Source organism: Bos javanicus, chromosome 10, assembly GCF_032452875.1.
Source record: "Bos javanicus breed banteng chromosome 10, ARS-OSU_banteng_1.0, whole genome shotgun sequence".
In the NCBI taxonomy this organism is placed as follows: Eukaryota; Metazoa; Chordata; class Mammalia; order Artiodactyla; family Bovidae; genus Bos; species Bos javanicus.
Window position 1 is genome coordinate 2,103,499 of NC_083877.1, and position 288,358 is coordinate 2,391,856.

Consider the following 288,358-nt stretch of genomic DNA (forward strand, 5'->3'; position numbering starts at 1 on the left):
TTCTTATTCTTATCACTTCCTTTCCCCAGTAACTCATTTCTGCTCTCTCAGACAACCATCTGGACTCATTTCTTTACATCCTTCTAGAAAAAGATGTTTCTCATCCTTTTTTTTCTGCAAACCTTTTTCCATCACCACTCTCTTAAGGAGGCTTTGAAGACATCTCTTCCTGATTATTGGCTCCTCCTTTAATTTGAATACACAGGTATATTGTGTATCTGTTTTTGTACTCTACATATAACTGTGCTCCTTACATAAAAATATTAAGATTCCTCCCACAAAAGAACCAGTTTTTACCGCTTCAGTGGTGATATCACCCCAACGAGAATGCATATTCCATAGCTGTTTGATGCAAATACAAGTAAATACAAATGCATTTTATTTTCCACCTTTCACACAGATGGTACCACACTACACACATACTAACCTTTCCTTTTTTTACTCAAAATATCTCATGGTAATATTTTTATAATATTATATTAAAAACATCCCCATTGTTTTTAACGGGTGCATAGTATTTAATTTTATAAATTTAAACTAATTTACTTAAGGTAATTTAAATTTATTTAACTTTAGTGATGGATGTTTAGGTTATTTCCAATTTTTTCTGCTTTAAAAAAAACATGTTACAATGATTAGGATTATACACATTGAATATTTGGGTCTGTGGTAGATTAAAGACGTCATGATTTCTCTGACATAGCAAAAGAGACACAGATGTAAAGAACAGACTTTTGGACTCCATGGGAGAAGGCAAGAGTGGAATGACTTGAGAGAATAGCCTTGAAACATGTATATTATCATATGTGAAACAGATCGCCAGTCCAGGCTTGATGCATGAGACAGGGTGCTCAGGGCTGGTGCACTGGGATGACCCCGAGGGATGGGATGGGGAGGGAGGTGGGAGGGGGGTTCAGGATGGGGAACACATGTACCCCTATGGCTGATTCATGTCAATGTATGGCAAAACCGATACAATATTGTAAAGTAATTAGCCTCCAATTAAAATAAATAAATTTTTTTAAAAAACAAGATGTCATGATTTCTCTGACAGTCCTCTGTCAGTAAGTGTGGTCTGTGCCTCATGCCCTTGAATCATGGTGAGCAGTATGACTTCTTGGCCAGCAGATGATGGTAGGGATGACACTACTGTTTTCTGGGATTAGACCTTAGAAGACTTCTGTGTCTTTGAACGCCTGATGATGGAGCTGGTGGCCAGGGTGTGGGGAGGCCCAGACAGTGCCCATGGAGCGGTCCACATGGGCAAAGACTCAGGATTCCTAGTGATAGTTCCAAATGAGTTTCCAGCTGAAAGCTAGCACCAGCTGGCTGGTCAGGCATCTGAACCATCTTCGATACAAATAGCAGATAATGGAATTAGGTCTTTATCTTCAACTGTTCATCACCACTTGACATTAATTACAGTTGTTTATTGAAATATTCGCTTCCCCTTGATCCAGTGGCACTGCCTTCTCATAACTTCTCTCTCACTTCTGTGGCTACCATTTCTCAGTCTCATTGTTTTATCCTCTTTCCCTCAAGCTTGTGATGTTAAGAGTTCCATAAAGCTTTGTCTTGGACCATCCTCTTCCTCCTTCTCCTCCCCTTCTCCTCCTTCTTCTTCCCTTTTTCCTTCCCCTTCCCCCTAATATTCTGTGCAAGCAATCTCATATATACTCAAATCTTCAACCACTGGAAAGAGACAATTTCCAAATGTACACTTTCAGCACACACCTCTTTTCTGACGTTCAAGACTGTGTATTCAACAACAAAATATCCACTTCAGACTCTCTACTTGGGTGTTTTATTGATATCTCACATACAGTACATAAAAAGCTGAATTCATATCTGAATTTTCCCCCAGTGTAATGTACCTCAGTGAATGGCATTGCTAGCAGAGAGTGACTGGGAAATCATCACCTCTCTTTCACTCTCCACATTTACCCTATCACTGAATCACTTTGTTCTTAAGTTTTACTGTTTCTTGCATTTTCTACTTTTATCTGTCTCTACTACTCATTCTGCACCTAACCACAACCACTTTCACCTGAACATTACTGCAGCCTTCTAACTGGTTCCTTAGGGTTCATTCTTTCCTCTTTGAATTTGTTTTCACTCAGAAGCCAATGTAATCTTTTGCAATTGCAAATAAGATCATATTATCCCTTGACTAAAGGCTTTCAATAAATATGCTCTCAGAATCAATATTAAGATATTTAATATGTCTTCTAAGGCCCCAAATAATCCACCCTTTTGATTAGAAAACCTATTGTCACCTTTCTCTGTGGTGGATGCAGTGAGCTGTGTTGGTTGTCTTTTGATTTTTAAATATAACATGCTCATACCTGACTCTCTTCGTTGTTATATATGTCACAACAATAAACACATAATTGTGCAGTGAGTAATTTTATGTCTCTTGTCTTTAACAGACTTTAAGCCCAGTTTGTCAGATTCCCTGCTCTATTCCCAGAATGTAACACAGGGTTTGATACAAGGAACTAGGTAATAAAAGTTGATGTATCAATGAATAATGTTTTCTTTCTCCTGGCTTTTAATTTATAAAAGTGTGGGAAAGATGGTCCAGATAGCCTACTTTTCTAGAAAACTGACAGCTGTTTACAAGTCAGTTCTTAAAACTGGACTGTCATACATCCTCCATTCTCTTAATATTGCTGCCTTGAGTAAGAGAATGCTACTTCCTGGAGTCTTGCCTCAGAAGGACCATACCTTCCCTGGGAGCCTGACTGTATTCTCCTTCATGCCTCGGAAAGAGCTATGGCTTCCTTTCTTGCATAATGAAATAGTTGCTGATAGCAAGGTGCACACACTTAGCTGACTTCCCTGCTCTCTGATCTGTGTTGTCCTTGGAAATATTTCAGTGGCATTCTGTTTTCTGTACCAGCATGCCCCATCATCTATCAACCTACCAACTCCTGGAGACATTTATATGCTTCATGCATGAATAATTTGACTATCCTCAGGGAGTTTAAATTCTTGTCCAAAATATAAGACATCTCACCAACCTTATAATTTCCAAGTGAATTCATTGTAAATAGAAGCTTTATACAAAGAATTGCACTTAGTTCATTATTTTCTGGTATAGTATGACTTAATGCATCTCTATTGATAAAAATATATATGCTTTTAAAATTATACTCATAATTGATTAAAAATAAGCCATTTCCCTAACTGTTTAGGGGAATATAAAAATATAGTCATTATTCTATACAGGTAAATAAGAAAATCATCATGTGTAAATGTTCTACTTGCACCATTCAATTAATTTCCTTTTTTTACTTGGTATTTGAATGGCATAATAGCCTATGTATTATTTATTACATATGTCAAGACTAATAATTTTGAAGACTGTGCTTCCCTTTGCTAATAAAAGTTCTTGTGGGATATTTAGTATTTTCCTGGGCAACATGACTAGCATTATCTTAAATCAATATTTGTTTCATACCTACTGTATGCAACTTAGTGTTATTCACCATGTTCCTATATGTAGAACAAAACTTTCTTAGACTGAAGTCTAAGAAAACCTATTGACTGGATGCTTGGGGCTGGTGCACTGGGACAACTCAGAGGGATGGTACAGAGAGGGAGGAGGGAGGAGAGTTCAGGATGGGGAACACGTGTATACCTGTGGTGGATTCATGTTGATATATGGCAAAACCAATACAATATTGTAAAGTTAAAAAATTTTAAAAAAAGCTCTAAAAAAAAAAAGAAAACAAAACCTGTTGAAAAACATTTCAAGTTGTTCTTTACAGCAATATAACAGCTGGTATGTTCTCATAGGTCTGAAATTTAATCATAAAATGACAGTTATGTTTGGCTCCTGTTATCAAATATAATGCAATTAATAATTGATATTGGGGAGATGTATAGAAGATACGATGAACATAGGAAATGATGGATCATAACTAGCCCTGGGGAAATCAAAGACCTCATTGAGAACATGATGAGTCTTCTAGGAATGTGACATCAGTTTCTCCTTGTGCTCGACACTCCCCACCTCACCCACCTTGTATATCTGTAGCTACAAGAGTCATTACTACACCTGTCTAATCCAAGCATCCCAAGTACTAGCCCTGGGGCACAGACCTCTGCAGCCACTTCTTGGCCCAAACAGAAATCAGAGAGGGAACACTGCACATCTGGCTGTTCCAAAAGCAGAGCCCAAGCCCACCACCATAGCAGTTGCTAAGGAACACTTCCTGTTCCCTGTCCCTGAAGCTTCTGAGCTCAAGGTGGCTCTGACCCTTTCCACTCTCAAATCTACTCCCTTCAAAATGCATTCTAGGCTGTGATTTTCTCCAGTATTTTCTCAGCATCTGTTTTCTTTCAAGGATTCCTCATCATTTTTGTTGTTGTTTTCCTTTGTTTTCAGAATTTTAAAACTCTTTTCCACCACTTTTAAGGATTTAGGGCAGAAGTGTCACAGCCTGGTGCTCTCAGACCACCATCTCGATCCCAACTCCGGAGCGTTCGTTATTGTTGTGAGAGCAGTGAACCACAAAATTATGTGTAAGACATGCTACAAATGTTTCCCAAGTGTTTCTGAAAGATTTGTTTCTTTAGTTTTTTACATTTATATAATGTGTCTGAATACATTAAGCATTTTCATATGAATTATCCTGTCCTTTCCTAACACAACTACTTTTCACTTTGCTCTTTTTAAATGATGTCTATTGTATGTTGGGTGATGAATAAGAAATACAGTTAAAATATGAAATACAAGCCTTGTTGGATTTTGCTCTGGAAAATAGGCAAAAAGATATTTTCCTATGTGTTAGTTGGGAAACTGAGTTTAGGACAGAATGAAGGAGGGAGAGACTGGAATCAGAAAGACCAGCTGGTAGATTTCCACAGAAATATAAGCATAACACTGATGAGACCCAGGATTAAAGTGCAAATAGAATGGACAAGGGGAGAAGGCAATGGCACCCCACTCCAGTACTCTTGCCTGGAAAATCCCATGGACGGAGGAGCCTGGTAGGCTGCAGTCCATGGGGTCGCTAAGAGTCGGACACGACTGAGCGACTTCACTTTCACTTTTCACTTTCATGTATTGGAGAAGGAAATGGCAACCTACTCCAGTGTTTTTGCCTGGAGAATCCCAGGGATAGGGGAGCCTGGTGAGCTGCCGTCTATGGGGTCGCACGGAGTCGGACACGACTGAAGTGACTTAGCAGCAGTAGCAGCAGCAGAATGGACAAGAAGGTGTAAATAAGTATTTCAAGGAAACACATGATTGTTCTTGGTGAAATGTTGGATGTGAGTGATGGGAAGAGGTAATCAAAAGAGATGCCAAGGTTTTCATTGTAAAGAAGACAGTCGTGTCATCTGTGAAGACAGAGAACTCAGAGGGAGCGTGTCCTATGCCCCGAGTGACACACACTCACACTGGGGCCTTGAACTAGTTCCTATAAGCCTTGAAGTCAGAGTAAGGTGATTTCATCTTGGACCCCATCCAAGGAAGTTTATTCCTGGAAGTCCTAGAAGGATTTCATTACAACATTGCTTTTCACTTACAACATGATTATGCAACTTGGATGTAACAGGAGAGTCGTAAGTGAGGCTCCAGAGCATTTGCTTGCCCTGTAAAGAAGCCCAAAGACCTGAAAACTGAAAGAAATTTTGGTGAGCCTATGAAGCCAAATTGATGAAAAGCTGGATTGCTAATAAAAATGTACAACATGAGCTGTACATTGATCCTGGATTAGTTCAGGTTTAAGTTCACCGCCCAAGGAACATTACCAGTCACTGTTAGTAGTAGGATGACCTGATTAAAAAAGACTGGGCAGATAAAATTGCCTGTGGGATGGTGGATATTTTTGGATTTCTCAGCAAGATTCCTGGAACCATTCTGTTTTCAGCATGTCCGGGTTTGACCTCCTCTTGCGGTCCTCGGAAAAATAAATACCACCAGGTATGGTAGGGTAGGAGAGCAGAGAGCCAGCAAGGGCAAGGCTGTGCCTGGCTCCAGATCCCCAGCAGGTCTGTGAACACATTAACATTACCCTTTTAAGATCTGTCTTCCAAGCTTCATCCCAAAGGCCTCCAAGGTGCTTTGGTTGCCTAATTCACACTAAACAGCAAGAGGAAGTGCTCTGGGGCACAGCTGCCTGGCACACTCTCTTCTCTTACTCAATTATTGACTTTTTTCTTTGGCAAAAACTTCTATTCTAAAAGCAATTTCTTCTTTTTAAGCTTGTTATCTTTTTTCCTTTTGAGTGGTTGGATCTTTTGCTGCAACATTTCAATTGTACCACAGGTTTTCTTTGGCTAGCTAGAACTGGTGTCTGTCTTCCTAGTACTGTGGAGTCCCTTTTAGAGTATTTAGCAGTCAAGACAAAAATTTCTGCTCAGAATGACTCCTTCTTAGATGAAGACTCTCTACCTGAAAGAGATAAGGGAACATGTTGTCTAAGCTGTAATTCAAAGTATTCGGAATCGCCACTTTAAACCCTTTTTCTGCCCTAAGAACTCACATTTCTAAATCAGTTCAGTTCAGTTCAGTCGCTCAGTCGTGTCCGACTCTTTGCGACCCCGTGAATCACAGCACGCCACGCCTCCCTGTCCATCACCAACTCCCGGAGTTCACTGAGACTCACGTCCATCGAGTCAGTGATGCCTTTCAGCCATCTCATCCTCTGTCGTCCCCTTCTCCTCCTGCCCCCAATCCCTCCCAGCATCAGGGTCTTTTCCAATGAGTCAACTCTTCGCACGAGGTGGCCAAAGTACTGGAGTGTCAGCTTCAGCATCATTACTTCCAAAGAAATCCCAAGGCTGATCTCCTTCAGAATGGACTGGTAGGATCTCCTTGCAGTCCAAGGGACTCTCAAGAGTCTTCTCCTACACCACAGTTCGAAAGCATCAATTCTTCAGCGCTCAGCTTTCTTCACAGTCCAAATCTCACATCCATACATGACCACAGGAAAAACCATAGCCTTGACTAGACAGACCTTTGTTGGCAAAGTAATGTCTCTGCTTTTGAATATGCTATCTAGGTTGGTCATAACTTTCCTTCCAAGGAGTAAGCATCTTTTAATTTCATGGCTGCAGTCACCATCTGCAATGATTTTGGAGCCAAAAAAAATAAAGTCTGACACTGTTTCCATTGTTTCCCCATCTATTTCCCATGAAGTGATGGGACCGGATGCCATGATCTTCGTTTTCTGAATGTTGAGCATCAGGTCCTGGTAGATGTTATCAGAAGCCCATGTGGGCAACACATGGATCTACCCCTAAGGCTGAGAAGTAAGAGGTAGAAAAACTTAGTTTTTTCCTGATTTGTGTCATTCTTTTTTCAAAACTTGTTCTTTGGCTGATCATCTACATGTTACCTTTCACATTGCTTCAGCTCTCTTGGGAAATGGGAATGAATATATAGAAATTATTTTGAGAATCCCAACTTCCCTGGTAGCTCAGCTGGTAAAGAATCTGCCTGTAATGCAGGAGACTCTGGTTCGATTCCTGGGTCGGGAAGAACCTCTGGAGAAAGGATAGACTACCCATTCCAGTATTCCTGGGCTTCCCTGCTGGCTCAGATGGTAAAGAATCTGCCTACAATGCGGGAGACCTGGGTTCAATCCCTGGGTTGGGAAACTTCCCTGGAGGAAGGCTTGGCAACCCACTCCAGTATTCTTGCCTGGAGAATCCCCAGGACAGAGGAGCCTTGTGTGCTATAGTCTATGGGGTCAAAGAGTTGGACACGACTGAGTGATTAATCATACACCCACGCTGTGAGAATCATTATAACATAAACAGGTTCCATGTACCCTTGTTGGTGTTTGAAGCTCTGGAAATAAACATCTTGAATATAAATATAAGGTTGTATGGGTCATTTTGCAGTAATGATGGGAAAAGCTTGTCTATGAGTGGAAAAATTCAGATTTAGTATTTTAAATGTATTTGGTCTCAGCTAAGTTATTAAATCTCTTTGAAGTCAGTTTTTCTCATATACAAAATAAATGATTCAGACCTTATGATTTCAAAAACCCCTGCTAGTTCCCACATTCTTAGGAATCTTTGCTAAAACTTGTTATATGGAATCCCTTCATGAGAGTTACCCTCGCTGGTGTTCAGTTGCCCAGTTGTCTGACTCTTTGAGACTCCATGGGCTGCAGCATGCCAGCCCTCCCTGTCCCTCACCATTTCCTAAGTTTGCCCAAGTTCATGTCAATTGCATTGGTGATACCATCCAGCCGTCTCATCCTTTGACACCCCTTTCTCCTTTTTCCTTCATTTTTTCCCAACATCAGGGACTTTCCCAATGAGTTAGCAGTTCACATCAGGTGACCAAAACATTGAAGCTTCAGCTTCAGCATCAGTCCTTCCAATGAGCATTAGGGGTTGATTTGCCTTAAGACTGACTGGTATGTCCTTGGTGTCCAAGGGACTCTCAGTAGTCTTCTCCAGCACTACAGTTTGAAGGCATCAGTTCTTTGGCACTCTGCCTTCTTTATGGTCCAACTCTCACAACTGTACATGACCACTGGGAAGACCATCAGTTCAGTTCAGTTCAGTCGCTCAGTCATGTCCGACTCTTTACGACCCCGTGAATTGCAGCACTCCAGGCCTCCCGAAGACCATAGCCTTGACTAAATGGACCTTTGTTGGTAGAGTAATGTCTCTGCTTTTAAACACACTGTCTAGGTTTGTATTCACTGCTGAGAAGCAGTCATCTTCTGATTTCATGGCTGCAGTCACCATCTGCAGTGATTTTTGAGCCCAATAAAAGGAAATCTGTCATTACTTCCACCTTTTCCACCTTCTATTTGCCATGAAGTAATGGGGCCAGATGCCGTGATCTTAGTTTTTTTTAATATTTAGTTTTAAGCAGGCTCTTTCACTTTTCTCCTTTACCCTCATCAAGAAGTTCTTTAGTTCTTCTTTGTTTTCTGCCATTAGAGTGATATCATCCACATATCTGAGGTTGTTGATGTTTTTCCTGCCTATCTTGATTCCAGCTTGTAATTCACCCAACTCAGCATTTCTTTTGATGTGCTAGACATATAGGTTAAATAAACAGGATGACAGCAGACATCCCTGTCATACTCCTCTCTCAATCATGAACCAATCAGTTGTTCCATACAGGGTTCTAACTGTTGCTTCTTGACCTGCATACAGGTTTCTCAGGAGACAGATAAGATGGTCTGGTATTCCCATCTCTTTAAGACTTTCCAGTTTGTTATGGTTCACACAGTCAAAGGCTTTAGTGTAGTTGATGAAACAGAGGTAAATGTTTTTGTAGAATTCACTTGCTTTCTCTGTGATCCAGTGAATGTTAGCAATTTGATCTCTGATTCCACTGCCTTTTCTAAACCCAGTCTGGATGTCTGCAAGTTCTTGGTTCACATACTGCTGAAGCCATGTGCTGTGCTTAGTCATTCAGTCATGTCTGACTCTTTGCAACCCCATGGACTGTAGCCTGCCAAGTTGTAGTTGTAGCATGCAAGATTTTAAGCATAATCTTACTAGCATGGGAGATGATTGCAATTGTCCGATGTTTAGAACATTCTTTAGTACTACCCTTCTTGGTAATTGGGATGAGGATTGACCTTTTCCAGTCCTGTGACCACTGCTGAGTCTTCCAGATTTGCTGACATATTGAGTACAACACTTTGATAGCATCATCCTTTACTGTTTTGGATAGCTTTACCGGAATTCCATCGCATCCAGTAGCTTCATTATCAGTAGTGCTTCCTAAGGCCCACTTGAGTTCACACTCCAGAATATCTGGCTCTGGGTGGCTGACCACACCATCATAGTTATCCGGTTCATTAAGATTTCTTTCGTGCAGTCTTTCTGCATATTCTTTCCATCTCTTTTTGATCTCTTCAGCATCTAATAGATCTCTACCATTTCTGTCCTTTATTGTGCCCTTTATTTGAGCAACATTCTTGCCTGGAAAATCCCACAGACGGAGGAGCCTGGTAGGCTACAGTCCATGGGGTCACAAAGAGTTGGACACAACTGAGCGATTTCACTTTTTGAGCAACATGTTCTCTTGATATTTCCAATTTTCCTGAAGAGATCTCTAGTCCTTTGCTCCCTGTTGTTTCCTCGATTTTTATGCACTGTATATTGAAGAGGGCTTTTTGTCGCTCCTTGCCATTCTTTGGAACTCTGCATTTAGTTGCATGTACATTTCCTTTTCCCCTTGCTTTTTGCTTCTTTTCTTTCTTCAGCTATTTGTAAAGCCTCCTCAGATAACCACTTTGCCTTCTTTCTTTTCTTTTTCTTTGGGATGGTTTTCTTCACTGCCTCCGGTACAATATTACAGACTTCTGTCTGTTCTTCAGGCACACTGTTTACTAGCTCAAATCCTTTGAATCTATTTGTCACCTCCACTGAATAGTCATAGGGGATGGGATTTATGTCACATCTGGCTGGTCTAGTGCTTTTCCCTGCTCTGTTTAAGCCTGAATTTTGCGATGAGAAGCTGCTGATCTGAGCCACCATCAGGTCCAGGTCTTCTTTTGCTGACTGTATCAGCTTCTCCATCATTGGCTACAAAGAATGTAATCAATTTGATTTTGGTATTGACCTATCCGTGATGTCCACATGTAAAGTCGTCTCTCATGTTGTTGAAAATGGGTGTTTGCTATGACCAGTGCATTCTCTTGGCAGAATTCAATTAGCTTTTGCCCTGCTTCATTTTGTTCTCCAAGGCTAAACATGCCTGTTACTCCAGGGACAGTTAACCCCATCCCCCTCCAACTCCCCCACCCAAAAAAGCTGGACACAGCTGCTCCTGGGACATATGAGATAAGAAAAGGTGATCTGGATTTGGTGGGGAAGATTTGGAATGTGGAACATCCAGATCATGTAGGTAGAGAAGGCAAAATAAATAAAATAGAAAGAAACCTTACTCTGGGCAGGGTAGGGTGTGGAGAGTTACAGAAGCAAAAACCGTGTTCAGGTAAGTGGTTTTCAAACTTAAGCCTGCATCAGAATCAAACCCCTGGAGGGTTGTTAAAACACAGATTGCTGGCTCTGCCCCCAGAGTTTCTGATCCAGTGGTTTGCTGTAACACCTGAAAGTGTGATTTCTAACACCACATTCCCGGTGAAGCTGATGTTGCTGTTTCCAGGGACCACCTTTGAGAGTCATGTAAGTAAATTTCTCACTTCTAGGAGCTGTAACCTGTAGCAGAGTATTTTAGCTCTGAAGTAGAATCAAATAGCAGAGGAATGAATGGGATATTTTTTCATGTCCTTTTTGGTTGATCCCAAGATTGGTATTGGAAGGGATTGCCACTGGGGACAGTGGCTGCTGTCACTTCTTATTGCTTTTATGTATCACTACTGTGGGAAGATGGGTAGTTACTCATTTCCTCTCTTCTACCTTTCCAGAGGACAATGAAAAAGTCATGCATTTATTTATTTTTCCATTCAACAAATATTTTATTTAGTTTTACTACGTCCCATTCACTTTGCTAGAGGCTGGGGATCTAGTTATGAAAAAAAAACAGACCAATATGTCTATTTATGGAGTTTCTATTCCAGACTGTAGTAAAGAGAACTCAGTGCAAACAATTCCCATTGTCCAAGGAAGAAAGTTTAGTAATCAGATATTTTTAAGGTTCACCTGCTCTACACCTAGCACCCTAATACACACCTGAGGTTCAGTTCAGTTCAATTCAGTTCAGTCGCTCAGTTGTGTCCGACTCTGCCACCCAACGGGCTGCACCATGCCAGGCTTCCCTGTCCATCACCATCTCCCGGAGCTTGCTCAAACTCATGTCTATTAAGTCAGTGATGCCATCCAAACATCTCATCCTCTGTCATCACCTTCTCCTCCTGCCTTCAATCTTTCCCAGCATCGGGGTCTTTTCCAATTAGTCAGTTCTTTGCATTAGGTGGCCAAATTATTGGAGCTTCAGCTTCAGCATCCATCCTTCCAATAAATATTCAGGACTGGTTGGATCTCCTTGCAGTCCAAGGGACTCTCTTTTCCAACATCACAGTTCAAAAGCATCAATTCTTCAGTGTTCAGCTTTCTTTATGGTCCAACTCCCACATCCATACATGACTACTGGAAAAACCATAGCTTTGACTAGACAGACCTTTGTTGGCAAAGTAATGTCTCTGCTTTTTAAATGCTAGGTTTGTCATAACTTTTCTTCCAAGGAGCAAGCATCTTTTAATTTCATGGCTGCAGTCACTATCTGCAGTGATTTTGGAACCCCCCAAAAATAAAGTTTGTCACTATTTCCATTGTTTCCCCATTTATTTGCCATGGGTGATGGGACTGAACACCATGATCTTAGTTTTTTGAATGTTAAGTTTTAAGACTGCTTTTTTACTCTCCTTTTTCACATTCATCAAGAGGTTCTTTGGTTCCTCTTCACTTTCTGCCACAAGGGTGGTGTTCTCTGAATATCTGAGGTTATTGGTATTTCTCCCAGCAGTCTTGATCCCAGCTTGTGCTTCATCTAGCCCGGCGTTTCTCATGATGTACTGTGCATCTGAGTTAAATAAGCAGGGTGACAATATACAGCCTTGACGTACTCTTTTCCCAGTTTGAAACCAGTCAGTTGTTCCATGTCCGGTTCAAACTGTTTCTTCTTGACCTGCATGCAGATTTCACTCAAGAGGCAGGTAAGGTGGCCTGGTATTCCCATCTTTCTAAGAATTTTCCAGACTTTGTTGTAATCCACACAAAAGCTCTGGTGTAGTCAATAAAGCAGAAGTAGATGTTTTTCTGGAACTATGTTACTTTTTCTATAATCCAACGGATGTTGGAAATTTGATCTCTGGTTCTTCTGCCTTTTCTAAGTCCAGCTTAAACATCTGGAAGTTCATGGTCCATGTACTGTTGAAGCCTGGCTTGGAGAATTTTGGGCATTACTTTGCTAGCATGTGAAATGAGTGCAATTGTGTGGTCTTGATCACTGCCTCCTGTATAATGTCACAAACCTCCATCCATAGTTCTTCAGGCACTCTTTCTATCAGATCTAACCCCTTGACTCTATTTGTCACTTCCACAGTATAATCATAAGGGATTTGATTTAGGTTCATTACCTCCACCATAGTTTGGTACCAGACCAAACAACAGGGAGGGAACACAGCCTTGCCCATCAAGAGAAAATTGGATTAAAGATTTACTGAACATGGCTCTACCCACCAGAATAAGACCCAGTTTCCCCCACAGTCTCTCCCATCAGGAATCTTTCATAAGCCTCTTATCCTTACCCATCAGAGGGCAGACAGAATGAAAACCCATAACAGAAAACTAACCAACCTGATCACATGGACCACAGCCTTGTTTAACTCAATGGAACTATGAGCCATGCTATGAAGGGCCACCCAAGATGGACAGGTCATGGTGGAGAGTTCTGACAAAACATGGTCCACTGGGAAAGGAATGGCAAACCACAACAGTATTCTTGCCACAAGAACTCCATGAACAGTATGAAAAGGCCAAAATATAGGACACTGAAAGATGAACTCCCCAGGTCATGAGGTGCCCAGTATGCTACTGGAGAAGAGTAGAGAAATAACTCCAGGAAGAATTAAGAGACAGAGCCAAAGTGAAAACAAACCAAGTTGTGGATGTGACTGGTGATGGAAGTAAAGTCCGATGCTATAAAGAGCAGTATTGCATAGGAACCTGGAATGTTAGGTCCATGAATCAAGGTAAATTGGAAGTGGTCAAACAGGAGATGGCAAGAGTGAACATAGACATTTTAGGAATCGGTGAACTAAAATGGACTGGAATGGGCAGATTTAATTCAGATGACCATGATATCTACTACTGTGGGCAAGAATCCGTCATAAAAAATGAGTGGCCCTCATAGTCAACAAGAGTCTGAACTGCAGTACTTGGAAGCAATCTAAAAAAATGACAGAATATGTTTGTTTCCAAGGCAAACCATTCAATATCACAGTAATCCAAGTCTGTGCCCAACCACTAAGGCTGAAGAAGCTGAACAGTTCTATGATGGCCTACAAGACCTTCAAGAACTAACACCAAAGAAAGGTGTCCATTTCATCATAGGGAACTTGAATGCAAAAGTAGGAAGGCAAGAGATACCTGGAGTAACAGGCAAGTTTAGCCTTGGAGTACAGAATGAAGCAGGGCAAAGGCTAACAGAGCTTTGCCAAAAGAGCACACTGGTCATAGCCAACACCCTCTTCCAACAACACAAGAGACGTCTCTACATGTGGACATCACTGGATGAGCAATACCAAAATCAGGTTCAAAAAATCATATTCTTTGCAGTCAAAGATGGAGAAGCTCTTTAGTGTCAGCAAAAACAAGACAAGAATACTATGGCTCAGATCATGAACTCCTTATTGCAAAATTCAAAGTTAAATTGAAGGAAGTAGGGAAAACCACTAGAACATTTAGGTATCACCTGAGGCTAGGTGAGAATAACAAACTCAAGGTATGTGATAAACTAAATTTAAGATCAATAGGTTAAAGGGGAGAACCATCAATTTGGCTTTTAGGTTCTGCTCTCTGGTTTATAATGAGTACCATATGCTTAAGATGAAGCCAGGACCACAGAGCAACACACAGCTTTATGCTCCATGACTCTGCTTCTTTTTGTACTTCAAGGCCAAACTTGCCTGTCGTTCCAGGTATCTCTTGACTTCATACTTTTGCAGTCTATCCCCTATGATGAAAAGGACATCTTTTTTTGGTGTTAGTTCTAGAAGGTCTTGAAGGTCCTTATAGAACCATTCAACTTCAGGTTCTTCGACATTAGTGGTTATGGCACAGACTTGGATTACTGTGATGTTGAATAGTTTGCCTTGGAAACAAACTGAGATCATCCTGTCATTTTTGAAATTGCACCTAAGTACTCTATTTCAGACTCTTTTATTGATTGTGAGGGCTACTCTATTTCTTCTAAGGGATTCTAGCCCACAGTAGTAGATATAATGATCATCTGAATTAAATTCACTCATTCCAATCCATTTTAGTTCACTGATCCTAAGATGTCCGTGTTCACTCTTGCCATCTCCTGCCTGACCATGTCCAATTTACCTTGATTCATAGACCTAACATTCCAGGTTTCTATGCAATATTGTTTTTTACAGCATGGGACTTTCACCACCAAACACATCCACAGCTGGGTATTGCTTCTGCTTAGACCTAGCCCTGCATTCTTTCTGGAATTCTTTCTTTCCCTTAGTAATTGCCCTCCACTCTTCCCCAGTAGCATACTGGACACTTTCTGACTTGGGGGACTCATCCTATGGTGTCATATTTTTTTGCCTTTCATGCTGTTCTTGCAGCAATAATACTGGAGTAGTTTACCATTTCCTATAACCTTTTACTGTGTGGATCACAACAAACTGTGGAAAATTTTTAAAGAGATGGGATATACCAGACCACCTTGCATGTCTCCTAAGAAACCTGTATGCAGGTCAAGAAGCAGTAGTTAGAACTGGACATGGAATAACTGACTGTTTCCAAATTGGGAGAGAAGTACGTCACCCTGCTTATTTAACTCATATAGAGAGTACATCGTGTGAAATCCAGGTTGGATAAATCATAAGCTGGAATCAAGTTTGTTGGGAGAAATATCAACAACCTCAGGTATGCAAATGATACTACCCTAATGGCAGAAAATGAAGAGAAACTAAGCAATCTCTTGATGAAGGTGAAAGAGGAGAGTGAAAAAGCTGGCTTGAAACTCAACAGTGAAAAAATGAAGATCATGGCTTCTGGTCCCATCACTTCATGGCAAATAGAAGGGAAAAAATTGGAAATGGTGACAAATTTTATTTTCTTGGACTCCAAAATCATTGCAGATAGTGACTGCAGCCATGAAATTAAAAGACACTTGCTCCATGGAGGGCAAACTATGCAAACTTAGATAGCATATTAAAAAGCATAGACATCACTTTGCAGAAAAAGGTCCGTATAATAAAAGCTATGATTTTTCCCATAGTCATATACAGATGTGAGAGTTGGACTATAAGGAAGGCTAAGGGCCAAATAACAGATGCTTTCAAATTGTGGTACTGGAGAAGACTCTTGAGAGTTCCTTGGACAGTAAGACGATCAAACCAGTCAATTCTCAAGGAAATCAGCTCTGAATATTCATTGGAAGGACTGATGCTAAAGCTGAAGCTGCAACACTTTGGCCACCTGATGCGAAGAGCTGACTCACTAGAAAAGATCCTGATGCTATGATAGATTGAAAGCAAGATTAGAAGCGGGGACCAGAGGATGAGATGGTTGGATGGCATCACTAACTCAATGGACATGAATATGAGCAAACTCCAGGAGATAGTGAAGAACAGGGTTGCCTGGCGTGTTGCAGTTCATGGGGTCACAAAGAGTCAGGCACAACTTGGCAACTGAACAACAACGAAAGTGACCTCTCGGGTTCACTTTGTGTGGGTGACAAGCACTCGCTTGTGTTTTCTAAAGACTCCTGTGATTATACTTGGTTCTCCCAACCTGCTTCCCAGGGAAATATGCAGGGTGATGCCCATTTGGAAATCTAGCACATGCGCTTTGAATTCAGCAGAAATATCCTACTACAGCTGTGTTTTGTCATCAGGCAGCAATATTTAACTAGCATGTTTCTATAAACAGAAAAAAAAAATTGAGGTAAAATTGACAAAGAAACTAAATTAAAACATACACAAACAAAAAGAACTTAAAATTAAGGAATTCCAAAATTAGTGTCAAACTTAAAAAAAAAAACATCTAACACACATTAAACCAAAACTATATGTTGAAAGGGAATAATCAGTTGCTCAACCCTTCACTACACCACAATATCTCTTTTTGTCAGAGGGAAGCTGAAAAAAAAAAAAGACTTGAGTGTAAATGTTCTTTCACTTCTGAAAAAAATCATTAAATATTTTGTATTTTGCTATCATAAATGGTTAAATTTGAATGCCTTGACAATCTACATGGTGATTATTTGGGATAAACACTGTCAGGGGTCAGGTAGTTGAGCTAAGAGTGGACTGTGTTCCTTCTGGTGTGGAGACTAGTTAAGTGCTTGGTTCTGGAATTCAGACTGAGGTCAGCAAAAATCCCAGCTTTTGTTCTTAACCACCCACCATAAGGCAATTGTCAGAAAGAATTCATGCCTTTGGAGCCTCAGTATAAGGATGTGAGTTTGCTTCTTTAATTGGCTTATTACATATGGAAAGGGTATTGGGCTGCAAAACAGGAAGGGGCCTACTGTGGCTCTGACATTCCTGTTTGAACTTAACTCTCTGGGCACCAATATCATTTTTTGTAAAGATCTGGCTAAAAGAAGAAGCAACTATTTACATTTCCTTGAAAGTGGAGATGACACAGCTAGATTCAGTAGCCCTTTGGGGGAATCCTGTATTTGGGCAGATGGCATTTTAAGTGGAAACATCCTAGACCCTCCATCTTTCCCCCCTCACTCCATGGCAGGTAGACTAGCATACAAGTAGCCAGAGATGGAGGGACAGTTCAGAGCGGCTCAGCGAGTTAACCAAGGCTAGCTCATCCATAGTCGTGTCTCGCTCAGGTCCTCACCAATAACACAGAGGGAGGAGGGCGGACAAAACAGAGTTTTTGTCCTTTTACATTCTTACAGCTGCAGATCATTTTCTTTCACCTTTCTTTTTGACTCCAAGCTGTCGCTGGTGTTCATTTTAACCTGATTTTACCTGCATGAAAGAGGAGGAGAGACCCCGTGTGATTTGTCCTGTTCTGCAATTCCTGTGGATGGACTTGCATGTGAGGTCAGGGTGGCCTGTGTTTTGCTTCTTAAAGATTAATGCAATCAGCCTCTTCCAAGAATGTCCTCAAATCCCCTGAGGGTTCTTAGATGGTGCAGTTTGCATTTAGCTATTTACATTAGCAAAGACTGTTGTACAAACAGGCACTGGCAGCCTGTCAGTCAGGGCTCTGCTGGCTTCACTTCAGAGAAGGACTCAGAAGTGGGAGTTAAATGAGCCCAGCAGGCACTTAACCTCTGGGTCTGGAAAAATCCTGACTCACAGAGTGATTTGGGAGGTGGGATGGCAGACCCATTTGGTCAAGAAGCTTGAAGGTCCTCAAAACATAACTTAGTAAAAATAGTGATGATTAAAGATAAGATGGAACTATTATTCTGTGCCAGCAACTGTCTAGTAATCCTCAGAGCAATTTGCCATGCATTTTATTCCTGTTTTAACACGTGGAAACTGAGGCACAGAGAAAATATCTTGACTGATATTTCAGAGTCCCAGAACTCTGAGTAGTGGCGTGGGGAGAAATGCAGGCACTCTCCAGATCCTGTGCTTTTAGCCATTATTCCATATGACTCAGAAAATGTACTTGCTACCAGTGTGTCCGTTGGTCCAGACAGTTTCTGGAACAATCCAGCAATACCTATGAAAATAAACAGTAATTAACTAATTCAGCAATTCCACTCACATCTACCTGAGGGAAATACACTCACTCATTCGCTGTGAGGCTTTGGTTATAGCGCTGTTTGTGTGAGCAGAGGGGCTAAACATGAACCAGTAAAGTACGGATGGATAAACTATAGTTCTTACACTGTGGAACGGCACAGTGATATTATAGAATGAATATTCTATAATTCCACAGTATGGAGACCTCTTTAAGACCTATTGCTGAGTGATAAGACAAGTTGCAGAATGAAGCAAATGGTATGACACCACTTATGTTAAAAAACAAACACAATCTTGCCTATTTTCTCTGCATCTATATACAGGTGTGAAAGTATCTGGAAAGATACCAGCAGAATAATAACAATGGTTATGTCTGGGAAGGGGCAGAAGGGAAGGTAAAAGAGATTTTAATCAGAGGGGCCTGGCCTTACGTATAAAGTGTTCTCTTTTTTCATGTTTTCTTATTCATTTTCATATCTTTATGTTTTACTTATGCAATTAAAAATAAATAGAAATTGACAGGTGGATAAATATATAAAGAAATACATTAATTTGTTAATGTATGTATGGATGTGAGAGTTGGACTATAAAGAAAGCTGAGCACGGAAGAATTGATGGTTTTGAACTATGGTGTTGGAGAGGACACTTGAGAGTCCCTTGGACAGCAAGGAGATCCAACCAGTCCATCCTAAAGGAGAGCAGTCCTGAATATTCATTGGAAGGACTGATGCTGAAGCTGAAACTCCAATACTCTGGCCACCTGATGCAAAGAACTGACTCATTGGAAAAGTCCCTGATGCTGGGGAAGATTAAAGGCAGGAGGAGAAGGGGACGACAGAGGATGAGATGGCTGGATGGCATCACCGACTCAATGGACATGAGTTTGAGTAAACTCCAGGAGTTGGTGATGGACAGGGAGGCCTGGCGTGCTGCAGTCCATGGGGTCGCAAAGATTCGGACCAACTGAGCAACTGAACTGAACTGAACTGAACTTCAGTTCTGGAAAAAACCCTAAAAGTCACAGATGGCGGGGCTGGAAGGGATCCTAGAGATTTTTCACTTTCACCAATGAAGACAGTGGAGCTCTGGAAGATTATGTAGCTTGACTGTGGTCCCCCAGAGCAGCCTTCTCATCGTGAGCATGGGACACATAGGGTGGGCTTACACCCCTCACTCGGAGCCCAACCACTAGTGCTCCCTGGGCAAGTGGCCCTGCAAGGTGCTGCCCCACAGAGCCTCCCAGAGGCTGGCCCCATGCTCAGAACCCATGTATGTGCTCTAAAAGTCCTGAGCAGAAGCGCTGTTGAGCTCCCAAATGAAGCAGCCTTTGGCCAGATTGTTCATAGACTTTGTGACAATTCTCCCACATGCATATTCATCATGAAGGAGAGTGTTTCTATATTTGAAACTACATTTTTTTTTTGTTTGTTTTGGGTGATTGTGTGGCTTGGATTTTTGTTTTTAATTCTTCTCTGAGAATAAAGAGAAGGAAAAATCCTACATTGCTTTCAGCTTGTGCAGCCTCCCCAGAGGTGTGAGATATAAACAGTCTGTTTCCTGTACGGCTTTCCCAAGGGCACTGAACATGTGACGATATTTAATTGGCTGTTCCATGTCTTCAGTGCCTTGGTACAACAGCAGATACGATCATGAAATAAGAAAGAGCATCTGTGGCTGAATCACAGAGAAGGGGAGCAGCTCGGGAGAAAAGAGCAGCTTCCACAGGCAGATCAGGCCTCAGAGAAATGATCTGAGAGGAGACGTTTATGAGATTATTTTCCCCTTTTAAACAAAAGTGAAAGTGAAAGTGAAGTCACTCAGTCACGCCGACTCTTCAACCCAGTGGATAGTAGCCTGCACCAAGCTCCTCTGTCCATGAGATTTTCAAGGCAAGAGTACTGGAGTGGGTTGCCATTTCCTTCTCTAGGGAATCTTCCCAACCCAGGGATAGAACCCAGGTCTCTCACATTGTAGACAGATGCTTTACCGTCTGAGCCACCAGGGAAAGCAGTATTTAAGAAGTCTGAGTTGGGAGGGACCACACTTTGTTACTTGTTCATACATTCTTCTCCTGCTAAGATGCAACCCAGGCATGGGTATGTTGGCCTGCTTTTAAGGAATAAACCTTGGTTGTTGTTTTCAAAGGAAGGGATAGTAATAACAGTAACTATGGAGTATTTGTTTCTAAGTGCTTGTTTCTTTGTTTTTTTTTTTTAATAAAATGTATTTTTTAGGGCAGATTTAGATTTATGAAAGTTTCAGTGGAAAGTACAGAGATTTCCCACATTCCCCTATTATTAACATTTTTCATTCACGTGGTGCTTTTGTTACAGTTGATGAGTCAAATCGATATATTATTAACTGAAGTTCATAGTTTATATCAGGGCCCACTCTTTGTGTTGTATATTCTGTGGGTTTTGAAAACCGTGTAATGACGTGCAGCCACTGGTACAGATTCAGAAGAGCAGCTTCACCAGCCTGCTCGCCACCACCAAACCCCTGCAACCTCTGACCTATTTACTATGACTAATAGTTCTACCTTTTCCAGAATATGTCATTAGAATCATAGAGTAGACCTTTATTTTTAAGATTAGGGGTTTTTTAAGGTAAATGCACCCTTTTTAGGCATGCAGTTCTATGAGTTTTAACAAATGTGTACAGAAGTGTAAGCACCATCACATTCAAGACACAGACTGCTTCCATCACCCAAGTAGCTCCTTCATGGCCTTTGCTATGAATTGTTTGATACGGACTTTCAGTCCTCTCTACAGATCTTTGAGAAAGGTGCTCTTGTCATGGCCATTTAAAAAGGGATCTAGGACCCAGAGGTTTCCTGATTAGCTCAGGGGCATACAGTTACTAAAGAGGTGGGGCTAGTATTTGAATCTTGGTGATCTGATTCCACAGTTCGTTTTTTACTGCCTGGTTATAACGTCTTAATGTCCTACCTGTATGCTCCAAAAACAATGAAATTGTATTTTATCATACAACATAGTATTCAAAAGAATCTCCTAGTTCACTCCAGTCGCTCAGTCATGTCCGACTCTTTGTGACCCCATGGACTGCAGCAGGCCAGGCCTCCCTGTCCATCACCATCTCCCAGAGTTTACCCAAGCTCATGTCCATCGCTTCGGCGATACCATCCAACCATCTCATCCTCTGTCGTCCCCTTCTCCTCCTGCCTTCAATCTCTTCCAGCATCAGGGTCTTTCCCAATGAGTCAGTTCTTTGCATTAGGTGGCCAAAGTATTGGAGTTTCAGCTTCAGTATCACTCCTTCCAATGAATCTCCTAATTTAATAATAAACATCCACCTCCTCCCCCAACAAAAAACAGAAACGGCTTTCTCAAAGTCCCAAAGTGAGCGGCCAGATGGAAACAGAACCCAGAACTCCTGACTTTAAATAAACCCTCAGAGCATGCTTTGCTCGTAATAGGCACTTTACAAGTATCTCTTCATTGGAACTGAAATACAGTCACATTCTCAGGGAAAATGAGGACAAGTCAGGATGACCATAAGTCTGAGAAGCACTGAGGCGCTGCACACCTCCAGGCTTTGAGGTCATGTAGTGATCTCATCTGCACCCTCGTCAGAATGTTGAGAAGAAAGCCTGACACAGAAGAATCTGCAGGGAAGGGGCACAACATTAGGATAAAGTGCCTTTGGGGCTTTGGGTTAGCGACAAGCGATACAGAAGAGTAGATTACACATATGAAAGTAGAAAATTTGCACTACACAGCCTCACCTTTCCCCCTCCCTCCCCTTCCACCACCTTTTGGAGAAAAGTTTGACTGTTGACAGCCCATCCCTGAAGGTGGTCTAGAACTCCTGTCTCCTGCCTGAAGCTCATTAGCAGATTATTTGGCCTCTCCATAGAAGGGATACTTAGAAAATGGTTCATGTTTTGCAGGATGTTAAGTCTTTATTATGAATATTCAGTGTGAGCAGGAAGGCTGATGGTTCTAGTCTCTAGCAATATTTATGTAAGCAGCTAACAATGGCTTGTTGTATTATTACCTGTTAGTATGCCTATGATTTTTGTTTCCCTTGATTTAAACTTTTCCTAAGCCAGAGCTGAAGTAATCAAAGAAGTTCCTTTATGAAATGATAAATATTGGAGTTAAAGTTACTTTTTTAAGCAACAGTATTTGTCAATTGGCTATTAAGGGAGGGTATACCAAGCTGGAAATGAGAAGAAGTATAATTAAGTTTTCCTGCTCTCAACTAACTCATGGACTATATGAGAAAATACCAACAAATAACTAGAGAGCAACCAGGTTTTCTCATGTTAGGACAATAGCAAGTTTGGAGAAGAACATTCTGTTGACACTAGAGTATGTCCAGGGGCTTCATGGAGCTTGATACATCATAAGGGAGGAGTAGGATTTAGGTAAGTGTCTGAATCAATGCCTGGTACCTAGAATGCTCTCAATGATCATTTGTTGAATTAAAAAAAGAAGGAAAATGTGTACCTTACAGGTGGAACAGTACAGGCAGAGGCACAGAGATTGAACTGATTGAGGCCAGCCTGACCTGACCAGGGTAGAAAAATGTAGAACTGAACCGGGCAGGGTAGCGTAACACGAGACTGCAGCTGCCCAGCAGGCAGATGACATTTCACTGACACCTTCCACATGCTGCCAACTATAGTAAGGATGACTCATCTCACTCGAGACTCAAAACAGTCTCCAGAAATGAATTCTTACTCTCTCTATTCATACGTGTGACTATTTCAGCTTTGAGCAGTAAAGGAATCTTAAGATAACACACTCAGTGATCACTGGGTTAGTGGTTCATACCTGTTCTGTCAGACTCTAAGGCCCTGGTTCTCTCCACCATGTCGCACTCTTTCTCAGGAGATGGGTTTGCAGGTAATGTGATAAAGCCTGATCACTTTTGTTCTTAAGGAGAAAAGGGATACAGGAAAGTGATTTAGGAAACTGTTCACTGGGCTGCTTACTAAAGACAAGAGTATTAAAGGATGAGAATGGATATCGGGGGGCCCAGATAAAAAGGCTGCAATGAATAGTGTCAGAAGTGATGGGAAGGGCAAATATTAAAGCTATTTGAGACAAACTAGAGCAATGAAACTTAGGTATAGGTTAGACATGAGGGATGATGGATGAGGGGAGCAGTTCAAGTTAATCAAAAGATTCGAGGGCTGAAAGAGGAGAAGAAAATGATACTGCCTTGGAACAAAAAGACAGTTCTGGGAAACAGAATCTTGTGGGTGAGGGGAAGAGGATGACAAGCTCAATTTGGGACATGTTGATTGGGAAGTGATAACCAGAGACATAAATGGAAATATGCTACAGGCATCTAAAAATATGGGTCTAGACAAAGATCAGGCTCAAATATAAAATGGGAAACCTTCTGCATTGAATACAGACTCTATCAACAGAGGAGTGCAGAACAGAGCTGACATCACACCCATGATGATGCAGAAAGACAAAGAGAACCCAGGAAAGCCACTACCCAGGGAGTAGTTGGAGAAGTGGAAGAACAGAGCTGATAGATAGCCAGACAGATAAGTGGGCAGAGAAGTTGTCATAAAGACAAGATGGTAGACGGGTTATGGGGAAAATGACTTAGCTCCCGACACTGTCAAATGACTTAAAGACACTCTATGTGTTAGAACGTTGGCTGAGATTCTATAACTGAAAAATCAAAACAGCCGCATTAAATGGTTCAGGGTTGGAATGTTAATTCCACAATCATCAGAGTCCCAGGATTCTTCTACTTTATTGCTCTGCCTCCTTAACACTGGGTACAGTGGATTGAATGTGTGTATCCCTCAAAATTATATGTCAAAATCCCAACTGCCAGCGTGAGGCTATTAGGAGGTGGGGACTTTGAGAGGTGAACTAGGAAACTATGGATTAATGCTCTTGTAGAAGGACTCCAGAGAGCTCTCCTGGCCTTCTACCATGAGAGGATACCACAAGGAGGTGGAAGTCTTACCAGAACCTGACCATGATGGCATCCTTATTTCAGATTCCAGCCTCCAGAACTGTGAGAAATAAATCTCTGTTGTTTATAAGTTTCCTAGTTGATGCTCCATTGTTATAGCAGTCTAAACTGGGCTTTGTTCTCATGGTTTAAGTCAGTTCCACCAGTTCTTGCCATCACATCTGTATTCAAGTTTGCAGAAAGAAGGAAAAGAGGAATGGGAAAGGCCAACGTTGGAAGTTGCACGTTTCAGTTTTCCATGACTGTCCTTGGTTACGGGGAATCTGGGAAATGTAAATGTTTGGGCAGCCATGTGCTCACCTGACTCTCAGCTTCATACTTTGTAATGAGGGAAGCATGGATATTGGGGAACATTAGCCATCTCCATCTTGAATGGAAAGGATAATAATAATTCAGAAAAGACACTTTTTGACAACTGGTTGGCTATTTAAAAGGCCTATTTAACTTTTCTTCCTGCCTCCAGTCTTACTGTCTTCCAAACCATTGTCCATGCAGCAATTAAAATTAGTTTTCCAAAGTGTCTCACTCTTCTGCTTAAACGCTGCCTTGACTCCTCAGCACTTTTAGGATGAAGCCTTAACCTCTAAGTGTAGCTAGGCTGTTGTCATTCAAATCCTACCTGCCTCTTAAGACTCACCTCTCTGTTCTCCTCCTCATAGAGCCCATTACGCCCTATGTTGTTCCCTCAGGGGCTTCCCTGGTGGCTGAGATGGTAAAGTTAGCCTTCAATTCAGGAGACCTAGGTTCAATCCCTGGGTCGGGAAGATCCACTGGAGAAGGACACGGCAACCACTCCAGTACTCTTGGCAGAAGAACTGTGAGGACAGAGGAGCTGAGTGGGCTCCAGTCCCCGGGGCCCAAGGAGTCGGCGTGACTGAGGACCCACTTCCACTTGCTCCCTCCCTCTGTGTCTCACCCTGACTGGCAGCTCCTCTCCTGCCCTCTCCTGTTCCCTCTTCTTAGTATACCTTCCCCACTTCTGCTTGGATTCTTCCCATCTTCTTTATAGCCTAGATACTGCCCCCACCAGGACACTTTCTTAGGTCTTCCAGGACAGAGTTCTGAGCCACATATTGTGGTTGTTCTTCTGTCACTCAGTCGTGTCCAACTCTTTGCGACCCCATGGACTGCAGCACACCAGGCTTCCCTGTCCTTCACCATCTCCCAGAGCTTGCTCAAACTCATGTCCATTGAGTCCATGATGCCATCCAACCATCTCATTGTCTGTCATCCCCTGTTCCTCCTGCCTTCAATTTTTTACCATCAGGGTCTTTTCCAGTAAGTCAGTTCTTTGCATCAGGTGGCCAAATTATTGGAGCTTCAGCTTCAATATCAGTCCTTCCAATGAATATTCAGGACTGACTTCCTTTAGGATGGACTGGTTGGATCTCCTTGAAGTCCAAGGGACTCTCAAGAGTCTTCTCCAACACCACAGGTCAAAAGCATCAAGTCTTTGGTGCTCAGCTTTCTTCACAGTCCAACTATCACATCCATACATGACCACTGGAAAAACCATAGCTTTGACTAGATGGACCTTCGTTGGCTAAGTAATGTCTCTGCTTGTTAATAAGCTATCTAGGTTTGTCATAGCTTTTTTCCCAAGGAGCAAGCGTCTTTTAATTTCATGGCTGCAGTCACCATCTGCAGTGATTTTGGAGCCCAAGAAAATAAAGTCTCTCACTATTTCCATTGTTTCCCATCTGTTTGCCATGAAATGATGGGACCCGATGCCATGATCTTAGTTTCTTGAATGTTGAGTTTTAAGCCAGCTTTTTCACTCGCCTCTTTCACTTTCATCAAGAGGCTCTTTAGTTCTTCACTTTCTGCCATAAGGGTGGTGTCATCTGCATATCTGAGGTTATTGATATTTCTTCTGACAATCTTGATTCCAGCTTGTGCTTCATCCAGCCCAGCATTTTGCATGAAGTGCTCTGCATGTAAGTTAAATAAGCAGGGTGACAATATACAACCTTGATGTACTCCTTTCCCAATTTGGACTTGCCCGTTGTTCCGTGACCAGTTCTAACTGTTGCGTCTTGACTTGCATACGGGTTTCTCTGAAGTATGTATGTGCCATATATACTTGTCCTGAAAGTACCCAGAGTGTCATGTGTATCACTTATCCAAATCTGCCTTGTAATGCTTGGCTTCTCTGTGTTACCCACCAAACTCTCAGCTCCTTGAAGGAAAAGAAGCCCCTCTGCAAGTCTGAGTGCCTGGAGGTTAGCACAGTGACTAGTATGGAGTGAGAGACTGAAAAGTATTGCTTGCATGAAAGGAAGGAATAATTCTAATGAGAGAAAAACTTAAAAGCTATTATTTATTAGAGCAGTGAAAACACTTTAGATTTCCTGCCCATTTTCTGTTGTTTCTTCGGCTCAGGCTCTGCAACATAATGAGGGACTTATTAATATGCTGACAAATGGCAAAGAAAATGAATTACTTTTACAAGAAACATTAGAATGTGGCATTTATCTTACAACCTGAAACATTGCTGCATGTCATGATTCCATGTCTTAGAGCTAGTCAGATCGTTTTTGGCAATGCCCCTTTCAAGGGAGGGAAAATTGCCTATTGTAAAGGAAGCATCCACAACCCACTATTTAGTGGAGCTGTAAGAGCTTATTTGCTTATTACCATGACAACCACCGGCCCAACACTGCACATTAGTGTACTTGTCTAGACAGTACCAAATTCATCAGCACTTCCTCTGCTGTGTGCCTGATTTTAAACAGGCAGGTGTGGCTCCAAGGTGCTACAGGGAAAGAAAAAAATTTTCTTTCCATGTGGGCAAATGAGAGTGTTGAAGGTATCCTATGAGTGTCTAAATGGCTAGCATTGAAGTATGCACTAATTTGAAAGCTCTAGTTAATCTGTGTTTTTCTTTTTTAATAAAACCTTACTAGAAATAAAGAACTAGAAATACATCCATATGGTTTGCCAACTGTGTCTAAAAATACTTTATATGAAAGAAGGAGCTTACTAACTTTCAAATTTATGACAAACTAAAAATCAAAAATGTCTTTTAATTACACTTTTCTTCTTGTCAACAGTATTTCAACTCAAAGACACCCAAAACCATAAACCAGACATCTATTGACTTAGAGTATTTGTAGTATTCTTCAAGGGAGGAAGCTGAGAAAGACTCAGCCCTGTGGATCCAGTTTCTTGAGCCCTGCCGAATCTCTGGGCTGGGCATTCCTTGGTCAGGGCCCTCCTGAGACTTGGTCTTAAATCTCTGGCAGTGCCGGAAAATGAAATAGCAAGTGTCCTCTGGGAATATTTTGGAATGGAGGACCTAGAAAGAACACATGTATATTTACCCTGGAAATTGACGCAACCAGTAGTTTTAACTAAGTTCATGGGTATGAATAGAAACTTTGAATTCTATTTGTGTACAGTTAACTATGTGACTGGTAACTGTGTATGCAATTTATTCTAATTTGATAGTAAATAACTGAGGTTAGGCAGGGACATTTGGCCCCGGCCTTATATTCACAAAGGGCAGCAAACTTAGGAAGTTGACCTTGTCTCCAAACAAGGACATACAAAGAGTCAGATGTGTGGACAGAATTGGAACCAAACTGCATGCATCATATACCTAAACTTGGGCCCCTTGCTAGACTATACTGTTTTGCAGAGCACTGTGAGATTGTAGAGTTTATAAATTCCATCATTATTGCATGGAGAGCACAATCATATCACATTAATTTGTGTGTGTAAAAAGCATTGGTTTCTTAAAAAATAAGTAAATAACATGGAAAAGAAAACGTGTTTCACATGTCTTCCTTTTTGAAAATATACGTTGCTGTTGTTTGTTGTTCAGTTGCCCAGTCGTGCCCAGCTCTTTATGACCCCATGGACTGCAGCATGCCAGGCTTCCATGTCCTTCACTGTCTCCCAGAGTTTGCTCAAACTCACATCCATTGAGTCAATGATGCCATCCAACCATCTCATCCCCTTCTCCTCATGCCTTCAATCTTCCCTAGTATCAGGGTCTTCTCCAATGAGTCAGTTCGCATCAGGTAGCCAAAGTATTGGAGCTTCAGCTCCAGCATCCATCATTCCAATGAATATTCAGTGTTGATTTTCTTTAGGATTAACTGGTTTGATCTCCTTGCTGTCCAAGGGACTCTCAAGAGTATTCTCCAGCATCACAATTTGAAAGCATCAGTTCTTTGGTGCTTAGCCTTCTTTATAGTCCAACTCTCTGCACATCTGTACATGAACATCTGTACATGAACACTGTACATGAACATCTGTACATGAACACTGGAAAAATCATAGCTTTGACTATATGGACTTTTGTCAGCAAAATCATGTCTCTGCTTTTTTCTTTTTGACATTTGATATGAAATTTATTTACACTTTAACATAAATTATTTGATCTGGGGGTCAGATATAATTTTTTATTTCAACAGGACTTTCACATGATTACAGTCACAAAATTGGCACTATTAAAAAACGAAATCAGAGCTAGACAAAGTATGCAGTTTTATGCCAATTTAAATCTCAACATGCACACTCCCCTCCCCCATTCATGAACTTCGAAGAATCTGCTGTGAGCTTATTAAAACACAGGTCACAGATGACTGTTTACAGAATAAAACCTCTTTTCCTAATGCTACTCGTTTTGTTGTAGAAAAATATTACAAATAAAAATTAGTGCTGTTCAAGGTGTTCATTCCAAAGTCACATAAGATACACAGGTTCAAGCCATCTTTTCCTCCTGTATAAAGATATCACAATATGCAAAATGGAGACTGAATTACTGATCAACCACTTCCCCCTCAATGACGACACAGTTTACTATGCTGACATTAAAAATGAGAGTGAAGTAAAACATTTCCAGGTATTGAGTACACACATAATTTGTTCCGAGTCTGAAATTCAGAAAAAAAAGCTACAGAAACATGATGAAATTTATATTTCTTCCTGATACAAGAAATTTGTCTAAAAAATTTGTAATTATAAAGCAAAGTTGCTCTTTATAAAAAAATGGCTAACTTTTTTCCCCCCATGGTTAGATTCTTACTTGGAGATGACTCCAATTTTCAGTTGGGCTCTCTTTTCCTGGGGGGGTGGGGAGAGGTGGATTGTTGTTAATATTATACAGCACATTCGATAAACCTAAGGATGTTCCAGAGGACTACAGCCCACGCCAAACTGTAATAGTTTCCTGTCTTGTGATTATGTAAATTTTAAAGAAAAGAGGTCTTTTACAAGCTATATACAGCAGTTTACACTTAAGTGTTTCTCTCTCACACAGTTCAAATTGATTGATGACAAGCACTTGTCACATAAACTTCTGTAGGCACATCTCCATTCCGTCACTTCACTGGAGGGGAGAGGTCTTCTGTGGGATCATGATTCTGGATTCCCTTTCCTGAATAAGCGGGACTGTATAATATACTAGTTCTTCCCAGCCATGTTTATGCCATGCTGCATTCCGTATATCTTCCCTGGTCTGAAGATCCTTGTAAGCCCAAAGATGGTGCACCATATAGAGCTGCCCAATTAGGGAGAAGAACCCTCCAACTGCTTCATTGCCCTCCTGTCTGAAGCGAAGAGCACGAGCCCAGTAATTGCCCCATTGAAACATAGTTCCTGGTCGGAGCTGGCAGGATCTGAGTTCATGTATGTTCGGTCCGGACCGTGAGATGGGCTCATTCCAGAAACTGAACGCCACCAGCAGCTGATTCTCGAGAGAAGCCTGTTGCTTCTTGCCTTATGGAATTCCAAAATTCCTGATTTTCTTTAAGTTTATTCATCACCTCGGTGAGAGCTGGATAGCCTCCTTCATATCTCCTGAGGCGAACAGCTTGATTCTGCTCGCCATACCACGTGTTCCAAGTCCCCACCAAAGTACAAGGGTAATGTTTATCTTCATGAATCTGTGGCAACATCTCTTGACCGATTTTGTTGTATGCTTCTAGGCGTTCCGGTGTCACATTGTGAAACTGTAATTTGTACAGACTGCTGGTTTCCTTTTTGGCTAGGAGGTTATAGTGAGCATCTGTCCTTGGGTCAACTTTCTGGACAAACAAGGATTTTAGCCAGCCGTCCTCTCGAGGTCTGTTATTGGGAGATGTCAGTTTCCGGAGATGGGGCAGGAGGCGGCAGGGGCTGGCCCGCCCAGGAAGGCCGCTCCGCGGGTGCGCAGCTCTCCACCCGCTGTCTTGCTCAGGTGGCTCGCTCCCACCGCGCGGGCGAGGTCTCTGCTTGTTAATGTGCCGTCTAGTTTGGTCACAGCTTTTCTTCCAAGGAGCAAGCCTCTTTTAATTTCATGGCAGCAGTCACCATCTGCAGTAACCTTGGAGCCTAAGAAAATAAAGGTCTCTCACTGTTGCCATTTTCCCCCCATCTATTTGCATGAAGTGATGGGACCGGATGCCATGATCTTAGTTTTTTGAATGTTGAGTTTTAAGTCAGCTTTCTCACTCTCCTGTTTCACCTTCATCAAGAAGCTTTAGTTCCTCTTTGCTTTCTGCCATTAGGGTGCTGTCATCTGCATATCTCAGGTTATTCATGTTACTCCCAGCAATCTTGAAAATATATAGTCTCATGAAAATGAAGAGGCCATGGTTCTGTTATGACAGAAGCCTCTGGGTCAGGCATCGCTTTTATTAGTGTTTGGTCAAAGTCTTTTTGCTTGACTTTATGACTTTTGGTGGATGCTTAATAAAACATTAGTTTAATACATGTATGAATGAATGAACCATGAATGTTAATATTTTGATTTCTAAGCAAGGTCTCTTAAATTATATACAAATAACTATAAAATATGCCATGGTTAGCTAATAAAAGAAATGTCATATACAAGGAGCAAACCCAGAAGAGTTTGATATCATCTCATTGAACTCTATAGCCAGAGAATCACCTAGAAGAACACTAACGTATCACTGATTGAGAAAAAAACAGTGGGAGAAGTAAACTTGAATGAATGGAAAGTGCACTGCAAAATATTTTATTTTAAAAAATGAAGTTTTATTCTTCTCAAGTTAATGTAACTCAGAATAGACTGTGGTCTAATAGAGGTCAAGCTCTCTGCTTAATAATAGCAGCAAGAAGCCCTTTGTGCTGTTTTCTCCAGCTGCTTTAACAAATTTCCACAAATTTAGTGACTTAAAACAACACAAATTTGGAAAAGATCTTGATGCTGTGAAAGATTGAAGGCAAAAGGAGAAGAGGGAAGCAGAGGATGAGATGGTTAGATAGCATCACTGACTCAATGAACATGAGTTTGAGCAAACTCCAGGAGATAGTGAAGGACAGGGAAGCCTGGCATGCTGCAGTCCATGGCGGTCACAAAGAATCAGACAAGACTTAACCACCAACAACAGCATGTTCCTAATAGTTTGTGTTATCTTGGGAATATCGTTTAAACCTTATCTCAGCTTCAGTTGGGAATGCATTTAACTATAGGTAATAGAAAAGTTATCTTCATTAGTCTCTTAAATAAGGGTTTATAGTCTCACATAATAAAATCCAAAACTAGGCTGTTGAACCAGTATTTTTTTTTTCTTTTCATTCCTGGTCACATAATAGCCATGGCAGTTCCAGTCCTCACAATCACATACAAAGCAGGAAGGGAGAGTGGAGGAGAGTTTCAGCTGTAGTTTAGTTCCTTTAAGCAAAAACCAACACACGCACAACCAAAAAAGATGTCCCAGAAGCCCTAGCAGATTTCTACTTTATGAGACATGAGTCTGAACTATAGCACATACTCCTACAGCAGGACTAGGAAAAACAAATACCTAGATTGAAGCAGGGCAATTTTTCTCTTGAACACATTGAGGATTTTGTTAGCAATGAGGTTGGGATGATGGAATGAATGGATGTCAGGTAGGCACCGAATTATGTCTACCATGTTCCCACTTTGCAAAATGAAGTTAGTAACACCTAACCCACAAACTCCGTAGAGTCCTATGAAATGTGTGTATGTGTGTTTTGTATTAGTCACTCAGTCGTGTCTGACTCTTCACGACCCCATGGACCGTATCCCACCAGACTCCTCTGTCCATGGGAATCTCCAGTCAAGAATACTGGAGTGGATTGCCGTTCCCTTTTCCAGGGGATCTCCCCAACTCAGGGATCAAACTTGGGTCTCCATGAGATTCTGATAGGATCACATGTGTGAAAGAGCTTTGCAGAATGCCTTGCAAACTACTGAGTAGTTTATTTTATGCATAAATTAGAAAGTATTCTGTCCTACACTCAACTAAGTACATAGTAGGTACCCAAATATTTATTTAGATTTTATGTTGAAAAGTAAACTTACCTTGTATTTCTGACAGAGGACTTTTATAAAATAATGCTATACACTGGGCGGATATGGTTTTTTCTTCTTTCGGAATGTATAGGTTATCACCATGGTAACAACAGTAACCATAACAGCAAAGACTATCAACACTTCATTACAATTTAGTGACAGAAAGGAAGGAAAAATATCTGTCATTTTAGTTGTACAGGAGAGTTTTGGTAAGAACACACTGTTACTTGACCAGTAACATCTGTATTCTTAAGAAAACAACAGGAAAAGCCAAAATATTGGTTTTATAGCTGATTGTAAAAAGTCATCATTCTGAGGCATAGTGTCCTGGGGTGTCACGTGGAGCTAGGGGCCAAGTGGGAAACACTCACATTTTGAATCGTCCACATCACTTCCTGTGACTCTGGTCATTGCTCTTCGTGCTCTGGAAGGAGAATGCTTTCTGTTCCCTCAGCTAGTGAAAGCAAACTGCATCGCACCCTTAGGTTCCCTCTCATTTAATTTTTAAAGACCAATTTATCATGCTGTGAAGCTCTATTAAATATTAGGCTGAAACTTTATTAACTATTGTTATGCTAAAGCTAATGAAGGGGACAACAGAGAATGAGTTGGTTGGATGGCATCACTGACTCGATGGACGTGAGTCTGAGCAAGCTCCAGGAGCTGGTGATGGACAGGGAGGCCTCGCATGCTGCAGTCCATGGGGTCGCAAAGAGCTGGACACAACTGAGCAATGGAACTGAACTGACTGAAAGATAATGTAGTTTATGTCAATGAGGATAAAGGCTGGATTTATTTTCTTCATTTTACTAAGCATTATGACTTCATGTAGATTTAGTCAATAGAGTATAATCCATCATCATCATGACATCTAATCCTTTATTACTTCAAAAGGCATCTCTAGACAATATTGATGTTTTCCTCCATAGATAAGTTTATATTATCTCACCTGTAAAACTGACAATAGCTCCTTAATTATTCAAGAAGTTCGTATTCAAAAATATCCAGTTGTCTCCAATATACCTCTTAGATCTGGTTTATAATATATAGACATAGATTATATATAAAAATAGACTATATATGTAAATATCATATATATGTGTGTGTGTGTATGTGAAAACCATGTATCTGTATATGAAACGTATGAATTGAATGAAACAAGGAATTGGTTTATGGGATTATATAGGCTGACAAGTCTGTAATCTGAAGGGCAAGCTGGCAGGTTAGACACTCTCAGGCAGGAGCTTCTCCCTCAAGGAAACCTCAGTTTTGCTTTTAAGGCCTTTCAACTGATTAAATGAGGCCTATCCACATTATCCCATGGACAATCTCTTTTCCTTAAAGTCAGGTGATTGTAGGCATGAACCACATCTATAAAATACATCCCTAGTGATGCCTAGATCAGTGGTTAGCTGAAATCTGGCTGCTATAGCCTAGCCAAGTTGACACATAGAACTAAATTCCACAGTGTTGTTTAGCTTTTTCTTCTAGTCCTGTGGTGTCCTATATGGTGACTAGCAGCTCCTAATAAGCACTTGAAATGTAGTTAGTCTGAACTGTAGTGTGAAATCCATACCAAATTTAGAAGACATAGTACAAATAAAGAGTATAAATGATGTCATTAATATTTTTTTTATTATTTGGTTATCATTGTTTTTATTATTGCTTATATGAAATGATAGTATTTGAGGTGTGCTGGATTAAAAATGTATTAACCACTACAATTAATTTCATTGGTTCATTTTACTTTTTAAAGTGGATGACTAGAAAATTTTAAATTATATATGTGGCAACATATATATGTGGGGAGGGCAGTGCTACTCTAGCCTCTGTATTTTCTGTAACCTAGAAATTAGACTCTAAAGATTTGGTTCAGTTCAGTTCAGTCGCTCAGTTAGATTAAGCCTCAACTATCCCAGTAAGATTGCATTGTCATGGTACTTCATATGGAGTAGAAAGTATTATCTTTTTATATACTATTAGTGGTTTAGAGCTTGGTCGCAGAATTAAGGTGATGAACACTGAGTCTCCAGTGGTAAAATTAGGTTTGTCTAATGGCAACCTCATGCGAAGAGTTGACTCATTGGAAAAGACTCTGATGCTGGGAGGGACTGGGGGCAGGAGGAGAAGGGGACGACAGAGGATGAGATGGCTGGATGGTATCACTGACTCGATGGACGTGAGTCTGGGTGAACTCTGGGAGTTGGTGATGGACAGGGAGGCCTGGCATGCTGCGATTCATGGGGTCGTGAAGAGTCGGACACGACTGAGCGACTGAACTGAACTGAACTGAATGGTAACCCACTCCAGTGGGATTGCCTGGAGAATCCCAGGGACAGCAGAGCCTGGTGGGCTGCCGTCTATGGGGTCGAACAGAGTTGGACACAACTGAATCGACTTAGCAGCAGCAGCAGACTAGAAAGTAATCCACATGGTGTCACTTTGCTGCCATAAGGACATTCTGTTTCTAATTGCCAATGTATCTAATAATTTCAGTAGCCATTGATAATTCTTGCTTAAATCAATAATTTCATCAGAGATTTCAAAAATAGCTAATGTTCAATTTTGTCATTTCTTGTACATAAGTAATTATCTTTAGTCCACCAAGTAGAGGTTTCCTGTTTAACTCAGATCATTTGCTATAAATAGTTATTGAAAAGATTCTTGTCTCTTTCCTTTCATTCTTACCTCTCTCCTTCAATTGCCAGTTTTCAGTGTAAAGAATTGATTAAGTGAATACTGTAAATGATGATAAATTACTTTTTTCTTGGTTTCTCTTTTTTCAATATCATTATAAACTTGTGGGTTTTCTTTACATTCAGAATATCTTTCAGTCAACTTCAATCATTATTCTCTTTGATGCTTGAGTTTTTATACTTCAACTATGGGTGGCCCTTCAGTTTGTTTCCAGTATCCTCGGACACAATCTCATTGATCCTGGAAAGCTTTCTTGCTTTCTGGGAAAGCAATATATCCCAGACCAGACTCACCTTGTGCCTTCCTGCTCATATTTGAATCAACCATTTCTTTTAAAAAGCCTTGTATTAGGAAATGTGTTTAGAAACTAAGATCTTGTGCTTACAGTCATAACTTTATTTACTTGTAATTATATCTGAATTTTACGGTCATAAACTTGGGGTTAAAAAAATGGAATTTTATTTCCCTATAAGCAACCTGAATTTCCACTGATGTTAGTAAATTCTTTCCAATCCAATTAAATTCAGTCCCTTCTGGATTTTTCTTAGGCTTAGTTGGATTAAAATTCAATCAAATTTAGATCTCTTTTGTTTCTTGCAATCCTTACCTTTTCCCCAAAGATAGTATAGATGTCAGGGCTGGGAAACACGAGTGTTTTAAGTTGTCCTAGAACCTAAAAGGAGGTGTCATATTCATGCGTAGGATGCCAGACTTTGAAAATAATAGCACAGGATCCCTTTTCAGCAACATCCACACCTAAGATGTACGTGTTCTCTCTGCTCCTTGGTCCCCAGGTCTCTGCAGACCACTCTCCGTGCTCTCTGTCCGAGCTGCTGGGAATTTCTAGGTCTAATCATCCATTCACAACTGCTGCCACCTGCGTCTGGATTGTAAGAAAATTTAGGATGCTCTCTTTCCCTCCCTCTGGGGCTCCCTCTGGGACTGTCTTCCTATTCCATACCACATATTTCTACTTTAATGCTGGCTTCTCTTGAAGTGTTTTGTCTCCTACCCAAGACAATAAATACCACTAATTTTGGTGTAGGAGGCCCAAAGAAACACGAAGAAAGAAAGACTTGTTTTATTGTTTCCAAATATTACTTCGCTGAACATCACTTTGGAAAGATTTGCTATTCCCTGCCTTAGCGCCTACCCTTTCTCACCTCCAGAATTTTGCTCATGTGTTCTTTTTGCATAGATTGACCTTTCCTACTCCCTCCCAGGCTCTGTATATTCAGATCCACCCATTCTTTGGGCCCACACAAGCCTAGAAAATAGTCCTTTCTCCTTCTATTCTAATTATACTTCATTTCTACCTTTCTTGTTGAACTTATTTTTTTATTCATTATTCATTCTATGAACATATACTAAGAATTTTCTTCCTACCAAGGTTTGTGCCTTTAAAATCTGAACTGGATTGTATATTCTTTGGAAGGAGAATCAGTGTCTAGTTCATCGTTGTATTTCTGTATTCATCAGATATTTCTGAAGGAAGGAATGGCTGAATGAATAAGCATGTAAATTGCTGACCACCCAGACTGCAGGAACCTTACATTTTCTCTAGCTCCTAGGGCTCAGATGCCTAAATTCTTGGCTTTCCATGCTTCTCTTTCAAACCCACTTTCGTCTGCACCTATTTTCTCTTTTTCCTTTCTAAGAGGAGAAAGAGATCCATTTTCAACTTCAGACAAGCCTTTCTACTCAACTTATGTCTAGAATACATCTCCTAATTTCCCTAGGATCTTGATTCAGCAGTGGTCTCCCTTGTTCTATCTTTACCCTTCCTGTTAGCTCCTTCTGCTGCTGCTGCTGCTGCTGCTAAGTCACTCCAGTCGTGTCTGACTCTGTGCGACCCCATAGACAGCAGCCCACCAGGCTCCCCCGTCCCTAGGATTCTCCAGGCAAGAACACTAGAGTGGGTTGCCATGTCCTTCTCCAATGCATGAAAGTGAAAAGCAAAAGTGAAGTCACTCAGTCGTGTCTGACTCTTCGCAACCCCATGGACTGCAGCCTACCAGGCTCCTCCACCCATGGGATTTTCCAAGCAAGAGTACTGGAGTGGGCTGCCATTGTCTTCTCCGGTTAGCTCCTTCTACTCAGCATATAAACAGGCTCTAGTGTTTCAAGTCTTTTAAAGCCCTGTCCCCCTTTTACCCTAAAATGCTCCTACCTGCCTCTCTATCTTCATCTCCTGTAACTTGCAGCCCTAAAGCTATGTTCCTCTCATACTGAAATATCTGACCCTCTATCTTAGTTCATCTGTCTTTTTTACTTTTCATATGCTCTTTTGCTTGAATATCTTCTCATTCTTTGCCTCCAAGTCTCAGCTCAAGAATTCTCTCCTCTGAGAAGTCCTCTTCAGCTCCCACAGAATAGATGGTCATAATTTCACCAGTTTCAACTCCCTTCTATAATTTCACCAGTTTCAGATGTGTTATAATCATCTGTTGATTTATCTGCCTCCCGCAAGTGATTGTGGGATCCTTGTGGGCAGTTACATGGTCTTATCAGTAACATGTATATTCCCAGTGGTTGGCTGTAGTAGGTCCTAAGGGCTTTGACTGATATACTGATTAATGAATGAACCAATGAGACTGACCATCTCATTGTCTCTAGCTGCTCCACTGTGCTCAGGAAAAATCCGATGGTAGTTCAAGCCAATGTGTGTTCCTCCTGTAGCCAGCTCTGGCAAGGGCACCCTGACCTTGGCAAGGTTGTGTCATGTATTGAGTAGGAAATCAACTAACTTTCTTGTTTGTGTAATACGCTGGCCAAAGGAAAGATGTCTGTGTGTGGTAAGGACAGCAAATGAAAAGACCTTCTGTGCAAGGAATGTTCCTCTCTTTCATTTCACAGGAGTTACCCCCTTGGAATGTAAACCCTAATTCAAGGAGGGTTACAACAAATCTTGCTCACAAGGGCTTGGACAAGTAGACGGTTGTGGAAATCTTTATTCCAGTGTCTGAACTTTCTGCTAAAGCAAATAGGAAAAGAAAAAAAAAAACCCAAAACCTCATAATTATCCATCTTGGCTATAAGTCCTTTCTACCATTCATTGAAAACAAGTACTAGGGAAAAAAATCTAAAAAATAATCTAACAAAACCCATTCATTTTGCCCATCCTAATTCACATTTTAAAGATGAAGAGTCTAAGGTCCATAGTAGTGGGAGGAAACCTGTCCAGTGTCTTGCAACCAGTAACTGGCAAAACTGGTATTTGATCTCAGGTTTCCTGATATCCCATCCAATACCTTTTCCACTTCATTATGCTAATTATATGCATAAATAGAAAAAGTACATGAAGAGGAAAAGACTTGACCACAGCAGCTGGAATGTATTATGATACTGTAAGGTAATTTAACAGCATACATATGATTCCAAACATTACTGCATTTGTCATTTCCTAATATTGGTCTATGGAGAAGGCAATGGAACCCCACTCCAGCACTCTTGCCTGGAAAATCCCGTGGATGGAGGAGCCTGGTGGGCTGCAGTCCATGGGGTCACTAAGAGTCGGACATGACTGAGTGACTTCACTTTCACTTTTCACTTTCATGCAGTGGAGAAGGAAATGGCACCCCACTCCAGTGTTCTTGCCTGGAGAAGCCCAGGGATGGGGGAGCCTCGTGGGCTGCCGTCTCTGGGGTCGCACAGAGTCAGATACGACTGGAGCGACTTAGAAGCAGCAGCAGCAGCAATATTGGTCTATGACCTGGTGTTGATCTTTCCTGATACTAAAAATATTTTAGTTTGAAATAATTGTTTCACATTTTGGTTCTTCAACTACAAAATGCATGGTTCTACTTTGGAAAGATCATGAAATCAATGACAGAATTAACATGTGATAATGAAGCACAGTATTTGATAATGGAATTGCCAGATTACCATTAGATAGCTGGGATTACCATTAAGAGCTGGGAAGGGTCTGAAGTTTTACCATCCTTACCACCTTTCAAGACAGCTTCATGGCTGCTGATGAAGACACAAAACCCCTGGGTTAGAATCATAAGACTTTATCAGTCCTGGCAAGAGCAGTAGTCAGAGTGCATTTGCCTTCACACTGGTTTCCTAAACCCCAAGTCCTGCAGGGCAACACAAAGAAGGCTGGGTGTCAGTAGCTTTCACAGTGGGTTGGTGACAGAAGAACCTGGACGTTAGGGAATCTGAATCTTCTATAACATGGAGTAAGGCTGGCTGCCTTTTGCTCTAAAGGGAGACACCATCTCTATCTCCAAAGGCTGCCTGCCGTACAAACAAAAAATATCCCTGGAAAACTCATCTGAAACAAAGATTGTCAGAACCTCTATTTACAAAACATGCAAAACCAAGATGGATCCACAGAATATCCCCTTGTACTGATACCTGCCTACTCATTTCTTTACAGTCTTGGCTTCTGGTGATTTTTTCCATGAGTATGCCAGCAGAAGCTGGGGCCACTCTGCTTAATCTGGCTGAGAGAAGCTGGGACTGAATCTGTGAATTAGTCTTACACAGCATTTAATTAAGGATACTCTCACCAAAACTTCAAGCAACAGGATGAGGCCATCTGCTGTGCTTGCTTTAATCGTGCACCTAGGGCTCAGACCCACTTAGCTAAATAAATTCCATAAACCATCCGTGTCTGCTGTAGAAAGTGTCAAGTGGTTTCTCCTTGAATTGCTTGGCCTGAGGCATTAATCCAGGTGCAGTAAGATGTATTAGTGATTGGACAGATTCCATCTTGGCCTGCAAGGAGGAAGGAAGTCTAGGAAGATTCTGTCCTCCAGACTAACTCTGGCCTGTGGATTGAGACTGACTTAAATGCCTTCCAGCACCAAAGTGAGTCATCAATCAGTTCAACTAAAGTCAGGGGGAAAATGTGTATTGTCTTTTTTAGTTGAAGGATTCCTTTTGTAGGGAAAACTGTCTTGAGGGTGCCCCTAAGTTACAAGTCAGTTCTCCCTTGAGAATTTTCCCTGAAGTAACCTTATTTTGGAGAGGTCATTGCCGCTGTCTGAGGACTACATGATCTAGAAGTATTTCTTTCAACACTTTTAGGTCTCCTATGACCATCTCTAAGGTGCAAAGCACTGTGTTTTAAGGAGGGAGGCAAGTTAGTGCCTGGCTTTCACAAAGAAACACAGTCCTGGGCAAGCCGCTGTTGTTTACCATCCTTGGAGCCCACCAGATGGGGCAGACTTCAGTCAGGGACATGGGCTGCCAGCGCTTCACAGCCCATGTGTCCTCATGGCCAGCCCACAGTTGCAACTTCACTATAGGAATTGAGTCTAATCCTTCTTTTTGGAGGAACTGCCTGAGTGTGTTCAACTTTACCCATTTATCCACAATATCATCGCATTCATCCAGTCTGTGGAAAGACTGAATATCAACTATGGGGCTAGGAGTAAAGAGATCCAGAGAGGCTGGCAGATATTTTGCATGGAAAGTGCAGAAGTTGGGGCCTTTATAAGACATACAGAGGTTGTTTATGTCTACCACTTTGGCCTGTATGGGTCACTTGGCAAGCAGTGTACCCAGCCAAGTGACCATTATCCTTAGGCCATCATTGGACCATGTAAAACCCACAAGAGAACAAGATGGTAGCACCAGAATTAAGTTTGGATTCTCTAGGTTTCTGTTAATCTGGCTGCCACCAAGAAGTTGCACCAGTCAGGTTGGCCTGAGGTTGCCATTAGGGAAAAGAGAGACGTATCATGTCCAGAGATGTCAGGGTGGAACCTCCAGTTTTCAAAACAGATGTACATAATTCCTGATTATTACCCAGAACATGTCTGAGAGAAGATGATTCCTTTCTGGGGGTAGCCACATTAAGTGAACAAAGCTCCTTGTTAAAAATATTGTAGACCAGGAGGTGAGACAGGTAGAGTCAGAAATCTTTGGGCTTTGTCCTTTGAGAAGGTCAACATTCCACAGTGCAACGCGTCTATGGATGGTAGGGAGAGTGAAAAGTCCATTGAATACATTGACAACCAGCCCACTATAGGGTGCTTTTGCAGTAAAACTCATGTATTTTCAAACTCTAAAAAGCAGAAAACATGACACAAGTTAGTTTTAAGCACCAGAATGGTATGACCAAGACCAACTGGTGGGACTGAAATAGTAGCATGGGATTTTGTGAGTGTTTCAGTGGAAGAGAGGAACTACCAATGGCCCCAAGAAAGAATAAAAAATCCAACTTAGTCTTTCAGCAGCAGATGGAGACATGCATACAGTGTGGTCTCCTTCACCTTGAGACAGACAGGTCAGCTTTTGGCAGGAATCACAAACCTGGCATGTAGCAGTAGCCTTGGAATTAGAACAAGTGTTTTTGCTTTTGCCCAATCTATGATGGTGGGCATGTTTCCATATCTGGTAAAACATGGATTTAGATGGAAATAGTATCAAAGTGCGTGGTGCAGCTTGATTACAGTTGTCTCATTGAAGAACAAACCCTTACTGTGGGTGTCTACATGAGTGACTCAAATGGTTGAATCAGCAGCTGTAATTTATTTTTGCTATTCACAGCCCCAAAGAGGGGCTTTCCAAAATGCTAGGCCATTAGTAACAACCCGAGTCAACAAAAATGGAACAAGGTTCATCAAAGGGAGTATTGGACAAAGAACAGCTTGAATCCTGACCATTGAGGAGAGCAACCATGTCCACTTTTGATTCGGCATTGATGGCATTGAGATTGAAGTACCACAGCAGCACCTGGACACCATTTGGTTTTAGCTGGACTGAGCCATGGGTGAGCCAGTCATTTAGGGAAACCTCTGTGCATTGTCGATCTCACTGAACTAGTGGCTTTGCCTTAAGCAATGTCAATTCAGTTCAGTCACTTAGCCATGTCCGACTCTTTGCGACCCCATGGACTGCAGCATGTCAGGCCTCCCTGTGCATCACCAACACTTGGAGTTTACTGAAACGCATGTCCATTGAGTTGGTGATGCCATCCAATCATCTTATCCTCCGTCACCCCCTTCTCCTCCTGCCTTCAATCTTTCCCAGCATCAGGGTCTTTTCTAATGAGTCACTTCTTTGCATCAGGTGGCCAAAGTACTGGAGTTCCAGCTTCAACATCAGTCTTTCCAATGAATATTCAGGACTGACTTCCTTCAGAATGGACTGGATGGATCTCCTTGCAGTCCAAGGGACTCTCAAGAGTCTTCTCCAACCCCACAGTTCAAAAGCATCAATTTTTTGGCATTCAGCTTTCTTTATAGTCCAAGTCTCGCATCCATATATGACTACTGGAAAAACCATAGCTTTGATTAGGTGGACCTTTGTTGGCAAAGTAATGTCTCTGCTTGTTAATATGCTGTTTAGGTTGGTCATAACTTCTCTATGAAGGAGCAAGTGTCTTTTAATTTCATGGCTGCAGTCACAATCTGCAGTGATTTTGGAGCCCAAGAAAATCAAGTCTGTCACTGTTTCCATATTTTCCCCATCTATTTGCCATGAAGTGATGGGACCAGGTGCCATGATCTTCATTTTCTGAATGTTGAATTTTAAGTCAACTTTTTCACTCTCCTCTTTCACTTTCATCAAGAGGCTCTTTAGTTCTTCTTCACTTTCTGCCATAGGATGGTGTCATCTGTGTATCTGAGGTTATTGATATTTCTCCCAGCAATCTTGATTCCAGCTTGTGCTTGATCCAGCCCAGTGTTTCTCATGATGTACTCTGCATATAAGTTAAATAAGCAGGGTGACAATATACAGCCATGACATACTCCTTTCTATATTGGGAACCAGTCTGTTGTTCCATGTCCAGTTCGAACTGTTGCTTCCTGACCTGCATATAGGTTTCTCAAGTGGCAGGTCAGGTGGTCTGGTATTCCCATCTCTTTCAGAATTTCCCAGAGTTTTTTGTGGTCCACACAGTCAAAGGCTTTGGCATAGTCAATAAAGCAGAAATAGATATTTTTCTGGAACTCTCTTGCTTTTTCTGTGATCCAACAGATGTTGGCAATTTGATCTCTGGTTCCTCTGCCTTTTCTAAATCCAGCTTGAATGTCTGGAAGTTCATGGTGCACATACTGTTGAAGCCTGGCTTGGAGAATTTTGAACATTACTTTACTAGTGTGTGAGATGAGTGCAATTGTGCGCTAGTTTGAGCATTCTTTGGCATTGGAATTGAGCCTTTCTTAGGAATTGGAATAAAAACTGACCTTTTCCAGTCCTGTGGCCACTGCTGACTTTTCCAAATTTGCTGGCATATTGAAGGCAGCACTTTCACAGTATCATCTTTTAGCATTTGAAATAGCTCAACTGGAATTCCATCACCTCTACTAGCTTTGTTCATAGTGATGCTTCCTAAGGCCCACTTGACTTCACATTCCAGGATGTCTGGCTCTAGGTGAGTGATCACACCATCATGATTATCTGGTTCATGATCTTTTTTGTATAGTTATGTGTATTCTTGCCATCTCTTAATATCTTCTGCTTCTGTTAGGTCCATACCATTTCTGTCCTTTTGTGTGCATCTTTGCATGAAATGTTCCCTTGGTATCTCTGATTTTCTTGAAGAGATCTCCAGACTTTCCCATTCTGTTGTTTTCCATTATTTCTTTGTATTGATCTCTGAGGAAGGCTTTCTTATCTCTCCTTGCTATTCTTTGGAATTCTGCATTCAGATGGGTATATCTTTCCTTTTCTCCTTTGCCTTCGCTTCTCTTCTTTTCACAGCTATTTGTAAAGTCTCCTCAGAAAACCATTTTGCCTTTTTGCATTTCTTTTCCTTGGTCTTGATCCCTGCCTCCTGTATAATGTCATGAACCTCTGTCCATAGTTCTTCAGGCACTCTGTCTATCAGATCTAATCCCTTGAATCTATTTGTCACTTCCACCGTATAATCATAAGGGATTTGATTTAGGTCATACCTGAATGGTCTAGTGGTTCCCTACTTTCTTCAATTTAAGTCTGAATTTGGCAATAAGGAGTTCATGGTCTGTGCCACAGTCAGCTCCCGGTCTTGTTTTTGCTGACTATATAGAGCTTCTCCATCTTTGGCTGCAAAGAATATAATTAATCTGATTTCAGTGTTGACCATCTGGTGATGTCCATGTGTAGAGTCTTCTCTTGTGTTGTTGGAAGAGGATGACTGACCCTCTGACCAGTGAGTTCTCTTGGCAAAGCTTTATTAGCCTTTGCCCTGCTTCATTCTGTACTCCAAGGTCAAATTTGCCTGTTACTCCAGGTGTTTCTTCTGCACTTCCTACTTCTGTATTCCAGTCCCCTATAATTGAAAAGACATCTTTTTTGGTTGTTAGTTTTAGAAGGTCTTGTAGGTCTTCATATAAACATTCAACTTCAGCATTACTGGTCGGGGCATAGACTTGGATTGCTGTGATATTGAATGGTAGTGTAATGGGGAATAAAGTTTCCCCCAGGAGGATGGCTGTCATTTCTTCATGTCAAGCCAAGATACTCCCTGGGCTAGGTTAGCTGTATCTTGAGCATTTCATTTTCCTTTGACAAGTGAGTCCTGTTGTGATGTGCCATTCACATCCTGTTAATCGTTGTGTCTGAGTTGATGGCAGGACATAATGGAATTATCAGCCTAAAGAGTTACAAGGGCTCCATGGGTCAGGTGTTCAGTGTCACCTGGAGCCCAGTAGCAAACAAAGAGCTGCTTTTCAAAAGGGATGTGCCCAGTAACTTTCTCAAAGAAGTGATGGGTCCAGAACCATAGGAGTGCCCCTGATGGAAGCTTCCAGATGAAGGCATCTTCTGCCAGAGGCTTCAGTGGGTGAAATCATTAGCCAGAAGCATATAGCTCCTAAAGGCCATTAAGATTGTAAAGCCCTATTTGGGATGGGGTAGAGAGATGATTAGAAAGCAATTTACATTTTTTTTTTTAACACTCCTCTACATGCAGCTTTTACCAATCAGAATTCCTCCTGGCACTTATGGGACAAAATGTACAAGCATATAACATATTATTTCTCTTAATAGTGTCAGTTGAAGAATCAGCAGCAACAGTACATTGAATTGGTCCAAATGCCCCACCCATAAAGTCATGTTAGCTTCCCTGTCCCATTGTGGGCCCTGCCTGTACTTAGTAGTAGAATTCTGATGTCCCTACCCCTCATGGAACTGGTAGAATGGTGAATTGGGCATCTGTAGCCACTCCAGTACTCTTGCGTAGAAAATCCCATGGATGGAGGAGCCTGGTAGGCTGCAGTCCATGGGGTCACTACGTGTCGGACGCGACTGAGCAACTTCACTTTCACTTTCATGCAATGGAGAAGGAAATGGCAACCCACTCCAGTGTTCTTGCCTGGAGAATCCCAGGGACGGCAGAGCCGGGTGGGCTGCTGTCTATGGGGTCGCACAGAGTTGGACATGACTGAAGTGACTTAGCAGTAGCAGCAGTATCCAACAAAGTCATAAAAGTTTGAGTCTCTCTCTTCCCTGAAATTTCTCAGCATACTCAAATGGGTCTATCTAGCCACTGGAGACAAAAATACCTTGCCTCACCTCTAATCATACTTTCTTTTAAAGTCCTTTAGCCTGGAGAGAAGGGAGGGATCAAGAGGCAGGGAGGGAGAAGATGGCTCTGTTCCAGGAAACACATCTTTGTAGTCACTTTCTGGTTAGAGTGCCTTGAAAGTGGATCATGGTTCCATCAAATGAACTTCCAATGTTTTGGGCTCACTTAATTCTCTGGGTTGAAAGATGAGATCATCATGATAGATACCATCCGGTCAGTTTGGGGTGCCTTCTGACTCAGCTGTGGCAATCACATGCTTTCTAGCTCAGACATATTTGCTCCTGTTGCCTGATTGGGCTTGATTCTTTGAGTGACACTTTTTTATTTTAAAGGATTCCTCCTTAATTTGGGGCATTTCCTGATCCTTCATTGTAATAAAAGCTCCTAAATTTTCACCTGCTTTTAATGTATGTTCTAGGAGAATTTTCCAGGGATGTAGGGCCAATCATAAGAGTGTATCCAGATTGCTTTGGGTAAGTTTCTCATCCTCTAGTGAGTTACCTTCATCAGCATTGTAAACCCAATATAGGGCAGTAAGCACTCATATCATGGTCAATAACACATCTATAGTTTCTTACAGGAGTTTGTCTATGGTAGAATATGTGGATGAGGTAGCTGAGGTGATGAGGTAGATGAGGTAGATGAGGTAGCTGAGGATGAGGTAGAATATGTGGATGAGGACCAGGAATGGGTTGGACAAATTCAGTAGCTATTCAATGTCTAGGTCCTCTGTCCTCTAACACAGAGGAATAGCAGGATGAATGGGATGCTAGCCCCCAGCCTAGGAGCTGAGTTCAGGTAAGGTCTGGACTGTCATAGGGTCAGACACAAACAGGTATTAATATTTACTTTTTGAGCTCATCCGTTGTTAGGTAAGAAATTTAATGAGGGAACTGAGCTTAGAAGAGTAAGAGTGTATATAAAGGGACAGAATTGGGACTCAAAGATTGAAATCCCATTGGGAACTTGATATATTTGGGTGTGGATTGGGAAGAAGTCTCAGGAACATTGTTTTTATGGGCCAGTGGGTGTCAGGCTCTCTTGGAGGAACAGGTTCAAGATAATCATCTTTTACTGGTCTTCTGCAATAAAACACTAGCTAGTTTCCCTGAGTTCAGACTCTCCCCCTGCCAATACCTTTTCCAGGTGGCTGCCAGAGTTCCATTTGTGAAACCCAAACCTTATTGTGTTGGTACACTGCTAGAAAACTCTTCTTTGGGCTTCCACTGCAAAATAATGAAGTCTGAACCCTTTTGTAGGGCATATAACATACTTCACAAGTTGGACTGTCTGCTCTGCAAGCTCAGCTCTTACGGCTCCCTAACATGTACCCAGTGTTCTAGCCACATGGAATTATATGTTTTCCCCTGAATACACTGGGCTCTTTTATGCCAGTTTGCCTTTACTGTCTTGCCTGGAATGACCTTGCCTGTCGCTGCCTGGAAAACTACTAGGCTGAGCTCAGTCTCCCCTCTGGATGGTTCTCTGGCTGGCGGGCTGCGCTGCTGTGGTATCACGTGCACACGGGTTATGATGCCGCGGGAGGGCAGAGGCTCTGTCTGTGTTGCTACCAGACTGTGCCCTTTCGGAAGGAACTTGTCTTATTGATTTTGGTAGCCCTGCTACCTACTCTAGTCTTTGGCATATCGTGGGCACTTATTCAATATTTGTTGAATCCATTTATATCTTTATGATGCACACGATTATTTCCTTGAAGCAATAAATATTTCATTTTATCATGTTAAAAAAAAATGGATAAGGACCCAAGATATGGATTATAATAAATAATAACACCAATCCATCAGATACAGTATTAATGACTTTATATTAGATATTCATTTTTCATTTCCAAAGCAATCAGCAGTAACTGGTGTAATTAAATGCTCTAATCTTTAAGGTTATTAAGTGTGAAATTAAGTTGAAGTCATCCAAGGGACAGTAGGTGAACATTGTTTTAGAGAATGAATGTTTATGAGTTTTTTTTTTTAAAGAGATACGTGTCATACATACACTACATAGATCTTTTTCTGCTATACTCTTTACTTGTTCCCCAAAGCAGCACCTCCAACACTCCACACAACCTTTCTCTTCATTCCTTGCCTAAAAAACAAATATCCAAAAGGAATAGAGATATTGTGTCAAAGTATTCATAAATACAAAAGATACTTACGGAAGCACTATTTGAAATGTTGTCTGAAGGAACACTTGGAAAACATTCTTGTGCACTTGGTGAGGTATTGAATCTCCAGAGAATGCACAGCATTTATTCTTCCTGAAGAACAATTTCACTAGACCATTTTCTGGAAAATGGAAGATCTTGTTACCTTGGAGGAATAGCCTGGTTTCTCAGTATCTTAGTCATTGGGTGACTAGTTTGTGAAAAACATTCTTTGATTCCGCTAGAGACCCTTCCGGAGAAGGCAATGGCACCCCACTCCAGGACTCTTGCCTGGAAAATCCCATGGATGGAGCAGCCTGGTAGGCTGCAGTCTATGGGGTCACTACGTGTCAGATGCGACTGAGCAACTTCACTTTCACTTTTAACTTTCACACAATGGAGAAGGAAATGGCAACCCACTCCAGTGTTCTTGCCTGGAGAATCTCAGGGACGGGGGAGCCTGATGGGCTGCCGTCTATGGGGTCACACAGAGTCGGACACAACTGAAGCGACTTAGCAGCAGCAGCAGCAGATACCCTTCATGCTAAATATTATCTAAGTATAATTAAGAAAAAAATGGCATCCCTTAACAATCCTTTGGATGGCTTCCCTAGCTGGCTCGGCAGTAAAGACAGCCACCTGCCAGTGCGGGAGATGCAGGTGGGGTCACTAGATTGGGAAGGAGGAAATGGCAACCCACTCCAGTGTTCTTGCCTGGAAAATCCCATGGACAGGGGAGCCTGGTCGGCTACCGTCCATGGGGTTGCAAAAGAGTCATATGTAACTTAGTGACTAAACAACAATAGTCTTTCTGATGTGACACACTGACCCACAAGATTCCCTGACACTAAACTGCAGCCACATGTAGGGTGCAGACCAAAAGTGCACACCCCTACACTGATAAATATTGTACAGTAGTGCCCATTTTTCCACAAGGAAAGACTGACACAGAGCAATAACAGTCCTTCAGTATATAAGAAAGTCAACACCAGTCAACCACATTTTCCCACTGAGGATGGGAAAGTCTGCTACTAATAAACAGTTAGTATTGGTTTTCAAGAAAACATTTGTTTTCTACTTTTAGTCTGGTCCACAAGAATATATCTTCAAATAAGAAAATAAATCCTGGTTATGAAGAAGGAAATCTAACAAGTACTCATTGAGTGTTGTCACATATTTTGCACATGAAGTCATTCAGTACCCATTTTAACCTTCTTCCAACTTGTCTTCTTCCACTAGAGAGGCTTGAAAGATACAAATTATACTTGCATACTCCCTTGCAATTAGACTACAGACATGTGACCTAGGTGCTACCAGTCAGATGGCTCTGAATAACATTTGAATACTAAAATGAGAAACCCGAGGCTTTAGTCTTAGAGAGAGAATAGATCTTCTGACATGCACAGTGGAGTTGGAAGCTGGTTCTTTTGAAATAGCTATGATAGGAGTTGTTGTGTTCATATCTTAACATGCTCAGTACTAAATTTGGGGCAGTAGCTCAGCTGGTAAAGAATCTGCCTGCAATGCAGCAGACCCCGGTTTGATTCCTGGGTTGGGAAGATCCTCTGGAGAAGGGACAGGCTACACACTCCAGTATTCTTGGGCTTCCCTGATGACTCAGCTGGCAAAGAATCCACCTGCAATGTGGGAGACCTGGGTTCGATCCCTAGGTTGGGAAGATCCCCTGGAGAAAGGAACAGCTTCCCACTCCAGTATTCTGGCCTGGAGAGTGCCATGGACTGAATAGTCTGTGGGGGGTCTGAGTCAGACACGAATGAACAACTTTCACTTTCACTTTTCTTTCATGGTATGAGTTGAAAGTTTTTCCTGCCTTCGTTGTACCTGGCTTGGTAGTATCCAAGTCTTGTTCTCTAGACCACATGGGGATATGAAAGCTACCAAAAATCCCCTTCTATTTCGACAAATTAGTGTCTTGTATTGTTAGTGGGCTGCCGTCTACGGGGTCGCACAGTCAGACACGACTGAAGTGACTTAGCGGCAGCAGCATTGTTTGTAAACAAGAATTCTGCTTGTCTTTAGTGTACTAAAGACATATTTTCTGTTCTTTGGTATATTCTAGAAAGGGACATACATACTAAACACAGATAGAATGAGAAACATATAATTGCAACTGTGGAGTTAAAATGGAAGAAAGCATAGGGAGATATGGGCCCTCCCAGGTGGCGCCAGTGGTAAAGAAGTCATCTGCCATTGCAGGAGATGTAAGAGACATGGGTTCAATCCCTGGGTCAGAAAGATCCCCTGGAGGAGGGCATGGTAACCCATTCCAATATTCTTGCCTGGAGAATTCCCATGAACAGAGGAACCTGGGGGGTTATAGTCCATAGGGTCGCACAGAGTGACTTAGGACACACACATAGGGAGATATGGAAAATAATGGGATTGAAGTTTGAAACTGTGGCCCTGCTTTAATCTCCCAACCCAAGTACCCATCAACCCACTTGCAACTAAGGACTAGTGAGAAACAAATGAGCATCTGGCTGCAGTATGAGCATTGCTAGATGGATCTCTTCTGAAAATATAGAGAAACTTGGGCCTTTTTTTTTTCATTAAATGTCAAATGATCTAACATTGCTATTCATAAATAGGTATCATAACAGAATACTAAAACAGTTTAAAGCAAAGGAAATTAGAGTCTGCATGATAACTATATAATATACGTATCCCTTAGCTCTAATACAGCACCACTGTTCTCAACTCTGACCAGATAGGAAACAGTTAATGAAGAATCTTATGTTCCTTCTCTGGTTATTAACTTAAGTACAACATAGATGTAAAAAATTATAATGCATTTATTGAACTATTCCTAGTTCTTTATATAGTGCTCTATATCTTAATCTTTTTCTACTTTGTGGAATTAATTTATTTTAATTAATCTATACCCTGAGCACCTACCCACTCAAGGCCATATAACTGAACATTGTGTGCTAAAACTTACCTGGAGAAGAATATCAATGGTAGATGCAAAAATTATACATGGAATTCTATACACTTTTGAAATATGAGATCCAAATTTGATGAATTTCATTGGTCACACTCAAATTTGAAATATAATAAACTTCACATAAAAATCCTATTAAATTCCTAACAGGATTATATCCTCACCATTTTTAACATAAATCTGCCCACTCATCTATTTCTAAAGATAGAAAGCATAATGTACTTGAAAGAATATAGGCTTTGAAATCAAATAGAACTGTGTTTGCATTCCATTGTTGCCATTTACTAGGTCTATGGCCATGATTATATTACTTAATTTCTTTGAATATCACTGTATAATGGAAAGAGTAATACCTACTTTACAAAGCTTCAGTTCACTTCAGTTCAGTTCAGTTGCTCAGTCATGTCCGACTCTTTGTGACCCCATGAATCGCAGCACGTCAGTCCTCCCTGTCCATCACCATCTCCCGGAGTTCACTCAAACTCACGTCCATCGAGTCGGTGATGCCATCCAGCCATCTCATCCTCTGTCGTCCCCTTCTCCTCCTGCCCCCAATTCCTCCCAGCATCACACTCTTTTCCAATGAGTCAACACTTCGCATGAGGTGGCCAAAGTATTGGAGTTTCAGCTTTAACATCATTCCTTCCAAAGAACACCCAGGACTGATCTCCTTTAGAATAGACTGGTTGGATCTCCTTGCACTCCAAGGGACTCTCAAGAGTCTTCTCCAACACCACAGCTCAAAAGCATCAATTCTTCAGCGCTCAGCTTTCTTCACAGTCCAACTCTCACATCCATGCATGACCACTGGAAAAACCATAGCCTTGACTAGACGGACCTTTGTTGGCAAAGTACTGTCTCTGCTTTTGAATATGCTATCTAGGTTGGTCATAACTTTCCTTCCAAGGAGTAAGCATCTTTTAATTTCATGCTTAGATATTAATAAATATTAATATTTCCTTTCCCTTTTTCCCTAATTACCACTCCCTCCTCTGGCTTCTCAGAATTTCTGGAAAATAAGTGTTCATTTCATTACTCTGTTAACTAATTTTAAAAGAAATTGTTTATCCATATGCATGTGTTTATTTATGGGTACAGTTACATGCCATCCTAAAATTAAACTCATAAAATACTTTAAAATGCACTTGTAACTAAGAAACATCTGTTAAGAAACTAATTGATTAGGCTCTTATATGTCATGTGACTTCATAAAATAATGATTTTATTAGATTAAGTAAGAACTTGAGATTTTTAAGTCAGAGAACATATTGAGTTACTCCAGACTCCTCCTAGGAAATGTAAAACAGTAAGAATTAAGTAATTTTTTGAAACCCCAAAACTATCTGTGACAAGTTATACTCTACTCTTACAAAGAAAGATTGGTTCAAATAAATACATATTTTTCATTAATAATGGAATTATAAATAGTCCTAATTAATGAATAACTTTACATCTGATTATGAATCAAATAAAGTAACACATTTGGAACTATATAGTATATGTAATGCTTTAATTGAACTATTTGTAGCATTCAGATATTCAATGAGACAGTTAGATATTCTTCTTTCTTAGGGAATAAGTGTATTCAGATCAGATCAGATCAGAGAAAAATAAAAGATAAATATACATGAGAGTTTTAATTGAGTAAGAATTTGTTGTTGTTGTTCAGTCATTAAGTTGTGTCCAACTCTCTACAACCCCATGGACTACAGCATGCCAGGCTCTTCTGTCCTCCACTATCTCCCAGAGTTTGCTCAAATTCATGTCCATTGAGTTGGTGTTGCTATTCAACCATCTCATCCTCTATCACCCACTTCTCCTCCCACCTTCAATCTTTACCAGCATCAAGGCCTTTTCCAACGAATCAGTTCTTCACTTCAGGTGGCCAAAGTACTGGCGCTTCAGCTTCAGCATCAGTCCTTCCAATGAATATTCAGGATTGATTTCCTTTAGGATGGACTGGTTGAATCTCTTTGCAGTCCAAGGGACTCTCAAGAGTCTTCTCCAGCACCATAATTTGAAAGCATCAATTCTTTGGCTCTCAGCCTTCTTTATTATCCAAATCTCACATCCATGCATGACTGCTGGAAAAACCATAGCTTTGACTATATGGACCTTAGTTGGCAATGCAGAAGGAAATGGCAGCCACTCCAGTATTCTTGCCTGGAAAATCCCATGGACGGAGGAGCCTGGTAGGCTACAGTCCATGGGGTCGCAAAGAGTCAGACACGACCGAGCAACTTTCCTTTCCTTAGTTGGCAAAGCGATGTCTCTGCTTTTTAATACACTCTCTAGGTTTGTCACAGCTTTCCATCCAAAGAGCAACCATCTTTTAATTTCATGGCTGCAGTCACCATCTGCAGTTATTTTGGAGTCAACAAAATAAAATCTATCACTGCTTGCAATTTTTTCCCCTTCTATTTGTAATGGAGTGATGACACTGGTTGCCATGATCATAGGTTTTGAATGTTGAGTTTCAAGCCAGTTTTTTCATTCTTCTCTTTCACTCTCATCAAGAGGCTCTTTAGTTCCTCTTCACTCTCTACCATTAGCGTGAATTTAGTTAATTACAATTGTCAGGGAGTTTCATCAGCTACTGGATTGGGCAGTAGATAGAAAGATATATATGAACATCCATGGTTTTCAGTTTTATAATTTTACTTTATTATTATTTTTTTTTTTACAGATTCCAGTTCTCTGTTGATATTCTTCATCTTGTCATCTATGTTTTGCACACACTAATGGCAAGTATCTTAAAATCCTTGTAACTACAATTTTTTTTTCTATTGATTTTGACTATTTGATCTTGTTGCCTAGTATGCTTGGCATTTTAAAAAATTATCATTATTATTTCATGGTGGACAGTGTCTATGTAGAGTAAATTTCAATTTCAAGCTGTGAATGATTTTAGGGTCCTACTGAGAGTATTTTCTTTAGATTTTGGCAGGCAGGCAGGCAGAGTAAAGGCAGATCACCTTCACTCAATCTGATAGGAAACAGATCCGGAGCTGAGTTTCAGTCTTTGTAAGGACTGTTCAATTTCTTATCAGCCTTACTTCTAGGATGTAGCCTTTCTAGGGGTCCCAACTGATAGTCTGGGGGTATTTACCAGGGTTTTTGTCTCCCCAAGGCTCTTTTCGGATCTTCCCTGGTGGCTCAGACTGTAAACTACAATGCAGGAGACCTGGGTTCAATTCTTGGGTTGGGAAGATCTCCTGGAGAAGGAAATGGCAACCCACTCCAGTATTCTTACCTGGAAAATCCCATGGACGGAGGAACCTTGTTAGGCTACAGTCCACGGGGTCTCAAAGAGTCGGACACGACTGAGCGACTTCACTCACTCAAGGCTCTTTTCAGCTGTAGTCTCAGATTCTCCCAGTCTCTGCCCCTTGCCTCTAGCTTCTCAGTTTCTCAGATCTACTGTAAATCGACAAATACCTTCAGGGAAAAGTAACACTAAATTTTAACCTCATTATTCCATACTTCCCCTCCCTCCAGGGTCTTGCATTCCTAATCTTCACTGCTTTTGTAGCTCTCTGATGCCTTCAGAGAGTTGATTAACATTTTTTTCCCCAGATTCTCTGGGGAAATTTTCAGTGGGAGAGTTGGCCTGAAACAAGCTAGTATATACCCTAACTGAAATTAGCCTATGCTTCTATAGGTGTATATATAGGCAACTCTTGCTAATACAGAATTTGATTAACCTATTTGCAATTAATTGTGGCTTAAAAATAGTAAAAGGTGCATTAAAATATACATATATACAGAAAGTATTTCATATTTCTAATATGTTTTGATATTTCTAATATGTTTTCATATTAGAAGGGTTGTTGGTGCTGTTTAGAAAGCAACACAACCTACATAATTTTGCAGCAACTTGGAATCATTCTGCTCCATCAAAAAAAAACACCAATATGTATATATAAACATTTTTTCCTCCTGTAAACAGACTTTTCTGGGTCCCAAACCATAGCCGGGCAAGTAGCAAAGGCAAGATAGATCGAAGTAACTTCCAGTACCAGCGTCAGGCTGTGATGCTGAACAAATTAGATGAGGAGAGAAAGGAACATGAAACTAGTCATATCTCTTGCCCTGCTTGCTTCCTGTTTCTATATGTTAAAAAAAAAAAAAAGAAAAGAAAAAAGCTCAGTTAAGAAATGCCAGAAACAGACATTTCAATAGAGTAACTGTTGGTATTTGGTTTTCTCAAGAAATTTCTTTGATGTTTTCTGCTCCTAAATATTTGTACTTGAATTTGTTTCATATAGTTGGATTTAGATTAATAAATAGAAATGTGTCCCTAAGTATGATTACACTGGTAACTTTAACTCAGATTACATTAAATCTATTTTAGACCACATTTGTAAGTTTCTTTTTTCATATACACATCCATGACTTAAGCAACTCATTTAACACCAAAGAAAAGCATTGTTTTTCTTTAAAAGAAAGGGTATAAAAAAATGGAACTAAAACGGGTGTATCAGGAGCTGTGTTTCATATTTCACACTCCTGATCAGTCATTAGGTTTCCTAATTCCTCACAGTCCCAATGAGAAGTATAGAAATAGTGTCACAGAGAAAGCACATGAGTCTCACGGGACTGCAGCTTTGCACAACCCCAGGAGGCGCCGACAGTGGGCTGTGTGCCTACTGGCTTCTGAAGTCCTTACGGGCCGAAGCCCTGTTCTAAGGCCAACATCTTGTCTGCTGATTCTCAGTCCTAACTATGTATCTGAATTATCTAGTGAGCTTTGCCAAAACTTTTATTCCAGTCCTACTGAATTAGAATCTGAAAGATTGGAACCCAAAGATTTGTCTGTGTTTTTGAATGTAATCCAGTAATTTTTGCAGCACAGCCACGTTTGGAAACGTGTAGTCAAATTCATTCCTACCTCTGTTTCTAAGATGTTGTTACAGATTTAGAGTTTTGTTGTTCTCAGATATCATCTTTACCTGATGATTTTCCTTATCTTTTCTCAATAATCCACTTTTATCCTTGACATCTTTTATCAAAATATTTTTCATATCTTATCTAATAACACTAATATGTAATTGAAGTTTTTGTTAGTCTTAAACGATAGAGAAAGACAGATCACACTTACACGATTTCTTATTATTTAATATAAAATATTTTAAGTGGAAATTACAAAACTAATATATCTATGATCAGTGATATGTGTACCAATTTTCTCTCTATTAAAAAAAAAAAGCAAATTGAGCTATAGCCTTCCCTCATCCCTTTCCATTCCCCCCTTTACCAGAGGTAAAAGAAACTGGTATTTATCATTTTCATACATAGTTTGGTAACTGTTCACCTTGGAGACCTGCTGTGGATATAGGTACAGTCCCGGGCAAGATTTACAGCCTCTGCCCTGGATTTTGAAGGGCCAGCAAGAACTCACCAGACACCACTAGAACCGCTGCGATTGTGCTATACGTATACACAGTCGATCCTCATTTGCTGAGACTCATTTGTAACCCCCAGTCTACACTCACGAAGCTTTTGCAGTCATGTACAGAGTGGTAGGATAGGGAAAGATTTGAGTGACTGGATGCGCGCATTCGCAGCTAAGATTGGCCAAAGCAAGTTCTGTTTTCTCGTCTTCATTCTCATCCTATCAACAGGTGGCTTTTTCTGGTCTATTTAGTGCCTTTGTTTTGCATTTGCATTTTTGTGCCTTTTTTTCATGATGATTTTGCTGTTTAAAATGTCCGCTAAATTTAGTATTGAAGTGCTGTCCGATGTTCCTAAGGGCAAAAAGCCTGCAGTGTGCCTCATAGAGAAAACACATGTACTGGGTAAGCTTTGTTTAGGCCTGAGTTAAAGTGCTGTCATTGTATAGTGCTGTTTTATATTTCTATAAAATACACTGTTTATAAGCATATATTGTGAAATGATTACCACATTGATTTTAGTTAATATCTATCTCCTCATATAGTTACAAAAAAGAAAAAGAAAAAAATACATTTTTCCTTGTCAGGAGAGCTATTAATATTAAAATTTACTCTGTAACAATTTTCACATATACCGTACAGGAAGATCCCCTGGAGGAGGGCATAGCAACCCACTCCAGTATTCTTGCCTAGACAATCCCATGGATAGAGGAGCCTGGTGGGCTACAGTCCATGGGGTCACAAAGAGTCGGACACGACTGAGCGACTAAGCACAGCACAGCACAGCAATGCTAACTATAGTCGTTATGTTTTACATAACATCCCCTGTGCTTATTTATAACTAGATGTTTATACCTTTTGACCATCTTTATCCTATTTGCCACCCCTCATCTCCTGTCTCTGGTAACCACAAATTTCATCTCTTTTTCTATGAGTTGTTTATTATTTCTTTTTCGTGTGTGTTTGGTGTTTTTTATTTTTAATTCCGCATATAAGTAAGATCATGCAATATTTGTCTTTCTCTGACTTATTTCATTTAATGTAATGCAATTAGATTCATTCAATCTGTCCCATATTGCAGATTTCCTTATTTTTATGACTGAATAGTATTCTATTTTATTTATCCATATCACATTTTTTAAAATCCAGTCATTTGTTTGTGGGCAATAGACAGTTTTAATGTGGCTATTGTAAATAGCCAGTTTGTCTTAAACTGTCCCTCTGAAGACAATGGGTCTTTTTCCCCCTCTAACTGCTTTTGAGATTCTTTTCTTTGTCTCTGATTTTAAGCAATTTCACTCTGATGTGACTAAATGTGGTTTACTTGGATCTTACCTTGTTTAGGTTTTATGAATCTTAGATCTGGATTCATGTGTATTTTCTGTTCCTTTTACTCTGTGCTACAGTTTGAATCTTTTTTTACTGATCCAGCTTCTATATTACTAATCATTTCTTCTGTTCTGTCTTACCTTCTTTGAATTCTTTACCGGCTTTGAATTCTTTATTTCCTTGATTGTGTTTTTCAGTTTTAGAATTTCCATTTGCTATTTTATAGACACTTTCTCTGTTGAAAAATTTATCTTTAATAATTTTCCTCAACATATTTATAATAGTTTAAACAAATCTTTGTACAATAATCATTGTATGCCTAGTAATTCTCCTTGAGTGGCAGAAAGCAAATAAGAACTAAAGAGCCTCTTGATGAAAGTGAAGGAGAGTGAAAAAGTTGGCTTAAAACTCAACATTCAAAAAACTAAGATCATGGCATCCGGTCCCATCACTTCATGGCAAACAGATGGGGAAGCAATGGAAACAGCGAGAGACTTTATTTTGGGGGGCTCCAAAATCACTGCAGATGGTGGCTACAGCCATGAAATTAAAAGATGCTTGTTCCTGGAAGAAAAGCTATGACGAACCTAGACAGCACATTAAAAAGCAGAGACATTACTTTGTCAACAAAGGTCCCTCTAGTCAAAGCTGTGGTTTTTCCAGTAGTCATGTATGGATGTGAGAGGTGGACTATAAAGAAAGCTCAGTGCCAAAGAATTGATGCTTTTGAACTGTGGTGTTGGAAAAGACTCTTTAGAGTCCTTTGGACTTCAGGGAATTTAAACCAGTCCATTCCAGAGGAAATCAGTCCTGAATATTCATTGGAAGGACTGATGCTGAAGCTGAAACTCCAAATCTTTGGCCACCTGATGTGAAGAGCTGACTCATTAGAAAAGACCCTGATGCTGGGAAAAATTGAAGGTGGGAGGAAAAGGGGACAACAGAGGATGAGATGGTTGGATGGCATCACTGACTCAATGGACATGAGTTTCAGTAAGCTCTGGGAGTTGGTGATGGACAAGGAAGCCTGGTGTGATGCAGTCCATGGGGTCGCAAAGAGTCGAACATGACTGAGCAACTGAACTGAACTGACAACCAAAGTTATTGTTAAAATTACATAGGCTGCAGATAGTTTTTTTTAAGGGGTGATCTATTTTTTTTTTCCTGGAGAGAAGTTAAAGGATAATCACCTCAATCCAATCAAATATGAAGTTGGCTCAAGGGTGAGTTTCAGACTTGTCAATTTCCAGTTTTTTCTTAATATTATGGCATAACCCAGGCTTCCCAGGTAGCACAGTTGGTAAAGATCCACCTGCCAATGCAGGAGACGTGGGTTTGATCTCTGGGTCCGCAAGATCTCCCAGAAGAGGAAATGGCAACCCACTCCGTATTCTTGCCTGGAGATTCCTATGGACAGAGGAGTCTGGCAGGCTACAGTCCATACAGTCACAAAGAGTCAGACATGAATGAAGCAATTTAATATGCACACATTAACTAATTATTTTAGTTAATTAGTTTATTATTTTTTTTCTATCACTAATTCCCCCAGAGTTTGGTAACCCACTCCAGTATCTTGCCTGGAGAATTTCATGGACAAAGGAGTCTGACTTGCTGCAGTCCATGGGGTCGCAAAGAGTCAGACACAACTGAGTGACTGAACAGCAACAATCACTAATTCACCGCATTCTTTTAATTTCTTTCAATATTTTCCATACTCCTTGTACTGTCTTTAAACCTCCCAAATCCAATAATCTCCAGTTCCTACCAACTACTTACCAGCATCACAATGCTGGTAGGACAGTGTATTTTCTCCCACTAACCCCCACACTAATCTGCCCTTCCAATCTTTTACAAGTACTTTCTTTCCAAGCCTGACTATTTCTTTAAATCTCAGTCTCTCCCAGCAGAGGATGATGGAGTTGTGTGTAGTTAGTAACCTCCTAAAATCCTCCAAAGTAGCCAGCACTGTTCCTGGTGGATAGTAGTTGCTCAATAAATACCCATTTATTGCACAAGTCAGTAAATGGCAGACAATGTAAAATTCTACCCTGAGAGAGTATTTTAATCCTGTTTTTGTTATTGTTCAGTTGCTAAGCCACGTCAGACTCTATTGGGACCCCACGGACTGTAGCCAGCTAGGCTCCTCTGTCCATGGGATTTCCCAGGCAAAAACACTGGAGTGGGTTGCCATTTCCTTCTCCAAGGTATCTTCCCAACCCAGGATCAAACCCAGGTCTCCTGCATTGCAAGCAGATTCTTTACGGACTGAGCCACCATGGAAGCCCAATTTTAATCCTACTATTTTTCAAAAGATTGACAGAAATCAATCAAAAGGCAAGTCATTACAAGCAGGAGGGAGGTAAAACAGTTATTTTTCTGTCTTTGCTTTTTTTTAAAATTAAGCTCTTGGAATGGTGTATAATTATTTTTACTTTATTATATCCTATAATGTATCCTGGTATGAGAATAAATAAGAAATCTTGTTTAAACACTTGCCTGTTCCTTGTATCTTGATCAAACATTTGAAAATTTGTATAAATAAATAGATAAAGTAAAAAACTTAACTCTCTTTGAATAAGTTTTCTTTTCTTTTACTGATCACATCTGCAGGAGTTCAGTGTCTCAAGTTAACATATCAAATAATCTAAGGACGTTATATTTGTATAATTGAAATTCATGCTTTTTGATTTGCATGTGACTACCAGTCTTTAGTAGAATCCTAACCAGACAAATACCTCTGAAACAAAGAAAAACTGGCTGTAAGTTTTAAGACCTTCTTTTCTCTAACACTTGCAGTTTGGTCCTATAACTATTAATTAAAATTATTTAAGGGTATAAACACAAAAGAACTGCAATGGCAGATTCCATACCTGTGGCATCTGAAAAATATCAGATACTAAAGGAACTAAGAAATAGCATTTATTGTGCTTATGTATATTAGTCCTTTGTTTCCTGAGAGGATAATAAGATAAGCCAGCCAGGAAATTATTAACAAGATTACTCAAAACAAAACTCTGCAGCACTTTGTCTCAAAGTGATTGCACTCACTCCCACTCTCTTTCTCTCACTTTTGCTCTGTGGTAACCATAACAACCATTTCCTTTCCAAGAGGTCAATTACTAAAAAGAATATGATCTATATATCATGCAATGTGATCATCTGTAAAGTAGACTTTGGACAATATTCATTTTTTACATAAATTGTTTTTAAGGCTGTGGACATGTTCTAAAATTGGAGGTTAAAATAAACGAATGAAAATCTATAGGCGTTATCTAGAAAATCAAATGGAAATGACAAATTAGAATGTAAATAGTCAGTTCTATTTTTTTAACCATTATCACTAAACATTACAATTTATCCTCAAACAAAACTATGAGGCTTTCTAATTTGCAAAAAATATTTTAACTATTAAGTTTGTTTGTTGAAAAAGGAACAACAGAATGACTTCTTTGTGCCTCTAACGTATATGCCATATGTCTCAAGATTCTTTGAGAGAAGTCCGTAGATAGACTTGCCCTCAGGAGGCCAGCCCTGCCACTTACCACCTAAATAAACTATATGGGCCTCAGAATCTTAGTTTGTAAAATGAAAGTGATAATACCTATTTCATATTTGACTCTCAAAGTCAAATAAGATACTACATGTGAACACAAAAGGTAAAGTAACTATAAAATGAAATACAACATAGTAATTAAAAGCTAGCATTTTGAGTTAGGCTGGCCTAGATAAATCTGACTCAAAAATGTACTATTGACTACTACCAAGTTACTGAATTGCTTGGATCTTTAGTGTTACACCTACAAAATGAGATTAAGTCATACTCAGGTCTAAGAAATTGTGACACACACAAAAAGTCCTAGGTAAGGTATGTTATTATTAATATTATACAAATATGGTACTTATGCAGCATATAGTATAGTTAGTAACTATACTAGAACTACCACTTAAGCTATATATTGAGTTGGCCAAAAGTTCCTTGGGGTTTTTCCTTAACATCTTACAGAAAAACCCAAACCAACTTTTTGACCAACCCTATTAAACCAGTCAATCCTAAAGGAAATCAACCCTGAATATTCACTGGAAGTACTGATCCTGAAGCTGACACTCCAATACTTTGGCTACCTGATGGGAAGAGCTGACTCATTGGAAAAGACTCTGATGCTGGGAAAGATTGAGGGCAAGAGGAGAAGGTGGTGACAAAGGATGAGATGATTGAAAACATAACCGACTCAATGGACTTGAATTTGAGCAAACTGCAGGAGATAATGAAGAACAAGGAAGCCTGGCGTGCTGCAGTCCATGAGATTGCAAAGAGTAGGAGATAACTTAGCGAATGAACAACATAGAAATGCAAGTTTGAGTTATACAATGTGAGAATGAGGCCCTGGAAAATGTTAAGGATCATATGTGCTTGCTTGGCATGAAAGTGAAAGTGAAGTCGCTCAGTCGTGTCCAACTCTTTGCGACTCCTTGGACTGTAGCCCACCAGGCTTCTCCGTCCATGGGATTCTCCAGGCAAGAATCCTGGAGTGGGTTGCCATTTCCTTCTCCAGGGGATCTTCCCAACCCAGGGATTGAACCCAGGTCTCCCACGTTGCAGGCAGACGCTTTAACCTCTGAGCCACCAGGAAATAAAGATAAAAGGTTTGTCTTATAAAATTTCGAAAACCTGTTACTTTTAAATCCTTGGCTTAAATTGGTCAATAATATGTTGATTATAATATAGAATTAGATTTTGTTTTATGTTAAAAGTAATACCAAAGCAGCTTTTCTGCACACTCCCTTTTTAAAAGCCATGTTAAATGACGAAATTAATACATACTTATATTTTGAAATATTTTTATTTTCAAAGATAATATTTTATGACTTTCGTTTAGGTCAAAACAATAGTAAAAATATCTAAGCCACGATATATTACTCTCTTAAGAATTAGAGTAGGACTTTGCAAAATAAAAACCATTTCAGGGACCAAGTTGAGATGAAACAAGTTGAACCCAATTTCATCTAATTGAAAAAATTAGTCTCTAATTTTTTAAAGTTATATTTACCTTTTGTAAACTGGTCATTGTTTCTCCAGGACCAGGCATCAATGAGGATAAGACTGAAAAAGGATCAGATCACTGCCTCTTATTTTAGTTATTCATCACTGTGTAGAAAACAAACCCTTTATGAGAACCCCAGTCATCTGAAACTGATGAAAGCTGCAGCCAGGTCTGAGCTTCAGTTTAGCGCTCCTGTCTCTGAAAAAAAGGCTTCTCTGATGTCAAGAGAAGAATAAATATACGAGGAGAATGTTTGTCCTCCTCCAGAAAACTCTTAAAACTCTTTAAGTCCTTTCTTCAGGAGTTGATGAGATTGTACCCTGATACTCCCCAGCCTCTGAGACTGGATGGACGGCCAAAGACAAGTTCAGATATAGGTAACTTGCAGGCGGTATATCCAATAGAATTTGAGGAATTGTACACCTAATAGTTTCTATTTTGGGTGTGTATATATAAAAGGGATTGCAAAGCCCTTGTTGAAATAGGTGGGGCCTGAGTTCAGGAACTCAAAAAGAGCAATCTATTCTGGACTTCTTTGCTATAGGATCAGGAATGACAGCTGACCAAGCACATAAAAATGTCTTCCAAGCTGAGGTTGAAGACAATTCATGTGTAGTGGCACCTATATTCATAACTGTTTTATTTTCTCAGTGGTACTCAAAATTCCAGTAATATAAGAGGCTATTTCACAAGTTATCTGAGATCAGTTCTTGCAGAATAATAGGCAAAGGGCAGGGGAACATAGAGATTAAGGCTGATGGCAAGAGAGGGATTGAAGTGCGATAACTTGGGTGCAGACTGATTAGAGAGGAAAGGAATGTCTAGAGGAATCTGAAGTTTAGGCGAGAATGGAAGCAAAGATTAAGGGGCGCAGGTCCAGTGTTCATTCCACATCACTGTACTATTTTTTCTCAACAACGTGTGGTTTTCTCCTCCACAATTATTTCTTGTAAGGCTGCTTGGATTTTCTTTTCCCAGTGAACACCAAGAATCAATTCCCTCAATTAATTTACAGAGTATTGACCAGATAAGCCAAGTAATTTTCAATAAGTATGCAGTTCTTGTAATACAGTTGAAAAAATTACTTCAGCCAACATTCAATCTTACCTGTCAGTGTTGAAACATAATTATAGTGCTCACACAATTCAGTAACAATTTTGTACAAAAGAATATAAAAAACTCAGTATGTATGAAACTTGTTAAGAGGGAAACCCATTTTTAGCAAAGCAAGATGCTCGTTCATTCTTTGCGGTGACGGAACGGCTTATAAAATTTCAGCACCAGAAACTGCATGACACAGAGGCTGCATTGTGGCCTGTGTGGTGAAAGTTATTTCTATTTTATGAATTCCTTCAAGTAAAATTGAATTTCAGTGTTTTATAAACTTAAAATGAATCTGTGTGAAGTCTTTCAGAGTGATGCTAATAGAGATTCACCCAGGGAATCTTAAATCAAAAGGCATGATTATTATAACAGTGTGTTTGGAAATAAGGAAGTTTCAGATGCCGACCACATATCACGCATTATAGAAATGAAATGAGTTGTACGTTTGATTTTGTGAAATCTGGCTTATGGGTCAGGGAATGAAGGGTGACTTACAGGCCAGCACAGCACTTGTGACCTGGGTATATCATTGCACCACATCAGCAGAGGGTTATTAATTCCTGGTCTGCAACTGCTACTAACTACCTCACATTCTATTCTGTATATGTTTCTGCTTCTTCTTACTAAACAGCTTCTGTTGCCTCATGGACTCTGCACACATGTCTTATTGCCTGCTTTTCACCTATGTATCTACTATTTCCTCTCTAACTTTCTCTTTCTCTCTGCCTCTCCTCTCTCTCCCATCTGGGTCTATTTATATCTCTGGCTGAAACTTTATCTGGCTCACCACTATTTCATTCAGATTTCCTTAAGAGATTGATTTGATTGGTTCCTAGATCCCTGTTGTCCACATTAGTCATAACTTGCATCCCTGGGTGCTTTATAGATTCTAGCACATTTTGAGGTTGATTGTTATTTTATCAACCCCTCCAATATGAACATACTTATGCATACATGCACATCAGGCACAGTCAGCAAGGTGACAAAATTTATATATCAGATCAGATCAGATCAGATCAGTCACTCAGTCATGTCCAACTCTTTGCGACCCCATGAGTCGTAGCACGCCAGGCCTCCTTGTCCATCACCAACTCCCGGAGTTCACTCAGACTCATGTCTATCGAGTCAGTGATGCCATCCAGCCAGCTCATCCTCTGTCGTCCCCTTCTCCTCCTGCCCCCAATCCCTCCCAGCATCAGGGTCTTTTCCAATGAGTCAACTCTTCGCATGAGGTGGCCAAAGTACTGGACTTTCAGCTTTAGCATCATTCTTTCCAAAGAAATCCCAGGGCTGATCTCCTTCAGGATGGACTGGTTGGATCTCCTTACAGTCCAAGGGACTCTCAAGAGTCTTCTCCAACACCACAGTTCAAAAGCATCAATTCTTTGACGCTCAGCTTTCTTCACAGTCCAACTCTCACATCCATACATGACCACAGGAAAAACCATAGCCTTGACTAGACGAACCTTTGTTGGTGAAGTAATGTCTCTGCTTTTGAATATGCTATCTAAGTTGGTCATAACTTTCCTTCCAAGGAGTAAGCGTCTTTTAATTTCATGGCTGCAGTCACCATCTGCAGTGATTTTGGAGCCCAGAAAAATAAAGTCTGACACTGTTTCCACTGTTTCCCCATCTATTTCCCATGAAATGGTGGGACCGGATACCATGATCTTCGTTTTCTGAATGTTGAGCTTTAAGCCAACTGTTTCACTCTCCTCTTTCACTTTCATCAAGAGGCTTTTTAGTTCCTCTTCACTTTCTGCCATCAGGGTGGTGTCATCTGCATATATAAGGTTATTGATATTTCTCCCGGCTATATTAACATATATTACATATGTTAACATTACGTAACATGACTTTAACCAAGAAGACTTTAGGTGGAGGGAGAGGCTGTAGCAAAAACTCTATAGAAGGGAACTATGGATGTGGTAGGTCTTTTTAGTGTAATCACAGAATCACCAATGAACATTGGTTTGTCCAGAGTCGTCTAGATCTAGACTATGACGGTTGCCTAACTCAAGTGGAAGATACAATTAGAATTGGAGGACCTAAGAATAGTAGGAAGAGATTGTATTAAAAAAATGAGACATAAGAAGCTGAATCTCTGTTATGTAGTAAATTAAGTGGCATTAAAAGGTTTTTAACAACAAGATGAGAAAGGCAGAGTTTAAGAAAGGCCAGCCTGACAGTGATACAAAGGATGGAGTGGAGAGTGAGAACCTGAAAGAAGGAGGCTGCTTGTAATTAAAATTATTATAATTTAATACTTCTTCCTCAATGAGTAGTTCTTAAGTGCTCACTATCTTCCAGCAATGTCACATGCTGAAAATAGAAAGGTTTAAAAGGCGGCATGGTCCTGCCATCATGCGGCTCACATTCTGGCAGAAGACTCAGAAAAATGAAACCACTATTGTAATCTGATCAGTAAAAGCTATCATAGGAACAGTGTAGATTTCAAGGACAGCATGTAAAAGCGGTATCAAACCCTGAAGTTCAAGGAAGGCTTCCTGAAAGGGAATATCATAAAAAAAACTGAGACCTATGAGCTAGATAGAAAGTATCCAAACAGAGGATTGTGGAGAAAAAGGGGTGGGGTATTCCATTCTACGGAGAAGGCAATGGCACCCAACTCCAGTACTCTTGCCTGGAAAATCCCATGGAAGGAGGAGCCTGGTAGGCTGCAGTTCATGGGGTCGCTAAGAGTCGGACACGACTGAAGGACTTCACTTTCACTTTTCACTTTCATGCAATGGAGAAGGAAATGGCAACCCACTCCAGTGTTCTTGCCTGGAGAATCCCAGGGACGGGGGAGCCTAGTGGGCTGCCGTCTCTGGAATCGCACAGAGTCAGACATGACTGAAGCAACTTAGCACCATTCTGTTCTAGGCCAAAGCATAATTGCTAACCAAAACAGTTGTGCCTGACTACCTGATATAATTGAGAAGAAAGTTTTTGGTTTTGTTTTAAACATCAAATGTTCAGCATTTCAGCGAAAGCTGGACATATAACCCTGAACAAAACAGACATGCCTCCCTCCCTGGCAGAGAATTGTAACAGTGGGGAGGGCAAAGGAGCAGTTATTGTAAGTGTGGAAAACATTCTGAATAGCAGACGGAACTGAGATGCAGGCCCATTGGAGGGGCAACTAACATAGTCTTGGGTGTCACACAAGCAAAATTTTGGTGGCATTCTTACAGATAACTAAAGGTTAGCCAGGTGAAGAAACAAGAAGATTCTTGCTCCAGACAAAAAGAAGATCATGTGTATGTGTCTAGAGGCAAGAGAGAATACAAGACTATTGAGAGGTTGTGAAGCAGGGAGAAAAAGTCACCTCTAACCTTCCCCAAAGGGGAAACTGCATTTATGCTTTATTTAGTTGAATAATTGAGAGTAAAAAGCTTTGTTTTGTTATAATGATGAGCCTTTTCCTCTTTTAAGCACCATCTTGGTGGGTTAACTTCACTCATGGAAATGCTGAGTCATTTCTATGGAAATTTTTATAAACTTATAAAATGTAAGGCATGTTGCAAAAGTTTTCTAAATTGTCCTTGCAAGTTTTTTTTTTTAAGTTGTTTAGGTTTCTTCAGAACTTCTAAACATAAACATGAGACTCTCACTCAATTATTTCAATTCTATCTAATAAAATTAATTTCAACTTCTATTGCTTTTCCTATAATTGTCTTTAAAACTTGCTACCTTTAAAGTGACACTTTGTTAAAAAATGAGAGATTTTTTAAACAAAATGTATTTTTATGAAGTATAAACTTTTATAATATAGTAAAATTGGTTGATTTGTTTTCATCAATAGGGATTTACATAATATTTGGTAACTTTCGGGCAAGATTCCTCCGTGTTTATTAGTTATTCTTAAGAGTCATCTGAAGGAAAGGTTAGGATTGTTATTCTCCAAAGATTGAATAACCTGATGGGCTGTAATAAAGTCAGAGATTTTTTTCCATCTCATAAGACAGTTTGCACTAAAATTGAGCCTCGTATGAAGAATCTCAGACTTTCCAGTTGTTTAACATTGAGTCAACAACTGTGAGAGATATAAGACTTTATTTAGGAGTTATTTTTAAGCCAAAGTCTATAATCAGATACATGAAGTTTTTTTTTTTTTTTTTAAGATAAATGAGATTTAATTATCTTACAAGCAGCCTTGTAAAGACATCAAAATTTGCCAGCCCACATTTTTTTTTAAATAGACTTTCCAAGTTGCAAATTCCCCAGCACAGTCTGTTCCCTCTCCTCCAGCCAAAAGCCACATCAAGTCTGGCTTTCCGTGGAGGTCCACGCAGGCCCAAGGCAGGTCTCAGGGCTCTACTTCAGGAAGCATGGTCCTGGGGGTCCAGAAACCTGCTACCAAAACACGTCTTCCTATCCCATTCATCCACACACGGTTAGATCAGGCTTGTGACTCAGTCCACCATTTGCTTCACTTCTGGGGATAGAATCAGAGGGAGCCATTCAAACTCATAATAGAGAAAAACGGGTTCCTCCCTCAAAATAAACAAATAAATAAATAAAGGGGGCACTTTTTGATTGGCACTGGAATTGAAGTAGTCAGGGTTAGAAGGCCTGAATTAGACGCTTATTATTCTTCCCATGTTGGATCAAGAATTCAAGGTTAAGTTGATCTCCAGGGCTGGAGACTGTAACAAACTGAGTAATTCATCCTCCACCAGTAACACTTAGTGAGAAATTACTTTTCTCTTCTTTATTCATCTCTATGTCCTTCTCAAGGTGCTAATTTACTATGACAGAATATGAACACACAATTGTAGATCTATTATCCATGGAGAAGCATTGAAAGCCTATTCCTTCTCTGCAATGGGTCTGTCATCCTTCTTGATGAAGGGTAGCACATATTTTTAAAACCACATGAATCTCCTCCTTCTTCCTGTCTGGAGATATTCTGGGATAGCACAGAATCAAACTGTTTTGTTGTTAAGGCTTTATCATCAGAGGTACCAATACCCATCCACAGTGGAAGCTGAGCCTATATGCTCTTTGACCCAGAGGTACAAGTGGTGGGACAGGACTAGATACAGGCAGCTATTCATGTCCCTAACATATAGGTATATGTATGTTCTCTCTATCACAGCTTTTTATTTTGAAGTTTCAAACTTTCAGAAGAGAGGCAGTAATAAGATAATAATATTCATATTCTCTTGTTCTAAGCTCACCAATTGTTAACACTTTGTCTTATTTTCTTAATCTATTTCTTTCTGCTCTCTCATAATAAACACACAAACACTTATTTATTCATTCAGTCATTAATTCATTTGTTAAAGCACTTGAGAGCTAATTACAAGCCTTGTCATACCACCCACTTCAGTATTCTTGCCTTGAGAACCCCATGAACAGTATGAAAAGGCAAAATGATAGGATACTGAAAGAGGAACTCCCCAGGTCAGTAGGTGCCCAATATGCTACTGGAGATCAGTGGAGAAATAACTCCAGAAAGAATGAAGGGATGGACCCAAAGCAAAAACAATACCCAGTTGTGGATATGACTGGTGATAGAAGCAAGGTCCGATGCTGTAAAGAGCAATATTGCATAGGAACCTGGAATGTCAGGTCCATGAATCAAGGCAAATTGGAAGTGGTCAAACAAGAGATGGCAAGAGTGAACGCCGACATTCTAAGAATCAGCAAACTCAAATGGACTGGAATGGGTGAATTTAACTCAGATGACCATTATATCTACTACTGTGGGCAGGAATCCCTTAGAAGAAATGGAGTAGCCATCATGGTCAACAAAAGAGTCTGAAATGCAGTACTTGGATGCAATCTCAAAAATGACAGAATGATCTCAGTTCGTTTCCAAGGCAAACCATTGAATATCACAGTAATCCAAGCCTATGCCCCAACCAGTAACACTGAAGAAGCTGAAGTTGAACGGTTCTATGAAGACCTACAAGACCTTCTAGAACTAATACCCCCAAAAGTTGTCCTTTTCATTAGAGGGGACTGCTATGCAAAAGTATGAAGCCAAGAAACACCTGGGATAACAGGCAAATTTGGCCTTGGAATACGGAATGAAGCAGGGCAAAGGCTAATAGAGTTTTGCTAAGAAAATGCACTGGTCATAACAAACACCCTCTTCCAACAACACGAGAAGACTCTACACATGGACATCACCAGATGGTCAACACTGAAATCAGCTTGATTATATTCTTTGCAGTCAACAATGGAGAAGCTCTATACAGCCAACAAAAACAAGACCAGGAGCTGACTGTGGCTCAGATCATGAACTCCTTATTGCCAAATTCAGACTGAAATTGAAGAAAGTAGAGAAAACCACTAGACCATTCAGGTATGACCTAAATCACATCCCTTATGATTATACAGTGGAAATGAGAAATAGATTTAAGGGACTAGATCTAATAGATAGAGTGCCTGATGAACTATGGATGGAGGTTCGTAACATTGTACAGGAGACAGGGATCAAGATGATCCCCAAGGAAAAGAAATGCAAAAAAGAAAAATGGCTACCTGGGGAGGCCTTACAAATAGCTGTGGAAAGAAGAGAAGTGAAAAGCAAAGGAGAAAAAGAAAGATATAAGCATCTGAATGCAGAGTTCCGAAGAATAGCAAGGAGAGATAAGAAAGCCTTCCTCAGTGATCAATGCAAAGAAATAGAGGAAAACAACAGAATGGGAAAGACTAGGGATCTCTTCAAGAAAATTAGAGATACCAAGGGAACATTTCATGCAAAGATGGGCTCAATAAAGGACAGAAATGGCATGGACCTAACAGAAGCAGAAGATATTAAGAAGAGGTGGCAAGAATACACGAAGAACTGTACAAAAAAGATATTCACAACCAAGATAATCATAATGGTGTGATCACTCACCTAGAGCCAGACATCCTGGAATGCAACGTCAAGTGGGCCTTACGAAGCATCACTACAAACAAAGCTAGTGGAGGTGATAGATTCCAGTTGAGCTATTTCAAATCCTGAAAGATGATGCTGTGAAAGTGCTGCACTCAATATGCCAGCAAATTTGGAAAACTCAGCAGTGGCCACAGGACTGGAAAAGGTCAGTTTTCATTCCAATCCCAAAGAAAGGCAATGCCAAAGAATGCTCAAACTACCGCACAATTGCACTCATCTCACAACTAATGCTCAAAATTCTCCAAGCCAGGCTTCAGCAATATGTGAACTGTAAACTTCCAGATGTTCAGGCTGATTTTAGAAAAGGCAGAGGAACCAGAGATCAAATTGCCAACATCTGCTGGATCATCGAAAAAGCAAGAGAGTTCCAGAAAAACATCTATTTCTGCTTTATTGACTATGTCAAAGCCTTTGACTGTGTGGATCACAATAAACTGTGGACAATTCTGAAAGAGATGGGAATACCAGACCACCTGACCTGCCTCTTGAGAAACCTGTATGCAGGTCAGGAAGCAACAGTTAGAACTGGACATGGAACAACAGACTGGTTCCAAATTGGAAAAGGAGTACGTCAAGGCTGTATATCATCACCCTGCTTACTTAACTTATATGCAGAGTACATCATGAGAAATGCTGGGCTGGAAGAAGCACAAGCTGGAATCAAGATTGCCGGGAGAGATATCAATAACGTCAATATGCAGATGACACCACCCTGATGGCAGAAAGTGAAGAGGAACTAAAAAGCCTCTTGATGAAAGTGAAAGAGGAGAGTGAAAAAGTTGGCTTAAAGCTCAACATTCAGAAAACGAAGATCATGGCATCTGGTCTCATCACTTCATGGGAAATAGATGGGGAAAGAGCGGAAACCGTGTCAGAGTTTATTTTTGGGGGCTCCAAAATCACTGCAGATGGTGACTGCAGCCATGAAATTAAAAGACGCTTACTCCTTGGAAGGAAGGTTATGACCAACCTAGATAGCATATTCAAAAGCAGAGACATTACTTCGCCAACAAAGGTCCATCTAGTCAAGGCTATGGTTTTTCCAGTGGTCATGTATGGATGTGAGAGTTGGACTGTGAAGAAAGCTGAGTGCCAAAGAATTGATGCCTTTGAACTGTGGTGTTGGAGAAGACTCTTAAGAGTCCCTTGGACTGCAAGGAGATCCAACCAGTCAGTTCTAAAAGAGATCAGTCCTGCGTGTTCATTGGAAGGACTGATGCTAAAGCTGAAACTCCAATACTTTAGCCACCTCATGCAAAGAGTTGACTCATTGGAAAAGAGTGTGATGCTGGGAGGGATTGGGGGCAGGAGGAGAAGGGGACGACAGAGGATGAGATGGCTGGATGGCATCACCGACTTGATGGACACGAGTTTGAGTGAACTCCGGGAGTTGGTGATTGAGTTGGACAGGGAGGCCTGGCATGCTGTGGTCCATGGAGTCGCAAAGAGTCGGACACGACTGAGCGTCTGAACTGTACTGTACTGTACTGTGATACTTTATCTCCAAATACTGGTGTATGTGTGCGTGCATGCTAAGTTGCTTCAGTTGTGTCTGACTTTTCGTGACCCTGTGGACCATAGCCCGCCAGGCTCCTCTGTCCATGGGATTCTCCAGGCAAGAATACTGGAGTGGGTTGCCCTCCTCCAGGGGATCTTCCCAAACCAGGGATTGAACCCACATCTCCTAAGTCTCCTACATTGGCAGGTGGGTTCTTTTAATGCCACCTGAGAGGCCTCACTTAAGTGTATATTAAAAAAAGTCTTACATAAACACAGTACAATTATCACATGAAATTTAATATTTATCTGTACACAGTTCATATTTTAATTTCATCAAATTTCCCAATAAGGAACTTTACAGTTTTTTGGTTTTTTTTTTTAAGTCACATTTCCCATCAGGAGTGCTATATAAGGGATACTGTGTCCTTCTACGGAGAAGGCAATGGCAACCCACTCCACTACTCTTGCCTGGAAAATCCCATGGACGGGGGAGCCTGGTGGAATGCAGTCCATGGGGTTGCTGAGGGTTGGACACAACTAAGCGACTTCCCTTTCACTTTTCACTTTCATGCATTGGAGAAGGAAGTGGCAACCCACTCCAGTGTTCTTGCCTGGAGAATCCCAGGGACGGGGAGCCTGGTGGGCTGCCGTCTATGGGGTCGCACAGAGTCGGACATGACTGAAGTGACTTAGCAGCAGCAGTGTCCTTCTCAATGTGTCAGTCAGGGAGCTCACATTTTAAAAGTTACTTGATTCTTTTTTATTCCCTTCTGTATGGTTATGTTATTTATTTCATATAGCTGAGTTCATTTATTTCTGTTTGAATTGGAGTCTGGATCCTCTTATCCTTTGTTATTTAACTTTGTTATTAAATAAAACATTAATATGGCTCAATATTCAAAACTATATTAGGTCATGTAACCAGTGAAATCCTATCCCATCTTCTATAAGTTCTACTGTTTCCTATGAACAACAGATTTCATATATGTAACAGATTTTTTCCTATACACAACAGATTTCATTATTTTATTGTTGTTTAATGTAGCTCAAGAGGCTTCCCCGGTGGCTCAGCAGTAAAGAACCTACCTGCCAATGCAGGAGATGTGAGATCGATCCCTGGGTCAGGAAGATCCACTGGAGAAGGAGATGGCAAGCCACTCCAGTATTCTTGCCTGGAAAACTCCATGGACAGAGGAGCCTGGAAGGTTACGGTCCATGGGGTAGCAGAAGTGTCAGCGACTAAACAGCAACAACAATGTTCTTCAAATTGTTAATTGTATCTTTTATTACATCTGGATTTTGAGTCATAGTTAGAAATGTTTCCTTACATTCTGGCCTTGAAGGAATTTACTGGTGTTTTCTTCTAGTGTTTTTATAGTTTTATTTTATTTTTAACTTCTAGATCACTGATCTATTTGCAGTTTATTCTTGTATATGTGACTTAAGGTATCTTTTTCCAACAGACTATCCAGGTGTTCCAAATCATTTATTAAATTATTTATTCCCCTAATGTGTTAAGATACCACATTCAACATATACTAAATTTCCACATGCCATCTCTTTCTAGATTTTCTATCTTGTTCTGTGACTCTAAGGATTCATGTGCCAGTGCCGCATTATTTGAATTCTAGAGATTTTAGTTTAAATATCTAGTGAGGTAGTTCCTCCTTCATTTGTCTTATTTTTCTCATTTCATCTCAAATTCTTCTTCACTAAGCCCTTCCTGACCACTTCAGAAGGTGTTTCATAGCAAGTTTGGAACCAACTTGTTAGTTTTGCAGTGGAAGGGGAAGCATTACTAATTTCACTGGGGTTGCATTACATTGATAATCTATGGAGAAGTCATATTTGTATGATCTTTATTCATCTTATTCAAGAACAAGGAATCTTTTATTTTATCAAGTATACTTGAGTGTCACTGAGAAAGACTTTCACATAACTTGTTAAGATTATTCTTGTATGTTTTATCTTTTGTGTCTATGTATTATTTTTTTAATCTTCCCCTTCCAAATGTTAACAGTAATATCTATGAGGGACATAACATAAAATGACATTGAAGAAATTGTTTCAAGAAATATAACTGATAATATTTCCAAGGGATTTTTAGGTGATAGGGCTATTAATAATGCTGAATATTCTTGCTTTGTGACAATAATAAATATTACTAAGCATTTAAAATGCAACCTTGTCTTTCTCATCGTAAATGCTCTCATCATAAGAGCATCAACATAAATGCTCTGAGCAATGAAAGATAAACAACATCTCTCCTATAAAGGGAGAACCCCAAACATTACAATATTATCAAAATGAGAATGTAATTAAAAGGAAGCAGATAAAAGCATCGGGAAAGAAGATCATTGTAAAAATGTGTACAACACTTAGACACAGCAATTAGCTGTCTAGTGAATGTGTATTTTAGACAAAATATGCACTTGATCCCTGTGGCTCTGTATCAATCTGGATTTCCTAATACCTCTCTCAATTAGTCTTCTCTGCCTTTGGTAACCACCTCTGTCAGTTTTTGCCAAGATCCTCCCTGTTTAAGGCTTTTCCTTTGGAGTGTTCACCTATTTCTATAACTTCATTTCCTATCCAGATTAAATAAAACCCCTACTATTAGACTTTACCAAAGTCACAATTTCTTCTTCTGACCTCTGACTGTGTGACTGGTAAGAATGGCACTTAATAATTTCTGCGGACTTGCTCCACAGTTATATTAAATTCACCTTTCCTAAAACCTGATTTACTTCTGAAATCTTTTAACTTTTTTCTTTGACACATAATTCTCCCAGTTTTTGATTCCACTGTTTCATAGTCATTTGTAATCAGTCAACAAATCCTGTTAATCTTCCATCATATTATTTCTTGCTTCTGTTATTTCAACCTCATTCTTAGGGTCATTGTTCAGTCTGGTCCAGTTTTGCTCAAAGGGCCATCTAAGGAGCCCACAGTCCCTCGCAGTCCACTAAATATTCTGCAGGATATTTTGCATTTTCAGAGACGAAAGATTTGAAATAAGTTTTTCATATACACTTTATATATTTTAAATATAAAATTGACTCTAATTAAAAATTTGTTTCAAAATAATTTTTGTCCTCTAACACATGCTGAAGACATGCCAGTTTGCTTTGGCTGGTGTTCAAGTAGTTGGCTGCACCTTAGCTGATATTTTTCACACCATTGGTGTATTGTTTTTTATATTTGTTAAATTTTATTTTTTAAAGTACTTGCTGATGTTGTCCCCTGTCATCTCTCACCTGGAGCTCTGCGATATCATGCTTACTGTCTTTCCTGCTCCCCACCTCTCATTTCAACATCCTCTCCTACATGAGGCACGGGCTCCATTTCTTAGACATGTTCTGCTGTCTCTAATGTTTCAACACTAGACCTCACACTAAAAGTCTGACTACGTAATAACTCACCTGTTTCTTTTGTCCAAAACAAATCATCTCCCTACCGTCCCTTCCAACACTGTATTTGACACACAATTAATGTTTTTATTCATTAGATTCTTTGCCCTCATACCATCCCACTTAAACTCATGCTCAGCCAAATTGTAGTTTTCCTTTAAGGCTCTATGCAATTCTTCTTCATTAAACCTTTCCTGAACACTCTAGGCAGCACTGTCTTCTCCTGACAACCTATAATAGTGCTTCTTAATCAGAGGTACTCATCAGAATCCTCTACTTTACATTAAAAAAATTTTTTAAGTGAAAATGCTGGTGGTTTCTGTCTCTAGATTGTGACTTCGTAGATCTGAGAAATTTGTTTTTTAAAACTCCATCAGTAATCAGGGATAGCCGCATAATTTGCAGGATTCCCCACAGAGCAAAATGCAGAGTCCCTTGTTCAAAAAGCAGGGATTCATGTTGATGTATGGCAAAACCAATACAATATTGTAAAGTAATTAGCCTCCAATTAAAATAAATAGACTTATATTAAAAAAAAGTATTCAAATAAAAAGAGTTTGCTTTCTAAAAAAAAAAAAAAAAAAAAAAAGCAGGGAGAAATGCCCTTAAAAGTACTAAAATACTATAAAGCTTTTTCCTTTTTTCCCCATGTCTCTTCTCTTTTTAGTTACCATGATAGTTTTTACCTGCTATTTAAGGTTGTTATTTTGTAAAGTACAAAATTTGAAATCATTTGACTGAATTTTATTGTTTATATTGTACAATGCCAGTTTTAAATACAAATACAAGGGTTTCTAACTTAACTCAACTCCATAGCTTGTACATCATATGTACTTTTTCTTACCAGAAGAACAGAGAACTTCACAGACTAGCTCAAAGATTCTTTCAGGTTTTGTTATGCAGACATTCCATCAATACTCTAACCTTCCACTTACTTCTCAGCAAGCAAAGAGAGACTGAAAGGAAATGGACTCACGAACGGCTTTAACTTTCTCTTTCCTGTTATGTCGTTGTTTTATGCCTAAGTGTTTGGCGAACACCAGAAGTAACACAAGTAAGAAAGGATATTATATGATTCCATGATCTCCATTACTTACTTTCTGCAATTTTTGGCTTGAAAAGAAAGTATAGTCTCTTGGGGCTGTCAGAACCCCTCTCCCTCGATACACACACACACACACACACACACACACACACACACACTCAGTCATGTTGTAAGAGCGAAAACAAATAAAAAATAAGAGGCTTAGTTCTCCCTGTTGAAAATACAGGAAGAGACTTCTTCCCTCTCTTTTCTGAAAGTATTTACTTTAGAAAACTTGCCATTGCAAGTTCTTTCTTTTGTCCCTTTGAAATGTATATAAATATTTTAGAGGCTAAATAATCCTTTCGCCATAGCTCAAGGAATGTCTTTTTCAAAGACTTGAACATATTCATTTGAAATGTAATCTTCAAGACATAGTCCCCTAGCTCCCAGTTTCTATGGCAGGATAGGGTGGCTAACTTCAGCTTCCTCTCCAAAACTACCTCCTGTGGTAAAGATATGAAAAATTTATTTTTCCTTTGGATGAAACCAAATATTTAATGTCAAGGTCACCCCAATTTTCAGGTGAATTTAACAAGTGGTGCTGGGAAAACTGGTCAACCACTTGTAAAAGAATGAAACTAGAACACTTTCTAACACCATACACAAAAATAAACTCAAAATGGATTAAAGATCTAAATGTAAGACCAGAAACTGTAAAACTCCTAGAGGAGAACATAGGTAAAACACTCTCTGACATACATCACAGCAGGATCCTCTATGACCCACCTCCCAGAATATTGGAAATAAAAGCAAAAATAAACAAATGGGACCTAATTAAACTTAAAAGCTTCTGCACAACAAAGGAAACTATAAGCAAGGTGAAAAGACAGCCTTCAGAATGGGAGAAAATAATAGCAAATGAAGCAACTGACAAACAACTAATCTCAAAAATATACAAGCAACTCCTACAGCTCAATTCCAGAAAAATAAATGACCCAATCAAAAAATGGGCCAAAGAACTAAATAGACATTTCTCCAAAGAAGGCATACAGATGGCTAACAAACACATGAAAAGATGCTCAACATCACTCATTATCAGAGAAATGCAAATCAAAACCACTATGAGGTACCATTTCAAGCCAGTCAGAATGGCTGGGATCCAAAAGTCTACAAGCTATAAATGCTGGAGATGGTGTGGAGAAAAGGGAACCCTCTTACACTGTTGGTGGGAATGCAAACTAGTACAGCCACTATGGAGAACAGTGTGGAGATTCCTTAAAAAACTGGAAATAGAACTGCCATACGACCCAGCAATCCCACTGCTGGGCATACACAGGGAGGAAACCAGAATTGAGAGAGGCACGTGTACCCCAGTGTTCATCGCAGCACTGTTTATAATAGCCAGGACATGGAAGCAACCTAGATGCCCATCAGCAGATGAATGGATAAGAAAGCAGTGGTACATATACACAATGGAGTATTACTCAGCCATTAAAAAGAATACATTGGAATCGGTTCTAATGAGGTGGATGAAACTGGAGCCTATTATACAGAGTGAAGTAAGCCAAAAAGAAAAACACCAATACAGTATACTAACGCATATATATGGAATTTAGAAAGATGGTAACAATAACCCTGTATACGAGACAGCAAAAGAGACAGTGATGTATAGAACAGTCTTTTGGACTCTGTGGGAGAGGGTGGGATGATTTGGGAGAATGTCATTGAAACATATATAATATCATATATGAAACGAGTCGCCAGTCCAGGTTCGATGCAAGATACTGGATGCTTGGGGCTGGTGCACTGGGATGACCCAGAGGGATGGTATGGGGAGGGAGGAGGGAGGAGGGTTCAGGATGGGGAACACGTGTATACCTGTGGCGGACTCATGTTGGTATATGGCAAAACCAATACAATATTGTAAAGTTAAAAAATAAAATTAAATTAAAAAAAAAGATGAGCTGTATATGACAAATAGTGCTGACAAGTCCTCTTACTTGAGGACTAGCTTTTGTTTATCTTGTAATTATCTCTTGTGCTGTTCTTAGTCCGCTCAGTTCTGTCCAACTCTTTGCAATCCCATGGACTGTAGTCCACCAGGCTCCTCTGTCCGTGGGGATTCTCCAGGCAGGAATACTGGAGTGGGTTGCCGTGTTTTCCTCCAGGGGATCTTCCCAACCCAGGGATTGAACCCTGGTCTCCTGCATTGCAGGCAGATTCTTTACCATCTGAGCCACCAGGGAAGCCCAAGAATACTGGAGTGGGTAGCCTATTCCTTCTCCAGGGGATATTCCTGACCCAGGAATCGAACCAGGGTCTGTTGCATTGCAGGCGGATTCTTTACAGACTGAGCTACCAGGGAAGATTTGTCTCTTCAGTTCAGTTCAGTCTCTGAGTCATATCCGACTCTTTGCGACCCCCTGAATCGCAGCGCGCCAGGCCTCCTTGTCCATCACCACCTCCCAGACTTCACTCAGACTCACATCCATTGAGTCAGTGGTGCCATCCAGCCATCTCATCCTCTGTCGTCCCCTTCTCCTCCTGCCCCCAATCCCTCCCAGCATCAGGGTCTTTTCCAATGAGTCAACTCTTCGCATGAGGTGGCCAAAGTACTGGACTTTCAGCTTTAGCATCATTCCTTCCAAAGAAATCCCAGGGCTGATCTCCTTCAGAAAGGACTGGTAGGATCTCTTTGCAGTCCAAGGGACTCTCAAGAGTCTTCTCCAACACCACAGTTCAAAAGCATCAATTCTTCGGCGCTCAGCTTTCTTCACAGTCCAACTCTCACATCCATACATGACCACTGGAAAAACCATAGCCTTGACTAGACAGACCTTTGTTGGCAAAGTAATGTCTCTGCTTTTGAATATGCTATCTAAGTTGGTCATAACTTTTCTTCCAAGGAGTAAACATCTTTTATTTTCATGGCTGCAGTCACCATCTACAGTGATTTTGGAGCCCCCAAAAATAAACTCTGACACTGTTTCCACTCTTTCCCCATCTATTTGCCATGAAGTGATGGGACCAGATGCCATGATCTTCGTTTTCTGAATTTTGAGCTTCAAGCCAACTTTTTCACTCTCCTCTTTCACTTTCATCAAGAGGCTTTTTAGTTCCTCTTCACTTTCTGCCATCACGGTGGTGTCATCTGCATATCTGAGGTTATTGATATTTTTCCGGGCAATCTTGATTCTTACTTGTCTCTTACTTGGCTATAAAAAAGGGTGAGATTCTTTCTGTCTTTGCAGTGTCTTTACTGCATTGCCTGTGATTCGCATCACATTTTGGTTGAATCTTACTTAATAAAAAAGGTTTTTTTCTCCCTTTGAGGAAAGGTTTTATGGGTTGGGAAAAGATTTTTTAAAATATACCTCCCCAGTAATATTCACAGTCTCAGTGAACTCCCATGCTGCTGCTGCTAAGTCACTTCAGTCGTGTCCGACTGTGTGACCCCATAGGCTCCCCCGTCCCTGGGATTCTCCAGGCAAGAACACTGGAGTGGGTTGCCATTTCCTTCTCCAATGCAGGAAAGTGAAAAGTGAAAGTGAAGTCGGAACTCCCATGAACTCCACCAAAATTCTGTGCTCATGGCGCATTGCAAACACTATAGGCAAGTGAGGAGGCAACAGATGACAGGAGCTACACACGCACGTGTGCCATTGTTCCACGGGACTTCACTTATAAACACAAGTTTAAAGATATAATGATTGAGAACTTCAAGATGGCAACAGCAGAGGATTCAGCCAAGTGTGGGACCTTTCTCAGCACGGGGGCCTGCGTCTGCAGAGATTGTATGTCCAGGAAACCTGCTCTATCAGTGATTTTAGTATGAATTCCTGATCAACAGTCACGACTTACAGCAGATTAAACCACTGGACTTCCACTCTAATAGAATGCTTTAAAAAATGAAAATGCCAATGATTTCTCTGCATGCTTGCTACTTTTAAAATTTTATTTTATTACATATAAAAGTCCAAAAATGACAAAATTCTTTCGCTGAATTTCATTATATCTACCTTTTTGAAGTATACTTTTTGCTTGGTCTTGGAAACATTTATAAATAATTTCCCAAGAAAATAACACTTTTCCTGGTTCACAGTTTATGGAACCAGAAATAAGTGACTATAACTTTGGACAAACATACTAGAAATAAGTGGTATCAGGCCCAAGTATTATTTTTTTTTATTCTTCAATGGAGATATGGACCTTATCTCAGACTTTCATGTAAATATTTGCATATACAGTATTAATACAATAGCAGATTGGAAGCATGTAGGAAATTTAGGCACTAAAAAGAGTAAGACTAGAGCAGAGGGAGAAAACAAAAGAGAAGGATTTTAAAATAATTGTTTGATAGAGTCAATTGTCTCAGAGCCAAAGACCATCAACATCTGTCAGTCTCATGTGGGATTTAACATTAGATAATGCCAAACCTCCCAGGAAATGTTAAAATAGCTATGGTATTCTCTACTGACCAAGGTGTAAGCATTTTAAATCCATTTCCAAAGATTTCTGTGTTTCATTTTTAGAAAATTGGGAGCTTAAATAACTTAATTTCCCATTTCTCTATGGTCTTACGTAAATAGGAGTTTACCTGTCTTTCAAAATCCAGTAGCACCAAAAGAAATAATCTTTTCAAATAACCATATCATTATACTCTTCAGGTCAAAATATCTAAGTGAGATTAAATTTAAGGGGAAAACTTATTATTATTAAACTTATTATTTAATTCGTTCCCAGTAATCTGTGCTTAATATAAACTTGCAAATAATAGCATGGTATAAAAGTGACGAAATGAATGATTTCTCTGTTTCTGGCAGCCTTGATATCTTTTCTTTTCAGTTTTACTTTCTGAACTTTATATACTTTTCTTAGCGCTCCTTTTACCTATTACTTCCCGTCTTCCATAAATGTGTTCTATTGAATTGTATAAAATCTGCCTCTTGCTATTATGCTCTTTTTTCCCCTAAGAAAATCACTTTTTCTAAAGAGGATGAAAGTCCCAGCCTCATGAGGGCCTTTGCATTTGGAAGGCTATTCTGACTCATTCAGACTGCTCCCAGCTCTAGCATCTCAATTATCTTATTTGGCAGTCTCATTTCATTTGAACATAAAGATGGCACAGTTTTGAACTCATTTGACATCCGAAACACTGCAACCAGCAGCCCTGCTACTGGCCTCCGCAGTTCCGCTGCAGGGACTCCAAGAGCTCTAGCACAATTATCAGCTTTATATTAAGTATCTGAAAGTGCATATATTTAAGTGACAAACTTCATAAATTCAAGGGAAGACGGCCCATCCAGAATATGATGCTTGTAAAGTCTGGACTCCTTCTCAAGTTGTCTTTTCTTTTTAAATTCTAGTTTTATATATAAGCTTGATCCTAAAAGTGCTAACACTTTTCATAGGATAACAATTGGGTCAGTATTCCTCCACCTAATTTTAAGCTGTAATTAAAAATTGCGATTGCGAGAAAATAAAATGTCACAGTATAAATATAAGCTCTGAGCTATTTTAACCATTTTTTTAAACTTGAAATATTAATGAATTTTCGGTGCTGTGTTAGCTTCAGGTGATGAGTGTTTCAGTATTTTTTCTCTGGCATTTGCATAGTGCCTGCCTCATAATAAATGCTCAAAAAATAAATGTTTGTTGAAGGGGTGAATTTTTGAATCTCAATTTTCTTTCCTAATCTGTCCCACAGTCCATGTGTATTTATTAACACCATTAGTGAGTGTTTACTTTCTTTTATTTATTTTTGCAGACACTACTGTGTTTTCTTGTCTCCTTGGTAAACACTGTCATTCCTTAGACTCTTCTGTTTTTTCTTAGCAGTATGGATCCCACTGATTCTTCAGTTTTTAAAATTATTATCCAATTTTACAACAGAAACAGCAACCCCCTAAATGCAATTTGGTTCTTATTTATCAGTTTTGGTAGTGTTTTGAAAGGTTTCATAGAAGGTAAAGTTGACTGTGAAATGTGATTTTTTAAAATTGAAATATAGGTGATTTACAATGTTGTTTTAATTTCTACTGTTCAGCAAAATGGCTCAGTTATACATATACATATATATATACATACACATTCTTTATTAATATTCTTTTTCATTATGGTTCGTCACAGAATATTGAATATTGTTCCTTGTGCTCCACTGTGGGACCTTGCCGTTTCTCCATTCTGTATGTAATAGTTGGCACCTGCTGATCCCAAACTCTCAGTCCTTCCCTCTCCCCTCCCCTCTCCCTGTGGCAACCAGAAGTCTGCTCTCCACATCTGTGAGTCTGTTTCTGTTTGGTAGAGGGGTTCACTTGTGTCATGCTTTAGATTCCACATGTAAGTGATATCATAGGGTATTTTTCTTTCTCTTTCTGACTTACTGCACTTAGTATGATCATTTCTTTCCATCCATATTGCTGAAAATGGCATTATTTCATTCATTTTTATGGTTGAGTAGTGTTCCATTTTACATATATATAAAATATCTTCTTTATCCATTCATTTGTTGGTTGACATTGAGGTTGTTTCCATGTTTTGGCTATTGTGGATAGTGCTGCTATGAACATAGGGATGCGTGTATCTTTGTGAATTATAGCTTTGTCTGAATATATGCCCAGGGATGGGATTGCTGGGTCATATGGCAACTCAATGTTTAGTTTTTTGAGGAACCTCCATACTCTTTACCATAGTGGCTGTATCAGTTTACATTCTCACCAACAGTGTAGGAAGGTTCTCTTTTCTCCATATCCACCATTTATTTGTAAACTTTTTGATGATGACCAGTGACTGGTGTGAGATGGTACCTCACCGTAGTTTTCATTTCTGCAATGGGACTTTAAGCTTCTTGAGAGGACGGGGAAATGCCAGAAGCCCCTTTGTTGTACTTACAGGTCACATCAAAGTATTAGGCAGTTAATATGTAGTCATTATATTCTGAATATTTGACTGATTAAGTCAAATGAGTCATCTATTAGCAGTTATTCATTAATTCCCCAAATATTTACTGGGCCAGACTGTGATACCATAGTTGGTTTGAGTAGACACTTTTTTCAAACTATCTTCCTTTGCCAAGACTGTCCTTATATGCGCTGTCTCACAATATGACCAAAAAAAAAAAAAATTATTATGTAAAGAAACAGAAGCCCGGATCTTGTCTTGGCTCAGCTTTCTTGGCTCAGTGACTCTGAGATGCCAGTTAATATAGTGGTTGTGGTGGACAGAACGAGTGTCCCTCAGAGATGTCCACATCGCATCCCCAGAACTTACCTGACAAAGGCACTTTGCACATCTGATTACATGACAGATTTTAAGTTAGGGAGATTAACCTGGGTTTTCCAGGTGGCCCAATGTAATCACAAGGGTCCTTAAAAACAATGGAAGAAGGAGGTAGAAGGATAGGAGAAGGAGGTGTGAGAACAGAAGCTAGATGTGAGAGAAAAAGAGAAAGAGGTAGGGAGGGAGGAGGAGAGAGAAAAAGAAAGGGAGAGAGGGATTTGAGGATGCTATACTGTGGCTTCAGAGAAGGCAATGGCACCCCACTCCAGTATTCTTGCCTGGAAAATCCCATGGATGGAGGAGCCCAGTAGGCTGAAGTCCATGGGGTCGCTCAGAGTTGGACAGGACTGAGCGACTTCACTTTCACTTTTCACCTTCATGCATTGGAGGAGGGAAATGGCAACCCACTCCAGTATTCTTGCCTAGAGAATCCCAGGGACAGGGGAGCCTGGTGGGCTGCTGTCTATGGGGTCGCACAGAGTCAGACACGACTGAAGCGACTTAGCAGCAGCAGCATACTGTGGCTTTGAAGACGGGCCCTTAGCCAATAAATGCAGTTGACTTCTAGAAGCTGGAAGAGGCAAGGAAACAAGATTCTCCCTGAGAACCTCCAGAAGGAATGCAGGCCTGCTGATATCTTGGTTTTAGCTCAGCAAACATCAGTTTGGACTTTTGACTTCCAGAACTCTTAAGATAATACATGTGTATGGTTTTTAAGTTTGTGATAATTGATTACAGCAGCGATGGGAAACTACTGTGGTTGTCATTCAGGCTTCTCCACTCAAAACCACAGCTCTACCTCAGTTATTCTGTCTCCAAGTGAGAATAATGAAAGCATGTTCCTCTTAGATAATTGCTTAGTTATACTTGACTTTTAATAAGTATTTGCAAGTATTCTGTTTTCAGTTGATTTTAAAGCATCCATTGTACCTGTCATTTATGTATTTTTAAGCCATTTAATTAGCTACTCCTGGAGGAATTAGCTACATTTTACCAAAACAATCTACTCTCAGAGGTCTTAGTATAGTTTAATGGATGAGTCTTTTTTTAAACAAAAATATATATTACTGGATTTCAAGGTTAAATATAAATTATTTGGCTTGAATATTAATAATAATAGTAACAGAAACTTTACCTCCTATTCAGTTTAGAAAAACATTTTTTAAAATCCTAGACTGTAAAGGACAGATGAAGCCAAATCAAAAGGATGATTCAAGCAACTGTGGAAAAACTTTGATGTCAAGAGAAATGGTTCAGAATAATTCAGACTGATTGTCCACACAGCTTGAATTTACCAAATGAAAGCCAAGTTTCCCCTACATGCCGCTGTGCAGGGCTTCTTTGTGAAGCAGCGTCAGCAAAATCACCTTGATGTTTCCTACAGGAATCAGCAGTCTTGAATAGAATATAGCCATGAGGTGGCCAGTCCACTCCCTGACTGCTGACATATTCATTTTATTTATTCTTGTGTATTTATTTAATAATGATCCATCTGTGCTTTCCCGTCTATTCATACAAAGTGGGAAGATTAAAAGAGAGCAGGTTATTCTCTTTCATTGCAAAATAAAGACATAATATGGTGGAATATCAATATCTTTTTATATGTCATTATAATGCTACTTGGCCCAAAGATACTTATACCTTATAAGTTTTATAAGTTTTTTATAAGTTTTTTTAATAAGTTTTAAGGCAAGGCAATTCTTTATATCAAATTTTTAATATTGAATTTTGAATGAAACACTAATCTATTTTCTGTTAAAGATGGATGCTATAGATATCACTGAATTCAGAAATGTTTTATGATAAGTATTCACTTATCAACTTTCCTTGATAATATTGGATGTATAGCATTATGCAAGAGAGTGAGGAGGGTTGCTAAAACCTAACACTTTACACAATGAAAAAAATTCTGTCGGGAAATCCCCATATTTCATTTGAATTCCTGCACCCACTTCACTGAGTGGCTTGTGGGGATCCTTGTTATTTGATATGCCTGGTTATAGTTTCTAATCAGTACCACATATCCCCTTTCCCTTGCAAAGGCCCATTTGTATCCTTTATACAGTGATGTTTAACTGCAAAGAGCTAGGAAAACTAAAACTCAGAAAGAACCAACAAATAATAAGCAACATCATCACAGAAGAATTTTCAAATCTTAATGTGGCTTTAATATGTGCCAATTTAGGCAGCTGCCAACTGTATTACAAACGACACACGTGAAAATAAGTTTCAGTTGCATCACCAGCAGAAATGATTTTTACTTGTTCATTTTATTCAACTAATTTCTTCTTGCTTTCTCCTCTCCCTTCTTGTTCTTTTCTTTTTTCTTTCTCTTATTTTCATATGCTGAAAAGTTACCAAAATATTTTTTTCTACTGGTTCTATGACATCTAACCACTTTCCTTTTCAAATTATGTAGATATTATTTATATAAGCAAAGTACCTTGGAGAGAAGAAAATTTGCTTTGCTCTTTTCTCAGAAGGGCCCTACTAGAGTAGAATCTAAGTTACCTACCTTGCTAAAACCATCTAAGAGAGACTGTCAGGGTGGTAGGGAAGTAAGTAAGCATTCATGCAGGCCATAAAAGCTTATATAGTCATAAAACCTGGGCTGTAAATGGAATCTAAGCTATCAGTTAAATGTGAATTTCTTATTGTCAATCCATTAAAAACAACATATTGGTTCAGAGAAACAAGTAGTTTCTTTATACCTGGGTCTAAAGCAAATTATTTCATGTTAATAATAAAAAATAATTCTCTTTTTCTCTCACAGATACACACAGACATACATAACACACACAAACTATTGGGTATTTGTGTCGATGTGCACGTAGCTGCAGAATGTTCTTGCACTGAGATCGCTGGGAATACCGTTGTCAGATGAGGGGTGGCTGTAGAACCTTGAGCAGAGACCACTACAGGTTGGGACTAGGGAAGGAGCACAGTGAGGGGCTGTCCCGGCAGGGTTGAGACTATGAGACGGAGATGAGTTCTGAGGCAGCAGGTCCACTGACTGCCACTGGTTCCATGTGGTCCGCTCCAATATAGAAAAGTCTAATCATTTTTTCCCTGTAAGGAGATTAACATTACCAAATCTCCAAAGATCCTAATTCCCCAAAAGTGCTATCTTCAGGTACAACAGCATTAATTACATGGTGTACGCTGATTGCATATACTTCATACCAAATTTTAAGAAGCACGTTGGATACCAGACATGTATCTGGGGGTGAGTAACAAGAATGGAGGAGTTTCCCAAATTATCATATCTGAGGAACATGTGACAGGGTTAGTGATATTTGGAGCAGAAAAAGAAACAGTGAGTTCATGCTAACTGTAAACATTTAGAAGAGTCATGTTGAAGACTTTTTCTATATAGTTCAGGAGGCCAGAAAGGAAATGTTCTTGTTCAGAATGTTCTAGAACTAGAACCAACACTGAGGACAGATATGTTAACAAATGTAAGAATGGACCCTCTAGTAAGTAGAGTTGTTTGCAAATTAAATAAGCTTCTTTGAGAACTGCATAAGCACCCTGTCACTGGAAGCAAATGACCAGAAACCGAAGGAACATTAATGAAAGATAGAGGCTCTTTTAGAGGAAATTGGACAAGTGGCCTTTAAGGCTCTTTCCAGTTTCTGAACACCTTGATGGAAAAGTAGAAACCTCCATTTATTTTTCTAGCTCTTGCCGTCATCTTCCCTCCGCATCTCCTTTCCCCTGCCTTACCATCTCCTTCTTGTAGTTTACATGTAAAGCTTACATGTAAGAGCAAAGGGGACTCAGGAAGACATAAGAGTGCTTTAGATCTCCCTCCTGCCCCAGGGTTGCCTCTCACCCTCCCCATTCCCACTCATTGCTGTTGATAATCCACACTTTCCCCAATCTAATAGAATGTGCAGGGACAGGCACAGCTTCAAGTCCTCTTTCTTCCTTCCACCAACTCACCACTTCAAGCCACTTCTTATATATAAATTCTGGACTCATCATGCACCTATTTTTACCAACAATAGCTTCCAAAGCTTGGAGTAATGATTAGTCACTTTAAGATAGAAATTAGTTTTATCTGAGTGCAACACCTCATCTTTAACAAAATCATGCTTCTTGTTAATGAAAAAAAATCATGATGGACATTTTGTGATCTAAAGAATCTGTATTAAAGGAAGAAATGAAACAGGATTTTGCTAGGAACACTTCCTCTTATTTCTCTCCAGGAAGTTAGGATTCAGCTTCTGGCCTTCAGTTTCATGCACGTATCTGATGTTCTGTCTAGGCAAACTACTCAGTGACTCCACAGCTCCACGCTTGATGATAGCACCAAGGGAGCCCTGAGAATATAAGGCTTCCCTTGGCTGGGACACTTTCCCCCTTTCCAGACACACCCCGCCTGAATTTGTGGAGAGTAATTTTGTTCCCAGGCAGTATCATTGTATTGCTTTATAAAAATAAGTGGGATTAGTGATCATTGCCACACCTTGAAAAGTGTAACTTTTTGTTTAATTCCCATCGTTGAGTATCCTTTGCCCTAATAGTTCTCAAACCAACCCCTGTGGTCTTTACAGATAATTTGCAACTGAATAAGATTTGGAAATCCTTCACATTCTATTATTCTTGAAGAGTCAAATACACATTAATATATCAAAGGCCAAGAAATTTTGCAGGGAAGAACATCTTTTAAAAATATGTTTAAACTAAAATTTCCTCAACTTATTTGGTCACACAAACCCTTTTTTTCAAAGACCATTGGTGATGCAGGACATCATTCTTCTTCTGGATATAGATGAGAAATGCTGCATCATAACAGACCAAAGCTAGTAAAGCCTACATATAGCCAAATACCTGGCCTTAAATGGCCTCAGCAGACATCTTCACTAAAATCTTTTATTTTGCATCCACCTAGCTGACAGGGTTAAGGATAATAATGACCAATTGCATTGAATATTTGGATCAAATAATCTCCTATTGTATATTTTCCCCAACATATAGAATATATATGAGGTAATATTAGAAAGATTTTTTTACCTTTTAAGAAAATTAAAATTTCAAATTACAAAGCAATAAGACAAGAATTTATATAGGACCCCAAAGTTAGTGCATCTTCCCTACTCCATCTCTCATGGGACCAGTCAGCATAGAGATTTAAAATGGAGATATTGTAACCAATTATATAGTTGGTAACTCTATTGAAAGTGTCACCTAGAGTTTGGGAGTTGCCTCCTGCTAATATTGCAGAATAATTAGGCCTTCCTAACACAAGTTCATACAGAGCCTGAAAAAAACCTATCTATTAAAAAAATATGGTCCTTTGTTTTCCTACACCCACATACTTGAATTTTCCATTTATTGTGTATATGACAGGAAATTTGTGGTTTTTCTCTGCTTTACTCATCAAAGTATTATTTTTAGAGATAATTTAGAAGAACTCTCAGATGCCCAAAAAATTTATTTTCAGCTCTCTTTTACAGAAGAGTCAAAAGTTTCATATAGTTAAGTATAAATGAAATTAATCATGCAAAATGTAAGAGAGTCTAATTTGAAACACACATTCTTCAAGTTATTAATATGTTCCAAGGTTGGCAGAGAGTATGATCACATCGGTAAGGACTGCCATTCTCCAGCACAGGCAGAAGTGAATTCATGCTCTTCGAGCCTGGTAGCTAATAAATCACTTTAGGGTAGGACGTTTTGAATGAGTTCAATTTTAAAACTCACTAGTCACACTCATAAGCTGACAATCCCATATACTCTAGAATTTTCTGTCCTCTCTTTATGGAAATCGAGGGGCGTAGCCCTGGAAATAGGAGTGCAGAATTTAATAATATGGAATCAGTTCCTTAGTGTATGCAGTCACTTGTCTTCTCCTTGGCTGTCCTTGAGATCTACCTTTTTATGCCTAAAATATAAAGCAACACCTCTCCTGTCTTGGTCTTTTCTGGTTGCCATAACAAAATACCATGGACTTATAAACAGCAGGAATTTATCCCTCACAGTTCTGGAGGCTGGAAATGTGAGGTCAGGCTGCCAGCATGATTGTGTGAAGATCCTCTTCTGGGAGGCAGACTTCTCACTGTCAGATAGTGGAAGGGGCCAGGGGTCTCTGAAGCCTTATTTGTAAGATATGAATTCCATTCTGAAGGACTGCACCTTCATGATTTAAGCACCTCACCGAAGCCTCAGCTCCTAATATCATCATCTTGAAGGGCTAGGATTTCAACTTATGGATTTTATGGGCACTCAAACATTCAGACCAGAGCACCTCTCATCCTTCCTTGCACTGGTAGCCTTAGTCTTTTAGGCTACAGAACTCTTAAATTTCAAAGAATAGTACTTGGGTTCTAACAAGTGCTATGAAAACAGATATGACCCAATTCTTTAGGCTTAAGAGAGAATGAATCCAAATTTCATTACAAAGTTCTTTAATTTTTTTCTGGAGATCCTGGAAGTGAGACTGTTTTATTTATCTACTGCAGCATAACAAATTCCAAAATTAGTGGCTTAAAATAATAATAATCATTAACTACTTCCCAAAGTTTGGAGTACGTCAAGGCTGTATATTGTCACCCTGCTTATTTAACTTATATGCAGAGTACATCGTGAGAAACGCTGGGCTGGAAGAAGCACAAGCTGGAACCAAGATTGCCAGGAGAAATATCAATAACCTCAGATATGCAGATGACACCACCCTTATGGCAGAAAGAGAAGAGGAACTAAAAAGCCTCTTGATGAAAGTGAAAGAGGAGAGTGAAAAAGTTGGCTTAAAGCTCAACATTCAGAAAACTAAGATCATGGCATCTGGTCCCATCACTTCATGGGAAATAGATGGGGAAAGAGTGGAAACAGTGTCAGACTTTATTTTTTTCACTTTATTTTTTCACCATCTGCAATCACTGCAGATGGTGATTGCAGCCATGAAATTAAAAGACGCTTACTCCTTGGAAGGAAAGTTATGACCAACCTAGATAGCATATTGAAAAGCAGAGATATTACTATTACTTTGCCAACAAAGGTTCATCTAGTCAAGGCTATGGTTTTTCCAGTGGTCATGTATGGATATGAGAGTTGGACTGTGAAGAAAGCTGAGCGCCGAAGAATTGATGCTTTTGAACTGTGGTGTTGGAGAAGACTCTTGAGAGTCCCTTGGACTGCAAGGAGATCCAATCAGTCCATCCTAAAGGAGATCAGCTCTGGATGTTCATTGGAAGGACTGATGCTGAGGCTGAAACTCCAATACTTTGGCCACCTCATGCAAAGAGTTGACTCATTGGAAAAGACCCTGATGCTGGGAGGGATTGGGCACAGGAAGATAAGGGGATGACAGAGGATGAGATGGCTGGATGGCATCACTGACTGAATGGACATGAGTTTGGGTGAACTCCGGGAGTTGGTGATGGACAGAGAGGCCTGGCATGCTGCGATTCAGGGGGTCGCAAAGAGTCGGACATGACTGAGTGACTGAACTGAACTGAACTAATAGTTTCTTTGAGTCAATTAGGACATGGTGGTGATGGCTTGCCTCTGCTACCCAGTGTCTGGACTCTGCCCTGGAAAGTGGGAAAATTAAGAACAGGAATCATCAGGCTTGTGTGCCCACATTTTTAGGAGTTGATGCTTGCTTGTTGCTTAGTTGAGGCTGTTGCTCAGAATACAAACACACATGACCTTTCCATGATGCATGAACTGTCTCACAAAATGATGGTATGGTTCCATGGGAGACCTCCTGTGAGAAAGCAAGAGCCAGATGGAAGCCATATTGCCACTCTGGACCTAGTTTCAGAATTCATGTAGCATTCCTTCCGTCACGTTCTCCTGGGTGAGGCACTTATGAGCCATCCACCAGGTTCAAGGAGGAGGAGCATAGACTCCATTTCTTGATGGATATGTATCAATGTCACATTGTAAGAAGAGCATGAGGGATGAAGTATACACTGGTGGGGACTTCTTTGCAAAGTAAAGTGAAAGTTGCTTATTCATGTCCAACTCTTTGCGACCCCATGGACTATGCAGTTCATGAAATTCTCCAGGTCAGAATATTGGAGTGGGTAGCCTTTCCCTTCTCCAGGGGATCTTCCTAATCCTGGGATCAAACCCGTGTGTCCTGTATTGCAAGTGGATTCTTTACTAGCTGAGCCACAAGGGAAGCCCAAGAATACTGGAGTGGGTAGCCTATCCCTTCTCCAGGGGATCTTCCCAAGCCAGGAATCAAACTGGGGTCTCCTGCATTGCAGGCAGTTTCTTTACCAACTGAGCTATCCTATCAAATAAATATTCACAAACAAAAACACTCATTAAAATATTTTCCGTGTAGCTGATTTGACTGAGGCTTGCAAGAGTGGATGGAATTTACATTGCAGCCAAACAACTTAGAATATTGGAAACCCCTAATATGAAGAGCCCTCTGGACTCTTTCCTATGTTCCAGGGCTCCCCTCCATGGTTTCCTCTGTTTTCTTATCTACCCCTTCTCTCTCAGGAATAAAAACTTTAAATGTTTTCCATTTTCTTATAAAAATTAATTCATGTTAACTCTGTTGAATCTCTAGACTCTGTACTCAGTACATAGACTCTCTCTGTGTGTCAAAGACCCACTCATGTATTCTGCTAAAACCACACAGGGCATCTAATTCTAAACCTCACCCTTGCCTCCTCCACCTCTTTCTGCAAAAGGAAAAGTGAAAGAGATTTAGTCCTTTATATATATGAATTACTCCCTACTTCCACTCCTAGCTTCTCCATGGAAAGACAGAAGTTGCCACATTCATTTGTGGTTTTAAATAACATTTCCCCCGTCTGTATTGCACTAGCATGCATTGAATTGCAGCCAGCACTATCCACTTAAGTTTTCCATCTCTAATTTCCAAAACATTCAGGAAAAGCTTCAGCCTCAGACTTTATGAATATGCTCCAGAACAGAGCTTCTGAAGCAAAAATCACCATTCAGTCAAGAGAGAGTCTCCAGTCCCTGTTTATAACAAAACCAACTAGGTATATTCACTTTTGTCCTCTCTGCTAGAGCACAATGCTGGGTCTGTTTGGGTTCTCTTTCCAAAGTCTATCCTTTCATCTTAAGAGCTTTTAGAAATTGATTGACCCAGGAAAGGCAATATCTAAATATGATGGAGATGCTCTCTGAATAATTTCTTACTAGCCAGATTCTGGAAGAATATTGCTTCCCATGCGGCAGCTATAATATAAAGTCCAACTGTCTTCTCCACAGTTATGTCCTCACCACTTCCATAACCCTCTTAGCGAATCTGCCTAGACCCTCTCCTTTCCATCTCCACAGCCCTGCTGAGAGGGAGTGTACCATGTGATTCCACACACTTGCCTACAACATAAGGGATTACAGTGGATAACTGGCTCAAACTCATCTAACCAGAAGATTTTCCCAGGACAACAGGATAGGACTAAAAGATAATAGTTAAAATGGCCTGAGCCAGGCACAGCAAACCTCTCAACAGCAGCAGAGCACAAAGCAGATGCTGAGAGATATGATATGGATGCAAACCATTTGGCTTCCCGAACTACAGAAAGAAATCTCGTTCCCCAGAACCATCTAGTTCCTACTTCTAGGCCTTGGGTACATCTGACTCTTGTTCTTGCCCATGGGTTGGCTGAGATATTGCCAAAATGAAACCATAAACTTACCTTAGTGCTTCAACCACTTTATAATCAAATGAACAGATTATTCTACATAGAATATGAGGAAGAAAATAGAATGATATTTTTATTTTCATTAATTCACTTACTGTCTTCTGGGCATATATATGTTAGCAGTAGTGAAGAATTATAAATCTAGGAGTTTCAAGAAAGTGTGATTGATGTTCCTCTTTGGCATTCTACGATATTTAAAAGGATAAGACACACGTTAATACTGAATGAAATTCCTTGTGAATTTATCCCAGGTAATCAAAGAAATTTCTCAAAAACTGGTAGCTGAAGTACCTACTGGAGTAGCTCTAGGTTATTTTGCATGAAATAACCCTTAGATACTGAACTGTATTTGAAGGGACCCCATAGCAGGGCTTTGCAAGATGCTAAAGAATATGCTACCCGACAATTTTCTCAAGAAATCTCTATCACTTCCTTAGGGTGAGCGTCACAGCAAAAACAAACAAGCAAACAAAAACAAACTTGTAAAGCATTTCTGAGAAATGTGTGCCCATTTGAAGAAATGAGGTCAGATGCATTAGTAGATTAAGAAATATAATGGATCTGAGGGAAAGCTAAGTCACAGTTAAATAAGGCTTTGGACTCTTTATGAAGCTGCATGTGTAATTCTTTATGTATGGAATTTTTCCCACTGACTGACAATGGACCACGTAATGTACAAACAGGACATGGTTCAGAGGAAAGGAAGTGGGTGGTACACTCACTAACTGCTAAGCAAGCTGCTTAGCTCGTTGAGCCTGTTTCCTCATTTGTAACCCGAGGATAACAGTATTATTTACTTCAATGGGATACTTGAGGGTTTAACAATATAGTACACATAAAGCACTTGGCACATGCATTGATGTGATCAGGAAATTTCATAATACTTGTATAGTAGTTGTTATCTTCCTTATTACAACTCTATCTGGAAATTCTGCTGCAGTTTTCTTGGTATACAGACTGCCGCCCAATAGGCTGGCTAGAGACTAGCAAGCCACTTGCCTCTGTTCACCCAGACCACTCTGGTTTCTGGCTTGTACGTGTGTGTGTTTGCATACATGCTACATTGATCTTTGCTTAATCCAATAGTTTCTGCCATCAGGCTTCAGTTTCTTTGGCTTTCTTTACCTTGCTTTATTCATGGGCAAAACAGAGAAGCTGTTTTAATATTTTGCTGTCTAACCTTTAAAATTATGGTGGAGGGTTCTGACAAAACGTGATCCACTGGAAAAGGGATGGCAAACCACTTCAGTATTCTTGCCTTGAGAACCCCATGAACAGTATGAAAAGGCAAAAAGATAGGACACTGAAAGATGAACTCCCCAGGACAGTAGGTGCCCAATATGCTACTGGAGATCAGTGGAGAATTAATTCCAGAAAGAATGAAGAGACGGAGCCAAAGCAAAAACAACACCCAGTTGTGGGTGTGACTGGTGATGGAAGTAAAGTCTGATGTGTAAAGAGCAATATTGCATAGGAACCTGGAATGTCAGGTCCATGAATCAAGGCAAATTGGAAATAGTCAAACAGGAGATGGCAAAAGTGAACATTGATATTTTAGGAATCAGAAAACTAAAATGGACTGGATGGGTGAATTTGACTCAGATGACCATTATATCTACTATTGTAAGCAAGAATCCCTTAGAAGAAATGGAGTAGCCATCATAGTCAACAAAAGAATCTGAAATGCAGTACTTGGATGAAGTCTCTCGACAGAATGATCTCTGTTTGTTTCGAAGGCAAACCATTGAACATCACAGTAATCCAAGTCTGTGCCCCAACCAGTAATGCTGAAGAAGCTAAAGTTGAATGGTTCTAGGAAGACCTACAAGATCTTCTAGAAATAACATCCAAAAAAGATGTTCTTTTCATTATAGGGGACTGGAATGCAAAAGTAGGAAGTCAAGAGATACCTGGAGTAACAGGCAAATTTGGCCTTGGAGTACAGAATGAATCAGGGCAAAGGCTAACAGAGTTTTGCCAAGAGAACACACTGGTCATAGCAAACACCCTCTTCTAAGAACACAAGAGACGACTCTACACATGGACATCACCAGATGGTCAACACTGAAATCAGATTGACTATATTCTTTGCAGCCAAAGATGGAGAAGTTCTATACAGTCAGCAAAAACAAGACTGGGAGCTGACTGTGGCTCAGACCTTGAATTCCTTATTGCCAAATTCAGATTGAAATTGAATAAAGTAGGGAAAACCACTAGACCATTTAGGTATTACCTAAATCAAATCCCTTATACAGTGGAAGTGACAAATAGATTTAAGGGATAAGATCTGATAGAGTGACTGAAGAACTATGGACAGAAGTTTGTGACATTGAGCAGGAGGCAGAGATCAAGACCATCCCCAAGAAAAAGAAATGCAAAAAGACAAAATAGTGTCTGAAGAGACCTTACAAATAGCTGAGAAAAGAAGAGAAACTAAAGGCAAAGGAGAAAAGGAAAGACACACCCATCTGAATGCAGAGTTCCAAAGAATAGCAAGGAAAGATAAGATAGCCTTCCTCAGCGATCAATACAAAGAAATAATGGAAAACAATAGAATGGGAAAGTCTAGAGATATCTTCAAGAAAATTAGAGATACCAAGGAAACATTTCATGCAAAGATGGACTCAATAAAGGACAGAAATAGTAGGGACATAACAGAAGCAGAAGATATTAAGAAGAGGTGGCAAGAATATACAGAAGATCTATACAAAAAAGATCTTAATGACCCAGATAACCACAACGGTGTGATCACTCACCTAGAGCTGCACAGCCTGGAATGTGAAGTCAAGTGGGCCTTAGGAAGCATCACTATGGACAAAGCTAGTGGAGGTGACGGAAATCCCATTGAGCTATTTCAAATCCTGAAAGATGATGCTGTGAAAGTGCTGCACTCAATATGCCAGCAAATTTGGAAAACTCAGCCGTGGCCACAAGACTGGAAAAGGTCAATTTTCATTCCAACCCCAAAGAAAGGCAATGCCAAAGAATGTTCATACTACTGCACAACTGCACTCATCTCACACGCTAGCATAGTAATTCTCAAAATTCTTCAAGCCAGACTTCAACAGTATGTGAACCGTGAACTTCCAGATGTTCAAGCTGGATTTAGAAAAGGCATAGGAACCAGAGATCAAAGTGCCAACATCTGCTGGATCATCGAAAAAGCAAGAGAGTTCCAGAAAAGCATCTACTTCTGCTTTATTGACTATGCCAAAGCCTTTGACTGTGTGGATCACAACAAGCTGTGTAAAATTCTTGAAGAGATTGGAATACCAGACCACGACTTGCCTCCTGAGAAATCTGTATGCAGGTAAAGAAGCAACAGTTAGAACCGGACATGGAACAACAGACTGGTTCCAAATAGGGAAAGGAATACATCAAGGCTGTATATTGTCACCCTGCTTATTTAACTTATATGCAGAGTACATCATGTGAAATGCCGGGCTGGATGAAGCACAAGCTGGAATCAAGATTGCCAGGAGAAATATCAATAACCTCAGATATGCAGATAACACCACCCTTATGACAGAAAGAGAAGAAGAACTAAAGAGCCTCTTGATGAAAGTGAAAGAGGAGAATGAAAAAGTTGACTTACAACTCAACATTCAGAAAACTAAGATCATGGCATCGGGTCCCATCCCTTCATGGCAAATAGATGGGGAAACAATGGAAACAGTGACAGACTTTATTTTCTTGGGCTCCGAAATCACTGCAGATGGTGATTGCAGCCATGAAATTAAAAGATGCTTGCTCCTTAGAAGGAAAGTTATGACCAACCTAGATAGCATATTAAAAAGCAGAGATATTACTTTGCCAACAAAGGTCCATCTAGTCAAAGCTATAGTTTGTCCAGTAGTCATGTATGGATGTGAGAGTTGGACTATAAAGAAAGCTGAGCATAGAAGAATTGATGCTTTTGAACTGTGGTGTTGGAGAAGACTCTTGAGAGTCTCTTGGACTGCAAGGAGGTCCAACCAGTCAATCCTAAAGGAGATCAGTCCTGAGTGTTTATTGAAAGGACTGATATTGAAGCTGAAACTGCACTACTTTAGCCACCTAATGTTAAAAACTGACTCATTGGAAAAGACCCTGATGCTGGGAAGGATTGAAGGTGGGAGGAGAAGGAATGAAATGGTTGGATGTCATCACCGACTCTATGGACATGAATTTGAGTAAGGTCCAGGAGTTGGTGATGGACAGGGAAGCCTGGTGTACTTCAGTCCGTGGGTTTGCAAAGAGTCGGACATGAATGAGCGACTGAAGTGAACTGAACTGACCCTTTAAAGTTCCCAGCAAAGCAATCATATTTCTGGACCTCCCTTAATTTGTCTCAGTCATCAAACTATTTCATGTCAGACATTACACAGGGAATCAGGTGTCAGTTGGACTAGATGGAAAAAAGTGACCCAACCAGCTGGCAGAATATTTTTGGAGACTTGCCATACTTTAACTATGCCCCTGAAAGTTTTGGAACTTTGACAGTCTTAAAATCACACAGCTTGCCCTCAGTATGTTTACTTTTTCTTTTTTTAGATTAGTCAGAGCAATACAATCAGCATTTGAACTTAAAAACTGAGCCCAAAACATTTTTTGTTGCTAAATACCACTAACATACGTATCTCGGTTAACATGCAACTATAGTGAAGCATCGTTGCATTTACTCCCGAGTGTCCCCACCTCTCTTACATTTCTACTGTCCCCTTTAAAGAGAAATGTGTGTGTTGACATGATATAGTATACAATTCAAATTGTACAACAGGTCATAAAATTAAAAGTGGGCTGCCCACCTCCCTCTCAGAGATAATCAGTTAGTTTCTTGTGTAAAATATACACTTAAACACACAAGATAGCATACATAAATATTCTCAGCCACATTTCCTGGAGAGAATTAACCTCCCTAAGGCATCAGCTGTGTGTAATAAATTAACTTTTCTCCTAGGCATCAGGAAGGGTATTATGTACCATCCTTGGGAGAATTGAAGAAATAATTACAAATAATTTCTGTGTGCTGTATTTCAGATAAGGAACTCTAGCTGAGAAATGCTTTAACAATCTAGTTTGCAGATTATATACATGGATACAATAGAGCTGCTGTCTTCCTCCTACCCATTCTCATCCATTTCCACACTCTTCCTCTTGTACTTTCTTCATTTTGTACTGAGTTATAAGCTGTATACAGTGCACCTATCTTAAATATACAGCATGAAGAGTCTTGTATTTGTGTACACCAGGTAACCACCATTCAGAGGATGATATAGAGCATTTTTATCATCTTCACACCCTCAGAGTCAGCCTCTGGTTCTGTCACTACAATTCATCCTGCCTGTTTTGAAACTTTATATAAACAAGACCATATTTATATTTTCCTTCTTTCCCTCAACATATCAGGGAGATTTTCCATGTTGCTGAGCATATCAGTTATTGTTTTTATTGCTGAGTATTATTTCATTATGTTAATGGATTCACCTGTTGATGGACATTTGGATTGTTTCCAATTTGCAGCTATTTCGAATAAAGCTGCTAGGAACAGATTTCCACGTGTCTTTTGATGGTTATGGGGGAAACACCTGGGAGCAGACTGGATCATAAGATAGGCCTGTGTCTAGCATTAGTGAACTTTACCCAACAGTTTTCCTAAATGGTTGTTCCAACTTTGTTTATTCTTTTTAACAGATGAATAGTTCTTGCCTGGAGAATCCCATGGACGGAGAAGCCTGGTAGGCTGCAGTCCATGGGGTCGCACAGAGTGGGACACGAATGAAGTGACTTAGCAGCAGCAGTATTATATGATTTTTCCATGATTTCTTTAAACTACCCCACTTTTAGTAGAAATATAAGTTGTTTCCAAACATTTGCTATTACAGCATGTTTCAGATATTGTCCTTTTACATAAATCATTTTCACATATACAAGTTTAACTATAGGAAAAATTATAAGAAGAATATTTGCTGGATCCAAGGATATATGCATTTTTAATTTTAGTAAATATGAACTAATTGTCCCTAAAGTGTTTCAACTAGTCAACTGGCAATATTGCACATTGTCTCACCTCACACTCACAGATATAGTATATTATAAACTTTTGAACTTCTCTGTCCAATGCGTATAAATTATAAATTATTTGTGCCTTTCATTTTAGTGTTCCTTATGATAAGTGATATTGAGTGCACTTGTATAAGTTTAGAAAGCATTAGTAGTTCCTTTTCTGTGACTTCTTTTAAAATATACTAATTATTCTTTTGAGTTGCTGGTCTTTTATTGATTTAGGGGAACTCTTTTTATACATTAAAGAGTCTTTTCTCTGTGATGTGCATTACAAACATCTCCCCTCAGGTTGTTGCTTGTCTGCCATCACGGTTAATAACTGAAAGAGCACTTGAAATAGCCTTTATATCAGTTTCCAAAGCATATTACAAAGCTTAAGCCTACCCTTTCTTTCACATCCCACAAGACGGGTCTTGATATTATTAGTGAATAAAAAGTTTATTCTCATCTATGCTTTCAGTGCATTCTATGGATTTTTAAAAATAATCATTCCCTAATGCATACTCCAGAGAACTGAAAGGAAGCCTGTATACAAAAAAGCAATTAGCAGACACATAGAACATGAGCATGGCTGCTATCTTAACAATTTTAGGACAAGTTGCAATCTAGAAAGATTCTGTGTTAGGGTTACTTGTTCAGCTTTGAAAACTGTTTATATGTGGCAATCAGATGCCTTATGCTTCCTTTGGTATGCTATGCTAAGTCGCTTCAGTCGTGTCCAACTCTGTGTGACCCCATAGACGGCAGCCCACCAGGCTCTACCGTCCCTGGGATTCTCCAGGCAAAAATACTGGAGTGGGTTGCCATTTCCTTCTCCAATGCATGAAAGAGAAAAGTGAAAGTGAAGTCGCTCAGTCGTGTCCGACTTAGCGACCCCATGGACTGCAGCCCACCAGGCTCCTCTGTCCATGGATTTTCCAGGCAAGAGTACTGGAGTGGGGTGCCATTGCCTTCTCCGTATGCTTCCTTTAGAGCAGCCCAAAGTAAGAGAGAAACTGATGGTCACAGCACACTGCTCCCAAATTCTTGGTCAGTTTAGAGTATCTCATAAAATGCCCTCAAAATAAGGCATGATTCTAAATAGTTGTATCAGTGAGATGCTTCAGAACGATTAGTCTCATTCCTCAGGATGATTTCTCATCCCCCACTGACCTCTTCCATTAAAATCAAAGCATCGTAAGCTTACAGTGCACTCACTTTCTTCTCCATTAGCTTCTTTGTGGCCAAGTACCATTTATTATTTGTATCAGTTTCCTATTGCTGCCATAACAAATTGCCACAGATTTAGCAGTTAAAAAAATACCCATTTTTTAAAAAAAAATCCTATAGTCCTGCAGGCTAAAAGTCCAGGTCACCATAGTTTGGCTGATTCCTCTGCTTTAAGTATTGTAAGACAGAAATCAGGGTGCAGCAGGGCTATGACTTTTCTGGAGCCTTTGGAGGTGAATCAGTTTCCAAGCTCATTCAGGTGGCTGGCAGAATTCAGTTCCTAGAGAGTGCAGAGGTTGCTGTTTCCTCTCTGGCTATCAGTGAGGAGCTCCTCGCAATTCAGGCCACCTGCTTTCCTGTTTGATTGCCACCCCCCATCTTCAGACCCACAGCAGGGACTGACTCCTCATATTTTGAATCTCTCTGGGTTTCCCCTTCTGTGATACCTTGTTGCAGCTAAAAGAGGTTCTCTGCTTTTAAAGGCCTAGGTGATTAGGTGGACACAACTGGATAATATAAAATCATCTTCCCTTTTAAAGTCTGTAACTCTAATTATGCCTGCAAAATCCCTTTTGCCATGTAAGGTCACATATTCAGAGGTTGTAGGGAGAGGACACAGACATCTTTGAGGGACCATTAATATGCTTACCTTACATATTGTGCTTTTTCCTCCTCTCTCCCTCCTCCCCTTTATTTCTCTCTTTCCTTCTCTTTATTTTCTATTCACAGCATCTAGCACAATGCTGGGTTCATAATGTAAGAAAGTGAATATTGACTAGTTGACTGATCTTTTTAGAATTCTTCATCTTGAGGCTTTAGTCTAAATTCTCAGAATATATATTGAATCCAGAATTTGTCAGCTGGTTTATAAACTGCAAGAATATCAGAGTAGAAAAAACACAAGGGGCTTCTCATTATCTTTCTCCTGCAACCAGGGATGGAGGCCTGCCTGGTCCAGGAGGGTGGCTTTGTGTTTCTTGATCGAAGCAAACACTTAGGGTTATCTGTGCTATGCGGGGTTCTGGGGACAGAATAGATAGAACTCTGCAATAACACAAGCCAAATTTGGACTCACCAGGGTTTTTAGAAAAACAGAGAAGAATATTAGGCACTCGATAGAAAGCACTTTATTTTGGAACAAAGAAATACAGTGGCAGAGGGAAAACTTTAGGTCATTGTTACCTTATCTTTGGTTATGGGGTCTTCTTGGCAGAGAGCAGAGATATCTTTGCATGAGAATTTGATCACAATCTACACAGAGGCAACTGAGAAAGACAAATTCTCACCGTTCCCCAGCAAATTTCAGTAAAGATAAATCCTTATGGTTAAATATTCTCAGTGAAATAAATAAGCATCTCCAAATTTCTTGAGCAAAGTGATTTTGACTAATACTTTAGCTCCCACTTCTTGGTTGGTATAAAGTAAAAGCATTATATCATTATTGCTTTTTTTTTTTTTTCAATGGTAAAAGACTAATTTCAGTTCAGTTCAGTTCAGTTGCTCAGTCGTGTCCAACTCTTTGCAACCCTGTGGACTGCAGCATGCCAGGCTTCCCTGCCCATCACCGACTCCCAGAGCTTACTCAGACTCATGTCCATTGAATCAGTGATGCCATCCAACCATCTCATCCTCTGTCGTCCCCTTCTCCTTCTGTCTTCAATCTTTCCCAGCAACAGGGTCTTTTCCAATGAGTCAGTTCTTCACATCAGGTAGCCAAGGTATTGGAGCTTCAGCTTCAGCATCAGTCCTTCCAATGAATATTCAGGACTGGATTGACTTGTTTGATCTCCTTGTAGTCCTTTAGTTACCTTAAAATACTATTTATATTTATTTTAGAGAATTAGATATTTACTAGAGTTTTTATGTATGTTTACAACACAGTCTTCCCCTGGGCTGCACCTTCCTTGAGCAAAGGATTCATCTTTAACCCAAGAATATAGTACAGTATTGGGCATATAATAGTTTCTTTTTTTTTTTTTAATAAAGGCTCAGAGAGTCAAATGAAAGTTATTTGCGCTGTAACTTGCACACACTACTGTCTGTTGGGTCCCATAACCAGAGACATATGGATGATGTATAAACATAAATGGTAGTTGAAAGAAAATGTGCTTCTGTGTGGTAAAATTCTGGAATTATCAACACTATGTTGACTTTAGTTGAATACAGATAAACATGGAACCTAAAACAGATCATCTGAATATCATTTCTCTGCTATTGATGAGAAAATAAGCAGCAGTAACCATTAGTAACAAGGTAACATTACCTAATCCAAAACTGCTATGTAATGAAACTCAACATCATTTGTGTCCTACCTCGATGATTAATATCAGGAAATGGCAACCGACTCCAGTATTCTTGCCTAGAGAATCCCAGGGATGGGGGCCTGGTGGGCTTCCGTCTGTGGGGTCGCACAGAGTCGGACACGACTGAAGCAACTTGGCAGCAGTAGCAGCAGCAACAAGAAAGATTCATGAAAAGGGACATTTTAGGAAAGTAACATCTTTCAAGTTCTGAGTCAAAAGTTATTCCAGTTAGGGTCTTCTTGGGAATCATAGCAACCCCCTGCTCAGAGGGTGTGATTATAATTTCCATTAAGAACCAGGGGCATCCATTTCGGTGTTTAGTGAGAAACTGTATGAGGTGACTTGGTTTTGCAGCTCTCTGTGTGGGACCAGACTAAGTATGCTCACCAAGTACATAAAGAAGTTCTCCCAAACCGAATGATGATTTGCATATGGCCGCTGAACTTCCAGACTTTCAGAACTAAGAATATTTCTTAAGTAGAGATTGCCCTTTTAAATAAAGCTTTGCATATTAATGATGGGGCATCTCAGAATCATTTCTAAAATTCAGTGAAACAAGCACTGACAAAAATGACAAAGGAATAGTATTTGAAACTACTGAAAAATTAAAAAATAAAAAACCCTCCATCCTGTTATCTCTGGTTGCTTATCAGGAGTGCAGAAGTGAGGAAATGACCAAATAGTGTGATTGAGATAATAATTTTACAAATCATCACAGTTAGAAGGCAAAAAAAGTATTTCATTTAAACAGAAGACTCCACTTATAGATTTTCTTATAATAATTACAGTCTAAGCTTTAAAGCCCAAGGACCTTAGAGTGTTGGAACTAGAAGGGATTTGGAGTACTTTCCAGTCCAAATCCCTTGTGTTATAGGTCATGGAATTCCTGAAGTGAAGTGAAAGTTGCTCAGTCTTCTCTGACTCTTTGTGACCCCATGGAATTCTCCAGGCCAGAATACTGGAGTGGGCAGCCTATCCCTTCTCCAGGGAATCTTCCTGACCCAGGAATCGAACCAGGGTCTCCTGCATTGCAGGCAGATTCTTTACCAACTGAGCTGTCAGGCCTCTAAAACTTTTTCTAATGACAGTATTTTATAGTGGCATTTATAACAACCTATAAATTAAACTATTTTAACAGCTGATAATTTATTTTTAAATTATTCTGTAATCATGATTCTTTTGCTTTAATTTTTTAGCTAAAACTGGTCATGAAGAATGTTTTTAGATATTTTGACATAATTTTGATTCATATAAGAAGGATAGGGAAATACTAAATATTGATGGCACAGTAAAATCCTGCCTCTCACATGTCCAACTGCTTTAAATATGTATGTATTACATATACACGTAAAAGAGTGTGAAGCCTCCAGTCAGACAGTCCTGCTTTCAAATGCTGTCATGTAGTAACTGTGTGATCCCAGCAAATTATTTACTCAGTAATCCCACATCTGTTAAAATGAGTTAAAAATGCCTGACTCAAAGAATTTTGTGAAGTTTAAGGGGAATTATGCAGGAGAATGGACCTAACACAGTACCTCTCAAAACACATAGCTGAATAGCTGCTTCTTTCATTCCTTCCCTCCACAATCATTTATCTGTCTTTACCTACTATTTAAGTACATTCTGCATCATTTCGTGATTTCTAAATAGATTAGTCCTATTCTAATAGCTATGCATTCTAACAGTCATGTCTGACTCTTTGCGACCCCATGGACTGTAGCCTTCCAGGCGCCTCTGTCCGTGGAATTCTCCAGGCCAGAATACTGGAGTGGGTAGCCATTCCCTTCTCCAGGGGATCTTCCCAACCCAGGGACCAAACCCAGGTATTCTGCATTGCAGGTGGATTCTTTACCATCTGAGCTGCAAGGGAAGTTCCCTAATAGCTATAGCAAACACATTTTTTTTTAACATTTGTCAGACTTTATTTTTTGGGCTCCAAAATCACTGCAGATGGTGACTGCAGCCATGAAATTAAAAGACGCTTACTCCTTGGAAGGAAAGTTATGACCAACCTAGATAGCATATTCAAAAGCAGAGACATTACTTTGCCAATAAAGGTCCGTCTAGTCAAGGCTATGGCTTTTCCTGTGGTCATGTATGGATGTGAGTGTTGGACTGTGAAGAAAGCTGAGCACCAAATTGATGCTTTTGAACTGTGGTGTTGGAGAAGACTCTTGAGAGTCCCTTGGACTGCAAGGAGATCCTACCAGTCCATTCTGAAAGAGATCAGCCCTGGGATTTCTTTGGAAAGAATGATGCTAAAGCTGAAACTCCAGTACTTTGGCCACCTCATGCGAAGAGTTGACTCATTGGAAAAGACTCTGATGCTGGGAGGGATTGGGGGCAGGAGGAGAAGGGGACGACAGAGGATGAGATGGCTGGATGGCATCACTGACTCGATGGACGTGAGTCTGAGTGAACTCCAGGAGTTGGTGATGGACAGGGAGGCCTGACGTGCTGCGATTCATGGGGTCGCAAAGAGTCGGACACGACTGAGCGACTGAACTGAATTGAACTGGATAAGAAAAATAAATTTAAATACTTTTGTTCTTTAGGTGAAAACAGATTTTTCTATATTAAATATTTCTTTCCTGGCAGAAGAAAAAGTTGCCATGTATGAGTTTTGGAGAATACTTTGAAAGTAGTCATTCAAGTCACGTTATAGGACTTTTTTCTGTTGCTTTCCCAGGGAGAGGGGATAATTGCGAATAATTCATTATTTTTCCTTCCTGAAGTCTAGACAAATTAACATCAACTTCATTTCAACTTTGGCACTAAATCAAACTTGAGCTTGCTATGGTTAAGGAGTAAGAAAAATAATTTTAACACCTCAAATGAATTATAAAGCTAACAGCTGCCTTTAGAGCCTAAAGAAAGAAACTAGTTTGCTTTTATAACTCTCCACAGGTTCTGTGCATATTTGAAGTTGAATATTGGTAATTTATTAAACATTTAGTAAAACTTCATTCTCTTGAATCAGTTGACCACTTAAAACTCTATTTTTGAAGAAAACGTGTGCTATTTTGTATTTATACATTAAGCAGATATTTTACCTTCTTTTTATGGTTTTATGTCAGACATCAGGGATCCAAAAATCAAAAGTAATAACCCTCAGTCTGGTGATAAGACAAGCAGACATGGTGGTCTTACAATACAACATAGCACGTACTAAATTAGAACAATCGTGCCTTTCTGGTCTCATCTTTATTACTCTTTCCTCTACCTCACTACCCTCTAGTTATCTCAATCACACTTTTCCTCTCCTTGAACACACCCACTGATCTATGCCTCAGTACTTTTGCACTTGCCTCCCACCCCCCATAGGGATGTGTATTCTCCATGTCTTTCAATTGCTGGCTCTATTTCATTATTCAGGTCTTAGCTCAAGTGTCAACTTTGTCCCCAATCTTTACCACATCGTTTTTTAAGTCTTTATCTAAAAATGCCTTGCTTACTAATTTTTTATTTATATCTTGAATATGTAATTGTAATTGTAGAATTAAATTCCATAAGACAGTTCCTGGTCTATCTTGTTCATGGCTCTATCTCCAGTGCCTAGCCCTCTGCCTTGCTCATAGTAAGCAGATACTCAATAAATATTTATTGAATCAAGTGAAGGGTGCCATGAGGAGTAACTGGGGCCATCAGGCAAACTTCACAGAGAGGGTAATGCTTGAGGCTTGAAAGATCATATTTAAAATATGGGATTAACACCCAAATTGGGGATTGTTTAGAAGAGGGATTTCTGGAAGTGTGACCATTTGCATAAACAGAACAGAAGATGGTCCCATACTTCCAAGACAATAACTTCAGTTTTGGATAAGGTGAGTTTATGATGCCTATGAGTCATTCAGGTAGGGATGTGCCGTGGACACTTAGACAAAGGAGAAAAGATCTGTCTTGGAGACAGAGGTTTCTGCTACTTTTTTACCTTGTAAAGCTACTCAGGACAGTTGCCAGTGAACTACTCCTAAGCATAAATCTTTCAGGGACTGCTTTAATAATTTTTCTATAATTAGCAGCACATTTTGTGAAAATTACTGCAAATAGGGTGAAGCCAAACTGAAATATAAAGCTAGAGTTTTAAAAGCTTAACTTTTGTTTATCTCATTAACTTGTCTTATAAGAATATATTCATATATTTTTAGCCTAACTAAAGTTTATTCGTATATTTTCATTTATTTTGTATTCATATATTTTAAGCCTAACTCAGGTTGAAGCATCAAAATTCCTGACTGCATTCCATTTAAACATCATCAATTTAGACTTTGTTCACGTGTGTCCTTGAATCCCTGGGGGTAGGGGAGAAGTTTAAAGTATATTGAAACTTATGAAAATTTGACAAAAAGAATTCAGGACATTTTAAACTACAAAACTATAAAAAGTAAATTTGTTGACAGAAGGAACAAAGAAGTTTCTGAACTTAGCAACCAATGAAGAATTACCATTTGTATGATTTGTGACAGAAAGAAATTTTCTTCCCTTGTCCAGCTCTTTGAAGGAAAAAGCCCTTCCCCACCCGTTTCCTGGACCTTCAGCTCTTCTCTCCCACCCGGAAGGACGCCTGACTCCTTGGAGGAGAAGTCAGTAGACTGCTCATCTGAACTTGAGGTTGTGAAGAGGGAGCACCAGAACTCCAAGGGGGATGAGAGGAGGAGGAGCAAGAGAGGCCAAGAGTTAAGAGTGCCTCCTAGACGAGGGAAGCGGGGGAGACCCAAGCAGAGAGGCTTTCAGATGTCCGTCGAGGGGGATTCGTGTGTAGGAGGCAACTGAAGATACACAGCAGAGAACCACCTTGTGCCACCCTCTGCACTTGTGATCTTGATTGTCTAAACCTAAGAATTCTCTCTCTGAAATTGAAAGTGAAGTCGCTCAGTTGTGTTCGACTCTTTGCGACCCCATGGGCAGTAGCCTGCACCAGGATCCTCCGTCCATGGGATTTTCTAGGCAAGAGTACTGGAGTGGGTTGCCATTTCCTTCTCCAGGGAATCTTCTCGACCCAGGAATCGAGCCGAGGTCTCCCGCATTGTAGACAGACGCTTTACCATCTGAGCCACCAGGGAAGTCCCTGGTGAGTGTTTAATTGAGTGTTTAACACTTTCAGCCCTTCAGGGCATAGTTAAGGGATTACAGCTGGATGCTTTAAGGCTCTGATCTTTTGGTGCAAAATGAGGCAAGGATGCAAATGAAGACCTGGCAGTTTTTCTTGAACTCTTCATATTTCAGCTTCCTAATATGCACATGCTCAGAAGTCTCAGGAAAGTCTCACAGGACTTCCCAATCACATAGTCAAATTTTCACTGTTTTATTATGATGCCTTCCAGAATCAGCAAAAATAAAACTTTACACTTTTAAAAAATGATTAGAACATATTTTTAAACTCTAACAAGGTGTTTAATTTAGAATGAAAGAACAAAAACACATACTGCCAAAACCAAGATGAACCTGAGGTTATGAAATCTGTGTGCTTTTACAACAATAGGCATGTAAATGAGTATATGTGTGTGGTATGGGTGGAGAGCTGGGGAAGAGAACCTTAGTTTTTCAGTTCTGTTTTCTGACAATATGTTATTACCAGTATTTGGTGGAGTAACTGGTACATGATGTCATTCAAAACCATTTGCAAAATAAGTTAATCATTTCAGAGAATCTCACACTGTTTTAGGGCCAGTTTACATGTCTTTTTTACAAGTTGTTCTCCCTGTAGAACCATGTCATTTCTGTAAATTGCCAGAATTTACAGGATAGAAGAAGGAAGATGAGTTGGTGTAAAGATCAAAAGAAGCCAGAAAGTTGGGCTAAGAAATTCATTTTGATATTTGGCAAAACTAATACAATTATGTAAAGTTTAAAAATAAAATAAAATTGGAAGAAAAAAAAAAAAAAGAAATTAAGGGGAGTCAAGAAGTGAAGGACTAACCGGTGTCTGTTGAGTCTGGAAATTTCTAGGCCTCTGTGCCCAGCAGAGGAAGTACAAGAGCATGATGATTAAGAGACAGAACTCTAGAGTCAGACTTCTTGAGTTCAAATCCCAGCTCTACTCTTTACAGTACATTAAGTAGTTGGCTGACTTTCTCTCCACCTCAGGTTTTCATCTGTGAAGTGAGGATACTGTTGCTCCAGCACTGACACAAGGTCTCTGTAAGCTGACTCCCTGCCCGTGGGGAATGCTTGCTTCCAAGTGCTGGTCTCTGAGTAATGGAGGGTTTTTGGTGAAAAGTAACGCAGTCCAGTCATGATTTAGATAGTCCAGTGCTACTAAGGGACTTCTTTCAATATTTTTGCCTTCTTTCTCATGTTAAATAGGAATAACACAATCTGTTTCTTGAACCTTATAGGATATATTTTGGAAGATTTTCACAAGATGATAAAGAACAACAAAACATGTGACAGTGTTATTTTTAAGTTCAAACACTTTCATCATACTCTGCCTGTGTATTCCCATGTATTCCAGGGCACCACAGCATCTGATGCCTGAAAATTATGGCAAGAGTTTACCTTCTTGAGTATCTCCACAAGGAGAGGAAGTAAATCACTCCAATTTTTTAAAAAGAAGAACCTCATACTAAAGACAAAAAGCCTTCGGGCTTCTAGTCAGCTGTTTCTCTCTTTGGTCAGCCTCGTCCTTCCATCTCCACTCTCCGTGACTGGTCAGGTGAGAAGGGCGATGAGGCGAGGAAGGTGCCCCAAACTACAACCCTGGGCATCTCAGGTGCGGTTGAATCCTGAGGTCTGAGGGTGACCACCCACCTGAGATGACAGAGCTTGGTTTAGCTATCAAGGCATTTAATTTCAAAACTAGATTTAGTATGTATGGAATTTGGTTTTAACCATGGCACAATAGCAAGGGATATTTAAGTCTGGAGACCTTTTCTTGTTACTCCATGTCTTAAATAAGGTGAGTGCTACCTTCATATGGTAGTATATGTTCTGTCAGCTTTTTAGAGCAGATTTCTGCATTTTCCCAGTGTTAGAGAGAGTATCCATTGATAAATCAATGTTAAAATTCACAATTTCCCATGGGAAAAAAAAAACAAAAAACATTCTTCTTTGTTAAGGTTAGTTAGCTAACACACACACATGCTCACTGGGATCTTTAAAATAAATTCCCTATACTTGTTTTGGAACAGCATTTACCACTCATATTATTTTTAAGGTTTTACACCACCATTCAGATAAGTTTGAAGGCAAGCAGAAGGCTAATTTTAAAATATGTTTTATATGGGTCTGTTTTGCATAGCAGGATAATCTGAATAAATCTTCCTTTGAGACATTCCTTCCATTTATCTCTCTTGTTTCTACAACAGCCAGCTTGTTCTTCACCTACAGGAGGGATAACAACATTTCCAGATGTTGGACAAAATACAAGATTGAGAGAACCATGGTCTTCAAAAGTTATTCATCTCTTACATTTGTCTTTTATCTCTCAAATGCTATGTTCATCATTATGTTTGATAGAGTGATGTAAATTAGAAGTTATCCTATATCCACTTTACATTCAGATTTCACATCTTCCTAAATGTAAATCTATTTTTCTTCCTTTCATTGCCAATGTCCCCAACATCGATCGCTCGGTTCTTATCTTGTGTTCCTTCCTGAGACTTACTGAGTTCTCAAATGTGAAGGCACTTTTCTGAACTTACTTTCAGTGTAGGTTCGTCGGTGGTGGAGTGAAGGATCCTCATCTGTGCTGCCTTCAGCAGCTGTGTAAATACAGCTGGAAACTTGCAAGTGGACAGTGTTGATTGTAAGTTGGCTTCCTTATGTGTTTTGGAATGCTGTTCTGAGAACCACGAACCCTCGATTTCAGATGAGCCTTCACGGCTGCAACTTTCATATACATATTTAGTGTAACTTTCTGGGTTTGGACAAACCCTTGCCCTTAGTAGACATGTTATTCATTAGGCCTAGGCTTCTTCTTGGATTTTCTATTGATATTTTACAATATCCTGAAACTGATAACAAATAGAAATCTTACAAATCCTTTACTATCCTGGATGCTTAGTATCATGTGGGTGTATTAATCTGTTAGGGCTGCAATAACAAAATACCACAGACGGGGTGGCTTAAACAACAGCAGTTTATTTTCTCATAAATCTGGCGATCAAGGTGTCAGCAGAGTTGGTTTCTTTCAAGATAATCTCCTTGACTCATAGATGGAGCACCTTCTCCCAGCATCTGTACATCTGTACACGGTCTTTATTTTGTGTGTGCACCTGGGTCTGAGGGCTTCCCTGGTGGCTCAGACAGTAAAGCGTCCGCCTGTAATGCGGGAGACCTAGGTTCAATCCCTGGGTCGGGAAGATCCCCAGGAGAAGAAAATGGCAACCCACTCTAGTACTCTTGCCTGGGAAATTCCATGGGCGGAAGAGCCTGATAGGCCACAGTCCATGGGGTCGCAAAGAGTCGGACACGACTGAGCTAGTTCACTGGTTCACTGGTTCACGGGTCTTAATTTCCTTCTTATAAGGACGCAAGTCACACTGGATTAGGGCCTACTCTTGTGAGGTATTTTACCATACATGCTCAGGCACTAAGTCATGACCAACTTTTGCAACCCCATGGACTGTAGTCCACCAGGATCCTCTGTCCATGGGATTTCCCAGGCAAGAATACTGGAGTGGGTTGCCATTTCCTTCTCCAGGGGATCTTCCCGATCCAGGAATTGAAGCCATATCTCCTGTGTCTCATGCATTGGCAGGCAGATTCTATACCAGTGAGCCACCAGGGAAGCCCCATTTCACCTTAATCATCTCTTTAAAGACCCTGTCACCAAATATAGTACCATTATGAGACACCAGGGGTCAGGACTTCAATATCTGAATTTTGGAGGGGACACAATCATAGGACATAGCACATCATAGGAGGGATGCATGAGGGAAAGGGAGGTTGTGGTAGGAAAATTATTCAAAGCTTGCTGTTGGGCTACTGAATGTATGAGTTCTATGCTCAACAGGTACAAAGATGAGCTCATTTCACTTCCTTCTCTTCCCAGATCCACTTTTCTTGTATTTCCTATTTCAGGAGGAACCATCATCATCTAAGCAGTCATAGAGCTAGAAACCTGGAATCATCTTGGATTCTTTTCTCCAGCTAATCCCCATTACTCTGTTAAACCCCTCATGAATTGTGTGATTCTGCCTTGGAGAAGGCAATGGCACCCCACTCCAGTACTCTTGCCTGGAAAATCCCATGGATGGAGGAGCCTGGTAGGCTACAGTCCATGGGGTCGATAAGAGTCAGACACGACTGAGCGACTTCACTTTCACTTTTCACTTTCATGCATTGGAGAAGGAAATGGCAACCCACTCCAGTGTTCTTGCCTGGAGAATCCCAGGGATGGGGGAGCCTGGTGGGCTGCCGTCTAATGGGGTTTCACAGCAGCAGCAGCCTTGGAATGTAATTTGACTTCCACCCTCAACTCCTTTCCCATGGTCTCTATCTTAATTGGGGATATTTATAATTAGTCACCTGGAATACTAAATCCCCTCATTTATCTTATTTCCCCAATTCTGCCCTTTCTCCCTACTAAAATTTATCCTCCAAACTGCTCTAATACTTTAACCAACAAAGGTCCATATAGTCAAAGCTATGGATGTGAGAGTTGGCGCATAAAGAAAGCTGAGCACTGAAAAATTGATGCTTTTGAACTGTGGTGTTGGAAAAGACTCTTGAGAGTCCATTGGACTACAAGGAGATCCAAGCCTAAAGGAAATCAGTCCTGAATATTCATTGGAAGGCTGATGCTGAAGCTGAAGCTCCAATACTTTGGCCACCATATGCAAGAACTGACTTATTGGAAGAGACCTTGGTGCTGGAAAAGATTGAAGACAGGAGGAAAAGGGGACAACAGAGGATGAGATGGTTGGATGGCATCACCAACTCGATGGACATGAGTCTGAGCAAACTCTGGGAGTTGGTAATGGACAGGGAAGACTGGTGTGCTGCAGTCCATGGGGTCACAAAGAGTTGGACACTTCTGAACTGAATTGAACTAAGGGAAGAAATCTGGTCATGTCAATTTTAGATTAAATTTCATCAATAGTTCTATATTGCCTTAAGCATGGAATTCAAATTTCTTAGTTCTAACATGCAATATAATTACTTCCCTTCAGTCTGTTGGTCACATGCTCACATCTGGGTGAGCATTATTATATCCAGGCAATTCAATACACCGATTGGCTAAAATAATTAGTATCTACTCTTTAGGGTCACCTTCCCTGGAATCTGAGCGACTGAACTCCCTGGAATCATGGGCTGTATGGGAGAAGAATGGGGACCATGACAAAATCAGGGTTTCATTAAGAATGTGGAAAAGGAAAGAGACAATGGTGTCAGGCAGGTAATCAAAAATGTCTTTAGTCTGTCCCTTCATAGAATTTGCAGCCTAGTGGTGAAGACAGAAAAATAAAGTAAAAGTTACAGGGCAGTATGATAAGAACATTTATAGAGTTTTGTACAGGGTGCATATTGAGCAGGAAGGTTCCTTTCTAAATTAAACCAGGGCTTCAGAGAAGATTTCCTAAAGGAGGAGATACACAACCCAAATTTGTGAAAAATGAGCAGGAGTTAACACACTAAAGAAGAGGGAAGAGGCACTGTGGCAGCAGGAGCCACAAGTGAAAAGACTAGAGTCATGCAGGACTCACTGGGGAGCACCATTTGGGTGGACCAGAGAGGAACTAGAGATGAGGCCAGAAGCAAAGGTGGGACAAACCACCATATGTCATGTAAGTTTTACTCTATAAAGTTCCCTGGAGTACTTCTATTATAGCCTATGAAGCTACTGTGTATGTAATGCTAACTAAATGCTAAACATGGTATGCAGTTCTACCTAATACAGCACACTGGGTTTAGAATGTAAACCCCAACTTAAAGATGAAGAAACTCAGACTAAAGGGTTAAACAATTTATCCAGGGTCATATATGCTTGGCTGGAACTGCGTTTATACACAACTTTTCACTTAGAATTCAAACTCACCTAACTTATTATATAAAGCAATGAGGGGCTTAAAAATAGTTTTCTTGCAGGAATATATATTTGAATATATGAAGATACATTCAATAACTATATATCTAAGAGAGATTGAAGGAAAACCTATATATAAAGCACATCTTCTCCTTTGACCAAGTCCTCTGATGGGCTCTTCTTTTGCATACATGTTAGAAATACAATACAGCAATCAGGTTCTTATGCACGATTCTTCTGTCAGTGACTGTCAACAGTCATTGATCAAATATTGTAGAGAGCAATATTGAACAGGAACCCGGAATGTTATGTCCATGAATCAAGGCAAACTGGAAGTGGTCAAACAGGAGGTGGCAAGTGTGAATACTGACATTTTAGGAATCAGTGAACTAAAATGGACTGGAATGGGTGAATTTAACTCAGATGACCATTATATCTACTACTGTGGGCAAGAATCCCTTAGAAGACACGGAGTAGCCATCATGGTCAACAATAGAGTCTGAAATGCAGTACTTGGATGCAATCTCAAAAACGACAGAATGATCTCTGTTCATTTCCAAGGCAAACCATTCAATATCACGGTAATCCAAGTCTATGCCCCAACAAGTAAAACTGAAGAAGCTGAAGTTGAACAGTTCTATGAAGACCTACAAGAACTTCTAGAACTAACATCCAAAAAAGATGTCCTTTACATTACAAGGGACTGGAACGCAAAAGGAGTAAGTCAAGAGATACCTGGAGTAACAGGCAAATTTGGCCTTGGAGTATGAAACAAAACAAGCCGAAGGTTAACAGAGTTTTTCCAAGAGAATGCACTGGTCATAGCAAACACCCTCTTCCAACAACACAACAGAAGACTCTACACATGGACATCACCAGATGGTCAATACCAAAATCAGATTGATTATATTCTTTGCAGCCAAAGATGGAGAAGCTCTATACAGTCAGCAAAAACAAGACTGGGAGCTGACTATGGCTCAGACCATGAACTCCTTATTGCCAAATTCAGACTTAAATTGAAGAAAGTAGGGAAAACCACTAGACCATTCAGTTATGACCTAAATCAAATCCCTTATGATTATACAGTGGAAGTGACAGATAGAGTCAAGTGATTAGATCTGATAGAGTGCCTGAAGAACTATGGATGGAGGTTTGTGACGTTATACAGGAGGCAGGGATCAAGACCATCCCCAAGAAAAAGAAATGAAAAAAGGCAAAACGGTGTCTGAGGAGGCCTTACAAATAGCTGGGAAAAGAAGAGAAACTAAGGGCAAAGGAGAAAAGAAAAGATATACCCATCTGAATGCAGAGTTCCAAAGAATAGCAAGGAGAGATAAGAAAGCCTTCCTCAGCGATCAATGCAAAGAAATAGAGGAAAACAATAGAATGGGAAAGACTAGAGATCTCTTCAAGAAAATTAGAGATACCAAGGAAACATTTCATGCAAAGATGGGCACAATAAAGGACAGAAATGTTATGGACCTAACAGAAGCAGAAGATATTAAGAAGAGGTAGCAAGAATATACAGAAGAACTATACAAAAAAGATCTTCATGACCCAGATAACCATGATGGTGTAATCACTCACCTAGAGCCAGACCTCCTGGAATGCGAAGTCAAGTGGGCTTTAGGAAGCATCACTATGAACAGAGCTAGTGGAGGTGATGGAAATCCCATTGAGCTATTTCAAATCCTGAAAGATAATGCTGTGAAAGTGCTGCACTCAATATGCCAGCAAATTTGGAAAACTCAGCCGTGGCCACAGGACTGGAAAAGGTCAATTTTCATTCCAACCCCAAAGAAAGGCAATGCCAAAGAATGCTCAAACTACTGCACAACTGCACTCATCTCACACGCTAGTATAGTAATTCTCAAAATTCTTCAAGCCAGGCTTCCACAGTATGTGACCTGTGAACTTCCAGATTTCAAGCTGGATTTAGAAAAGGCATAGGAACCACAGATCAAAGTGCCAACATCTGCTGGATCATCGAAAAAGCAAGAGAGTTCCAGAAAAGCATCTACTTCTGCTTTATTGACTATGCCAAAGCCTTTGACTGTGTGGATCACAACAAACTGTGTAAAATTCTTGAAGAGATTGGAATACCAGATCACTTGACCTGCCTCCTGAGAAATCTGTATGCAGGTAAAGAAGCAACAGTTAGAACCGGACATGGAACAACAGACTGGTTCCAAATAGGAAAAGGAGTACGTCAAGGCTGTATATTGTCACTCTGCTTATTTAACTTCTATGCAGAGTACATCATGCAAAATGCTGGGCTGGATGAAGCACAAGCTGGAATCAAGACTGCTGGGAGAAATATCAATAACCTCAGATACACAGATGACACCATCCTTATGGCAGAAAGCAAAGAAGAATTAAAGAACCTCTTGATGAAAGTGAAAGAGGAGAGTGAAAAAGTTGGCTTAAACCTCCACATTCAGAAAACCATGATCATGGCATTTGGTCCAATCACTTCATGGGAAATATATGCGGAAATAATGGAAACAGTGACAGATTTTATTTTGGGGAGCTCCAAAATCACTGCAGATGGTGACTGCAGCTGTGAAATTAAAAGACACTTGCTCCTTTGAAGAAAAGCTATGACCAACCTAGACAGCATATTAAAAAGCAGAGATATTACTTTGCCCAGTCAGCCTAGTCAAAGCTATGGTTTTTCCAGTAGTCATGTGTGGATGCGAGAGTTGGACTATAAAGAAAGCTGAGCACTGAAGTATTGATTCTTTTGAACTGTGGTGCTGGAGAAGACTCATGAGAGTCCCTTGGACTTCAAAGAGATCCAACCAGTCCATCCTAAAGGAAATCAGTCCTGAATATTCATTGAAAGGACTGATGCTGAAGCTGAAACTCCAAAATTTGATGACCTAATAGGAAGAAGTGACTCATTGGAAAAGACCCTGATCCTGGGAACGATTGAAGGCGGGAGGAAAAGGGGATGACAGAAGATAAGATGGTTGGATGGCATCACCGACTCAATGGACATGAGTTTCAGTAAGTTCCAGGAGTTGGTGAATGGACAGGGAAGCCTGGCATGCTGCAGTCCATGGGGGTACAGAGTCGGACACAACTGAGGAGCTGAACTGAACTGAACTGATAGATCAAATGTTTTAGTTCATGCTCTCTTCCCAGTGAACTGTATGGCCTGCTATATCTTCCTCATTGGTTCCCTTGGCCCCATCAAAGAGTCATCTGACCCCAGATGTCAGAATATCCCTGAAATTGAGGCATTTCAGTTTGTCAGTGTTTGTATGAGTTTGTTTCCTAACTGTTAGTGGTGGCGGGATGAATATATGCCCTAAGTAATGAACCATACAGAAGCAAAGGACATAAACCATGATTGGGAAAGAGGTGGGGTGATAAAACTAGAATGTTAGATTGCGGTCACATTGTGGCAAGTTTTAAGTAGAAGAGTAAGTATGTATGGTCTTTGTACTATAATGGAGCAGGGATTAAAAAGTATTTCAGGAGAGCAGATCTACCATGTCACCCACAGGATAGATGGGAGCGGTACTGAGCATGATAGCCAGGAGCAAGTGAAACAGCTGTTGCTACATTTCTTGGGTGAGGTGACATGGTGGGTGCCCCTATGCATGTCCCTAGTGGCTAGTGTAGTCTCCTACACTCAGAGGACTCAAGAATGTTTCCTATAGTTGGTTTGCAATGGTTTTCTGGAACACAGTAAGTAGATTATGATTCTGACCCATTGTTCTTATTTCTTGAAAAAATCCGTGTCACCTAGATGTCTGTGATTAGACATGAAGAAAAATTAGCATATTATAATTTCCAAGTTTCCCTGTGTTTTGAAAGAATGTCATCTTAGGTAAATTTTGCATAAACACTAAAGTCAATGTGTGTCCGAGGAAACCAGAATTGAAAGAGACACGTGTACCCCAATGTTCATTGCACCTCTGTTTACAATAGCCAGGACATGGAAGCAACCTAGATGTCCATCGGCAGACGAATGTTTAAGAAAGCTGTGGTACATATACACAGTGGAATATTACTCAGCTATTAAAAAGAATGCATTTGAATCAGCTTTAATGAGGTGCATGAAACTGGAGCCTATTATACAGAGCGAAGTAAGTCAGAAAGAAAAACACCAATACAGTATATTAACACATATATATGGAATTTAGAAAGATGGTAACAATGATCCTATATGCAAGACAGCAAGAGACACAGATGTAAAGAACAGACTTTTGGACTCTGTGGGAGAAGGCGAGGGTGGGATGATTTGAGAGAATAGCATTGAAACATGTATATTATCATATGTGAAACAGATCGCCAGTCCAGGTTCTATGCATGAGACAGGGTGCTCAGGGCTGGTGCGCTGGGATGACCCTGAGGGATGGGATGGGGAGGGAGGTGGGAGTGGGGTTCAGGATGGGGAACACATGTACCCCTTTGGCTGATTCATGTCAATGTATGGCAAAAACCACCACAATATTGTAAAGTAATTAGCCTCCAATTTAAATAAATTAAAAAAAATAAAGTCAATGTGTGTGTGGGTATGTTTGTAGAAATGCTTTCTTGTAGACATAACTTTTGAACATATTTTCCTGGGATAGATTTTTGGTCCATGTGGCAGTGCCCTCTTGGGTTTCAAATCTGATTCTGAGGTTACCTACGATCTCAGTGTTGGGGTGCCCTTTCAGACCTACAGAGGCAGCCCCCAGGCTTCTGCCCTATGCCACTGCCCCATTTACTCCCCAGACCTGCCTTCCATCATTTTCCGGGCGGGTGAACCCTGACCCTGAAGGCATTAGGGACATTCACTGAGACTTGTTTTTTCCCTTTGTTCCTAGTTATGGTTCCAAAGTAAGTTTTCTTGTTGTCCTTAGGAAAATATCTGTGATGTTTTAGATTGATTCAGGGAAGCTCCAAGTGGGCCCCTTCAACTTTACACCCGCTAGCGGTCTAATCAGTATTTGCTGCTACTTTTGTAGTGAAATGTTTAAGAACTTAGTTTTTGTAAGTCCATCCGCCCTTTCTTTTGATTGTTATAATGGAAAACATTGCTTTCAGTGATCAGAAGTAAAAATGTTGATGGCAAATTTAAAAGACATTATGATCCTTCATATCTTTTTTTCTTGGCAAAGCAATTTAATTAGGAAATAGCCCTGCCCTCTAACATCTGACAATTACCATAAAATTATATCCTGTTTGGTTGGCAACAAAATCAGCTTGTTCGAATTTGTAGCAAAATTTTGAGCTTTTAAATTACTGTAAAAAAGACAGTCATATTTTAAGCAAGAAAGATGAGGTTTTTAAAAAATCAGAAATGCAAAGAACCTCTTTTAAAATGCAATCTCGTTTTCAAAAGTACGATTTCAGTGGGGCTGAGAGTGGGAACCTACTAAATCTTGGGGCGGGTGTCTTGTGCTGATCATACCAGATCTCAGCCTCTTGCTGTCTGTGCACGCACGTGTGTGTGTGTGTGTGTGCGCGCGCGCGCGCGCGCGCGCAGCCACAGGGCCCCGGGGGTGCTCGGGCTGCGGGCTTCTTCGCTGCCGGGAGCGGGGCGCGCGTACCCGGCGGGGCCGACCCGGGCCGTGTGCAAACGCGGGCAAGGCCGGCTCTTTGTGTGTCAGTGCGGCTCCGCGCCGCCGCGGGCACCATTTTCTGCTCCGCTCCGGACAGGCACATAAAAGGGAAGGCGGCTGCCGCCGGTCGCCGTCCTCTTTCCCTCAGATGCCCTCTGCTGCAGGTTTATTATTACAGTACGGGCCGCGCCGCCTCTCCCCGGGGCCCTGGCCAGCCGCCGGGCTGTGCAGCGCCCTGGCCGCCTTCACGCCTGGCGCGCCCCCAAACCGCCTCCTCCGCCTCCTTATTTGTCTGAAAAGCAACCGCACGTCGAGGCGGAGAAGCCCGCCAAGGGGGAGAGGCCGGGCCGGGTGTGTGCGCGCCGCGCTCCGGGGGCGGGGCCGGGGCGGCGCGCGGAGCCGCGGGCCCCTTTGTCCCCGGGCCCGGCAGGCGCAGGGGGGCGGCGCGGCGCTCGGGGTTCCCGGGTGCGGGGGGCCGGGGCGCGCGCGCGTTGGCCGCTCGCCGACCGGGCCCCGAGTCGCCGATTCCTGCCGAGTAAGCAGTCTGGCTCCGCCGCGGCCGCACAGTGGCAGCGAGGCTGGGGTGCTGGCGTGGCGCCAGCCCATCAGAATTAGCTCATTGTTCACTAGCACACTAGCAGCAGAGAGGGAGAGAGAGAGAAACTGACTCTTAGAGAAAGAGACACACACTCTTGGAGAGAGAGCGCGAGGCAGGGAGACCTTCCCCCTCCTTTTTCCAAGGCTGCACTTCTTGGAAGTGAAGCCGGTTTGGGTTTTGTTTCCCTTCCCCCTCCTCCCTCCTTTTCCTCCACCCCTTTTCCCTCCCCCCGCCCCCTCCCCCCACCCCCCCTTCCCCAGCTGTCTTTCTAGCATGATACCCTTTTTCATCCACATTTGTGTTTCAGGTGTAGAGAGGAGAGAGTGAACAGGGAACGGGGCTTTTGTCTGTAAGTATATGCCATTCCCATCCCCGGCCGGGAGCGCTGCTTTCTCTTTTGTGTCGATTTCTTGCCGTTGCTCTTTGCTGGACTCCAACCCTGCAGAGTTCATGCTTCTTCCCTCTAAATTTTAAAGAACGGAAGCCTGTACTTAGAGAAATTCTGGCATTTTGGTCCCGCTGCATTAAGGCTGGAATTTGACTTGGGTGTTTTTTTTTTCCTAATGCACAAGTTCAGAGGGAGAAATCTGTTGGGAAGGGGTGGGGTTTTTCGCTTGTTGGTGTGATTTTTGTTCTTCTTGCTAATAAAGCATTGTTAGGAACTGTTTTGTTTCTTTGCATTAAATGCACTTCGGTGCATGCACACCCCCCCCCTCCCCTTTTATAAAGTGGATTTGTGTTCCTCCATCCTTAGTCTTTATTACTCTTTCAAAGCTGCTGCGCCTCCAAGGGTCTTTTCAGGCATTCGATCTTGCAACACTTTCCCCCTGCATTTTCTTATAAAGCAGCTGAACTTTGGGGGAGGGATGGCTTAAAAATAAGTGACTGCTTTTTGCTTGATGATGATAATAATCTGATTTGCATTTCTGTGTGTCTGTAATGCCATTATAGGAAAACTCGAAGAGCTTATAATACCCTGTTAGAGAACTTTGTTTCTCCATTCATCTTAATTTTTGTCATAACTTATGTTAACAAAAGAACTGTATTCTGACACAAAGGTTGAGAGGAAAATCACCGCAGCACGTATATTAATGTTTATTTGGTTTAGGGAGAAGGGCATAATGGTGTATATTCCTGACTTTTCCCCCTTAGTGTAGTGTTTTTTTTTTTTTTAAACACGGAAGGTTATGTAATGCAGTGCCATTTCCAAAAATATCCACTCTGAGGCATTACACTACACGGTGCAAGGCTGATTCGTATTCTGCTGTCTTGATTGCAAATATACTGCCAGTAGTATGTCTGGGAACAAAGAGCGGCCAGAAAACAATCTATTTTTATCACTTGATTCTACTTTTAAGTTATTAAGCCTTTTAAACTCCTGCAATTTAAAGATGAACCCAACACTAAGAATAGCCCAGGACTCTGCAAAGCCAGGTACCAGGGATTCCTTTGTCCCCTATTTAAGCCTGCAGACTGTTTGAAAAGCTCTTTCAGAAGCTCCAGTGGTTACAATAATTTGCATGTAACTGAGCTTAACCACAGAAAATGATTATTTGTCTGTAACCTCTAAACAAGCATTTCTCATTTGCTGACCTATGGTAAGGCAATTTGTCTACTGTATTTAAACATATTTTGCAGGTTGGTTGGTCTCCTTGGACTGAAGAGAGGGAGGGTGCAAGGCCAAGACTGTTAAGGATTCTCAAAATGGTAAGAATTGGTCATCAGAGGAGATTCTCAATTGCTTCTTACCAGTCTTTATTCCATATAAATATCAACCACCCACCTTCATCTCCTCTGAACCCTTCATTGTTTCTACCTTATATGACCTTTCAGAGGTTCCTATCCAGCCTGGCAAGCTTCTGCAGTACAGCAATTTATATTAATTGGATGTGATGAATTAGGAATAAGATCTTTTGATTTTCAATCATTTTGAGTAGAAAACTGAAATTCCTTTCAGAAGTGAAAAATTTTTAACTTGAACAACAGAAACTGTTCTGTTCTTTAAGAAGAGTGATAAATTGTGACATACGTGGAAGAGGTGGCAAGCAATGGGGCTCAAACAAAGCAATGGGTCTTTTAGTAGAGAGAGCCAGAACTTATCCCAAAAGTAGGAGTCTGTGTCCAGCTAATCCAACAGCTATAGTATATGCTAAAGCGGTATATATGTAGAGCATGGACTTTTATGGTAATACACTCTATTGTCTCCCAAATACTGTTTTATTGTTGTCGTTGATTTATAACTTCATTTATGAGAGACATCTGCTCAGTTTTAGAAGATAAGCGTGTTATCCTCTAAATGAAGGTGTAACTATTTCTGACAAGCATTATGATTCACAGAGGAGGCAGCTTAGTGTTCGATGATGGATTAAAGAAATAGATGAAATACACATTAAAAACAGTTGAATACATGTATTACTCTTTTTTGAAAAATTTCCTCTATGGAAATGAACTGAAAAAAAGAACAGAAATGTCATGAAACTTTTTAGTTAAGTACAGCATGTCCTACTGCAGATGTTTATGCTCTTTAAAACACCTCTTTGCCACTTAAGAGTGTGTGGTTTCCAAATTTAGTTTTCGTTTTTTCTTTTAAACGAGGGAGGAATTTAATGAATCAAAATTGAATCCGATATACTTGATGTTTTCTTTGAGAGCAATCCAAGTATAAGCTTCCAAGGAGAAAAGTGAGTCAGAAGCAGTTAAATGAATTCTGTTTGAATTCTGTTAATAAGTAAGCTGTTTATTTTTTGTGTATGCCTCACTTATCATTTCAACAGGTGGGTGTCAAAGCATCAAATAAAATAGATTTTGCTTGGGCATAGGTTGATAATGACCAAATTAAGTAACTTAAGGTAGAAGGCAAAAGGGATAAACAGGAAATTAATCAGTAGGTTTTGTGCAAATGGTTCCTAAATGGATATTAAATTCCTGACTAGCCATTGTCATAGGGTTCTAGGATGGTAATAAAATAACCTACTGCAAAGTGTTTTTGTTTATTTCGTTACCTTTTACTGTGATTGGCCACGCCACCTTGTCCTGTAGCTCTTTATCCCAGAACCTTACCCTGGAATAAAGAGGGTGTGAAGAGTCATGTGTGTTTTAATGTCAGGTGACTAGTTTGGTTAAACATCAGTCTGACCACTGATTCTGCCAAAATTAGTCCTATAGATCAAGCTCAAAGAATAAATATCGTGTTTCCATAGCAGTGAGCGGAGTAAGTTTTGTGGAAGTAAAGCATGTGTGCCAAAGCCCAGAATGAAAGTTGGAACAGTTCGAGTGCAGAAGAGCAAATTCGAATTATTGTTACATGTTGTCAGTTTCTTACAGTTGTCGTCTATTTATGGTGGCAGAATGAGAAATCAGTTTGTTGCTCTTGGAAGGATTTTTAGTCATGGAAAAATTCTCACAACTTTTTGGTGATCCTTTCATCAAGATGTCAGTCCCTTTTGGCACAAGCCCATTGCCTGAAATGAAACCACCGACAGTTATTGTCTGTGGGTGATTCCAAGTAACTTTCTAGCAATTTTCTTATTCCGGGAGGTCTGAGCTCTTCAAAGTCTTTTCACATACTAATGTAAAAAAAAATAAATTTTGATTGTCTTTTTTTTTTTTAACTGAAATTAGAGGTGTCTTATACCTCCTTTTCTCCTTTTTGGAAAAATGAAGTTATTTTCTTTCCTTGATTAAAACAGGAATTACTTTGCTGATCTTTAAGTCTTTACTTAAAGACTTATCTCTTATATGATAGAAACTAGCTCTGGGGAAGCAGTGCACTTAACACCTAGTCACCTCTAGAACATATATAAGCTTTTATATATTTTCTGTGAGACGTATCTTTCCATTTATATAGAAACATGGATTTCCATATTTCAAAACACTAAAAAGGGTCTAATTTCAGTGTTTTTGACCTGTTTAGTAAAGGGCTTATTCCAAATACAAATTTATAATCAACTCATTCCAGAGTAAGAAATTAACTAGTAGACTCTAGGATCCAAAACAGAATGGTTCAATATTTAGGCATTCGACATACCCTAAAATGATGTTTCACAATGATAACTTTTTGCATTATGAAAAAATACAACTGCGTTGTTAATCTATGAGGCGCTAATCACATTGTGTTCCATATACGGGACCCTTTGGGCACAACCCCAGGGGGCATTATTTACATAGGCTACAGTGCATCTGGGGTTGTGCATTTTAGGAGTACTGTTACAAGTTTTAATTTTGAGTGTGGTTTGCCTTTTCTTCATTTTCTAGAATGTTCTTTTTAATAACATCCCCCAGTTTTTTTGGTTTTCTAGTAAGCATAACTTTTTCTAGCACCCCACCCCCGACATGTCTTTGCAATTAACAAGATATTGTGAGTCTGCAGAAATCCTCAGCATTTCTTTAATTTATATTTGGCTTTTTGTTAAATTTAATTTCTAAGATTATATTTAATATTGGTCCTTGGGATTTACTTAGTTGTTTTATTTTAAAGGCATTTGCTTTGGATACATCACTGAGAAGAAAATATTTCAAAAATAAGCAGATGGTCTTAGTGAATAGTTTGAAAAAATAAATTATTTCATTCAGTGTCAAAGTTAAGTCCTGATTTTCAACATGACTTCCCTTTGTGCTGTAAACTTACCTCCTGGTACGAATGTGCCATGGATTCACAGTGGCAAAAGCTTGGGCTCATTATGTTTTAACAGAGACCTAGGAATTGGAACAATTTTAGATTCTCTCTAAGTCTGATGCTGAGCTTTTCAAAATGATGAGTTGACTCCATTGTACTGCTCATAGAGCTTTGCTTTCTGTACAGTCTGTGAAGTGGCATTCATGAACTTACAAGGAGACTCTTTCAATAATCTCTCCAGTAACATAAGGTTTTCTTGTTTAAAGAAAAAGAGAAAGATTGCAAAGGGATGAGGTACTGTTGGTAGCTGTGCCGTTGGGTTTTGGAATGTAAATTTACAAGTTACTCAGTGATTTTTTGATTGTGGGGATGCTGAAAAGTACCTAGGAGAGTAATTTTAGATGGTACTGTCTTCTCTTTTACCAGTGCTTCTAGCTCATTGTGAGGGGAGAATTGGGAATTGTTTGGGGAATTAGGACAGTAGGGATGGTCTATCTGGGTTTAGCCCCAGTCCCTCTTCCTCTTGAGCTAAATAGATAGGTCAGGCAGAAGAAGGTATTTGAGCAGAAATCTTGGAATAAACAGGTATTTAAAATATCATTCTATTTTTTTATTTGTTCTGTTTTAAACTGATGCAGTTCTTAAAACTGGCATGTAAATCAGATCATCATAAATACACTGAAAGAATTCTCTTTATTTTAAACCCTAAGATGAATGGTTTTCCCGCGTGGTGCAGTGGTAAAGAATCTGCCTGCCAATGCAGGAGATGCAGGAGACACGGGTTCAATCCTTGGGTCAGGAAGATCCCCTGAAGTAGGAAATGGCAACCCACTCCAGTATTCTTGCCTGGAAAATTCCATGGATAGAGGAACCTGGCTGTCTAGAGTCCATGGGGTTGCAAAGAGTCAGACATGACTGAGCACACACACAGTCTAAGATGAATACTTTAAAATAGGAAAATATACTTCTGAAATGTGAACACTTTACTAATCCAAATGAATAACCTCCAGATGATGAGTTTTATACATTGTGCTCACTTACACTAGACTGACCAGGAGCCTTAGAGTGAGGTACTGTGGCTTCCCTGCTCTTGCACATATGTTTTTAAATGCTGCTTTTGGCTGGTAAGTCTTTTAGGACCTTAATCCTCACAACCAAAGTGAAATGGACGGTTGAGATAATTATCTAAATAATTATGCTTAACACAAAATAACTTGATTTTGTCTGATTCATCTTGCTTTATTCAAAATGTTGCTGGAGTGAGGCAGGAGTGAAAGGGATTTGCCTGAATTATCTGAATAATTCCTTTGTTATATGGGAAAAAGACTAGCAATAAGGAAATCTTACCAGTGAATCCAATTTGAATATACCAGAAGAAAATGTAATGGATGTAGCTAGATTGTATCATCTTAAAATTTTAAATTTTAAAATCTTAAAATCATCTTAAAATCATTTCAAAATATTTTAAAAATTTTTTAAATTTTTATTTTTAAATTCTGGCTTTTTTTTTTTAATTTTAAAAATTTTGGCTTTAAACCACTCCTTTGCTTTATATTGGAAAATTAACCATAAGTCTCATTCCACATCTGTAGAAATTATGATTCCTAAAAATCCTATTTCTTGGATCTAAATCTATCTGAAACGAGTACTTCTGGACATGTTTTGCACCTATGGACAGCTTCAAGAATCTCTCATCTCAGTAGTTTAAAAAACAGCAGTGATCCTCAAATTGATCTGTTAGTGCATGACAGTATTAGCAGCTCTAATGGTTTGGGATTTAAACATTAGTATGGCTCTCAACTAAATTCTAAATATCAATTCAGTTATTAGTAGCAATGACATGGTATTAACCTGGTGTAACACTAGATTATACTCTCCTGCATTATTTCTTAGTTGGATCACATGCATTTCTTTCACTGACCAGCTAGATTATAGACTTCCAGAAAGTTTAAAAACTTCATATGCAGTGTTTAATGAAATATTAAATATATGTTAGAAGCTCAGTAAATATTTGGTGCATACATGCTAATACCTGTTAAGTTGGACTTTTAAAAATTCATCCTTAATGACTTAATCTTGTTTAGTTTTGATGGACTAGAAGTAATTTTTATCCTTCCATTCTTCTAAAGAGCTAGGAAGTTGAAGTGAATGTAATGTTGGCTTCCACAGCAAATTATTTTTCATTATTTATTAGCAGAAGAAAAAAATTATGATTAAGCCATAAAGCCACTTGTCAAACAAGTGTCTTGCAGTTGCTCACCTTTATCAACATTTAGAGCCATCCTCTGAACAACCTGATGTGATTCTAGCCCTCTAGGTTTGATCCAGCTGTGGTACTCAAAACTGACAGCAACTTTTCACTATAGTCCTAAAAATCCCCTCTGGGATCCAGGAGAAACTTTGCTCCCAGTACTGGAACTTTAAAGCCTTTACTTATTTCCAGTATGATCTAATTCTGTGATATCATGTAAATGATCCCAAGAAAACAAAGTTGCCATGTATGGAAGCACTGAAGAAAATGAGAAGAGTTAGCAGTAGGATGGTGCATCTATTCCTATGTCAGCTGAACAAGCCTTTTTTTCTTTTTTAGTATTTTCTTTGTGCTAAGTTTGTTGCATTATGGAATGTAGATTTATATTTTACTTGTGGCAGGAAGACTAATATGCGTGATGAACTTAATGTCTTACAGTATAATCTAGTGCTAAATTGTAAGATGCAGAGGAGTGGTATCACTAGAGACTGGGAATTGGAGGTGAATTCTTTCTTTTAAGGAGGTTAAGCCATACCCAGAGATGACAGATACATGGTTTGTGTGCCATCTCTGCCTCCTCCTCCACTTGTGGCAGACATTGCGAATCAGTGTCTTAACACACATTATTATTATTATTCATCCTGAATATGATTTCCAAATCTTCACTCTCTTGTTACTTTAACAACTGATTGGAGTCGGCACAAAATTTGAAACCTAGAAGGTCCTTGAGAGCAGGTACTGTGCCTTCTTGATGTTTTCAGGGCTTAGCATCTATCCTTAGTAAATATTGAGTGAGTGAAGAATGGGTAGATTTAGATGAGAGAAAAGCATATTTCTGATAAAAGAAATACATTTATCGGAAAGGTATGCTTACAGGAGAGAGCATAATACATGTTTACCGCATTAGTGAATGTCCTCTCCCTATTTCAGGCCTCTCTGCTCTCAAAGGCGGACCTCACACACTAGACCTAGAAGGCAAGGACTCCACTTGCTGAGCTAGAGGCAGCCACTGCGCAGGCATCTTGGAGATGGCCCCAGGCTCCCACTCAGGTTCCAGCCTGTCTCAGGCTCTTTGCATTTTGACTGTGCCCAACAGAAAAAGCACACATGTTCATTCACATACACCTTATTTATTGCTGCCTCTTACTGTCCTTGGGCCATGATAGAGTGATAAGAAGGAAGGTCCCTAGTTGGAAGGAATAGGGAAGGAACCTCTTTCTTGGGAGAAAGTGGCTGCACTTCCCCTGGTAAATGCCAGAGGATTCCTTAGTGTCCACTTGGCCAGAGAGGGTGTTGTTGCTGTGCCAGCTGTGAAAGCAGACCCCATTCTTCCCTTCTTTGCGGCTAGCCATGTGCTAATCAGTCGCAACCACACAAACCCAGCTGGTTCTCTCTACTTCTTCCTGATTAGCCAGACGTACATATTCAGAATTCAAGCCAACGCTTACATCATCATAATAAAATTGTTTACAATTTGAGGCCTATGGACCGTTAATAATTTAGACAATAGTCTAGTGACCATCATAAGGGAATCTCATCACATGTTACCCAAAAGTTGGGGAAAGCCAAGACCAAGAAGGATTTTTCTGGAATCTCTTCTGGAAACAGGACAGACTCAGAAGGCATCAGCTGCAAGATTTTCAATATGAAATGATTTTACCAGTTCTTCTGGACCCTTCAGGTGTGGTTGGACTCATCCCCTAGACAGTAAGTGACATACATAAGCGCTGTTTCCTTAAATTCCTTATGCCTACTCCCACATCATACTTTTAAATATTTTTTTCAACTTCTGTGTTTTAAACCTTCGTAAACTGAATCTCTGTGGCTGAGCAGCCATTCCAGTAACTATGTGAACTCGTGTTTTATTTCTAGCTACTATAGCATTTATTTTCTTAGAAGGACCAGGCTACTTGTTATTCTGAACATGCCCCAGGAGGCCCTCCCCTCTGTGCCTTTGCTTACTCAGTCCTAGAAAGAATGCTCCTCTGGACAAATAAAGCTCTTCTTCCAGACTGAATTTAAATGACAACACCTCCATGAAACTCTCCCCAGGACATCTAGCAGGAATGATCTGCTCCCTTGTATACTAAACGCACACACAATATTCTACTTGTGGCTGGCTTCTTTCTGCATGCCTTTCTACCCTCCAAGAATAAACCTGAAGCACACTGACCACTAGTAAGTGAACATCGGACCTCTTCTTATGGTGCAGTTGAAGCTGTGATGCCTCTTTTTCCCCTTTTCCTGTATCAGGATGGTGAGTTCAGTTGTGGAACAGTTGAGAGGGAACTCTAGAACAACTAGTGAAATTGACTGGCATTCTTTTCCTACAAAGTGAAAGGAACCCCTAACCTTCATGGACCTTGAAATAAATTACACCTCCATGAGCCAGTCTAACCACTGCTCCAATACCTGTGTGGGAACTGGCACATCCTTAGTTTGTTTAGTTGCTCAGTCGTGTCTGACTGTTTGCGACCCCATGGACTGTAGCCCACCAGGCTCCTCCGTCCATGGGATTTTCCAGGCAAGAAAATCCTGGAGTGGGTTGCCATTTCCTCCTCTGGAGGATCTTCCCAACTCAGGGACCGAACCCGGGTCTCCCACGTTGTAGGCTAGACGCTTTACCGCCTGAGCCACCAGGGAAGTCTAGTAACACATAATCTTTCTAAAAATCCTTCAGTCTTAATGCATTTGCCTAGAATTGCACAAGTGCAATTTAACATTGATATCAAAAACACTTGCAGCGAATTCCTAAGCAGAAGCAATTCCTCTTATTGGTTACTAAGGCACATCCTTAGTAACCAATAAATGTCTGTGGAATAAATGAATGAGTGAGAGCTCAGGAATACATGGAGATCTGTTATTTCTGGGCAGAGCCAGGTGGCTCACCTTGAGATTTACAACTCGTAGTAGCCCAACACTTTGCTGGGGCATGACAGTTCTGATTATAAAATGTAGGACCCAGGAAATTAAGTCACTACACACAGGTGATGAATTTGTTGCTGAAAACCATCTCTCACTGAATAAAGAAGGCTCAGTGTTAGGGAGGTAAGAGCGGAGAGTTAAGTGAAATGTAAACACGATACAAAACCAGCTCCTCAGTTCTGCGCTGCCTTCGGCACTCTTTAGACAGAAGAAGCCCTCAGAGTGTCCAGAAATTTAGTTTGATGTGGTCTGCTGGAAGAGGACTGTCAGCTTTAGGGAGGAGTCACATGTCCATCCGGCTGGGAGATGTCACTGTGCTTCAGGTCATCAATGTTGTATTGCCAGCAGTCCACAGTGCCTCTCAGCAATCTGACTGAGTCAGTCATGACAGTAGAGCATCATCTGCTCTGGTTTCACAAGGTAATGAATTCTTTACAAATAAAATAATTCCCTGTTGTTACCTCGGAATGGTTTCCGATCTAAGCCTTGTGCCTAAGAAGTCGCTCAGTTCATGTCCAGCTCTTTGCCACCCCATGGACTGTAACCTGTCAGGCTTCCCTGTCCACGGAATTCTCCAGGCAAGTATAGTGGAGTGGGTTGCCATGCCTTTCTCTGGGAGATCTTCCCAACCCAGGGATCAAACCCAGGTCTTCTGCATTGCAGGCAGATTGTTTACTGTCTGAGCCACCAGGGAAGCCCTAGATTTATGTAGCTGGAGGTAATTTTAAGCCCTGGATTTTAACTGTGCTTGTTCAGTATTCATCCTAACTCTCATAGACTAAAATACAAGCATCACGCCTGTTTGAAAAGAAGGGAAAGATATTTAAGAGAATGCGGTCAGTGAAAGGAAGGTCTGTTTGCCCCTTTTATGCTGAAATTGGGAATCAGAGCCATTGATTGGAAAGAAAGGGAGAATAGCTGAATAGTTGTTGCCAGTGAAAATATGAGCCAGAGACCTGTACCAATACGTAATTAAAACAAGAGGGAGGTTGATACTGTGCCCAAAGTTTTGGTGTGGTTGCCCAGTTCTAGCTCTTGTCCCTTCTCCACTCCAGCCTGTACTCAGATCACCATCACACACCGCCGTCCTTTGATTACTAGGGCAGGTAGCAGCCTTCCTGTCTGAATTGTGTTTGATACAATTCCAGCTGGGAAAAGTACTGCAGGCCACTGACCGAACAGGGGGAATTTACAAAAGTTGTGTTTAAAATGGATCCAGGCATTTTGTGGTCTCTTTGAATAAAGCCATTGTCAGATATAGCAGAAATTAGGAGAAGATACTGTGTGTTTGGCAGCCAACATTCGAAACTGTCAAGGAAAAACTGGATTCTGTGGTTAGATGAATAAAACTTATTGACTAAGATACTTAAAAACATGACCTAAGTAAGGGATTGTTATTAAGTACTTTTCCAAGAAGGACTATTTCTTGCCCTTCATTTAAGGCATCATAGTGAAAGTTACCAAAAGGCTTATTGAGACCATGCTGGGAAAGCCTGACGTTGTGCACGTTTGCCAGGCAGTTGCCGAGCCTCTGCCGTGGTGCCATGTGGGTTTGGCAGCACGTGTTTGAACGTTTAGCCTAGTGCCTGCTGCGTTGTGGGGACTCAGTTAACACTGGCTGAAAGAAGGAATACTGGGCAGAGAATGGACCTACTATTCGAAACATGCAATCTCATGGACTTTCTGAGGTAGCATGGTTATGAGAATTAGAAATTGAAGAGATGAAGTTGTTAATTAACCCTCACCTTTCCTGAATAGATATCCCAAGATTTGGTGGCTTAGCTCTAAAGAAACCTTTTTTTTTTTTTTTAATGTGTTTTCTTTGCTAGTTTAGCACTTGCAACCCAAACTAATGGGGAATTGTCTTTCCTAAGATGTTCATTCTCTGGAGTTGAAAGCTACCTACCAAAATTCAATACTTCATAGAAAATAAGTAGTTAGTAAATATTTCTTGACTTATTGATTGGATAATTAATATATATATACTCAACCAATTTAGGTAATACAGCATCAAAAATTCTGCCCACATCTTGGAGCCCTTCTCATCTTTGTAATTTTGATCTTTTATTACCTGGATTTGATTGTTTCCAAAGCCTGAATGCTCTGGACCCTATAAAAAAGCTGTATAACTGAAGCTCCATTTCACGGTGCCCTGTGGAAACTTGGGTCTAATTATACATGGTGGAATGCCTCTGGCCCTTGTATGTTTTACTCGCTTCTTGATAATAGAATCTTAAATTATTCTGATCTTGTTATCAAGGTCTGGGAGTCAAATCTCTACATCTTTTCATTTCATCTTCATTAAGCCTATTCCTTTTTCTTTTTTTTTTTCATGAGGACTGCTTTTTAAACTTTAATTTTATTATACAGGATTAACTGTCTACACTGTCACAATCAATTCAATCAGAAATTCCATTAAATTTGGTTTTTGGCATCATAGAAACCATTCATCTGATAATTAATGTGAATTTTTCCCCAATTGATCAATGTTCTTATGTTGTTTAGACAAAACCAGAGGTTCGTCATGTCTTTGACTGAATGAATACAGTACTCTACATGTGGTTTGAGGATCACAGATCACTTTTCTTGTTACATGCTATTTGTTACCTTCATGATAGTAATAACTAATGGTTGGCTTGTTCGCTCGTCTCTGTGTTTCCATTTTTGTCATTAGAACTGATTGCATTTCTTAGACTATATTAATTAAAAGTTCCCAACTGGAATCAGGTTAGATTTGTTTTTCTTTCTGAATTACCATTCTTAATTGTTTATACATGCCTCTCTATCCTAATAAGTATTTATTTTCTTCCCCTTCAACTAGGATCACTTTATACTTATATGTTGTGTATGGTTTGCATAGCTGTGTATTATTGATCAAGAGTTTAATTCTCCTTTGACTAAACAGTTCGTTTTGAAATTGAAATTTTGAAAAGTAAAGTTAGAGTGAACATGAGTTCTAATGGTATTTGTTGAAAGATATTCTGAATTAGATTGTCCATTGCCTGGTCATCAAAGAAGTTGTTTGAGAGTTTATTTAGGGGTCATATTAAAACAATTTGGCTTCTCAGCAAATACCCTTCGTAATTAGCTGCAGTGTTTGCTAGATATTTGTATTGTGCTGAACATTTCCTTCCAGGGAAAACTGAAAAAAGACAAAACCGTGGTGATCAGTGTTGCTTGGCTTTAATTAGACCCACAGTCTTAAGGTAGCCAAGTGAGAGCTGCCGCTCTAAATGTTGTCCTTCCCCAGTGACTGTAGCGACAAATGGACACTGGTGAGCACGCCCTGTGTGCCCTCCAACAGTGCTGAGTGTTTTAGGCAAGTTATTTTTTAAAATTATTTTAATTGAAGGCTAATTACTTTACACTATTATGGTGGCTTTTGCCACACATTCACATGAATCAGCCACGGGTGTACATGTGTCCCCATCCTGAGCCCCCCTCCCACCTCCCTCCCCATCCCATCCCTCAGGGTCATCCCAGTGCACCAGCCCTGAGCACCCTGCCTCATGCATCGAACCTGGACTGGCGATCTGTTTCACATATGATAATATACATGTTTCAACGCTATTCTCTCAAATCATCCCACCCTCGCCCTCTCCCACAGAGTCCAAAAGACTGTTCTATACCTCTGTGTCTCTTTTGCTGTCTCGCATATAGGGTCATCGTTACCATCTTTCTAAATTCCATATTTATGCCTAGGTATACTGTACTGGTGTTTTTCTTTCTGGCTTACTTCACTCTGTTATTTTTGAAGGGGAGCTATTTATCAGAAAACACACACACACACACACACACACACAAAAGAAAATACAGCTAGCAGAGAAACAAATATTTCTGAGAAAACTACTCTTGATGGTAGGTGTCAACAATCCACTGAGTAGAGACGCTCAGCACCTACCGAGGGATTGAAAGCAAGCCCACTCTCAGGGCCTCGTGGCGCCACTGCAGCTGGCTCCGGGGAAACAGCAGACAAGACTGCTATGGACAGGCCGTGTTCTCTGAGAAGAGAGGCTGGGTGTGCATCCCGTCTTCTCCATTTCTCAGCTATGTGACCTTGGGCACGCTCCCTGACTGCGGAGCGTCCTCCTCTGTCAGACGGTGAGGCCGATGGTGTGACAGCTGACCCCGGCCCACTTGGTCCATCTGTGCTGACCCTGTTGCCGTGGCCTTACAGGTACTGATGCATTTCATCCTTTCAGCGGCACCCTGAGGATTAAAGGGGTGTGCCTAGAAAATGTGCCTAAAATTTAAAAACAAAAAATTAGGATGAACTCCAGTGTGCAATTCCCACAGAAAACTGTGGCTCTCCAAACTTAAATATTCTGCCAGTGTGGGTTCCAACCACTCTCATGTCTTGCTCACAGTTCTCTTCCTTTGGAGAAGTATAGTTTTGCTGATTGGTTTACCATGGAAGAAGAACCAAAGGGAAAAGCCCCAAAGATGTCACTATCAGTGTCTTGTCTCAGAATGCAGTCAGGATTTAGAATGAAGTTCTGAGTTTCCAATGCTGGCTTTTTCATGCCAATTAGAATATAACTGATCCCTTTCCCAGAGAATTTAGCCTCCTAATTTGGCATTCCTTTTGCTGTCATCTTCATGACTCTCCAGGTATGGTGACTCCTGGTCCCGAAACACCGCGTCCATTTGGGTCGATGGCCACTGCCTTTGGTCGTCTCTGCTTCCTGTGGCACTGCCGGACTGGCCTTTATCAGGGAGAAGCTGCCTTCTGAGTCAGACCCCACTCAGTGGGCCTGAGAGTCCAGGGGGTGCACAGGGGCACATCTGTCCTGACCTGCTCCTCTGTGCTCTCAGTTTTTTGCAGTTTCCATATAGGACAGTTCCCCAGAAGCCGCGCAGTGCCCCAGCACTTAGGACGTGCAGATACAGGTCTGGCTGTGTTCCCCTCTTTAAAGCCAAACTTCTTAAAAGATAATCAACTAGCGTCTGATTTAAACCAAGTTTAATTACATCCTCTCCATAATAGAAACCACTTTCCCTCCGAATTTGGTGATCTGTTGCAATGCTGTTTGCTGTTGAAGAGTTATCTAGACTTCAAATGACCAAAACAGTACACGACAAGCTCTGAACTGTGAGATGACTTTTGCTAAATGCTGATCAGTTTGCACCTGCCAGCAGAAGAGGGTGCATTGATGGAAAGAGTGAATAAATTCTTTTGGAATGAGCGCTTTGGGTGAAAATGCAAACTTTCTGGAAAAGTCAGTCTTGCATATGTCAGCAATAGGAATGCTTTGAAATTGTTCATAAGCTCATCAAAAGCAACTGGCTATCTCATTATTCACCCAGATCAAGAAAAACCCCAAATCCATATGTCCAGATAAATATTTATTTCACTAGCTTTTAATTTAGGGCTTTAGGAAAAAAGACCCTGAGTTTCAAGGACTTTTTCTTTCACGTTGTTGGTGAAAACTTTCATAGATTTTAGTGAATAGCACAGTAACTTTAGAACAAGAAAGAAAAATTAGCATTCTTGGTGAGTAGAAATCAGACTTCTTATAGTTACATGAAGGTGAAATTCAGTATACCTAAAATTACTCAAACTGGCTAATAAAAGCAAGTCTAGATGTTTCCTATTAACCTTGGAATGTGCTTGGAAAAGGTCCTGCTAATTCCAGATGTCTAGTATTGGAAAGGGTATCAGCAGCATGACTCATTTGTGGCAGAGAATACCGTTCAAAAATTCGCAAGTGCAGTTTGGTGCACTCAGACGCAATATGGTTTTCTTTTCTTCCTTAGGGTGTTCATTCTGTCCTTCAGTCTTTTGCTCTCTTTCTTTCTGCCTCCCTCTTTCTTTCTTCCTCTCTTCCCTCCCTTCCTTCCCTTTCATCCTTCCTTCCTTCTCCTACCATAAGTGTAGGAGAAACATTGCAAAATGTGGTGTTTCTAATTTCTTGGTTGCAAATGAAAACCAATTTATATAAGGGAATAAGGTGGTCCAGACTTAGAACTCAGATGTGTTAAGTAAATATTTACTCTGGTTCCACTCCAGGGAGGTAAAAGATTTTATTAACATATTTGTTGAGGTCATGGGGCAAGGAAAAGCTTATGCTGTGCTTAAATGCCTGAGGGGCCTTTTCTTTTTTTTTTTTTCCTTGCGAGTTAACAAAGGCCAGTATTTTTTATCCTGCTGGAAAGAGCAAATGTCTTATTTTTGTGGCCTGTACTTTCTTATTGTTCACTCACAAACTGCTTAATCTCAAACCAGAGTTTTAAAAAGCTGCTTTATTTTTTCCCTTTGTTCAGAAAATCTCTTCTTAGATATCCTTTATGAGATTTGTTTCCAAGCTTTCTTCTTGTGCTTTTTCTCCTGGTTTACTTTGGGCTGTTATCAGCTGTTTGTACTTTGTTTTGTCTTCATCACTGAAAAGAAAAATCGCCCATTAAAAGTCTAGATTTGAAGTGTTGAACTTAATTCCTTGAGTCCAGTCCACAATTTGGCTCTGCTTAGCATACCAGGCTGACCTCCAGCACAGGGGAGGGTGCCTTGGCAGAAATCTGAGAATTCCTCGATCAGTAACTCCCTTTTTTGGATTTATGGAGCCTTTAGGTGGATTGCTTTGTGCTAAGCATTTTCCTATTGGAAAGGAATGAGGCTGGGATGAGAGGGGTTTGCGCAGCACAAAATGTTTGCAACTGACCTCCGGTTCAGCGTGATGGGTTCACCAGCTGCTGCTGCACCCTGCCTTGAAGCACACGCCATCCAAAGCCCCAAACTCACATCATGAATGGTTTCAAAGAGCAGTGACAAAGCAAAGTTGGGTAATGGTAACCTTTTGTGGCTTGCTTCTGACTTGATTCCTTGCTCCTCTTTAAGTCTTTGTTTTTATTCTTAGAAATCAAATTTTAAAAGACTCAGCAGCCAAACAGGCAGAATATTATACTGTGGTACAGAGTGACTGTGAAAGCTCTTTGTGCTGACGATTAATTTCACTTGTAAACACTTTCATTTTGTTGCCAGCGAGGAGACTTCCTTTTCCTTTCTCTGCCTAGTTGAAATCTAGAAATGAAATTCCACAGCTGTCAGGCTCCCACATATTCATCAGCGGCCTCTCAAGATGGCTTCACAACAGGCAGAGTGAATCTAGAGGATTCTACTGTTAAACTCTGAACACCGCTTGTTTCAAACACCCCAGCTCACAAAGGAAAGAAATGAATCCTTTGCCTGCCTGACATGTCATCATGGGCAGTAACATAATCTGCTGCATAATATGAGTAAAATGTGGACATTTTCTGAGCCCATAGTAAACATCTGCACCCAAAGCAAAGTTAATTCGATGGGCTTAATCAGCTTGTGTGCTGGGAACCACAGTTGTCTCCCCCACCCCCATTTCTACAGGTTAAGAACTTCAGTTCAGTTTAGTCACTCAGTTGTGTCCGACTCTTTGCGACCCCATGAATTGCTCTGGAGTTATTTCTCCACTGATCTCCAGTAGCATATTGGGCACCTACTGACCTGTGGAGTTCCTCTTTCAGTATCTTATCATTTTGCCTCTTCATACTGTTCATGACTTATCAGGCCATAAAAAACCAAGAGTGTCAGTAGGTATTGTAGTGCAGCAGTGTCCCAAAAGACCATCCCTTCCTTTCTAGCAGGAGGGCATTTGTGGTTGAGTGCAATAGTCAAGTGTTTGTAATGCTTTCTCTGCGATTATCCATTGGTTACCACAGCCAGCTTGTGTGTGTGTGTGTGTGTGTGTGCATGCATGCACGCACACTTAAATTAGATCCCTGCACGTTTCACTTAGTTCTCAAACCAGAATGTTTGCCAACTTAGGGACCAACTAGCACATTTATTTTACTTTCTAGAATGTGCAGAGATGACGTCCGGTATGTGAATGACCCGACGTTCTTCTTTTTGCCTTCTAGTTGCAGTGCCTTTGCCGCACCGTGTACGCCATCTCCAAGCAGCATTCTCAGGGTTAGGCAGAGCTCTAAGACTTGGTCTCTAGAGAGACAGCTCAGCGCATCATCTTTTGGCACCATCTAATCCTTGATGTAATACTGTTCAGAGAAAATGATCCTTGTAACTCATTTATAGTTTCACTTTACATTCTGCCCTCTCACATGACCAGTCACACCTGGGAGCAGACCAGCTTTTGAGGGAGATTCTTAATAGGGCCACTTCAAAGGGTATTTGCAGAAATGAAGTGCATGTGCGTGCACATAAATTCTGTCTTACAGTCCTGGGTTTCATAACCTCCCAGCCAATTAGGCAGAATAGAAGATGTACACACACATGCACGTACACACACACACACACACACACACACACACTCACACACAGAGTAATTGGCAGAGAGATTATAAAATATACTCCTTTGCTGCTCAAAGAATTAATTATGTAGGTTGGACATCTGCTGCTCTGGTTCACTCTTCTAATTACAGGGGGTGGGCACCTATCTTTGATAAATCATAAAAGGGCCATTGTTTAAGCACACAGAACCCCACAAAGGCTAGAAAATAATGTTATAATTATGGTTGTTAACAACCAAGCCATGCAGCGTCTTCATCAGTTTTCTGAGAATGTACGTTCACTGGTAAAGTAAGCAACATATATATATATATACATTTAGGCTCCAAATAAAGCCATGGTCCTGCCTTTGAAGATTGTTCTCATCTAACAGTCTCCCCAAAGAAATACTGATAAAGATGGTAAGTGAGTAAAGGGAAATATGGATTTAGAAACAGGTAATAAATAGATGTAATTCAAAATTTTCATGCAGTATGGTAGAAGTGATAGGAATCATGCCAATTAGATTGATTCTGAATATGGACTATGTTGTTATTCTTTAGTTGCTAAGTTGTCTCTAACTCTTTTCTACCCCATGGACTGTAGCTCACCAAGCTCCTCTGTCCATGGGATTTCTGAGACAAGAATACTGGAGTGGGTTTCCATTTCCTTCTCCAGGGGATCTTCCTGACCCAGGAATTGAACCCACATCTCCTGCATTGGCAGGTGGATTCTCTACCACTGAGCCACCAGGGAAGCCCTAAACTTTGGTTTATTTCTTACAAGATATCCCCATGTGCTTGCATTTCTGAGATGCTCACACCACCACCACCAAGAGAGAATTTGGTGAAGCTTAAAAAAGGAAGTTGATTTAATAAGTGTTTATGAAGAACACAAACTTGAATCCAGAAAACTGAATATATGGGAAACAATTTAAGCCATGTGTCCACTTACAGAGCATCATTTGACATATGCCAAGAAGAACGAGCAGCTTTGGCGTCCAGCAAGAACAGGTGACCTCCAAAAAGATAGATCAGCTTATCCTTTTTTCTGACCTACTTGTTATTAGCACTTGAAAGCCCCTCAACCTTCTATCTTCCTTGGCTTGCATCTGGCAGCCTTTACATACCCTTGCAGATCTGCTCCCTGCCACCCTCATTTCCTCTGTTGACAGCACTACTGGATGTCTTGCTAATTGTTGGTTTTGTTTGTTTTTTAAATCTATTGATAGATATTCTGAGAACTATTACATTTGACATAACCTATACTTAAAAAAAAATTGCACCTAAAGCACACTATTCATTTCTAGTCAAAGCTGTGGTTTTTCCAGTAGTTGAGTATGGATGTGAGAGTTGGACCATAAAGAGAGCTGAGTGCTGAAGAATTGATGCTGTTGAACTGTGGTGTTGGAGAAGACTCTTGAAAGTCCCTTGCACTGTAAGGAGATCAGGCCAGTCAGTCCTAAAGGAAATCAGCCTGGAATATTCATTGGAAGGACTGATGCTGAAGCTGAAGCTCCAATACTTTGGCCACCTAATGCAAAGAACTGACTCACTGGAAGAGAGTCAGTCTTTCTGCTGGGAAAGATTGAAGGCAGAAGGAGAAGGGGACGGCAGAGGATGAGATGGTTGGATGGCATCACCGACTTGATGGACTTGAGTTTGAGCAATCTCCGGGAGTTGGTGATGGACAGGGAGGCCTGGCGTGCTGCAGTCCATGGGGTCACAAAGAGTCGGACACCACTGAGCGACTGAACTGAACTGACTCATTTCCTAGGGCTGTCAAAACAGAGTACCAGAGACTAGATGGCTTAAACAACAGAAATTTATCTTCCACAGTTCTGGAATCTTGAAGTCTGCAGTCTGCCTTGGTTTCTCCTGAGTCCTCTCTCCTTGGCTTGTAGATGGCCACCTATCTCCCAGTGTCCTCGTGTGTCTTCTGTGTGCGCATGTGTGTACAATTTCCTCTGCTTATAACTAACCAGTCATATGGATTAGGGTCCACCCATATGACCTTGGTTTAACTTAATTACCTCTTTATATACCCTATCTCTATACACAAGGATTGGGGTAAGGATTTCACATATGGGCATTAGGGGGAACACAATTCAGCCCATACCACATTTAAATGATCTTTTAGATCTTTAAGTGATCTTTAAAATGATCTTTTAGAGGATCTGTCACCCCACTGTCTCCCTCCCCTGCCACTTGATTTGAGCCCCTAGGTGACAGGAGCTCTGTCTCTCTTCTGGTGGTATCCAGAGTCTAACTGTCCAGCACACTGCAAGTATTTCAAAAACTCTTGGTGAATGCCAGCATGGACAGAGGTATTCTGAGTTATTTGATAGTAAAGATAATGATTATCATTGATATTTTTTCCCTTAAGTCATTCATATTCAGCTCAGTTCAGTTGAGTCCTTAGTCATGTCTGAGTCTTTGCGACCCCATGGACTGCAGCACCCCAGGCCTCCCTGTCCATCACCAACTTCCAGAGTTTTCCCAAATGTCCATTGAGTCAGTGATGCCATCAAACCATCTCATCCTCTGTCGTCCCCTTCTCCTCCTGCCCTCAATCTTTCCCAGCATCAGGGTCTTTTCAAAAGAGTCAGCTCTTTGCATTAGGTGGCCAAAGTATTGGAGTTTCAGCTTCAGCATCAGTCCTTCCAATGAACATCCAGGACTGATCTCCTTTAGAATGGACTGGTTGGATCTCCTTGTAGTTCCAGGGACTCTCGAGAGTCTTCTCCAACACAACTCAAAAGCATCAGTTCTTCAGTGCTCAGCTTTCTTTATAGTCCAACTCTCACATCCATACATAACTATTGGAAAAACCATAGCCTTGACTAGATGGACCTTTGTTGACAAAGTAATGTCTCTGCTTTTTAATATGCTGTCTAGGTTGGTCATAACTTTCCTTCCAAGAAGTAAGCGTCTTTTAATTTCATGGCTACAGTCACCATCTGCAGTGATTTTGGAGCCCCCCCCCAAATAAACTCTGTCACTGTTTCCACTGTTTCCCCATCTATTTGCCATGAAGTGATGAGACCAGATGCCATGATCTTCGTTTTCTGAATGTTGAGCTTTAAGCCAACTTTTTCACTCTCCTCTTTCACTTTCATCAAGAGGCTCTTTAGTTCTTCTTCACTTTCTGCCATAAGGGTGGTGTCATCTGCATATCTGAGGTTATTGATATTTCTCCTGGCAATAATTCCAGCTTGTGCTTCATCCAGTCCAGCATTTCTCATGATGTACTCTGCATATAAGTTAAATAAGTAGGGTGACAATATACAGCCTTGACGTACTCCTTTTCTGATTTGGAACCAGTCTGTTGTTCCATGTCCAGTTCTGACTGCTGCTTCCTGACCTGCATACAGGTTTCTCAAGAGGCAGGTCAGGTGGTCTGGTATTCCCATCTCTTGAAGAGTTTTCCATGGTTTATTGTGATCCACACAGTCAAAGGCTTTGGCATAGTCAATAAAGCAGAAATAGATGTTTTTCTGGAACTCTTGCTTTTTTGATGATCCACCGGATGTTGGCAATTTGATCTCTGGTTCCTCTGCCTTTTCTAAAACCAGCTTGAACATCTGGAAGTTCACAGTTCACATATTTCTGAAGCCTGGTTTGGAGAATTTTGAGCATTACCTTACTAGCATGTGAGATGAGTACAATTGTGCGGTAGTTTGAGCATTCTTTGGCATTTCCTTTCTTTGGGATTGGAATGATATTGGTGATAGAATATTGGAATAATTGGAATTATTGGTGATAGAGGCAAGGTCCAATGCTGTAAAGAGCAATATTGCATAGGAACCTGAATGTTAGGTCCATGAATCAAGGCAAATTGGAAGTGGTCAAACAGGAGATGGCAAGAGTGAATGTCGACATTCTAGGAATCAGTGAACTAAAATGGACTGTAATGGGTGAATTTAATTCAGATGACCATTATATCTACTACTGTGGGCAGAAATCCTTTAGAAGAAATGCAGTAGCCATCATAGTCAACAAAAGAGTTCGAAATGCAGTACTTAGATACAATCTCAAAAATGACAGAATGATCTCTGTTTGTTTCCAAGGCAAACCATTGAATATCACAGTAATCTAAGTCTATGCCCCGACCAGTAATGCTGAAGAAACTGAAGTTGAATGGTTCTATGAAGACCTACAAGACCTTCTAGAACTAACACCCCCCAAAGATGTCCTTTTCATTATAGGGGACTGAAATGCAAAAGTAGAAGTCTAGAAACACCTGGAGTAACAGGCAAATTTGGCTTTGGAGTACAGAATGAAGCAGGGCAAAGGCTAATAAGAGTTCTGCCAAGAGAATGCACTGGTCATAGCAAACACCCTCTTCCAACAACACAAGAGAAGACTCTACACATGGACATCACCAGATGGTCAACACTGAAATCAGATTGATTATATTCTTTGCAGCCAAAGATGGAGAAGCTCTATATAGTCAGCAAAAATAAGACCAGGAGTGGACTGTGGCTCAGATCATGAACTCCTTATTGCCAAATTCAGACTTAAGTTGAAGAAAGTGGGGAAAACCATTAAACCATTCAGGTATGACCTAAATCAAATCCCTTATAATTATACAATGGAAGTGGGAAATAGATTTAAGGGGCTAGATCTGATAGACAGAGTGCCTGATGAACTATGGACGGAGGTTCGTGACATTGTACATGAGACAGGGATCAAGACCATCCCCGAGAAAAAGAAATGCAAAAAAGCAAAATGGCTGTCTGAGGAGGCCTTATAAATAGCTGTGAAAAGAAGAGAAGCGAAGAGCAAAGGAGAAAAGGAAAGATATATGCATTTGAATGCAGAGGTCCATAGAATAGCACGAAGAGATAAGAAAGCCTTCCTCAGTGATTAATGCAAATAAATAAAGTGAAATAAAAGAATGGGAAAGACTAGAGATCTCCAAGAAAATTAGAGATACCAAGGGAACATTTCATGCAAAGATAGGCTCAATAATGAACAAAAATTGTATGGAGCTGACAGAAGCAGAAGATATTATGAAGAGGTGGCAAGAATAAACAGAAGAACTACACAAAAAAGATCTTCTCGACCCAGATAATCACGATGGTATGATCACTCACCTAGAGCCAGACATCCTGAATGTGAAGCCAAGTGGGCCTTAGGAAGCATCACTATGAACAAAGCTAGTTGAGGTGATGGAATACCAGTTGAGCTATTTCAAATCCTGAAAGATGATGCTGTGAAAGTGCTGCACTCAATACGTCAGCAAATTTGGAAAACTCAGCAGTGGCCACAGGACTGGATAAGGTCAGGTTTCATTGCAATCCCAGAAAGGAAATGCCAAAGAATGCTCAAAAAAGTCATTCATATTAGAGTCTTCAAAATACCCCAGGTATAGGAAAGAATGAAGCTGTTATGTAGGTAGCATGGATTTCCAATAATCTACCACCCTTTCCCAAAACCAAAAAATAAAAGTTTATTCCCCTTTAGGTTTCTGTGTCCAGGAATTTGCTGAGTTCTTTAGAGACCAGCCAGGCAGGTGTTAATAATGTAAATGAGATTCTTCTGTCTCTGCCATTTTGGGGTTAAAATTCTGACTCTGAAGAAGACTATATGAAGTTATCACAAAGCCAAAATTACATTTGTCTTTCCTAACACCTACGATGATTACTTTATGATTCACGCACTAAAAAAAAAAGCCTAATTAGAAATGCCTTTGGTCACTTTATAGCTAAATTGATATGTTGCACAAGAGCAAATTTGAGGTATGGAAGGAAGTTTGCTTACTCATGAGTTGCTAACAGATACTCATGTTCCTGAGTTCATTGGCAAATATCATTGGCTGTTTTGCTTTTAAAAAAGTTCTTAGAAAAAATTATAATAAGTATTGTGACTAAGTATAAGAATTTCTGAGAGGCAAGCTATTTTTCCCTACAGATCCAGCCTGGGTTGCTTTAGTATTGATGCTTTGGACCTAGAAGTTAAATGCTAATGTAGTGTCATTTTGTTAAAATAGTATATCACAGAAAAGCAGAAGAACACATATATAACATTTAAATGATTTTGCTTTTCATTGCATCCATATGCCTACTGAGCTTATATATATATTTCTATCAATATTTTTGGTTTACAGTGAAATACTTTTTCTTGCTAATACCAATCATGTTTTTAATTATACTTAAAGCATGCCTTTAAAAGCAGTAATATAGAGATGTCATCATCTTTTATCTGTTTATATTAAGTGAACTTACAGTGGATCCCAATCTGAGATCTCCTAAAATTTCCTAGAGTGGGGTTTTGTGTACTGTGACTTTCTTTTAAGACTCAAAGCAAAGCGTGTGTATCGAAGATTGCGGTTTTGTTTTCTTCACCCATTCCTGGTTAAAGAGAATGTCGTGGTGGCTGTTTGTCCCAAATGAGGCAGATGGTGGAATTTTACTAGAAGGAGCTGAGCAGAGGAAGGAGTTTGAGATTGGCGGAACCACATGGCCCAGAAAGCAGGCCCAGTCCAAAGTCAGCAAACAAGCCCAGTTCTTGCAGGAGGAGCTTTCCAATATTTAAGACCTAAATGTGTATGGTGGCTGTGGGCTGGTGTAATTTTGAAAGAGAGGTTGTAGGCAGTTTGCATTCTGGAATAATTTGAGGGCATCCAATAACTGAAATCCCGCTTTAGAACTGGGAATCTGGCTTGAGTTTGAGCCTTATCCTGTACACTGTGTGACCATTCTGAGTTGCAGTTTCCTTTTCTCTGTAATGATAAGACCTATTCACAACTTATAATCAGGATAAATTAGGTAATGTACACAAAATTGCTTTGTTCAGTGGCATGTGCCGTAAATGCTACTGGAGTTGAGCAAAGATAGTTTCTGTTAGACTGTCCCACAGAACCTGCACAGCCATTCACATTTCATGCCTCAGACCAGATGGACTGACATTGGGACATTGATATCGTTGCAGTGAGCCCAATGATTAGGCTACCACATCTAACGCTTTCAAAAACAAACCAAAAAAAGATGCATAAGTATTTGATAACTGATTAATGAAGTGAGATTCTTAATGTCATTTATTAAATGTAAAGCTTATTTACAGCATTTATAGAATCAGATCTGCAGGGGATCTCATCTAATTTTCTCCCTCCCTTCAAGAAGGGCTGTATCAAATGTAAATTGGGCCTGGCAGATGGTGATTGGATTCAGTTTCTAAATTTCTTAAGGAAGATTTCACAGTTTTCCTCTCTAAATTCTTTCAGTAATTTAACAATTCTTATGCCAAGTTCTTCCTTACAGCTGACCTAAATCTGTACTTGTAAAAGTCCTTCCTTATCCCCCCTCCTCCTGTTTTTACCAGAGATAGAGAACAGCTGGCCAGCAGCCTTCTTATGATAATAACCCTTTTCAGTATTGAAAAAAGAGTTACTCAGTTGGACTCAATCGTTCCATCTCGTCCACCCCTGCACCACCACCCCATTCATCGTCTATTCTCTGAATCATTCATGATGATGACGTCGTCCCTCACCCTGTCCCTGTCTCAGACCCTTGATACTTTCAAGCAGCTGGGCAGACCTGTGACTCTGGGGAGGAGGCAGGCTGCTGCTTCCTCTCCTCCCTATGCTTTATGCATCATTGAGCCTTCTAACAAATGAATCAGGATAACCCTTAACAGTGTTGGGCGAGTACATGACACATTTATCTCATAAACATGGAGTTCTGCAAGGATACTAATCACAGGTTGCTTTGAAAATTGGGCCTCCCCAGTGCCTTAGTTTGCTTAGCCAGTCAGGCCATGACGCTACCGCTTTGCGTGCTAAAGATAACACTGATTGATATCTCTGCTGTCTTGAATTTAGTCTTGGAAGACACTGATCTAAAACTCTTCCTGAGTGTAGAATATGCACATTGACTGAAAGAGAGAATGGGCTTCCCCAGCTTTCTAAGTTACAATTTGAAAATAAGTGACCATTGAGGACAATTGAGCTCATTAAGCTGATCCCAAGAGGTTTCAGAGTGGCTCCTCTAATCTGAATGTGTATGCTTTTATGTCTCTCTAGGTTTATTACCCAGAGCTTTCTGTCTGGGTCTGTCAAGAACCATTTCCAGACAAGGAAATGGAGGGAAGGCTTCCTAAGGTAAGATCTCCAGCTGACATTTTGTTATGGTGTTTGTTTTTTTTTTAAATATAGAAACAAACAACAACACCTATTCCTCATTTTAATACTCATTACTGTCTACTATAATAATCCATTAACCTGATACCATAATCCATAACCTATTATCATCTTGGAAATAACATGTAGTACAAAAAAGAAAAAGAATATCCTGATATCCCGTGATTCTTACAGTTCATATTATCTTTCTTTCTTGATGCCCGAAGTCCAAAGCAAATTTTCATTTAAGAACAGTGGAACCCATTTGTCATATATACATTTTACAGGTTTTTTAATTTGTTTGTTCCATTCCGATGTAGATAAAGCCAAATATGAATATATCTAACTAAAAGTTCTCTTAAAAGTATATAGATGATGATAATTTTTTCGGTAATAACACCTGACTATCTGATAAAATTACCCATGAAACAAAACAGAAAGATATTAAAAAGCTGCCAAAAAAAAAAAAAAGCTGCTATATTTTTTCTTCTAAGTTTTAGGCCCAAAAATATTTTCTATAAACATGCTTTCATTGCTCAGACATTTTCAGAGTGACAGTTCTCTGCCATAAGAAAATTTGTAAAATTTACCTTTTAGATTTCAGCAGCGTTTCAAAACAACAACAGCAAAAACATTTACCAGTTTTTACTGTAGATACCTTTGAACTTTGCTTGTTAGGGTAAATTTCAATTTGACCTTAAGCAAGGAGGATTGTATTTTTTACCACTGACCTGTTGATTCTGCAATTAAAAAAATAGAGACCATTGAAAATACAATTTCCATTTAAAAATTTCTTAAGTGTAATTGACCAATGGAGAGGACTCCCCAACTATTACTGTCATTTCAACTCTGGTAAACTATCTTACTTGTCCTTAGTGGTTTCAGCAATTCCCTACCTTTTACTGACAGGCAGACATTAGTTAAAGAGATTATGTTGACTGGCAGTTTGCACTGAAAGAAAACAGTCCTAAATCACTTTTAATCTTTCAGAGAATTTCTGAAGGTCAAGGTCGAAATCATTGGCAAGAAAGCACGTGAACTAAATGATTTGGTCCCTGCCTGGGCTAGACTTTTTCTGATTGGAGTGGAAGTGAGCAAAAATATAGCTTTATTTAAAACACACTCACACCCAAGCACTGCACCACCAGGGTTGCAGTGGTCTAAACATTCTTTGCTGGACGACCTCAGGGCATAATTCCCCTGAGTAGCTGAGGTCAAGATGTGATCATGGAAGGGAAGAGGAGTATAGCTTCTTCATTAGTTCCTGCCCCATTCAGGAGTCCAGAGTTCTTGTCTTTGATACTGGTAGCATCAACCAGACAAGCAAGACTGGACAAATTCCTCAGTGAGGTCAACATGCCTCCTTTTCCTCTTGAAAGGCCATCTGAGTCTTAGGCCTTGTCTGCATTGAGGTATGCTCCAGGGGGCTGGTGGATCCTGGAATTCAGGTCTTCTGTTATTTTGAGTTCTTTCCTCTCTAAATATATGAATAGTATTTTAAGCATAATATATTTGTCCTTTTTCTAGCTGTTGCCTTCTGGAAAAGTACATCTTTGCATAATCATAAGAAAAACAATCCTGCCTTACTTGGCCCAAAACACATTCTTGAGTAACTGGGGGCCTCGTGTACTAACAGTCGTCGGCGGGGAGAGCCACTCAGGAGCACAGTCTCGGGGGCCCCCAGACACGTATCTGTATCTCCTACTCCAGCCTTTCGGTTTATTCAAGTTCCTCAGTCCTATAGGGACCATTATATGAGGATGACGGAGGAAAATAGGACAATTTTTGCATAAAATTCTTCCAAGGTCTAACCTGTGGAAATAAGACATCTTCCTGTCTCCTCTTTGAAATACCTCCTTCTCTTGTTGCGGAAGCTTAAAATTCCTTCAATGGGGGCAAAGATATCTTTTTTCTTTCTTTCTCTCTCTTTTTTTAATGAATAGGAGGTAGGGATTGAAATCTAGTGAATCCCAGCCTCCCAAGGAAGGGCGCACAGAACATTAGCTCCCAGAAGCTCCCAGGGTGTCTGATATCAGAACTCCCTGCAAGGCTTGTCACCACCGCTCTGCTGTCCTCCAGTTACTTGGGTGGCTCCCATATAGCATGTTAATTGTGGGGCAGGCTGGAGGGACTGCTTTTGTCTTTCTTGCCTTAAAATCAAATAGACTGTTCAGTCCAAAGTAGGCATGCAGAATGTGAATAATGAAGGAAGGACACATCTGAATATTTGGGGGTCTTGAAAGAGAGAAAAAAAATAGTAAAAATGGTAAATTCAAATCTGAAATAATCTCCTTCGAATTTTGTTTTCCTGGAAGAACTTCTTTCTGAATTACCCATATCCCACCCAGCTCCCACCCATCTCCCATACATTTTTTTTTTTTCATGGAAATATGAGGGTAGTGAGACTGACACATATAAAGACTAACTGATGTTCTGTACATTCACTTAGGAGTAGGTCTGAAGTAGGCAGATTTAAGGCCAGCCATGATGGTAAGTGAAGTGTGTTATGAACTTATGATTTCCTTTTCTAAGCCTATGACAGTTAGCATTGAATTCTTCATCTGCCTAAAACTTGTTTGTCATACCCTGAACCGTGACGCTAACTGGTTGATACAAGAGGAGAAACAAACATTATTTTAAAAACATCGGGTTTCAATGGATTTCTTTTTTAAATACTGGGATTGCATGCCAAATTTCAAAATTGAAATTATTTTCACAAAAGAAAGGAATTGTTCGATATAATGCTTTTGGATATTTTTCTGGATCCCATAGGGCATGTAAATGATGAATAAAATTTTAATTTTCTGGTTTGGCCGTTTTGGCATTTAATGATACCAAAACAACCTCTAAATCACAGACTAAGACTGGAGCATTAAAGTACATACTGAGGGGATTTCATATACATTCTGAAAATGTTACATGCTCTAAAAGTCTGAGATTTTTTGAAAAAAATTTAGATAAAACAGATGTTTAATATGAGAACTCTGTATGGTAAATAAAACTTCTTAAAGCTGAATTCTCTGTTACATTTAGTTCACTCTGGGGTTGCTGAGTGAACTGAACAATTTGGTTTCAAGTTGTTTGGATGTCTCTGATTTCTGAATTCTTCAGTTCATTTCAGTCGCTCAGTCATGTCCAACTCTTTGCAACCGCAGGCACTGTACCTTGCCAGGCTTCCCTGTTCATCACCAACTCCTGGAGCTTTCTCAAACTCATTGAGTTGGTGATACCATCCAACCGTCTCATCCTCTGTCTTCGCCTTCTTCTCTTGCCTTCAATCTTTCCCAGCATCAGGGTCTTTTCCAATGAGTCATTTCTTCACATCAGGTGGCCAAAGTATTGGAGCTTCAGCTTCAGAATCAGTCCTTCCAATGAATATTCAGTACTGATATCCTTTAGGATTGACTGGTTTGATCTCCTTGCAGTCCAAAGGACTCTCAAGAGTCTTTTCCAACACCACAGTTCAAAGGCATCAATTCTTTGGTGCTCAGCTTTCTTTATGGTCCAACTCTCACATCCATACATGACTACTGAAAAAAACAATAGCTTTGATTAGATGGACCTTTGTTGGCAAAGTAATGTCTCTGCTTTTTAATATGCTGTCTAGATTGGTCATAGCTTTCCTTCCAAAGAGCAAGTGTCTTTTAATTTCATGGCTGCAGTCACCATCTGCAGTGATTTTGGAGCCCAAGAAAATAAATTCTGTCACTGTTTCTATTGTTTCCCCATCTATTTGCCATGAAGGGATGGGACCGAATGCCATGGTCTTAGTTTTTTGAATGTTGAGTTTCTTAAAAAGATTAAAATATGGTAATTTGTAGATTACAAAGCATGATTATCACTTTAACCCAAGTACCTATGTCCAGTCAAATTGGCTTATTATAACTATCGTTTTAGAACATGTGGCCTTAAGAAAAAGAGAACAACAACAAAAAATCCCAACAGATCTTTTAAAACCGTAATGGATTTTTTTTTTTCCCCGAGAAAATTCCTGTACTTAATGGTTAGGCTAAAAGAGACTCTTGTCATATGTTCACTGTTTTCATTCCTGAGTGGGGCATAACATCTGGTTTTGATAAGACCTTTATTTTGTGGCATCGCTTGGGCAGATGGGCCTCCTTGTCCTGTCCTCCTGCTGTTTGGCTGTGGTGGGGATCTCCTCCCTATGGGCGCTCAGTGGGTCCTCAGTCACAGTGTATTTGGATTCTCCTAGTCAGATACACAATCCTCACTCATCAGGGTTGTGAGGATAGACTGGAAGACTGCAGTCAGTCCCAACTAGCTGAGTTTCCCGCTCTCTGGGCCTGGTTTCCCTCTCGTCGCCTCTTCTGCAGCTGCTGCCTCCCCAGCCCCGGCCCACATGATTTACCCCCCAAACACTCCCCTGTCTTTAGTGCCCACTTTTGGTCCTCACTGTAAGGCCTGTAGGGCCTGGGCCACTTGCTTCTAGAATAAAGTGTTCATAAATTATATTTGTCACAGTTGTGATATGCTTTAAATATTTTTACTATGTATTATAAAACAATTATCCCTTTCCACCACAGCCATTCAACTCTTAAAAAAAAAAAACCCAAAGCGTTAACAGTCCTAGGAACTCCTTTCACCCAGCCTTCTGTCAGGCCATATTTGATCCCAGAAACTGTCTTTAGAAACCTGACTGTGGGGAATGCTGCCTCCCACATGGCTGGGCTCAGCCCTTAGAGAAGCCCTTGATTCTACTGCAGCCAAGGCAGCTAGTGTTTAATTACTTCATGCCCTCACAGACCTAATATTTACATTCAGGTGAACTGTGTTTAATATGTAAACTCTGCAAAATGTTGGGAGTTCAAGGATAAAAGTTGGGAGGAAGAAGCAAAAATGTTCAAATGGTTTTCAAAGCATGACTCAGTGTGATTCTTTCTGTGTGTGTCTGTCTGTGTGCTCTTCAGGGAAGACTTCCTGTCCCCAAGGAAGTGAACCGCAAGAAGGATGGCGGGATCGGGGCTGCCTCCCTGACTCCACTTGGCAGCAATGAACTCCACTCCCCAGGAACCAGTTACCTCCACTCTTTTTAATCACCTCCATTTGTATTCCATATGGTGTATGGGTATTGATGAGGTCATGGTATCATATATGGGATTTTTTTCTGTGTAAATCATCAAGTATAAGAAGAAACTATGGGACTCTGAGCCTTGCTTTAGAGATGTACAGTGGACAAATAGGTATCATCAAACCAGTTTTTAATCATTCTGACTCAAGTGAAAACGCTCAGAATTTCACACTGTGAATCCACGTTTACAACCCTTACAGGTGGGCCTTCAGGCCTGGTTTGCTACGACGATGTCTTCCACAACTCAAACCCCCTCTGCTCTCACACAACCGGTCCACTTCTGCCTTTTCACTCACACAGCTCCTGACTGCTTCTTGCAGAGGCTGAGAGTCCCCTTTTTTTTTTTTTTTTTCATTTAGATGTAACAAGCTTAGTAGTTTATGTTCATCAATTGTCTGTATATCTCTATATTTTATCCATGTACTCTTTTGATGTATAGAAGTAGTTTGAAACTCATTGTTTCCTTGTGGTAAGTGACCGAGATGCTGCCACAGGACCTGAGACACTGATGAATGGTGCTATTTTGGACTTTCAACATGCTCCTTGGCGAGGTAGCTCTGATGGAGTTATTTTTTATTTTCATGTTCTAAGAAGGTGTTGGTACTCTGTTTCCCTGAATGTCGTTCTCTAGACTGGATTGACTTGTTCTCCTTGTGTCTTCAGTGTGGCTTTCTTCTTCAGCGTTGTAGGTTGAGCGAGTGCCACCGCAGAGCAGGAGACTCCCGTCTCACGGGCTGGCACTCCTGGACACGCAGTCACTGTAGCGGGAGCAATCACAAAACTGTAATTTCCTTACCAAATCTCTTCCTTTCAGTAGCCTCGCCTGCCTAACTTAGTGAACGAAAAGCAATAATTTGACAGGCGTTTTTAGGTGTCTCTTTTGGTTCTTTCATTTGAAAAAATATTCAGGGGGAAAGGGGCAAACTTTTATTTTTTTTCTTTTTATAAATGCCCTCTGGGGGGAAAAAAATTAGCATCTCAGTAGGAACATGAAAGTTACACCTTTCCCAAAAATTAGGTTGAAGAAACTGTCTTTACCCCCCCCCCCCCAATTTTTTTTTAAAAGGCAGAGCACTCTTTCAACAGTCCTGATAAGCAAGGTGTAGATTTTACATTTTTGTCCTTGCTCCCAATGAAATGGATAAACAAAAATACAATCAGACAATACCATCTACTCATGGAATGTTGTTGTGTTAGCCAGTCTGAAAGCCCACCTTGATTTTTATATAACTGTCTTTTAGCTCTTCCTTTGACAGGGCAGGCTTTGTTCTGAACTGTTCCGCTTCTGACTGTTACACATCGACTGACGCATGCGCTGCACTTCTTCGTTCTCTTCTCGCTCCCCATTGGCCTGAGTTTCCTGTGCATTTCCCCCCACCTCCTTTGTTAGAGTAGGTATATCCGCTGTGTAAATAGAGCAAGAAAACAGTATTCTGCATCTGTGGCATTTATGTAGAGTTGCAGTTGTGTACTGCTGAATATGCAGGCTTTTGTAACAATGTGATCTTTACTGATGCACTCACGACAAGTACCCAATGTATTTTAGCTATTTTAGTAGTATTTGTTCAATAAATATGCAAGCTGTATGGTAACTGGCTTGGCTCATCATTGGAAAGGCCTACTTTTGAATACTTACACTGTCTCGTGTTAATTCATATGCTCTCAGAGACCCAAAAGTAGATCCAAGGGCAAATATCAATAGAGATAGAATCAGCTCTGCCTTTCAGCATTTTCCCTTCTGAGGGTTTTATGAGATAAGGGCCTAGGCAAGGGCTCATTGGGATGGTATTTGTAGAGCTGCCTATGGCTACAAAGGAGAATTAAACCAAACCCGTTTTATTTCGGTACTTTTGTTTTTCTCCTTCCATGCACTCCCTCACACCTCAAAACATTCTTTTTTGCCCTTGCCATAAAGACTTACTCTGTGGTGTTTTTTACCTGTACCAAAAGATACTTGCTTCTTCATGGAATATTTGCACATACACACAAAAATGTATAAATGTATAAAAAAAGTCTTGTAAGTGAGTAGAATTTTGAGATAGAATTTTAAGTCATGAATTCACATGTACCCAGCTACCTGTTACCTAGATCTTATCTAGATCTAGATAAGCATCACCAGAACCTTCTGGAGGTGTCCTGGAATGCTGAAACCCAACGATTCAGGGAATTTATTCTCTCCCTGTGTATGAGAAATGCCAGCTGGTCTCTCCTCATCTATTATCTGTGAAGCTTCATTTGGGTTTACATATTAATACAAGTTGTTAAATTGACTGGTAGGGTTTAGCTATTTGTTCTGTTTCACCAGAACAGGATCTAAGGAGCAGACCTCTAAGAGCCAGAGAGAGATAGGAGAGGAGCCAAAGTAGCACTGCCCCAAGCTGGGAGTTCAGGCTTTGGAGAAAGGGGATCAGATGCTATCTGGGGAATCTTGGTTCTTGATACATCTGTTTGTGTCAGGAGGGACTTTTAAATTGGGAGTTGCTTTTGAAATTAATGCATATCTCAGATTTTGGTTAAGATTCTTATTTTATCTTAATGTTTAATCTTATTAAGAGAAAGGAGCTTTAGGGCAGAATTGCCTACCAGAAAAAATCTCAACTGCCTACCAGATAATCGGAATTTGCTCAACTTGGAAGAAAAATTTTAAATGGGGCTACACTGTTTTGATCCAACCAGTCCATTCTGAAGGAGATCAGCCCTGGTATTTCTTTGGAAGGAATGATGCTAAAGCTGAAACTCCAGTCCTTTGGCCACCTCATGCGAAGAGTTGACTCATTGGGAAAGACTCTGATGCTGGGAGGGATTGGGGGCAGGAGGAGAAGGGAACGACAGAGGATGAGATGGCTGGATGGCATCACTGACTTGATGGACATGAGTCTCAGTGAACTCCGGGAGTTGGTGATGGACAGGGAGGCCTGGCGTGCTGCGATTCATGGGGTCGCAAAGAGTCGGACACGACTGAGCGACTGATCTGATCTGACACTGTTTTGGTAATCCCACCTGAGGTTGGTACTTCTAAATGTAAGAGAAGTGCTCTTCAAATACAATTACCTTTCATCTTATAATGTTACCATTTTCCTCACTCAGGAGGCTCCCATCACGTGTATGTGTTATCACAGCTGTGGGGGGTTACATCTTGCCTTCTTGCTCTTGTTAAACTCAGAAAACGTGATGAGGCCAGGCCAGGGGGATGGTAGTCTGGGTTGCTTGATGCCCCTGTATATTAATCTTTTGCCACCTAACTTAACAACTGCACTTGACACCTTGGAACAACAGAAGTTTGTTGTCTCCTGAATTCCGTTGGTCAGGGGTCAGGAGCAGCTGAGCTAGTGGCTATGGCACAGCGTTTCTTCTGGGTTTGGAGTCAAGAGGTCAGCAGGCTGCAATTATCTGAAGGCTTAACCAGGGCTGGAAAGTCAGCTCCCAGTGTCACTCGCTCACATGGTTGTTGGCAGGAGAATTCAGTTCTCCCACGCAAGGGCTTCTCCACAGGGCCACTCAAGTGTGCTCATGACCTCTGGCTTTCCCCACAGTGAGTAATTTAAGAGAGAGCTGGGAGCAAGCCATAATGCCTGTGACCTGTTCTCAGAAGTCACCATCATCCATCATACTCTATTCATTAGAAGCGAGTCACTAAGTATAGCTCACAGTCATGGAGAGGGAATTAAGCTCTACCTCCTGAAGGGAGGAGTATCAAAAAATTTGTGGACACGTTTGAAAACCAGCACACCATCTGAAGTTAAAGCCTCAGGGTAATCGTAGGCCGGGGGCTGAAGACTCATAGTTATTTCTTTGATTGAAGAAGTTTTGCAATCCTTGGAGCTCCAGAGACTGAAGGCAGAAGAGGAGAGCATCCAGGAACTATAATCCTGTTTCTTAACCCAAGTGCTATTGACTTTCAAAGGAATATTTAGAAACTGTTATTGGAAGCTATCAAAACAGGGATGCTAGAATAAATGATGTTTAAAGTTACATCCAACTCAATGGCTTGGGTTTGATGATGACAACTCCCTCGTTCCCTATGAAGCTTGAAACACTAGATAATTGACCATGCATTTCAATGTAAATTTGCAGGATCCATGTTGTGAAAATCAGCTACAACTTGTTCAGGGTTAATAAAGCTATGGTTTTTCCATATGGTTTCCACATCATGTGTGGATGTGAGAGTTGGACTATAAAGAAAGCTGAGCACTGAAGAATTGATGTTTTTGAACTGTGGTGTTGGAGAAGACTCTTGAGAGTCCCTTGGACTGCAAGGAGATCCAACCAGTCCATCCTAAAAGAAATCAGTCCTGAATATTCATTGGAAGGACTGATGCTGAAACTGAAACTCCAATCCTTTGGCCACCTGATGCGAAGAACTGACTCATTGAAAGAGACCCTCATGCTGGGAAAGATTGAAGACAGGAGAAGTAGGGGATGACAGAGGATGAGATGGTTGGATGGCATCACTGACTCGATGGACATGAATTTCAGTAAGCTCCAGGAGTTGGTGATGGACAGGGAAGCCTGGGGTGCTGCAGTCCATGGGGTCCCAAAGAGTCAGACACGACTGAGTGTCTGAACCGAACTGAATAAACTGCTGAAGTGGAGCTAAGAAACTGGAGCACTAGCCAGAGTCAGAGCAGGAGGCCCAACCTGATTAAAGACTGTGCTTTGTTCTCTCTCTAGAGGTAAAAATATTACCCTGTGGACTTTGGGCAGAGATTGCTAACCAAAAACCATGGACTAGATATAACCTGCAGACTTGTTTTGCCTGCAAAATGTGTTTTATAAAATTGTTGATTTAATTTCCACCATTTACAAATTGGAAGATTTCACATGAAAATTCAGGTTTGGGGCTCCCCTTGAAAAATGAGAGCTGAGTAGCAGCCTCCATCTCTGATGAGGCATGGCCCCTCACACATCCAGTCCTCACCCTGCTTATCTTCTCGTACCCTGTCTGCTTTGTTCATTTACCTCCCCTGCCTCACTCTGTTGGCACGTGAGTTTGCAACAGGAATCTTCTAATTTCAGAGATGCTGATGTATGTATTTACACCCACAAATGGTCAAAGGACCTTCTAAGATCTTTGTTTGATAGTTGTGAAGGCCAGACTGGAAACAGAGGCTTCTTGTTACTGGTCCCCAGACAGAGCTGCTGCAGTTCCCTCTGCATCTCCAGGCCCTTCTCAACTTTTGAGTTACCCTCCCCCATTGACTGAGCGTTCCAGGCTAAAACACCTCGGACTGGGTCAGGTTAGGCTACATATAGGTCTGAAAAATGCATAGTCCTCAAACCAGGGTATGTGTACCTCAGGGCATGTGAAGTCTTTCCCAGGAGTCTATGCTCATAGATAGTTTTAAGGAAACTCATTTCTAGATCCTCTATGCATACTGGACTCCTTCCTGAGATTGTTCTGCTGAGAATGAGCCTATGTTTATAATAGTCCTCTCCACATTATTTTAAAAAAGATATAGGTCTCACGCATACCAATTCTTAATATAAGACATTGTCCTTAATATGACACAAAAACCGTAGATGTGGCAAAGAGGAAGGTTCCTTTAATGATTAATCATAAATCCATTATGCTTTGGGCTTTCCTTTCTTATACACATTCAAAGTGATAGATTAGAAAACAGAAATGAGGTGTTTGGATTCACGGGATTTCAGAATTCAGATAATTGGTAAAATGCAGTGATGGAAATAATGACAATTTTTATTTAATGCTTTCTCCTCCTGATTCTTGTCAAAAAATGCCTCACCCTTAAGGGAGAGTCCTAAGAGGCGGAAGCAAAGAGAAAATCAATAGGAAACACTGAATACCCAAAATGGCTTGTTCATGTGATTTTAAGCACTTTTTCCCCACTGGTCTCCATACTTATCCCTAGGATATTTCTTACCTGGGAAGAAAGTACCTAGAATAGCGACAGCAGTATAAGTTTGCATTGCTGATTATTTTAAATGTAATCAGGATGCCTTTTGAAAATACTCAATTTTTACAAGATAAAAACGAGTAAAATTCAAGGATTAAAAAATTTTCATATGGTCTCTTTCAGACTTGATGTGCATTAGTTAATAAAACTGTCAAAACCTGTGGTATCAAACCATAGCATAAAATACTTGTTTCAATTATAGTCAAGTCAATTCTCATCATATCCTATCTTATAAAATGTTTAATATGTTTTTCATAACATCATCAAAAATATTAGTGTGCTGCTAGACTGATTAGAAGCCTAAAACCCTTCTATTATTTGTGGCGCTTCCCATTTTTTCACAAGTTCTTATTTATCCTCCAAAGTCAGTCAGCAGCATTCAATAGCCTCATTCAGTTTTACTAGAGACATGTCATGCCTTTCATCATTCTTACTTGACTGAAGAAAGTGTAAGGATAATTTTGTTTTTATAACTTATTTAAACATGGAATAATTAATTATATTAGGTTCATATCATTTTAATTATGATTGGTTTCAGTGGTCAGTTTCACAATGTAGACTTTTAATGCTCATTCATTTTTTATAATAATCCTCAACATAACTATCTGAATTGAAAAATGAATTCAAAGTTTTGTTCTACAGAGAATGTATCTGATTTGACTAATAGGTTTGACAGTGAAGACTGGCTCTGCCAATTGATGTTTGTGATGGACAAGTTCTGTTAATGGGCTAAATCTGCAACTCTAAGGTAATGATAATATGGTTAAGGCAAGAAATATGATAAAAATATTTTATAAAAAAGCATTGTTTTGGCAAAAGTGTAATGAAATTAATATCTATCTATTATTCCTTTCATTTCTGAAGACATGGGATTTTAAAAGGTGGGTTTAGGTGAAAGTATTACAACATAATTAACAATCATTTGATAAATCATTTGATAAATCATTTGATAAATTAGCAAAGATCTTTCTTCCCAGAATTTGATAAATTTGATAAATCATTTGATAAATTAGCAAAGATCTTTCTTCCCAGAAATTGAGAAAGTGAATTAGATTTTAATGATGAGAACAAATCCCTTTGCAAGTCAGGGTGCTTTCCAATTCGTTGCTTATTTTAAAAAAATGCAGAAGCACCTAATCAAGTTGTCAGGTGAAAGAAGATTAAAAATATGTTTTGATAGTAGATCATCATATGAATTTTGGCATATAACATGGAAGGAGTTCAAAGAGTTATATTACATTACTATCATACAACATTTTCAGTTCCTACAGTTTATAGCTTAAAAACATACAATAGAAATAGAATTGATGAGAACCTGTATCTCATTTTAGCATTAATATTCATCTACAGATGCTTGAACTAATTGAAAAAATTTATCATCTTATTAAGGTGTATTTTCATTCTAATTTAAACTTTTGTGTTTAATAATAAATATAATATATTAATATAGTTTTAGTAGTGAATTGCTAATAACGCTAATTCATACAACCAGCTTGTTTTAATGCTTACAGTTTTATGATCACAGAACATAAAAGTTTTTAAATTTAGATACATTTTTTACTGCAGATAAATGTGATAGGGTAATCAATAAAGTCTTATAAAAATATTATTAATTACAACTCTTGGAAGTGGAATAAAAATTTAAGTTCATGAAAAAAACATCAAATTTCTGCAAGTTAAAAAATTGTTTTTAAAAATGAAATTATGGCTTATCAGTTGCCATGGTGTTTAGACTTGATTGCATACATTCATGAAAGAAATTCAACTTTTATGTTAGAAATGTTTCAAATTATAACCTTTGAAAGTATTTAAACTTAGGATGAAAAACTTTACTGTTAACTTAGAAATTGCATGATGGAAATACTCTATTAAGATTCTCTTTTCCAAATTTTTAATGTTAATTTTTTTGCATTTTGGCCACCCTGCACAGCATGTGGGATGGTTCCCTGACCAGGGATTGAACTCAGGCCTCCCCAGCGAAAGCACCAGTTCCTAACAAGTAGGCCACCAGGGAACTCCCAAGAGTCTCTCTTTTTTTAGAACAAAAATATTTTAATATCTCTGAACTAGATAACCACCTCTATCCTGGGCTTTGAGGAACTCACTTTTGGCCAGAAGTACTTCTCCCCCAGCCACAATGCCTGAATTCTCCCTTTATTCTGCACGGAGAAGCTTTGACGTTTGCTGGCCATGAACTTAGTGCGCTTCAGGGAACAAGGCTCCCAGGGAACATGGGGAAAGGAAAGAAAAACGGAGACTACCTGGTTCCCCAGGCCCCTGACTGCAAAGGGAAATAGGAGGAAGGTCTCAGGGATGGGTCTACCTGGGCTGCAAATTCATTAAGTCGGTAATTATTCTTAGAGCCTTTACTTCTTTCATTTGATTTTCAAGGTCAAATCTCTTTAGTGATAATCCTTTTCTTCCAGAGTCTTTTAAACACTCCGGTATATCTCTGTCCAGCCGCGTCAGTGGTCACAGGAGAGGGGGACCCAGATCGGTGAGAAGTGGGATTGTACAGCAGGCTTCTAACCCTCGAGTCCTTGGGACCCCAGCAGCCCTGGAGAAAAGCCCTTAGAACATTAGAGTAGAAAATAGGGTCTTTTTTTCTTTTATCATGAATGTGTCCATTAGGCTTACCTCTGAGCATAGCTACATAGAGGCAATACGCAATTAATCTATTCCCTCTCACAGCACACAGTGCCATTAATAGACAGCTTAGCTATTTCACTGAGAGACCCATGTGGCTATGTGAACGCCTCATGGAATAGAGCGTTTTAAGAATGCATTAATTTGTGATTCCTTCAAGTTGGGCAGCTTTAATTACTAGTTGGAACCTTTTTGAGCCCAACACTTTTACTTTTCCACCCACCCTTTGGTCCTAGCTGAGTTCTCAGCACTACAGAAACTAAGTGGGCTCTTTGCTTCCACACAACAGCTTTCATGTCCTGTTCCTCTGCCTTTCACTCTTTCAGGCAGAACTGCCTCCATTCCTTTAGCCAGTTTCCTCGGGATCTGTTTTCTGGAGCTTTCACCACCCCTATTGCCCTCTTAGAAGAACCCTTGTTTGTGGCTGATCCTGGTAGCCGCGGTGTGGGAAGGTTCAAGGGCGGAAGCTTCCGTCAGGAGCACACTGTGTGCGTGCTGGCCATCAGGGCGGCCTGTGACGTGGCTCAGCCGAGGCACTGGGGGCCCCACTGCTGGCCCGGTAGCTGCTGCAGGGCCCCATGTGCCCTGCGCCCAAGTCTGCTTAGGCTCCTCACCAGTGCCTTTCTCGGGGCCACGAGAAGACAGGAGACAATCACGTCTTTTCTCAGAGGCCGTAGACCTCCTCCCAACCCCTCCTCTCCCTGGGCTGTTTGTGCCTAAGATTCTGGATATCTGGGAGAGGGGAGCAAGCAAGGGTACTTCCTCAGGCCTCTGCGGAAACCACCTCCCCAGCTCACTCCTCCAAATCCCAAAGCCATCTTCCGAAAAACAAGTGTTCCCTGCAGAGCTGAGGGGCACCGCTTTCTTGGAGAGAAGGGTAACTGGTATGCTCTAATTTGTCATTAACAGCTAGGATCTGCTTTGTCAGATGTGATAATGAGAGCGCATTTGATGTGCGTTCTTGTGGAGGAGGACTAGCTCCGAGGGACATTTAAAAAGTGTGGTAGCAGCTCCTGGGAAGAGTGTGAAAAATAGCCGCTTGCTCATTGTCTGTGTAGGACTCTTGAGCGACTGTCACTTATATCTCTTCACATGTGGCTCCGCGGCAATGATGCGATGCGAGGTCAGAGTCATTAGCTCGGCTCAGGGACAATTAGTCGCCCACAATGAAATAGCTTGTCTGAGATGGCAGAGCCTCTTCCTTAATCTTTGTATTTCCTACATGCTCATAAGTGGCTGTTGGGAATGTAACACAGTGTTAAATATAGAACCTGCATGCTACTCCTCAATCCTACACCTAGGTGTATAGCCAAAGAACTGAAAATATGTGTACACAGAACAAATGTACATGGCAGCATTATTCATGTTCACCAAAAAGTGGAAATGACTTAAATGTCCATAAGTTGATGACTAGCCAAGCAAAATGTGATATATCCATACAGTTTAGTATTGTACAGCAATAAAAAAGCAATGAAACACTGATACCTCTACAATGTGGATGAACCTTGAACACCTTATACCCAAATCAGTCCCATAAAGTTATATATTATATGATTTTATTTATATTAAATATCCCAAATAGGCAAATGCAGAAAAATAGAAAGTAGATTAGAAGTTGCCAGGGGCGAGGAAGGAGAGAATGGAAAGTGATTGCTAATAAATATGGGTGATTACCATGTTCTGGAATTATATAAAGTGTCATGGTTATACAATCTTCTGAATATACTTAAAACTACTAAATTGTACATCTTAAAAGGATGAGTTTTATGATATATTACTTATATCTCAGTTTTACAAAATACGATAGTAAAAAACCAAGCTATCCAAATAGAAAATGGCAAAAGGCATGAAAAGAATTTCAACATAGAGAATATACAGATGGCAAATAAGATTTGAAGATTATTCAACATCATTAGCCACTAGAGAAATGCAAATGAAAACCACAATGGGATACCACTATACAGCTATCGGAATAACTAAAATAAGAATGGTACCAACACCAAATGCTGGTGGGGTGAGGCAAAACCTCAGCACTCTTACATTGCTGGAGGGGGAAAAGGTTCAGTCCTTGTGGAAAAGCTTCTCAGTTTCCTAAAAAATTAAACATGCAACTAACGTATGACCCAGCAACTGCACATCTCTTGAGAAATGCAGAGCTCTGTTCATGTAAACACACCTAAGCCTGAATGTTTACGGCAGCTTGATTCATCATTCCCTCAAAGTGAAAGCAACCCAGATGCCTTTCAAAGGGCTGGCTAAACAGACTGTGTATACCCATATCATGGAATACTACTCTTGGAATAAAAAGAAATGAATTATTGATAAATGCAACAACCTGGATGAATCTCCAGAGAATTAGGCTGAGTGAAAAAAAGCCAATCCTAAAAACTTACGTACCGTATGATTCTATTTATATAACTTCTTTGAAATGGCAAAAAGTGGACAAATAGATAACAGATAAGGGGCTAAAAAGAGGCCGTGGGAATGATCAAGTGATTAAAAGCATGACATGAAGGATCCTTATAGTGATGGAAACCTTCTGCATTTTAACTGTCTCAACATCAGCATTCTGATCGTGATACTGTGCTACAGTTTTGCAAGATATTATCACTGGGAAAACTGGGTAAAGAGTACATAAAATCCCTCTGCATTAGTTCTTACAACTGCATGTGAGAGTACAATGATCTCAAAATAAAAAGTTTAATTTAAAAAGTATAGGAATAAAGAAGATTGAATGGCTGCAAAATATTCAGTTATGGTGAACTTTCTTATCAATTACCTTATTTTTCACACTCTGAATAATGCTGTGATGAACCTCTTTGCCCCCAAAAATATATATGGTCATGTTTCCTTATTATATTTTGCCAAACTGCTTTCTCAAAAGCTGGTATCAAGTTACACTCTTATCACCAGGGTAGACACAGGTGCCTGTCCTAGGGTATACTCACCAGATTTGCAGTATTTGCCTGGTTTCCTACCAACTCATTTTGTAAGAGTAAAATAGTACTTCATTGCCTCTACTGGCTTTTTTTTCATATTAGGGAGGATGAACATTTTTAAATGTTTATAAATCATTTGTATTATTTTATGATTAGTCTACTCACCAAGAATCAAGGGATTCCTCTAACTCTTCATGCATGAAGCAATGGGCACAGGAAACATGAGCTGGTTAAAAATTGATTGTAAATTTTTAAAACATGGAGTAAAAGTAACAGATTTGGGTGTTAGGGGAATTCTGAGGTGAAATGTAAATTCCGAGAGTTAGTGATGGACAGGGAGGCCTGGCGTGCTGCAGTCCATGGGGTCGCAAAGAGTCGGACATGACTGAGCAACTGAACTGATAACCAAGAAATGGGGAGAATGAGCACACATAACCAGGCAAGGTCAGAGATAAGGACCATTCATGATTTAAGCCTGGGAGAAGTCAGAAAGTGATATCTGTACAGATAGAGGCATTACAGCAGGAACTTCCTAAATCAAGGGCTAGTTGTAGTCTTTCTCAGAGGAGAGAAGGGGCCCAGGGGTGGGTAAATATACAAAAATCATGCAAGAATCAAATGGCTTAGAAATACAAATGGCAGAAAGCTAGAGAAGTAGCCCAGGGCACTACTTTAATCCCAGAAACAAGGTCCTATTGTGTCTTTTAAAACGAGTAGAGAATGAGGGTTGTTTGAGGGTGTGTGTGACTACCCCTGCAAAGTGGAGAACGGGGAATGTCAGACTGGTGGACGTTTGGTTCACCTGAGAGAAACATGAAGGCAGGAAATCACACTGCTTGTAACAGGAATAAAGGTGCAGCAAAAGAACACTGCACCATTTGTCTTAAAAAGGAGAGTTAGACGTGAAGAAAAAGTGATTTCTCCAGACCAGCCTTCTCGGTCTGTAAAACTGCAAGGCTAGAGAACCCTTCTGTGACCACCCGTGGATAATCACATCTCAATTACACCTACAAGAAAAGAAAAGGGGCCCATATTACAGAATCTGTGTGCTGGAGAGAAGGACAGAGACCTCTGTATATCTAATCTTCCACCCTCAGCAGGAATCTCCTCTGAAACCTTAGACAAACCTCTGATAAGTCCACAGACAGTTTCATCTTGAATACTGACCTTGACAGGAATTTATTTCAGCAAAAGATAGCTTCATCTATTTTTGTAATACTATAATTGCCAGAAAATTCTTTTTCTGAATTGATTATTTTCTTATTTCTCATTCTTACCCGTAAACTCTAGTTCTCTCTCTGTAATTACACAGAACAATGACAATCATAGTTTATATTTAATATATATATGTTTATATTTAATGAGTGCTGCCTGTTTGACACTGTGTATATTATATGCATTATTGCCTTTAGTTCCCACAGCAACCTTAAAAATAGGTAGTTTTTTTTTTTTTTTTCAATTATCCCTGCCTTATAGATGAAGAAATGGAAGGCAGAGAGATTATGTAAAATTCCCAAGTTGGTGAATGGGGACAGCCAATATTTGAGCCCAGGCTTTTTTTAGTTTCTGCTAAGCTGCCTCACGGGTCTGAGCCCATGCCTTCATAAGAGCCCTGCCAGTGTTGGAAGCCAGCTCCTCCATAAGAAGCACAGACTTCTGCCACTAGAATATTGTTGAATCTGCCTCTAGAAACTTTTCCTTGAAAAGTATGGTCAGATGACATAAAAGGATAGATTGTATGAACTGTTTTGTGCTTATTTACTGATAGATGTTTGCTTATTAGACGTCTGATAGACATGTGGAAGAATTTGTTTGGAGACCTGCTTTCATTATGACTTAGTAGTGACTTTGTAGGGAGACAACTAATCTCACCCATTTCTATATCTGCTAAAACATCTGCATTATTTACAAAAACAAACTAAAAAGAACCTCAGTGAATGATCAAACAGCTCAGGACAGCCAGCAACAAGTGGTTCTAGAGATAGGTTTACAAGAGTGAGGAGGACACACCAAGGGACCTGACCCGTGTGGAGTGGAGGGAAGTGATGGGCTCCCTCTCTGAACACGGACCTCTCTGCTCAGTCCCAAGACTGCAGCTGCTCTCAGCACACTCAGCGTCCTGAGACCAGTGGAGCTTCAAGGACTCAGCCTCCAGCCTTCATCATTTTCACACTTGCTGCTGCCCATCCCAACTTTGGACAAGCTGATGTGAGATTTTGGTTCACTCAAGGCTAGCTTGTCTATGTATAAAAGACTATTCAGGTGTTGATTTTGTTTTCAAAGATTGATATTCACTTTATTAAAGTCACTACTTTTTAATAACCTCATTCTTCCTCAGGTTCTAGATTCAGTTTATAAATCCTGTTATTCAAGTTGTGCCTAGCAGTTTTAGCAGTTACTCTAATGGCCTTTGAACAATATTTGATGCATTTAAAACTAGTTAATTAAATACTTTCACATATTTTACATTGCATATATAAATTTAATATATTTTATTTCCCTTTAATTTGATTGCCTGATTGGCAGACTTTCCAAGTACTGAGTATTTCATATAAATCTAATAAATTGAGTTTATAAATATCATGAACCATGAGTTAAATGTTGAAATATTGTATTATATAGTTAGTAAGAATTCCACTGCAAACCAGACATCTGAATCGATTACTTCAGACAATTTACATTGAAGTTACAAAGCTGTCAGTCAAAGGTAATTCCCAAACATAAGTATGTAAAATATTGTATTTTAACTTTTCTTGATGCAAAAATATTAGTATTATTGGGTTTTAATTTTCTATGATATTTCTCTACTCAGTTTTCAATTCTGAGACTGTAAGATGCTTACCTTTTAAGGAGGGCAAGTACCATCCTAGTTAACTAATAACCAGAGTGTTTAATCAGGACCTTGATGAGATGCAGTACACCTTTTTAATACTTGATTCCATAACTTTAAGAGTGGTGTGCCATGTATCTACATTTTTGGATTCAAGGCACACACATTATGTCTTTTTCCCTGAGTCTGCTCATAGAAATCTGTTAACTCCCCATTCATGTGCCAAATTGACCACATGATTGATTCTCTGTCTCCAAACGTCTATCTATACATAATCGTCTTCCTGCCCAGGCTGAAAGACCTCTGACCAGGCCAGATCCCTGCATTATTTTTCATTGACTTTCTAAAATTACAAATAATAAAATGAATTTTGGAGGTCTCTCCTGTGACTTGAAGTTGTAGGTGATGTGAAAATTTCACTGACAATCTTATTTTAACCTAATCTTAGGTTTTTATCTTGTCAAACTTAGGCTGAAATCATTTGGGATGCTAACTCTGCCATCTTGTCCAGTTTCATGTTATCCTCGAATGTGATCAACTTCTCATTCTTATCTGAGATATTGATGAGAGTGTTGACTGGAACGGAGCATGCATGGAACCTTGGGACATCTCTCTTCAGGTTGCCTTTGGTCTGTCAGTCAGCTTCCTTCAGAGATGTCATCCCTATCTGCTCATGGGCATCATCTGGGGAGTTTACCAAAACCTGACCTCTGGAATCCACTCCAGGATCTAAAGGGCCGTGGCACAGGCATCTCAGACCTTTAACAGCTTCCTAGGCTGCTCTTAAGCAACTGTTTCAGCACTAGTCTAAAGATTAGCTTTTGCCACTGCTGCTTCTGTTTCCCTGACTTGATTATGAGGACAGAACTTGGACTTTGTCAAGTGCCTTGCTTAAGTCTGGCCTCACTAGGTCTAAAGCACCCCCATCTACCTGTAGGGTAATCATAGCCGTAAAAGGAAACCGTATCTTGGCATGACTTTTCCTTATGACACAGACTGGCTTTAAATGTTTGCCTCCTGCTTCATCATATACTCAGAAAAATCCCCTGAGAAAGACGTTAAATGGACTAGTCTTCAGCATTTACCATAGTCTCCCTTCTAAGCACTTAGGTCCTTTCCTCCCTCTGCATTGCCCCTCCCCCACTGAATCCTCCAGCTCTGTCCTTGGTCTCCGAGGTTAGTTTCTCAATAATTATCTGTGATGAATCACTGACCTTATCGTCAGCTTTCTTTTATCCACGAATATAAATTTTCCAGGTCTGAAAAAATAAGCATAAACAAAATAGGTATATATTTTTAAAAATAAAACCATACCAAAATGAATTCCAGCATCAAGATGTGAAAAATAGGCTCTGTATCAATGACTCTAGTTGTCTTGAATACTTAAAAATAACTTGTCCACTTTTTATCTGAATTGTACTCTGGCAAAATGATCTTTCTGTATTTAGGGTTGTTAATAACTTTGCTGCTTCTACCATTCTCTTTGTGTTCTTATTTTCTGGTATTCCCAAAAGCCTGACCCTTTCCCCCAGCTGCTACCTACCCCTCTCCACACCCAAGCCCTGCCCTGCCTCTGTCTACACTCACTATCCATTCTTTCTGGTTTAGAATAATACTTATAATAGAAATGCATTTTATCTTATGGAAAACACTGTCATAGAACATGATCTCCTTTCCAAATCCCCAGTTTGTACGGGCATCTGTCTGAGATGTGTGACTCTAAATCTCCCTGGCTAACCACCTATCTTGAAAATCTCTTCTTCCAACTGGGAAAGATATTTGCTAACATGCCTATGATAACCTCTTCATGGAGGGCTTTTTCTTGGTCCCTTTCCTGGCTACAGTAGAACATCCTCCTGACTCAGGGCTCCATTCTCCCTTCGTCCCCTTTCTTCTCAACCTCCCTCACTTCACTCCAATTTCTGCTTTATCCAAAAGCTCAGATTTCTTTATTTTCTCTCACAAAAGGCTTTAATGGCCCAATCGGTAAGAGACTTGACTCTTACTGATTAAACGTGAGCGCAAATCTTCAACTACAAAAAAACTATCTTTACTTTCCCAATAAGGCAGTTTTCATTCTCAGAAACACAATTACTTGATCCACTCACTGAGATGAACAGGGCACATTTGTGTTCCATCTATTCACATCCTGAATTTTATGTCAGCTCGCCTTTATAGGTGAGTATGCAGATAGGTGGTAAGAAGGTGAGTGGGCATGGTGGGGAGGTGCTGGGTCAGGGGAAGGAGAGGATGTGGGCAGGAGTGGGAGGCTGGGGATTGGAAAGTAGGAGTACAGGTGGTACTCTGCAAGCTTGAGCCTTCCTAGAGCTGGGAAGATACCTGCAGCAGTCCAAACCTCTTAGAATTCTCTTGTCCATTATCCCTTAAAACCCACCACCTGAATTCCTGCCTTCATTCTTTTTTCCTTTCTGTTGGCAAGGACGCACACTGATTTTCCTTAGTACACTGACTGCTTATAAGTGTTCTTTGATTCCAGAGAGAAGCAGGTGATTCTAAGTAGAAATAAATAGCACCAAGTTTTGTAAATTCGTAACTCTTATTATGACACTACGCAAAGAATTTTGCAAGGTAAATTTTAGCCTCATCATAGCAGAAGACATCGTATGCAGAGAAGATTGCCAATAATGGAAATGAGACTCAGAAAATATAATAGCAGTGTTTTTGAATATTATGGAGTTCAATGGAAATTTTGAATAAACAGATAATTGGATTTATTATTCTGTAATAGAGGAATCATGGTACTAGACAGAGTATAAAGGTGTCATCTTGTGGTTCTCATTCCAGGGTTAACAGCGGCAGTATTGTTGATGAAAGTAAATGGAATTATGTTCATTTAAAAAGCATCTCAAAAAACTGTCAATTAGAAAACCTTTGTTAAGCATTATTGAATGTATTTCCTTGGTCTCCTGTAAGATCTCATTTTTAGCAACTTTAAAGAAGAGAATGAGGTTGGTACTCACCATCTACCACCCACCCACACACACAAGCCACCCAGTTTCAAGACACCTGGAACCACCCATAAGGCCTCATATTAAGTTCAGGGAGGTTGTTTTTTTTTTTAATTTTAGAATTTTTGCATATATTTGCATGTTGACTTTTAAACATATGGAATCATACATACAAAAATAAGTTTGATAGCATCCTGCTGTTTTGGTGGCCAAACTTGATTCAAAGAATTATCACGTGTAAAGAATTCTAAATTGATTAGATCCTGGAGTATAGGAGAAAAGAAATATATAGAGACACGGAGATTTAAGGAAACAAATGGGCTATATGAAAAGAAATTTACACCATGAATGGTCTAATTAACTCTACTTAAAAATATTCTTTTGTTAATATTGCCTGTAAGCTTGTATCCAATTCAATAACAAAAAGGTGGGTTTTTTCCTCACTCCTCAACCTGGGAATTCTGGGAGATTTCCTTAAGCTTATTGTTACACTGCAGAAGCACCCGAAAGAGTCAGATGTAGACAACTGTGGAATCGTGACATCCTAATATCACTGAGAAACATTTTTATGTGACTGCTGGCATTTTGTGGAAAAGAAAGTAAGTGTAAAGCAGTTAGTTTCTAAAACAATAATTATGGGGCAGGATTTCCTTAGCTTTCAGTTTCCTCTGAAAGAAGAATGTCTTATGTTTTGGTCTCTTACCATATGCCCATTATTGACCTCCCTTGTTTCCAGAAGTCACATAATATCTGTTGCTGTATTTTCAGAACAGGTTTCTCTCCTTTCTTCCAATCATCAAAGCAAAACATAACTGTAAAATCAAGTTCAAATGTTCAGAGAGGGTGAAAATGTTCCAAAATCACATAGGCAAGTAATAACCTATCTTCCAGATCCTTCTGTTTGCATACATAACCTATTACACACATATAATTTGTTTGAAAAAGCCAAATTGTTTTATATGTACTGCATAAAACTTGCTTTTTTTAAAAAACTTAACACATTGTGAATGTTTTCCATGCTTGTTTATGCATCTCCCTCTTGTTTTGAATGTCTGCTTAATATTCTGTGTTTTTATATATCATAAATTTATATGATATATCATATTTTTATATATGATATAAAATAATTTTTTATATTATTTCATATCATAATTTAACTACCATATTGATAGACTTTTAAGTTGTTTCCAATTATTCATTACCATAGATATTTCCATAATAATCATACTTAGGTAAATTATCTTTGTGCCTGTATGTGGACATTGCAGTGAAGAAGAGAAGTTAGACTGTTTCAAGAAATGAAATTGTCAGGAGTAATACATATAATAGAATATTACTCAGGCATAAAAAAAAGAATGAAATCTTGCCTTTTGTGACAACATGGATGGGTCTAGAAGGAATTATGCTAAGTGAAATAAGTCAGACAGAGAAAGATAAATACTGTATGATTTCACTCATATGTGGAATATAAACCAACAAGCATATTAAATAGAAACAGACTCACAGATACAGAGAACAAGCTAGTGATTGCCAGACAGGAGGGGGTTGTGGATTGTATATAACAGGTAAAGGGGATTAAAACATACAAACTTCCAGTAATGACATGGAGGTGGTAATGTACAGCACAGGGACTATAGTCGATAAAGATGGAATAAATTTGTATGGTGATAGTTGTTTACTAAACCTATCATGGTGATCAGATTATAATGTATATAAATGTTGGGTCACTATATTGTACACCTGGAACTAATGTAATATCTTATATTGACAGTACTTCAATACAAAAAGAAAAAGAAAAAAATAATCTTTTGTGACATGTGAAAATAATATGAAATTCAAATACCAGCATCCAAAAACAAAGTTTTACCTGAATTTTAAATAAAAGCTATTACCCTGCCCTAAGGATACAGTCTTAGATGAACCCTGAATTATAGATACTCAAACACAATGTTATAAGGTTATAGAAATGAAAAAGATAGATTCTCTTTTAGGGAAATCTCCAGAACCTGTGAATATGTTACTTGACATGGTATAAAGGACTTTGAAGACATGATTAAAGATCTTGAGATGAGGTTTCCGGGACTATTCATATGAACCCAGAGTAATCATAGAATTCTTATAAGAGGCAGACCAGAGGGACAGTGAGGAGTGGTGTGATGGCAGAAGCAGAGAGAGATTTAAAGATACACGCCTGCTGCCTTTGAAGATGGAAACAGTGTGGGTGGCTTCCAGAAGCTTGGGAAAGCCAAGGAAACCGCCTCTAGAACTTGCAGAAGGAACACAGACCTGCCAATCGTTTAATGGTAGCCCAGTGAAAGCCATTTCAGACTTCTGCCTCCCAGGATTACAAAGGTATAAATTGGTGTTGTTTTAGTTTGGGGTAAAACTGGAATCAAGATTGCCGGGAGAAATATAAATAACCTCAGATATGCAGATGACACCACCCTTATGGCAGAAAGTGTAGAGGAACTCAAAAGCCTCTTGATGAAACTGAAAGTGGAGAGTGAAAAAGTTGGCTTAAAGCTCAACATTCAGAAAATGAAGGTCATGGCATCCGGTCCCATCACTTCATGGTAAATAGATGGGGAAACAGTGGAAACAGTGTCAGACTTTATTTTTCTGGGCTCCAAAATCACTACAGATGGTGACTGCAGCCATGAAATTAAAAGACGCTTACTCCTTGGAAGGAAAGTTATGACCAACCTAGATAGCATATTCTAAAGCAGAGACATTACTTTGCCAACAAAAGTTCATCTAGTCAAGGCTATGGTTTTTCCTGTGGTCATGTATGGATGTGAGAGTTGGACTGTGAAGAAGGCTGAGCGCCAAAGAATTGATGCTTTTGAACTGTGGTGTTGGAGAAGACTCTTGAGAGTCCCTTGGACTGCAAGGAGATCCAACCAGTCCATTCTGAAGGAGATCAGCCCTGGGATTTCTTTGGAAGGACTGATGCTAAAGCTGAAACTCCAGTGCTTTGGCCACCTCATGCGAAGAGTTGACTCATTGGAAAAGACTCTGATGCTGGGAGGGATCAGGGGCAGGAGGAGAAGGAGACGACAGAGGATGAGATGGCTGGATGGCATCACTGACGCAATGGACGTGAGTCTCAGTGAACTCCGGGAGTTGGTGATGGACAGGGAGGCCTGGCGTGCTGGGATTCATGGGGTCGCAAAGAGTCGGACGTGACTGAGCGACTGATCTGATCTGAATTTGTCACCACGGCACTAGAATGCAGACGATTAGGGACAGTTAAATGGAAGATAGTATTTCAACTGACTTTGATATATAGCTAGGATTCTGATAGAAATGAGAAATGGAATTCTCAGCAAGAGAGCAGCATGGGCAAAAGGCACAGAGGTGAGAAAATATCAGGTATGTCTGATAGATATTAAAAAGCATGGGTGCCAGTAAGGAAGGAGAGCCTGGGAGACACAAAACAATACCTGACCTTACACGCTCTGTGAGCAGGGAGTGCTTACATGACCTCAGAGAGGAGGCGGAGGGGATCCTCTGTGGCAAGGCCTTGGAAAAATAATATGTGTCTGGCGGCTCAACTAGAGTTGAGTGAAGGGTGGGAGGGACGCTCTACCAAGGGGAATGGGATAGCAAAGAGCAAGAATCCATCACTGACAAGAAGGGGCAGGGTAAGGAGCTGCTGGGTGGAGAGGAAGCAGGGAGGTTCAGGGCATGCTAAAGGATGCCTCTAATAACAAGCCAAGGGTTGTGACCTTCTGCAGGGAAACACTGAAGGGATTTGAGGAGGCTAGTAATAGGAGCTGTAATTTGTATCCCTTTGTTCCCTATAGAATGAGCGTGCAAAGCCACATCATGTTCTTTAGCTGCTCCAGGGCTGGCTGGTGAGGGAAATGGACAATTTTTGAGGCAGGGAAAGAAGAGTAGCAAGTAGCTTCAGGTGTTTTGGCTGCAGAGCTCACATCCTCAGACCTTATTTGGTGCGGCATGCAGACAGCTGACTTGTGTAGTATGGAGGCTTGAGTGGCCTGTGGGATGGGTGGGACATTGGAGTAACCCTTGTGAGCCACTTGGTATAGTATCAAGAACCCTGAGCTAGAAATCAGGGAACCTGATTATGCTGCTAAGTTGCTGATGAGAGGCAGAGGGCACTGTTGGGCGAATGGTCTTCTCGAAGACATGGGTCCTTGCTGGAGACTGAGGGAAAGAGAGCGGAATGGGATGCCGCAGACGGATGAGGGCACTGTGCTGTGCTCGTCCATGCAGAAGTACAGCACAGTCGTATGCACGTAGCCCAAAATAAGCGACCAGCCAAATTCTAGCATATCATGAGAAAAATAACTGGGCTTCAAACAGTTGCAGAGGGTTCCCCCTGGAAATCTGCGTTTTGACCAGCATTAATTTTCAGATTTCAAGGGACTCACCATACAAGTCATCATCCATTAGGCAAGAATTCCTGAATCAGCCGTAGGCTAAGTAGTCTTCCAGCTGGAGCTGTGACTAACACTGGAAATCAAAATTTCAAGGGGAATCCAGGGTCACCATTCAGAATTCGGTCTGTGTATTTGCTTGCAAATTATTGGAATATCAGGCCTCTTCCTTAGACTAGATATGGGGCAGAGGATTCAGTAATACAGAGTTCATTCAAATTCAGGCACTACAACAGGGGAGTGACTTGACACAGGAAAGTCCTTTGGACAGTGAAATATACCAGAAACACGCCTTTCTGCCCTGGAAAATGTTGATGGTTATGTTGCACTGGAATTATCCTGGAAAATTTAACTGAACCATTTCTTTTGGTCCTATCTAGAGTATTCTCAGAGAAGGCAATGGCACCCCACTCCAGTACTCTTGCCTGGAAAATCCCATGGACGGAGGAGGAGCCTGGCTAAAAGTCAGACATGACTGAGCGACTTCACTTTCACTTTTCACTTTCATGCATTGGAGAAGGAAATGGCAACCCACTCCAGTGTTCTTGCCTGGAGAATCCCAGGGACGGGGGAGCCTGGTGGGCTGACGTCTATGGGGTCACACAGAGTCAAACACGACTGAAGCGACTTAGCAGCAGCAGCAGCAGAGTATTCTTGCCTGGAGAATCCCAGGGACAGAGGAGCCTAGTGGGCTGTCGTCTACGGGGTCGCACAGAGTCGGACACGATTGAAGCAACTTAGCAGCAGCAGCAGCTTTATGCTTTGGTGAATCAAATTGGTCTCCTTAGATGTCATCTTCAATCAATGAAATTGAAGGTGAACCTGGGGCAACGCCAGGTAAGTTGTAGCATAAGAACAAGAGCAAAGGGAGATCACTCAATAGAAACAAGATCATTTTTTAATACATTTGTGATTGTTGTTATGTATCAGTGAATTGAAGAAATAAGCCTGTGCCAACCAAACTTATTACTACATAGCCATTAATTGTTCATTGCTAAAAGACAGCTTGCTTCCGACTTGAAAATCCAGAATTTGCTTTCTGCTGCCATTAAAAATAACTGCATGGGCATCCTTTATGCTTATGCCAAGAATATTTGTTCTAGAAAGTAAAATTCAGAGAACTCTGAGGAACTTTGAAGTAAATGGTAAAGCAAATAGTATGTCAACATTCTGACATGGAAAATTCTGAAAGAGATGGGAATAACAGACCACCTGACCTGCCTCTTGAGAAACCTGTATGCAGATCAGGAAGCAACAGTTAGAACTGGACATGGCACAACAGACTGGTTCCAAATAAGAAAAGGAGTATGTCAAGGCTGTATATTGTCACCCTACTTATTTAACTTATATGCAGAGTACATCATGAGAAACCCTGGGCTGGAGGAAGCACAAGCTGGAATCAAGATTGCCAGGAGAAATATCAATAACCTCAGATATGCAGATGACACCACCCTTATGGCTGAAAGTGAAGAACTAAAGAGCCTCTTGATGAAAGTGAAAGAGGAGAGTGAAAAAGTTGGCTTAAAGCTCAGCATTCAGAAAACTAAAATGATGACATCTGGTCCCATCACTTCATGGCAAATAGATGGGGTAACAGTGGAAACAGTGGCTAACTTTATTTTGGGGGGCTCCAAAATCACTGTAGATGGTGATTGCAGCCATGAAATTAAGACGCTTGCTCCTTGGAAGGAAAGTTATGACCAACATAGACAGCATATTAAAAAGCAGAGACATGACTTTGCCAACAAAGGTCCGTTTAGTCAAGGCTATGGTTTTTCCAGTAGTCATGTATGGGTGCGAGAGTTGGACTATAAAGAAAGCTGAGTGCCGAAGAATTGATGCTTTTTGAACTGTGGTGTTGGAGGAGACTCTTGAGAGTCCCTTGGACTGCAAGGAGATCCAACCAGTCCATTCTAAAGGAAATCAGTCCTGAATATTCATTGAAAGGACTGATGTTGGAGCTGAAACTTCAATACTTTGGCCACCTGATGCGAAGAGCTGACTCATTGGAAAAGATCCTGATGCTGGGAAAGATTGAAGGTGGGAGGAGAAGGGGACAACAGAGAATGAGATGATTGGATGGCATTACTGACTCAATGGGCATGAGTTTGAGTAAACTCTGGGAGTTGGTGATGGACAGGGAGGCCTGGCGTGCTGCAGTCCATGGGGTCACAAAGAGTTGGACACGACTGAGTGACTAAAGTGAATTGAAATGATGTGAACATCCTGGATACTTTGTGTAATTTTCTCAGCCACTATTAACACAAGAAATGAAGCACTGGAAAGCTGCCAGAGAAATGATCAGCGATGTTGGAGTGCTTTGCCTTGAGTGTGTTTGGATGAAGTAGTGGATGTCCCAGAGGCAGTTGGGAAGTCGAGTGCAGAAAGCAGATTTCTGTGCAGCAAATCAGTCATCTCTCAGCCATGTTCTTCCTGCTGGGCCTACCAGAGGCTTCCTTCATTTTGTGATTTTAACCCTGCAGTCCTTCCTACCACACCATTCCACCAAACCCTAATTGAAGCCTCTCTATGGAAATCTTCAAGGAAGTTAGCATCGAGGAGACAGCCTAGGATTTTCAGAAAGACAGTCAGTGAAAACCAATGAGGTGTTTGCAGAGAAGAGAGAGGATCAGAATAAAGAGGAGAAAGGCTGTTACCCTGATGGTGATGTCACCTGTATCTCCTTTTATTTTTCGAGACTTCAGGGCCTACATGTTAATTGCATTTTGACATCTATATTAACCCCTGAACTGTGTTCCTCCCAAATTCATAAGTTGAAGCCCTAGGCTCCAGGACCTCAGAATACAACTGTATTTGCAGATAATTTTAAAGAGGTGATTGTGAGGTTATTAGGGTTTCCTCATGGGGCTTAGAGGACTGGTGTCCTACAAGAGGCTGGAGAGACACCAGGGTTGTGTGAGCACAGAGAGCTACGTGAGAAGGTCTGCAGCAGGAAGGTGGCCGTCTGCAAACAAAGGAAAGAGGCCTCAGAAGAAACCAGTCCTGCTGACACCTTGATTTCAGACTTCTAGCCTCCAGACTGGGAGAAAAACGCATTTTGTTTAAGTCATGCAGTCTGTAGTATCATTTTATGGTGGTCCTAGCAAATGAAGACAGCTCCAGTGTTGGCAAACTCTCTAGCTTTTTGGGTAACTTTTCCTTTTAATTCAAACAACAATGACAGTGAAACAAACAACCCTCTCCCCACTCCAAAAACTATATATATATATATATATATATTTATATAATGATAGTCTGAAATCCCATCCTGTGCCTTGTGGAGATCTCATGTTCTCATATTCTCTACCCCTCACCACCCTGGTGAATTTTAAGAATTTGCTTAGAAATGATTTTTCTTTTCCATTAAATGAATTGGTCTCCCCTGTACCCTTCAGGTGGCTTTCTTGCTCTGACTGATATTCCTTGTTTACTAATCATTCATCTTTTGCTATCTCGTAACTTGTGAAGTGAAATTTGCTCAATCATGTCTGACTCTTTACGACCCTGCAGACTGTAGCCCACTGGGCTCCTCTGTCCATGGAATTCTCCAGGCAAGAATACTGGAGGGGGTAGCCTTTCTCTTCTCCAGGGGATCTTCCCAACCCGGGGATCAAACTCAGGTCTCCTGCATTGCAGGCAGATTCTTTACCATCTGAGCCCCCTTTATTTTCTTAGGCTCCAAAATGGGCATGAATAGTTCCTCCAAGTATCAGGGAGTCTGTGTCAATGTTTAACAAAGGCTGATTGAGATATTAGATATAAGAGGAGGCAATGATGATGCAAAAAAAGAGAAAATTTAAAACTGGTTTCTAGACAGGATGTCTTCTGGAATCTCATCCTAGGGGCTTCCCTAGGCGGTCTTGGTCCTGAGCTCCCTATACCCTGTCATGAAGGGATCCCCTGACCTCTGTGCACATGACTAAGCTTATTCTCCTTTAGCCAGAGTGGAGACCTGTCAGTCTCACTGACAGGTGAGTGACTGTCAGCTCAGTCCCAAAGAAAAGGGAATAGTTCTTCTTTATAAAGTTGGGATCAAAGCATCATTTATTTTCTCCCTGGGTGTATGGTCGACAGAGGAAAATCCCACCCTTTAGAGGACAGCCTCACACCCACTCCCAGGGTGTGACACCCCCACCCCCACAGCAAGGCAACTTCATGACTCTGTGCTTCATTTCCCAAAGTCTGGCACGCAGTTGTGTAACTAAAAGGAGTAGTTAGATAGGAGACAGTATGTGAGATTCATTAATTAAAAATGAATCTTAAAAAAAAAAACCCACAAAATGTCTGTGATGTGTAAGAGACTCCATTCCTGGGTTTAGTAGAGGGTGAAAGAATCACGCCTTAGAGTATTACTTTCCCAGAGGGTTTCTTCATGGTGGCTGAAAGTTGTGAACAAATAAGAAATGTTTCCCTGTGAAAGAAGAACATTTAGGGATAAGGAGAGACATCATTCGAAAGTATATGCTTTTCTCATCTTCTTCTTTCCCAATTATAATCTTGCAACACCTGTACCATAATGATTACAACCATAAAATAGACCTCCTGAGCTAGACTGGTAATTCCACTTCACTGTAAAAATAACAACAGCAGCATCTATAAAAGTAGTAAAGATATAAGTGAAAGTCGCTCGTCTGTGGCTAAAGAGGCCACTCTTTGCAACCCCATGGACTATACAGTCCATGGAATTCTTCAGGCCAGAATACTGGAGTGGGTAGCCGTTCCCTTCTCCAGGCGATCTTCCCAACCCAGGGATCGAACCCAGGTCTCCCGTATTGTGGGCAGTTTACCAGCTGAGCCACAAGGGAAGCCCAAGAATACTGGAGTGGGTAGCCTATCCCTTCTCCATCAGATCTTCCTGACCCAGGAATTGAACCAGGATCTCCTGGATTGCAGGTAGATTCTTTACCAACTGAGCTATGAGGGAAGCCCAGTAAAGATACAGACACCATCTATTGGGGTTTTAAAATGTGAGAGGCCTTGCCCTATTGCGTTACAAAAATTATCTTGATTGGTCTTCATCACAATTTATTCTGAAGTAGACTTCCCTGGTGGCTCAGACTGTAAAGAATCCACCTGCAATGCAGGTGACCTGGGTTGGGAAGTTCCCCTGGAGGAGGGCATGGCAACCCACTCCAGTATTCTTGCCTGGAGAATCCCCATGGACAGAGGAGCCCGGCAGGCTACAGTCCATGGGGTTGCAAAGAGTTGGACACAACTGGGCAACCAAGCACACACACAGGCAATGTTACCTTCATTTTTTAGGTGAAGAAACTGTGTTTAGAAAGTGAAACAATTTACCCATTAACCTCACCTCTCAGAAAGAGTTGTTTTCTTTTTTAACCTTTACTCTCTTTACTTTTCCTTCCTAAGCTGATTCCAGGGCTCTCCTTTTGTCTAAGAGAACATGATGCTGACCGTATCTTTCTTATGTGGATACTGGCATTCCTCTTAGCCAGGATCATATGTAATGATCGTTTGTTTTTTCCCCCAGGAAAAACTGATTATCCTGAATTGATTTTGGAAACATAAAATGGTTTTAAGGTGGGCAATTTAATTAACTTGGATTAAGATTCAGTGAGAGGCTAAAGAGGCCACTATGGCGACTGCACCACCATGAGAGGACCAAGTTGAACAAGAGACTGTCTCTGCTTCAAGGATTCTGCATTAGTACTGTCAACAGAAGCCACCTCTTTAGGAACAAATTCCCTGTACATGGGCTGTATGGGGCACATGCTCTCTGTAAAAGGTTTCAAGTAGAATGCTTTGAGGTGCTAAGCTTATTCTTGGTGCTCTGAGAATAGGAAATGAATTCCTCTACATCATCCATTTCAAATGTCATCTGGAAACAATTATGGGCCAATAGCTCTTCAAAATGACTCACAAGTGATACTCTTGGCAATTGGTGGCCAAATGTTTGTGGAGAAGAGAAAAACCCTCTCTTTTCTAACCACAGATGAAAATACAGTAATTGATAAAAACAACTCCTCCTTAAATGGTCTTTTGGGGAAGGGCCAAGGTGACAGGCTGTGCAGGTAGTCAGGTAACTAGAAAGCACATACTCTACAGCAGTCACTAGTCTAAGTAATCCTCAACTTACTGGCAAAACACCAAGGAAAGGAATTAGCAGATTGGGCAATGATAAACCATGGGCAGCCAAAGGGTGAAGCTATTAAAATTTCTTGGTTTGGAAAATGAGGTCAAGAAATGTAGCATTGCACAATAGCATCTTATTTTGAAAGAAAAATTACTTATATACCTTTCAGAAAAACTGATAATCACTAGTCAATACTTGTAGTGGGCAATATCTCTCTGGTGAGAATGATGTTATTATTTATGTGTATTAATTTTGTAAAGCTCATAGTCTTATGAAATCTGCTTTCTGGGTGAGGGAAAAAAGACAGTAGCATGCTAGTGTGGCATCATTCCAGTTTGGAATCCAATGGGATCATCCCAATCATGGCTGTGTTGTGATTCTCATCATCCTTAGATGCTTTGGCCTTTGCGGACCCCTCCTCTATTTAAAAGTTAAAATTGAATTCACAACTTCATTGGTATAAAGACAAACAATTCAGACTAGATTCATTGTTGTATATTCATATTCAGTATAGTCTTTTTCCCTTTTGATTCTAAAAGAAAGTAAAATGAGATTTTTGGAGGATCCTAAAAGTATTAATATGACGAGTTCTAGGCACTGTGCCTAAATGGATAGGTTGGCCCCGCGCCCAATTGAAAATACTCTTTACCTGACTCTCTTGCAGCTGAATATAGCCTTGTGACATCAGCTCAGGATTTCTTGGAAATTCTGGAAGGGGTGATGCTTCCCTCTTCCTTATTCTTTCTGCCTAGAATTAAGGATGTGAAACCCACAGATACAGCAGCCATCTCGTAACAAGGAGATGATAATGTTTTCTTATTAAGGAGAGTAGAGCAGAAAATAGAAGAAGTCTCTCTTCTAAGGACACTTTGAGTTGCAGTGTTAGACATACATCTTGTTAGATAAGGGGGGTGGTCAGGAAGATAAATCCTACTTGTTTAAACTGGTGGGGATTTGGCTTTTTGATATGAGCAGCTGTCTTCTAACTCGTGATGCTGCAGGGCCTCAGCACCATTCTCAGCAGTAAGTGCAATGTCAGGACTTTACACAAACCTGTTCCAAAATCAGGAAGCAGCCTGAGGACCTGGAAACGTGTAATATCTACTGGCACAGAGAATGACTACAAGACTTACTAGTTCTCTGAGAAAAAATACAGAATGAAGAAGTTTTGCCCTTTCCAGGTGTGATTACAAAGCTGATGGACCCTAAGAAACCATACTTAACAAACCCACAGAAGCCTTCAATTAATCATGACACATGGGACCTTGAGATGCAGGCTTCAGCTGCCTATGCTCAGTGATTACGTCTGCAGTTACTGAGGGGTCTGAAAGGGAAAAATATGATGGAAAAGAGAATGAACTCCATTTTTTCAGTGACATTTGGCTGCCAGTAAGGACCCTTTGGCACTGGGGTAAAAAGCTCCAGGGCCTATACAGAAGGACAGAGATCTCTGCAAGAGAAGGTCAGTGGACAAACTTGAGGTGGGCTCCGTTCCTGCTCTTTCATAATCCCAGGAGCAGGCAGTAATGTGTTCCTGGATCCTGGTGTTGAGCTGGGTGCCTTAGCAAGTCTGTAGTAGCAAGTGAAAAACTCAACTATGTGAAATAAAAGCTGTATGAGAAAGGTTTCTTGCTGGGATTCGTAGGGTAAATGAGTTAGAAGTTGAAGACGTGAAGAACAATAGTCCCTGTGAGTCTATTATGAGAAAGTCAGACAATTTATCTTTAGATGAAATACTTTGGGGAAGATCCTACTCTACTAAGGGCTGGTGACTAGAGTAATATTTTTTACAAATTCATTTTTATTTATAATATTTTGGTCACTTTTTTATTCAACAAACATTTATTCACTGCTAGTGTGTGACTGATGCTGAAGCCCCAATACTTTGGCCACCTGATGCAAAGACCTGACTCATTGGAAAAGACCCTGATGCTGGGAAGGACTGAAGGCAGGAGAAGAGGGAGGGTGACAGAGAATGAGATGGTTGGATGGCATCACCAAATCAATGCACATGAGTTTGAGCAAACTCCAGGAGATAGTGAAGGACAGGGAAGACTGCCGTGTAGTTCACGGGGTTGCAGAGTCGGCCATGGCGTAGTGACTGAGCAACAAGTGTGAGTCAAACACTGAAAGAAACAGACTACATTCCTGCGTTTAGGAGGGTGAGTGAACTGGTAGTGTAACAGAACGTAGCCCTGTCTATGGCTGTGCAGCATTTCTCCCCACCTCCTCCAATTACTGGGAAATTAGTGGGTAATTACCCAGGGGTGTTAGTGGTCCTGTTCAGCCATTGATCAGTGCTAGTGGGCCCCTTCCCCAAGTGGCTGTCATTGAGTGACCGTTAGTGGTTCTGTTCAGCCATTGGTTGACACTGGGCCCCTCCCACAAACAACCGTCAATAAGCTAGCGACCGTTAGTGGTTCCGTTCAGCCAACGGTGGTGGTCATCAGGCGGAGAGTAAGGTAAGAGGCAGATACCAGCCTTCTCCTCAGGACCCTCCAGTTCACCCTGCCTCGGACCAGCCTGTGAGCTGGGGGGCCCAGAGAACAGGTTGGGGGCTGGGTCCTGCAGGGCTCCAGAACTCTCACCACAGCCACCCACTGGCGTGGTCCAGCCCTTGAGGCAGCAGTGAACCTCCCCCACCATTCCTGTCTCTGCGGCCTAACGGCAGCGCAGCCCGCATGGGATGCAGCCTCCTGTGGGACCTGGTCTCCACCATATGGGAGGTCTCAGGAGCCTGAGGGCCAGTTGGGTCCTGGGTGCCTGGCTCTGTCAGCGATGACAGCTGGGCAGGGTCTGGGGACCTGGCCTTGAGGAAGCCACCAGCTGAGCCCTGCCTCCTTTTAGCCAGGACCAGAACTTCTGAGGGGAAAGCTGTGCATCCGGACCTTCCCCTTTCTTGTCAGGACAGAGGATAACATTCATTAGCTGGAGATTTACAGGAACATTGTTACCTGAACATGACCTGACCTCTAGAACAAAGGCTCTGACACCAAGAAGTTTGTAACAACTAACCAGGTCTCTCCCAAACCTATGCAAGGCAAGGGTTTTGCTAAGAGCTTTGGGGGATTTGGGGCATTTTAAGTCATGAACCTCCTGTCTCCTTGCATGGCCCTCAATAAACCTTTCTCTGTTCCAAACTCTAATGCTTTGGTATTGTTTGGCCTCACTGCCTTGGTCACATGGACTTGCCGTTTCAGTGCAGTAGGGCAGATTGGATGAAAGCGAAGACAAAAGACAACAAGCTGCCAATACCTGTAGTGAAAATAAAATGGAGGATGGCAGGCAGTTTGAGGATTTAAAACAGTGGTTCGTAAGCGTGTTTGGATTATTAGAATCACCTGTTCAGTTCAGTGGCTCAGTCGTGTCTGACTTTGCAACCCCATGGACTGTATGCAGCACACAGGTCTTCCCTAACTCCTGGAGCTTGCTCAAACTCACATCCATCGAGTCAGCAATGCCATACGTACCACCTGAGGATCCCCTGAAAATCACCCGAGGATCTTTTAAAACTCCCAAGGCCAGGCTGTACCTCAGACCAGCCATAAGCTGACATGAGACGTAGGCACCAGTATATTTTGAAGATTGCTATGTGATTCCAACATGCAGACAAGTTTGGCAACCCCTGATACGGAGGAGGGGGGTGGCCCGCTTCCTCTTAAAAAAAAACAAAAAACCAAAAAACAGTATTCTAAGCTGAGCCACACAATCCCACTGCTCGAAGTGGGAGCTTGTTAGAAAAATAGAACCTTGGGATCCACCCCAGAACTACTGGATCAGGCTCTCCTTTTAGCAAGATGCTCGGGTGATGGTAGATGCAGCAAAGTCCAAGAAGCACTGCAAAGCAGTTGTCCTCCAAGTGTGGGCCACAGATCAGTATCACTAGGAATGTGTTGAAAATGCAAATTTTCATTCCTATTCCTGACCCACTGAGTCAAACATTTGGGGGATTGGACCCCACTGACTGCTGTAACAAACTCACCATGTGCTTCTGATGCACACTGATGTTTGAGAGATCCTGGCTCAAAATAGGAGTATGTTTTCTACAGATGAAGATGAGTGGATGTCAAGACCATGGACTCATGAAATTCAGATGAGCTGTTAGGGAATCAGGATTGAAAACACGTGGGAAGAAAGATTGGCGAGGTAGCCCAGGAAGAAAATTGAAGAAAATTGAAGGCCCTCAATCTTCTTCCAAAATGTACCTCGAAGGTGATATGTATAAAAATGCTGCCAGGTGAAATTTTTTTTATCCTTCTCTGTATGACTGACCTCAAAGAAAGTTAAAAAAAAATACAGATTCACCCTTCTTCATTTGGGGTTTGCAACCCCAAATGGGCCATCCATCTGCACTCTCCAACTTGTTCCTTCTTCTTATTCTCTGAATATCTATTTTCAGACATTTGATTCACTCCTAAAGAATAAAGGTTTACTGAAATTAGAAATACTCAGAGAAATGAACTAAGGACTCTAGACAATCTGAAAAAAAATATTTTCAGCATTACAGAATTTATAGTCTTGCTGTTAGGAAGAGGATAGAATTCATCTGTATGTAAAGGCTCTGGTTTGTATGATTGAAAGTCAGCTGAAATAGATGAAATTGTTTTTTAGTCAAGATAAATTGTACTTTACCATTTCTTGATGAAAGGATGCATTATAATTCTATATGATTAGTTGTTCTGAAATGAATTATTTCAAAAGGGCTTTGATCTATGTGTATTATGCAAATATAGGGTGATTATGCATGTGTGTATATGCGCAAACAATTCAGAAACAGGAAAATATTAGTTTTCTCTGGTAGAATTTTAGATAATGGGTAATTTTTCCTTTTATGAAGGAAAAATTTGTATCTTTTTATGAAGGCACATTTGTATCTTCTACAGTAAGCATGTGTAACTTGTACAGTAAGTTTCTTTTTCAAGAAGAAAAGTTACATTAGAAAGTAAGTAGAATAAAGTTCTGCTCCATATGATGAAAATAAAACCTATAGAGGCCCTGAGCAAGGAGCTACCAGTACTGGAGAGGAACTCCAGGCAACCCCATTCTGCCCCTGGGCTGCCAACCTCACTCCAGTTAATCCCCTTTTTATCCACTTTTATACTGCGATTCTTTACAAGCTTAAAAATAGATTTGATATCAATTTAATGTTTAAAAATCTCTGACCTGGCTCCTTGAATGATCCTGAAATAACAGGTTTTTTAACTGCAGTCTGGACAGGACAGGGGGAGCTCCTATGGAATAAAGCCATCCTGCATTTTTGAGAAAGGGAAGACCCATTTGCTTTCCTTGTCAGATGTAGAGATGGTAAGGTGGACATTCACATAGGAAGATTATGTGGACATCCATCCACTGAGTTATGGTTCTCCAGAGAAATAGAATTATAAGTATATATACACACACACAGACACACAAACACACACACGCACACACATAAAAATACACGGGCTTCCCTGGTGGCCCAGATGGTAAAGAATCTGCCTGTAATGCGGGAGATCTGGGTTCAATCCCAGGGTTGAGAAGGTCCCCTAGAGAAAGGAATGGCTACCCACTCTAGTATTCTTGCCTGGAGAATTCAATGGACAGAGGAGCCTGGTGGGCTACAGTCCATGAGGTTGCAAAGAGTTGGACACAACTGAGTGACTTTCACTTTTGCTTTATATATATACATATGTATGTATTTGTTGTAAGAAGTTGGCTCATGTGATTATGGAGGCTGACAAGTCCCCAGATGTGCAGTTAGCAGGCTGGAGCTCCAGGAAAGCTACTGGTGTGGTTCCAATGCAAAGGCCAACAGGCTTGACATCCAAGAAAGTCACTGTTTCACTTGAGGTGCAAAGGCAGGGGAAGGAAATGGCAACCCACTCCAGTGTTTTTGCCTGGAGAATCCCATGGACAGGAGCCTGGTGGACTGCCGTCTACGGGGTCGCACAGAGTCGGACATGACTGATGTGACTTAGCAGCAGCAGCAGCAGCAAAGGCAGGAAAAAAAATGCATTTTCCAGCTTGAAGCCAATTAGGAAGGAGGAGTCCTTTCCTATTTGGAGAGTATCAGTCTTTCCTTCTACTCAGGCCTTCACATGATTTGAGGTCCACACACTAAGAAGGGCAGTTTGCTTCACTAAGTTTATTGATTTAAATATTAAACACATCCAAAATCACTGTCACAGAAACATTCAGAATAATGTTTGACCAAGCATCTATGAAACTGATGACCCACTCAAGTTGACACATGAAGGTAACCATCATATCCACTTAGAAAACTGTGACCTCGATGGAGGTCAGACCACCTCTAAAGGACCTGAGCTTTTCCTAAATTACTTACTTTTTGCCCCAGCAAATTTGCTTTCCAGGCTGTTCACCAGAACTGGCCCTGCTGTCTCCTTTAACAGAGTCTGTAGGGCTTGAGGCCAACCTGAAGACTCTTCTTGGAGAATCATCTACTGCTGTCTGGGGCACCAGGATCTGGCATTATCATCAAAGTACCCAGAAAGACCAGGCATTCATGGTTATCTGGCATCACCTCCCTGTGTTCCCCTCCATGGCTGGCCCGCTGCTCTGAGAAGCGTGGTCCTGTAGAATGTAGAGGAAAGATGAGCAAGTCTGGAATCAAGAAACTTATTACCTTTGTTAGACAAATAACATTTTAGTCTCTTTTTATCTAACTGTGAAATGGGAATACCCACAGCCCTCATAAGATTTTGTGAATCTTAAATTAGTACTAATCATCAAAAGCTATACAAATGGCACTTGCTATTATTTTTAGTAGCTAGAACTAAATTCATATGAAAGAGTCATTGACACTGCTATTTTTACATTGTAATGACTATTTGGAGTATAAACTTCTGGAGGACAGAAACCAGTCCACACAATTGTATAGTAGGTAGGCAGGTAATATCCTTAATACAGATAATATCCTTAATACAAATGTTGCTGATGACAAAAGAATAGTTTTTTAATCTTTTTCAATTGGCTTAAAATTTCCTTATTTATGGCACACTAAATATGTCTTCACAGAAAAAGGATTGCCAGATAAAATTCAGGATGCCCAATTAAATTTGAATTTCAAATAAATAATGACTACTTTTTTAGTACAAGTATGCCCCATGCAAATCGTTTGCTGTTTATCCAAAATTCAAATTTAACTAGGCATTCTGTATTTTTATTTGTTAAATCTGGCAACTTATTCAGAAAGGCAATTGGCAAAATTTCATGTTAAAATTGAACATTAACATTTTCTTAGATGATGAATATTTAAAACATACTATATGAAAAATACTATATTTAAGAGTTTTTAATGGTCATGCAACTGTTTGGCATTTAAAAATGATTTACTTAAAAAGGTAATGGACCTAAATATGTTATAACCTTACTAGTTTCAAGATGAGGACAATAATATTTAATGTACAGGACTGTTTCCATGTTTACCTGGGATTACATGTGAGAAAGTTCTTTGTAAATTAGACCCTGAAAAAGAGTCTCAGAGGAGCGTGGACATCGCTATCTTTCATTCTCACTGTTGCCATTTATTGCTGTGTGACTTTGGAAAATCTACTTAACTTTTCTATGCCTCATTTTCTCATTTATAATATAAGGACAATAGTAAAACTGACCAATAGGAGTTTTATGAGGAGGAAAAAATAAAACACATATGTAATGCTTCGTGCATAAAAAGCACTTCGTATAAACCTTAGATTAAAAAAAAAAAAAAAAACCTAGGAAGTGACCCTTTATAGAAAATCAGTAATACGCAGGGAAATTATGGTCCTAACTCCAAGTATACAGACGAAGGTCCACATAATCAAGGCGATGATATTCCCAGTGGTCATGTACGGTTGTGAGAGCTGGACCATAAAGAAGGCAGAATGCCAAAGAACTGATGCCTTCGAACTGTGGTGCTGGAGAAGACTTCTGAAAGTCTCTTGGACAGCAAGGAGATCAAACCAGTCAACCACAGGGGAAATCAAACCTGAGTACTCATTGGAAGGACTGATGCTGACGTGCCAGTATTTTGGTCTTCTCATGTGAACAGCCAACTCTTTGGAAAAGTCCCTGATGCTGGGAAAGATTGAGGGCAGAAGGAGAAGAGGGAGTCAGAAGATGAGATGGCTAGACAGCATCACCAATGCAACGGGTATGAACTTGAGCAAACTTCGGGAGATGGTGAGGGATAGGGAGGCCTGGCATGCTGCAGTCCATGGGGTTGCAAAGAGTCGGACACGACTGGGAAACTGAACAACAACAATTCCAAGTATAAACTTTTCCTGTGTCTGAAGTTTCCTTAGAATAGGGCATGTTTTGCTCCCGTGCCATCAAGTGCTCAGCCCTTGCTGTTGACAGGATGGGCTAAGATATGGGGCTCTCACTACTGGTCCTCTTAGTGAATACTAAAGGTAGCAACTCTCTTCCTACTCTGAACATGTCCTTACAAGCTTTCCTGCAAATGCGTCAAGCTTCCAAAAGTTTATATCAGTCCATATCACTGTTTTAACTTTGAAAAGAGCATTAATATAACCATCAGGAAAATACAGCATGTTTTACAATTGCTGCCTTAACCTTAGAAATCAACCTGATGGGGATACAGTCATGCTTCTTGTTACCTCAGAGCCTTGGCATGCTTCCTCTGCAAAAGGAAGCCAAGAGAAATCATTAAGCATGAGCTCACCTGTGAGGTCAGGCCCTCAGATCACTAGGCTTAGTGAGGCATTGGAGATTGTAGTGGGCTTGCCTGTCTCAAGGGGGTTTGAAAGGTTAGGTTTAAGAGCAAAGATTGTAAGGTAAAAGGCTATACATCTTTTTCTTTTGGTAGATTCTAGGTTCTTCATGACTGATAAATATTTACATTAAACTCATGAGCAATGAATATGTATGTTCTCCAATGTTCCTTCAGGAATTATTCAGGTTTTCCTGGTACTTCATGAAAATTAATGAATAATTAATTTTTCTTGGAATAATTGCATCACAATCTCCCAATTTTTCTCCCAAGGTTCAAGTTTATTTGATTAACTAGGTGATCAACAGCCATTTGTCCCATTAATTATGTTCTCTTGTTAATACAGTTATCTTAAATTCCACATTTTAAAAGTAAATATTACTACTTCGGCATAGAGGCATGCTTTATTGTATGAATCACCAAGTTTTTAAAATAGAGCTTTAAAAAAAAAAAAGATGAGATTGATAAAGTTAAGACAAAAAATGGAGTTGGACTCTCAGACTCCTTCTTTATGGCCAGCTCTGCCTGATGGCATCGTGCCTTCTCACACCCCCTCATTCCCACCCACTCACATTTTACTGAGCAGCTGTGCCAGGATTTCATACAGGAAAGGCTTTATGCCACATGGTTTTTTCAGACATCACATCTAAATCATCTTCATTAGCCTTGAAAACTTGGATCCCTAGCAGGGTTTCTGGCACCCCAAACAGCAGAAGCCCTGTGTGTGAGCTTGAGGCATGAAGCCACAGCCGCAATGGCATCCTCTGGTTGAAATGCATTTTCAACAACTTGTGTGCCACTGAATGCTGCTGCTTTCCTCCTTTTGGTGAAAGGAAACTTCAAAAGATTTGGGTGTATAAGATTTACAATGCATTGTTGAACAGAGGAAATCATGCGTCCTTTGGAAGTTTCCTGGTGTTTAAGGAGATGTGCGAGGGTCATGTTTTCTAATGTAAATATCAGAACCTTTGACTGTATTTGTTGAAGTAAAGGGACAGAATATCTAAAACCAGAATTATGGATGGTAAGTATGCCTCTCAGGAGTCAATAGACCAATGATCTTTTTTTTTTTTTTTTTTGCTTCAGTATCAGCTAGGAAGTCAGTCTTCTGGTCTCTTCCCAGTTCTCTTGATTTTTCTAGTCTCTCTCCAGTGTTTTATGTTTAGAAAGATTCTTTTTTCTCCCCCTGAATTATTTGTCTATAACCCAGACCACAGGGAAAAACATCAAAATATCAGAAGCCATGCTGCTGGAAAACTTACTAGATGAAAAACTCATATGCTCCCAAACATAAACGTGCAAACTTGAACAGATTTCATGGTCCCTAAGAAGCACCCCGAACCCTAGAATCAGTTCTGTGCTCATCAGTCAATGTTAACCCTACTCTTACCCTAAAAATATTGCTTTTCCAGGATAATAGTAGTAATAATAATACTGATAATGATAACAGTTGTTATCAAGCTCTGACATTTAGCCAGAGCTTCCCAGGTGTTGGAGGACTTGCAAACTCGTTTAAATGTCTGTGTAGCTTCCTTTAAAGTCTTCCTGGAAGTTTTGAGAGCTTCTCTGAGGATAATATATTTTTGAATTTAGAATAAAACTGTATTTTATTAGAAACAATATTTAGAATTTCGGGAGGAAAAAGTCAGAAAATATGAATAATCAAGACAAAAGAAAAAGCTGAAAGCACCCTCCATCTCTTGCTCTGCATTGCTCACCAGCAGTGTCCCTGGAAGCAGTGCTCCTCTGGGGCAGAGGCCAGGAGGAAGTGCCCTCCCATGCAGTGGGTCCAGAGGTCCCCGTGGGCTGCATGCCTCCCAGGCTTTGAGGACTGAAACTTGGAATCCTAGCCCTTGAACTGAATCCTCCGTCCCTGCACTCATCCTCACTGCAACCCCGCCCCCCCCCCCGCCCCCACGTCCCAACCTGGAAAAGTTAAGGAGAGGGCCAGGGTGCTAGATATCTGCACAGGAGGAGTTCAGGTATGGAAGGCTAAGATGTATTTGTGATGGGCAGCTGGAGAGCTTGTCTTAGAAGCTGCATTTGCACACAGGCATACTACATTTACTCAGAATATTTAAGAAATGGATATAACTGATGTTGGATTCTGACAGAGACTGTGATGGGGCAAAAATCCTCTTATGATAACCCTTGATGTTGGCTTGTGGTTGACCCCACAAGGGAGAGAAACTTAATAGCACTTGTGCCCAGTGAGCCAAGAGAGAAAAGGTAGCTGGGAGGCAGGAAGAGGCATTTGCGGCAGAGAAAGGGGCCCAGGACAAAGGCTGTTATGTCATCTGCCGGCCTGGGGCTGGTTCCCCCAGGACCCAAGCAGAGCAAACTCAGCTTGCTTTCTTTGTCCTTAATGAATTAGAAGGAAGTCAAGGAAGCCTGTGTGATTGTAAGTCAGGGAAATGGAGTGGCTATTAAAAGCTTGCAACATCAAACTTTCCCACTGGAACTGAGCCAACCCAGGGCAGATGTGTCAAGCATCTGCTTTTGGCTGCTTTCCTCACTCATTCAAGGAAGGGGGCAGGGGTAAGCAAGAAGGGGGTGCAGAAAGATGCAAATGTTGTTGGTAATGTTGCATCCAATCCCAAGTGGGGAGACCTACAGGTAAATGGAGCCCCGCTTACTTTAGATAACAGTCTGGAAAACAAGAGCAAAGCCAGAAAACCAAACAGCTCTCTGCATGAGGGGGGAAGGGGGCGAACTTGGTGGAAAGTCAGGGCTGCCTAGAGGCAGAACAAATAACCACAGGCTGGAAAAGTACAGTGGAGGGGAAATGTGGGCTCGGCAGATTCCTCACAGGGTTCAGGGTGATTTTCCTTGGCATCCTATCAATTCTGTTGCTGTTGCCTCTGAGTTGGACCATCTCATGCTCTAAGTAAGCACATTCTCCATATTTTCACTAATGGGGAGTGGGGAGAGCTTTCTGAGGCCCACAGGAGGCCCGGAAACCATAAAGGAAAAGGTTGACAGATTGGAATAGTTAAAAAGTCAAAACTTCTACTTGGCAAAATCAGCTCACATGAACAAATTTAAAAGTCAAATGAAGACTGTGGGAAAATATTTGCAACACATAGAAAAGACAAAGAGTTAACATCCATCAGAGCTAAAAAGCTCCTCCAAAACAGTATATAGAAAGATGAAAGGGGAAAAAATGAACAAATGATAAGAGGCATTTTAGAGAAGAAATTACAGAGACAATAACATTTGAAAAATGCCCAAACTCACTAACAGTGATACTAATTGAAATTAAAACAATAGTTCTTTTTTTTTTCTGGTTAAGTTGGCAAAAATTGAGTAAGTTTTTGATGATATATAGAATAAAAAGATAAAGCCCTTTACATTTTGTTAATAGGTGTGACCATTTCAAAAGAGAATTTGGTAGAATTTATTAAATTTAAAATAAGCACATTTTCCAACCAAGCAGTCCCACATACAAGATTCTGTTTCAGAAAAGCTCTGCCTTTAGAGGGAAAGAGGTGTGTGTGTGAGGTGTGTGTGTGTGTAACAGCCCAAAACTGGAGATAAACTAAATGCTAGAAATAGAGAAGTGAACAAATAAATCATAGAACATTCACACCAAGGAATATTCCAGGACCACCAAAAAGATGAGTTGGATCTGAATGTATAGACATATAGTATGTTAAACTGAAAAAAGGACTCAGAAATATATTACATATTTATTATGTATATAAAATACATAGTATATATGTACATATATAGTATAATCCTATTTTATGAAAATCAAAGCAAATATTTTATGTTTGTATACACAGGATAAAAAAAAAGTGTGTACATAGACATACACACCGCAAACTAATAAAAGTGATTAGATGTCAGGGGATGAGGCAATTAACTAAAAGAAAATTGTTATATTTCTGTGTTGCTTGAATTTGTTGCTATAGTCTCTGTTACTGTCTTAGTTAAAAAGCACAATGAAGTGCTGTAAACACATGCATTCACATACAGGCACAGGTGCACTCCTATTACTCCCCTGTGGCAAGCAGCATGCTAGTTGTAGCGTAAGAATGTGGTATATAGAACAAAACCCTTTGCTGTTTTTTCAAGATTGCTGACTGGCAGTAATGGACAATTGTGGAGACAGTTCTCAACTGAGAACCAAAGAAACTGGACACTGCCTCCCTCACCCCAACTCCTGATGGTAAGATGACACGCCTCAGCAGAACCTCAAGCAGCATTCCCCACATTGCCATCTCAGAGTTTGTAAAACAACAAGAAGTCACCTTCTTTAGAATTCCTACCTCATTAGAGTCCTTCTGAGGTCAAGTATGTAGAGTATTTGAAAAGCGGTTGGCAAACAGTAGGTGATAGTAGACTCTTATTACTGAAGTGGTCAGAAATCTGATGTGAAAAGAGGGGGATTTCAGCTCCCATCTGCTTTCCCAAAGGCTGAAGTCTTCTATTTCTGCCTTATTGACTATGGCAAAGCCTTTCACTGTGTGGATTACCACAAACTGTGGAAAATTCTTAAAGAGATGGGAATACCAGACCACCTGACCTGCCTCTTGAAAAATCTGTATGCAGGTCAGGAAGCAACAGTTAGAACTGGACATGAAACAATGGACTGGTTCCAAATAGGAAAAGGAGTACATCAAGGCTGCATATTGTCACTCTGTTTATTTAACTTATATGCAGAGTACATAATGAGAAATGCGGGGCTGGATGAAGCACAAACTGGAATCAAGATTGCCGAGAGAATATCAATAACCTCAGATATGCAGATGACACTACCCTTATGGCAGAAAGTGAAGAAGAACTAAAGAAGCTCTTGATGAAAGTGAAAGAGGAGAGTGAAAAAGTTGGCTTATAGCTCAACATTCAGAAAACTAAGATGATGACATCTGGTCCCATCACTTCATGGCAAATACCTGGGGAAACAGTTACTGACTTTATTTTTGGGGGCTCCAAAATCACTGCAGATAGTGACTGCAGCTAAAAGATGCTTACTCCTTGGAAGAAAAGTTATGACTAACCCCAGTTCAGTTCAGTCGCTCAGTCGTGTCCGACTCTTTGCGACCCCATGAATCGCAGCACACCAGGCCTCCCTGTCCATCACCAACTCCTGGAGTTCACTCAAACTCACGTCCATCGAGTCAGTGATGCCATCCAGCCATCTCATCCTCTGTCGTCCCCTTCTCCTCCTGCCCCCAATCCCTCCCAGCATCAGAGTCTTTTCCAATGAATCAACTCTTCTCATGAGGTGGCCAAAGTACTGGAGTTTCAGCTTCAGCATCATTTCTTCCAAAGAAATCCCAGGGCTGATCTCCTTCAGAATGGGCTGGTTGAATCTCCTTGCAGTCCAAGGGACTCTCAAGAGTCTTCTCCAATACCACAGTTCAAAAGCATCAATTCTTCAGTGCTCAGCTTTCTTCACAGTCCAACTCTCACATCCATACATGACCACAGGAAAAACCATAGCCTTGACTAGATGAACCTTTGTTGGCAAAGTAATATCTCTGCTTTTCAATATGTTATCTAGGTTGGTCATAACTTTTCTTCCAAGGAGTAAGCGTCTTTTAATTTCATGGCTGCAGTTACCATCTGCAGTGATTTTGGAGCCCAGAAAAATAAAGTCTAACACTCTTTCCACTGTTTCCCCATCTATTTCCCATGAAGTGATGGGACCAGATGCCATGATCTTAGTTTTCTGAAAGTTGAGCTTTAAGCCAACTTTTTCACTCTCCTCTTTCACTTTCATCAAGAGGCTTTTTAGTTCCTCTTCACTTTCTTCCATAAGGGTGGTGTCATCTGCATATCTGAGGTTATTATTATTTCTCCCGGCAATCTTGATTCCAGCTTGTGCTTCATCCAGCCCAGCATATTAAAAAACAGAAACATTACTTTGCCAACAAAGGTCCAATCTAGTCAAGGCGATGGTTTTTCCAGTAGTCATGTATGGATGTGAGAGTTGGACTATAAAGAAATCTGAGCACTGAAGAAATAATGCTTTTGAACTGTGGTTTTGGAGAAGACTCTTGAGAGTCCCTTGGACTGCAAGGAGTTCTAACCAGTTCATCCTAAAGGAAATCAGTCCTGAATATTCATTGGAAGAATTGATGCTGAAGCTGAAACTCCAATACTTTGGCCACCTGATGCGAAGAACTGACTCATTTGAAAAGACCCTGATGCTGGGAAAGATTGAAGGTGGGAGGAGAAGGGAACAACAGCGGATGAGATGGTTGGATGGCACCACCAACTCAATGGACATGAGTTTGAGTAAACTCTGGGAATTGGTGATGGACAAGGAGATGTGATGTGCTGCAGTCCATGGGGTCGCAAAGAGCCAGACACAATTGAGTGACTGATTGAACTGAACTCAAGTCTTCTATGTCTTTTCTGGTGAAATGTGGGCAAGTGACCTAAAGGGGAGCCTGGAATTTCCTTCCTCCTGGATGGTTACAGGCAGTGTTACTGGAGTGGGGAAGGGGTCTTAGGGAGAATCAGAGAATGGATGGGAATGGCAAAAACGCAAGACCACTCCCCTGATTTCTCATGAAATCAAGCCAAGGTGAATCATGAGATCTTTAGCCTTCCTAAACCTAGGCCAACTGCAGAAGGGAACACAGTGACTCACTGGTCATTCCATGGGATTTCCAATTGAAGTGACAAGTATTTACAAGGTTAGAGGAAGAAAATGGCACTGAGAAATGCAATCCCCAACATAGGAAGGACAGGCTGGGCCCCAACTGTCCATGATGGAGCTGACCAGAGACCCTGAGAGATGTAGAGTTTGGCAATTGTCAATACCAGCTCCTGGATGCTCTCATGCTAGGAGTAATTATTCTAATAATTTGGCAGATTCCCTTTGTTTTCAGCTTCTCACCAGAAGGTTAAAACTAGGTGGTGGAGAATATGGAAAGAAACTTGAAATAAGAATATTTTGAGGTTGAAATAATAAGTATAATTTTTATAATTGAATTGAACTAAAAAAATATCACTGCACTAGATAAATTTAAAGTGGAAGGAGAAAAAGGTAAGGACTCTGTTCTATGCTGATTTTGCAGTATGTGTCCACTTGTAGTAGGAGGAGGGCTTGCAGGAAAAAAAAAAAAAAAAAAGGTCAGGAGTTTGAGGCCAAGAAAGGTATGTGTAGTTCCTGAAGTTATGTTCACAATTCCCTTCTTCCATCTGCCAGTCTCTATTCCTTCTCTTTGATACTAAGGAGACATTTCCTTCCCTCATCATGGAGTCATATAGATTAAAGGGATCCCAGATAAAGGAATTAGTTCACCTTTAAGGTAAAAAGGATCAGAGCTTTTTGTTATTGTTGGCTTGTTCATTTTAAAGTACCATACTTTTAAGGCAATGTACTAGAAAGAGAAGTGAAAATGAAATCCAGAGATTTAAGGGGTCTGGAACAAATATCTTAACCTTCCTCGGGCTCAGTTTCCTTATCTATAAAATTTGGCATTAGTACAATTAGATAAACTCCTAGATTTCCTCTAGTTCTTACATTATTTCAAATTTACTTCATAGAACTGAAAGGGACCCAGGCTGGTATCTAGTCAAAACCCTTACCCTATATAAAAATGTTAGATGGGAAAAGTCAAGAGATATATTGAATTTCATGAATGAATGTCTTTATGTCTTAGAATAAACAAACTTTCCTTGAAATATACATTATATAGATTAAAAAATGGTTTCCTCCATCCACATTACCCATTCCTTTTGTATGTGACTACAGCATTTATCCATCAAAGTGCTCTGAGCTGGACTCCAGGGTGAGGTTCCTGAAAGTTCCCTGAAGAGGAGCATAATGGTTCTGCACCACCGACACACTTAGGCAGAGACCAGGGATGCTCAAGGGTAAGCACTATTAGGATTAGGTTATGCCGGCGGCAGCAGCGGACACACTCCTAAATCCAGGAGCTTGACAAACGCAAAGGTTTATGTTTTAGTCATGTGAAGTATGTGGGTCAGCACGGCTGTCTGTCATCCAGTGACTCAAGAGTCCAGGCTCTCTCCATCTTTTGCTGCGAACATCTCACTATGAGACTCCAGGGGCATCCTGCAGGGCAGGAGACGGATGGAGAACGCACACTGACTGCTCAGATCCTAGGTCAGAAGAGCCGTATCCCTTCTGCTCTCATTCTTAACTACCAGAACTCAGTGACAAGTCTCTGGCTCACGTGAAAGTCCTCTGGAAAGTGTCAGCACATGGACAGTCAGTGAGCACTCGCTGTCTCTGGCTTCCCCGGTGCCTCAGGGGTGAAAAACCCACCTGCCAATGCGGGAGATGGGGGGTCGATCCCAGGGTCGGGAAGATCCCCTGGAGATGGAAATGGCAACCCACTCCAGTATCCTTGTGTGGAACATCCCACGGACAGAAGAGCCCGACTAGCTACAGACCACGGGGTCTCAAAAGAGACGGACGTGACTTGGGGACTAAACCGCCACCACTAGCTGTCTCTGGATGACTCAATCAGGGACATAAAATTACCAAGTGAAGAGCTGGTCCCTGCCTCTCAGTTTTGGAATGGGTGGCCAAAAACCTCAGTTTTTAATTTGATACTCTTAAACTTCTCAAAAAAGATGTTAGTTTGGGACAACTGAGGCATCTTGCTACGAAGTAGATCTTCTCAACTGCAACTCATCCCACATAGAGATGGAGCTGCCTTTAAGTGGCAGCATCATGCTGTTTTTTCACAACATCTTGAGGACAACTAAAACCCTCATGTCATTGTTCAGAGCAAATGCTGCCAAGCTGGGCTTCACATTTTCTAAGTGGCCTCGTCACTTTACTTTAAACCTAAACACAGGACTTTCTATGTATTCTGTTCAGTGTCATCCTGTTATTTTCAAACACTTGCTTCAGCCTTCTGAATTTTTCATTTTATCATTTATCATAATAGCTATTTCTTCAGAATTTGCATCCTACACTCCCTGGATGAGTATGTCTTTGGTGTCTACATCCAAGTTCTTGAAAAATATAGGCCAAGGGCAGAGCCTCCAATGGAACCCCAGAGACACCTCCCCGAGGGGCATCACAATTCATTACTAAGCACAGTGGGTCCATTTGTTCCACTAGCTTCAGGTCTTCCTCACTTCCCACACTATCAACCAGTTTACATTTCTCTGAGTTCTCAAGGATTTCTTGAGATTTCATGACCTGCTTGGATGAAAACTGAATTCCTTGACCTACTCCTACTCCTTCATAGTCTGCTAGTGATGGCACCACCCAGACATGTGCTGGAACCCTGGGCACAGTCCTGATCCTTCCCCTCCCTGGCCTCCTTCAGAAGGGGACAGCGGAAAGCAGGGTGGTGCTGCTGGCCTTCTGGACCACTGCTCCCTCCTGGTGCCCTGGCAGCGGCCTCTAAGCATCTCTGCGCATCTCTGGTCTTTTCTCCTCCTGTCCTTCCTCTTCATCCTCACTGGAGTTCTTTCAAAACTGTGGGTCATATTCTCTAACACCCCTGGATAAAACCACCCAAATTCTATAGTGTAAGGGCAATATTAAAAAGACTTAACAAGTAGTTGAGCATGAGCAATGATCAAAGAGAAGGCCAGCAGGAAAAAAGTGGGGCAGCCCCCTAAGGGCTCCTAGAAGCTCCCTCCCACAGCCTCCACCCCCGGCAGTGGTTTTAGCAGACCCCGCATTTGCATGTCAACAGGGTAGTTCTCTTTTCTCCATCCTTTCAAAGCTCCTTCTTAGAAAAGGCCTTGTCTCCTCTGAGGCTGGAAAGTTGTTCTTGTCATCATGCATTTTGTCCCACTCTCTGGCTTTTGGTAAAAAAAAAACTGGCTAGTCTTTCGGGCTTTACTCTATTGAGTCAGACCCAAGGTTTTAGCATTCAAAAATAAATAAATAAATACAACAAAAGCTACCCCCCAGCTTCTCTCCTCCCCTAAGCGCCAGGCTCTTAGAACTCAAAGCTTTCAAGGCTTGCTTTTTATATTCTCAGCCAGAAATTGGGCTCTGTTCTGACTGGATCCTTTTGTGTCTTTTCTTTAGGGGCAGTCAACCTTCATCTCTTGGTCTGGATAAACGGTGAAAGAATCACAAGGTAAAAAAAAAAAAAGATTTTCTGAGAAAGAAAAAGACTTCTCATAGTATTTCAAAATATTATTCCAATTCTTTGTTGATCTGTCCACCAACTCTACTAAATTCAGCTTCATGTGGGCAGGAACCAATGTTTGATTGACTTCTGCTTTCCCAGTGCCTAAGATGTATTAGACGCTCATTAAATGCTTATTGACTGAGTGATTAAACCAGTGAACAAAGGGTAGACCATATCTATGGGATTTTGCTAATTTTCCAGTATATTTTATAAAAAAGGAAATGGAATAATTTGACTTAGTTCCTTTGTTTTTGCTTGGCTCAGACTGCACAAATAGGAAAATGTATTGCTTCTTCTGAACAGGATTTCAGAAACCACAGTGATTTCAAGACCACAAACATGGCAATCAATTTCTGTAGGGAAAAAAATTAGAATGTGTGCATAAGGAAAGAGAAAATGTAATAACAGTATTTGCATATAGTGGCTAATTCTTGTGTACTAATTGTAATTTTTCAAATAGAATAAAAAGCATTTTGTTGTCTTCTCATCTTTATGGCTATTTTCTCCTGTTATTATTTAATTCATGTAATTTTATAAAAGTGAATCAGTGGCTTTGTCTGGATCCCTCTTTTCAAAGCCTGCCCAACCTACTGGACACCCCATCCCAGAACTGGGCCTTAAGAATGGGTATATCAACATAACAACAAGTAAAATTGTATTTCTAGGGTGCTAAGTATTAGACCTTCTTAATTGTTGTTTCTAGAGAAACTATTTTTCACCTTTATGTGATTCCCTCCTTTCTTTATGTGACATTTAAAAATGAATTATGCAAAAGGGACACTGATGTATAGAACAGTCTTATGGACTCTGTTGGAGAGGGAGAGGGTGGGAAGATTTGGGAGAATGGCATTGAAACATGTATAATATCATGTATGAAATGAGTTGCTAGTCCAGGTTTGATGCATGATACTGGATGCTTGGGGCTAGTGCACTGGGACGACCCAGAGGGATGGTATGGGGAGGGAGGAGGGTGGAGGGTTCAGGATGGGGAACGCATGTATACCTGTGGCGGATTCATTTTGATATTTGGCAAAACTAATACAATTTGTAAAGTTTAAAAAAAAATGAATTATCATTGACCCTGCATGTCATTAACAGGTCACAAGGGCTCAGTGCCACTGATGGAGGCGCACAGCTGGTGCCACACCCAAGGAGTGCAGGTGAGAGCCATCACTGCTGTGCTTGTAGAAAGCCGAGGAACAAAGAGCAGGGGAGTCAGTGAGTTCTGGATCCAGAATTTGAATGACTGCTGGACCACTTGCTTGGCAGGAATTACTTCTTACTCAGAGTATGAGTGGAGTATTTTATACAATGTTGAAGATAACACCAATTGTTGATTAACCTGGTGACTCACTACCTGTATCCCTTTGATCTCCCTGAAAGAAGAGGTGGATGAGAAAGTAGGTGTGAGACTAGCCCACAGCACAAGCCTAGCCCAGGGCTGCCCCAGCCAACCTGGCCTGCTGGGGCAGAGGCCCCCTCCGCCCTTCCGCTCCATGTGCTTTTCTCCAAAACGCACAGCCTTTGCAGCTAGAAGCCCTTTTGAGCCCTCTGAGGGGTTATGCTTTCCCATCAGATGGGCCCACAGGCTCTTAGGTCAGGAGGCCTTTTGTTACCCCATCTCCAAGGGCTGGATCATCACACAACTAGGCAAGCTATGACAAGTACCGGAGGAGATTTTCTTAATGCATCGCCGGGCTACTATATTAACTGTGTGTGTGTGTGTGAACAACTAAATATAGTGGGTTTTCTTTATCTCCTGGTTCCATTTTTATACCCAGTTCTTGAAAAGACATTTTACTCATTCTTAGTTCAGAAAAAAATTAGGCCCACTTCGCAGTTCAGCTGTTTTCAATTATGTTACTCCACCCACTCTCTGTTTTTCTGGGCATTCATTTACCCGCTGCAGGATTTATAAAGCACCCCTCTGCTCTTTCCCAGCCACTGCGGTCACACTGCCCCCACACACCTAATAAGTACCTCAGGAAGCTTGCTAGTTCTGCATCAGAGACTGTGCCAAGTGGAACATAAGCCCCTCTTCTTTCCCGCCTCCCCCCATTCTCAAACATTTGTTGGTGTATGAATATCAGCCCACAGATGATATTTTGCAGGAATCATTGTTTCTTCATATCTTTAAATCAGCTTAAATCTGCCCTGAGCCCTCCTCCATCAAGGCTGGAGGGAAATACAATTTCAATCATTATTGGGACTCCCTACTTTCAGGACCTGGGCAAAGGAACTTAACATATTGCTCAAGGACACAGGTTTGTCCCTCTGGTCGTGGGCCACAGGTTCCTTGCTGGCTGCTGCCGTGATGTGTGTTGTTTCAGCCCAGCTGGGGCCATTGGCCCCCGAGGCCATCCTCTGGTTCTCCCTGGAGCCGGGGAAGGAGCCCCTTCGGCTGAGGGCCACCTTTCCCAGATGCTGTCCGCTATCATCCTTGGGCCTGTTCTCTCCCCAAGCTTCTGTCAAGGAGCAGCGGGTGAGCCCCACATTAGAGAGGTGCTGACCCTCTAGTACCATTTTGGGAAATCTCTCTTCCCCTTGAAAGTCACCATCTTGTCTCTCTTTCCTCTCTGGGACACCTGGCACAATTTCTTCAGAGGGGTTGAGCTTTCACAAAAAGCCAAAAAGGCCTTTGATGTCAAGTTTTCTGGTGTGCAAAATCCCTGATGCAAGCAAAGTGTTAGAAGGCTTGAAATGAGAAGATGGAAAAATACTGTGAGTCAATTATTTGCTCAAATATTATCCTGTTTGCTCTTTTTTAGATGAATAAACTCTAGTTAAGAGAACCACCTAGGGGAGACCTGGCAGGGAGGAAAAGGCGGTTGTGACACGCAGACATCTGTAGCGGGGCCAGGGAGATGCATAGTGGTTTCTACAGGCAGCGATTTCTCACAATACCCCTGCACTGAATGTCTCTATGAGGCACCTGGACCCTACTCTTTGCTGCTGCTCCACTAGTATTTCTTCCTTTGTACCTTGCTTATCTCTTTTTCTTTATTCATTGTATTTTTCTTCTTTTTCTTTCCTTGACATAACTTCAAGTTGGGCTTATCATACAGTTTGATATTCCTTGTTAAGGTTTCCAGATACCATGAAGGACTGGTTGCTAGTCATTGAGCCAACTTCATAAGGAAAACAGCCCTCAATCCAGTCATTGTAATATTCAGACGACCAGTTCAGATTGAATGTGATTAGAAGGTTGAGCAATCACCCTGCAAGTGTTTGAGCCAGTTTAATGCATAACTGTCTCCTTAATTACGGAATCAAATGCAACATTAGCTTTTAGCTACAATCTGGGCCTCTCATGCTATTTGCATGATTGCTATCTTCTTGCCTTCTCTCAACTTGTAGCAAAAGGGAATTTCTGGGCCATTGTTTTCCATTTCACTTATTTTCCATATTTATGGCAGTAAAATATTTATAAATGTTTAAGTTTGTGAAAGCTGTTTGGTGGTTTAGTTGCTAAGTTGTGTCTGACTCTGTTTATTGTATTTTTCTATTATCCACCTTTGTTGTAGAACATCTGCTTTCTTTCATATGCTCATTACAAAAAAAAGTTTTTGAGTTAAATGTACCATAAGCTTATACAGTTTTGCAGTACATGATTTCCTGTGTACTTTTTTTCCATCAAAAATTGCTTTTCACTTCTTTAGTCCACATTTTTTATTCTATGAAACAGAGGTCAACACATTATTTCCTGTGGGCCGAATCTAGGCCATGGCTCTAGTTTGGTAAATAATGTTTTGCTGGAAGACAGCCACGCCTGCTCTTTTAAGTGTTGTCTATGGCCGCTTCCATGTTGCAGTGCCAGAGTGGGTAGTCATGATGAAGGCTGTCTGACATGCAAAGCCGAAACTATTGCTACCTATATTTTTCCAGAAAATGACTGCTTATCCTAGGTATGGTACAATAACCAAAAATTGTTTCCATTGCAGAATCTTAGAATTCCAGAGGTGGAAAAGATATGAACCTAAGAACTGCATTTTACAGAAGATAAACAGGCCCATGCAAGAGTCAGCTTTTACTGAATGCTATTATGTGCCAAGCACTGTGTCTTAGGAAAGACAAGCACTGTGTCTTAGGAAAGACTATCTCATTGTCTACAACCAGTGGGAGACACTGGTTATTTCTGGGAGAGAGACTTTAGAGTCTAAGAAAGTTGTTGCAACATTCAGCCTCTAAGTGCAGGAATTTCCTGGAAATCCCATAGAAAGTAAATGTCAAAAACTAAAGCCAGTGCTTGGTTTCCTGTTCTCCCATGCCGTCTATTAAAAGCAAAGATGTTTATTAACCTTTGTGTTCTGTGACCCAGGGAAGCAGAGGTCTTCTTCGCATGTCTTTTCTAAATCTTGACTGAAAATATACTGCCCATTGGCTGGGGTAAGACATCTGCTCTAGCATGCCTGGCATAAGTTTTTTCTTGGGTGAGTCACACAACTATGGCTCTGTTCCCTGAGAATTTGCTTGGAGCTTGACTTAACCTGTTAAAAATCTGCGGAAAGTGGAAGTGGACCACTATTAGAGGCCCCTCTATTCCCACGAGGAAATAGGACTCTTTTCTCACCAAGTCAGCTTGTGGCTTAGCCTTCCCTGTGTGCAAAAAGTAGAACAGGAACTTCTATGTGGGGTCATAAAAATTCCCAACTAACATTTCCAATAGAATGTTGACAATAGACTGTAAGAATGATCGACTCCACATTAAGCTTTCGTTGATGACACGAATACTTGCAGCTTCATGATCACTGGGCTCCACATAGTCAGGATCCCCAGGGCCTCAACACGAGGGCCTGGTCCCACTGCCTTAGGGACATATACTTCTCACTTTTTAGTCAATCTTACCTTTGTGTATTAACACCTTAGTATTTGCAAGTTTGTTCTCTCTTCAGGTTTCTGCTTTGTCCTTCCTAAATATTTTTCCTGAAATGAAGGCCTTCCCAGTCCTAAATCCAGGCTGCTACACTACTAGAGAAAGTATCCCCCAACTGGGCAGATGATAGTCTCCATGGAAATATGGTCCTCATCTTCAGCTGGGAGCTTGGAGTGGAACAGCCTGTCCATCTTCTCTGTTTCCCTAGTCAACTCATATTCCAATTTTCCCCTCAAAACCCCCCACACTTCTGACTCCCTTACCTATCTCATCAAATTGGAACTCTCCAAATCTCTACACTGGGATGCTCTCACATCCCTTTCTTTTTTCAAAAAATTGCTTTTTAATTGGAGTGTAGTTGCTTTACAGTGTTTCTGCTGAATGGCAAAGTGAATCAGCTATATATATATGTGTGTGTGTGTGTATATATATATATATATATCCCCTCTTTTTTGGATTTCCTTCCCATTTGGGGGATTTTCTTCCCATTTAGTTCTCCACAGAGCATTGAGTAGGGTTCCCTGGGCTAGACAGGAGGTTCTCATGAGTTATCTGCTTTATCCACAGTATCAACAGTGTACATATGTCAATCCCAGTATGTCCCAGTCCATCACACCCTGCCCCTTCCCCCCACTGGTGTTCATACATTTGTTTTCTCTTTCACTGCAGCACTACTTACAGTAGCCAGGACACGGAAGCAACTTAAATGTCCATCAACAGAGGAATGGATAAAGAAGATGTGAGACATATACACATGGAATATTACTCAGCCATAAAAAGAATGAAATGATCATTTGTAGAGATGTGGATGGACTTAGCATCATAGAGTGAAGTAAGTCAGAAAGAGAAAAACAAATGTTGTATATTAACACATTTTATGTGGTCTAGAAAAATGGTACAGATGATCTTATTCGCATCCCTTTCCTACTTTGCACCTTGCATTTGAAAATGAGACCCTCCTCCCATGAAAGTCAGATGTTCCATTGGTTTTATCTTCCACATCATGTCTCAGTATCTCAGAGAACTTACACTGACCATTTCCCCAACCTCAGTTCACCCGAGCAGTAACCTAGCATGTCAATTTGTAAGAAGTGAAAAAAAACCCTGGAGTAAGTTGCTGTAGAAATATCATATCAGTTAATCCAGATTTCCATGTATTATAACCATAAAGTATAAATTGGTTTTCCTCCTACTGAATAGAAATTGAAACCAAACAAAATAAAACAAGCAAATTCTCCTCCAAGTGTGAACACCACAGATGAACTTTTTTCTTCCACTTTGCAGGATGTTGTCACCGACACTGAAATCTGTCAACTGACTATAGCTTGGAGTCAGCTGAACTGCTTATACCACATACAGGGGAAAAGCATAAATGTGTGTCTGACTTCCATGAAATTAATTATAGATGAGCTACTAAAGAGAGAGCAAGAAGAAAAGTGAGAGCTGAGAAAATAACAATTTAAATCTTAAGAGCAATTCTGCCTGCCAGTCTCTTCACTGCTCACATGACCTACAATAGTGTTGTCCAGGAGGAAGAAAATGAATCCCTGGAGTGTGTACTACACCAATCTTTATCATCTCAAATCTCATCTCACAGACAGTGAACTCATCTTTGTTGTCAGCATCAGTCATCATGGTGATCAACGTTATTACTATCAGAGCTGGGCAAGAATACCCAGGATGCATGGTGAGTATTCACCATCATTGTTCCTCCTGCTTTGTTAAATGCATCCTTCTTCTTATCTTACTATCCCATAATTTAATACCCTGTAGGATTATATTTTGCATGTTTACACTGTGTTATATCCTGTACGTTATTGTGTGTTTTACCCTAGAGGAACTTTTATGCCAAACCACATGCAGTCTATGTTCAATTTAAGAAATTCTCTAGAATTACTTTGAAAAAAACATGATTATCACTTTCCTTTTTGACTTTACAACTTATCCCCCAATATTTGCTGTGATCGCCTACAGCACAGAAAGTAATATTGTTTTCCGAGAGAGAGTGATTTATTACCTAATAATTGTACCTAAAGATGTTACCTTATTTTTTAAAAATTAAAGAAGAAAGCAAGAACTAGGAAACTGGGAAACTTTTTGCCAACATAAAATCCAGAAGAAAGAACTCTAAAACATGTTTAAAAGAAAATCTGTAGCTAACATGTTTATTTCCATCCTTAGAGAGTTGGAGTGACCTAATAACCCTAAATCTAATCCTATCCCAACCCTAATACTCTGTCAAGTCTAAAAGCCAAGAAAAGAATAGACATAATAAATTATGTAAAAAGTTTAATCCTGTATTAACTTAATAGATGTCATAAGAAAAAATAGATGTTTAAGAAAAAGATGTCATAAACAAAATCAATAAACACAAGATCAGGAAACATATTTGCAATATATAGCCCCCCAAATTTAGCATATGTAATTGTATTAGTTATCTAATTCTGCAAAATAAATAACCCCCAAACTTAGCAGCTTAAAACAATACACCTTTGTTACTCACAGTTTCTGTGGATCCAGAAGTGAAAGTGAAAGTCACTCTGTCATGTCCAACTCTTTGCAACCCCATAGACTATATAGTCCTTGGAATTCTCCAGGCCAGAATACTGGAGTGGGTAGCCATTCCCTTCTCCAGGGGATCTTTCCAACACAGGGATCAAACCCAGGTCTCCTGCATTGCAGGGGGATTCTTTACCAGCTGAGCCATAAGGGAAGCCCAAGAATACTGGAGTGTGTAGCCTATCCCTTCTCCAGTGGATCTTCTTGACCCAGGAATCAAACCATGGTTTCCTGCATTGCAGGTGGATTTTTTACCAGCTGAGCTATCAGGGAAGCCCATGGGTCAGGAATCCAGGCACAAATGAACTGCGTCCTCGGCTTTAGGGTCCCTCACAAGATTGCAGTCAAGATGTTAGCCAGGCTGCAGTCTCATTTGAAGGCTTGAATGGGGAAGAATCTGCTGCCAAGCTTATATTAATGTTTGCAGCATTTATTTCCTTGAGGAATATTGGAATAAGGGCCTCAGCTTCTCACGGGTCTTTGGCTGGAGGCGACCTTAGTTCCATGCCAGGTGACCCTCTCCATCAGAGAAAGCACATAAAAGAGCCACAGAAAGAGTATGAGCAAAATGGAAGTCATGGTCTCTGTGACATAATCACAGAAGTGGCATCCTGTCACTTTTGCTAGATACTAATCTTTAGAAGTAAATCACTAGACAGAGCCCGCACTCAGGAGGGGATTACGTAAGAGCATGAATACTAGCATGCAGAGTCACTGGGATCCTTTCTGGAAGGCTGCCTTCTACAGTAATACACAAATTGCTTTTACATACTAGTTAGAAAAAGACAACGGAATTTAGATGTGAGCAAATGATAGAAATAGGCAATTCACTAATGAGGAAGTCTATAGTAGTTGTGAAAATGCAAATTAAAATGTCAGTGAAAGAATCACATTAATTCTCAGATAAGACTCAGAAAAATGTATAAAGATGCATTGCTAATGAAAATATGAATTCTACAGCCTTTTGGAAAGCAACTTGTTAATATCAATTAAAGTCAGAAATATGTATTTCTTTTGACTTGGAAATCTAATATATCAAATTAAAATCAAGAATTCACACACACACACACTACACACAAACCATACACATACATGCTCACTGTAGTATTATCTTGGTACCAAAAAACTGGAAACAAAATGGATAGCCTTCGACAGGTAGCTAGTAAAATAGAGAGAGATATGTGTATACGTAATATTATGCAGCCATCAAAAAGGATGAATTAGAGGAAGAGAATGAATGCCCACCCCTCAAATAAAGGAAGATAGAGAAAAAAAGAAAGCAAATAAAGATGGTAAAAAAAGGATAACTATGAGAATAAGCATGCATTTATATAAGATTATATTTATTTGTGGCTTGTGAACAAAGAAAATAGATATAAGTTTTAATGCATTAGTTCTGTGTTAAGTGGAAGAATTTTCATTATACATTTATAATATGAGACTACTTTAAACATTGACTTATAACATATAGTACACATATGATGAATAACATATACATCAAGTTTTGTTATCAAGGAAAATATACAGCAAGTTTTTAACATCAGTTACCTGAGCTGAGTTTGTTAGAGGAAATGGTGGAAAAAGAGGATAAGGAGGAAGCTGTGCAATAAAACAAAAACAAATCATTATTTACACCTAAAAGTGAATATGATAAGCAGGTATAATCTTATTATATACTGAGCTAAATATACATTAGGCTTCCCTTGTGGCTCAAGAGTAGTCTGCCTGCAATGTGGGAGACCTGGGTTTGATCCCTGGGTTGGGAAGATCTCCTGAAGAAGAAAATGGCAACCCACTCCAGTATTCCTGCCTGGATAATCCCAGTGAACAAAGGAGCCTGACAGGCTACAGTCCATGGGGTTGGGAAGAGTCGGACACGACTGAGCGACTTCACTATCTTTTCAAATATATACATATATTTGTACATATGGAAGTACAAGAAAGTCACTGGAATATTCATAGTGGTTGCCCTAAGATTGAGTCCAATAAATTTTATTTTCTTCCTCATAGCTTTATATATTAATTTTTTAAAAGAGCCTGTATTATTTATGTGGTTGGAATGAAGTGAAATTTATAGATATGTACTTGCGCACATATGAATACACACGTGGGTTATATATAAATACAAGCTCTGAGAATGAGGTGAATTGACCGGCAAGATTTCTGTTCAGAGGAAAGGAGAAAGGGCATTTTATGTCAAAGACACAGTATAAAGAGAGATGTTGACTCAGAAAAGCAAAAAATCATGTGAAGGGGAAACAAAATATCTGATTGGCTCATACCGACCAGGAAAGAAAGTAGTAAGATTCTATGTGCAGGCTGGAACCAAATTAGGAAGGACTTTGAAGACAGTTCAGACTTTATCTAAGCAGTAGGGGAGCAGAATTTGAGTTTAAGGTGATACGATAAAAATCTGTTGGAAGATGAACCTGGCCCTGGTGTTCTGGACAGAATGGTAAAGAGTGGCCCCGAGACAGAGCGCTACTGAGGTTAATTATACAGACCCAGCATGAAGCAGTCAGAGCCGGAAGTGGGTTGTGTCTGGGGAAGAAAGTAACACACTCGGCACTACAAAAAGTGGCTTAATGATGGGTTCCTGGCAAGGAGATTCTGAGGAAAAAGCATCTACAAGCATCAATTACACCAACACGCAGCCCTTGTTCTTATGCTTGTGTCACAGAAGATGTGCTGGCGTTTCTGAAATAAATCAGAAGAGCACATTTTGTATACATAAACATTTAAGGACTTATACATTTATTGTCTAGCACTTACCTTTAATTTATAAGAACTTACACATTTATTGTGTAGCACCAGGGTTTCCCTGGTGGCTCAGAGGGTAAAGAATCTGCCTGCAATGCAAGTGATCAGGGTTCCATCCCTGGGTTGGGAAGATCCCGTGGAGAAGGAAATGGCAACCCACTCCAGTATTCCTGCCTGGAGAATTCCATTGACAGAGAAGCCTGGTGGGCTACAGTCCATGGGGTCACGAAGAGTTGGACACAACTGAGTGACTAACACTTACTTACCTTTGCAACAGTCAAGCAAGAAGTGGAGAGAAGGAGTGATGTCCCACTTTCTCAGATGAAGAAGAGAAAGCTTCAAAAGATAAAAAACCTGCCCAGCCTTACATAGCTTAATTTCAATCTAAAGATTTGACCAAAATTTTCTCTTTGAGTTGGTCTTCAACCTTAGCCTTTGGAAGACCTTCAAGCTTTTTAACATTTCTGGAAATATTTCTGATAAACAATAATATGAACCATCAAGGTATAATAATATCTAATCTGTGTAATGACAGTTAAACAGGACACACTAGTTGAGTTTATTATCAATAACTGAATATTCACTTTCAAAATATAGGGAAGCATCCTAGACACAAAGAGAAAATCTACTTATGTGTTTACATGTTGAAATTTGAAAAGTCTGTAAAATTGTGTGATAGCTCATTATGACTGTGAAAATCATTAATTTTATGTAGAATAATTTTAAGTTGTTTTTTAAAAAATAGAAAGCACTTTCTTAAAGCAGTGCACAAAGCTTCAGTTTGTGGCATTGTTTCATCAAAATTATATCTTCTGGTATATGATAATTCTTTACCTTAGTAAATTACTGCTAAGTAGAAAAAATAAAATTAAATCCTCAATGACAATATCACTATCAGCAGTCTCTGAGTCTAGCAGAACTGTAAATATTGTTCCTCAGTTAACCTAAGTGGAAAGTGACTACTTTCCATTACAAATTTACAGCATAATGACCATAGAATCAGTCCAGTAACTGACATTACTGGGAAATTATTGATTCTCGAACATAATGTCCAATTTAAAAAATTTTGTCAACTAAAAACTTTGATATCAAAATTATCAAAATAATTAAATTGTTGTTAGACTAGGAGCATCCATTTTATGATGAACTGAAGTTTCAAGTAGCCTTAGCTTTGTTGAAACTGGACATGAACTTTGGTCCACAGAACACTGTATCCCACTGATCTAGCTCCTATAATCAGCTAGTAACTGTGAGAACCAGGTTCAAACTCAGCCATTGACCTCTTGTGGTCTTCCCCACTAGAATACTTGCTTCCACCATACAGGAAAGGAGTGGACACAGAGAAATCCTTAGCTTTCCAAATTATTTGGAGAGTACTGTTTCTCTTATTATCAGTGTCCCCTCAAAGCCTCAGCGTCAGTAGTGAGATCATGGCCAATTTGAGTCTCTTGGAAATATAACTTGTATTACCTTCTGAGCAAAAAAGCCCATGTGATATATCAGTATTAACTGATTTGGGTCTGAAAGGGAGTCGATCCTGACTTAGATTCTTATGCAACAACCAACAGTATTATCCAGAATAAACTCTGACTGACCTAAACTAATTTCTTGGAAAGTGTTCTAGGTATTTTCCAAAAAAGACTAGAATAGGAAGTTAGCCAGCTTGGCAGTGTTTATCCAAGAAACCTGCCAAAAGTCTGGCTTGATTTGCCAGTGTCAATATTCTAGAGTGCAAACATATTCTTGTGCAAGGGACATTGTGTAAGCTAGAAATTAATCTTAGTTCATTCATTGTCCAAGGATGGATGCTACAGAAAGAAGCTCAAGTAATAGTTCCAGAATCAAAGTACGGGCCTCTCTGGTGAAGCTCTACTTAATTGCCTTTTCAATAAGGGAGGAAAGCCCTTGTTTGAAACCGTGTTGAAGGCAGTGATGTGGGGGACTGCTGGTGGAAACAAGAGGGGGCTATTTTCTTCTTCATATCTTTGTCCAAACTAGAACTAAATATGTGCTCAAAGACCTTTGTGCACTCAGCCAGAGTGGGTTTTATTCCAGGTATCCTCTGTCTGTATCACGGCAGCAATGACTAGAATAAAAGTGGATTTGAAAAGGTCAGTTCTAGCCCAGCATTATTAATCAAGAGAATATCTTTATCCCTTAAGACCTCATAATAAGAACTGAATCACGAGTATCAATATGGATGTAAGGATAATACCATACTATTAAGTCATGTGAAGACATATCATGATGTCAATCGTGGTATACCAGGAAGTCACTGTGAAATGTTTAGGATGATAGTTTCTCAGTACTGTCAGTTTCTAAGCAGTAGAATTGAATCTTTCACATTAATGGCAATTTGGGCATCATTGACTGGAGCTCAGCTGCCTTACCATCAAGTCAAGGAGATGGGGTGAGGCTGGTCACAAATCCCAGAGTTTTGGATGGATCACTGAATAAGAGTTTGTCTAGTTTATTTTGTCGACAAAGGCCCCTTCCTACCCACGGCCCTTCCTTCAGGCATTGGAGTAAATAGAGTCCATCTCTCTTTATGGCTCACACTCAAAACTCAAAGACCAGAGAAAACTGAGAAAAGATGGGACAATATCTTCCTATGGCCTTGGCCTCATTTCCTTCTGGTCTGGCTCCTTGTCTTTGAGCTCCAAAGAATGTGGGCGAATGTTTGTGCTTGTGATTGATTTAATAGGAATAGAAAAAGATGAGATGGTTCAGATTGCTCTTGTCAGTCCAGAGATCAGTTTCCAACTCTGCTTTTCTACGTTCTCTAATGTAATGGGCCTGCCCAAGAGAGAAGAGAACAAAGAAGTGTGTATGGGAGATGGTCATGATCTCTGTCAAGCCAAGACCACCCAGTGGACTAACGGAAGGACAGAAGCCAGCCAAGGCCACAGGATAATATTGCAGAGAATGTCTACTGAGACATAAGTAATGCTACTCCCAGGATCTCATTTCTCCAAATACCCCATTTCTTGTAATACCAGAAACTCTCTTCTCCTTCATTTATTGTACTTCTGCAGCTTCTTCTGAAACTGATTGCTTGTTCCTTTTCAATTTTGTATCTTGTTATGGGTCATTTCTCTCACACTAGAGATGCTAAAGGCTGCAGATTCTGCTGGAAAGTGACTCATAAATCTCATTTGTGTTAAAAATTTAAAACCTCATGGAGTTTTGGCCAAACACAAAATGTCAGGATGTTTGAAATCATATGAAAATGTAGATAAAGACCTTAAGTAAATAGCATAGTGACTAAAGAAACTGGTGCCAGTAATAGCTCTCACTTATTGAGGACCAACTATGTACTTAAAGGTACCAGTGACCAAGTTTCATTAGAACTGCTGCTGCTAAGTCACTTCAGTCGTGTCCAACTCTGTGTGACCCCATAGATGGCAGCCCACCAGGCTCCCCCGTCCCTGGGATTCTCCAGGCAAGAATACTGGAGTGGGTTGCCATTTCCTTTAGAACAGCATCTATTAAAAGATAAAAAGATGGTCTTCAAAGCCAACGGCTGGATCTTTTCAAAGTGGCTTCTGTAAGTTATCTAAGGAACTCAGGAGCACATTTGTGTGTATCTGAGCCTTGACCCTGGCACTGGAGATGGAATCATAAGGGTTTTGAGTCTATCAAAAAGTGGTGGTGGCGGCTGGTTGATAGTGAGCCCTGGTGACCATTGTGGTATGGAGGACCTCAGAGGGGAGAGTTGGCCCAGTTCTGCCCCATGACCTGTGGGTTTTCATGGCTCTCAACTTCAAGCAAGGACTGGACTTGAGAGTCCAGAGTCAGCTAAGTCAGAGTTGGTGAATGATTAGATAGTAACAGGCTTGAGTGCCAAAGAGGGCTGGAAAGATGCCTTTTTAGGTGCTTCCAGCAACCAGCCACTTTTGCCATTTTGCTCCCCTTCACTTCTAGCATAATTTTAAATAATAATATTTAGCATATATTTAGTACTTATTTTCTTCCAGGCTGCATTTAAAGTAATTTACCTGTGTTGTCTCACCCAAATAACAATTTACAAGGTAGCTAATATTATCATTCTGTATTCACTGATAGGAAAACTGATATTTAGAGAAATTTGGTAACTTGCCAAAGGTTACCCAGCTAGTAGATGGTGAATCTACAGTGTCTACCTTCCAGCTATACTATGATTGCAGCTACCTCTAAGAACAATTCTTTTGCTCTACCACTATGCATTCTCTCCTTTCTTCTATGTGTCTACACTATTTCTTATGCAATTTCCCTCTCTCTTGCAGGTTAACAAGTAATAGTACAATTTTTAAAGATTGCATCCTACTCAGAGAGTTTGGTCAGATCACTTGAATATATTGTGCTCCAAGTAGAGATATCCCCTTCCCCCAAGAGGGGCACACAAAGTGTAAACTCTTTTTGTGATCAGGCCAATCCCCAGATGTTTGTGAGGGTAGGAAACCCAAGTCATCCAACAATCAAGCAGAGTCAATTGTAATAGATGCAGTGAAATATGATATGTTATCATTATGACAAGAGGCACTGCAAGATCCCAAACTACCTCAATTATCAGTCTTGCTACTTCAATTCAGTTCAGTTCAGTTCAGTCACTCAGTCATGTCCGATTCTTTGTGACCCTATGAATTGCAGCACGCCAGGCCTCCCTGTCCATCACCAACTCCTGGAGTTCACCCAAACCCATGTCCATCTAGTCAGTGATGCCATCCAGCCATCTCATCCTCTGTTGTCCCCTTCTCCTCCTGCCCCCAATCCCTCCCAGCCTCAGGGTCTTTTCCAGTGAGTCAACTCTTCGCATGAGGTGGACAAAGTACTGGAGTTTCAGCTTTAGCATCATTCCTTCCAAAGAAATCCCAGGGTTGATCTCCTTCAGAATGGACTGGTTGGATCTCCTTGCAGTCCAAGGGACTCTCAAGAGTCTTCTCCAACACCACAGTTCAAAAGCATCAATTCTTCAGCTCTCAGCCTTCTTCACAGTCCAACTCTCACATCCATACATGACCACAGGAAAAACCATAGCCTTGACTAGATGAACTTTTGTTGGCAAAGTAATGTCTTTGCTTTTTAATATACTGTCTAGGTTGGTCATAACTTTTCTTCCAAGGAGTAAGCATCTTTTAATTTCATGGCTGCAGTCACCATCTGCAGTGATTTTGGAGCCCAAAAAATAAAGTGTGACACTGTTTCCCCATCTGTTTCCCGTGAAGCGATGGGACCAGATGCCATGATCTTCGTTTTCTGAATGTTGAGTTTTAAGCCAACTTTTTCATGCTCCTCTTTCACCTTCATCAAGAGGTTTTTGAGTTCCTCTTCACTTTCTGCCATAAGGGTGGTGTCATCTGCATATCTGAGGTTATTGATATTTCTCCCGGCAATCTTGATTCCATACTTACCAGAGCACTAATAATACACACATATTAATATAGTTCTCATTCCAGGGACATGGTAGATTGAGCTAACTAATGTGTAATGTTCTCTTAATGCAGTTATATAGAAATGCTGAATGAAGCAGAGTTCAAAACTTTTATATCACAGCAGAGCCCAGAAAAGGAAAATTGCCACATGCCAGGAATGAAGAGTGAACCCCGTCAGACCTGTGCATAGCTGATTGACTGCTTTCCTAAGAGCCTTGATGCAGAGACCCAGGCTCTCTGTGTCTTATGGCTCTACCATCTTTACCATGTAATTTTCAAAGTCACTGTATTTATTTTCATTAAGCTGATGAAGGATAAGAGCACAGAGGATGGTCTGTTGGAGTTTTATGGATCAGACCTACAAATAGCCTATAGTACTTCCATTAAACTTCTGGTGAACTCACTTCACAGTGGCTGGGAATGTAGGCAGATTGTACCAGGAGGAGGAGGAGGAACTTTGTTTGGAGATTATTGTATTGTATAATGCAGTACAAGAACCTTATAATGTAGTGTTATCGTAAGCTAAGTAACCTTACCTTCTAAACATTCTGGATAAATAGAAGTTGGAAAAAAAGGTACAAACTCTAAGTCTCAGTTGCTTACATTTTGATGAACAGATTGAGAAACTTTTAAATAAATTAATAGCTGAAAGTCTTTGTCTCTAGGTACATTCTCTTTTTTATATTATGCTCATAGCTGTAAATGGATTCCATCTCTTCCAACAGGTGAAGCTTGATATCCAATTGTATAGCAAAGGAGGATGCTTTACTTTTCCATTAATGGCTAATAAGTATATTTCTGGATTTAGGAAAACATGTTTTCCTTTCACTACTCAAAATTGGTGTGTATTTGTTGCCTTCCTTAGAAAGCTATGAGTTCATATAATACAGGAGGTTGAAATACCTGCATGTTTTAGAGATAACTGAGTTCAAGTGCCAAGGCCAAATTATAGATGTATTCAATCAGATGAAAACATTGGTTTTTGTATTTCTGAGCATATTTGCTTTGAAGTCATTCAAATAAGGAAGAAGGAAATGGCAACCCACTCCAGTGTTCTTGCCTGGAGAATTCCAAGGTCTGGGGGAGCCTGGTGGGCTGCCATGTATGGGGTCGCACAGAGTCGGACACGACTGATGTGACTTAGCAGCAGCAGCAGCAGCAGAAGGTTGGCTTGATTTCTTAGTTTGCTCTCACAGCCAAGCCCATCTCCACTCACTAGTCTCTGCTGCAGCTTGCTGTAAGTGGCTACCTGTGAGCATTCCCAGTACAGCTTGATGGAATCCATAAGAGGATGGGTAAGTATTGTCTTTGGCCTGCCACAGGCAGGTGGTTTAAGAGCTATCGCATATCAGTCCTCTTTAATTGTGCCTAGATTTGTTATTAGAGTAGGACAAAGCCTAGGAAACTAGAAATCATATTGGAAAGGTTTGAGATACAGAGGTAAAGTTGGGGGAGGGGCCAGCATCTTACAGAAGTGTTAGTGATATACATGGTCTGAATCTCTGTACTCTTCTCTTTGTACATTGGGAGTAAAGCCATTGGGTGGGGCTGCAGGGTGGCTCAGATCTGAGAACAAACACTGACCCCTCATTCTCCACTCTTGGCTCTCACTCAACCATCTGAGGAGACTTTGGGATCTCAGACAAGGGAACATCTCAGATTCTTTCATGATTCCATTTCTGTCTTTGTCAGAAACTTTACGGAGGATTTTTCTCAAGACCACAGCTGCAGAGGGGTTGTTTCAGGTCAGTGAGAAAAAGGGATCCACTCCTTGGAGTGAGACTAAATAAAACTGTAAAGTCAAAAAGGTTGCAGTTTTCACACCGATCCCTGAGAAGACTCAGGGAATTTAGGGCCACTGAACCACTGTCAGCATCATGTGGTACGGACCTGACCTGGGATTCCCTTACAGCTGGAGCAAAGAACAAAAGACCATGAAGGAGCTGTCCTTTCTGAGATCTACAAGTGGGTGTCTGTGATTCTTCCCTTTGTTTCCATTTAAATTTTCATCATTTGGCCTTTATGAATGGACAGATATGAATCTGATCCTTGCTTTAAACTTTTTCTGGAGCAACGGGTGAATAGATTGCATACCTTTTCTGCTAAACCTTGAGACAGGTTCAAAACTAACCTTGTGAGAAGAGAAGGAACTAGCAGTGTGAATCCTCCACTTGGCATCTGGGCTGGAAACTTTTCTCAACCACACTCTCAGTATTGTCAATCCACAGGTCTTTCCTCCTGAGTTCTGCCTTCATTTATGACTTTTCTCAGTGCTTCTTCAGCATTCTTTGACTTTTATCATGGTATTTGGCAAAGTTGTGTTTCACAGATGTGTTATTCTAAACATAAGTTTTCTCTTAAGCTATCTAGGAAATAGGTTTTTCCATGAACTGAACTGCAGGTCTAGAGCCATCTTTCTGGTTGTGTTAGATGGACGGGTCTCCCTGCACCTGGAATTACCTTGCCTTGCATGTAACCTTGTCTTTTGTTTGTAGTGGGATATGAAAGTAGAATATGTAGTGGAGTATGAAATATTATATGTGCATAATGCCCACAGTAATGATGTGGAACTTCTAGAGTGTCAGCAGATAAGTGGTCTGGCAACAGTAGTAGGTCTGGCATCTTGTCTTAATTCTCATATGTCCTTCCCCTTCTGTGATCAGTTTTTGCAAGTCCTGCATTATCAAAACATGGATTTGATAATATAACCTGTGTATATTACATGCATTACCCGTAGAAATAGAAAACTTAGAGAACACAAGCACAGGTTCCTCAAAGGTTAGGGATTATTTCACAGAATCTTTTCAGCTCTCTAACATTTCCTTCTAGAATTAACTTACTGCAATATTTTTCACTGAAACTGTGACCCACTTCCCATTACATATGTTCTGCTTCTTGACCATAGGAAATCACATTTTTAGTTGGGTATGTTGCTGCGCAGCTAAAGGCACATTTCTCAGCCTTTCCTTTGCTGATGACTTTGGCTGTGTCATTAAGTTTCAGCCAATGAGATATAAATGTAATTCTTAAGTCAAGTTTGGTGATAGAGTTCCCTTAAGAGAGTCTCCTCTATTTGCTGTCTGGTAGATGTAATTAGAAGATTGTAGGGGTTTTTATGAACAAAGATCACATCATAGGGATGACAACACAGAGGCCTGGTAAGATTGTGGGTTCCTGATGACTCTGTAGAGTCACCTCGTCAGCCCTAGATCTTTGTACTTCTTTTGTGTGTGAGAGAAATAAGACATATCTATATTGTTCAAATCACTGTCATTTTAAGATTTTCTGTTATACACTGCTGATCCTAATCTTAACTCAGAAACATCTCCCATCCACTTAATACCATTGATTCAGGGATCCATGGACAAGTATAATAATAATTTTAATAATAATTTTCAGTCTATGACTTTAAGGATAAAATGGCAAAAGTGAGTGTCATGACTCCAATTTTAAGATTAAGTTGTACAGTACTTTCTAATAGTCAGAAAAAAGTAGACCTCAGAACCATCACCCTTATTTTCTTTCTTGCCCTTTCTGTCAAGTGTAAGATTATTCATGTCATAACCCAAGAGAAAGGTCCATGGTTACATAGGCTCTGTAGCTTTATATCCCTCATTTCCATCTTACACCATCCTACTTCTCTTATTAGCACATGCAAAATTAAATGGTTTGCTACTCAGTCAAGATTAGAGAACTTTTGCAAAGTTTGTTTCCTGGGCTTGGACTAAAGAAATGAATTAATGATTTTGTGCATAATTAATGGGTTCTAGAAAGGAATATTTGTTCAAATAAGAAATCAATCCATGAAACAAAATGCCAAAAGTTTATTACAACAGATTCAAAGTTTATTATAAGAATGACAGCAGAGCCCTTCCTTGTTTTTCAACCACATACAACAAATTTTAAACTTTGTTCTTAGTTATGGTTGTTTGAATTGTGAATATTAAAGTCACCAGCATGTCAACATTCAGAAAACTAAGATCATGGCATCTGGTCCCATCACTTCATGGCAGATAGATGGGGGAAAAAATGGAAACAGTGGCAGACTTTATTTTCTTGGGCTCCAAAATCACTGCAGATGGTGACTGCAGCCATGAAATTAAAAGACACTTGCTCCTTGGAAGAAAAGCTATGACCTACCTAGACAGTGTATTAAAAAGCAGGGACATTACTTTGCCAACAAAGGTCCGTCTAGTCAAAGCTATGGTTTTTGCAGTAGTTATGTATGAATGTGAGAGTTGAACCATAAAGAAAGCTGATGCTTTTGAACTATGGTGTTGAAGAAGACTCCTGAGAGTCCCTTGGACTTCAAGGAGATCCAACCAGTCCATCCTAAAGGAAATCAATCCTGAATATTCATTAGAAGGACTGATGCTGAAGCTCCAAAACTTTGGCCACCTGATGTGAAGAACTGACTCATTGGAAAAGACCCTGATACTGGGAAAGACTAAAGGCAGGAGGAGAAGGGAACAACAGAAGATGAGATGATTGGGTGGCATCACTGACTCGATGGACATGAGTTTGAGCAAGTTCCGGGGATTGGCGATGGACAGGGAAGCCTGGTGTGCTGCAGTCCATGGGGTTGCAAAGAGTCAGACACGACTGAGCAACTGAACTGAACTGAACAGTATGTCAGAAAGGAAAAGACGGAGAACAGAGGCTATTTCACCTTTTCAAAAAGGTGAATAAAGAAAGAGTCATATGTTCGCTTAAGTACTCTCTGTTTCTTTAAGAGGCCCAACTCAATTCTCCTTTTCTATTTACATAGAGTTGAAATTAGAAGCATTCTGTAGATTAGTGGATCTATTTTAACTAAAAAGTATAAGACGATGACCCTATATAAAGAAAGTCTGACTCCCTCTTGGTAATATTGACAGGCTTTGAAATATGTTAATTCTCTTGAGTCCATTTGTCCCCAAATAGTGTTTCTCTCATTACAAGCATATGGTGGTGCCATATTATTGGCAAAGATTATTTTGTTAGAGTCAAAAGCCTATAAAGAACTAAGTAAGTATGGGAAGAGCTTGGAATATCCTTTTTCTAGAGTGAACTGCATCTGAATTATAATAGCTGCTTGTTTCACGGTCACTCACTTCTAGCCCAATTCCTGATATCTCTGAATGAATTGGCAGAACACATGTAACCTTTATGACTCAGGCCACTTAATTGATCATTATAATATTAGAGAGAAAGGGGACAAAGATAGTTTCCAATTAGAATGAAAGCCAAGGTATAGTCAACTATTGATTATGTGTGATGACTTAACTGTGGTTAAGAAGAGCCTTTATGTCTAAGCTTTGATCTTTTCATTCCAGGCATGTCAACAGTCATCATTACTCAGTCAGTACCCAGTCATCACCCTGATCAGATACCCACTCCTCACCTCCGCCTGGGTGCCCGAGTTATTCCAAAGCAATATAATATAACAGCAGCAATCATCCTAGGTAACATAGTAGGCTATTCACTAGCACTCAACAGGCATGTTTAAAGCCATGTACTGTATTCACTTGGAGCTTCCCAGGTGGCTCAGTGGTAGAGTCTGCCTGCCAATGCAGGAGATGCAGGTGATGCGGGTAAGATCCCTGGGTCAGGCAGATCTCCTGGAGAAGGAAATGGCAAACCACTCCAGTATTCTTGCCTGGAAAATTCCATGAACAGCAGAGCCTGGTGGGCTATATAGTGCATGGGGTTACGAAGAGTCAGACATGACTGAGTGACTGAGCATGCACACACTGTATTCACTCATTTATTCTTTACAATAACTCTCTGAGATTCTATTCTAGAATAGAATAACATCACTGAGGCAAGAGATTAAATAACTTGCTCAAGGTCACTCAGCTACTAAATGATACATCACCAGTAGTCTGACTTCAGATCCTGTGGTCCTAATCATTGCATACACTCTCTCTAGTAAAGCAAATAAAACAAGGAAAGCATGTTGGATAACATTCTAGTAAAACCTGACCTCATCCTACATGGAGCCTCTCTCTTCTCAAGTTGCAGAAGTGTTAGTATCTGATTAACAGTTGCTCTTAGGTGATAATTCTTAAAGGGAATATTAGCAAACCTCTTTGGCCATGTATTCCACTTAGGAACTTTGCTTAGTGAAAGCAAGTATGAGTCATGCATTGAGAATTATGTCATCCTCAAATGAGTATCTCTCTCCAGCCTCCCCTCTGCTCCAGGTTCAGCCCTTTGAAGGAATGTTAGTATTTATCATTCTCTGAAAAATGCTCCCATCCTCTCCAAGTATTGCTGCATGAACATGCCAAATGCATTTATCTGCTCTTTAAGTGAATTTCCTATACACTGTATGCTAATAACTTGAAATATTCTATCATTTTTCTCAAAGGAAAATAAAATGTCTTTGACTCTGCTTTTTTCAATCTCCTGTTCTTAGTGTGATAGTTTCAGTCAGTTTTCAGTCACTTAGTCGTACCCAACTCTTTGTGACCCCATGGACTGCAGCACACCAGGCCTCCCTGTCCATTACCAATTGCCGGAGTTTACTCAAATGCATGTCCGTTGAGTTAGTAATGCCATCCAACCATTGCATCCTCTGTCGTCCCCTTCTCCTCCCACCTTGAATCCTTCCCAGCATCAGGGTCTTTTCAAATGAGTCAGCTCTTCACATGAGGTGACCAAAGTATTGGAGTTTCATCTTCAACATCAGTCTTTCCAATGAATATTCAGGACTGATTTCCTTTAGGTTGGACTGGTTGGATCTCCTTGCAGTCCAAGGGACTTCCAAGAGTCTTCTCCAATGCCACAGCTCAAAAGAATCAATTCTTCAGCACTGAGCTTTCTTTATACTCCAACTCTCACATCCATACATGACTACTGGAAAAACCATGGCCTTAACTAGATGGACCTTTGTTGGCAAAGTAATGTCTCTGCTTTTGAATATGCTGTCTAGGTTGGGCATAACTTTCCTTCCAAGGAGTAAGCATCTTTTAATTTCATGGCTACAGTCACCATGTGCAGTGATTTTGGAGCCCAGAAAAATAAAGTCTGACACTGTTTCTACTGTTTCTCCTCTATTTGCCATAAGTGATGGGACCAGATGCCATGATCTTTGTTTTCTGAATGTTGAGCTTTAAGCCAACTTTTTGACTCCCCTCTTTCACTTTTATCAAGAAGCTCTTTAGTTCTTCTTCACTTTCTGCCATAAGCATGGTGTCATCTGCATATCTGATGTTATTGATATTTCTCCTGGCAATCTTGATTCCAGTTTGTGCTTCGTCCAGTCCAGTGTTTCTCATGATGTACTCTGCATATAAGTTAAATAAGCAGGGTAACAATATATAGCCTTGACATACTCCTTTTCCTATTTGGAACCACTCTGTGTGATACTTTATAAATGATTAAAACTCAGCTTTTTTCCTAGGAGGCCTAAATTAACCAAAAAATGGTTCATTTGATTTTATTTAAAAATAGTAATTAGGTAAGTTTAGTAAGTCACCAGCGTAATGAATCCGGTCCTGGAAACCAGCCTGACTTAACCGACATGCGTTAAATACAGCCTCTGAAAACCCTACCTATGAAGAAGCAAAATGCCTTATAGACACTGCGTCTGTGTCTATCCTTTGTTTCATAGATTGTAAGACTCAGAGACCTTCTACGATATAGAATCTATGTTAACCTTTACGTTTCCAAATGAGGATAGTGAAAACCAGTAAGTATGAGTGATCTAAGATTCCGCAGTTATTGGCAAAGCTAGGATTCAGACTCTGCCTCTTAGCTTTCTTCCAATCGTCTTTCCATTTCCTTGTCTCTCTGGGTTAGTTTAGTTTATAGAAAAGGCCTCGTCTGAAATCCTCAAGGGGTGTGTAGGGTGAGATGAAGACTAGGAGAGTGTCACATGCTCTGGCTCAGCCTCAAGCTCAACTTTCAGGAGCTAAGATGAGTGTTCACTAACCTACTCTCAAGAGCAGCTGTAGGCTCTTCTACTTTACGTTTTCTAGAATTCCCAGGAGAATGTGGGATGTGTGGGAATACAGAGCATGTTACTGTGCATCATGGTTCTGCTGCTTAGACACATTGATTAAAGATGCTACCTTTTCTCTGCAAGTCCCCATTGTGTTCTATTTTTTGGTTTGCAGTTTTTGTTCTAGCTTAGCCTTAGCTCTTCTCAAAGCATCCAAGCTTCTAACTCTTAAAATTCCCGCAGTCCCAGGGCCCATCCTCCTTGCATATTATTAATCCCCAGGCCCTACCTCCATCCTTCACCTTGTGAGTCCTTTCTTCCCAAATTTGCTTTCAGTTTTTACAGCTAGTCTATTTCTTACCATCATCACTTCCAAACCAATAACTGGTTTTCTGTAGAAAGAAAGAAGGCCCTGTCCTTGTAGCCTCTGACATTCTCCAACTGTCCTCTCTAGACCCTTACTGGATTCTTGCTGTGAATGAAACCCCAACTTATGCAACAATCAGATCAGATCAGTCGCTCAGTCGTGTCCAACTCTTTGCGACCCCATGAATTGCAGCACGCCAGGCCTCCCTGTCCATCACCAACTCCCGGAGTTCACCCAGACTCACGTCCATCGAGTCAGTGATACCATCCAGCCATCTCATCCTCTGTCATCCCCTTCTCCTCCTGCCCCCAATCCCTCCCAGCATCAGGGTCTTCCCAATGAATCAACTCTTCGCATGAGGTGGACAAAGTACTGGAGTTTCAGCTTTAGCATCATTCCTTCCAAAGAAATCCCAGGGTTGATCACCTTCAGAATGGACTGGTTGGATCTCCTTGCAGTCCAAGGGACTCTCAAGAGTCTTCTCCAACACCACAGTTCAAAAGCATCAATTCTTCGGTGCTCAGCCTTCTTCACAGTCCAACTCTCACATCCATACATGACCACAGGAAAAACCATAGCCTTGACTACACGAACCTTTGTTGGCAAAGTAATGTCTCTGCTTTTGAATATGCTATCTAGGTCGGTCATAACTTTCCTTCCAAGGAGTAAGCGTCTTTTAATTTCATGGCTACAATCACTATCTGCAGTGATTTTGGAGCCCCCCAAAATAAAGTCTGACACTGTTTCCCCATCTATTTCCCATAAAGTGGTGGGACCAGATGCCATGATCTTCGTTTTCTGAATGTTGAGCTTTAAGTCAACTTTTTCACTCTCCACTTTCACTTTCATCAAGAGGCTTTTGAGTTCCTCTTCACTTTCTGCCATAAGGGTGGTGTCATCTGCATATTTGAGGTTATTGATATTTCTCCCGGCAATCTGGATTCCAGCTTGTGTTTCTTCCAGTCCAGCGTTTCTCATGATGTAATCTGCATAAAAGTTAAATAAACAGGGTGACAATATACAGCCTTGACAGACTCCTTTTCCTATTTGGAACCAGTCTGTTGTTCCATGTCCAGTTCTAACTGTTGCTTCCTGACCTGCATACAAATTTCTCAAGAGGCAAATCAGGTGGTCTGGTATTCCCATCTTTTTCAGAATTTTCCACAGTTTATTGTGATCCACACAGTCAAAGGCTTTGGCATAGTCAACAAAGCAGAAATAGATGTTTTTCTGGAACTCTCTTGCTTTTTCTATGATCCAGCAGATGTTGGCAATTTGATCTCTGGTTCCTCTGCCTTTTCTAAAACCAGCTTGAACATAAGGAAGTTCACGGTTCACATATTGCTGAAGCCTGGCTTGGAGAATTTTGAGCATTACTTTACTAGCGTGTGAGATGAGTGCAATTGTGCGGTCATTTGAGCATTCTTTGGCCTTGCCTTTCTTTGGGATTGGAATGAAAACTGACCTTTTCCAGTCCTGTGGCCACTGCTGAGTTTTCCAAATTTGCTGGCATATTGAGTGCAGCACTTTCACAGCATCATCTTTCAGGATTTGGAATAGCTCAACTGGAATTCCATCACCTCCACTAGCTTTGTTCGTAGTGATGCTTTCTAAGGCCCACTTGACTTCACATTCCAGGATGTCTGGCTCTAGGTCAGTGATCACACCATCGTGATTATCTGGGTCGTGAAGATCTTTTTTGTACAGTTCTTCTGTGTATTCTTGCCATCTCGTCTTAATATCTTCTGCTTCTGTTAGGTCCATACCATTTGTCCTTTATCGAGCTCATCTTTGCATGAAATGTTCCTTTGGTGTCTCTGACTTTCTTGAAGAGATCCCTAGTCTTTCCCATTCTGTTTTTTTTACTCTACTTCTTTGCACTGATCGCTGAAGAAGGCTTTCTTATCTCTTCTTGCTATTCTTTGGAACTCTGCATTCAGATGTTTATATCTTTCCTTTTCTCCTTTGCTTTTCGCTTCTCTTCTTTTCACAGCTATTTGTAAGGCCTCCCCAGACAGCCATTTTGCTTTTTTGCATTTCTTTTCTATGGGAATGGTCTTGATCCCTGTCTCCTGTACAATGTCACGAACCTCATTCCATAGTTCATCAGGCACTCTATCTATCAGATCTAGGCCCTTAAATCTATTTCTCACTTCCACTGTATAATCCTAAGGGATTTGATTTGCATCATACCTGAATGGTCTAGTGGTTTTCCCTACTTTCTTCAATTTAAGTCTGAATTTGGCAATAAGGAGTTCATGATCTGAGCCACAGTCAGCTCCTGGTCTTGTTTTTGCTGACTGTATAGAGCTTCTCCATCTTTGGCTGCAAAGAATATAATCAATCTGATTTCGGTGTTGACCATCTGGTGATGTCCATGTATAGAGTCTTCTCTTGTGTTGTTGGAAGAGGGTGTTTGTTATGACCAGTATAGCAAATTAGAATTTCATCCATTTCCCTACAAGTCTGGCTCAAATTAGCTTCCTTCTTCTCCATTTCTCTTTCTTGGCATTGTAGGAGAAACACTGGGTTTGAAATCATATCATTCCAGTACAGTGATCTAGCAGCCTGAGTTCTAGGGGAAACAGTTCATTTTTATTGAGACTCAGTTTCCTCATCTTTGAATGAGAGTGAATGATTACAGCCTTAGCTACTTCAGTGGATGATTATGATGTCAAGTGAAATCATAGATTTCTTTGTTCATCATTAAACAAATATTGGCACCTATTCAGTGTCAAGATGTGGCTAAGTTGGGCGTAACCAATTGTGACCAAACAGACGAGTCATTGCCATCTCAGATATGGAAACCATTTGTCACCTGGAAAGCAGCATGCCATTATTATTCTGTACAAATTGCACTTCCTAGAATTTCCTTGCCTCATCAGGGTTATTGATTAAAACCTTAGGTTCCATGACAGACTTGACTGAAGCACTCACGATATACCTTAGAGCCCCAGCACATGTTTGACCAGAAGAATGAAGATGCAGAAACAGAGGCGAGAACGTATACAGAGGGTACCAACCCCACGTCTACTCTGAAAAGGCTGAGCGTGGTGTGGGGTGGGCTGAGGTGGTGGGAGCTGCCGTCTGGCTCTGCATCTCGGCCGGCCTGGCCCTGGCCTCGTGCGCTGTCCTTGGGGTCCCACCTTGCTGCATGTCTCAGCTGGCACAGACTCGGGGTGCGGGAATCAGCAGCAGCCATCCTAACCACCGCAATCTGCTTCCCAGACGCTGCCTTTTGGTTTTCTTAGAATACCTCAGAGAGTCTTTCTCTCCATTCCTGATGGTCCCTGAAAGATTTTTATTTGGAAGTGTGAGCATAAAAGCAGGCCTCTCATCTCCCAAAACAGCAAACGAGATAAAAACAACTTAGTAGCTATCTGTCTATAATGCGCATCCCCCTAGATTTTTTAATCAATACCAGTTTCCTGGCTGCCAACATGGTCTCTATACATTTAGGCACTATATGTTGAAGGATCACTTCTAAAATGCAATATTACAGGTTTTCACTTATTTTCTTCAGCCCAATTTATAGTAGAACCAATTTGTGTCAGCAGTTTTGGGTACTCAGCAAAAATTCAGACTTTGAGAAACATCTTTGCATGGAACTAGTTGTAAGTAAGTTAAGGACCTGTTAAACTGACTGACTAATCTTTCCCATTCTCCAGCTTTCTCCAGTGCCAGCAGATTCTGACATAAACATTTAGCTTGATGCTGATTTTGAAGAGGAGACATCACTGCAATTCAGGGTTTTGCCATGAGGAAGTCTATATCATTCTTTCTTATAAGTAAATCAATACTTGCACAATCATCTGAGATCATTCTTAGAGCCCATACAGATGGTAGTGACAACAGCCGATGAAACAAGTTTTTTTAAAAAGTGGGGATGAAAAGGTGAGAGATGTATCGAAAGCATCCTCATGTCAGAGGCCAGTAGTATAGAATCTGGTAATACAAAAAGTCAGTAAGTATAGGCACATTCCATGCCTCAAGAAAACAAAGATCTTTCTGAGTCTTAGAAAAAGGAAAAGTCACTACACCCCTAAGCAGTGGCTTCAAATCATCCACCTCATTTCTTAACAGAAGGTACCACTTGCGCTAAGAGCTGAAGTCATCTTATTGCTGATGGGTGGCCAGGAAAACTAAGTTTGTGTGGTAAAGGCCCACCAGGCATGGAATAGACTCCAATGAAACTGGAACTATTCTTTCCAAAGTGCTACTTAGCCACCATATCTCAAGTGAGGAGCCTTAAGAAAAAGAAGTGTAAAGCATTTAAACAACAAAGACTTACGTTGTATCCAACCTCACCAGGCTGTGTCAAGCTGCGCCAGTGTCACAGGGAAGGGACAAGGTATCAACATCCATGCTCTGACCTGTGTCTCCATAGCAGGAAAGATTATCCAAATTTTTCATATTCAGAGTCAGTAAGACATTTCAGAGAAAGGCAATGAACTCCTACATTGTTTATTGACCTTACTTAAGCGTTTCATACCAGTGTGTCTGGCAGCTTTGGGAACTATTGTGTAAGTGGGGTTACCCAGAAGTGATTGCCAACATTCTGAGAATATTTCATGATCAAGGATTTGGCAAATTCACTGAGTGGCATTCCCTTAGCCCTTTCTTTTTTATAAACCAGATTTCAACTCTGAAACAGACCTTGGATAATTATCCCTTTTGAAAATGCAGCCCTGCTTGGCAACTCAAGCAACTCACGTCAATGCAAGGACCCATTTCCAACCCTCCAATCAGCTCTCCCATTCCCACAGGCTGCCATCTCTCACTGATACCTTTGAGAAGAGTAAACCTGGGCTGATGATGAAACAGTCCTTGCACACAAAAGGAAAAGCTGCGCAATCGACTACCTGTATTGGCTCAGGAAAGCATCAGAGGTTGCAAATTAGGCTGAAGAATGAATATCAAGTATCAAGCCCTATTGGGAAAAGCCCAGACGAGGACAAGATCCCTTGGCAAGAGCACAGGGCAGAGAGCCTGAGGCTGGGGCCGCCTGAAGGCTGACTGATATTTGATTCTTTAAATAGACAAAGAATTCAAATCCAATCAGCAGACACTCTCCAGACAGACAGACAGAGCAAGCTGCGTGTCTAGGAGCAGGGTGCATCAGGGCAGGTTTCGGGTGGATATCTTTAAGCCTGTGGCCAAAATGGTCAAAGACAGGATTCTGGCCATCACTCTGGAAGGTGTTTGGGCTCCAGAGGAGAATGCAGGGTGGACTTTGGAATGTTGGCTTTGTGACAAACCAGCTAGGTGACCTTGAGCAAGTTACTTGATCTCTGAACCGCCTCGATAGCAATGAGAGCACCCTCATAGGGTTATTATGGGGACTAAAGGAAAATTGGCTGTTAAATAGAGTCTCAGACATAGGAAAGGCTCAAGAATGGGGAGCTAGAACAATTAGAGAATTCAGTTAAGAAATTTGTTAAGTGTCTTTTGAAAGCCAGATAAATATAATAAATTCAGGACCTAGGGACATACAACTGATTTATGCAGCACACTGGAGATAAGGCTTTTTAGTAGACTGTGAATGTGGGGCAATTGAGGATCCAAGTGAGAACAACAAAAAAAAGGTTGGCTGTGTACCTCATTTCATACACAAAACTCTGTTCAGCAGTGATTATAATTCTAAACGTAAAAGGCAAAATTGTAAAGCTTTTAGAATAATGTAAGATAATACCTTCTTGAGCGCAGGAGTGAGTATGATGAGAAGCAAGGACATTGAGGGAATTTCTGGGTCCCAGCAAAGTTCACATTCTTCACTTGAGAGATGGCTCTGTGGTTGTGTACTTTGTAATTATTCTTTAAACTGCATATAGATGCTTCATGCACTCTTTTTGGTGTATAATCTCTCTCTTCTTTCACATTCTCTGCAGTTTCTATGTTTCCTATTACCGTGGTCAAGACATTTAGAGGGCAAACACTATTTTTACTGGAAAAAGAAATTGAATACATTAAATACTTAAACAGAGTAAAAACAAATATTTTACGTACGTGGTAGCACAGATAGGCAGGCTGTAAATATACAGTGACTTTGTTTGACACAGTTCTAGCTTCCATATCAGTCAGGCATGCCACAAGATGGTAACTCTCTTCTTCTTTAAAAGTTTCATCAGCTACTTGTGCCCATTCTCCCCAAGTCTTTATCATAAACAGTCCTCAGGCCTTTCCTGCTTGCAGTGCCTCTTTCCCTCAAGTCACAACTTCTTTCCTGCTTCAAGAGTTTGTAGCCAAGTTGCATTTTTTCCAGTTGGTGGATAAATTTCCAGCTACTCTGCTTCATGATACAGTCCCTCAAATGCTTCCTCTTCTTTCTTCCAATTTGTCCCTCTTTCTAGATCACCAGGCCAAAATATTGATTTAGGGAATATATTCCCATCTTGCAGCCTTATCTTACCCTCATGTGCCTATTCATTTTAAAATAGCAGATTTCAAATACATATTTACCTATTTACCAGAACATGTTTGGGTCTACATTTAGAAACATTGAAGAAGAATTAACAAAATAATTAGCAAAAGAGTAGTTCTTTATATTACCAATGTTAAACACAAGGTTTTATGCTTAATAAACATTTAAAATAAGTATTTAGGAAATTCAGCATCAGATGAAGTATGTAAGGTAAGTTAATGTTTCCCTGATGGCTCAGCAGTAAGGAATCTACCTTCAGTGCAGGAGACACAGGTTTGATTCCTGGTTCAGGAAGATCCCCTGGAGAAAGAAATGGCAACCCACTCCAGTATTCTTGCCTGGAAAATTCTGTGGACAGAGGAGCCTGCTGGGCTACAGTTCATGGGGTCGCAAAGAGTTGGACATAACTGAGCGCACACAGCATACATTGTCCAAACAGAGACAATACCAACTGGAATCTAGGGGCACTAAGTTGGGCACTAAATCTGCCTAACACATTTATTGGTTATTTATTATTTAGTGTTTTATATGAATACTCTTATTTTAAATAGCTTAGTTTTTAATGGAAATGCAAGTTATTGGATAGACCTTTTATTCTCGTTGTTACTCCTCCCCTACCTAGAAGAAACCTACTCGGTTACTTGGCCCCCCAACACCCATATTGATCACTATCCAGTTTGCAGCAAAACTATTCAGCAGGAAACGATCCATTTCTCAGTGCCTAGAAGGAAGGTGAGGGACAGCAGGTGACATGATGGCTCTCACGATTTCCCCTCTGCATAATGTCCAAAGCACACCTTGCCTGACATAATTCCTCCCATGTCAGCGTCTGATTTTTTTCTGTAACCCTGCTCCTACCCTCAATATCCTGAATCCTGGATCTTTTAGAATTGATTTTTCAACCAACTCCGGTCCTGCCTCCTTCTTCTGGGGATGTACCCTGAAATGGTGGGCAAGTGCTGCCTCCAAGGTGCCCTGCTTTCCTGACCCTGGCATAGAAAGCAGACAGGGGGAGTGAAAGGAAAGCCATCATCAGCTGTGCTGCTAGGAGGGTCAGATGGGGCAAGACAGCCTGGCAGAAGGAACGAGGTCAAGGAGAGGCTGGGAATCAGTTGCCACGAAGTCTGGGCTATAATACTCATAGTTCAGGCAATATGATGACCCTTGCAGATTTTCCTAATGTGTGCAGTTTAGTTGCAAAGTGTCCTTTTAGAGAAAGACAGCAGAATAAGATGGCATTCCAGAGAGGATAGTAGATCAAAAAGTCATTCATTCATTCACTTGTTGATTCAGCATCTACATTGTTTCTATATTAGGCCAAAAATAAAAGAAGTATAAATTGTGATCTAATAACAACATGAGACAGATCATCAGTAACTACTATATGAGAGTTTTTTGTTTTTTTGGTCTTTGTTTGGCTTTTAGAAAAGGAAAGAATTTTAAAGGGACCAGAATGGCCCAACAATGTTTTGTGGAGAGGTGAAACCTAAACTGGTACTTAAAACAGAGGATTCTTAAGGAAGGTAGGGAGGAGAGAACAATTCAGAGAGAGGAAAAAGCCTAAACAAAACTAGAATTCAGGGATGCGACTTGATTATTTGGAAACAGTGAAGGGACCAGGAAAGGTAATGATTGTAGAAGGAAGCAATGAGAAATAAAGTTGAGTCTGAGGGTAGCCTGCCCGGTAGAAACATGTGAGATTTTTCCTATGGGTAACATGGAATCTTGGAAAGTTGTATCTGACAGTACAAGGCAGCAAGATTCAAGGAGGAAACAGAGACAAGCTAGGATTCCAGGCAAAGACCAGGCGACAAAGGTGCCAAGGAACAGACGGAACCTTGAGAGAACTGGAGCACACTGTGCCATCCATTCCATTGCAGACTGGGGCACCTGAAGACAAAGAGTATGAATGCACATCAAGCTGGGGCAGTGAGACGGAAGGAGTCTGTACAGATGAAAGAGTCTGATCATACTCAGTGTCAGAGGGCAGCCTGCTCTCCTTTTGACCGCTGGTGGCTCCACAGAGCCCCTGCTTTCCTCTAATGCAAGTGTTCAGGTAACTTCCTGACTCTGAGATAAATCATATATACTATCATTCAGGAAGACCCTTGCCCTAATTGATTGTTTTTTTCCTAGATTCGTGCTATCTTTTCAAGATGAATGATATCAGGAAGCTATCAAGATTAGAAAGAAATTTCAAAGTAATATTTTTTCACCTTTATCTCATATTTTTATTTCAATTTTACAATGTTTTATCATGTGCAAAACATACTAGAACACTGGTGTGCATGGATATGTGAAATATATAAATATGTATATATATGTGTGTGTGTTTATATATACTTATATATATGAAATGCTCACCCTTCATGTTTTAGCTCTAAGAGTGAGTAATCAAACAGTGTAAAGGTAGCTAATGTATTATGGAAATTACCCTTGAGGTCAGTTCACATCAGCTTGAGTTATACCCGCTATCTAAAATATAGCATATGTGGGAAGGTGACTCATGTTATTAACAAGACCAGAGCTGGGAGGGGGTCTCTCCTCCTGAGCTCCAGATGAGGACCCTAGAGGCTGAAGTGAGCCTTCATGCCAGCAACACCAGGGCCAAAGAAAATCTCTGTTTGTGGAGGCACCAGCCGAGACTCAAATATCAATTCATGAAAATCTCTGGTGAAGAAAATTTTAGTTTCTATTTGATATAAATCACTTTTGAAAACATTCTTATGAAGTTTTTATGGGGCACACATTTTGCATTTATTATATTTTCTTGTATATGTACATGTATGTAAAAGAGAGTTTAATGGATTCCTACTTATCTATTACCTAGATACAACAAATATTAACATTTTGCTATACTTCATCTAGCCCTTCTTTCCCTCTTCTTTGAGTTTTTGATTGCTAGCATTTTAAAGCAAATCCTAACATCATGTTTGAGCAAGGTTGCCCAAATATTTTCCAGGTAGGAATAAAAATAAAGATATTTTCTTATATAACCAGGACAGGTTTGTTACCCAGACAAAATTATCAATAATTTTTTATATCATCTATCAGTCCATTTTTATATTTCTCTGTCTAAAAATGTTGTACAGCCATATTTTGGTTTGTATTAGGGTCTAAATAGGGTCCACATATTTGATGATAATGTATTTCACTCATCTCCATTCTTTTAAATTGAGGCATAATTTATGTACAATGAAAAGCACAAATCTTGAGGGTACAGTTTAATTTTTGACAAATGCATACATTTGTGTGACTCATACCCTGATCAAGATACAGAACATTTCCATCACTTCAAAGAGTTTTCTTAAGTCCCCTCCCAGTCAATTCCTACCCCCTACCCCCAAGGTTTCTCAGACGGTAAAGTGTCTGTCTGTAATGCAGGAGACACAGGTTTGATCCCTGGGTTGGGAAGATCCCCTGGAGAAGGAAATGGCAGCCCATTCCAGTATTCTGGCCTGGAAAATCCAATGGATGGCGGAGCCTGGTAGGCTACTGTCCATGGGGTTGCAAAGAGTCGGACACGACTGAGCGACTTCACTTCACTTCTTCACCCCCGAGGCAGTCACCGTTTGTAATTGGCTTTAACTGTGCTGCTGCTGAGTCACTTCAGTCGTGTCCGACTCTGTGCGACCCCATAGACAGCAGCCCACCAGGATGCCCCGTCCCTGGGATTCTCCAGGCAAGAACACTGGAGTGGGTTGCCATTTCCTTCTCCAATGCATGCAAGTGAAAAGTGAAAGTGAGGTCGCTCAGTCATGTCCGACCCTCAGCGACCCCATGGACTGCAGCCTTCTAGGCTCCTCCATCCATGGGATTTTCCAGGCAAGAGTACTAGCATTTCATATGAATATTATTATAGAATATATACCGCTTTTGTGTCTGGCTTTTTTTTTTTGGCTCAGCTTAATATTTTTGTGATTCACCCATATTTTTGCTTCTATTAGTTATATATTGCTTTTTATTGCTATTTTTTTTTTAATTATTGCACTGCATGGAATATCATGGTTTGCTTATCCATTTACCTATTGATTAGGTTGTTTCTAGTTTGAGATTAATATGAATAAAAGTGCTATAAACATTCTCTTTTAAGTCCTTTTAAGGATATAAGTTTTCATTTTTCTAAAATAAATACCTGGCATTGAAATCTCTGGTTCATAATATGGTAAAATGTACATTATATAAAATTATTAAGGCGTTTTCCGAAGGATTTGTACCTTTTACATTCTCATCAGCAGTGCATGAGAGTTTTGGTTGAATCACATTCTTGTCACAATTTTGCATTTTCATTTTTAAAACTTTTAGCCATTCTGGGGTGAATAGAGGTTATCACTAACTTTTCAAATCATCAGTTCACATTCTAGCCATTATTTTTTCATTTGTTTTGTTTCTTAAAGAAATTAATTGAAGAGATCTGAAAAATGTTCTGTGTTTGACTGATTGCTTCTCATGGTGTAGTTTAATTTATTCCTGTATCCCCTTCATTTCCCGTAAACATATTCAGTGCATTTTATTATTTTATGCTTATGCTTTTATGTGGTATAATTTTACTTCTGCTTGAAAGACTTATCTGTACATTTCTTACAGGTACTATCTATTGGCAATGAATTATTTCAGCTTTTGGATGTATGAAAATCTTTTATTTTGCCTTTACAAGATATTTTAGTGGAATAAAGAATTCTAGACTGACTGTTTTTCTTTCTGTACTGTAAAGGTTGCTCCATTGATTTCTACCTTAAAGACAAAAAGTCAAATAAGATTTGAAAGAAGAAATCTGCTATCATCCTTGCCATTGTTCCTCGGTGTGTATATATTTCCCCCTCTAACCACACTTTTATATCACTGGTGTTGAGACATTTGACTGTCATTTGCCATGCAGTAGTTTTCTTTGTGTTTCTTGTGCTTGAGTTTATTGAGCTTCTCAGATTTGTGGGTTATAGTTTTCATCAAATTTATAAACTTTTAGCCATTATTACTTCAAATTTTTTCTGTCCCCTTCCACATTTTCTCCTTCAGACTCCAATTATACTTATCTTTGGCTAGTTCAGGTTGTCCTTCAGTTCACTGATGCTCTTTTTTGTAAATCCTTTCATCCCTTTTTCATTTTAGAAAGTTTATATTTCTCTCTTTAATTACCCTTTTCTTCTGCAATGTTAAATGTAATCAATTTTATCTAGTATATTCTTAGCTTCAATCCTTTAAGTTTTCATCTCTAGAATTTTTATTTTTATATATACTATATCTCTCTCAGTATCTTCAAACGTTCCTCTAGCTGTTGACCATGTGGAACAGTGTTTTAGTAGCTCTATTAATGTCCTTGACTACTAATTCCATCATCTCCATCATTTCTGAGTTAGTTTCGGTGGACTTATTATTTTTTTTCCCTCTTTATGGGTTGTATTTTCCTGCCTCTAAAGATGCCTGGTAACATTAGACTGGATGCCAGACATTGTTAATTTTTCTTTAGTTTCCTAAAAATATTCATGAGCTTTGTTCTAGGACACAATTACTTTAACTGGAAACACTTTGTTTATTTAGGTCTTGCTTTTAAGCTTTTTTAGTGGGACCCAAGCAACACTTAGTCAAAGTATAGTTATGTTTCACTACTCAGACAAGACCTTCACTAGTGATATATCCAGTGCCCCATGAATTATGAGGTTTTCCATTTTGACTGATGGGAATCAACACTATTTGTAGCCCTCTATGAGCTCCAGACATTGTTTCCTTGAATCATGTTAGTGCTTCTTTCCCTGGGCTCAGGTAGGTTTCTTCCTTAGATGATTTGATCAGTACTTAACTGAATCCTCAAAGGGGACTCTCTCACGATCTTGCATTTCTCTCTCTGATTATCTCTCTCTGCTTTTGTACCCTACCGACAGGGAGGCCTGGCGTGCTGCGGTTCATGGGTTCGCAAAGAGTCGGACACGACTGAGCAACTGAACTGAACTGAACTGAATTAACTCCAGCTTGGAGTCATTGGCTCCTTCAAACACCCAACTCCATCTCCATCTCCACAGCTAAGACCACTAACCTCTAGCCCGGGTTCGCCCTTGCTGAACTGCAGCCCAGACTTTCTCCAGGCAGTAATTTGGGCAACTATGGAGCTCATTTCATTTGATTTTGTTCCTTGGGCATCATTGTTCTTTGTTGCTCTGTGTTCAATGCCTAAAGAGACATTTTTCGCATATTCTGCCCATTTTTTGAATTGTTCAAAACAGGAGGATAAATCCCTGCCTTGCTATACTATCTTGATCAGAAACTAAACTTCTATACAAATTTTTAAAGTCAGCTTTATGGGATGAGCTGCTGAGAAACAGAGAAGGCAAAAAACAGACCTCAAACCACACAGGCCAGTTAAAGAGGGAAACTGTAAGACAAGATTCTTACCCAGAAAATATCCCCAAGTACTTTCTCCTACAAAGTGTGAACTTGGAAATAGCGTCACACATTTCACTTGAGTCTTTCAGGAGAATTAAATGAGAACTGGAAGATAAGGATGTAATGGTTAGAATGAATCCTAGGGGAGATAAAAGAAAGATGAAAGCAATGGCAGAGACCTCAACCTTGGGTTATGCATTTTGTTTTTCTACTCTGTCTTTTCTCCTTCCAAAGCCTCTGGAAGCTTATCTTGACTTCTTTGCCTTCTCGGTAAGAACCTAAGGCCATCCCATTGTGATCATTCTGTAAATTCAGTGTTGATGCAACAATATGGAACGTATATAAAGGCACACGCAGAGGTGTTCTCAGAGCAGATTGTTGAATGACTTGCAAAGTGCACCCAGAGGCATAATAGTTGCTGTTGTAACATTTGATCCAAATCAGCCAATCCATGGCAAATATTTTTATTTCTAAATCTTTGGAAACTAATATTGGCAGTGGCATGACTTGATAACACACCGAACATCAAAAAGTTTATTATCTATCCCCAACCTTCAGAAGGGTTGAGTGCAGTTATTACCACCAAAATCTAGAGATTCAGCCAGGATGGTGTATAGAGAAAATAAAGACAAAAACAAAGGGCAAGAGATTCCTAGACAGAAGATTGTTAAGAAGCATGATCTTTTACTCACTGGTAGATATTTGTAGGATTTTTAAACTCCATGTTACTATGCAGATTTATTCATTATTGTTACTATTATCATTAAGTGGACCACGGACAAATGTTGCCCTCTAGGAGACATGTGTTGGGACATGAGGGTTATCCTGAGTGACCAGGCTGGGAGACCTGGTGTTCAGCAAGGCTGGTATGGGCAGACTGTCTGAGAATATCCTGCCAGAATATTACCTCCCAGGGAAACACAGAGCATCTATCCTCACTTTGAGAAATCTTTTCTTGGAGTTATTTATAATGACAAAGTTTTGTACTGTGAGAAAACCAAGTCTTCAAAGTACCCTTTAGCTTACTAAGAACCCATTGGTTATGCAGTGGTAGCTTAGAAAGGTGAAAGACAAATAGACCCTCCTGGCAAAAAGCAGTGAGAGAAAGTGATTCTGTTTGAGCATAGCCATGATGCTGATTTCGAGAGGATCAAATAAAACTACGGAGTTAAGGGATTCCCTGGGGACCTTCCTTTTGCCCAGATTCTCAGCTTGGTCATGTCTGAAAATGAGAGACAGATGATGCATCATTCAGTTCAGTTCAGTCACTCAGTCATATCCGACTCTTTGACACCCCATGGACTGCAGCACGCCAGGCTTCCCTGTCCATCACCAACTCCTGGAGCCTGCTCAAACTCATGTCCATCGCGTAGGTGATGCCATCCAACCGTCTCATCCTCTGTCTTCCCCTTCTCCTCCTGTCTTCAATCTTTCCCAGCATCAGGGTCTTTTCTAGTGAGTCCGTTCTTCACATCAGGTGGCCAAAGTATTGGGAGTTTCAGCTTTGTCATAAAATTTCTAATTCTACAGTATCACCATTTATGCAGAAAAGGACTCGTTTTTCTCTCTAGAATTGTCAAACTAATCTTCCTAAAACATCTTTTGGATCAAGTCACTCTCCAGTTCGAGATTTTACAGTGACTCGTCTGCTTACTAAATGAAACCTAGGTCATTCTGAGTCTTACTTTCAAAGTTGTGAAGAAGAGGTCTCAGTCCAGTCTCTGCCTTACTTATTTCTCACTCCTCCTGGAGAGAAGGAACACAAAAAGCTGTGTTAAAAATCCACTACACGCAAAGGATTGGTTGACATTTACATTTTTACTTAATTACCCTCATTTGAAAGGTGTCTACATTCAGATGAAGATTGAGAGCCTCAGCAACTTGCCTAAATTCACAGAGCCAGCAAGAAAAAGCCAGGATTAGAGAAGCCAAGTTTGCTTAATTCCAAAACTCAGGGTCCTTTAATTGTATCTCACAGCCTGTGTACCATACTTCTTTCTTTCAATATATAAGTAATGAATGAATACAGCTCATTATAAAACAGTTAAGAAATATATTATTTTGTAGGAAAACATGTGAAAGTCCCCACTCACCCACATGGAAATCTCAAATGCCTCCCACTTGGAAACATTGCTAACAATTTGGTGTTCATCTTTCTAGTTTTGTTTTAGCGTTTATAAATATGTATGCACAAATACACAATTGGATTTTTTTTTACATAAATGAAAAAAGTTCTCAAACTTCTTTTACCTAATACCCTTTCATGGTGATATATTCCTAAAGTGTGTATAACTTTATCCCAGTGTTTATAATACTTACATGGCATTTCATAGTTTGGATGTTTAACCTTTATTTGGTCGCTGAGGAGCATTGGGGATTTTCAAATAAGTGTCTTTATAAACATATGTGAATCTTTTAAGGTAGATATCCAAATAGGAAAAGGAGTACGTCAAGGCTGTATATTGTCACCCTGCTTATTTAACTTACATGCAGAGTATGTCGTGAGGAACACTGGGCTGGAAGAAGCACAAGCTGGAATCAAGATTGCTGGCTTGGAGATATATCAATAACCTCAGATATGCAGATGACACCACCTTATGGCAGAAAGTGAAGAAGAACTAAAGAGCCTCTTGATGAAAGTGAAAGAGGAGATTGAAAAAGTTGGCCTCAAGCTCAACATTCAGAAAACGAAGATCATGGCATCCAGTCCCACCACTTCATGGCAGATAGATGGGGAAACAGTGGAAACAGTGGCTGACTTTATTTTTTTGAGCTCCAAAATCACTGCAGATGGTGATTGCAACCATGAAATTAAAAGACGCTTATTCCTTGGAAGGAAAGTTATGACCAACCTAGATAGCATATTAAAAAGCAGAGACATTACTTTGTCAACAAAGGTCTGTCTAGTCGAGGCTATGGTTTTTCCAGTAGTCATATATGGATGTAAGGGTTGGACTATAAAGAAAGCTGAGTGCTGAAGAATTGATGCTTTTGAACTGTGGTGTTGGAGAAGACTCTTGAGAGTCCCTTGGACTGCAAGGAGACCCAACCAGTCCATCCTAAAGGAGTTCAGTCCTGGCTGTTCATTGGAAGGACTGATGCAAAAGCTGAAACTCCAATACTTTGGCCACCTGATATGAAGAGCTGACTCATTGAAAAAGACCCTGATGCTGGGAGAGATTGAGGGTGGGAGGAGAAGGGGATGACAGAGGGTGAGACGGTTGTATGGCATCACCGACTCAATGGACATGAGTTTGGGTGAACTCTGGGAGTTGGTGATAGACAGGGAGGCCTGGTGTGCTGCGGTTCATGGGGTTGCAAGGAGTTGGACACGACTGAGCAACTGAGCTGAACTGAATCAGGTAAAATTCTGGCTGAAAGTATTTATGTGTCTTGCTCTCACTGAGAGCATAGGCTAGTACTAGTTAATCTGTAGTCTGGTTTCGCCTCCTGAATTATTATAGAAGTTGATTATCTTCTTAACTTTATTAATCACTTGCATATTTTGTTCTATGAATTGCTTGTTAATAAGTTTGGGTTGGCTCATTTGAGAGGGGTCCAGTTCCTTGTCATTTTCTTCTTGATTAGTAAGTCCTCCCTTCATATTATGGATATTATTTTTTGTTGTTTGGGCCCTAAATATCTTCTCTCAAGTTGTCTCCTATTTCTTAACATTCTTTATGATGTTCTTTGTCAAGTCAATTTAAATTTGCAATCGTAAATTTGTTATGAGTTTAATTTAAATTTTAAAAGTTTAAATTGGTATGTGGTCAAGTATATTAATCTTTTTTCTTTATAGCATCTGGGTTTTGTATCTTGCTTAAAGAAAAATTCTCCTCCTTTCATCCTAACCAGTACCATTGGCCAGGATAATGATATAAAAATTATTCCTATTTCCCTCTAATGTATATTTCATTTATAATGTATGTTTGTGTATGATACTTGAGGGTGCTGAATTTTTTTTTCCCCAAAACTGTAGGTTCCAGAGTCTCTATTTCTAGACTACATAATCTGACCAACCTTCCTACTGAGAATAACTAAAAGCTAGAGTAAAATGTTAACGGTCTTAAAAGCACCAAACAGCTAAGTGTTGAGTAGAAGAGAATAGAACTTCCAAACTAATGAAGGAGGGGAAATGGAGTGATAAAACAACATGAGTGGGTTATTATTCATTTCACATATGCTTGGAATTGACTTATTAATATATTATTTAGGACTTCTGAATCTTTGTTCAAGATGAGATTTGCTTACTTCTTCTTTTCTCCATGTCATTTTTTTGTGCTTTGGACATAAGGGTTTTGCTAGCTTTAGCCCAAATTAAGAAACCTTCCATTTTTTCTATCTTTGCAAAAGTGTACAAATTATGTGTTCTTGAGAAATTTGGCACCTATAATCTATGGGATAGCAGAAACTGTCTCCTTTTATGGTATAGATCTTAGAGTGTCTTTTCTATTTTTCACAGGTTTGTGTATTTTTCTGTTCTTTAGCCAATCTGGAAAATGCTTTCCCATAAAACTTTCATAAGCATTTTCTTGTAATTTAAAAATTTTATCCACAATTATAATTATATCTTTTTTCTCATTTCTGCTTTGTTATTCTAGGATCCAATGTGTCAGTGGAACATCTTATGCCAAATTGATTCCTATTTCTTTGAGGTAACTCTAGCTCTAACTCTAAGAAAATTATAAGATTCTCCTCTGTGAGTTTTAAGATTTTCTATCATGTATCATTTCTATCATTCTTGCATTTCACCAGAATGTATAGAAAGAAGACACTTTCGCTATTTATCGTACTTAGTACTCAACCTGCTCACCATTGAATGTAAAAATTCTTTTCCCCTTGGATTTTCCCTGGCTCCCATCTTTGTATTATTCTTTATATTCTCTTTTGGGATGGAAATGTGAACTTTTAATCTATCCTTCATACCACTTAAATTTTTTTTCATACTTCCCCAATATTTGGCATTTTGAAGTGTTTTCTTATTTTTACTCACTCTCTTTCACCAGTGTATATTCATTTCTTGCTTTTTAAGATCACATTTTAAAAAATTTCCATGGTTTAATAGAGTAATAACTCTTCTTGTTTTCTGAATGCAATACCTTCTTCTCTTAAGCTTCCATAGATGTTAGTTATGTTAACTTTAAGATATTCATGTGTTTGCTCTGATAATTATTTAATGTGTTATTTTATCTGCTACGTATCTTTTGAACTTCGTTTTCTTCCAATGCTTTGTGATTATTAGTAACACCCTCATCTTTCCCTCGAGACCTTTATTTGTGTTTCTATGGAATCTGCTCCTGAAACCCGTGTCTGGTGAGAGAGAAGAATGTGCTGACTGGTGGCAGATGTTGTGGTTTCATTTTTGGTTCTAGGGCCGGCTTCTTTTCCCTTCTCAGGGCTAAATTAGTTTTAGTCCAGGGACTGGCAAGCTAATTCTATAAAAGAACAGATAATAAATATTTCAGCTTTGTGGGCCACATGGACTCTGTCTCCATAATTAAATTCTGTGGTTGTAGCACAAACACAGCTACAGACACTGTGTAAACTAGGGGGCATGACTGCATTCCAATCAAACATTACAAAATTGAGGGCCAGCCTACAAGTTTGACAGCCCCTGATTTAGACCGTGACTGCAAAGATGGCAGTGGTGGTTCTTCTGTTAACTAGTCCTGAGTGTGATAAGGTGCTGAGCAGTGGTGAAAGCAAATTTCAGCTAGAGAAGCCCCAACATAATTGGGCATTGTTTGCTAACAATGCTAACTCTATAATTTGCGGAGAAGGCAATGGCACCCCTCTCCAGTACTCTTGCCTGGAAAATCCATGGACGGAGGAGACTGGTAGGCTGCAGTCCATGGGGTCGCTAGGGGTTGGACACGACTGAGCGACTTCACTTTCACTTTTCACTTTTATGCATTGGAGAAGGAAATGGCAACCCACTCCAGTATTCTTGCCTGGAGAATCCCAGGGACGGGGAAGCCTGGTGGGCTGCCATCTATGGGGTCGCACCGAGTCGGACATGACTGAAGCGACTTAACAGCAGAAGCAACTCTATAATTTGACTCTACTAAGGGCTTCCCTGGTGGCTCAGCTGGTAAAGAATCCACCTGTAATGCGGGAGACCTGGGTTTGATCCCTGGGTTGGGAAGATCCCCTGGAGAAGGAAAAGGCTACCCACTCCAGTATTCTGGCCTGCAGAATCCCATGGACTATATAGTCCATGAGGTCACAAAGAGTCAGACACGACTGAACGACTTTCACTTTCACTTTTCCTTCCCTATCCTGGGCTGTGGTTAATATTCCTTCAGAAATTTTTTCTGCTTAAAATAGAGTGAAGTCTGTTGTCGGAAACTTGAAGTCTGATTTATACTTTGTCCTCCTGACAATACAATAATGCCTCTCAATTTATGTTCAATAAAGGTGCTCATTTTCTTGTACGAGTGTAAATTAGTTCGATCTTTAAAATTGTTTTCTGTCACCTTGTGCAATGTATTCATTCTATCACATTGCTTCACTATCACTCAGTTTGCATGGAATTTTAAACAGTGAGTGTTTGTTCTCTTCAGTTTTCACCTGAGGATCTTGTACCTTTGACTCTTGTAGCACATATTCCTCAGTCTCCTCCTAAAGTGTAATGCTCAACTTATATATCCAATATATCTCACGTGTGTACAAAACTGGGCTGAGTGTCACCACCTCCATAAAACCAGCTCAGATTTCATTAATATGTCTGTGCTCTGAGTTCTCAACATGGCTATCGTTACATGAGTTTGTTCTGAATTAACCTACTGTTTAAAGTAGTTAATATAATAACAAGATCTAATATTTATCGAGCCCTTACTATGGCCTTGACATTATTAAAGAAACTTCAAAATATTGATTCATTTAACCCTCATTACACTCTGAGGTGGGGCTACCCAGGTGGTGCTAGGGGTAAAGAACCCAACTGCCACTGCAGGTAGACATAAGAGATGTGGGTTCAATCCCTTGGTTGGGAAGATCCCCTGGAGGAGAGAACGGCAACCTACTACAGTGTTCTTGCCTAGAGAATCCCATGGACAAAGGAGCCTGGTGGGCTGTGATCCATAGGGTCACAAAGAGTTGGACACGATGGAAGCAACTTAGCACGCACGCGCACTCTGAGGCAGCCGTCACTATTATCATCCACGTTTTGTGGACTTTGGTGATTCAGAATGGATATAACTTGGTTCTTGCAGATCAATTATCTTACCATGTGTTGGTCATATAGTTACTGTGATATAACAGTCAAAGTTACTCTAACACACCTGGTTCCTCCAAGTCTAAGCAAAACATAGTCACTATCCTTCCTGAGAAGTTCCTAAGACATCAAAGTCGTATATGGCTTGCCAGTCAACCCATCCGGGTCTGTAGGCATCCAGCAGTTATCAGAGGTGGCCCTTGGTCCCAGGTGAAAGACACAACTCCTCTTTGACAACTCCATGTGCTAACCAGTTAGTGGGCTTTGGTAGAGATCATGAGTATAAGGTCATGATACTCACCCTATTTCTGCTCATTTTCCAAAGAATATGAGTGACTTGAAACTAGGAAATAGAGTACTCATTTTCTTTCAACTTGCCACTTTCCAAAACAAAAATAACAACAGTAAGTATTTAATAAATACTAATGGAAAATGCAAGAAATCTCACTTTATTTCAATGACCACAGAAAGATGAAGATGGTTTGAAGAACTAGCTAAAAGCCATGGGTGGCAGAGTGACAGCTGCAAACCAGAAGGTTTTGATTCATAGGACTGATGGATGTAACAAGCCTCATCTCTAAGTAAACAAATGCAGACAGAGGTGTTTCTGTCAAGAAACATGATTGTTCCCATTACAGCATGTAAGGTTGTTTGACACCTTATGAATCATAAATATTAGAGACAAAGGACAAGATCATCCCTTGCTTCACTTGGGAAATTATTAAATTCTTTGCTGCCACCAGATTGCATTTGTTGGCGAGTTGAGGTGTGTGTATGTGGGGAGAAGGAAAGGGGAGGTGATTCAGGAACAGAGCATTATAGGGAAGGGTGGAAGGGTAGAGACTGCCTACAGATTTTTGTCTTCTCTCTTTCTAAAGAGTCTTTAACAGTTCCAAATTTGACTCTAATTTGTAAATATTTCGCTTTTAAGCCACCATGATGCTTCCTCTTTAATTTCTTTCTTAGAGGATAACTCTTGCTTTATCTTGGTACATATTTATTCTCCTTTACTGTCTCCATTGGCTCCTCATTGCTTTCCCTGAAGTTTTAGAAGGGAAAAGATATGGCGATAGAGGCAGAGGTTCAATAGTACTGAATCATCATGGACATCTCTGGGCTTGGGGATGGAGGGAAGTTTGTGATGCTCAGCCATTAAAACCGAGTGCAAACCTCAAGAAGGCAAAAATAGATCCACAGAAACAGAAAACAAACATGGCTACTAAAGGGGTAAATTAGGAGTTTGGGATTAACATATACACACTACTATATATGGGCTTCCCTGGTGGCTCAGACAGTAAAGCGTCTGCCTGCAATGAAGGAGACCTGGGTTCAATCCCTGGGTTGGGAAGATCCCCTGGATAAGGAAATGGTGAGCCACTCCAGTACTCTTGCCTGAATAATCCCATGGACGGAAGATCATGGTAGGGTATAGCCTGCGGGGTTGCAAAGAGTTGAACACAACTGAACGACCACTATGTATAAAGTATATAATCAACAAGGACCTACTGCATAGTATAAGGAACTATGTTCAATGTGTTGTAATGACTTATAAGGGAAAATAATCTGGAAAAGAATATATGTGTATATATATTGGGCCTTATATGAGTCACTTTGCTGTACACCCGAAACTAGCACAACATTGTAAATTATAATCCAAATGAAAAAAAACAGAACTGCATTACAGTGGCACCCCCCCCCCAAAAAAAAATGAAGAGTGATCTTCTAGGCTGTAAAACCAGAAGTCTCAAGGGCATGACTCTGAGCATGGGCTTCTAATAAGTACAATTTTGGAATTATTTCCCACACCAGTGAAGAAAAATCCATTTCTTTGTCCAGTCTAAGGGAAGCTTTTGAGAAGAAACAAGTTACCTCATAAAGGCCCAGATGTGCACCCACGGTCAAGGGCTCTAGCCTCTTTGTAATCCATAGGGGTGAAATGTTTGCATTGTTTTCAGGTTGGAGATTGCTGTTAATCTTGACCTCTGAGGGAAAAGAGAAACAGGAAGCCATCAGGAACACAAGATAATGTGCTGAACTTTGAAATTATAACAGGAAAATTCGCTACATGAGTTGCCCTCTGAAGGCTGCTTTCATCTTCCCTTGTAGAAAACAAAAGGAATCTGTGAAAAATACACTAAGTCATATATGTTTGCTCACAATGCTTACTGTAACTTGGGAGTCTGACTTCAATTGTTCACTCAAGTTAGAGGATCTGGTTTAAAAAAGATGTTTCAAATACCCCTTCTTGTTCTTGCTTTTCATTCTCTTACAAATACCTTGTGTTCTGTTATTCCAAGATGGATAGCAGTGTCTCATAAAGTGTTTCCATAAATATGATAAGCTACATTAATTCCTGTCATGCTTGCCAATTCGAAGGACTTCTGAAAACTTTTCCGTTAGCGTGGTTTAGTGGAAATGAAGTTGAGAGTATTAGACCTGGGGTATTAGCTTTCCTAGGGACCACTGGGCTTCCCAGGTGGTGCTGGTGGTAAAGTACCCACCTGCTGATGCAGGAGACAGAACAGATGCGGGCTCAGTCCCCGGGTCGGGAAAATCCTCTGCAGGAGGGCACAGCAACCCACTCCAGTATTCTTGCCTGGAGAAACCCATGGACAGAGGAGCCTTTCAGGGCTACAGACCATAGGGTTGCAGAGTCGGACATGACTGAAGTGACTTATCACGCACAGGGACTGATTATGAGCAAGGAAAGTGATGCTTCTGTTCTAAATTTTATTTTTTAAAACAGAGAAGGAGTGGACTTCACCAGAAAATATAAAGTGCCTTTCAAATAATCTGATCTCCAAGCTTCTGCTTGTTGATGCTTTAATTACATAACCTGTATTAAAATATAAGCTATGAACACAGGGTCTCTGTTCTGTTGACTACAGGGTCCTTAGAACCTAGAAGAGGGCCTGACTTCTATTAATGATAATTTGTTGAATGAGGGATGAACGAATGGATAAACAGGAGGCATTTGTTCATAAAGAACTGTGATTCAGGCAGAATTATTACACTGAACATGGAGCAAGGAAGAGTCAGCTTCATTCATCTCAAAGAAAAGAACCCCACAGGAGCTGAGAATTTAAGATGAGGCTCAGTCCAAAGAAACAGGCCCTTCACCTCTGAAAAATACGTACTGGTTCTATGGAACAAACATGGAGAAATGAGTAAGAGGTGCATGGTGAGCAAGAAGGCCTCCATTCCAGGGGCCAGATAAGCACCAGGTTTAAGGACTGGCATGTAGAGTGATGAGTATAAATATGGAAAAATAGAGTGATTAACCCAACCTACTCAGTCAGTAAAGAATCTGCCTGCAGTGCAGGAGACCTGGGTTCAATCCCTGGGTTGGAAAGATCCCCTGGAAAAGGAAATGGCAACCCACTCCAGTACTTGCCTGGAAAGTCTCATGGACAGAGGAGCCTGGTGGGCTGCAGTTTATGGGGTTGCAAAGAGTCAGGCGTGACTGAAGAACTAACACTTATTACACACAAATATGACATCAAAGATCTGATAGTCAAAGTGACTGTAGCTGTAACTAAGAAAGGAATATGTACTGTCACTGTGAAGCAGTCTTTTTAATTGCTGGCATTGGTCAGATCCTTTTTAGATCTTTCATTTTTAAATGAAGAAAGAGTGTATAAAGGAGTATGAGAAATAAGAAATTGTCTAAAGGGAAGAAAATAAGTTAAAGAACTCATTGTTGCTTTATTTGGAGGAAATTTTCCAATATAGAAATATAGAAAATAAGGGTTTTTTTTAAATTCATTGTAAAAAAAATTCTGGTCACAGAGATAAGAAATGTGCAATCAGGAAGCAGGGTGAAATACCCTGAACTATGCATACAATATTTTTCAAAAGTATAAACTCATGTGGAAAACAGTCCAGCAGTTTCTCAAAAAATTTAATATAGACTCACTGTATGATCCATCAATTCCATTCCTAGATATGTTTCCAAGAGAAATGGATATACCCATCCACAAAAAACTTATACATGAATGTTCATGGCAGCATTACTCATAATGACTTAAGAGTAAAAATAACAGAAATAACCCAAATATATATCAGCTGATGAATGGATAAACAAAATGTGGTATATCCATTCAAGAGAACGTTATTCATCAGTAGGAAAAAAACAAAGCATTGACTATGCTACAGATGAATCAACCTTGAAAACCTCATGCAAAATGAAAGAAGCCAGCCATCCAAGGGCACATATTTTGTGGTTGCACCTACATGAGTGTACAGGATAAGCAAATTCAGGAAAGCCACACAGGTTCGTGCTTGCCTAGGTGTTGACAGGGGGAGGTGGGGAATGGAGAGTGGCTCCTGAAGGGCATGAGCCTTCTCTCTGGAGTGAGGAAAGATACTTTAAAAATAGATCATGGTGATGGTTGCACAACTCAGTGAATATAATAAAAATCACTGACTTCTACACCTTAGTTAAATTGTGTGGCATTTAAATTTCATCTCACTAAAGCTACTAAAGTTTTTCAAAGAATAGACATTCATCTGAAGTGAAAGGGTCCGTATGCAGCCAAGTAGAGGCCAAGAAGGTACCACAGGACCTCTTACCAGCTCTAAATAATATTATTCTCTGACTTTGACCCACAGAGGTATCAGACTTAGATATGATCCAAAGGAAATGGGACGTTTCAAAGGGGTCATGAAGATCTCTTCACGTAGACCACAAGGAAAGATTCTTTACTCTGAATGCCTGCACTTAGACACTACTGGAAACCAGTTAAGATTCAACTTGACTGTTGGGAAGTGCAAAGTCCTATGTTCAGAGTGCAAGTCAGATTCTCTCTTTCCTAAATGTCTGTCTTTTATTCCAGTCTACTCTTCCTCCTTCCACTCTTGCAATCCACCAGTAGAGAAGACTGTGTGATCTTTTAAAATGTAAATCTTCCTATTTAACTAGAAATCTAAATACCTTGTCCTACAAGTTTCCTGATAGCTGACTCTGCTTCCCTCCCACTCTCTTTTACTCACAAGTCCAGCAGCACTGGCATTTTCTGGTTTCCTGAGTTGCAAAACTTGTTTCCAGCTTAGAACCTTTGATTAGCTCTGCCCTCTCCCAGGAATGCTCTTCCTCCTGACTCTCTGTAATTGGAGGCTTCCTTCTTTCTCCTCAAACTTCAACTTCTCCTTAGCATGTCAATCTTGTAACAGGATACTGATTTATCCTTGGGGCTTATTGTGTATTAGACACTTGATAGTATATACTGAAAAAATGAATTGCCAATTTCTTCATTTGGAGGAGCTATGATATTTACCTCCATAAATGGGAGGGTCCCCATTTTATAAAAGAAAAAGTAGAGATGTGGACTATAAGAGACTGCTTAGCAAGCAGAGGTGAATTTTGTTCTGTGTGAGGATAATGTATTGGGAGAGCAAATTAATGATTCTCTGTGTATTTCCTGTCTCCCACTCTGCCAGGTTTTGCATTTCCGTGTCTCAGAGGTTGCAGCTGGGTTGTTTGAAGGCAGCTGCTCTTCCTGTATTTGAATATCCTTCCTGTATTTCTTCCAGTTGAAGAGCTGATGCTGGTGGGCTGGCATGGTGGGGGAGAAGGGGAATGACTTTGACAAGACCTGGTCTGAAAAGGAAAATTCCAGCATACCGAGGATGAGACCTGGAGCCATGGAGAAATGTGTCCAGCATATTGCAAAGACAGGAGAGATCAAGACTTCAAAGGGATGGGTCCCAAGTGTGACTCAGAAGGCCGGGGCTTTCCTGATCCAGCACAGCTTCACCTCCCTGGGCAGGTTACAGGGGCAGAAAGTTGAATATTAAGAGCTTACTAGGTTTAGGCCGTGATGATACCAGTGTGCCTGTGATGTGTAGGGATAAGAAAGCTTTATTTGGTAAACTATGCTGTCATCTCCCCTTGAGGTTGCAAAAATCAGGTGAAAATGAAAATCATCCATTTCTCTGAAGAAAAGATCACACATTTGGGTAAATATTTGACCAAACTGACATGTCCATTAAGAATCTATTCAAACCACTCAGGGCAAAGCAAACACCTGCTCCAAGCATGAAGGAGAGAGAGAGACAGCAGAAGGAGTGAGGTGTCCTACAGGGAAAATCAGAGCCAGTGCCTTTTACAGAGCACACCTCGCGAGGACAGGCGGGTGTGTATTTTTAAGTAAGAGGGTAATTTGGTCTTCTTAGCTGTTGCCTCAGAGGTGCCCAGCTCAAGATAAATCTTTGCCACTTTACCAAGTTAACCTGGAGGGAATTGGCTGAGTCAGTTAATGAGCTGTTGAGAATTCAGCACCCTGGGTGTTTTCTTTTTAGTGAAGTTCACTGGGCAATTGACGCAGCTCCATATGATTCAATGGTTTGTCCTCCCAGGGCATGTGAGGGGCTGGTTTAGAGAGTCAACTCTTTCTCCTCACTCACTGCAGGCTTCCTAGTAGGGGCCATGTGGCCTCACCCAGGAATGTAAAGAGGTTCTTCTCACATCACCAGCCCTCTGGAGAAGGCAGCCAATCTCCTTTAATAAGTGGTGGGAAAACAAGACTCTGCCAATCTTTAACTGGTGAAACTGCTGAAGTGAAATCCTAACTAAGTTATCATGAGAGCAGTAAGTATTTAAGCAAGATTTGTGAGGTAGCACATTCCTGGGCAGTCAAGGTTTCTGCTGCCATCCAGTTATTGGTTAGCTTAAAGCTGCAGATTGTCTCACTCACTCATGAACTGGAATGTCCATAAAAATGGCATTTTCCTGTCTTCAGAAATGCCTGATAAGTCCAGAACTTTATCATCAACATGAAAAAACATAGGCTGTTGCTCCTCCCTTGCTGGGTTGGTTGTCTCTGCCTCCCGCTCCACTCAGCATTTTAGTAGAAGGACCCACATCTGCCCTCTCCCAGTGCTCCAAGCTTCAAGCAGGATACCACATTTGATTGTTTGTGAAACTAAGCTGGATGCTCAGCCCACCTGAGTGTTAGACTGGCCCCAGAGAACACGCAAGACTCCTGCCCATCTTACAGGCTTTGTCTCTCACCTTTCCCCAAGAGAAGCCTCCAAGTGGGTGTTTTGTAGACACATCAAATGCAGTCTAACCAAACCCTGAGCCCTTATTCTCCTCCAGAGGGGTCCTCTACACCAGCATCTTTCTCTTAGTGGCACTCACATTCCCATTTCCCTAAAAATGATCACATCACCTGACTCTTCTTTATCTTCATTTCCAATATTCATTCTACTTTATCTAAGAGGTTCCCACTATGGACTGCTTTCCTGCTGTCTCTCCTCTCCCACAGTCCCCAGTCCAAGAACCTGGGCTTCTAGCTCAGTCTCCTGGATGATTCTGTAGTCTGCAGTCTGTCTCTGCCTCATACCTTCAAAGCCCCCTCCCAAGTAATTCCTCTTCATCTACTTTCCATTGTTAAATCATTCAAGCAACAAATATTAAGTTCCTATTATGTGCTAGGTACTGTTCTAGGCATTGAGTACACATTGCAAAAATATGCATATGCACAGTCATTATTATTTTGGAGATCATATTTCTAGTGGAAGAGAAACAAAAGATAAACAGATAGTAAATCAGATGGGGGCGAATGCTGTAGGGGGAAAGGAAAGTCTTTAGTAAGAGGCATAGGGAATGCTAGGGAGGGGGAATTGTTATATGCAGGATGATGAAGGAAGTGCTTTTGGGAAGGTGCTATTTTAGAGAGACCTGAAAAAGTGAGTAAATGAGTGCATGAGTTGTTTGAACACTGGAGAAAAGAGCCATCCATGAAGCAGCCATGAAATGAAAAGATGCTTACTCCTTGGAAGAAAAACTGTGACAAATCTAGACAACATATTAAAAAGCAGAGACATCACTTTGCCAACAAAGGTCTGTATAGCCAAAGCTATGGTTTTTCCAGTAGTCATGACAGATGTGGGAGTTGGACCATAAAGAAAGCTGAGCACCAAAGAATTGATGACTTTGAACTGTGGTGTTGGAAAAGACTCTTGAGAGTCCCTTGGACAGCAAGGAGATCAAGCCAGTCAATCCTAAAGGAAATCAATCCTGAATATTCATTGGAAGGACTGATGCTGAAGCTGAAGCTCCAATACTTTGGCCACATGACGCAAAGAGCTGACTCATTAGAAAAGACCCTGATGCTGGGAAAAATGGAAGGCAGGAGGAGAAGGAGGCAGAAGATGAGATGGTTGGATGGCATCAGGGACTCAATGGACATAAGTTTGAGCAAACTCCATGGTGAAGGACAGGGAAGCCTGGCGTTTTGCAGTCCATGGGGTCGCAAAGAGTTGGACATGACTTAGATAGTGAACAACAAACGGAGCAGGAGCTTTAAGTGCCCAAGTCCTGAGTCAGAGGCAGGCTCGGTGTGCTCAAGAAGCAGTTAAGGAAGCCAGGTTGGCTGGAGCAGAATGCGATGTGAAAGAGTAGTAGGTTATGAGGGTTGCAAGGGGGCAGGAGGCAAGGCCAGCTGGTATAATGACTTGTGGGTTATTGTAAGGACTTTAGCTTTTATTCTAAGTGAGGCATAGAGCCATTGGGGGTAGGGTTTGAACAGCAGTCCCATTAGAATTTTAAAAGATATACTCTGGCTACTTTATGGAGAACCAAGGGGAGATGGTAAAATGATGAAGCCCGGTTAGGAAGCCATTACATTCTTACTGGTTGAGAAATGATGGTGGCTTGAACCAAGGCTTAGTGGCAGGGGTGCTAGGAAGTAGTTGAATTGTGGAAATAGCTTGAAGGTAGAGTGGTTAGAATTTGTTGACATGTTGAATGTGTGGTGAGACAGCAGACTCCAGAATCCTCTACCTAAGTGAGTGGAAGGCTGGAGCATCCATTTATTGAGATGTGGAAGACTGGGGGAAGAGAAAGTTGGTATTGGGGAATGAGTGAAAACCAGGAGTTTGTTTTTGGACATGTGAAGTGTGAAATGCTTTTTAGATACCTGTGTGACAAAGTCAAGTGAGCACTTGGATGTATGAATGTGGAGATCAGAGGAGTGGCTATGTCTGGATACATATATTTGAGAGGTATCATACTGATGGTAGTGATGAAACTGGATGAGATAGCAAGGGAGTGAGTGTCGGGAGCATTGTGTAGGGTGTGCAGTGTCTCTGGGGATTTTTTCATTGTCTACAGAGAATGAAAGCCCTTTGCACCTTTGGCTGCTCCCCAAGGCTGGCTATAGCCCAGCCTGACCTGGCTGTTCAAAAACTTGGACTTTCCTTTTGTGAACCCTCTACATAGTTACTACCTTCATCTCCTACTCCCTGAGTCCTGGCATACCTGGCACATTTTTTATTCTAAGCCTTAAATAATACCTGCCTGAAGAGGTCTATTTCAAATCACATCTTCATTTTTTCATTTACCTCCCCAAATATTCTTTGAAAATCTACAGTTAGGTGCTGAAGATATAGCAACAGCAAAACACTTTCCAGAAAGCCTTTTCTGATCTCTGGCCTCATTGTTTCCTGTATTTTCTATAGAAAACAAATCCAAAATTTTTAATTTTGGCATTATGTTACGGGTTCTATGGAAGGCACTGGGACAAAATTGGAAATAAGAGATGGTCACAGTCTACTGCAGAAGCAGGCAATTAACATGAAATTATAAAAAAAGCATATCCTTGCTATCATAGGAGAAGGTGTTGTGGTAGGCAGAGTAATGGCGCCCCCCAACCTGCAAGATATCCATACCCTAATGCCTGGAACCAGCGAATTGTTGTTAGTTTGCATGGCAAAAGAGGAATTAAGATTGCAGATGAAATTAAGTTTGCTACCAGTTGACTTAAGATGGGAATGTTTTCCTGGGTTATCCAGGTAAGCCCAGTGTAATCACAAGGGTACTTAAAAGTGGACGAGGTAACAGAAGGGAAGTTTCAGAGAAAGATACATGACGATGAACCTTATGTTGTTAGCTTTGAAGGTGGAGAAAGGGAGGCACAGACTGCAGCCTGTAGGTGACTTCTAGAAAAGGCCAGGTCATGGATCCTCCGCTAGAGTCTCCAGGAAGGAATGTAGCCCTGCTGGCACCTTGATTTTAGCTTCATGAGACCTTGATTGAACTTTCGAACTACAGAACTGTAAGGTGTCTTGTTTTAAGGCCTAAATGTTTGTGGTAATCTGTTATGGTAGCTGTAGAAAACTAACTGAGCAATTGATGGGGACATAAGTCTTTCACAGATGTGTGTTCTCTTCCCCAATATAAATTGTTAATTCCCAAAGGTTAGAAGCAGTATAAATATCTTTTAAAATTCCCTCTTTTAATCCTTATATTAACCAGGGTTCTTTTGGTTGTAAGTAAGAGAAAACTGCAAAAATCTGCTTAATGTGGAAAACACTCCATCAACTAAAAGTTCTGGGGTAGGTCTAGCTTAAGACACAGCAGAAGAGATGGTCAAATGATTCTGACTTTGTCAGAGATTCACCTCTCTTCCATGCTTTCCTCTCTGTTATCTTTCTTCTCAAATATGCTGTTCTTAAGTGCAGGCAGCTCCAGGCTCACCTTCCACAGGCTTCAGTTCAGTCACTCAGTCATGTCCGACTCTTTGCGACCCCATGAATCACAGCATGTCAGGCCTCCCTATCCATCACCATCTCCTGGAGTTCACTCAAACTCACATCCATCGAGTTGGTGATGCCATCCAGCGATCTCATCCTCTGTCATCTCCTTCTCCTCTTGCCCCCAATCCCTCCTAGCATCAGAGTCTTTTCCAATGAGTCAACTCTTGACATGAGGTAGCCAAAGTACTGGAATTTCAGCTTTAGCATCAGTCCTTCCAATGAACACCCAGGGCTGATCTCCTTTAGAATGGACTGGTTGGATCTCCTTGCAGTCTAGGGGACTCTAAAGAGTCTTCTCCAACACCACAGCTCAAAAGCATGAATTCTTCAGTACTCAGCTTTCTTCACAGTCCAACTCTCACATCCATATATGACCACTGGAAAAACCATAGCCTTGACTAGATGGACCTTTGTAGGCAAAGTAATGTCTCTGTTTTTCAATATGCTATCTAGGTTGGTCATAATTTTTCTTCCAAGGAGTAAACATCTTTTAATTTCATGGCTGCAATCACCATCTGCAGTGATTTTGGAGCCCCCAAAAATAAAGTCTGACACTGTTTCCACAGGCTTGCTGCTGCTGCTGCTAAGTCGCTTCAGTCGTGTCTGACTCTGTGCGATCCCACAGATGACAGCCCACCAGGCTCCCCCGTCCCTGGGATTCTCCAGGCAAGAACACTGGAGTGGGTTGCCATTTCCTTCTCCAATGCATTAAAGTGAAAAGTGAAAGTGAAGTCACTCAGTCGTGTCCAACTCTTCGAGACCCCATGGACTGCAGCCTACCAGGCTCCTCCGTCCATGGAGTTTTCCAGGCAAGGGTACTGAAGTGGGATGCCATTGCCTTCTCCGTTCCACAGGCTTAGTAACCCCCAAAGAAAGAAGGAACCCTGTCCCTAGCTCTAGGAGTTGAAGCTCATTAGATTTACTTGTGTCACCTGCCTGACCCTTACTGTGCTGCTGTAATCATAATGACCAAGGAAGGACTGTGGTCTCCCCACCAGTCCACGGTAGTGTGCTCACCCCTGAAGATCAGGGTCAGCCTCCTCTGTCCCCAGTGTGTGGAGAAAGCAGGGGAGGGCCCTCCATGACCCCCTTTCCCTGTAATGCCAGAACAGGGAATAGGCGCCAGAAGCGGACTATCAGAGAAGTGTACGTGGACTTTGAAGTCAAATAGATTCAGTTTCAAATGCCATCCTTGTCATTTCCTAACCAGGTGTTTATCAGCAAAGCTTCCAACCTTTCTGAGCCTCAGTTTCATCATAAGTAGTTATATAGTAGCATCTGTCTTATTGAGCAGTCCTCAAGCCAGATTATCTGCATAAAATTGGCTAGCACTGTGCTTGTCATGGAGAAGTTACCCAGGAAACATAGGTCCCTTCCCCTCTTCTCATTCAGTGAAGGTGAAAGTCCTGCAGCCTGGCATCTTCTACTGGACACCCCTACCCTGGCCCACACTCCTCTCGTCTCCAGAAAGTTTTACTTCTCTCCCTGTTGCCACCTTGAATCTACCAGCTCTGCAGGGGAGTTCCTGGCTGTCTCAGAATTCTTCATGCTTCTCTAGCTGAAAGGGAATGCTAGAGAGTTACTTATTGAGAAGAGTGACCCCCTGTACTCCTGCAAGAGGGATCCCTGGCAGGAGATGGCTGCTAGGACCTTAAATTCTGCAGTGGCAGGAAATCATAGGTGCTAACTCGCACACAGAACTGCTTCCACTTCCCTCACAGCCTAAAGCATCCTGGTGCTGTGGTGATGGGGATGCTGCTTCATCTCACTTCAAGGTAGAGCCAGCAAAGATACAATTTGCTGGATGTTTAGCAAGTCAGTAGGGAAGCTGGGAGTAGACCTGGGTGGTTCTCAAAATTATCAACTTCAGAAAAAAATATATATCTGGCACTGTCCCCAGAGCTATCGTGTTCACTATCTTATGTCTTACCTAAGCTATCACTACACACGTGCTAAAACAGGATTGGCAGAGCCTTGCACAGAATTCCAAACACTGCTGGTTCATTTCCATGACTCAGGACAGAAAGACTAGGAAGGAGTAAAGAGAGCATCTCCAGATCCTTAAGACCTGTCATCAGTTCCTTACTTGCTCAGTTGTTTTAGGGCTGGCCTTGTTTTATAGACTAGTTTAGACACTCTCGACTCTAGACCTCAACCATTCCTGGTAGGTAAATATTGTTAGACCTTCTGAGCCTTGATGAAAACAGTTTTCCTCATCACCCACATGCAACCAGAAGATAGAACAACTTCTAAAAATTCCATTCTACTAGAAACCAAGTGGAAAATCACATTGCAGCCCTGTTTCCAAGCCAATAAAGATGAACAATTCGGTAGTGGATAGGATAGGGGAAGAGAGAGAGGGGAGTTGGAGAAGAATGAATAGAAGGAAAGTGAAAAGAAATCCCTACAGCTATCTTCAAATGTCAGGGGACAAAATGGAATTAAGTTGCCCAGATGCACAGAATGAAAACATTTAGTCATTCCCCCAAATCTTTGAGCATAAATAATACGCTTCATATTAACCTACCCAAACTAGGCAAAAATCTCATTAGCAGGTTTATTTTTTAAGAAAAACAACAAAATCTCTGCAAATATGATTAACTTACACTAAATCTGCTTCCAAAGGAAAATGTCAAGTAATGAAATGAGATTAATTGAAAGATGAGGGGTAAACTAAGAGAGAATAAATGCCATCTTCGAAATCTGAGAGAAGATGATGAAAATGGCTGGTTTTGGTTTCACAGAGACAAAGACTCAATTTGCTTACTGCGCCAGTCTTCATATTCCACATTTTCCTCCTGAGGCAGCAGGAGGATTTTCAATCTTATTTTGCATTCTCAGCTTCACAGAAGGAAAGCAATATGGTGTACTGTTGAGGGGGGAAATAATGGCAGACCGAACATTTAAAGCAAAACTTGAATTGAGGTACTTTCACGTTAGAAACTGAGTGAGATCCATGTTCGTATTGATTTTCGGGCAGGCAGAGTCACAGCCTCACTTCTTTCTGAGATAAGCAAAATTTTATAGCAGTCCTTAACATTTCTTGACCCCATATCCTTTGGGGACATTCTTTCCTCTGAGCTTTGCAAATACCACACTGTGTCCCTCTCTGTTTTCTAGACCGTCGTCTTAATCTCCTATGGAGGTAACTCTTCTCTTCTTGATGTTCCCCCGGGTTTGATCCAGGACTCTCCCCTTTACTGTGCTTTCTCTCCTGGGGTTCTGATCTGCTCCACAACCTCAGTTACCATCCTTGTGTTCAGGCCGCCTTCCCTTCTGAGCTCCAGAACTGCATAACTGCTACCTCATTGGACACCTCCACCTTGGTTCCTCGGGGCAGTGTGTCATTCAAATTCTTTAACTTTCCTTCCGAAATTGCTGTGTTTTTGGCCCTCCTGCCCCAGGGAATAGTTCAACTATTCTGTAATAGAAAACTGGGCAACATCCTTAACATCTTTTTCTTACTGATTTCCCATATCCACTCAATCCTCAGATCCTGTCTGTTCTACCTTTTAAATATTTCTTAATCCATCTACCTTGTCATATCCATCTTGCAACCTCTTTTGTCCAAACTGACATCAGGAGGCAGCAAAGAAGTTAAGAGAACTGTCCCTCAGGCCAAGTCTAAATTGCAACTCTATCTTATATTACTCTTGAGCAAGTTATTTAATTGATTTATCTTTCAGCTTTCTCATCTATAAATTGATATGATAACACAAGTTGTTGCAAAAATTACTGACAAGACATGTAGAGGACTAAGAAGTGTGCTCAGCATGTAGCTCAAGACAATGTTCATTGTGGTTATGACAATTATTACTGATGTTTTTTTTTTTTACTGTAATTATTATTGCGCATCTTAATAACTGAATCTCTCACCTAACAACATCTCCTTATATTCATTGATACTATTCTCTAATCCTGCAATTCTGCATATAACAATAGGACTTATGCTTTCTAAAGGCAAATTCTATTGTGATATCACCTTGATTATTCAGTTTCCCTCAGGATAAAATCCAAATCCCCGAACATAGCTTAAGAGCATCTTCATTACCTGGATTATCCCTGCAACTCTTTTGCATCAAGTCCATTCAGACATCTCTGATCTTTTTCACGTGACAAACATGCCCCCACCTCTTCACATGAATAACTTCTGCTGTCCCGTAAATTCTCCATTGGTTGCCCCTTGCTTGATTGGAGAAATAAAATGGGAAGCAAAATCTGCCAACCCCAAAAACCTTCCCACAAAGGCAATAGAGAAGGAAAACAGTTTTATTATTTAGTAAGTGTGAAACCAGAATGTGATGTGTATCACAGGCAATCTACTAGAAGATGGTGAAGACAGAAAGAAATCCCTCACCCTTTTTATAGCCAAGTAGATGCAGCCCATCACATACATGTTTTCAAGACGGATAATAACTAATCTACAAGTAGGAGGACTTGATAACATTATTTCTTACACACAGTTCATTCCTAGTTTACCTAGTAATTGGGGTGACCATCTGAGTTAACTAATTGGCTTTATCCAGGAGAAAACCAAACCTCTTATACTTTTATGACAGGAGCAAGTTTTACAGCTTGGAGCAACATGCCCACCCAAGGTAGGCTCTGATTCTCCCTTAGAAACTGGGAGGCAGACATGCTATGTCTCTTGATGTTTATGTTTCAAAAAGATAGCTCCCAAGTCTTTGAGAAATACATTCTCTAAAGCTGACAAAACATCTATCTAGTTTTCAAAGGGGTTTATATATATATTTCAAAGAGAGGAGAAAATACTTAACTACAAGTTTTCTGTAGTAAATGCTCTGAGTTAAAAAAAAAAAGGCAGGGCGGAAATCTCTTCCCTTCTTTTCAATGGGGAGAATGGAGCCTCTTAATGTGTATCTTTCCTTACACCTGCACCGGAACAGGCCATGAGCCACCGTGTCTGCCCGCAGCAGCCTTTTCTTCCCTTGTATTACACCTGAAGCGCCATTCAGGGTCTCATTCATTTACTCTTGAGTGAGTGCCTACCCCATGCTGGGTACTGGCTATACTCCAGTGAACAAGCAGACATGGTCTTATCTTAATGAAGCTTACAGTTAGTGAGGGAGCTAGACAAACAACTATATAATATATTTATTAAGTTTTCCTTTCAAGTAAAAATTTTACTACATCACTTAAATAGCCTTTCTCTTATTAAAACCCTTTTATACAGTTTTTAAAGAGTACTTTCCATTTATCGTTATTACAGAACATTTGTTCTATTCACAGTTCTGTACAATGCATCCTTGAGCCTGCCTCATGCCCAATCATTTGTGCTTCCCATTCTCCTACCCTATGCTGCCCTCCCTCCCATCTCCCCATTGAAAACCACTAGTTTGTTCTCTATATCTGTGAGTCTGCTTCTTTTTTGTTGTTATTTCCCCTAGTTTGTTGCATTTTTTAGATCCCACATGTGGAATTTAAAATGAGTGATAGAACTTTAAATGTGATGAGTATAAAATGAAACACATTGCTTTTGAATAGAAACATTTTCTTTAGTGACGTAATAAATACATTTCCAGAGCACTGTAATTTAAGGAGGAGACATTTCTTGGACAAATAAAAGGAAAAATTAGGATTGGAATTTGTCTCTAAACCCCATAGAGAGTGACTGCCTCTCACGGAGGCAGGATGGGTTGAGAGTCAGGAAAGTGCTTCATGTTGCTATTGTCTGCCCCACTCTTCTGAGGATAAGAGGATGGTGTAAACGAACTTCTTATGAAGCTGAAATATTATCGAGGCTGATGCAAGTTCAGACGGCCAAGCTGTATGCTCTAAAACTAGTGTTCTGTTTCCCAGGACACTAATTAGGACACATATTCAATTTTCTAGATGTTGGCTAATTGGTAACCTCAACCAGGACCAAATATTTCATCTCAGAGCTTGTGAGAAAGGGTTGGAAATTAGATTCATATAAAAGAAAAAAAAAGGCAACCCATATCCAATCCTAGTGGGCCTATTTCCAGGAGTCCTGCCCATGTTGGCAACATCTGAGCCTGATTTTCACTCCTATTCTGTATCCCAGCCAGAGATATGTCCCACCACTCTCCAAGATAAGTTCCATCACTCCATTCTATGCCCTAACCTAATATATATTTTTAACATGTTAACTCTGATCCAGTCAAGGAAGCTCCCTCCTTGGAAGACAGAAGGGTCACATAAACAACAACTTTGAAGCTGATTTTGGTCGTCTGAATGAACATCTTTAAAGATAAACCCCAGGGGTATATTGCTCTGAAACTGTTGTTACTGTTCAGTTACTAAGTCATTTATAACTTTTTTGTGATCCCATGGGTCACATGGGATCACAAAAGAGTAGCCTGCCAGGCTCCTTTGTCCATGGGATTTCCCAGGCAAGAATACTAGAGTAGATTGACATTTCCTTCTCCAAAGGATCTTCCCTATTCAGGGATCAAATCCATGTTTCCTGCATTGGCAGCCAGATTCTTCACCACTGGAGCCATCAGGGAAGCCCCTGAAACTATAATAGTGACCTCTAATTCCCATGTGATGGGCTTGAGAGGGAAAAGTTCAAAGAGAAACAGTGATTTAGAGAGCATCAGAGTCACCTATAGAGATTGGAGCTTCTCATTCATTAGGCCTGGGTTGGAGGCTGAGAATATGCATTTCTACCAATTTCTCAAGTGTGGCTGATCCTGCTGATCTAGGGGTCAAACTGAAAATTACTGCTTGATATTAATAGTTGTTAATCTTGACTGTATGTTAGAATCATCTGGAAGGCTTTAAAAAAAATACAGATGCTGGAGTACTGTATTAGACCAGTGAAGTCAGAATCCCTTCAAATAAGGTCCGCCATCTGTATCTTGTAAAGTGCCACAGAGAAACCAGGGTTGAGAACAACTATATATCTTACATGAGGCCCCGGGAGAGAAAGCAGAGGAATGAGGAGAAGGTAGGGAGGGTAGAGTGTGAGCATGAGTGAAAGTACTCTCTAAATGTAGAGGGAGGTATAGAGATGAATCAGAGAATGGTAGATTATGATTATATGCTGTAAGCCTCTACCTGTGACAAGTCCTAAAACACTCAGGAGAAATTCATCCTCAGGGACAGGCAATAAACAGACATGAGAATACAATATGATAAATCCCATGCTAAGGGAACAGGGACCCCAAAGTGGGTCACTGAAATCAGTCTAGGAAGGTAAAATGAGTTGGCACTAACCCAGTAGAGAAACAAGCGCAGTTTAGGGAGAGAATAGTGCAAGCGAAGATATAGAGGTTGCAGAGCTGTAGCATAAAGTGAGAGGCAGGTAGAGCTCACATCTTGAAGCACTCACATCTTATAAGTAATGAGGCACGCACTGATGGACTTTAAATAGCACCGTGTAGAATAACGGGGTAAGATTTACATTAGAGACAGGTCACTCTGTCAGTGATGAAGAAGTTAAATTTGAGAGCTAACCTGCAGGCAGGGTCACATTTAGCGTGCTGTTGAAGTAGTTACAGGGGAAATATATTTATATTTTAAAATGTATTGAAGTATAGTTGATTGCAATGTTGTGTTAATTTCTGCTGTACAGTGAAGTGACTCAGTAATCCCTACATATACTCTCTTTTCTTCTTTTCCATTGTGGTATACCACAGGATACTGAACACAGTTCCCTGTGCTGCACAGCAGGACTTTGTTGTTTATCCATTCTATATAAGAGATCGCATTTGCTAATCGCAAACTCCCCGTCCTTCCCTCCGCATCCCCTCCTCCTTGGTAACAACAAATCCATTGTCTATATCTATGAGTCTGCTTCTGTTTTGTAGATATGCTCATTTGTGTTTTATTTTACATTCCACATGTAAGTGATATGGTATTTGTCTTTATCTGACTTACTTCACTTAGTATGATAATCTCTAGGTCCATCTATATTGCTGTGAATGGCACTATTTCATTCTTTTTATGGCTGAGTAATATTGCCAACATCCACTGGATCATCAAAAAAGCAAGAGAGTTCCAGAAAAACATCTATTTCTGCTTTATTGACTATGCCAAAGCCTTTGACTGTGTGCATCAAAATAAACTGTGGAAAATTCTGAAAGAGATGGGAATACCAGACCACCTGACCACCCTCTTGAGAAACCTATATGCAGGTCAGGAAGCAACAGTTAGAACTGGACATGGAACAACAGACTGGTTCCAAATAGGAAAAGGAGTCTGTCAAATCTGTATATTGTCACCCTGTTTATTTAACTTTTATGCAGATTACATCATGAGAAACACTGGGCTGGAAGAAGCACAAGCTGGAATCAAGATTGCCGGGAGAAATATCAATAACCTCAGATATGCAGATGACACCACCCTTATGGCAGAAGAGGAACTAAAAAGCCTCTTGATGAAAGTGAAAGAAGAGAGTGAAAAAGTTGGCTTAAAGCTCAACATTCAGAAAACAAAGATCATGGCATCTGGTCCCATCACTTCATGGGAAATAGATGGGGAAACAGTGGAAACAGTGTCAGACTTTATTTTTTGGGGCTCCAAAATCACTGCAGATGGTGATTGCAACCATGAAATTAAAAGATGCTTACTCCTTGGAAGGAAAGTTATGACCAACCTAGATAGCATATTCAAAAGCAGAGACATTACTTTGCCAACAAAGGTCCATCTAGTCAAGGCTATGGTTTTTCCAGTAGTCATGTATGGATGTGAGAGTTGGACTGTGAAGAAAGCTGAGTGCCGAAGAATTGATGCTTTTGAACTGTGGTGTTAGAGAAGACTCTTGAGAGTCCCATGGACTGCAAGGAGATCCAACCAGTCCATTCTAAAGGAGATCAGTCCTGGGTGTTCTTTGCAAGGACTGATGCTAAGGCTGAAACTCCAGTACTTTGGCCACCTCATGCGAAGAGCTGACTCATTGGAAAAGACTCTGATGCTGGGAGCGACTGGGGGCAGGAGGAAAAAGGGATGACAGAGGATGAGACGGCTGGATGGCATCACCGACTCGATGGACAGGAGTTTGAGTGAACTCCGAGAGTTGGTGATGGACAGGGAGGCCTGGCATGCTGCGATTCATGGGGTCTCAAAGAGTCAGTGACTGAACTGAACTGAATATTCCACTATCACAACGAACTGTGGAAAATTCTTAAAGACATGGGAATACCAAATCACCTTACCTGCCTCCTGAGAAACCTGTATGCGTGTCAAGAAGCAACAGTTAGAACCAGACATGGAACAATGTCATGGACTGGTTCAAAATTGGGAAAGGGGTATGTCAAGGCTCCTTTGTCATCCTGCTTATTTAACTTATATGCAGAGTACATCATGTGAAATGCCTGGCTGGATGAAGCACAAGCTGGAATCAAGATTGCTGGGAGAAATATCAATAACCTCAGATATACAGATGACACCACCCTTATGGCAGAAAGCAAAGAGGAGCTAAAGAGTTTTTTGATGAAAGTGAAAGAGGAGAGTGAAAAAGCTGGCTCAAAACTCAACATTCAAAATGAAGATCATGGTATCCAGTCCCATCACTTCATGGCAAATAGAGGGAAACAATGGAAACAGTGACAGACTTTACTTTCTTGGGCTCCAAAATCACTGCAGATGGTGACTGCAGCCATGAAATTTAAAGACACTTGCTCCTTGGAAGAAAAACTATGACAAACCTAGACAGCATATTAAAAAGTAGAGACATTACTTTGCCAACAAAAGTACATATAGTCAAAGCTATGGTGTTTCCAGTAGTCATGTATGGCTGTGAGAGTTGGACCATAAAGAAAACTGAGCGTGGAAGAATTGATGCTTTTGAACTGTGGTGTTGGAGAAGACTCTTGAGAGTCCCATGGACTGCAAGGAGATCCAACCAGTCCATCCTAAAGGAGATCAGTCCTGAATATTCAATGGAAGGACTGATGCTGAAGCTGAAACTCCAATACTTTGGCCACCTGATGCGAAGAACTGACTCGTTGGAATGACCCAATGCTGGGAACGATTGAAGGTGGGAGGAGAAGGGGACAACAGAGGATGAGGTGGTTGGACGGCATGATCGACTCAATGGACATGAGCTTGAGCAAGCTCTGGGAGTTGGTGATGGATGTGGAAGCCTGGCATGCTGCAGTCCATGGGGTTTCAAAGAGTCAGACATGACTGAGTGACTGAACTGAACTGAATATTCCATTATATATACACATATACTACATATTCTTTATTCATCTGTTGATGAACAATTAGGTTGTTCCCATGTCATGGCTGTTTAGTGCCACTATGAACACAGGGATACATTTATCTTTTTGAATTACACTTTTGTCTGGATGTATGCCCAGAAGTGGGATTGTTGGATCATATGGCAACTATACTTTCAGTATTTTGAGGAATCTCCATACTGTTTTCCACAGTGGCTGCACTAATTTATATTCTTTCCAACAGCATAGGAGGATTCCCTTTTCTCCACACCCTCTCCAATATTTGTTATTTGTGGACTTTTTAATGATGGCCATTCTGACCAGTGTGAGGTGATACCTCATTGCAGTTTTGATTTGCATTTCTTTAATAATTAGTGATAATTAGTCATGTGTCTATTGGCCATCTATGTTTTCTTTGGAGAAATATCTATTTAGGCCCATTTTTCACTGGGTTATTTTGTTGTTGTTATTGAGTTGTAGAAGTTGTTTGTCTGTTTTGGAAATTAAGTCCTTGTCGGTCTCATCTGCAAATATTTTCTCCCATTCTGTGAATTGTCTTTTCATTTTGTTTATGGTTTCCTTTGCTGTGCAAATGCTTATAAGTTTGACATGGTCCCCATTTTTAAAGTTTTTTATTTTATTTCTATTGCCTTGGGAAACTGACCTAAGAAACCATTGGTGTGAATTCTGTTGGAGAATGTTTTGCTGATGTTCTCGTCTAAGAGTTTTATGGTACCATATCTTATCCTTACGTCTTTAAGCCATTTTGAATTTATTTTTGTGTATGGTACGAACACGTGTTCTAACTTCATTGACTTGCATGTGGCTCTCCAACTTCCCAGCACCACTTGCTGAAGAGACTGTCAGGGCAGATATATTAAGGGTATATCTTAGAGCCGAAACACAGAGATGGGGAAAGAGCAATGACTTGGAGAGATTTTTAGAACTGAATAACCCAAGACTTGGCGATTGATTTGAGATGGTGTATGAAAGGTGGGGTAGAGCAGTATGGTGCTGAGCTTCCCACACTGGGCAACATGGAGCGATTACAAGAACACTGGAGGAGAAGCATATGTGGAGATGACAAGTGCCATTTGGATAACATTGAATACTGAGACTTCTGTAGGTTATCCCAAGTGGAAATGTCTAGTACATGTTGAGCCAAAGAAAACTATTCACAATTCTCATTCAGAGAGAGAGAGAGAGGGCAGAATCACAAGAGTAGCTGATAAAAAACCAGCAGGGCAGTACAATCTTGGAAACTTGAGGTGATGCCAAAATTCAGAGGAAGGCAGAGCAAGAGGGGTCAATGAAAGAGCATCAGTGTGTAGTGGAACAAAAGTATTTATGTGTGAGTCATCAACCCTGTATGTTGCTTTTCCTCCACTTCTCATCCATGCCTGAAGAAGAAATGTGCATTTGGCCCTTGATTTCTTGCTTCTTCCCTCTTCCAAATTAGTAAGGAAAGCAGAGGCAGAAAGGGCAAATAAATCTACATAATAAAGAGATGGATGGAAGAAGAATGTGGGAGTATAAAGAAGAGTCTTGTCTCTGTAGCTCAGAAAGAGAATTTTGGAGATTGTGGTTTGAGAGGTTCCAGACCAGCTGTGAGGTTTAGGGAAAGTGGTAAATGTTATAGGAATCTTTGATAAATATGGCTGAATTATATTCCCTTTAATATTCTTAGAGGAATCTAAGGCTAAATGACTTTTAGTTGTTGTTCTGAACATCTTTGGGAAAATCTCTGAGTAGAGACTGAGCTACATGACACAACAGATTTACTTGGGTTCTAAGGAATCACTAGGGATATGGGGTAGCACCCAAAGGGAAGTAAGGCCACAGAAACCAATAAGATGATGGAGTAGTTCACAGTACTGAATGCTAGTGAGAGATCAGACAATCAGGTCAGCTTTTGCTAATGCAGTTTTAGAAGAAGTTGGGATCCATGGACAATGAATGAATGACAGATAAGGAAGTGGGACAGTTGGTTTGAGCTAGTTGAACGAAAATCTTTACTGATAAAGGAAAGAATTAGGAATAGCTAATGGGAGATAAGACCATTTGCAGTGAGACATCAGTTTACACATGTATTGAATACAAAGTGATTGATCTGAGCAAGTGTTTCAATTCAAACACTTTAATTTTCTCTTGCTCTTTAGCCAAAGACCTGCTCCTTTTCCCTGATGACTTGATCCCTGAGCCACTTATCTCATTATGGTTGATCTACTGTAGATTACCCTCATGGAATAATGCTAAAGAGAGTAGCAAATAAGAAGGAATTTGGTTCTTATCCAGGAATATTTGGGATAGAAGTTCCCATGCTTTCCTGGGTGAAGACTATAGCTGTTTTGTTGTTTTCTTCTTTTAGTTTAAAGGTTCCCTCAGAAAAAAAGTTATTACAGAAAATGTTAAAAATGAAAACATCTGACTGCCATCCTCTCTTTTAATTAAAAAAGTTAATAATATATATATATATATAGATATATTTCAATAGTAAAAATTGTGTCTCTACACAGGTTAGGGGCTTCCCAAGTGGTGCAGTGGTAAAGAATCTACCTTCCAATGTTATATCTAGTTGCTCAGTCATATCCAACTCTTTGTGACTCCATGGACTGCAGCCCACCAGGCTCCTCCATCCATGTGGATTCTCCAGGCAAGAATACTGGAGTGGGTTGCCATTTCCTACTCCAGGGGATCTTCCTAAGCCAGGGACTGAACCCAGGTGCAGGAAACATAAGACCTACAGGTTTGATCCCTGGGTCAGGAAGATCCCCTGGAGTAGAAAGTGGCAACCCACTCCAGTATTCTTGCCTGGGAAATCCCATGGACAGAGGAGCCTGGCGGGCTACAGTCCATGGGGTCACAGAGGGTCAGACACAACTGAGTGACTGAACACACACAGGTTAGCTTTTGTACACATGGGAAGCGGAATGTCTCCAGCTTCCTCTGAGTGAAGCAATAGCTTCTTTAAAGAGGAAGATTTGCTTAGGAGGAGACCAGTTAAATTTATGACCATCCTAACCTTCTTACTGCAAGTTCAAAGCTCTTCTTTGGTGACTTCTAGTCAAGATTACCTTGTCTTGAAAGCAGGCTTGTTGGTATTGTGCTAAGAAGGTGGCAAAAATATTGTTTCAACTATTGTAATAGAGACCATGTTCTGCTATTAGATCTTCATTCCTTAGGGTTTGGGATTGCCCTATCTCAAAATGTCAGACCAGTGTAACACAAAATGTGATCTGTAGACAAGCAGCAGAGGCAACACCAGGAGTGTGTGAGAAATGCTAATTTTCCCATATCACTATAGATCCACTGAATCAGAACTGCTGGAGGTGGGGTGGTGTAAGGCCCGAGAATCTATATTTTAACATGTCTTCCATGTGATTCTTGCATCTACAGAAGTGTGGGAAGAACTGCACAGGCTCATAGGAAGGAACCCTGTCTTAAAGCATGTTAAGTGTCTTCCTTTGCCCCTTGAAATGCATTCCCCTGCATTCTCACACTGCTGGGTCCTAAGAAGTAGATCCGTATTGATGATATCAGGAGTATCCTAGAAGGATTGATTGATAGCACAAAAAGGAGATGCGTGTGAGAAGAGTGTGGTCTGAGATGTTTATTTCTTCCCAAGGCCCTTCCTGCAAGGTCATCAAGGGCTGGTGGCTTCCTTTAACTGAAGGTCGCAGCTTCTTATCAGTTGGCTGTCTCCATACAGTGCTCCGTACCTCAGTTTCCCCTCCTCTCAACTTTTCTCTGTAGTGCTGCTAATGAATTCCCACCACTGCTAGGACTTCCAGGAACACCATCCCTGGACCTTTCCCTGGGTTTAACTCCACCTAACAGATAATTTGTAAAAAGTCACTTTTGTAATACTTCCTTTAAATCACCCATTCTAAATATGCCTTCCTTTTCCTTTCAGAACTCAGACAAAATCCATATATTGCCAATACGTAGCATGATGATGAAATATTTGTTGCAGGACAGATGAAGGGAAATATAGACGGTCCTGTCTTATGATGGATCAACTTATGATTTTCTGACTTAACAATAGTACAAAAGCAATATGCATTCAGTGAAACTGTACTTCGAATTTCGATCTTTTCAATGGTCTAGCAGCAAGTGGGGACAATGCACTCTTGTGACGTTGGGCAGTGGCAGCTCCCAGTCAGTCATAAGACTGTGAAGGCGAAGAGCTGATACACTTACTATCTGTATCCACATTCGGATTTTCCCTTTCAATACAATGTTCAATAAATTAAATGAGATAGTCAACACTTTATTGTAAGATAGGATTTGCATTAGATGGTTTTGCCCAAATGCAGGCTGGTATTAGTGCTCTGAGCACACTTAAGATAGGCTAGGCTGCTAAGCTATGATGTTCAGGTTAGGTATATTAAATGCATTTTTGTTGTGTTGTTTTGTTTTGTTTTTCTCCTGGCCACACTACATGGCTTGCAGGTTCTTAGTTCCTTGACCAGGGATCAAACCTGTGACCTCAGCAGTGAAAGAATGGAGTCCTAACCATTGGACTTCTAGGGAATTACCTTAAAAGCATTTTTGACTTACAGTATTTTCAAATTATGATGGGTTTATTGGAATGTGGCCTCATCATAAATTGAGGAAGATCTGTATATATGGAAAGGCATAATCCTCTCCAAGAGCAACAGTCATTAGTATCTTAGAGACTGTATACTTTTAAAAAAAATGCCAATAGGCTAATTTGAAAATGTACTATGGAAACATAGGATGTGGATTTGGATAGACATGAGATCCAGAGTACTGGTTTTGGGAGGTACTGGCCCAAATACTACCCAAATGCATTAAATGGGAGGTGATTGATCCCAGAGACCATCAAAATTCACTGCCCTCAAAAATTTCAAAAGTGAAATAGGTGAACACAGTCACAAGGAAAGGGAAAACTTGATAGGCAATTGAAAAATAATGACTAAACCTTCAGGAGTTAGCAAGTATGGCCAGTGTGAAAAGAGAATGTGAGAGTAGTATATTAAATCCTGGCTCTCTGGGGTGGTCCAAGGGTAGTCATGTATGGATGTGAGAGTTGGACCATGAAGAAGGCTGAGCACCGAAGAATTGATGCTTTTGAACTGTGGTGTTGGAGAAGACTCTTGAGAGTCCCTTGGACTGCATGAGATCCAACCAGTCCATTCTGAAGGAGATCAGCCCTGGGATTTCTTTGGAAGGAATGATGCTAAAGCTGAAACTCCAGTACTTTGGCCACCTCATGCGAAGAGTTGACTCATTGGAAAAGACTCTGATGCTGGGAGGGATTGGGGGCAGGAGGAGAAGGGGACGACAGAGGATGAGATGGCTTGGATGGCATCACTGACTTGATGGAGTTTGAGTGAACTCTGGGAGCTGGTGATGGACAGGGAGGCCTGGTGTGCTATGATTCATGGGGTTGCAAAGAGTCGGACTCGACTGAGCGACTGAACTGAACTGAACTGAAGGGTAGTCAGCCGGGTCAGGCTTAGGATGGGGCAATATTAAGGACAAATTTCTAGTTCTTGGCATGGTGCTGTGTCTGTATTATTACTCAGCAGACATAGTGAAGCATGGCCATTTTCTTTTCTCAAAGAAGAGATCTACCAATATCAATGCCCCCATCTTAATAGAATCTGCTCATCCTTCTTGTTAACTGATCTAGGGCACATTCCTTAGCCTTTGCCAGCAATGAGAAGTACTGATTCAATATGAATCAAAAGGACTTGGAAGACTTGGCATTTGGGGACCTGGTATACAACCCCACCGTGTACTACACCATCATATTTTATTCCCCCCAGTTTGAGCGTTCAGGGCCATGTGTAAGCACCGATCACTATGTAAACAAACACAAATAGATGGACAAGTGACATTATTTAGAGTTATGATATCCTGGCTCTGTATTTTATGTATTTTAAAAATTCTTTTCTAAGAGTAACTGAATTTACCCACCAGCTTATCAAAACAAGCAATCCTTGGAAGTTTTTTTTAAAAAAAAGAATGTTTCCATCTGCAGCATAATGCTGTATATCCAGACCTGCTTCTTTTATCACTTCTTTCACCCAAAGTTCCCTCAACACATCTTGAATCAACTCTTCAAATTTCTATTCTGGCTCACCACATGTCAAATCTTGCTAAGCAAATGAAGAAACAACACTCAACATATCTCTTCCTGTCAACAGCAACATCTGCGTTCGAGTCATTAAAGACGAGATCCTAAATTTTATCCCACTCTTTACTCTCATATCACACTCAGTAAGGAATGTATACAAGCACTTTGCCTTATTATTATGGATTGAGGTATGCAGGGCTCAGAATCAGTGCTCTTTGCCTTAACATCTTGTGCCTTGATTACTAATTAAAGTAACATCTCCAACTAATTCAACCACATGATGCGTGTCCTGCCTGACAGGATGCAAATTTAACTACTCTGCTAGACACAGGATACCTTCTCCTGCAGACGGTGAAACTGTAGTCACCAGCATGAAATGTCATCTGCTTAAGTCATTTTAACTCCAGAATAGTAGTTTCTGTATCATTACCTAAGTTTTTGTACTTCAGTTCCTGCAAAGATTGTTTCTACTTGATGACACTGAATGCCAGTGGATCCTAAGTTCTCATAGCAGGAAAGTTACTAAAGCCAAAATAGTCATCGTGCCCAAAAAATGACACCTAGATCAGGAAGGCATGAAAATATGTAGGTAGCTGGTATTAATGTGGCTCAGCTAGTAAAAAGTCTGCCTGCAATGTGGGAGACTTGGGTTCGATCCCTGGGTTGGGAAGATCCCCTGGAGAAGGGAAAGGCTACCCGCTCCAGTATTCTGGTCTAGAGAATTCCATGGACTGTCCATGGGGTAACAAAGAATTGGACACAACTGAGTGACTTTCACTTTCACTTTCGAGACCCATCTGAATAAATGAATGAGGAAACTACCCTCTCCACCTAAACAGCTTAATAGAACAGTTGTTTTACACACATTTGAAACTAAGCTATTGGGTTTTTAAAAATTCAGTAAGGAAAGAAATATGGACAGTAGTTGATTGCACATGCATGTTTTATTTCCTCCTGCCCGCTTAACACCAAGTGTCCAGCATATCAAATTATTCATCACACATCAACAATCTCCTAATGGAAGTCCAACAGTCACTTCAGACTTAGCAAGTCAAAAACTGATCTGATGACTTTTCCCCTTATATTATTCTCCTTCTTTTGACTTTGTTATCTCAGTGAATGGCAACCTACTTACCCAGATGTCTGAAGCTAAACTCTGGGAAACATTTCCATCTACAACCAATCACCAAGCTGTTTTTTCCTCCTTATGTGATATTCCTCAAACCCTTCCTTTTTTATTTTCAGCCTCCACTGTCTTCATTTTGTTCCTCAAAATGTCTCACCTGAATAGATGACATATCCTTCTAACTAGTCTGACTCCAAACTATTGCCCTTCAATTAATTATCCAATTGTAGGTCAATCTGGCTTTCTAAAAAATACAAAAATGATCCTTGGGCTTAAACATCTTCAGTACCTTCTATGTATAAATGTATTTTTTAGAAACCCAACCCCCTTATTATGGCACACAAACTGCTTTATAATCTGGCCCCAGTCTTATGCCTTCACCTAATTTCTTGCCATTTTCAACCCTCACTTGATATGCAAACTGTACCCAACTGCTTGCAGTTTCTTGAACAAGGACTAACCTCTCTAGCCTTCATGCCCCAGCTTGGATCTCAGGTGGGCCATCTGTGACCCCCCCCCCACCCAGAGCATACTAGGCAATATCTGGAGACATCCAGATTGTCGGGGCTCAGGGGGTGCTACTGACAGGTAGACAGCACAGTCTCTGCAACAAAGAAGAACTCAGCCCCAAATATCAAAGGTTCCAGGATTAAGAAACCCTACCCTGCTTCCATTCCTTCCCTTGTGTGGCAGAAATTGCTCATTATTCACAGTATCCATTCTCTATTTTCATTTTCTCTTAATCATCAAACCTCCCAAGTTTAGCTGGACTGCATTCCCCAGCTTCCCTTGCAAGTGTAGGCCTGTGTGCAGTTAAGGGTTATCACACTAGGCCTGAGAGTTCTATCCTTAAAGCTCTGCTTGCAAGACTGATCCTTGGCTGGCATCTGGAAACTTGAAGTTTATGAGGATTCCCACCAGTCCCTGATAGGAGTGGATCCCTATGCCTAAATGGTATGGCAATATATAGATTATATTGACTCTTGCTTTTCTTCTGGGAGTCTAGAATTTGGGCACATTCTCCAGTAGAGAGTGACATGGCCATTTCCAATAAAAACCCCTGGGACCAAGTCTCTACCGAGCTCTCCCGGCACAGCGCACTTCATACATGTTACCACAGTTTGTTCATGGAGGAATTAAGACTATCCTAAGTGACTTGACTGGGGAGTGCTTTTGGAGGCTTGCAACTGGTTACCTCTGTACTTCACCCAATGGGCCTTTTCCTTTTGTTGGTTTCTCTTTTTCTTTTCTTACAGTGGATCTTGGCCATGAATTTAACTACATGCTGAGTTCTGTGAGTATTTCTGTATCAAACTGAAAGAAGTCTGGGAACTCTTTACAAAACATGTGACTAAATTCTGGCCAGGGAAAAGTGCACATAAGTCAACTTCTGGGTTACAGCCTTTAAAAAATGGATTCGCTCTTCTTTATCTTTTCCTTCATCCTATTCACTGGATTGTAGATGTGTTACTGGCCAGCTTCAATCAGGTGGATGAGAACCATACCCTGATGCAGAGGTTGGCAGACTTTTTCTCTAACCAGGATTCTAATCTCTGTTGAAACTACTCATGTCAGCCACCGTAGCACTAAAGCCTCCATAGACAACATGTACACAGATATATATAGCTGTGTTCCTATAAACCTTTACTTCCAAACAGCAGAAGTGGGCCAGAGTGTCTGCATGTCATGGTTTGCCAGTCTCTACCCTAGAGGACAGAGAAGGAAGGTGATGAAAGACATTTCTTCTTGGGTTTAAGAAGAAATGGGTGATCCTATGATGTGATCACTCCCACATGCTGTCCACTCAAATGTCCTCTTGTGTTTCCATCTAGTCCCATATATATCAAAATATCTATCAAAACAAGCACATGTGTGAATTATCTCTCCACTCCATTAGTCTTTAAGCCCTTAAGGGCAAGGGCCATTTATCCCCATATCTTTAGTGCCCATCACAGTGCTCACCATGTATCAGGACTCAAAATAAATTTGTTGATGTGGTTAATTAAGTGTACTTTTTTCTTACGTTCTTAACTATTCCCTGGCAGTGTTGCTGGCAAATGAATGAAGGTAGTATTACTCATCCAGTCAGAACTCTAATCTATAGCTTTCTTGCAATGACTTCCAGTCTCTAGGCTACATCTCAGAAGGATGCTCAACCGTGCACATGTCTCACTTCAGAGGTGCACTTGTTCTAAACCTTACAAAGCATTTAATGCAATAGAACAGGGTATACACTGAAAGAATGTTTATATCTCACAGCCAGGATCAGGTTCAGCATTTTTAAATTTTACCCAATGCCCTTTGTATTCATTGATCATGGGACAATGCTTCCTCTTCTGTGAAAACAAAGGTACCAGAAACGTCCCAATAATTCAGGTGCTCACTTTTTAAGAGTGTTTTCTAAGGCAGCCAAAGGACAAATGATACCAGTGTGACTTGTCTTGCTTGTGAGAGACAAAACTGCTCACTTGTTGGCCAGAATTTCTGGTTCTTCTACATACTCCAAATCCTGCTCCACTCTCTCCAATGGAGTTCCAAATACCTTCCTATAAACCCTCCTATAGTTTTGGAAACAGCCTCATTGGGTATGTTGAAGCTATAGCAACCTTATCTACATAATTCCTCTTACATTAGTGCTCTACCATCCAAACTTATGTGAGATAAAGATTTGATTGTAACTGGGAGCCATGAGGTAGAGCTCAGAAGATGTGTTAAGGGCAGGCTGTCCAAGTGCAAAGCTTTGGGTGTACTCTCTGCAGGCTGCAACTCCCTGTGACTTGCCGGGCCAGCCCTTGCAGTTCTGATCTAGCACATCAGTACCCATATGAGGCTTTCTCTGGTTCCAAATGTTCACATAGCTCCCATCATGGCTGTCTTTCCTGGTACCTGTCTTCACCGGTGAGGTGGCATCAAGCCCTCGGCAGGGACTCCACTGTGGAGTCAGCAGACCAGCCTCTTTCTGGCCTCAGTGTCTCCTGAGGCTGCTGGGACATATACCTCCTTTGGGTGTCACTTATTGGCTACTTACTGTCTGTGGTAGAACAGCTAATCCAAGGACATCAGGACTTTCTGAAGTCTAAGATGAATATGAGTTACATATTCAGAAATATTTATAAATATTTACAAATTTGAGCTTATCTTGACCATTCATAGGACAAGAGAAGCAAATGTTATATGAAAGTGGGAGGTCAAGGACTGGGCAAAGCCTGGGACAGAAATGGATCTGATCCCAAATAGACAGTGTCCAGCACAATAACACAAAATTATGTGTTGAAAGAAAATGGTGTGAAACTGAAAGAGCATATGGTGTTTTGGCCAAAGTTTATGAGAACTTGGAGTGTCATCCTTAAACCCAAAGGGAGAGGTAAGTACATGCCTAGAGATTATCTGAATCTGTATCAAATAGAAATCAAATTCTGTATCTTGCATCATATAAAAAGGTAATACATGATGATGAAACAACATGATAAATCAATCCAATCTGGTCTGTTGTCCTAGGCTTTACTTAATTCACTGTTTCTACCTATCTGAATAAAATCAGATAATTTTCCTTGTGTGAAAGCCTTAGTAGCCATCCACCATTCAATTTCTACTAATTCTAGACAGCCTGTGACAAATCTGTTTCCACTCAGAAACATCCACTGTTCTCCCTTTAGCCTCTATTTTCACAGAACTTGTCTGCCACTCACAAGAAGACCTTCGTGATACACAGCCTGTGTTACTCAGTGTTCCTTGATATGAATTATTTATTATCTCACCTCAGTGATAAGCTTCTTGAGATCAGAAGCCTTCACCAAAGCAGTTAGCTTAGCACAGCTATGTTGCAGCTACTCAAGGAACCCTTGCTTGATGGGTGGGTTCTTAAGGACTGCAGAAGTGAAGAAAAACCAGAATAACAAAGACCGTAACACAATGGACACAAAAGATGTGAAAGCCAATTTGTACAGGAACTGGGGCCTCCTGAGGAGTTTCAGGGCTCCTTCCTCAGAAGTTCCCAGATGCCAGGACGGAGGCAGAGAGTCCCAGGGCAGGAGCTCCCTGGCTGCTTGCTTTCCCAAGTTCTGAAGTCCAGGAGAAAGTCCTAGTCCAAGGCCCCAAACTCGCTGTCCAGAAAGAAAACTCAAATCTGTACCGTTTGACAGGTCGCCTTACGGACAGAGCCTGTACCCCAGCAGATGTTTGCAGTGACCCAGGCATAGCAAGGACATTCTGCAGAGGTTCTTGGGTCCCAGCACAAGGCCAGGAAGTGTGAGTCACGTGGGGCCTGAGAAAAACCAGATGCTTGGGAAAGAAATAACAGGAGATGTAGAAATACTGTACGGTCTAGACTGAATGCTTCAGTGGTCTCAAGATAAACAAGTAGGCCAAGGGTGAGATGTGTGCACTCAGGCAGCTTTCCCCAAGAGACTTCCAGCTCCTATCTTCAGGAAACAGCAAAGCCTCACTTCTGTGACCACAGGCAAACTTGGCATGCACGTCCTTGCTTTCTTTCAGCTTCATCAGTGTACTTGAATTTATAGGACGGCACATGCCCATCGCAAGCATTTCCCCAGATTTTTGGCCCTGATCTTGGGATATATGGAAAGGAAGTCTCTACAGGCGTTTCCTTCCCGCAGGAGGTGCTAACAAAGGTGGCTTCCCTTTTCGAGGAGGGGTCAGTGTTCTGGGGCTCTGCTCTGGCTGTTTGCTCTCCTCAGATATTACTGGCAAGTGGATAAGTGCTGGGAGCCACATATTCACTTCAGATGCGTTTGCAAAGGCTCAGGGAGGACTGGCTGGTCCCAGGAGAGGCTGGAGCCTAATGGTGCTTTAGCCAGATGGTGTCAGAGAACACCGTCGTTCACGTGGGCATTAGAGACAGTCGGCGCAAATCTCTCGTTTGACAGGCTAGGAAAACAGTGCTCCAAATCTAGTGCTTGCAAACTTGTCTCTCAGCATTGTTTTCTTCCCACCAGGTTCTGAGGATCCGTCCAGGCTCTGAAACTGTCATAACAAGGGTCCTGTCCAGCTGGGCTCACCCATCTGTGCCTGAGATACGCCAGAGCATTGTCTCAGCTTTCCCAGGGTGAGTTCCTGCGTTGGCTTTGTTTCCAGTCATCCTGTTTCTGACCCTTACTTTGATCCTTTGGCTCATGTCCCTCTCCATCCTGATGAACTTTTTGACGTATTATTCTTTTGACTTGACTTAACTGGACTTGTAATCAACTTTCTTCCTCCAGATAGTCCTATGTGTGTGCCTCTTGGCACCCTTCCAGGCCCCCCTCCCACCCTTGCAGACTCTTGTTCAGAGCAGCCCCGATTGGAGATGAGCTAATTCCATCGTTCCTCCCACATCTGGCTGCCTGGGAGGATTGTAGGAAGCAGTTCTACACAAACACATGTGTAATCAAATTATACTAGAAAGCCAGAGTCTTTGTATTTAAAAGCCCCACATTCTCCATCAACAGAGAGACTATCAAAATATTTAGTCTATTAACTAGCCAAATTAATGTTGAAACCACCAAGCTCTTTGAGAACCACAGGTGGCAAGTATCAAAGAATTGACCTCAATGGACAAGTAAACTTTTTAAGTCCTTGAAGAAAATCCAGGCTTGTGATCCCAGGCTTACAAATTAGGCTTGGGATCTATTAATACAGTGTCAGTATATAGTGGTAGTAAAAAAAAAAAAAAAAAGGAAGAAACACAAGTCTTCTGGAGAAAATTGAAAATGTATCCACCTGAACATAATTTAAGTAAATGCTGTGAGTACTAAGGCAATGCCTTTCAGATTGTCAGCTTTTCAGGTAGACATATGCAAATACCTGTGTCTGCATTCCCCAAGATAAATTCTGTTTTCTGTGCCTCTCAGACCTAATATGTGAATTTAAGGACTGCAAGTGAGCAGTAATGCTATTTATTCATTGGCCACACCACGTGGCATGTGGGCTCTTAGTTCCCCAACCCGGGATTGAACCTGCATCCCTTGCATTGGAAGCATGGAGTTTTAACCACTGGATTGCCAGGGAAGTTCCTCTTTGTTTTGAGTTACTATTTATATTTTAACCCAGCATTGCCTCTATGATGTTCCAGTCTGCTCAGCAGAGAGTAAAGCATCTTATAATTTCTTCTTTTGGACTTGTGGTTCCCACTGTACCTTCTACCCAAGGAATTTCCCCTCATCTCTGTTTTTCCAAATTCAACCATCCTTGAAAGACACAGAAGGTCCTGCCTCTTTCTTGAAGCCTTCTGTGATGGTACCAGACAACCACGTTTTGTTTTGTCTTTTGAGCTCCTGTACTGCTCATTGTTCTTCCCACTCTTCTAGCATTGGTTGATTATATGAACCAAATACTAAGGCTCATGAAAATTTACCTGGGGATACAGATCAACACACACATGCTTTCTATAACAATACAGTTCCTTAGTTAGGAATCTTAGTTCTAGGATTAAACATAGCTTCCTTTTAGAATAGGTTACAAATTGGCAGCTCATGGAGCATATTCAACACAAGAAGTCAGGTGTTTTTTTTTTTTTTTTTGCCCTACATAGTGTTGGGTGGTCCAATGTTTTAGTAAAGTCAAATTATTATATGCTCAATATTAAAAACTGGGAATTTTCCTCTCTCTCTTTCTCTGTCTCTGTGTGTGTGTGTGTGTGTGTATATATATATATATATATATATATATATATATATATATATATTTCTAGCTTTTCTTCAGTTCTTTGAAGATTTGCCAGCACTGGGGTCTCCTGACTCCCTGTAGGAGGAACACTCATTCTGGATGGAGTCAGCACTTTGGTGGCTCCAGTCCTTATGTCCTTCGTGTTTCCACAGCACTGAAGCTAAGGGCTCTCTGCCTTCCATCATCCTCCAAGCACCTCACTTCATTTGCCTTATCTGTCTTGGCTCCTAAGCATCTGAGTTTGCAAGGTCCCTCGTCACGAAATTGTTTTTACCTGCAGTTTCACCTAACTCTTTTTGATTTCTTCAGATTTTAGTAGCCACTTTAAACTTCCTCTTGTCTTCACTTCAGGTATCAACCTTCTTTTACTTAGCTCATTGGCTGCTGAGAGTCTTCAGAACTTCAAAGCAACTTAATTTCAAAAGCTCTTAACTACATATTTTGAAATAATCTGTCTTAACTCTCTCAGTTATGAAACACTTCTCATTCACTCTTCCCTCCCTAATTCTTTTCTTAAGAGAAACTGATTTATGATCAACATTGCCTGTTCTATCAGTTTGGTATAAATTAGAAAGAGCAAGGTGTTAGCATTACCACCCCTGCCGAGGTCCCTACAGAATGGAGAGTGGCTTATTTTTCAGTACAAGTGAGAGACATCTTTTACCAGCTTGACAGTCATGTTGTCATCCACATTATGGTAAGTCAGCTCCAGGAAGCAAGAACTCATCCCTCCATGGGCCACACAATTCTGAGGATCTTCCCTGTGAATGAGACCCAGGGCACCAACCTGGCACTTGCGGAAATTAAGCCTGGAAACAGGCTATGCAGCTTTGACTGTGTTCTCTCCCTGATCCAGTCTGTAAATATGCAGTCAAATCTCATGACTCTCTGAGCTAATGGCGTTCAGCTACTGGAAGGTCTTTGGAGGGCAATCAGGTGCTATTAAAAATATGCTAATGGCAGCTTGTGATCTAGCAGTAGGACCCCAGGATTTGGGGTTGGCATGGCAACTGCCAGCAGATAGTTCACGCAGAACAGGAACAACGGAAAGAATTAGAATGAGCTGCTTAAATGCAAGTGTTAATGAAAAATGTGGAACACCTTTGAGGACTAGAGAGAGTTTGTGCCCGCAGCAGCAAAAACAACACACACACACACACACACACACACCCCAGAATACCTGGAAGTGAAATGAAGACCTTCCCTTCTGCTGTGGCCGTGGAAAGCGAGTCAGCCATTAGAAAGAATTTTGTATTTAGCCTGATGGTTTTATAGCAGACCTATGACCTTGAAGAAATCTGTGTGTTTCATGTGTGGATGAGAGAAGTTTCATATGTGTATGTGTCTCCCCACCAAGGCTGAAAGAAGAGGTCTGACAGGGAACAGCTTTTAGCAATCTACTGTATCAGAGGCAGTACAGATGGCAGTTTTTGCTTTTAGCTTAACTGAATGTCAGAGAAAAAAAGGGGGGCTCCCTCACAAACACATATCCAACCTGTAGAAAGAGTTGGAGACTGGGTCTTACATCCAGGTGCCTATCAGTTACTGTGAAAGCCCAAGACATGTTAAAATATGTGTGCACTCCATTATTTTATATGTGCCCTGCACTCTTTCCCCTCTTTGTCTGAAGCTGGAAGTTTTACAGTGAGTCTCTGCCACTGTGGGCTTGGGATCACAAAATAAGATTCTTTCCTGCATCTCCACTGCAAAGAGTCAACAGCACTGGAAATGATTTCCCATGGCAGAGATGGACAGAAAAACAGGCTGAGTTCACTGTCTCCATTAGCCTTGCTAGCTGATGCAGTTGAGGGGAATGACAGAATAAAATCATGTGGAAGGGAGCTAAGACAGGCAGGGATGGGAATGGCTCCAGGAAAACAGAAGTAATATGTCTGCAGCCATCACAGATATCCCACAAGCTGAAGATGGAAATGAAGCCATCTATTACAAATCACACATATCTTTGGGGGGCAGAGGGAAAGAAACAGAGAGGTAGACAGACCATGAATTAAGTGTGTTGGGGAATATAGAAGGGATCCTGGGAAAAACTGCAAAAGTTCAAAGGACAGTCCATAGGTAGAAAAGTAGGAACGGGCAGAAAAGGAGTTCAATTCCTCAAAGATTCATGTCTCAGTTCACACTGTCCTTAGCTTCACCTGAAACTTCAACTTTGGGAAAAGATTGTGTCATTTGACAAATATACTTTTCCAATGACTTAGGCATAACTTCCTTTTCTTAGTCACTTCCTTCCTTTTCTTTGATACAATAGTCCCTTAAAGAAAAACCAGGAGAGAAAAGCTGGTGGAAATGCTTGTGACTTGAAACAATTGCTATTGTCCCAGACGTGGTCAATCTAGCAGCGACAGACAGGTGTTCTGCCACTGGAAGGATGGACCTAGATAGGGCTTCAATAAACAACACCTGGGAATCAAGGTTTTCTGGGGACAGCCTGAAGTTTATATAATTGGGGAAGCCACATTTAAGAAAAAAAAAACAACAGAATTATGATACAAATTGCTAGGACCCTCCTAGAGCCTGGGAAAAGGTCTGGGCAAGTGAGGAGCCAGGTCAGATGATATTCACTACCTGCTGTATATTTCTATGTCATCACCTGTGGGGGCAGGGGAGGGCCTTTCCATTGAGGGGTCCTTAGGCAAGAAAAAATAGGGTCTATTTATTCTTTTTAATTTAAGCAGTCAGCCAAGATGTAGCCTGGGCTTAAAACACCCGTATTGTTGTCTGCTCATTAGACTAAATTCTACATCCTGTACTGCTAATAGCACTTCCTGAGGAAATGGCCTGGAATTCCAAGATAATATCACTAAGAAATCAAGTGACTTAAAGGTGACACGCTTATTTCTAGAGCTGCCTACATGACTATGGTGTGTCACTGCAAATAAGACGCAATCTCTTGGTCTCGTAGCAATACTGACGTGTGTGCTGTGAAACTGAAAGAAGCCACAAGGTCCATCTTGGATCCTTCTAGATGCCGAAGGCAGGCAGCTCATTGCTTAGAGGACAAGTACAAATTTAATTAGTGCTACTATAGCATGAGCCTCCTGAAGAGGGATGTGATAAGAAAGTAGAGCCCTAACGTGATAATTTGTTGTTGTTGTTCAGTCGCTCAGTCTTGTCCAACTCTTTGCAACCCGTAGACTGCAGCACACCAGGCCTCCCTGTCCATCATCAACTTCTGGAGCTTGCTCAGACTCATGTCCATAGAGTCGGTGATGCCATCCAACCATCTCATCCTCTGTCGTCCCCTTCTCCTCCTGCCTTCAATCTTTCCCAGCATCAGGGTCTTTTCCAATGAGTCAACTCTTCGCATCAGGTGACCAAAGTATTGGAGTTTCAGCTTCAGCATCAGTCCTACCAATGAATATTCAGGATTGATTTCTTGTAGGATTAACTGGTTTGATCTTGCTGTCCAAGGGACACTCAAGAGTCTGAGGTGGTAATAGGAATCTGTTTTTTGGGGGATCTTGGAGAAGGAAATGGCAACCCGCTCCAGTGTTCTTGCCTGGAGAATCCCAGGGACGGGGGAGCCTGGTGGGCTGCCGTCTATGGGGTCGCACAGAATCGGACACGACTGAAGCAACTTAGCAGCAGCAGAACACCTGTGCTTCAGTTGCGCAGGAATTTAAAGGGGTCAGGGAATTTCTGTCTTCATCAGGGGATGTCTGTCTTACTGCGGGGCTTCTCTGAGGGTCCTCTTTTCCTCTGTTTGCTGGTGTCAGGCACAAAGGATGTGAATGGATGAGGACTTTCTTTTGCAAGGGCGCCCTCTTGTGGGAATCTCATTATCTTGAGAGGGACGGGATTATCTACCCATCCTGCCACCCTACACAAGGCACAATTGTGAGGATTCCCAATGTTTCCTGTAAAGTCTCACAGACCAAGTCTCATCCAGCACTGATCTCTCCTCTATCTCCTTGCTGTGGTTTAACTGGTGCATTTCTCAATTCTGTTGTGCTATGCTTAGTCATTTAGTTGTGTCCGACTCCTTGTGACCCCATGGACTGTAGTCCGCCAGGCTCTTCTGTCCATGGGATTCTTCAGGAAAGAATACTGGAGTGGGCTTGCCATGCCTTCCTCCAAGGAATCCTCCCAACCCAGGGACCGAACCGGGGTCTCCCGCATTGCAGGCGAATTCTTTATGGTCTGAGCCCCCAGGGAAGTTCAAGAACAGTGGAGTGGGTAGCCTATCTCTTCTCCAGGGGATCTTCCCAACCCAGGAATCCAAATGGGGTCTCCTGCATTGCAGGAGGATTCTTTACCAGCTGAGCTACCAGTGTTAGCCTTCTCAATTCTATTAGAGCCTCCTAGACTGAAGCACGCAGAAGGCAATGGCACCCCACTCCAGTACTTTTGCCTGGAAAATCCCATGGACGGAGGAGCCTGGTAGGCTGCAGTCCATGAGGTTGCTAGAGTCGGACACGACTTAGTGACTTCACTTTCACTTTTCACTTTCATGCATTGGAGAAGGAAATGGCAACCCACTCCAGTGTTCTTGCCTGGAGAATCCCAGGGACGGGGAAGCCTGGTGGGCTGCCGTCTATGGGGTCGCACAGAGTCGGACACGACTGAAGCGACTTAGCAGCAGCAGCAGCAGCAGAAATAGCAGTGGGTGCGGGTGGGGAGGGTCCGGGTGGCGAGGATGGTGTCCACAGAGCCGAAGGACAAAAGGGGTTCACGGGGGAGACCGCTGACCTGCTGAAACTCCACCTGCTGAGAAGGCAAAATTCTCCAAGGCCTTTACCACTTAGGCGGTCATTGTTAAAACCTTATCACGAAGCATTTCAGATGAGTGATGAAAATGACTGACTTGCTAGTTTTAATCACATTTCGATGCTCCTATGAAGAATGAGGGAGGAGCAGGCCCTTTTGAGTCTATTACAAGAAAGGTCCCTGAGCAGGTTTCTGTTTTTATTAATACTTGGCCTTCACGTGGCTCCTGTAAAAGGCTCTGATTTGACTGGCCCTCCAGTCAGGACCACCGTGGCCCTGCACGCCCCCCAGTCTCCCAGCCTTCTGTGAACAATTAGCCTCCCTGACTTCTCATCAGGCTCGAGGAACAATCTAAGACTGTGAAAGTAGGGTAATTGCCATGAATGACTAAAGAAGGCTCCCAGCACTGAAGTGTTACCATGAGCTCTAAAACCTGCAAATCATACGATAATTATTCCTGAAGCGGCTTGGCAGCCCTTAAGTATAATTATCATGTAATCTGCAAGGCATGTAATGTTTTCAAAACAAGCATGAATGGGAAAGAAAGCTAATGAGCCTCTCTCTTTTTTATTAGCACTGCCCTATCTGAGGTCAAAGGGGCCAAGGTGGAGACAGGTCGTGTGGAAGAGCGCCTCCCTCTGGTGGGAGGGCTGTCGCTTTGTAACCTATTGTGACAGGCTTGTTTGCCTGTTGGCTCAAAATAGGGATTCCGTTCCTTCCCACTTTGTTTCCCCTACCTGTAGGTGGCTCAATATTCAAGAGACTCTTAAGGATTTTAAGGTGAACTCAGAGCAAATTACCTTTGTCAGGCCTGGTGGATGGAGGCTTTTCAGTTTGCTTAGATTGCCACGTGGAAAGGGGGCAGTCAGGATAAACGGGCCCACAAAGCCTGTGGGTTGTGCTCCTGACCCACCGGGGACTTCCTGCTAGAGAACAGCACGGTGATTACCTGTCTCCTCTGGAGCCATCAACGCCCCGGTGTGAAATCCGGTACCTGTGTTTAAGAAGCAAAGCACAACACAATTTTACAGCTCAGGGCAGGAGACCAAGACAGGCAAATGGTGTGGCTACTTGGGGAGATATTAAGTGAGAGGTAATTTTGAAAACTGCCGCCCGTCTCCAGCCAAGAAAAGCTCATTTAGGTGCAGCAGTGACGAGGGGGCTTGCCCGTGTGGGGTGGTGGTGGGAACCGTTGGATGACAAGGTCCGACAGGGTAGAGGCTGCGCCTTCGTCCTCTCAGCATTCCAGGACACAGGTTCTGCCACACAGAGGGAGCTCAAGAGTAACTGGAGCATTTTGATCCATAAAAAATCTTGACTCTTTCTAGAGCTCTTGGCTTGTAGCCAATTGAGACAGTGGACTGGAGAGAATGAGAACGGGATTTGCTGGCAGGGAACTACAACCACTGTCTCAACGTGTTATCACATGTTCTCCTGCTCGTGCCCAACCCCCACACACCCCTGCCCCAGATCTGGGGAAGCCCCCATCTAGTCCAACCGGGCAGGAAGAGCTTTCTGTGCAGGTGTCTAGCCCCCGGTCAGCCGGGCAGCCCTCCAGGACAGAGCAGTCAAGTCCGATATTGGACAGTACTTGGTCTCACAACAGAGACAAAATGTCAAGAATGGATTATTAAGCATAAAATTATATTATTTGGTTTATTTTATAAACCTACCTAGAAAAACAAATATAGAAAAGTAGACAGAACTGAAAAAGTTACCCAGAATCACTGTAGCCTTTGATAATATTTTTAGACATATTTCTTTAATCTCTTTTTCTATGCAATATTTTGTTTTCCTATAATTGTGGCATATGGCACACAGCATTTGTATCTGACTTTAAAAGTCATAATTGTTTCCCTGTAGTGTTATTATATACTCTCCATAAATATTTTTTATGGCTGTAGTATGACAGGGTCATAGTTTATGTACCCATTATTCTATGATGGCACCATGATATTATTTCCAGTTTCTCACCATTTACTAATAGTGCCATAAAGAACGTCCTTAGGCATATAGCATTTTCTTTCTTTAAAATTATTTTCTTGGGAAAACTTTTATGACCTAGGGTTGGACAAAGGGTTCTTAAAAATGTCACCAACATAGGCTCTGTAAAAGAAAAAATGGGTAGTTTGGACCTCAGCAATTAAAACATTTGCTTGGCTTAAGATACCACCAAGAAAAGAAAGAGACAAGCTGTAAATGGGGAGAAAATGTTTGCAAATCACTTTTCTGACAAACGTCATGTGTTCAGGATATATTTTTAAAAAGATCAAAACTCAACAATAGCAAACAACCCATTAAAAAGTGGGCAAAAGACTTGAACACAATCTTTCCCAGAGAAGATAGAAGAATAGCAGATGTAAACACACGAAAAACATCATTACCATTAGGCAAACGCTGATACAAACATCAGTTAGATATCAATATCCCCCATCAGAGTGGTTGAAAGAAAAAGTGCTGAGAAGCACCTGGAACTCTCATACATCGCTGATAAGAATGCAAAACGGTATAGCCACTCTGAAAAATGGTTTTGTGATTTTGTATGAAGTTAAACAGACTCTAAGCACTGACCCCGAAACTCCACTCCTGAGTATTTACCCTAGAGAAGTGAATACTTACATTGTTCTCACAAAAGCCTCTATACAAGTGTTCACAGTAGATTTGTTTGTAATAACTAGCAGCTGGAAATATCCCATATCCTTCTATGAATGAAGGCATAAGCAAATTGTGGTATATCCATAAATGGAACACAACTAAAAAGTCAAAAGGGAAAAAATATAACTATTGGTATTGAAAAACTTGGAAAAATTTTGAAAGCATTATGCTGAGTGAGAGAAGCCGGTCTCAAAAGCACAAAGGAAGAATGAAAAAAGAGGCAGACTACCCCAGATTGGTGATGGCAGTTTTCGTAGGCAAGGAAACTTACAGAAGAGGCTGGTCTTGGGCGCCTATAAGACTAGTGGCCTTCCCAACCTGGAGGCCTTCCAGTCACATATACCTTCCACATAATCTCTCGGGGCTGCGTGCTTGAAAATGGCTCCAGTTGTGGGAATGGTGGGTGGGCAGAATGTACATTCCAAGGAAGGGAAAGAGATGGGAAGCCTCCATTTGCCTGGGTTCAGTTTACAGGTCAACGGACAGTCATGTCCACTTGATGACACTCTCCAGTAATATCTAGTTTGAATGTGTGTCAAGAAATCTGCTCCAAGATATTAACAAGCTGGAAAGTTCTTAATAAGCTTTGCCGTAACTTGGAATGTTAAAAGTGCACTTTTTCCCAAATTTATTTAATTATATTCAAATAAGAGTTGAAATAATAGATTTTTTAAAACTGTAAGGCACTTGAAATATTCCATATTACTTACCACCCTTAACGGATGAGAAGACTGAAGCAAGAAGCATCTCATAGCTAGTTTGTGCAGAACTGTTGTCTGCTGAAAATCCTACCTCCTTCCTCTTCCCTCTGCTCTTGAGTGGTTCTCCTCCTTGGCCCCTAAAATTGTAGAATTTTTTTCTGACTGGTTGGGTGAACTTCCAATTGGTCAGATAGCCTTCTGGTAACATGGACTGAAAACAAAGAGAAGATATACTTCCTAAATTTTCAGAGCACTATGTCTTGAGGGACAAGTAAAATTACCGCAGGCTTATCCATTTTACTTTTTGTTGTATATAGAGCTAGAGAAAATCTAGAAGGGAAAAGGTAAGAATTGCTTTGTTTGCCTGCGACACTCTGGATACCCCCTTTTACCTCAAAATTTGGTTTGGAGAAGTAACAGTAAAATGTGATAATGACTCAATTCTAAAATCAACTGAGGGAAGTATTTCAGGAGAGGCAAATAAATTTGTTGTAGAGAAAGGAGTTTTCCAATGAGGTAAGGGGTTTGATGTTGGAAGAAATCAATTATAATTGAGTTACTCCTATCTCTAACTTGGCTGTACCCTTGGCTTATGAGTGGGCTCTACTTGTATGAATGCCAGCTGGTAACTGGCAGTTAATATTCAGTGAATGAATGATATTCTTGCCCTATAAAATGTCAACAAAAACTTTTAAGAGTATTGAGTGATATCTCATTTCAGTATAAAGAAGAATTTTCTTAAAATAGTCTTGTTTAAAAGTAGAAAAGGAAAACTTTTTTTAAAAAAAGAATGATGTACCTTGCAGAATCTTTACTCTTGTATTCCTGGGCTAGCAGAGGCCAGAAAAGCACTGATAAGGAATCTAGTGGGTGGCATGAATATACAAAATCTAGGATCCCTTCCAACTCTAAGATTCAAAGATTCTATGGTAAATATGTTATCTTATATTGTCTTACATATTTAAAATTATTCAAGATTTATTCTCTTGTTCAAAACTCTATGTCTTCAATTTCTATCTTTCTTAAATAAAAAGATTTCATAAAAATATTGATGAAACTTGATGTAGCTATGCTATATGAATGTATATTATCTCTATCTTACTTCTATCTATCTATCTGCCACTGCTGCTGCTAAGTCGCTTCAGTCACGTCCGACTCTGTGTGACCCCATAGACGGCAGCCCACCAGGCTCCCCGTCCCTGGGATTCTCCAGGCAAGAACACTGGAGTGGGTTGCCATTTCCTTCTCCAATGCATGAAAGTGAAAAGTGAAAGTGAAGTCGCTCAGTTGTGTCTGACTGTTCGTGACCCCGTGGACTGCAGCCCACCAGGCTCTTCTGTCCATGGGATTTTCCAGGCAAGAATACTGGAGTGGGGTGCCATTGCCTTCTCTGATCTATCTATCTAAGCTAGGATAAATATTCATATTATATCACATATATTCATGTACTCCTATGTATGAAGTGCTTTTAGAAACTCTAAGATCTCAGTTACGTAATCAATTGATTTAGGTATCAGTTGATTTCTTTCATCCACCATGAATGACAAGTGCCAAAGTGTGATATGTGGTCATTAACATCAGCAAAATGCCCTAAATGACTCTCTCTGATTCCGTTTACTACCATAAGGGACTGATTATTTGGCGATTCTGTCTACAACTTGGCAATGATTCTAGCCACCTTTTAAACTTGTGTAAATATGCATCTATAAGCCTCAAGTATATTTCATATTTGAACTTTTTTCACATTAGCCTTTCTCTCAAGGAAATAATAATGATAACATGATAAATATTTGTAAAGGGATTTAGAGTTTTTAAAGAAATTCTACATACATATCTGATATAGTGCATTTTATATCTTGTTATAGCCTGAATACAATCCTACTGTGATTGTGTGTAGATGTGTGCTTAGCCATGTCTGACTCTTTGCAACCCCATGAACTGTTGCCCTCCAGGCTCCTCTGTCCATGAGGATTATCCAGGCAAGAATAAAGGAGTGGGTTGCCATGCCCTTCTCCAGGGGATCTTCCCAACCCAGGGGTCGAACCCAGGTCTCTTGCATTGCAGGTAGATTCTTTACTGTCTGAACCACCAGGGAAACCCTACTATGATTACCATTTATAGATAAAGACACTTAGAGTCAGTGCAGTTGAGTGTCTTGCCCAAAGTTACCCAAATAGTAATGATTGAATTGGGACTGAAAAACCAGTTTCCATGATTTGACAGTCCTTCCCCACTACACTAATATTGATAAATGTTCTCAGAAATTTCTTCAAATAGGTAATTGAGTTAAAATGGGGTTCTTTGATTTCTGTTTGAATGCTCTTCATTGTACAATGTAGGAATGTGATAAATCTAAGTACTAGAGAAATAGGCTCTGCAGAAACAGACTGATTTATAGAATTTTTCAAAGCCCCTTTACAAAATTGTAACATGATGTATAACTTTTTAATAAATATAATTAGGAAGCATTTAAATGTTGGCAAGATCTGCTACTATATAATGAAGTGACAAATCAAACTGTGGTATAATCTCAAATAGGAATATATAATGATGGTATCTATATAACTCCAAAATAACCACTTTTTTAGAAAATGACATTGCAGAGCCTAATTTTTTCCATTCATTGGTCACATTTTTTACATAACAGAGGCAAAGTCTCTATTTAAAAAATATAAATACTCATAGGAAAATTGAAGAATTCAGTGCAGCATATCTGGCTTTTCTTGCAGTCATTTTTATATTTGATTTCAGGGTCTGCTCTTTGATCTTAAGCTTCTTGAGCACAAACTGTATCTAGATTATATTTTTCTCAAGACACTGTTAGGAACAGAGGAGTGGTCTAAAGAACGTGTACTGAGTTGAATAAAACATGAAACAAATGGGCTTCCCCAGTATTCTACTCTATGATCTGTGGTAAATTTCCAAAGCTGTTTCGGTTTCTCGTCGAAATGAGAACCATTCCTTTCACGATAGGCAACCACCCCTTTCTTAAAATCGTTTCATCCCATAACTTGAGAACATTTCTCTCCTGGTTTCCAGCTCTTCCTTTTGCTTTGCCTGTCTCTTTAACGTTGGTGCTTCCCAGGATCCTCTTTTCTACTTCCTTCTGATCTCTTTCCCCATTATCCCTGGCTATCTTCATATACGAATACTCCCCAGATCTTATGTGAGCAACTCATATCTTTCAGTGGAGTTGTAGATCTATATATCTAGCCTCCCACTGGATAGCTTCACATCTGCACTTGAATACACAAACATCTAAAACTGAATTTATTCTCTTTCTTCACGGGTGGCTCCTCTTACCATGTCCATCATTTACTTAGTCTTCCAAGCCAAAACCCCTAGAATCCTTGCCTCCCTCTGCCCCTCACTTCCCATCTTCTATGAGCCCCAATACCACGTCCATGACATATTCACAGGTTCTGGGGATTAGTATGTGGCTATCTTGAGGGCCATCATTCTGCTTACCACATGATCCATCAGCTTATCTTTACTAAGATGAAATGGCTATGTCTTTCTACCTTTGTCTCAATCATCCCATTGTATCCAACCTGTTGGAAGGTTTGGAAGATTGTGACCTGGGTGAGTTCTCTGCAGCAGAGTTGATTCCCGACAGGCTGATCGCTCAGGGTTGTCTGCTGACAGCACTCTTAGAAGCTGGGGCAACAAACTCCTTTCTTGAAGGAAGAACTGTGTGGTGTATCTCCAAGTTCATCA

The 288,358-nt window shown here is 40.7% G+C and overlaps 1 protein-coding gene, 2 long non-coding RNA genes and 1 pseudogene across 3 annotated transcripts; 2 read left to right on the forward strand and 2 right to left on the reverse strand.

Annotated features, from left to right (window-relative positions):
- Window positions 1-28,726: 28,726 nt before the first annotated feature.
- LOC133255477 (protein NipSnap homolog 2-like) lies at window positions 28,727-119,686 on the reverse strand (annotated as a pseudogene).
- Window positions 119,687-121,852: 2,166 nt separating this feature from the next.
- On the forward strand, window positions 121,853-153,052 carry NREP (neuronal regeneration related protein). Its single transcript, XM_061429912.1, has 3 exons — window positions 121,853-121,915; window positions 146,276-146,353; window positions 151,300-153,052. Exons 1-3 carry the CDS (start codon window positions 121,913-121,915, stop codon window positions 151,423-151,425), a joined length of 207 nt encoding a protein of 68 aa, XP_061285896.1. The 5' UTR covers window positions 121,853-121,912; the 3' UTR covers window positions 151,426-153,052.
- Window positions 153,053-165,741: 12,689 nt separating this feature from the next.
- LOC133255524 (uncharacterized) lies at window positions 165,742-181,604 on the reverse strand. The gene is made up of 4 exons (XR_009738961.1): window positions 181,518-181,604; window positions 179,906-180,004; window positions 169,463-169,571; window positions 165,742-167,049 (listed from the first exon to the last, which is right to left on the reverse strand). It is a non-coding gene; the product is annotated as an uncharacterized LOC133255524 (long non-coding RNA).
- A 43-nt stretch (window positions 181,605-181,647) lies between these two features.
- On the forward strand, window positions 181,648-219,057 carry LOC133255523 (uncharacterized). The gene is made up of 8 exons (XR_009738960.1): window positions 181,648-181,718; window positions 192,044-192,137; window positions 195,681-195,802; window positions 197,952-198,003; window positions 199,156-199,217; window positions 203,600-203,762; window positions 204,215-204,617; window positions 218,976-219,057. It is a non-coding gene; the product is annotated as an uncharacterized LOC133255523 (long non-coding RNA).
- Window positions 219,058-288,358: the final 69,301 nt, after the last annotated feature.

What these genes read in the sequence shown, in the direction of transcription:
- NREP (XM_061429912.1), top strand. An exon ending in TGGAGGGAAGGCTTCCTAAG is followed by an intron (nt 146,354 to 151,299) that starts GTAAGATCTCCA and finishes TGTGCTCTTCAG; the next exon opens with GGAAGACTTCCTGTCCCCAA.